At 37.6% G+C, this 262,500-nt stretch overlaps 11 protein-coding genes across 22 annotated transcripts in view; 3 read left to right on the forward strand and 8 right to left on the reverse strand.

Annotated features, from left to right (window-relative positions):
* Positions 1 to 60,977, forward strand: part of anks1b (ankyrin repeat and sterile alpha motif domain containing 1B) — a 298,928-nt gene extending 237,951 nt beyond the window's left edge. For 2 of the 5 annotated variants that reach the window (XM_028451136.1, XM_028451141.1), the window contains 10 exons: positions 22,041 to 22,148; positions 24,588 to 24,791; positions 31,857 to 31,982; positions 40,480 to 40,551; positions 42,250 to 42,336; positions 44,947 to 45,084; positions 46,808 to 46,975; positions 51,896 to 52,018; positions 58,773 to 58,864; positions 59,750 to 60,977. In XM_028451136.1, coding sequence (XP_028306937.1) covers positions 22,041 to 22,148; positions 24,588 to 24,791; positions 31,857 to 31,982; positions 40,480 to 40,551; positions 42,250 to 42,336; positions 44,947 to 45,084; positions 46,808 to 46,975; positions 51,896 to 52,018; positions 58,773 to 58,864; positions 59,750 to 59,798 — 1,167 coding nt within the window. In that variant the 3' untranslated portion in view covers positions 59,799 to 60,977. Of the gene's footprint in view, positions 1 to 22,040; positions 22,149 to 24,587; positions 24,792 to 31,856; positions 31,983 to 40,479; positions 40,552 to 42,249; positions 42,337 to 44,946; positions 45,085 to 46,807; positions 46,976 to 51,895; positions 52,019 to 58,772 lie in introns of all 5 variants that reach the window. The other 3 variants (XM_028451137.1, XM_028451138.1, XM_028451140.1) reach the window with 3 other exon arrangements.
* A 17,613-nt stretch (positions 60,978 to 78,590) lies between these two features.
* Positions 78,591 to 135,598, reverse strand: apaf1 (apoptotic peptidase activating factor 1). The gene is made up of 27 exons (XM_028450685.1): positions 135,429 to 135,598; positions 132,890 to 133,062; positions 132,620 to 132,809; positions 131,557 to 131,754; positions 129,338 to 129,527; positions 128,474 to 128,586; positions 128,239 to 128,370; positions 127,928 to 128,166; positions 126,861 to 127,028; positions 126,640 to 126,771; positions 126,237 to 126,350; positions 124,756 to 124,940; positions 124,520 to 124,646; positions 122,353 to 122,478; positions 122,140 to 122,280; positions 121,092 to 121,217; positions 119,027 to 119,173; positions 118,686 to 118,814; positions 116,265 to 116,390; positions 114,827 to 114,946; positions 114,482 to 114,607; positions 107,761 to 107,886; positions 104,615 to 104,736; positions 104,416 to 104,541; positions 102,271 to 102,396; positions 99,316 to 99,462; positions 78,591 to 79,197 (listed from the first exon to the last, which is right to left on the reverse strand). The coding sequence occupies exons 2-22, from the start codon at positions 133,031 to 133,033 to the stop codon at positions 107,791 to 107,793; spliced, it is 3,069 nt and encodes a 1,022-aa protein (XP_028306486.1). The 5' UTR covers positions 133,034 to 133,062; positions 135,429 to 135,598; the 3' UTR covers positions 78,591 to 79,197; positions 99,316 to 99,462; positions 102,271 to 102,396; positions 104,416 to 104,541; positions 104,615 to 104,736; positions 107,761 to 107,790.
* A 2,107-nt stretch (positions 135,599 to 137,705) lies between these two features.
* Positions 137,706 to 151,143, reverse strand: tcp11l2 (t-complex 11, testis-specific-like 2). The gene is made up of 10 exons (XM_028451779.1): positions 150,995 to 151,143; positions 145,481 to 145,646; positions 145,238 to 145,370; positions 143,777 to 143,897; positions 142,344 to 142,567; positions 142,122 to 142,258; positions 141,138 to 141,316; positions 140,231 to 140,412; positions 139,942 to 140,114; positions 137,706 to 138,683 (listed from the first exon to the last, which is right to left on the reverse strand). Exons 2-10 carry the CDS (start codon positions 145,626 to 145,628, stop codon positions 138,430 to 138,432), a joined length of 1,551 nt encoding a protein of 516 aa, XP_028307580.1. The 5' UTR covers positions 145,629 to 145,646; positions 150,995 to 151,143; the 3' UTR covers positions 137,706 to 138,429.
* A 1,147-nt stretch (positions 151,144 to 152,290) lies between these two features.
* On the forward strand, positions 152,291 to 161,194 carry depdc4 (DEP domain containing 4). The gene is made up of 9 exons (XM_028450333.1): positions 152,291 to 152,398; positions 153,782 to 154,190; positions 155,309 to 155,463; positions 156,276 to 156,471; positions 156,555 to 156,775; positions 157,689 to 157,831; positions 157,932 to 158,057; positions 158,189 to 158,267; positions 160,443 to 161,194. The coding sequence occupies exons 1-9, from the start codon at positions 152,323 to 152,325 to the stop codon at positions 160,640 to 160,642; spliced, it is 1,605 nt and encodes a 534-aa protein (XP_028306134.1). The 5' UTR covers positions 152,291 to 152,322; the 3' UTR covers positions 160,643 to 161,194.
* A 2,851-nt stretch (positions 161,195 to 164,045) lies between these two features.
* On the forward strand, positions 164,046 to 183,855 carry scyl2 (SCY1 like pseudokinase 2). Of its 2 annotated transcripts, none has more exons than XM_028449732.1 (18): positions 164,046 to 164,199; positions 166,905 to 167,102; positions 167,169 to 167,326; positions 167,582 to 167,726; positions 168,899 to 169,048; positions 169,143 to 169,364; positions 169,530 to 169,646; positions 169,745 to 169,870; positions 171,324 to 171,500; positions 173,874 to 173,996; positions 174,082 to 174,195; positions 176,660 to 176,792; positions 176,918 to 177,036; positions 177,129 to 177,229; positions 178,071 to 178,140; positions 178,212 to 178,289; positions 178,386 to 178,508; positions 179,338 to 183,855. In XM_028449732.1, exons 2-18 carry the CDS (start codon positions 166,926 to 166,928, stop codon positions 179,953 to 179,955), a joined length of 2,751 nt encoding a protein of 916 aa, XP_028305533.1. In that variant the 5' UTR covers positions 164,046 to 164,199; positions 166,905 to 166,925; the 3' UTR covers positions 179,956 to 183,855. The 2 variants fall into 2 exon arrangements, with proteins under 2 accessions (XP_028305533.1, XP_028305534.1); XM_028449733.1 differs by having other exon boundaries at positions 178,071 to 178,131.
* Positions 183,856 to 183,995: 140 nt separating this feature from the next.
* On the reverse strand, positions 183,996 to 192,817 carry LOC114465017 (uncharacterized). 2 transcript variants are annotated; one of them, XM_028449734.1, is made up of 12 exons: positions 192,718 to 192,817; positions 192,608 to 192,644; positions 191,929 to 192,049; positions 189,656 to 189,791; positions 189,462 to 189,582; positions 189,308 to 189,386; positions 189,113 to 189,221; positions 188,720 to 188,825; positions 188,561 to 188,627; positions 185,870 to 185,933; positions 185,677 to 185,785; positions 183,996 to 185,585 (listed from the first exon to the last, which is right to left on the reverse strand). In XM_028449734.1, exons 1-12 carry the CDS (start codon positions 192,718 to 192,720, stop codon positions 185,524 to 185,526), a joined length of 1,014 nt encoding a protein of 337 aa, XP_028305535.1. In that variant the 5' UTR covers positions 192,721 to 192,817; the 3' UTR covers positions 183,996 to 185,523. The 2 variants fall into 2 exon arrangements, with proteins under 2 accessions (XP_028305535.1, XP_028305536.1); XM_028449735.1 differs by having other exon boundaries at positions 192,612 to 192,644; positions 192,718 to 192,773.
* A 2,877-nt stretch (positions 192,818 to 195,694) lies between these two features.
* Positions 195,695 to 206,372, reverse strand: LOC114465402 (protein mono-ADP-ribosyltransferase PARP12). Of its 3 annotated transcripts, none has more exons than XM_028450392.1 (10): positions 206,334 to 206,372; positions 205,003 to 205,079; positions 204,720 to 204,891; positions 204,509 to 204,653; positions 202,226 to 202,358; positions 202,019 to 202,139; positions 198,667 to 198,745; positions 197,687 to 197,780; positions 197,484 to 197,607; positions 195,695 to 195,961 (listed from the first exon to the last, which is right to left on the reverse strand). In XM_028450392.1, exons 1-10 carry the CDS (start codon positions 206,347 to 206,349, stop codon positions 195,900 to 195,902), a joined length of 1,023 nt encoding a protein of 340 aa, XP_028306193.1. In that variant the 5' UTR covers positions 206,350 to 206,372; the 3' UTR covers positions 195,695 to 195,899. The 3 variants fall into 3 exon arrangements, with proteins under 3 accessions (XP_028306193.1, XP_028306191.1, XP_028306190.1); XM_028450390.1 differs by having other exon boundaries at positions 197,484 to 197,604; positions 204,720 to 204,894; XM_028450389.1 differs by having other exon boundaries at positions 204,720 to 204,894.
* Positions 206,373 to 211,746: 5,374 nt separating this feature from the next.
* Positions 211,747 to 228,171, reverse strand: epyc (epiphycan). Of its 4 annotated transcripts, none has more exons than XM_028449767.1 (11): positions 227,947 to 228,171; positions 226,934 to 227,033; positions 224,873 to 225,076; positions 218,686 to 218,848; positions 217,894 to 218,349; positions 217,440 to 217,634; positions 216,450 to 216,581; positions 216,057 to 216,215; positions 215,722 to 215,924; positions 214,140 to 214,235; positions 211,747 to 212,489 (listed from the first exon to the last, which is right to left on the reverse strand). In XM_028449767.1, exons 3-11 carry the CDS (start codon positions 225,065 to 225,067, stop codon positions 212,319 to 212,321), a joined length of 1,770 nt encoding a protein of 589 aa, XP_028305568.1. In that variant the 5' UTR covers positions 225,068 to 225,076; positions 226,934 to 227,033; positions 227,947 to 228,171; the 3' UTR covers positions 211,747 to 212,318. The 4 variants fall into 4 exon arrangements, with proteins under 4 accessions (XP_028305568.1, XP_028305570.1, XP_028305569.1 ...); XM_028449769.1 differs by having other exon boundaries at positions 226,934 to 227,030; positions 227,947 to 227,957; XM_028449768.1 differs by lacking the exon at positions 226,934 to 227,033.
* A 3,338-nt stretch (positions 228,172 to 231,509) lies between these two features.
* kera (keratocan) lies at positions 231,510 to 232,826 on the reverse strand. Its single transcript, XM_028450624.1, has 2 exons — positions 231,965 to 232,826; positions 231,510 to 231,886 (listed from the first exon to the last, which is right to left on the reverse strand). Exons 1-2 carry the CDS (start codon positions 232,824 to 232,826, stop codon positions 231,717 to 231,719), a joined length of 1,032 nt encoding a protein of 343 aa, XP_028306425.1. The 3' UTR covers positions 231,510 to 231,716.
* A 6,958-nt stretch (positions 232,827 to 239,784) lies between these two features.
* lum (lumican) lies at positions 239,785 to 244,701 on the reverse strand. The gene is made up of 3 exons (XM_028451483.1): positions 244,447 to 244,701; positions 242,549 to 243,427; positions 239,785 to 240,953 (listed from the first exon to the last, which is right to left on the reverse strand). The coding sequence occupies exons 2-3, from the start codon at positions 243,420 to 243,422 to the stop codon at positions 240,799 to 240,801; spliced, it is 1,029 nt and encodes a 342-aa protein (XP_028307284.1). The 5' UTR covers positions 243,423 to 243,427; positions 244,447 to 244,701; the 3' UTR covers positions 239,785 to 240,798.
* A 10,975-nt stretch (positions 244,702 to 255,676) lies between these two features.
* The window catches only part of dcn (decorin), a 19,446-nt gene continuing 12,622 nt past the window's right edge, over positions 255,677 to 262,500 (reverse strand). Inside the window, exons 3-8 of the mRNA XM_028449687.1 lie at positions 261,554 to 261,666; positions 260,505 to 260,718; positions 259,029 to 259,142; positions 258,289 to 258,382; positions 258,001 to 258,139; positions 255,677 to 256,766 (exon numbers count right to left, since the gene is read on the reverse strand). Coding sequence (XP_028305488.1) covers positions 256,566 to 256,766; positions 258,001 to 258,139; positions 258,289 to 258,382; positions 259,029 to 259,142; positions 260,505 to 260,718; positions 261,554 to 261,666 — 875 coding nt within the window. The 3' untranslated portion in view covers positions 255,677 to 256,565. The remainder of the gene's footprint in view (positions 256,767 to 258,000; positions 258,140 to 258,288; positions 258,383 to 259,028; positions 259,143 to 260,504; positions 260,719 to 261,553; positions 261,667 to 262,500) is intronic.

Raw genomic sequence — 262,500 nt, forward strand, 5'->3', positions numbered from 1 at the left:
TCAATAATCTGTATAATTCTAATTGAGTAGATATACTGTATCAATAATCTGTATAATTCTAATTGAGTAGATATACTGTATCAATAATCTTTATAATTCTAATTGAGTAGATATACTGTATCAATAATCTGTATAATTCTAATTGAGTAGATATACTGTATCAATAATCTGTATAATTCTTGAGTAGATATACTGTATCAATAATCTGTATAATTCTTGAGTAGATATACTGTATCAATAATCTGTATAATTCTAATTGAGTAGATATACTGTATCAATAATCTGTATAATTCTAATTGAGTAGATATACTGTATCAATAATCTGTATAATTCTAATTGAGTAGATATACTGTATCAATAATCTGTATAATTCTAATTGAGTAGATTTACTGTATCAATAATCTGTATAATTCTAATTGAGTAGATATACTGTATCAATAATCTGTATAATTCTAATTGAGTAGATTTACTGTATCAATAATCTGTATAATTCTAATTGAGTAGATATACTGTATCAATAATCTGTATAATTCTAATTGAGTAGATATACTGTATCAATAATCTGTATAATTCTAATTGAGTAGATTTACTGTATCAATAATCTGTATAATTCTAATTGAGTAGATATACTGTATCAATAATCTGTATAATTCTAATTGAGTAGATATACTGTATCAATAATCTGTATAATTCTAATTGAGTAGATATACTGTATCAATAATCTGTATAATTCTAATTGAGTAGATATACTGTATCAATAATCTGTATAATTCTAATTGAGTAGATACTGTATCAATAATCTGTATAATTCTAATTGAGTAGATATACTGTATCAATAATCTGTATAATTCTAATTGAGTAGATATACTGTATCAATAATCTGTATAATTCTAATTGAGTAGATATACTGTATCAATAATCTTTATACATATACGCTGCAGATGGAGTGAGAGGCGTCTGGATAGATGTTCAACCCCCCCAGAGTTCACCTCTGTCCCACCTTTAGTCACCACCCTGTGGATGTTAATTAATTATTGATGATTAATTATTGTTCAGGTGCTCGTTCTGATATTATGACTCATGGTTTATATTCATAACGGTTGGTTAATTAATTTCTCTGAGGGAAAATCCTTTTAATAAAGTGTAGGACTATTGGAGGATGACTGTGAGGTTTTATTTCAGCAATACTCAATATCAATATCATAATAAAGCAAACTTTTAAATTATTTTTGGGGTATTATAAGAATTTTTGTTAATGTACAGGGTTTTGTAGATCAATGTTCTTATTTCATATATCGACCCATATAACAATTCCATATCAGTCAGGCTCTACTGAATAAGTCAATCTGTGTACTGTGTGTTTTATGAAAATTTATTCTGAGCACTTACAAGTTATGAGTTTTTTTAAGGTCGTCAAACACTAAAATTGAGTCTGAAATTTACCTTCAAATCTATACAGAGTTTTTCTTTGATGTTTTTCCCATTTTATATCTTCCTTTTTGCTGTTGCGTTTTGTTTGGGTTCATCAGATTTTCATTTACAAGATAAAAAAATTTTCATATTGGATTCAATGTAATGGATTCACAACTTGTTTTTAGCAAATTTTGTATAAAGTCATAAAATCTGAGCTTTCATTGTCATTTTTTTCATGCTGAATAATGTGTTTTTATATGAATTTTATCATCTATAATATAAATCAATGAAAGATTTTTCACCAGTGAGTTACTTCTTTTCAAAACTATTGGCAAAATTATTTAAGAATGACGGTTAAAAATAAAAATAGGAAACAATGTATGCCCAAAGCTTTGTTGGACTCTAATAATTGATGATATTTTTTTGTTGTCTCACCGGCGTGTGAAATGTGTTGTATGACGTTTACAAGATGTTTGACTAAATTCCTGCATAAGAACATTTCACTGCTTAATACCTCACTTTGTTTTGAGAAATGACAAAACTCAGCTCAGTCATGAAATTCCAATGTAGTGCACAAGGATTATAGGGAAAATTACACAAGCCTAGTAATGAACAGATAAACGGGAATGTTCAGCGCTCTGAGCTGTTTCCTGTTTGATGTCTTAACTTGTTTAAAAGCCGAGCAGAGACAAAAAAATGTGAAAATCACAGAGCTGCAGAGTGGAAAGTTATGTTTAAGGAAGGAATCTAGAGCGCCTTTCGTTTCCTCTGCCGTGGCTTTGCAGCTTGACTTCACGGTTGGGGGCATTGGACAGGGAACAGAGTCACCTGGTGTTTGTCTTTTAGCTTCAGGACCAGAAAAGACGAAACCTGGGATCCATCCAAGAGAAACTCTCCCTGTATTCATACCTCACGGCTGTTTGTTCTCAACACGTCTAGTTATTCAGATTATTATGGAATGTATATGACATATACTGTAACACCTTCAGGCCCTTTTATTTCATGCTTCTACTGCAAAAGGTTCACCTTTCTCAAACCAATGTATATTTCTAGTGTACACAGGTGGAAGCAATCATCTGATAGTAATCAGTGTTATTCACGTCAGCTGGCGGCGGTGGGGGGGGGGGCTTTTTAGTTAAACTGGCGTTACTAGGGCATTAGTACATTTACATACCTTATAAACTCTTCTATTGTTTACAGGATTTTGCTAAGATGACATTCTGTTTGATGCATGTCTATGTTTACCTTAACTAACCCTATGGAGTCTACTTTTCTCTATGTCATTAGCATGAATAAGGTGTCAATCCCTAATCCTAACCCTACCTAGCACCCCACCTAATCCAAATAATGCCAACATAGCTTTAAAGGTGTCATAATTTAGCGAACGACACTTAATGACAGCCTTCACGACACCTTAACCATGCTAATGACAGCGTAATGTCAGCCCCATGTATTAAACTTAATGTAAAGTGTTGCCGATATATTTACCTCCACCAAGGAGGCACTGGCGTTCTTTTATTGATGGTTTGTTTGTCTCTTAGCAGGATTAAGTTAAAGTACTTAATGGCTTTTGACAACACTTTTCCCAAAGATAGACCATAAACCATGGAAGTATCCATTTTGGAGTGGATCCAAATCAATATACTGTTTCTGGATCAGATTGAAAAGTCGAGAAATCGATATCCTGTCTCTCATCATTTGCAAAATTTCAAAAATTCACATCTCGGTTCGCAATAGAACCAACTTTAATGAAATTTGACTCAGTTATGTATCACATCGAGTTTCATCCGATTCGGATCTGGATTGCGTATTTCTTCGTTTTTTTGTAAAAATGGGGGAGCCCATACATTTGGACCTACTGTATTGTTATTATTAGGGATAGAAGTTTCTTCCAAGCCTTTAAAGTGTGAACAATCATTGTACCATGATCAGGTGTGATTCGGTCTTCAGCCTCGTGCTGTAGATAATACATTCGAACACGACCTCGAGTGTGATATTGCTTTTATACAACAGTTCTGCAAGTACATTTTATTAGCCAACGGTAATAAGTGACAAGAAAATATGATTTGTTTGTTTATTTAATCATTTGCTCCGCTAACAAAAATAGTTCCACAAGTGGAGAGTGCACAGTGTGCTGAGGTGTAGTTTGCCCGACATCTAATGTAATTAACGGTATTTAGATCAGCTGTACAGCAGAGTGATGAGATCTGTAAGAAGTCCCAGTGCTGTTATTACTAGTATCAGCGTTTTTGGAATGTCTGTTGTCCAATCAAATGTCTTGGTCTGAACTAGCTGTTGTATAACTGAAAATATCTGGAAAAGAGGGTATTTGGCGCTTCGTGGAGGTTTGCGCTCTAGGTGCTCGCGTCTTTACTATGTTGTGTTGAGGAGTTGATTTATTGTTAGAACTGTTTGCTAATCCTTGGCGTTTCTGGCTATAGGCTAGTAATGATATTGCATAGGGCACCATGAGCCACTAGGGGGCTCCAAAGCTAAGTCATTGACCTAATCTGAGGATAATTAAATTAATCTCTAAATTTACCTTTATTTTAAGGTGCAATTGAGTTAAAATCTTTTGACCCAAAAATTCTGCAGTGTAACATCAGTTGACTGTTATTATGAGAATGATTGTCAGGTATCTGCAGTTTGTGGACAATTGAATGGATTAGGAATCTCTCCATGTAGGTTTGAAAACTGTGGACGCCCCAAACAGCAACTAAAGAGCTCACAAAAAGCTGTAGATATGACCCTGTTGAACACAATCAAACGTAAACTTACACTTCTTACACGAATAAGCTTGCCTCGGTACGTGCTCAGCGTCTCCATAGTGATGAGGGAGAGAGAGGGAGAGAGTGAGGAAGAAAAAGGAGGAGGAGGGTGAACGCAAACTGGCTGCATAGTGAGACAGGCAGAGACATGTAGGAGATGTAGTCTGGCTGCCGCAAGCTTAGGAAAGGAGGAGGAGTTGTTGAGCGCTGGAAATCTGGAGAGAGAAGTGCGGGTGAGAGAACGGGAGACAAAAAGCTGGAGGTGAGGAGACAAGGAGGAAAGACGAGAGCACTGTTGGATGAAGACATAGGAAGACGGAGGGAAGAAGAAGAAGAGGAGAAGAGAAGACCATCACCACCACCAGTAGAAGGAGGAGGACTGGTAGCATTATCGTTGGATTAGGTCCTGTGTTGGGTAAGATCCCTGATCAGCTTTAAACTGTTGGGTTATGCATCTTTTATATGGATGTGCAGTGAAGCTGAGGTGATTACAGCTCACCAGATGCTTCCAGGGAGCTCCATCCATTCTGCTGACTATGCTCATTTACTTGCTTTGCGACTAAGACGAATGCGTGCCTGTGTTGAATGAGGTTCGCATCCTTCAGCTCAACCGAATCAGTTGTTGAATCAGAATCAGCTGAGGTAGAAGAAGAAGAAGAAGTGATTTTGTCAAAAGCTCTGCAGGAGATTTCTGCCTCCTCCTGACTTCACAGAAATAAAAGTAGTCACATTTCACTTCGGAATTTTTGGTATGTTTGCTTTATGGAGGGTTCAGCCTTGAGAGAGTGCACTAAATGTTCATGTTCATATCTGCCATAAAACATTCTTTCACAAGTGTTGACACAGTGGGACTGCAGCAAAGAGCCAATACTTCTCCTGCCAAGTGTACCTGATGTCCTCATTTCTCATTTTCTTTGATAATCCTTAAATACACAGAGTAAAGTAGCATCTAGGGCCAGATAAATGTCAGGCTTCAGTTCATATTTATCTAAAAAATCTCCGTGAAGACGCAGTGTTAAGCTTTATTATCTTCAATACACTTTAAGCCAGACTTTAATGTGAAGATAATAGAAAAGTTGAAGAGTTTGATGGAAATGTCTCAAGCATAATCAAGGCAAGGGTGTTTGTATAGCGCATTTCATACACAAGGCAATTTAATGTGCTTTACAAAAGCAAAAAGTGCAACAGAAAATATTCAACAGCTTAAAAAACAATAAAAACATTTAAAATGAGCTCTAAAAACATTTAAATCAACAATAACATGATTGAAATTCTCCCTTTCAATCCTACGCAGGAGAGAAAAAGAGTGACTTTAACTTGGATAATCAACTGGTGCCTAAAAGACAAGCAAGTTCTTTTTTAGATCGAACGCAAATTCATGCTCTTTCATCCAGTCGAATGTCCATCCCAATGTGTTTCAGTATGTGATCAGTGAGGAACCGTGATGTCATACAGCAACATGTGTTATAAGGCTGATTTTCACTTACTTGAGGTTTAACTTAAACATTTTCTACCACTTCTAACTAGAGCCAACGGACTCCAGTTAGAAGTGGTTTGAGTGTCTTATTAACGCATGCGTCGAAGCAAATAAAGCTCCTATTTTACGCTCATCCGTCATAGTTTATTCTCAGGGTGTTTTGACATCTTATTTTAGGACTTAACTGGGTCACAAAGCATGAGCTGCTGTCCGACACTGGCCACACATTAGCTGTAACCTAACTCACAGAAATAAGTAAACAGCGTCTACGTTTGCATCTAGAGATACAAGTTATGCACTCCTACTTTGTCAGAAGGATTTTCACCTCCTACACACTATTAATAGTTAATATCGTTGGGGGTTGGCGGTTCAGGGCTATACCTGTCTATTTGTTGAAGTGTCCTTGGGCAGGACACTGAACCCTAAGATGCTCCGTATGGTGGAATCTATTGCAGCTCTGTCTTATTGCTGTGTGAATGGGTGAATGAGCTGATATTGCTTTGGGACTCCTTTGGTGTAATAAACGCGTTATATAAATCAAATCCAATTACCATTTAATTTGAATATTGCTTCAGCAATTGTAAGCAACACTTCAGTGTTTCCTGAATTATCAAGAACTCAAAGCAGGGGAATTAAACAGTGTTCCCAACCCCCAGGCATACTACTCCACCAACCAATTGGTTTCTTTAGATGATCCAAAGATGAGTTTTTAGCTATTGGTACAATTTGGCAAAAAAATATTAATTTAAGCCAGTGGGTAGCGTTATGTATCACCACACGACTTCAGAATACCGTAGTTAAATTTGTTTTATGATATTTTATGTGTGCACTGACACTGGTAACCAAAACAATCCTAAAAAAAACAAACATCTGACAGCTAGCACATTTAGCACTGCGCTAATGCACCAAATGCTGCCTTTACAAGAAATTTTGATGCTCTAAATTAACGTCCTGCATCCAGAGGAAGGATTATTGTTCAAGTTATTGGGCCCCATGTTTTAAGTTGCCCCTCTTCTTTTAGATAACTCATTTTTAGTTCACGGGCCACGTACGAAACAGTTCAGTTTCAAGTGGGCCGAACCAGAAAAATACTGAATTATTGTTTGCCTTTTTCTTTTCTTTTTTTAAATAATTTCTACGTGTAAACTACTGTATGTACATTTCTTAAGGTGTAATGCATGCAGTTGTAGATAATTACCGTAGAACTGAACTATGCAGTTGTTACCAAATAACTAATGTGCACTTGTCAAAATGAGGGCCTGTCCATTCTTGACCCATCATACCATCTCAGTCTGCTAATTTAAAAGAGAAAAACCCAATTGGAAAACGGGAATCATGAAGTAAAAAGCGATATAGTAATCTTTCAGATGTTTGTGCGTGATTGTTTTGCTTTTAAACAGATTATTTTTCATGTGTAAGTAGTCATTTACAATCATTAATGTCAACGTAGGCACAATTGCAGTAAAATTATTCTGTTGTGTTGTCAGTTTTGATTCTCTGGTCAGAAATGCAACTTTATATATTATTTAAGCTATTCTTAACTCAATTAAAATATTGCCGGCCAAAGGCTTTGTATCTATGTATTATAGGGTGTCCATCAAATTTGTGTTTTTTCGATCTACACGATGACTCCTTCAGTCCTGCCAGTTCATTTTTATATACGGCTGTAGTAAAATCCATCAGTATTAGTAGTAGACTGGGATAATGGAGACCAATAGAAGCACTTCTGACATAATGACATGTAGATGAGTTAAGATTCAATTTCTTGCAATATATAAGTTGTGCTGACGTTCTGTAGCAAATACAGTTGTAATTTTAGCTTTAAACATCTAATCGTAAAAAGCCTTTTCCTGATCAACAAGACACTGTCTTAATACGCGCTCTTATTTTGAAAACGGCAAAATCCCGTCGCACCTCATGAAAAATCAGGTGTTTTTATTTCTGTCTTCTAATCTTTCTTTTTTGCTTTTAGAGACAGAACATGAAAATCAACCGGTTTTGTTTATTGAGTCTTAACCCTGATAAAGAAAAATGTCTTGAATTTTAAAGTGAAAATCAAATAACCATTGATACCAAAGAGCTGCATCCTGACTGTGAAATAGAACCAGAGGTTGTACAAAATCTTCCAAGCACTCTCTCAGATTGTATTTTACGCCCCATAACTACACACAGCTTAAGTATATGCACAGCCTGCTGCCCCCAGTGAGTGTGTGCTGTGTTCTGCTGCTGCTGCTGCTGTTGCACTGTGAAAAACGCCTTCCCAGGGCTTTGAAGTATTTATTAACCCAGAAAAATATCATACACCATTTCCCACTCTCATCTTATTGAGGATTCAATTCCTCAGCTCCTGTGTGCGTGTGCGTGCATATTTGTGTGTGTGTGAGTGTGTGTGAGCGGACGTCTGCCCGCAGCAGAGAACATTTCAGATGCTTCTGTTGGAGTCTTGATAGTGCAGTTTGTAGTTGTTTGCATTCACACAAACGCTTCCAGTCATACTTACTGTTCCCATATCTGCCTCAGTGTATGGGCAGGATTAATAACAGATGGCTGTGATTGGCTGGATATCTTCTTCTAAGCTGTGAAGGAACCCGTTCTTATTGGTCCTTGATGGACATCACTTCGCAGCTCCCCTACGCCGCCTCGTTGCTAAGAAACCAATGGTTTTTGGTTTCCATCCAATGCCCCCCTCGCAACACTGACTGTACCAATGTGTGTGTTTATCCTTTAATACACACAGTCTATTTATACAAGTGTGCTTTCACATACACTTCATCTCTAGTCAAAGTAGTGTTTGCTTTTTACCATGAAGCATTGATACGCTGAGCGTTGTTGCGTAGTGTATTTTAAGACCAGACTAATCAATACAACGCACACACACACATGAAAGGAGCATTCATTTGATCGAGTGAGGAACAGGATGGCAGCCTGGCAGTGATTAAGTGTTAATGGTTTGAAAAATGTCAATAGTAAAGGGTGAAAAATGAGACAGACGTCGGTTTGTGTCAATGTCTTGTATCAGTGCTAGCATAAGTGCTAGCACTAGCTAAAGTTTTGGGTGGATAAATTCCTAAATAGCCTGGATTTTGTCCCTCTTGCCTTTCTTTTTTTTAAACCAATGTTTAGCTTAATCATGCTAATGCTAATTTCAGAAGTTAAGTTAATCATAGCTTTATAAAAGCTAGAAATATGTTGCTTGAGATGTTTGCAATAATTAAGTCTTTTGTAATCGTTTTATCATTGAGCTTAATAACGGCGACCGTGTCTCCATGACGACCACGGTTTTGTGTTTTTTCTTCTCCTGGCTGCTCTACAAGGACTTTTAAAGAAAGTTAGTGACAAAACCTCAAGTGTTATTTATGTGTTATATAATTTCACTTCAGGTAGCCTTGAATTTTTAAAAGTTTTGCTTATTGTCTGCTAATGTTCCCTTAGTCTACAAGGACATGCACAAAACTGGCAAAGAAAAGTTTGAGAATTAACAGTTATAGCTTAGTTGTACAGATTTATGCAACTTAAAATCAACCTTAGAAAATCAGATTTTTAAAATAAGTAACATGAGCATTAGGCTAGCAGTTTGTTAGCATTTGGACCACCTTTATAAATCCACTTCCTTTTCTTACCCCAGTAAAGTTATTTACACTAAAAAAGGATAAATAATGCATAACTAGGTCACCTATAGTTTGAAGTTAAACTCTATAGGCTAGGCCAACAGGTAAGGTCGAAACTTTTCTAGATTCCATCAGCTTTTCCAACAAAGGGTCTTTGCAGTTCAATGTGTATGAAAAAGGACAAAAAGTGTAAACTCAGTATTCAGAACAAAAAAAATGACTTTCTTTCATAGTGTCTGTTTTTTGTGCTATATCCCCCTCAACATGGCGTTCAGACTGACACCAGCAATTGAGGGATCAATATCACCTCTAGTCTGGCCTGTAATTTATTCTGACCTCTGCAATTTAAGTGCGCTTAGGCTAGTGATTTTTTTGAGCCTCTCAAATCGATTCAGGATTCTTTAAAGAGCTGAACTCAGATCGAGCGGTTCAGAGACGACACCTCAGGTGGTCAGAGGTCAGGGTGTCATACTTTGCAGGGATGAGGTGGGGAGGGGTCATATTATCAGAAAGTGAAGAGAAAAAGACCCACCAATCACACGTTTCTTCTCGTCTTTCTGTTTACAGTATAATGGGGTTGATACACAGAGGTGTAAGGAGTACTGATATATCTTACTCAAGTAGAAGTACTATTACTTGATTTAAATTGTACTCAAGTACAAGTACAAGTAAGTCATACATAAAATACTCAAGTACAAGTTGCTAGTTAATTTCACCCCCCACGTTACTTTTGGTAATAACATTGCCACGGTTCCCTTGAATACAGTAAGCATCTCATGTATAGACCAAATCTTGCACTATTGGAACTTAGTTTATTTTCCAAAAAGGCATCTGTGTAAAAGTAAAGGTTTGCCAAAATGTACAATTCTGTTTTAAATAAAATAGCACCAATGAATTCAATTCAAAATCAAATAAATTCTCAGGCTCTAAGTATAGTTACATTTATGAACTCAAACTGATTTCGCTGTTTCGGCGCATTGCGTTCTGTTTAATCTTATTTAGTCGGCTATGATGTGATGCATTTGATTGTTGTAAAGCGATTCAATTTTTTTGTAGTTTCACAATGTCCTTTGATCATTTTAAAACAAAAAATAATAATTTACTCAGTAGCGGTTGGGTGTAGAAATGTAACGAATTACTTTACTTCTTTTAAAACATACTTTAAGCTGATATCCGGAGTTTCTGAGAAATCTATGTTTATGTTATCATGATTCTTTTGAAATTCAAAAAAATAACTAACTAGTCTTTTACTATGGTCTACTGCCGGTGGTCATTCATATACATTAATGTATATAAGTCCCTCCTTCGTCCTATAGACCCCTATGCAAATGGAAACAATTGCTGAGTACGCCCAGCCAATAGGCTTTGACTTCCTGTTTTTCAGTCTGTCAATCAAAGTGAATGAGGAACTGTGCACGGAAACAAGGCCGCGCATCACAACAGCAAACAGGTAAAAATGATTTAGGCTCTGACCTGACCCATAGACCTATATCAATGCGACCCGATGCGACCTTGTCATGTTCCGCGATGCACGTGCAGAAAAGTAAAGGCGTGGCTTCTGGTAGATTGCAGAGGCAGGGGGAGGAACGGGAGCTGTTTAGGGCGGGACATCGAGACGTTTCTCAGAAACTCCGGATATCAGCTTTAAGGAGGGTAGATTGATGATAACGAGTGCAGTTCAGAGGTAATATGAGGCTTGTGTGATCAGTAAAAGAAGGTGACCATTAAAGATTGTTGTCTTCTACCAGTTAGGCCAGTTGATGCTGATTAAACGATGTCGCTCCCCTCACCCTCACACATCATTAAAACTGTGTACTACCGTGGCTGGTCCCCCTCGCCTGGTTTCATGCTCCACTGAGCCGACCGCCTTCCAAACTCCCTCCAGTATGAAACACAGAAAGGCTTTTTGTCCCCAGTGTCCTGAATCTGAGGGGTCGCTGTGAATGTCCGTCTGTTGTTGCACTGGTTTCCATTCAAAATGTAGCTTTGTGTGTTCTTAAAATCTACACGCTATGGAGTGAATGTAAGTGTGTGTGATTGTCTCCCTGTATAAAAGGTTTAATCAAGTAGTGAACACAAACAGCAGCTAATATCACTTTTTAGAATTCTACTATAAGTGAGGAGACCTTTTGACTATAGCTGCTGCTGAGTAATGTTACTGTAAAGACAGAGAAGCAGGATCACATGGAAAAGAAAAATAAGATGAAACGAATCAATTCTGACATCTCAGTGTATTCAAAGATAGCAGGTAAGCAATTTCAAAGTTATTACAGCTCAGAATGTTTAATAATTCATACCCGTCCATGGTGTGGGAAAGAGATTGCTGCAAAATGATAACAGGCTTTATTTCAAAAGGGAAGAAGGCCCATAGTGGCCGTTAAACCAAGTCCATTCCTAAAAGAGAGATCAGTTACGGTATATGGACCGATGAACACAAAAATGTCAAAAAGAAATGAAAGTGTCTGAAGTCGGTTATTGAGTTTAGATCAATTTTGTGCTTCCCCTTAAAAGCACCATAAAAAATGTCAACATGATTACACAAAATGACAAAAAAAATGCACAAATCAACAACAGAATTACTCCAAAAACACATATATTGACAATATAAATTCACAAAAATGACGCACTAAACAACAATACAAAATAATAATAACCAAAATAACCAAAAACACCCAAATCTACAACAAAAATGCACAAAATGTCTCCTAAAACACAAAAGCGACAACAAGAATAGACAAAATAACTCTAAAAACACACATATTGACAATAAAAATTCACAAAATGACAGAGAAATAAACTAAACAACAATATAAATAACCAAAATGACACAGAAAAACACAAACAACAAAAAGAAATACGCAAACGGACTCAAGAAGTGTTGACAATACAAATACACAAAATGACTCCAAAAACAAATAAATCAACAAAAATATACACAAAATTGAAAATAGAAATCAGGGATGTAACGATTCACTCAACTCCCGATACGATTCCATTCACGATACTGGGTTCACGATATGATTCTCTCACGATTTATTTTACAAAATGGGAATGTAGACAAATGATGACTGAAAAATATTTCTTTATTTTTTTGGGGAAAAAACTAGAAAATACTGTACTATTTTCCTTTTGTTTTTCATTGTCAAAAGAATCCCTTGATAAACTATTCAAAACAATGCAATTTAAGTAAAAATAAATCCTGAATGAAATAAAGAAAGGAATAATACGAATGAAGAAGAAGCCTATTCATTTATATTCTGGCTCTATAGTAAATAATGCAAACCTGCATAATAGTTCTTTTTCTTTTTAAAAGTGCAACAAAAAAAGTATTTTGTGCCTTAACAATTGGACTTTAGAAAAACCAGTCATTGCACTGTATTTACAGTACATCAGATATTTGTTTGGACCAGCAGAGGGCGCTGGTAACCCAGTGGTTGGTTGGCATGCAGATATTCTTGCAGTGAAGAAGAGATGCTATGCGCTAGTAGACAGAGCTAATAGAAAAACGTGACTGTTACAGATATTCACGTATTATTACAGATATGCTTTCGGTGCTAAAGGGGTAAGGAATCATTTATGATATTAAGAGTAGTAGGCGATTCCGCCCACCGCCTACGCTTCTGGACAAGAGAAGGATAAATAGATAGCGCCCTCTGCTGTTTAAAAAAGGTACTGTGATTCAGTTTTCAGAGTATCGATATGAACCGTGATACCTATGAATCGATTTTTAACTGCCTTACGATTAATCGTTACATCCCTAATAGAAATTCATAAAATGACTCCCAACACACACAAACACTTAACAAAAATTTGTCTGTATAAATACACTGAGTTTAAACCATTTTAATGGTGTTAGTTTGATGGTTGATTTCTAACAAACGACATATTCTGACTTAAAGCAATGGTTCCCAATAGTTCTATCCTGATCTGTGTTCACATCTCTAACTTTGTGTGCTTTGCACTTATTTATTGTAACTACGGTAGGTGTTGTCTAGAGGTTGTGGGTTTGATTCTGATGCTACGGCTAATGGTGTCTCGAAGAGTCTGATGAATATCTCTTTGCATAGTGGCTCACTCACTGATGGTGTGTCTGATTAGCGTTTAAAAGTGATTCATGGTCTCAAACCAACAGATTTCTGTGTTTTTGGATTTGTTTTGTTGTTTCGATAATGAAAGAGTACAGTGCATTTCTCACCTGTGCAGGCACAAGTGTTTTCACACCCGTTCAGAGCGTTGGCGTGGAGTGCGGCTGAGAGCCAGTGTACGATTGTTTCCCTCTCAAGGTTAGATCATCCTGGTACTTTCAGTGGAGTTGAGCCGAAATGAAGGTGTGATGATGAGTGTGACAGCAAAGGAAGAATCAGGTGCAGCGTAGCGTTAGCTCAGCACTTCTCCTGTTAGCTTCTAATATATAATACACAGCTGACGTGGACATGATTTAAATGGAAATGGGCCGGAGTTGCAGTTAAAGTGAGATTGTTATTTAACGATAATGCTCGCGTTGCGTTCAAGTTCACACGCTTTCATGGATAACAATATAATGTTCATCCTCTGAGGTACAGCAGGTTGAGCTACAACTGATTTCACTTTTTATTCCTCTACTACGTTGACCTTTAGTGTGTGTGTGCGCGCGTGTGTGTGTGTGTGGGTGTGTTTGCGACTGTTGCTTCCCCGCTGCAGCTCCGTGTTGCCATGGCGACAGTTGAACTCCTAGCTTAGGTTGAGGCTCTTACTGTATTTGAAGTTGAAGCTGTTGCATAAGGCGAAAGTGTAACACACACGCGCTCGGTGCTAGGCGTGTGTGTTTATGCCCGTCCTAAAACAGCAGCGTTAGCAACAATGTCACGACATTAGCCCTCAGGAGAACCAACAGATGAATGAATAATTGATGTCATTTTTTCATATAGTGTGGAATAAAAGTCAATCCTGAGGGTCTTTCCTCACACAGAACAAAACCAAACCATAAAATACTTTTTATTAGTCATTGATTTTAAGTTGAGCAGAAATTCTTCTTTTCTGTTGAATCAGAAACAAAAATGAACTCCTGAAGATTAACAGTGAGAACATGAGAGAGCTTTGAGTCACATTTAAATAATCATTAGCACATTCAAACTGTTTGTTTTTCTTTCTTTCTTTCTTTCTTTCTTCCTTTCTTTCTTCCTTTCTTTCTCTCTCTTTTGTTTGTCTGTTCATTTGTTTGTTCGCTTTTTCTCTCTTTCATTCATTTGTCTGGTTGTTTCTTTGTTCTTTCTTTCTCTCTTTTTTCTTTCGTTCTTTCTTTTCCTTTTTTTGTTCGGTTGTTCCTTTATGCGTTTGTTCCTTCTTTCTCTTTCTCTTTTATTTGTTCTCTCTTTTGTTTGTTCATTCATTTGTTTCTTCTTTATTCCTCTCTTTCATTCTTTCTGTCTTTCTTTATTTCTCTCTTTTGTTCTTTTCTCCTCTTTCATTTGTTTGTTCATTGTTCCTTTATTTGTTCGTTCTTTCTTTCTCTCTCTATCTCTTTCATTTGTTTATTATTTGTTTGTCTCTTTTTTCTTTCTTTCTTTTTCTCTCTTTCGCTTTTTTATTATTTCTTTCATTTGTTCGATTGTTCTTTCTTTCTTTCTTTCTTTCTTTCTTTCTTTCTTTCTTTCTTTCTTTCTTTCTGGTTAGGTCTGTGTTGCAGCAGCAGCTCTTACAACAACTCTTAAATCTATTATTTATAAAATGTCTAAAATGATGTAATTATAGTGAATATTGTATTGTTTATATCACATTTGATAGAAATAATGATCGCCTTAAAGGGATCCTCTGTGGGATGATACAGCGATAGCTACTGCCGTATGATGGCGCAGACGAAGTATCTGACTATGACTGATAAAAACAAACTAAAGCAGACTGATTATGGACACAAACTCACTAAAAATGATGGAATGATTACATCAAAGATGATAAACACTCAGTGTTGATTCAAACAAAGCCACAACCCATTGGAGTTAATGATATGAAGTAGTAGCCACACTTTATGGCAATTCAACATGGTGGCCAACGGACCTAAACTGTAAATAAGGCTCATCTTTTAAAGACAATAACATGAATATTGTGCTTATTAAGGCATATGTTAAGCCCAGCCCACTAAACATCCAACGTCCACGGACCTCCAGATCATGTTCATATCACGTCAGGTCAACATCTGGACGTCTATATGACGTCCAAAATAGGTCGGCATCTGGACCTTGATACGACGTTCAACGTTTGAAGCGATTTCACTTCTTATATGAAATTTAAACAGCTTTGTAATCACACACAGATACAGACACATGCATGCCTGTGTATGTGCTTTTGTTTATTACAAATCATTATTCAGTATTATCCACAGTCACTAAGTATATATCCAGGTGTATTTTATTAACATTTATTATGCTCTGAGATAGAGGTGGGTACCTCACGATACGATACGATACGGTATGCGATGCAAAGCTCACGATAACGATTATCTCACAATATGACGATACTGCAATGATAGATACAGTATATTGGTAAGAAATCAATCTACGATAGTCTATGACATAACAAGAAAAAAAGATTAAGTGAAAAAATGCAATTTTGATTTTATATCTCTGAAAGACAATGAATTGAAAAAGTGTCCTATGAACAGTGACACTATTTTAGTGCAACATTTCTGTAAATAAGTGTCAACATACCAATGTAAACGAATAAGTATCTCCATTAGTGCTTTCTGTAAACAAAAAATAGGTTCTTTCTTACCAGTGACACCATTATAGTGCAGTATTCCAGTAAACAATATATTGGTTCCTTCAACAAACAGTGACAAAATGTCTGTAAAGACGTACCTGCACATTTTAGTGAAAAAGCAGAAAATATTAAAAAAATAAATAAAAAAATTGATACTTAGCTCAAGCATATCGATAATGGATCGTGATTTATCGTCACACTTCTACTCTGCGATTTTTATTAAGAAATATTTAATGTTGAGCTCACACTGAGCAAGTCACACACAACAAGATCATCAAAATGACTTGTAAACATTACAGTACTCCCAAAATTAATGGTATTGTATGCTCTTGCAGTGCAAAACAGTTATTAAAATGTATTTTAATGCAAATTAATTTGGTAAACGTTTCAAATAACTGACAACTGTACCTTTGAAAAATGATGTCGATAAAAAAGATTGACATTTGGCTTTCGTCTACGATTCAATAAACCTAGAACATTCCAATGTGTGAGGAAGTGTGCTTGAAAGCATACGGTCAGGGCATCGAATCCATCGTGCGCCGTCTTTCTTATTTCGTCTTCTTGGGATGTCTAGAATACGTCGTTATACGGACACCCAGACGATGTCTGAAAAAGACGTTCAACTTCAACTTCAACTCTTCTCAATTTCCTTCATCACGTCATTTCAACGTTGGTCTGCTCAGTGGGAGAACTTCTAATGACAACATTTAGTAGATTTTAAACCAAACTTCCCTTTAAATTCTTAGATTTTCATTTTCTATTAGTCAGGAGAACCACATTGAGATAAATCATCTATTTTACAAGTGTGTCCTGATAGATATAGTTTTCCTGCTCAGCATCAACAGTAATTGGCAGATGGATGGATAAATATTCCTCTTTTCTCAGATACGAGGTGTGAGTGCCGTCAGAATGATGTTCTTTGTCTGCTCTGACCTTCACTTCAGAGACAGGAGAGATTCTCAGGCTTAAGTTGTGTGCGATTGTTGACTTTGTGTCTTTACAAGTAGTTCCAGCAGCACTATGCAGTGATTGAACATCGATCGGTGCAGGGAGAATTAATTTAGTTTGATTAGCTTCACTACCCACAATCCCCTGCTCAGCTGTCCCTTTCCTTTTGATGTACATCTTTTTTTACAACTAACACTATGTTCAGTTAGTGGGAATTAATGAAAAACAAAGTTTCACAACAACACAAGAATGTGGGCAAACTTTTAACTTAAATGTTTTCTAAAACAGTCTTTAATTCCACATAGAAGTAAAGGGGTGTGAATAATGTTCCTGTGTGTGTTGGATTCACTGATTGGATGACTATTATAATATATCAAATGTGTTCTTTCAAACAGCCCAGGACAGCTTGATGAATTATGCATCGATTGTTTGTGTGTGATTTGCATAATAACATCATTCTGTATACATGGGGAAATGCTTTATTTATGTTCCCTTACAGTGAATCTTTCTTCCTGAGTACATTTTTAGGTTTCCCCAGCAGACGTGAGTCATTAACAGATGCAGAGCGAGGAGACAGCGGTTTAAAGGTGTAGAAGAACGTCACACAGGGTCGACAGCTTTTAGAAATGACAATAAGGGACGCTCACCACGAGTCAGCATCAGTGTTATGTTTCATTTTGTGTGTGTTTTTAGCAAAGTGCTGATTGGGAAAGCAAATAGCCATAGTTGAAGCTTGAAATTGATATATGTAATACATATATGTATTGTTTTATTTAATATAATTACATATTGAAATGTATAATTATTATCTAGTGTGAAAAATATAAAAATTTTCACAAAGAATACACAGAAAGCTCAACAAACATTTTTAATCTATGTATTTAGAAACAAAAAGTCAAAGTAGTGTTCACTTAAAAATGTTTATTTATTAATTTATTTGCTCAATTTTAATAGTCACAATTGTTACTTTTTTCAGTAAAGGTTAGATATTGTTGAAGTTTTGGAGGCGCAACAGAAAAAGTTTGGAACTACAACATGAGCTATTAATTCAATAATTAGCTTTGTTCTATAAATGGCTAATAAAATATTTTTATTTATTTTGAATATTTTCTATTTTTTAAATGATATTGGACGATACTACTGTGTATTAAATCAATTATCATTAATTTGACTTCATCTGGCAAAAGCACAACCACATAGGAAACTGACTCAATCAGAAAAAAAAATGTTAGATAAATAAAAATATGGAACAAATTGCATCCAGTATTGGCTCAAAACGTGACGCAACATTTAATGCCAAAATAAGGGATGATATTTTATGGCAGAAGTTTCAAACCCTTTTAGTCCTGTGTTCCCTCTCCACAATTCACACCGTCTTCTGCGGCACCGGACGCGTCTGCCGCACGAAACGTTCCGCAGGTTTTGCAGGATCCAAAAATGTCTCCATTTGCTTCATATGCGCATTTGAGGCTAAGCACCGCCCACCAGCGACACATCCAACTCCGTGAGTTTCACCTCCTGCTGCGCTCCTTTTTCTCCTCTCATAAACATAAACCACCAGTGAAAAAAGCCGGTGTGATTAGCGGCTAATGCTATCCTAGCTCAGTGCTACAGAGAGAATTTTTACCTGCTACAACCACCTCCTCACTGATTCTCCTCCACGCCAAATCCTTCCTAGTCCGGTATCTGAGTGTGCATCGTACTGAGATTGTATATGCGAATGCGCGCACATGCGCACTGCCGGAAAATATATTTTTGCTCATTTTGGTTAATTTTGGTTTCAAAGTGAATGGACACGTGTTTTATTTATTAACTGGATTAGGTTAAGGTTATAATCTCAGTATGGAGGTAAACTCAGTACGTGACACCAGTCCCGGTTATAAAGGTCGTGTCATACAGCTCCAGGTGGTCACACACAGCTTCTACTCCATGGTTGAATGGGTGAACAGACCGGTGTCCGTGTTGAGGGCCTGACGTCATCGTCAACAAAGACTCTGATTGACTTTCATTATGCGAAACAGTAACAGCAGTTATATGAATATGTTCAACTCTTGCGAATATGACGACAAATCAGGAGCGCGCTCGCACGGCCAACGCTCTTGACGCACGGATCAGACCGCACCGGTACTTCAATGGTTAGTAAATACAATTTCCTTTGTAAAATATATCAAATATTATATACTGTTTTCAGAAGTCCTCTACAGCATAATTTAATCCTATTTTACTTAATTATAAGAAAATACTGTATTTTATTGAGCAATAGTACTGTTAGTTTGGAGTAAATTTGTCCCAAAAAATAGCCCATGAATAATTTAGGATTGTTTTCCTATTATTTCTTTTTAGATAAATTCATAAATGTTTTGGAGTACCCCCTGCAACGTGCTCCTGTACCCATCGGGGTTCGCGTACCCCTGGTTGGGAATCACAGACCAAATATATCACAACAGAAACCTAATTAACAGTCAATGAATCCTAACTATTTTGCAACATTTGAGTTTGGCTTAAAATCAATCCAATGAAGTTATTAATAACTGAATAAAAGAGCGACTAAAAGATACAATCAAAGGTAGAAATATGGTGTGAACAAATAGCCTTCAAAGAAACTGGAAACGTTTTCCTTTTATTTTGAAATCATAGATAAATGTTTCCGAGTACCCCCTGCAATGTGCTCCTGTTCCCCTTGGGGTACGTGTACCCCTGGTTGGGAATCACACTTTTACCCTATCATCACATCCAGAGCTGAACGGATATTTTTATTTTTCATCGACACAAAGCAAAGGTGTTGGAAGAGTCCTCAGCCTGAGAGTGAGACCTCACATCCAGCTCATTACCACCTTTTTTTTCCCCCAAAGACCCAAACAATCACATCAGGCCGTTTAATTCTCACACATCTGTCAGACGAAGCTATGAAATACTGTTGTTTACTGACGTTGGGTGTGAAAAACCTCCCTGCAGAGGAGAGACGACTGCCACGTTCTTGTCCAACGCTGTAATAATAAAAAAAGGCCATCAGCCTGTAACTGGTACAGTGAGTGGACGCCTGGTGAGAATGAATGTGTGCGTCTCTGTTAGCGTCGGTGTAATGGGCGCCTGGGGAGAATCAATAGACAATTACAAACTCGCCACATTCTCATATTGTTGGTTTGGAAATTTATGGCTGTCGGAGCAAAAAGTGACTGTGTTTTTATTATAATGTGGCAATTCAATAGGAAAACACTCGAGAAATGTCTATATTATATTTGGAGAAATGTCCTTTTTGGTGAAATAGCTTTATAATGCATTTACTGCATAACATAAAGACTGACGAGATAAAAAATGATTTATTGTTGCATTAAATTACACAAAGGCACGTAATTTTCTCTCCTGACTTAATTAGCTTGTTTTTATTAGAGAAGAGTTTAATTTCAGATGTTGAAACATTGGTTAAGATATGCAAAGCAGTTGTCTGGTTTATTTTACAGTTTGCATGTCGAGAAATACGAGGTTTTCTTCTCTTTTGTCAGGTCGCATTTGTCCACAAATTCTCATTTTTGTGACTAAAAACTAATTTGTTTTACAGCCTGAGGATTTAATTTCTGTTTATTTAAAATGCAAGAAAAGGATTAGTTCATTACCAAAGTGGAAAACAATTGAATTAATTAGTCTTTCGTGGATGTTTTCCTATCAGTGCGTGTTGCTCCATCTGGATGTAGCGTAATAAATTAAAGTTGGTGTTTGCATTGCAGGCTTTGATCTTTAACAGGAAAGAAAAGTGTCCGAGTTGTGTAATATTCACCGTAAACATGTGTGAGCTGATGGGGATTTAACATCATTATACTCTCCTTTATGGGCTGCCACATGTAAAAACTAGGTCACTGTTTCATAGCCGACTTATTTTGAACATTTAGCTTATTTTTCTTTCATTTGAGACAAATTCATTTAAAACAACATGTTCTATATCATTGTCAAAAATGTGTAAACATGAAAATGTAATCTATATGTTAAATCTAAATCTGAATGTTGAATTTAAATGTTCAATCTAAATGTTCAATCTAAATGTTCAATCTAAATCTATTTCGTAATAATAATAATGGATTGGATTTATATAGTGCCTTATTTTGGTCACTCAAAATGCTTCACATGGCATTCTTCTTTCACACCGCACTTAGTGGTGGTAAGCTACTATTGTAGCCACAGCTGCCCTTGGGCAGACTGACCGAAGCGAGGCTGCCATAGTACGCCATTGTCGTCTCCGACCACTACCAACACTCACTCACTCACACACCACATTCATACGAGGCGATGTGCCTTGCCCAAGGACACTATGGCAATGACTTGGCTAGAGCGGGATTCTGACCTGCCCACTTTGCATGATTTCTAAACATTTAGCTTTACACTTGGCAAACATTTATAGTTACAGTAGATTCAACTGTAAGATTTATATATAAATTTAACATTTAGATTTACATTTAGGTGCACGGTTGCTTAGTGGTTAGCACACTTCACAGCAAGAAGGTCCTGGGCTCAAGCTCTGGGGTGGACACTTGGGTCCTCTCTGTGTGGGGTTTGCATGTTCTCTGACTGTTAGGTTGATTGGAGTCTCTAAATTGCCTGTAGAAGTGAATGTGAGTGGTTGTCTGTGTCTGTGTAGCCCTGCGATGGACTGGCACCCTATCCAGGGTGCACCCCCGCCCACCGCCCAGCGTGAGCCGGAGATAAAACAAGAAGTGGGTCTGAAAATGGATGGATGGATGGATTTAGATTTAACATTTACATTTAGATTTAAATTTAACATTTACATTTAGATCCATTTTTAATCTGTACACATTTTAACAATGATATTATAGAACATGCTGTTTTACATGAATTTCCGTCTCAAATGAAAGATAAATGAGCTAAATGTTCAAGATATGTCGCTATGAAAAAGTGACTCCTCGTACTCCTTAGTGCAGCTTTCATCAAGAGTTTCACCGGATTGCAGCTATAAAGACTGATGATGATGATGATGATGATGATGATGATGATGATGATGATGATCACCTACCTTTATGCAGGTGTGGCTTTCACTCTGGAGAGCTGCATGTGTTCATTTTACTGTGTGTGTCTCTTCAGGTTTTAAAGATCGGCCTCATCGGACACAGAAAACGGATTCTGGCCTCATTGGGCGACCGACTACACGACGACACCCCTCAGAAACCACCGAGGGCTATTTCTTTACGGGTGAGCGAAGGCCCATGACACACACACACCCACACACACACACACAAACACAAAAGCATCTTCATGGATCTTCTTGTTGCACAGTATTTTTTTCGAGTCTCATTTCTCTCTTCGTAATAGTGCAACGTAAACTATATTGACCGTGCATTTTTTATTATTTTTTTATGTACAGTACTTTGTTTGATAAGTGCTCTATAAATAAAGTTTATTATAATATTCATGATACATATTGCAATAATTACACAGCCTTTTAGTTGTGGAGCACTTGTAGAAATCATTTAATGTCTAAACCTGGTATCGATTCACATTTCCCAAATCCATTCAGTTCGATTCACAATTGCTCGCTTCAATACGATTACATTCCATTTTTCATCCGGTTGATTATTTTACTTAATTATGAAAGAGATTTTCAGAGAAGTAATGTTGTAAGTAGTAGAAATGAACTATAACTTGGTGCTGTATTAAGATATTAATGTTTACATCACTGCATTACACATGGTAGAATATGCATATTAAATTATCAATTTTAAGATTTTATGAATCAATGTCGGCCATTCAATGGAAAATGTATTATTATTAGTAGTAATAATAATAATACACTTTATTGTTATATGTTACAAAGCGGAGGGGGAGGAGTTAAAGTACCTCGGGGTCTTGTTCACGAGTGTTGGAAGGATGGAGCGAGAGATTGACAGGCGGATTGGTGCGGCGTCTGCAGTGATGCAGAGTCTGCATCGATCCGTCGTGGTGAAAAGGAAGCTGAGCTGAAAGAAAAAGCTCTTAATTCACCAGTCAATCTACGTTCCTTCCCTCACCCATGGTCATGAGCTTTGGGTCATGACCGAAAGAACAACATTGCGTAGGGTGGCTGGGCTCTTCCTTAGAGCCCCTCCCGTCATCCGGGAGGGGCTCAGAGTAGAGCCGCTGCTCCTCCGCATTGAAAAGAGCCAGATGAGGTGGCTTGGGCACCTAATTAGGATGCCCCCCTGGACACCTCCCTAGTGAGGCCTTCAGGTCACGTTCCTCCAGAACGAGACCTCTGGGAAGACCCAGGACACACTGGAGACAATATGTCTCTTCGGTGGCCTGGGAATGCCTCGGGATGCCCCTGTAGTAGCTGGATCAAGTGGCTAGGGAAAGGGAAGTCTGGGCCTCCCTGCTAAGGATGCTGCCCCCGCGACCCTGCAACGGATAAGCGGAAGAAAATGGATGGATGGATGTTACAAAGCTTTCCAAAGGCAACTACACAATAGAAAATCAAATATATAGAGTCTTGGCCAGAGAATAAAACAGTTGAATAAACAGAAACATAAAAGCAAGTTAGAAGTTACTTAAAATCAGAGAAGGCTCTCCGCTAAAAGTATGTTTTATGAAGTGATTTAAATAGTGTCAGAGTCAGCAGACCTGATCTCTTTTTTTAACCTAGCACCAACAAATACGTTGTCATGATCCAAGTAGACATTTTTAATGTAAAATCTGTTTTCACAACAAAATAATACAGTATAAGTAAATGCTGATTATTATCCTGCTTCTTATTGCCCTTAATGCACATGTGTCAAACTCGTGGCCCGGGGGCCCAAATCCGTCCCTTTGGAGCATCTAATTCAGCCAGCAGGAGATATTAAAAATGACAGAGAAAACATTAATCATTGTGCAAATGAAACAGCATTTGCAGGGGTTCACAGTGCTTACATTGCATTATTGCATTATTTTTTAATGTTAAACAGTTGAAAAAACTCAAAATTCTTACAAAATTCTTACATTTTTCTCGAGATATGACATGATATTTCCCTTAATAGAAATTGGTCACAAAATCTAGGAAATTTAAAATTAAAATCCTGATATCCATCACTTTTGCTTGGTTTCTTATATATTTTGTATTTTATGTGTACGTAGAAGTACAAACTAGGGCACAATAATGTTGAAATCACTCGTTTTCCTGTGTAAAATCTGTGGCCCACTGGTGACCAAACAGCTTGGTATTTGGCCCCTGAACTAAAATGAGTTTGACACCCCTGCCTTAATGAGTCACTGATTTATTCATTGATTGAAAATCTAACCTGCTTTACTTCAAGTTTAGTTTCTTTTAACTGGGGTGAAATAGGATTGCGCTGCAGGCGGAGTGTGAGCCCCGATGTGTTCAAGCACGCTTGAGCGCAGATGGCTGCGTTTGCTCCGAAATATAGAACAAACAGTAGCAGAAGACTGTGTGTTCATTGGGTGGAAGAACAGAATGTAGCTCAGGATTAGGAAGAAAGAGAAGGTCCTTCAATCAAAGATATCTCCTTCTTATTGAATCCACAGAATAGGAAGGACTGAAAGCAGTCTTCCAAAATGTTGCTTGAAAAATAAACTGCTATCACATTTTAAAATGATGAATGAACTCTCTTGTTTCCCTGCGATCCATCCTTGGATCTGGACACACCCACTTTGGCCCAGGAGCCAGGGGGAAACCACACCCCTCCGCAGCTCAGCCCCGCGGTTGGCCCGACAGTGTACACGGCGGGGGTCCCGGGTGGATCTCTGGACGTGCAGCACCTCATCATGCAGGCGGACGCCCGGCGCAGGCAGCGCAGCAACGACAACTACTTCGAGGACGTGCCGAGATCCAAGCTGGAGAGACAGATGGCTCAAGTCAGCATGGTGAGTGTGGAGGGAGGGAGGGATGAATGAGAACACCATGAATGGGGATTATGGTTCTTACTTTAAATCACAATGAGGTCCAATTCATTTCTGAGCTATTAAACATACAGGAGGTTCTTTATTGTGCCATAAAACTGCAGTGTTTGCACTAAAGTACTTGTTGTTTTAGGTTAAGGGCTGTTGCCTTAAAACCATTACATATCTCTATTATTCTTCCTTTTTGGATGTGAAATACACTTAGCATTTTAAAATTAGCCACCAAGCTGCAGTTTAGCGGTATCATGGGTAAAAATTCCAGCAAGATTCTTTTTGAATAATATGTTAAGGTTTCATTTATTCAGACAACTGTTCCTCAGGAAATCCACTGTGTCTCCTGAAATGTTTCGACTGTCAACTGCCAGTTTTCGTCAGAGGCGTCTGCTGATCGCTTTGATGTTTCCTTTGAAGTTTCCTTGACTTCCACGCAACAATTCCCGACAACAATGTTTATTTATTTCTAAAGAAATGAAACCTTAACATACTTTTAAAAAAGAAGTCAAAACGAATCTTGCTTGAAATATTAGGGAACATCAAAGCAAACATCAAGGGAGACATCAAAGCGATCAGCAGACACCTCCGACAAAGACTGGCAGTTGATAGTCTAAACATGTCAAAAGATCAAAGTGGATTTCCTGAGGAACAGTTGTCTGATGAAATGAAACCTTAACATAGTAACATGGGATTAAGAAAACTTTATCAATGTGACTAAGAACAAACACTCGGTTGAAACCAATGTGTTGTCATCAAGCTGTGCAGAAGCATGATAACGAACCATTCATTTCATTCAAGTGCATGTGTTGGAGCAGGGACACGTCTAAAAGTCTCAGGAATCCAACCCTCGACGACGAGAGTTGAATTCCCCTGCAACTAAGGCTACGTTCAGACTGCCCACAAATGTGACCTAAGTCTGTTTTCTGTTAAAGAAAGTTTGAACAGAACAAATCAGATGTTGTAGAATCCGACCCAGGACACTTTCATATGTGCTCCTAAATCTGATACCTGCCAGGTTGCATTTATCCAACCTTTACGTCATTGCATCCCAGGAGGAAGGGCGGGGGAAAGAAGCCATGATAGAGGAGTGAGTGGAAAGTGGACAGTGAAAGGAGAGCGAGATCTTAGAACTAATAAATATTTTTATATTTTATATAACGTGCTACACTCATGCCTCCGTATTACCTCAGGATGTGTTTTACTTCACTTCAGGGTCGCATTTAGTTCATATTCTAAATTGGTCAAAGTCGCATTTATTGTGACACAATTTTTTTTTACTTAAAACATGTGAATTGTGCATTAAGAACTGCTGTCTGAACGTAGCTTAGGAACACACACTAAACTATTCAATTCAGTTCAATTCAACTTTGTTTATGTAGCGCAAATTACAACAAAGTCATCTCAAAGCACTATGTCTCCATCTTCTTTCTATACCTACATCCTCCTACACTCAGGATCGACATCACGTTCTGCTGGTTTACACTTCACATTGGGTGTAACACGGGTCACACTCTAGACATAGATTAGTATCACACCATAAAAAAGTGTCTGCGTACCAGTGCAGTGGAGAGTGGAGTGCATTCAAATAATGGAGTGATGCACGCACAAGTGGAAGTGGTCATTTTTCAAAATTAAATACGCGAAACACCCATGAAAATAAAATACATTTCAATATATTTGTCAGTTCAGAACCAAATGGTCCACGACCCAATGTTTGGGGGTCACCAGTGTTTCAATATATTCTCTCATTAGCTGTTTTTTTTTTAAAACATAATAATATATGTAAATAAATTGGCTTTACAGTGGTACAGAATAAGGCTGAACGATTAATTGCATTTGCAATATTATTGCAATATCATAAACCACAATTTTCTAATCGCAAAGGCTGCGTTTTTTAATTTTTTTGTCTGCACATACTGTCAAAGATCTACACTACAAAAAGTGCAATCTTTCTATATGTTGAACAGGTAAAGCCACATATTTGTTTGCTTTATTGTTGTAATCTGGGCTTTAAAATGTGTGTTTTATATTTATTTGAAGTTTAAATAAATCTGAAATTGTTTATTGTGAAACAAATTGATTTATTGCTTGTGTTCATTGAAAAATACATGACAAGAGACCCTTGAAAAAATAATCGCATATTAAATCGCAATTGCAATATTGAGGAAAAAAATCGCAATTACAGTTTTTTCCAAAATTGTTCAGCCCTAGTACATAATGTGTAGAAAAGGAAATTACAGCATAAATAAAATGTAAAAGTAAAAAGTTTTTCTTATTTAGATTTAATGTCATTGTAATGTGATTACTTTGAATGCTTTCCAACTCACGGCGACTACTACAGGTGTGTCTGGTATTACAGGACGTTATTGTCCAAGCGTTGGACGTCCCCTTTAATAACCTGCAGCGCACTGTTTGCTGCAGGTTTTCTTTTCCAATCTTAAATCCAATTATCTTGTAGCAGCGTTTCCTTAACTTTTCAATCTCAAGACTCACAAGTGAAATAAAGACAGAGTTTTCGTGCTGCATCCCAAAAACACAACATCACAGCAATACAGCTACTGATAAAGATCACAACTAACCAAGAATTATAATATATTATATTATTACAACATGTATTATTAACATGTTAAAGTTTAAAATAAAACATGCTCTGTCGTGCAATGGACCGTCCTCACTCAGCTGGCTCCAGTTTTTCTTGGCAGAATAAGCTATATAAAAAATCTAGGTGATATAAATCACTAACAGATCCAATAGCACAACAACAGGGTTTGTTGAGTTGGTGAATCAACAGTGGAGAAGTGGAGCGTACTCAGCGTACGTCTCTGGGGGAATCGTATGGATCCAGCCTCAGATATAGAAAACCACTCAGGAGTGAGATAAGATCAAATAAGACCTGCCTTATCTGCAGCAGGAGCTGATACACACACACGCGCACACACGCACACACACACAAGACAATTAAATACAAACGTACACGATGAAGAGAAGAAAGTAGAAAAGGGTTTGGATTGAAAATGAATCTGTGAACGATGGAGAAATGGAGAAACGGAGCTGAATGTTTGTCTTTCAGCATGTTGTGTTTTCAAGCTGTGGGTCGTGGACCTGTTTTCACTTCACATGTGCCTGTATTCAGTAGTGAATAGGGTTGGGACGATACACTTAGATCACAATATGATGCGATACAAAACGATACAATACGATATTTGTGGAAAGAAAACAAAAAAAAAAGACCAAAATAAAAATAACCAAGCTTTTATTTGACTTTTAACCGTGGTTTGATGTTTGCTGAGATAAAGCATGTGGATGCTGTCCATGAAAAACATTTTCTGCTGTATCGTAAACAAAAGAAAATAATAAAAAAGGGTCAATTAAAAAAAAAACAATAATATCTCATAGAAATAACATTGTAGTCACATATTATAGAACAGCAATAAAGCTATTGATTATAAAGTGCCTGCTTAAGGTTCAGCAAAGTCTTTCCAGTGCCCCCCCATCATGACATCATGCCCTATTTGGGGGCACGCCCCCCTGTTTGTGAACCACTGAGTTAAGCTACATTCTCCACAGTCAACAGGCAAATATGGACACACGCAGTCACAGCATCACAAGCTAAAACATCCAAAGAGAAAGTTGTTTTTTTCCTTGGTAATGCCTCAGAAATTAGATTTAGCCTCCCACCAGATTAAATCTAGGACAAAACAAATGATTGATCTGCTCTTTGTTCAACAAACCTTTATATTGTGTTCAATTGGGCTGTTTTTGTATAAAATACAGCGTAGAATTGTTGCGTCAGTGAATACCTTTTTTTTTTTTATTTAAAGAATGCACAATATTTAAATCCATGCTTGTTGACAACCAACCCTCTCCCAACATCACGTATTCATCAAGTTTTCTATTACCTTTTCATACTTTTAATGATTAATGATTTATTATTAATCAGGTTAACAATGCAGAATGTATTGTGTGAGTTTTGGGTTTTCCCTGGTTTTTATTTACTGACAAAAGGCGACAAACTAGTTAAAATACTTCCCCCACCAACTGCTCAAATACATGTCTAAATTTACACACAAAAAATCTGATCTTCTTCACAGCTGCTTTGATGTAAAATCTGTAACATTCATAAAAATCAACTTCCAGAAATGATGTGACAAAGTCTATTTGATTTCTTTGCTCTCAAACACAATCAGAAACTTTTACTTTATTGAAAACAAAAAAAACAAAAAGCTGTTTATCTTCAGCCACTAACCCACAAGAAGCTTTCCAGCGTCGGAAAAACAGCAAAGCCTCCAATTCTTATCTTCTGTATCACTTTCAATCAAAATGTGAAGTTTCCAATCAGCAGAAAGTAATTCAGACGCAGAGAAACGTGCAGGCGTCTGAAGCAGCAGCTGTGTTTGGGTTTGGTGTAATTAGGGTCTTTCTGTGTCATGGTGCGAGTCACACCGCTCATCAGTGCACGCTGATTTCCTGAGTGTGTGTGTGTGTGTCGTCGCTCCGTTTTTCTCAAACACCCACTGATCAGTCTGCAGGAGGAGAGATTAGAGATGCAGATGTGTAAAGATAAGACACATCTGTCTAAGTAAGATAGATTTCATCACTAAACATAAAGATATATTATATTACCTTTGCACCAGAGATACCATAAGGTTCATAGAAGGAGCAGAAAATTACAAATTTATGTCTTTGTATCACATTTTTAACGCAAATTGTCATAAACCCAAAATATTATTTAAATAATGATTTAAATAACAATAGCAACTACAGTATTGTTGTATATGTATAATGTACATGAACACAAATTCTTCTAATACCCAAAATATAATTCAAGACAAAAGAAGCAGAACTTTAATCAGTAACACTGTCAACTTAAGGACTGTAGAGACACTGGAAAAATGAGAAAAGGCAAACTGTATTTAATAAATGTAAAAAAAATAAAATAGCTCAAATCTCAAACGATAAACATGGATACATTTATTCATTTTTTTAATTTAAAACAGACAGAAAGTAACTGTAAACAATGAACTAGTGATTTCTCCCAGTGTTGGAATTTTGTAATCATTACTGGTGATTAATAAGTATAGTGATTAATCAGTGATCGCTCAAATCGGCCTGATTAATCACTCAGGCTTTAGTATATAGAATATATTAGGGATGGACGATTCACTGACTTCACATTCTGACTCCATATACAATAATGGGCTCAGCAAAAAGATACGATACAATATTTTTTGAAAGGAAAGAAATAAAATGCAGTTGAGAAAATAAACATGCTTTTATTTGACATTAACCCCAGACATACTTACTCTGAGTATAATAATTAATAATGTACATATAAAAACAAAACCACTCGTACCCTCAGCGATAAGTCTTCTGACGTTTTAATATCTGAATATATTGTCACTAGGGCTGGGCGATATCAACCAAAACTCACATCTCAATATTTTTTCTGGAAATTATATCTTGATATTTTTAACTCAATGAAGTCTTATCAGCTCAATTTAGAGTTAAATGTGCATTTATTGACAAATGGCTGCACAAAATGTGCGAGTTTTGGCTTTTTCTCCTATAGGGGACAGCACGTGTGAGTGAGTGTGTCAGCAATGACTCTTGGAATGAGTATTTTAATACAAAAATATATCATTGTAGGTGATATTGTGATTTTCAATATTGCCAAAACACTAATCTCAACATATCTCGAATCTCGATATATTGCCCAGGACTACTTATCACACGATATATCATCCACCTTTGGTAAATATATTTGGTTTATTCACACGTTATTTACAAAATGTCAACAACAGAAGACTTGTCCATCCAGCTTTACATGTTTGAGCCAGAGTCTGACCCGGCGGAGCGAGATGAAAATGAAGATGATGAACCTGCAGAACCCTAACAAGTGAGCTAACGCTAGCACCAAGCTAACGTCACGAAATGCATTTTAATACAGTCTTTTTGGAGACAAAAACGGCAAAATGAAATGACTAATGAAAACTTTAGACTTAAATTAAACCACGTAGGCCATATCATCAAGGATCTAAAACGTGCACACAGCGCTAACATATGAAGACGGTGCAACTGCTAATGCTAACAAAACAATGACAGGGACGTCTTATCATCACACTTTTTAGCGTTATTTACAGCTTACCGAAGTGCTCTGTTCGTCGTCTCCAAAGATAGAAGGAATTGAACCCTCAATCAGACAAAGTCTTTCGGCAAATCCTTCTTTATACTGGTGGAGGTTGATGAAGCAGTCATCCTTGAAGTGCTTCGCTTACCCACAGATGTGGGTACATTTCCGTGAAAAATAAAACTCAACCAGGCACTTTGAAAAGGTTCTGATGCTGGGAGACGGTGTAATGAAGCGTGTGAGTTACTACATCCAACAACCCAACATTTTGACTTATCCTCTCGTAACTTTGGCATCCTTGAGCTTGGACTACAAAATAAAAGCGAGAAATAAAAATGGCGGATTGCTCGAAGTGTTGGGCCTGGAGTTGATGTGCTAATTTGGCAGTTCCGCTGCAAATACTGTGACGTTATTGTTCAAAAAACGTAATAGAGAATAGAAAAATCGAAACAGATTGAAAAATATGACCAAAACAGAATATAAAGATATCAACGGAGCACCTGAAGAGACTAATTTGAACTTTTCTGTACTTCTAAACACTCTAAATATACAACAAAATGCATTTAAGGGCTAAAAAAGTGGATTTAACATGATATGTCCCCTTTAAGGGTAATTATGAAGACAACTGTTTAATATTGGGTTTTTTTTTACATACATTTATCACATCTCACTTAAGGAAACATCAGATGCTGAAAATGCTCCATCACTGCTTTGATAATAGCTTTATTCATGTGGGGTCATTTACGTAGTAATGAGGTTCCAAACATATTGTTTTCCACTGAGAACATGAAGGTATTTCCTGTGTTTAAACCTGTGAGTTTAATAATAGAGTGAAAACAGCTCTAATTGAGTTGTCATTGATCCTGTTGATGGTTTAATCCTGAAGTTTGTGCTTCTCATGGTTTCAGGCTGGTGAATGGTGTGAGCCCATCACTTTACGTCCACCCAACGAGGCCACGTCATCCACTCCAGTCCAGTACTGGCAGCATCACCCCGAGAAGCTCATCTTTCAGTCATGTGACTACGAAGCTTATGTAAGTCTGACTCCATCACTCACATCATCTTCTGCTAGTGAAATAAAAGACAGTTCAAGAACTTTATTTAATACCAGGGGTAAATGATTGTCTTAGAGGCTGGAGAATGGGCTATACTGTACGAACTTCTGGTTCTGTATTATGACATATGACTATAGTTTTTATATTAAACTCTCACAACTCAACAATAGCAGTAAATAGCAAAGGACATATTTTTTTCCCGTTAATAGATAGATAGTAGGGGTGTTGGGAAAAAAATGATTCGGCGATATATCGCGATATTACGTCGCACGATTCTCGGATCGATTCAAAATTCATCTATATCAATTTTTTTTATTTAAAAAAAAAAAAAAAAAACATACAATATATATATATATTTATATACCTTCATTTAACTAAGAAAGTCTTTTCCACTGCAGGAGACATTGTAACTGCACAAAGAGGCAGATTGAATGTTTTTTTTTTTTATTTTAACTTGTTGGCACATGGCATGTTAAAGCCAATGTTTTGAGTGTAAAATATGCCAATAAAACACATTTCATACATAATGTTCTTATGAAGGTGTTCACATTTACAGATTAGTTGTTTCTTAAGTCATATATTAAAAAAAATTGCAATAATTACCTTATACCTTAATATCGGGATATATTGTATCGTGACCTATGTATTGGGATACGAATCGTATCTCCAGATGACAGGCAATACACACCCCTAATATATATATATATATATATATATATATATATAGATAGATAGACTTTATTGTCTGGTCTGAAGCACTGACAGAAATTATTTTTTGACATGGCCACAAACAGCAACACATTCAGCACAATAAAACACATTCAGCACAATAAAACACATATAATTGGCTTAAAAACACACAATGAGGATCATTTTATTCAGAGTTGCTCCTCTTGTTTTCTGTTTAGCTAGGCGCTAATGCTACTTTAATAGCTACATCTATGTTTTGACCTAATGTCCTCATCTGAAGCATTAAACCATTCCAAGCCAAACTTGTTCCTGATCCGTTTCCTCCATCCGTCTCCAAAGCGCCTCGTTCTCCGCCCGGACCTCCTCTATAACACTGAGGACTAAGTCCAATGCACCCGGCTCTTCACAGGAGCAGTAGTCGTGGTCAGGACATGGTACATCCATTTCCTCCTCGGGGTCCTCAGAGGGAGAGTCTGGTCGCTCTCTTTGCTCCCAAACACCAGGACGAGGGGTAGACGTGGAGTAATTATTCCATTCAAAAAGAAGGGGGACAGCTCCACTGACGCCCTTGTGCATTTGAGCGCTCCTTCATGTCAGGGTTAGGGGTTAGGCTTTATCTCTCTGGATGTTGATGACCCACTTTTTTTGCGGAAACGTAAAAAAACTGAAAGTAGAACTACATCTAGCTGAAGCTGTACACTTAGGAACACAACATTGGTATCTTTATGCTCTATCTCCTCTTGTTTGGAAGGTAAACTTTGTCATTTTGGATGTCATTGTGTAGACACACAACCACACAAACTGTGAAAAACATGTTTAAAAAGTGTGACGGCTTATATCTCATATCATTGAGTGGAGATATAAGAGGAAATATGTCATCGGTCTTATTTTCAACCGGAAATACGTCACGTGTCACTGTGCATATAGCCCATTTCACAAATGAAAAGAACAAACACTAAACAAAGAAAGAAAATAAAATAAAAATGCACATAATTTAGTAAGACTTAATTAAATAAGGATTAAATGGTAAATGGACTTGATTTATATAGCGCTTTATCACCACACTGAAGCAGTCTCAAAGTGCTTTACATATCAGCTCATTCACCCAATCACTCTCACATTCACACACCAGTGGGACAGGACTGCCATGCAAGGTGCTAGTCGACCACTGGGAGCAACTTAGGGTTCAGTGTCTTGCCCAAGGACACTTCGACACACAGTCAGGTACTGGGATCAAACCCCCAACCTTTCGATCAGAAGACGACCTGAGCCACGGTCGCCCTACAAGTGCACACATTACAGTAGAAAAATAATAATAATAAAAAAACTTGATTTGATGCTATTAAACGTTAGAACAGCTGAGCCCAGATTGCGTTTTCAATTACAGGCACATAGTAGAGGCTTTCGTAGATCATCTGTAGCGTTGTTGCACACTGTAAAGTTTGCACACATTTTAACGGGTGCAAACCTTTAATAAATCAAGCCCAGAGTGTGCTAACTTTGCCACGTCAGCCTTTACCAAAAAATAGTCATTCAGATAACTGATATTGGCAGTTTAGCTCTAGAAAGAATGATAGATCTAAAATGATAGATCCGAAACAAGTCTTATTTGTCAAGTACAGTTTAAAACAGCACAAGGAATTTGACTTGGTAGTGCGCAGAACAAAAAGCAAGCCAGGAACAATAATATTAATAGTATAAAGGATAAGGGATAAATAATGGATAGATAGAGGATAAGGGATACATTAATATACATATATACAGTGCAGATAGGAATATCTCCACCTTTAATGACTATTTTGTAAAGCGGGGGTCACCAACTTTTCTGAAACTGTGACTTACTTCATTGGTACTGTATAGTCTGTAGGGCTACCAGTTAGAAAAACACTTCTTAGATTCTAAATGTTTCACTTTAATTAGAGGGTAAGATACGATCCCGGACGAGCCCCCAACTGTTTTGGGGGTTTGGATGAATGAGTTCAGCTTTAGGGTTGCTGGTCAGATGTGGACACAAGATTCGAGTACACGTAAAAACAGAAAAAAAATAAAGACAGTTAAAAATACACAGAAACAGGACATAAAAAATACACATTTTCATTACACCAACAAATGAATTAAAAAATGCATGATATACTGTATACATTAACATTGGTAAAAATATATATATATATATTTATATATGATTTTAAAGCATTTTTAAATATGTGTAAAGTTGACATGCTGAGGTTTCAACATTAAACACTTTATTTCTCCTATTTTATGCAATTGTTGCATTTTCGTTAAATTTTATAGAAAATTCACCTTGTGTTTTAAAACATAATTTCTTATATATCATATTATATAAAACATACCAGAGTTCTACTTTAATGATGTTGCTCCAACAAAATGATTAACAACAATCACTTTTAACTTCATGTAAAGTTAATCAGCATTTAATTAAAGCACAGTTGGACAGAAGCTTTCTATTGTATTTAAATGACTTTCTCCTTTCGTTGTTGAGTCCCATTATTTCACTCCTTATAAAAAAGAGAACAACCTTCCTGCACCGCTGCTTAAACTGAAAAACACTCCAAAGGTGGGGAAAAAAAATGCATCATTTTAGTGCATTTTAATTCATCATTAAATATCCTGTGGTAACAATGAGTCTCTAAGCAGGCTATAAATGAGCTGCTGGGGTTTGGTTTCGCTTCGTTTCATTTTATAAGCGTCATTTGGGCATTTTGAAATTTTACTAAATTAAAATTAGGTCAAAAATATCTCAACAATTGTAGTATTTTACAAGTTAAAGTGTATATCAGGTAAAAATAGAGTGTGACAGAAGCCAGGGAGCGAATCAGACCGTGTAAAAAAATGAGATTAAAGCTCAGCGCTGTGGGTGTCCTTGGTCTGATAGTTCCATCTATCTGTTTCCACACCTGAGGAGACAGAGAACAGCCGTGTGGACCATTAGGTCTCTGACAGCTGTGTGTCGTGACTCCACTGACAACATGTCGCTGGGAAAAAATGTGACGCTGCTCTGTGGGAGCCGTCCCAGGACAGCCGGGCCCCAGGAAGCACAGAAAGTGAGACAAATGGGCGAGAGGCAGCAGGTGGAGTAGCAGCCAATAGGAATAAATTAGATGGATGAGAGGATGGCGAGAGGCCGAGTGGAAACAGGAGACAGAAGAGAGCTTTGTGTTGGTTTTAGTAGATGAAAAGAAGAAAAAAAATAACAAAAAAGGAAGAACTGGAGAAAAGCCAAAGCAGACAAAAGGATTCATCAGTGCTCATTTTCTCTTTGCTTTCTAATAAACACAAATGTTCTTTCACGGCTTCACCTCAGACTGCGTTATTAGCTTTAATACATCACTTTTACAACCACCGCTCCCTGTTATCATCCCCCCTAAAAGCCTGCTGGCACCCTGACATCATTAGCACACAACACCGTCGCTGTGTGTTCCTTTATAATGAAAGATTTCAAACACGCAATTACTCCACATTTATACGAGCGTCATATCACATCAGAAATCCTCTTCATCGTCTCAAAAACTGAGGAGTAGTCATCCCCTAAGTCACAGAGGAAACTTTCATACAGCAGGGAGCACAAAAATTAAACTGTAAGCATTTAAAATTATGATTCATGATTATGATCTGAGCATTAATACAGAGAAACACACGTTTATTTTGTGTTTGTTGTCGTTTTGTGTGTTCTTTGAGTCAGTTTGTGGATTTCTGTTTTTTGCATTTTTGTTGTATTTTTTTGTATTTATAGGATGTTTTTTGTGATTTTGTGGACGTTTGTGCATCATTTTGTGCTTTGCTTTTTAGATTTTTGAAGTCATTTTGTGTGGTTTTGTTGCTATTTTTTATGTTTATGGGGTCGTTTTGTAAGTTTTTGTGTGACTTTGTGGATGTTTTGTAAGTTTTTACTTTTTTGGAGTCATTTTGCATGATTTTGTTGTTTTTTGGGTTTTTCGAGTCATTTTGTGTGATTTTGTTGTTGTTTTTTGTGTTTATGTGGTCGTTTTATAAGTTTTTGTTTTTGTGTGACTTTGTGGATGTTTTGTGCATTTTTAGTTTCTTTTTTGTATTTTTAGTCATTTTGTGTGATTTTATTGTTATTTTTGGGTTTATGGGGTCATTTTGTGTGATTTTGTTGTTATCTTTTGTGTTTATGTGGTTGTTTTGTAAGTGACTTTGTGGATGTTTTGTGCATTTTTCTTTTCTTTTTTGTATTTTTGGAGTCATTTTGTATCATTTTGTTGTTATTTTTGTGTTTATGGGGAAGTTTTGTACATTTTAGTTTTTGTGTGACTTTGTGGATGTTTTGTGCATTTTTCTTTTCTTTATTTTGTATTTTTTGGAGTCATTTTATGTGATTTTTCTTTTAATTTTGTTGTATTTTTGGAGTCATTTTGTGTGATTTTGTTGTTGTTTTTTGTGTTGATGGGGTCGTTTTGGGGTTCTGCATGTTCTGGTGCCAATAATGCTGCAGGACATAATAATCCACAAACAGAGGAGAACATGCAAACACGAAAAAATAAAAATCTCCTAAATCTGCTGCAGATCGTGGTCATGTGGTCAAAATCAACAAATATTGTGAATGTAGGTCACGGTAAAATATTACATTTTATAACTTCATCAAAGTCAGTGTCGATGACTTGTTATGTGTAACCTTACATGTGTGAGCGAACACTAGAGGGTTGTAGTGTTTGTTTCTGTTTTCACTGATGGTCACAGACAGAGCGACGGCACATGAAGGAGAGCAGCTGCTCTAATGTATGATCACTGCCCGCTGTCCACCATAACAACACGCTAACGTTGTTAACCTCAGTCCAGATAAAGGCTTTGGAACAGTGCCCAAGGCTCCATCTCGCCTTTTTAGAAAGATACCACTCAGATAAATCTAATTTAAAAAAAAAAAGAAAAATATTACAGTTTGAATTTCATAATGCCGAATATTACAATAGGCTAACGTTAAACAAGGAGTTTACTGTAATAATAAAGCATTATTGTCCTGAAAAAGTCAATCAGCAGCAATTTAGTAAAAAAAAAACCACAAAGTTTCATTGAAAGAAAGTCAATGTGTCAATTTAATAAAAGTACTCAAACTAATGTAATGTTTTAATACTTTTGATTGCTTGATTAGTGGGTAAAGTTTTTGAAAATATCTGATTGGATAACATTAACTAACTAACATAATATTCAGCTGCAAACTGATGGTTCTTGGCTGTAAAGACAAACCCCCTTCAAAATAAAATACAAACTTTTTCCCATGACATTCCAAGGCTTGTGACCACGACTCAATAAAAATGTGTCTACAACAATCATGAGTTGTTGGTTTTTGTGTGACTTTGTGTATCTTTCTTTATTTTTTTGTGTTTTTGAAGTCATTCTGTCTGCTTGTTTGTCATTTCTTGTGTGTACGGCATCACTTTTTATTAGTTTTTAGTGACTTTGTAGATGTTTTTTGCCATTTCTTGGCATCACTTTGTGAGTTTTTATTTGTTCTGTGTGACTTTGTGAATGTTTTGTGTATCTTTCTCTCATTTTTTTGTGTTTTTAGAGTCATTCTCTTTGGTTTTTTTGTCTTTTCTTGGCTTCATGGCATCATATTGTGAGTTTTTATTAGTTTGGTGTGACTTTGTGGATGTTTTTTGTATCTTTCTTTAATTTGTTGTGTTTTTGGAGTCATTCTGAGTGCTTTTTAGTCAATAATAGTTTTTTTTTGTGTCACTTTGTGAATTTTCATTGGTTTTGTGTTAATTTGTGAATGTTTTGTGTACCTTTCTTTAATTTTTTTTGTATTTTTGGAGTCATTCTGCCTGCTTTTTGTTAGTTTTGTGTGACTTTGTGGATGTTTTTTGTCATTTCTTGGCATCACTTTGTGAGCTTTTATTTGTTCTGTGTGACTTTGTGGATGTTTTGTTTACCTTTCTTTAAATTTTTTTTGTATTTTTGGAGTCATTCTGTTTGCTTTTGTGTTGTTTATGGCATTATTTTGTGAGTTTTTATTGGTTTTGTGTGACTTTGTGGATGTTTTTGTGTATTTCCCCCCCCCCCCATAGTTTGGATGACTTCTGAGCCACAAACACGATCATATAAAAACAAATGCAAAACAACATAGGTCATCCAATAACTTGTAGGGTAACCAAATGTTAAATGATGTCGTGATCACATTTAGAACAGATCAGACGTTCTGATCCTAATAAAAGCCTTGTCACCACCTCAGGGACTTGTTCCTCTTCTCTGAGCTTCTCTGACAGTGCCAGACCGTGATCGTCACACACATTAGGAGCTTTAACGTCCACGTAAACACGATCCCAGTAAAGCACTGTGTGTGTTATTAAATGTGTGCGTACGTGCACAGAGAGTGTGAGCAGACGGGAGTGTTAATGTACCTGTGGGAGTCTGCAAAGGTTAATATAATCACTGCTGTGTGCTTTTAATGAGCACGTGTGAGCTCAGCTAAGTGGAGGGATTATAAAAACACAACAATCACACACAAAAACACACAGTCATGCTTTGAGAGCAGTCAATAAATACACAGATACACATCATACTTTATAAATAGTCCACTCTAATGTGCATCTCTATTCTTTACAAAACAAGAGGACGACTGAATATATTATAATACCTTTCAATTGTAACGCCTTATATGACATACTGTGTTGAAATTTGGGGAAATGCATGTAAAACGAACCTAGATCCAATATTTAAACTGCAGAAAAGAGCTATTAGGATAATAAATCAAGTGATTCTACAAATCAGCTTTTTTTTATAAGATCACACACATTAAAAGTTTAGGATATTGTATATTTAAAAACATTAGAAATGATGTTTCGAGTGATAAATAAGAAAATTCCTGTTTGTATTCCAAAGATGTTTAAGCTACGGCAGGGGATTTCTAACTTAATAGGATTGCTGATGTCAGAACAAATCTCAGGTACAGATGTGTGTCAATTATGGAATGGACTAAACGATGAAATAAAGATGTGTAATTCTATGTTATTCTTTAAGAAGACCTTAAAATGTAAAATTATTAAAGGTTACAATGAAATTTGATTGTTTTCGATTCTTCAGTTGAACCTATTATGTGTTTTGTAACGATGTACTAGTACTTTTTTTTTTTTTTACTTGTCTGCACATGCTGTCAAAGGTCAACACCACAGGAAGTGCAATCATTATGAGACAGCAATGCATATTTTGTTATTGCAATAAAATACATTGATTTATTTTATTGCTTAATTGTGACCATCACCAGCCCTCCCTAAGGAAGGGTAAGAAATCTTTTATTATAGGGAGGATATAAAAAGGGAGAGCAGTGTTACACCTAAGTGGAGGGGAAAGAGAGCAGGGAGAAGAGACTCAAGGCAGGAAATAGAAAAGGTGGGGAAGAATAGACTGTTTTACAGTGAGGGTGAGATGTGAGGTTGTAGAATATATTGTGCTTATTATGTTGTGTAATCCAGCCAGTATGGTGACAAGTGTGAAGCTTAGCTATAATGGTGGTGACTGTGGACAGGGGGAATGAGTGAATGGTAGTACCTAAAGCAGGTATTCGATGTACTAGTACTGATGTTTTATTGTGAATTATTTAGTTAATCCTATGATGGTACAGGATAGGCAAAAATAAGCCATGGGGCTTCAGTTTACTCCTTTTTCAGTTGCTTTTTGATAGATTCTGTTGTGAAAATATGTTTTTTAAACCAAAATAAAAGCATTTATTCATTCATTCATATATTCGTGTGTGTGTGTGTGTGTGTGTGTGTGTGTGTGTGTGTGTGTGTGTGTGTGTGTCCAACAGTACTTGGGATCGATGCTGGTGAAGGAGCTCAGAGGGACGGAGTCCACACAGGACGCCTGCTCAAAAATGAGGGTAAAAAATTCATTTTCTTTATTTGTATTCACTGTAGATGGATAGTTTATTGTGATTGTATGCCAAACAGAGAACACAATTAGTGCAGCACCTGTTAAAACAGACATAAAAACATAGGACATTATTATAACATGTAATTACAATGAAATAATGTAAAATAAAATCATATATTCACTTTACTGTTTTACCTTATCACTGTCTGAGGTTAAAGTAATTGATTATAATTACTCACATTACTGTAATGATGTTGCTGTCGGTCATTTTACTTTAAATGAAATAAAGTCATTTGTTACATTTCTACACCAGACCGAATAAATGATTATTTTTGGTTTTAAAATGATCAAAAAATGAAACAACCAGACAACAATCAAACGCATCACATCATAGTCGACCAATCAGATTAAACGTAATGTATGGCGTCAAAACAGCATTAAATGCTGGTTATTTTCTCAGTTTTAAAGTTCATAAATGTAGTTATACTTGGAGCCTGATAACCTTTTATTTAAATTTGAATTGAATTCATTGAGGTTATTTTATTTTATTCTTTAAATTAAATTAAAATGTAAAAAAAATAAATTAAATTCCAATTGTGCAAGATTTGATATCTTTCTTTTTAGGTTTATACATGAGATGTTTACTGTATGTAAGGGAACCATAGCAACAATTATTACCAAAAATAAACATGGGGTGAAAATAACTAGTAACTTTTACTTTGAGTACTATTTAATTGAGCTACTTTTTACTTGTACTTGAGCGTTCTATGTATGACTTATTTATACTTGTACTTGAGTACAATTCCAGTTAAGTAACAGTACTTCTACTACAGTAGAATATATCAGTACTTTTTACACCTCTGATAATTATGTACAAAGATAAAATATGGAATAATGTAAAATAAAATGATATTTTACTGTATGACGTCATCACTGTTTTATAACATCTGTGTAAATATGACTTAAAGGAATTTTAATTGTCAAGAATTAAAACAGAAAAACTAATAAAATAGAAAAATACGAGTAAAATAAATAGAATATATATAAACATAATACCAATATACTTAATATGGAAATGAAATAGTTTATACATTTTACACTTTTTATTTTATTTTCAGTTTTGGATACATTTGTCTATTTTATTTTTTTTTTTTTTTAAGCTGTTTTTAGATATTTTTTATATTTTTTTTAATAACATCTGTATTCCTTATATTGAATCTTATCAGCTCTGTATGCTAATTAATACAATGAATTTGATAATAGAATGAAAGCTTTATTATTGTGCCTTATTGTGCTGATGGTTCCTGGTGTGACTAATATTAATCTGACATAGTGTGAAGAACCAGATGAAACTGTCCCACTATCTGAAGCCTCAGACTTCAGGCTGAACTTTGATTCGTAATTATAAAAAAAGAAGTGATTTAAACAGAATTAGAAGATATCACAGCGGTGGATGAAGTTCATCCACACACGTCTTTCACATACTGTCGTCTGTGTGACTGTTTTTGGTTTAATGAGTGAGGAGAGGAACATGGAATGGATTATTTTCATCTTTAAATCTAATCCTTGAGATCTTCTTTATTCCTCATATTGTCCATCTGCTTGATGTTCTATCATCATACTGTACTTGCTTCACCTGCGATCATTTAGCTTTTTGCTGATTAAATCTCCCTCTTTTTTCTCCTCTTCGTCTTTTTTTCTGAAGAAGTCGACCGAGCAGATGAAGAAGGTTCCGACCATCATTCTTTCTGTGTCTTACAAAGGAGTGAAATTCATCGACGCCACAAATAAGGTAACGACTCCTTATCTTTAGCAAATCTAAATTACAAAAGCGTTATCATCAGACTTCAGAAAAAAACCATATATATGTTTTTAGGATCATTATACCAGTGACTAAATATTTTCGTCACAAATATATTTTTGTGGACGAAAACTAAAAGGAAACTAAAAAAAAAAATAATTGATGGAGTCTAAAACTGTGACTAAATTGATTGACATTATCGTCAACAAATTAAGGGTGAGATGAAAATGAAGGAGAAATGTATCCTGGAATCCTAATCTCCGTGTGTTATTCATATACAGGCGCTCACGGCGTTTGAGTCCTGGTGGCTGAGCGGGGGCGGGACAAACACGCGCAGAGTAACCAATCAAACAATGAGCGGATCTGATGACAATAGCGTGACAAGCGTAGTTCTTTTTCCCTAAACGTGTAAAACAGTGTGTAGTACGGTACAGACTTATGGTTTTAAAGCCTCTTATTGTTGCGGTTTCAACAATAAATCCAGGTGTTTTAAAACAGAGCAGAGCACAGTTTCAAACGTCTTCTCCGTGTTGGCCGCCATGTTTGTTTTGATACTGTTTTTTACGCAGGAGTATGACGTTTTTTCCTGTTCGGCTCTCATTGGCTCGACCTGTCACTATCTAATCTTTTCACGGAGCAGATTTTTCAACACACGAGCGAAACACGTCTACATCTGGTCGGCCAGTTTTACGGAGTTCGTGTACTATTTATTTAAAAATAATTAGAAATGTATGTTTTGAGGGAAATCCGATTTATTTTGGTTTTTATCTTATTTTCCATTTGTTTTTTTTAATTTATGATCTTTGATATTTGCACTATTTTTTTTTGTATAAATTCAGTTGGAAATTGAGTTGGAAATTAATACTTATTGTGTTTGTGTTATTCATTCTGCTTTTGTATTGAAATATAGACACAGTTGTGTTGAAATAAAGTTAAATTTGTCTGAAAAATTGTCTAGTAAATCTGTTATTGATTTAGTCTACTGCTTGGTATTTTAGTCGACTAAAATAAGACTAAAATTTAAACAAAGCAGATGACTAAATTTTGACTAAAACTAAAAAGAATTTTAGTCAAAAGACTAAGACTAAAACTAAATGAAAACTTCTTGTCAAAATGAACACTGCGTTATACAACATTTAGAAGATGAGACGCACAATCCAAACTCATTTAGGCCCATGACGATGTTAAAACAATTTAGAAGAATGACAAAAAATCCCTGTATTTTTACTTTTAAGTGTCAGACAGACTGAAATAATGAGTCAGACTGAGTCACACAAACGAGACATAAAAAAGCAGATCTGCTGCTTTTTTATTTATTTATTTATTCATTTTATACCAAAAACCATCATGAGTTCTACCCTCAGATATAATGTTAGTTTTATGTTAGTAAAAATGTGAGTTTTTGATTAAATGTCAGTCTTTTAAACATTGATATTGATATGAATGTATTTTTATTTTAAATTGCACCAAATTATAAGATAATGATTCAATGAATCGAATCAAAAGTACTTTATTTATCCCAGGGGGGAAATTGTTTTGTCACAGAAGCTCGAGAAATACTACAAATTAAAAGAAGAAACACTAACAAAGAAATGAAAAAGAAAATGTACATAATAAGTCAACGACTGTTAATTAAATAAGGATTAAACACAAGTGCACACATTGCAGTGGAAAAAATAATGTAATAATAATAATAGTAATAATAATATACACATGGACAAATATATTTACAAATACAGAGATATACAATAAATTAAATTTATTTTATTTTTTTATTTATTTTTAATATTATTTATTTCATTTTATTTTATTTTTTAATTTTGATACATCAATAATATAATATATTTAATATCTCACTGTTTTCCATATTTTTGCATGGTGCACTCTCATGCTAAAGTAAACATTCCCTTCCTGTTCTCTTTGTTATAGCACTGAGCTGAGAATTATACGATCATTTTTGGTTTTATGTTAATAAGAATGATTTATTTTTTTGTTTAAATTTCAGTCTTTTAAACATTGATATTGTTAGGCATGTAATAAAAATTATAAATTGTATTTGATTTATTTTTTTTGTCGATATTTATTTGTTTTAATCTATCCATTCTTTAATATCTCATTGAATAAAGACTAATCCATAGTCATATTTCCATATTATCTGATAATGTTAATGTTAATAAAAACGATTTTTTTTTCATTTAAATTTCATTCTTTTAAACATTGATATTGTTACGCATGTAATAAAAATTCTTGTTAATATTATTTATTTTATTGTTGTATATATTTATTTGTTTTAATCTATCCATCCTTTAATATCTCATTGAATGAATAAAGACTTTTCTTTGGTCTGTGTTGTCTGTATTTTGATATTATTCCCTTCCTGTTCTGTTTGTTGTTAATATTCTCAGCACTGAGCTGAACATTCATTAACACAAAACAAAGTCTGAGTGTTTTCTGGTGACATTGCTGGAGGACAAACTCCAACGTGCTGCACACAGTCTGCAGATGAATAATGAATCCCATTGGTTTTTCACTGAAGGCTAAATTGAACCATTGTCTGTGCTTTTTTTTTTTTTCTTCTTCTTCTTCTTCTTTTCTTTGCAGAACATCATCGCAGAGCATGAGATCCGTAACATCTCATGTGCAGCTCAGGATCCTGAGGATCTGTCTACGTTTGCCTATATCACCAAAGACCTCAAGTCCAGTCACCACTACTGCCACGTCTTCACTGCTTTTGATGTGGTCAGTGCCTCTAATAATATATTAATCTTATTATGTTTCATGTATTCAGACCACGGCTGAAACATGTCAGGAGATCAAAGTCAATTTCAAAGTCAATTTCCTGAAAAAAGTTGTCAGAATAAATGAAACCATAAAGGTACAGTAGTTGACCCATATGAGTTATTTTGGTAACACTTTAGTTTAGGGAACACCTATTACCCATAATTAGTTGCTTATTAGCATAAGTAACATATTGGCTCTGAACAAGTCATCATTAAGGACTTATTAATGCCTTATTATACATTTAATGGCAGTCTCACAGTCCAAACAGGGTTAGGGTTAGGATTAGGTTTAAGCTTAACGTTAACACTAGCATGTTGAGATCATAATTCATATACAACAACTTCCTTAGTTACTACTAATAAGTAATAATTCTGATGTTATTGAGAGTTAATGCCTTACTGGTACGGCATTAATAAGTACTTAATAATGACTAATTAATAGTCAATATGTTACTAATTTGAATGCTAGTACGCAACTAATTAATGGTTACTAGGTGTTCCCTAAACTAAAGTGTTACCGTTATTTTAAATGATTTCTCAGGCTAATATACAGCGCTAGACAGTATCAATGCTCCTAGCGGGGCTTCTCTACTGAAATACCGACTATGTAAGTTTGGAGAGACGGACCGTCTTTCACCAGATCATGTGACATGGAGAATGTCTGGAGAACGTTTCACTTTACGACAGTCACGTGACCACAGGCTAGGATATATTTAATTCCCACATGACGTCACAACATACGGGCATTTCCCGACCCGGCGCCATTGCTGTGAGCGGCTGAAACGAGTTTAGCCTCTGTTTACAGCCAAAAGAGACAATATGGTAGTTTGTGTTGCGTTAATGGTGCACTAATCGCTGCTATAGTTCAGTTAAACGTGGTGGTAAAGGAAGTCGGCAAGTCAGATCTGTAACTTGGCGCTAAGGGCTGGGGTGCGAAGCGGGGCCGGGCTCGCGCCGCAGCTGCAGTCTATGGGCTGGAGTATCCCCGCCCCCGGAGACCCGGTGCTCGGCCCCCTTTGCCGGGGGATGGAGGGGACGGCCACCATGCCGACATTCGGCAAAAGGGGGTTGACGACTGCGGTGAGGAAGGCCGGCGATGGCGGCTCCTGCTTCAGCCCATAGACCAGGGGTGTCGAACTCCAGTCCTCGAGGGCCGGATTCCTCAGACATTTAGATGTGTCCCTGCTCCAACACACATGAATCAAATGAATGGCTCGTTATCATTGCTTCTGCAGAGCTTGATCACAACACATTGGTCTCCACCAGGAGTGTTTGAGTAAAGACACATCTAAAAGTCTCAGGAATCCAGCCCTCGAGGACTGGAGTTTGACACACGTGCCATTGACTGTCGCCATGGGACGAGCCCAGACCCACTTCGCACCCCAGCACTTAGAGTCAATCCTTATCCCAAAGTTACAGGTCAACTACTGTCTGCATACACAATCTAAAGACTGTTGGTTGATTTTTTGCGACAGTGCTGTGGCGCTTGTGGCCACTTGCTTGAAAGTTATCAGTCTAGCACCTCTAGTGGCTAAAAGTTACATAAGTGTGCCTTTAAAATATTATGTTTTTTAAAAGTTGCCGGAATTGTTGTGCCATTAATGCTGGGCCTCATGTGCAGGAATCAGACTCAGTTCTTCTTTTTTTCACACTCCTTTATCTCTGTATTCTTTGCCTATCAGAACTTGGCCTACGAGATCATCCTGACGCTGGGCCAGGCCTTCGAGGTTGCCTACCAGCTGGCCCTGCAGGCCAGGAAGAGCGGCCACGGCTCGTCCACACTGCCAGAAAGCTTTGACAGCAAGCCCGGCAAACCGGTCCCTAAACCTCGCATCAACATCCGCAAATCCGTAAGTGGATCTATGGCTCCGTTAAGCTGCTGGAGGAGGAAAGTAGTGCTCAGAAGTAAAAGCAAAAACCTGACGGACGATGTCCACATGTTAATGCTTAGACCTTAAATCCTGATTATAACTGACACAAAAGCATTGCTTTGAGATGTGTTTTCACTTTTAATTCTTCTTTTCCCTCTGACTTTGTTCCCTTAACAACATTCCAATAATCAATCCCATTTACAGGGTTAGGTGTGTGTGTGTGTGTGTGTGTGTGTGTGTGTGTGTGTGTGTGTGTGTGTGTGTTTGTGGGTGTGTGTGTGTGTGTGTGTGTGTGTGTGTGTGTGTGTGTGTGTGTGTGTGTGTGTGTGTGTGTGTGTGTGTGTGTGTGTGTGTGATGGCAGCAGAGCGAGTGGATATTTGATCTGTTTAGCACTTCCTGTCCCTGCAGTCTTTTGCACATTTGGCTGATGGATGAGGCCTGTTGGCATAAAGCTACTGGGAGGTTTGTTAGCAGAAAGAGCCGATCCATGGCTTTGTGTTTGTGTGTAGAAACCATTATTAGTCGGACTTAAAGTAGGACAATGAGTCGACTTTCATTTCACAATGTCCGATCCTTTCAGACGTGCCTTTTTGGCCTTTGATACAGTGGCTGATAGCGTTTGATTGACTTCCTGTATTAAAACAAGTTATGTATCATAAAGGTTTTATGTCACATTTTTGTATAATAGAGCATTTTTTTCTAATGATCAGCCCTAAACAGAATTAATGATTTGGTTTTGTTGCAGAGAGTTTTTCTCTAGGCCTTTTTAGATTGTAAGAGTTATCGAGAGTTGAAATTTTTAAAGCGATCCAGTGTTGTTAGCGGCTCATTAGCAATCACTTTCTCTAATAGACATCACAGATAAAGAAAGCACTTCATTAAACTCATTCATCCTGCAAACACCAGGAGCAACAAAAGCAATGGGGCAGCTTGGCTAACCTTCAGCTTTATAAACACTGAATGCTCTCCTGAAATATAATCCTCATGCATGTGTCACTGGTATCCATGTCACACGTCCACAACATAACATTTGCTTGGAATAGAAGTTGTTTTGGGATGCACCATTATACTTGAACAATTAATAAAAAAAACAATAATAAAAAAAAAACAACACTGTTCCTTTTTTTTTTTTGCATTCCAAACAACGTGGAACCTTTCTCATTTTTAAGAGTTCCCGGTATACCCATAATACTGATGCACAGACTACAATACAACTTAGGAGACTGCTGAGCTTCGTGGGCGTTAATTTTGGCTCATTAAAACACCGGATGGAAAACAAAAGCCCAGTTGTGTGCAAATTGTGCAAGAAAGACTTTGCCAACCACCAGAGCTTTTGCAGCCTCCGCTACCACCTCAATGCTAAACAGGTAGCAGCTAGCGCGGACACTTGGACAGTGCTAACTGCAACATGCACGCGGTGTCTCCAATCCACACTGGACAAAATGACATGTTTTAGAGCCAAAATAAATAGGTCCGTGAGTGACAAATGAACAAAGTCAGAGGATAAATATTATTACCTAAAGGAGAGGAAAAGCAACAATTTTGTTGTTCATTAACTGTTTTGCTCAGTAAAGTGTTCTTACTGTTTATGATGTGCTAGCTTTATAGCACTACATATGGACCTGATGTTTTATTTCATTTGTGTTGCATATTATTTGGAGATTGACAAAAAGTACACAACAACATTCCCCCTGATGGTCTAAACTAAACGTGTCAGTTTCATATAATACATAGTCTATAAAGTTCTATAATACACCTGCATCTGTTCATGTCTGTTAAAAACAAAAAATTACTTTATAAAAATCCTTTGTTATATATAAATCTGTTGATTTGACACAATAATGTGATTAATTTAAGTGAAAATACATCAAGTTGAGGTATCGCTCAATATATTTTAATCTCTTGTCAGAACTAGTAATAATGTCCTAAAATATGTGGGTTTAATCCATGTCTAATTTCATTTCAGTGGTGAAGTCCATCAAATTGCGAGGTTTCGTTACAAGATTTTGGCGAGATTTGATATTTCCATCTCTGCTACTCGTGTCTAGACTGGTTTTATGTTGGGAAATTCAAGGATTTTAATTTGTCATTTGTGCTCATAAAAAACATAGTGAAATCACGTATAGGAGTCTCCCATTAAGCCCTAGTGTGTAATAATAAAATGTAATGTAAAAATTAAAAAATAAATGAATAGAATAATAAGCGATTAGATGATTCCATCTCTTTCTTTTGAATTCAACCACACATTTACAGTGAAGGAAATAGTTTTTAACTGTAAGATGTTTTCTCAAAATAACTTGACATTTTTTTCCAGATTGTTAAAAACAATTGCAAATAACTACAGTTGCATCTGTTTCGCCACCGACGCACAACTTTTGCTTCTTGCCCGCCGCACTGTTGTATTTGTGTGTGTGTGTGTGTGTGCGTGTGTGTGTGTATGCCTGTAAATGTGTGCTTTGCCACTTCCATTAAGTCCTAGTGTGTAGTAATAAAATATAATAATGAAATAATAAAAAGTAGAAATTAAAAAATTAAAAAATAAGAATTCCGGCATTCGACAGAATTTTTATCTTTTTTTTTCATTTTGCACAAGATTTTATCATTCTTTTTTTTATTTAAAAGTGGGATGTTTTCCCAAAATTAATGTGAGGATTATTCCGTGCCATATCGGACTGTGATTTAAATGATGAATTTTTTCTAATTTAAATGATTCAAAAATGTATTAAAAAATAATAATAATAAAAGTTTGTTTTTTCTGATGTCCAAATGACTAAAGTTGCAACTGTTTCACCACTGAATCACAACTCTTTCTTGTTGCTCGACACACTGTTATACTTGTGTGTGTGTGTGTGTGTGTGTGTGTGTGTGTGTGTGTGTGTGTGTGTGTGTGTGTGTGTGTGTGTTATCTATCACCCGTGGCCCCGCCGTCCACAGCGCCTCACCATCTGTCAGCAAACCTGTAAACCTGCAGTTGACCCCCATCCAGCTTCAAAATAGTCCCGCTGGCCCACTGTGAGCTCACTGTGAGCTCACTACCAGGGCCGCTGATGGTCTGGGTGTAAAGTTACGACAACTGCTGCAGCACATGACATACAGCCGGTCATTAAAGAACAACAAGAGACGGCGGCGTGAGAGCAGCACGGCGGCGTCGGAGGGAAATAGTGGCGCTTTCTAAAGTTAGAGTGAGACGTGAGACACACACATTCCCTTTAGTCCTGACGTACAGTGAGATGATGGATGACAGCACACGTATGCACAATCTGCTGAGTCGGCAACCGTTACATTAACCATTAATTGCAATTTCTTTTACACCCTGCATTCCTACGAGTGTGTGTGTGTGTGTGTGTGTGTGGTTAATGGTTTGTGGTGTGCAGCCGTGCAGAGATATTGCAGGATTCACTTAATATTCCTGCCACCCACCAACCATCCAACCATCCAACCATCCAACCTTAATCTCCATCCTGCACCAGCCTCTCTGCGCTTTAAAACACGTCTGCTTTGTCTGTCTGCCCACAAGCATCCGCTCCTCCACACACTCCTTTTTTATTTTCATCTCCTGTAGCGTCCACTTCACTTCACTGCTGCTGCTGCTGCTGCTGAGGATGAGCTCATGTGAAGGCCTTGAAGCGTTGAACCCTGACAGAAGAGTTTAAATAGCTCCTTTCCATTGGACGTCATTAGAAGTTGGACTTTGGTGATCTAATGACTCAGTTCATACCCACACAAGTGTTGTTGCCATGCAGAAGTTGCTATATAAATGTGGTGTTGCCACCGCCGTCCCGCACTGTTGCCAGGGCGATGATTTCATTGCCATGTTGTTGCCATGGTTTTCTGCAATGGTTCTTGCCTTTTGCCTGTTGCCACTCAGCTGCTCTCACTCTTCGGTTCCCCCCGTCTCGCCACCAGACGCACGCTGACCTCTGTGTGACCTTTTGCACAAGATTTGATTTTTTTCCATCTCTTTGCTCTGAATTCAACTACGCATTTACTGGGAAGAAAATGGGGTTTAAATGCCAGATAACATGAGGTTTAAATGCCAGATGTTGAACTTAAAATAACACGAGGATTATTCTGTGCCATATTGACCTTTTTTATCTAAGATCTTTTGATGGTTTGTTTTTGATGACTTCATAATAACTACAGTTGCATCTGTTTCACCACCGATGCACAGCTCTTGCTTTTTGCCCCTCACACTGTTGTGTTTGTGTGTGTAAATGTGCGCCGTGCCCCCTCCGTCCACAGCGCCTCACCATCTGTCAGCAAACCTGTCAACCTGGGGTTTCTGATTCTGACCCCGATCGAGCTTCAAAATAGTCTATTTCGAGATTACGTTATATACGAGATTTTGTACAGCTGCCCACTTGCTACACTAGCTAGAGATTTTGCCACCCGTTTTGCGGTAAACATAACATTATAGTCATAATGTTCTAAAACATGTAGATGTGGGATGTGGTGAAGTCCATCAAATTGTGAGGTTTCGTCAAAAGACGACCCGAGTCCCCTGATAAGCCCGAGTGTGTAATAATGTAATGTGATGTAATAATGGGCGACCGTGGCTCAGGTGGTAGTGGGTCGTCTTCTGATTGAGAGGTTGGGGGTTCGACCCTAGTACCTGACTATGTGTCGAAGTGTCCTTGGGCAAGACACTGAACCCTAAGTTGCTCCCAGCTATATAAATCAAGTCCATTTACCAATAAAATATGCTAAATATTTTGTTTTAATTTGCACAATATTTGATAATATGCATTTACAGGGTAGAAAATAGTGTTTAAATGTAGGGTTTCACCTGCCGCTCTCTCGCTTTAGTTCCCCCGTCTCGCCACCTTTCTGGTTTTTGTGCCAATCAGACGCACTCTGACCTCTGTGTGACCTCTGTGTGACCTTTGCCCCCCCTGTAGGTCATCATGCCCCCCTCCAGCCGCTGGTCACTGGGCCACATTTACACCCCTCACCGGCCTCCTCTCCACCCTCCTCTTCCTCCCTCTCGACTCTTCCATCTTCCTCTCAGAGCTCAGTCACAGGTTCTTCACCCCTTTTTCCTTCTCTTATCCTTTATTTCCTCATCTTTTCTTTCCTTTAAGGAGAACGCAGCACCTGTAAGTGCCTCCATTTTATCCTGTTGCTTTCATTCCACTAATCTGTGCACCTGTGTGTCGTGCGTTTGCAGTGAGCTGGATAATTACCACATGTACGGTGTACATTTTAGGACATCCTCAGGACTCAGAGTGAGGTATCAGGTATAAGAAAACCATTTATCATTTATCAGACCAAACAGACTCATGTCTCAGCCAAACCTCTGTCAAATCAAATGCTGTCGAATGGTATGGCCTCAGGCTTCAAAATAAAAGTCGGCAGACTCAACGACCTCAGGACATGACACTGTCAAACTCCACTTAGGTTTGAAAGCCGACGCATCGTGGAACTGGTTCAACAGCAGGTTTTCCTCCTGCACTTTAGTTTTCCTCACTGTCAGTAATTCAGCAGCATTTTCATCCACATGTTAAAAGAAAATTCCAAGAAATGTATGACAGAGTTAAGAAAGTAAAGGTAGGACAATATATCACGTGACAAGATATTAAAACATCACAGGATGTATTGCTCAGATTAAAAAATACACACCACATTGTTAAGGTTTTTATATTCCTATTGAGTTGAAAAGCTTTTTTTGGGTCTTTTTTCCTTTAATAATATACCATTGTCATTATGTCATTATGATATGTATCAAACTCGAGGCCCGAGGGCCAAATCTGGCCCTTTAGACCATCCAATTCAGTTAAAAAGACAGAAAAAACATACATTATTGTCTAAATGACCAAATAATTCAGTTGTAGATATTTCAGCTGTTCTAAATACACACATTTATAGAAACTCAACAATATTTGGGGGATTGCAATTTCCCCATGCTTCTATTACATGACTGCAGTCATTTCAAATTTTAAATTGTTCCTGAAATTATTTCACGTTTTCCTCAAATTAAATAAAAATTGGTCGCAAAATCAATGGAATTTAAAAGAGAAAATCCGTCACTTGTTGTCTGGATATTGCTGTTGCCTTACATACTTCATGTATTATTTATACGTCGTGTAAAGTGCAAACTTATGGACATTAATGTTAAAATAGCTCGTTTTTCCTGAACTAAAATGAGTTTGACACCTCTGATCTATCGTATCGTATAGTGAACTCACTGGATTGTCACAACCCTAATAGAACATGTGCTTTACATTATCTTTACCTCTGCTAAGGAGGTTATGTTTTTCCCAGCGTTATTTTATTTATTCATTTATCTGTGACATGTCTAACTAAAAAAATAGAGGATATTTGGTGCTTGGCAGAGGTTTGGCTCTTGTTTTAAAAAAAATTCTAATGGAAAAAAGTTTGGCTTTGGATAAACTCAGTATGCATTTTTATAAGAGCTTAGTCAGCACTCCGCTCTGAAATAGAAGCACAATATTTATTCATTTCTCTCAAGGCACATAGAGAAGACCCACTAAAACAGAGCTGTGTTCTACTTTTGGGTCCCGACCCACCAGTTGAGAAGCACTGCTATAAGACAAGGCCACAAATACTGCTCAATTTTAACTCAAGCTGCCATTAAGGGAGTCGTTTACGTACTTTTAAAATGTTATTGTTGCTCATGGGCAGTGTCGGCATGACCTACTGTGCCCCCCCACCCCACTCTTCCCACGCTACAGGGGTAGCTTTTTATTACTCAAAGTCAAGAGATCTGATTGGCTATCGCAACTGGCTACACACACTGATAGGACGGAGGACGGAGCCTGCTCTGTTGATTCACGTGACATCGCTCACATTGCTGCATCGCGAGAGCCAGAGCCGTATAGAGATATAGATATAGAGCGCTAAATTCAGATGGAGGGCAGGAAGTGAAGTAGCTTGAGAATCTGCTGACTGAAATGATCAAAATGCCCATGTTTCATGTAGTTCACGGCTGCTCCAATCGTTCTAATCGAGAAAAGGAAAAAGAGATTTTGTAAAGTACCGAAGATTTCATGAGAAATGTCAAAAGCTCACAGAACAACGCTGTAAAAAGTGGATTTTAAACCTACGTGCTAGTCTTGTGCCCCCCGCAGTTTTCTTAATGCCCCCCCCCATTTAGTACTGGCTGGCGCCAACTCTGCTCATGGGGCTTTAATATTTTGTTACGTTAAAAGGTTTCCTAATATTCTATACCTCACATTCTAGCATCTATTTACCACGCCTTGAATTTACCAACGTATCTTAGTTTTTACCTTTGTTATATCGCCACACGCTGGTGTGGCGTGTTCATTGCAGGCTGTTTTTTTTGCTTGTCTAAGAAAATGCAAATGAAGAAAAACCTAATCGTCTAAAACTAAATGACCTCAGAGGTAATTTACACTCATTCCTCTATTCCTTTGCAACAAATGTAAAGCTATACAGACCCTTCTGACTGCAGTGCATCACCACTCCTCATGTGCACCTACAATGCTAGCACTGCTTCCATAACAATGCACATTGAGAGGGTAAATATAAACAAGTGAAAAAGCTTGAATCAATAACCAGAGACACGAGGCGGCTCACTTAGACGTATTAAAAGAACAGGTCAAAATAAGAACACCAACAGTGTTTTTACTCTTGTTTTACTGCAAAGTGTGACTTGGTTTGCTGAGTTTGCTGTGCTCACTCACTGGTTGTGCCTTCAGGCTTTCATTTGCTAACAGTTCTTATACAATCCAAAAGATTGTATAAGAATATGGCAGATATAGTGCAGGCGGTGGATGAATCTGATCCTCGTGATGTTCGGCGCCGTATTAACCCATGGATTTGTGGCGTTCTGTGAGATCGAATGCGTGTCACTAATCCCATAACTCCGAAACAGGATTAGAAGGTCTGGTTGTGGCCATTTGTGAGAGTGTATGATGGAGAGAAGTGGATTAATAATCTAGTTAGTGTCCATGTTTTCTCTTTTTTTGCTGTGGCAGTGTGTGGAGAAGAGATAAGAAGAACATGGCTCAGGCAGTGCGGCGAGATTAAGCCTCCTAACTCCTGCATAGAACATCTTTTTATAGACACGGCAGCGTTGTACTCTCAGATATTTGTTCTTGGCACTTTTAGAAGTTTGGATGTTACTCAACGGTAGTTTTTGCAACTGTCAAAACTGCTGCACTGTCATCCCTTCAGCAGACTGGAGTTAATTTGACTCTTTGAGGCCACAATTGGCCATTTTTCTCTTCATTGTTGATTAAATGTATATAAAAGAGTTAACACTGATCACCTAGTCCAGGGGTCTGCAACCTGTGGCTCAGGAGCCTCATGTGGCTCTTTGACTCTTTTGCAATGGCTCCCTGTAGCTTTAAAAAAATAAAATAATGAATTGTTATTTCTTACAGGGTATTGATGATTAATGACACTAACTTCAAATAAAATTATGATAAAACAACTTCTTTAACCTAAAAATAATCACATTATGCAATAACTCTGCCAACTTCCTACTTCACTTCCTGCATCCTCTACAAACCATCAATTTTCGTTACACCTGTGGCTAACCTTAAGTTTTAAATCCCTGGTAAGATAACTCAACTAACAAAAAGACTATTCTGGAAGAACATAGAGATTATATTTGTGTGGAGAAAGATTTATTGAACTGCCAACATGTGGCTCGATATGAATGCTTGATATGTTGCAAAGAAATTAGCAGCATGTGTTGGCTGACATGATCATGGGTTATCAATTCAAGTTAGTTTTTGAAGCCTTTCAAAAACATTAACCTCGTAAAATGATTCAATATTATTTCAACTGTATGGAATTTTATACACTGTATTGTCTTCATTCAGAAGGTAGTTTTTTCACGACTCTGGAAGGACTTTATTCCAGGCGAGATTAGGCAAAATGGCTTTATTGAGAGTAAAGGTTGCAGACCCCTGACCTAGTCCCACTGCTAGCTAATGAAAATGTTAGCGTCAGACCTGTACCTGGCGAACACTGGTCTATGTCTGGGTTAGATGGTTTTAAAGAGTAATGAAACCAATCCTGAAAACAAATATATTTGGGTATGAAGTAGTGTTTTTGATTGACATTTTACTCAAAGTATTTCAATTTGGCATATTTTGATGTCAACCTGTAAGTTGTGTTCAGCGACTATAGTTGCTTAAATCACATGAACATAGTCACGCTTTTTTGCTCTTTTCATTGCTTCATCGACCTCAAGTGACATAGAGAGAAACTCATTGTCGATTAGATGTCACGACCAGAGGTGAAAGTAATTTATTCGCTTTTGTGGGTACTTGTACAATGGTGATAATCGTTAATATCGTATTAATCGTTCATTATCGAATCGTAGCACCCTGAATGAAATCGAATGGTGAGGTCCCTTAGATGGCACAACACCCTAAAAGTAAGGCAGTAACAAAAGATTAATTTATTACTTCAGTCATTTATTACTTTGGGCCCTCAAAGAGCTTTGAAAAATTCCTGGTGAGAACCCTGGAGGTATTGTGAGTATTAAGTAGCTAGTTAGCATAGCATAGATTGTTCTTTGAGTATTGTATTAGTATAAACAGGGCATGTCTTAACTGCTCCAGAAGCCACGCCCATAATCAAGGCATTTGTTTTTGTTTTCAGCCTAGATGCACGTCTGGCTTCAGATTCTCAAATACCAATCCTTTCTAATCCGTTTGGCTGATTCTGTCAGCCTCTGTGTTCTCTGTCTCTCCCACTCTCATGATCGCCTTTTTCTTTTCCTGCTGCAGATCCATCTGCTTTGCTCTCGACGACTCTTATTTATTGGCTTATCTTTCATTACAGTGGAGCAGAAACGCGACCCAGCAAACCAGTAACAGCCTGTTGCCTTGTTTGCTTTGAATGCATCGTGTAAATCGCTAAATCTGTGCAATCTGTGCTAAAGACAGTCCTTAAATTGAGTCCATTGTTTTCAGACAAAATGTCATGATATGAGACCCACATTGTAGGTCGTAACGATTGGGTTTAAATGTTTTGGAGATACATTTCATTTCAGATAAATCCATAGTTTAGGCCTCAGATCATTGGATTGAAACAAAGATACAAAAGGTTGAAATTGACAGTTGACAGTTAGGCTGTGTTCAAAATGAAATACTCTGTACTATACACTACAAACTCAATGAGTATATACTGTCTACTATATACTATATACTACTAAGTATGGTTAGGAGGCTCACCCCCAGTTACCACTGGATGCGGCTCCATTGCGTTACGTCACCGCCGCGTCACCGGAGCTGATAGGTTTCCACTTTATTCTATGTGTTAATTTCCACCAGGTCCCCTGCTGTGCGTGTCAGCTCCTTCCAGATGCGGTAGTCCGGTGCCCTCCACCAGATATACGCAGGCTTCTATTTCTGGTGGATACCGGAGCACGACGCATCAATCAGTACAGAGCAAATGAAGCTAAACAGGAAATTAAGCACGTACTCCGCAATAAAATATCGGGTTACTTTTCAAAATAAAACACTTCAGATTATATTTCCATCCATAGTGACATCATCAAAATGTCATAATGTGTAAAAACAAAATCACATCCACTATATTGATTCCTCTCATACTGTAACTACACTGTAAACTGCAGCAACTTTGATTTAGTTCATGTTTTACTGGTGCAGTTTTATCTCTTCTCTGTTGGCTGTTGATAAAAAATGTGTCTATGACAAATCCAGAGTCCAACCTTCTTGTTCTCCTTCGTTAGGAACATTGACCTGTTTATCTGTTTATTGTTGTGTTTATAACACATACATTTAACTGCGTTCTCAGGCGATTATATAAATATCGTGAGAACTGCTCTGTCTCGTGACGTCACAGTCGTTAAACCGGAGCGTACCGCGGCGCACTCAAAACGCAACCGGTGGGGATTACCGGACGGAGGACAGCGGGGCAAAACCGGATCGGTGCCGTGGCGCAGCGGAGACGTATCCAGTGGAAACCCCCAGTTAGGGTGATGAGCGTTCCCACTGAAGTATCTTTCCAAGTTTCCCAAGATGCATTTGGAACCTACAACGACAAAAACCTGAAGCGCACTGAGGCTAAATATCGCCGTTGATTCTCCACCTTTGAAGTTTTAAGTGAGAAAGTGACCAAGTAAAATATCAACATTTGCCATTGTGCTACTGACTAAACTTCTGGTTAACTTAAAAACAAGAGTCCTATTTACAAAAGCTTTAAAAAAAAACTAATGGAAGACAAGAGGAGATGCCTTTGTTTTGTAAAGGTAATGTTTTATTTTTTGCTTGAAGCTGATACCAGGACAATTTTACGTTACGCTTGCAATGCATCATGGGGCGGTCGAGTATGACCAGTGTGCATACAGTGCATACTAAAAAATGTCCTGATATAGTATACATCCGGGTATTTCTTGCGTACTCAATCTTTTCATACTATCAAATGTGACGTCAGACCTTGTACAGTATGAGTAGTACGTTAGTATGACATTTCGAACACAGCTTCGGTTTGTTGACATTCTCGCACATTGCATTGTGGGATATGGAGTCGTGAAGAGTCGTGTAAAGAAGTGTTTATGGGAACTAACCTCCTTAAATGGTGAAAATCTAAAGAAATCACTGTAAGAATGAAGTACAACCAACTTTCAAGCGACCAATTTCACCTTTTTTCCATTTTTTTGGAGTGTGTGGTTCAATGATCTGTGAGGCCAACTCTATGAGTTTATCTAATAAAATGATTTTGGGTAGCAGTTCTTGTTTGTTTTCCTTCCATGTGAAAGTCTCCGACCGTGTTGTTTGATGATGTTCTCTCTCTTGTGTGTGTGTGCATCAGATGGAGCAGCCGTCCATGGACCAAAAGGGTCACGCCAACGTTCCGTGGATAGTGGAGCCGGGTCAGGAGGCCAAAAGAGGAGTCAACACCAAGTACGAGACCACTATTTTCTAACATACACCCGCCTTGTCCACCCTGTGTGTGTGTGCCTTTCAGAGGTCGCCCGAGTCGGGGCCTCGGAGTCGGGCCTGAGCGACGCACGCCGCCCGGCGCGTCACCTCGCCGGCCTGAAAAATAGAAAAGCAAACATCTGGCCCCGCCCCCGTTAGCCGAGCCATCACTGCATGATGACGTTTGGCGCTGCGTTGTCTCTCTCTCTCTCTCCTTGTCTCTTCTTCTTTTCTCCCTCTCGCTCTGCCACCCTCCTCCCGCTCTGTGTGGCCCTGCTCTCATCTTCCCGCCTGCAAGGCTGGCGCATGACCTTTGAACCCAGGCTGTGGTTGCAATCGTAGGGTGAAGGGTTACCTGTCGTTAGCAGCAGCTGATCCGTTTCTCCTCCTGCAGCCGATTGGTGCTTCGTCTTCTTCTTCTTCTCCTCCTTTTTCAGCCCGTTTTCACAAAGCACAATAACGAGCCGTGACAGTGTTTTAACTGTGTGCGGGAGCTGAAGATGGAGGCTCAGTCCAGACATTTGAGTTTTTTTTAATCAATGAGCGTAGGAGAGCTGTTGTAGCACAGTCTGATGTAGACTAACTGCTTCAGTGCTTCACTTATTATCCCATTTTGGATTTTCCTGCCACATTATTTCCACCACACGTGTCCGTGTTCAGTATTACTTTAAATCACATGGATTCGTTTTCCCGGCCGTAAACCTTTTATTTTGGTGGGGAGACAAAGTTCCCGTATGTTATAAAAACGCCTAGCATGTGGCTTGTGAGACGCATGGTGGCCATTTGGGGGGGGGAGGGGGGGGGGGCGGTGGAGGAGAGGCGGGGTTTTGAGGGCTCTCTCGATAAGTGATGTCATCTCATTTGCAGGGCAATGGCGGAGCTCCATGTCTATTACTGTGGAATGCAAAGAATGTAGCCAGCCCTAAACAATGGACCTTGTCACACACAAAATGCAAAAGGACTACAAAAATGGACCCTCACATTTCAAAATAATGGACTACAAACATGGATGCTACACCCTGCAGTGTTTAAGGTTGACTACAAAAACGTTGTAAACATCGCTACCTCCACATGATGCTTGACACAGGAAACTTTGGACACAACACACACACACACACAACCACACACACACCACACCACATTTGACCATGTGCTCTGAATGTACTCTTATTTTGAAATGCCGCCTCAGCCAGGAGCTGCTTTTTGCGTCCTGACCTTTGAACTTTTGTGGAAGACTGAGTTTAGATAATGGCGTCGTTGGCCTGGAAAGCTTTTTGTTTTTTATTTTAGTCTCTTTTTTTTGTCAAAACTTTATTCATAAATATATGCACAAGCGTGTTAATGTGAATTGACTAGCAGCAACATGCTCGAGATGCAATGGGTTTATCGTGGACAAAACGAACGAATCTACGTGAACAAAACATCTAGCGTTAAAAAAAAAAAACTAAAAAAAGAAGAAGTATTCTATTGCCCGATATTTTAATGTTTAATATAAGAGTATTATATTACCATGATTATTCTTGTGCAATTATTGTCTACTGTTTGTCTTAACGTTACATTATTTTTCTATGATATGCTGAGTTTAAAAAAAAGAACCCGAAGCCTGAGAGCGATGGTGAAAAACCTCCTACACTGAGTGTAAACGTGGCAGATGGAACGCCAACTTTAAAGGTCATACCCCCTAAAAACCCCACCCCCTTCCCATCGTTTCCTCACGGGGCTACTTTAGAGGATGTACTATTTTAAACGCAGTATTACTGTATTATTTGGATGAGACGTTATCCATTTAGAAAAATGTACATAGATATTTTGCCAACTCATTGTTCATACATGTAATGTAAAAGTGTAAAGATTAAACAGTTTAAGGCACTGGAAACAAGGTACCAAAAATAAAAAGTTGGACCTTAGAAAATCAAGTGTTAGATTGTAGAGATTGTATTTGAGTGAAAACTAACTGATGGATTGTTTGGTGACATCACTGCTTGACCAACTAATGTAAATAGGCTTGGGCTTCCAGCACACTGATTTTTGTAACTTGACCATTATTATATCCTTGTAAAGCACATGAAATAAAATATGACTTGTACAACCATGATTATCCTCAGTGGCGTCTTTGTCGAGTCGTTTTTTTCTTACATCAGTGACTAATGGGTTCGTTAGAATGACGCCAAGGAGAACTCCATCAGTGTCCGACTTTTTACAAAAGGAAATTACATAATTCATCTTTTTTACAGCCAGACAAAAGAAAATGGAAAGCACTCATTAAGTCAGTGGTTACCAACTTTATTTTGGATCCATTTTGAATTTCTGGCAACCCCAACGACATTTTTTTTTTCTCAAGAATTCGTTTTTGATCATGTTTGTTATACTGTATTACAAATACAGAGTAACCAGGACTAGTGACAAGTTGTGCCTCCTCAGATCATTTTTTTACTGCGTTTGATCTGAACTACATTTATATTAGGCAAAGTGAAAAATAGATTTGTTTAAGATTGTGTTTTAATTTGACCCCGAGGTTGTAAAACACTGTATCACGTTATGAAAGAGTGAAAACGATGGTGCCTTGTCCAGACTGTATCCATGCCTAGTGCCCATAGACCTTTTTCACGACAACCGGAAGTAGCGCCTCTTGGTGCCGAGTAACTTCCTGTTATTACTGGTCTAAGGGAAAGTAGCTCGTGTTTTTCCAACCGTTGCTCAACTTGCCAGCTTTTACGGAGGCAATCGCAGCGGCAAATACCTGAACAAATAAACTTGATAAGGGGAATAAGTTCTCCCATGATTAATATATCCACAGCTATCAAGATAAGAAAAGAAATTAGCTTTGTTGAACTAACCACTATCAACAACATATGAAGTATAAACATTGTAATAAAGAAACCTAATTAGTCTGCTAAAATATTCAGAATGTTTAAAGAGAGGCATGTTATAGGCTTTTAAATTATGTTTTAACATTCTGATATGTGTTTGTCTTATTTACCTGTGGGTGGATGTGCCGTAGCAGCTTCAGCCTAGGCTAGCTTTACTGTGAGAGGACAAGCTACCGTTTCTGAGCCCTCGAGAAGACAGACTCTCTCTTGGTGGTGTGATAAAATTGTTCCAGGGAAAGAGAAATGGAAGAGCTTCACTTTTAAGGTGGTTGATGGCGACTCGATCCGCTGACAAAATGGGTGTTTTCTTGCCCCACAAGAGCAACCAGAAACAGAACAACAGCAACCACGCTGAGACTGAGCATTTTTGTCACTGTTTAAAAGCTAAAGCTATAGCCACAGGAAGTTGTTGCACACCACTTCCGGTTTAAAATGCAGAAGTGTGAAAAAGGTCTATTAGGAGCTGGAGATGGTAACCAGTAGGTCCCAGTAACATCATAACACCAAACAACTTAATGAAATTGAGATAAAATGCCGTATTGAAATGTGGGACAGTAAATATTTAACAGTAATTATGACATAACGTCAACATGTGAAATCTGATTGGATGAAATCTCCAAAATGGCGATGCACACATGTTGATGGATGTTACGTGTATTTTTAAGGCTAAACACTGATATAAACGATGCCTTTTAACCAAATTACTGACAAAGTTTTACTTTTTTTTTTTTTTTTTTTTTAATCAGAAATATTCTTCTCGTCATTTAGTTTAAACACCTCCAAATGGAGCGGCTCATCACTGTTTCACGTGTACTTAAAGTGTAAGTAATCCCTAAAACCACCTTTTTCTGCTGATATATAATATATATATGATTATGTATAAAGTAATTTAGTTTATTGATCCTAGTCCCATTCTTCACATTTTAGTCAAAAGCATTTGAATTGAGCGTTTTTAGTTGTAAAATGTCAGTGACTGCCCTCTATGGGTTGAACTATTACAATAACATTTTGCTATTGGCTGCGATTAGATCATTGACGTAGGATGAATGGGACCTCAGACATTGAAAGTAATGAAATAAAACATGTACAGTAGGTGGCGATATGCACTTATTCAACACTCCAATAACCAAGAACGAGAAGAAAAAGATCAGCGACGTCTTTTTGGTTCAATGATGTCACTAATTGTCACTGTTGGCCCCACCCCTCCTATAAAAGATGGGAGGAGGGACTAGGTTTCCTCCTCTCATTCTCTGATTGACAGCTTCATGCGGAACTGTGCAGTGCTGTGGGGGCGGGGCTTGCTGTGACCTCAGCGTTGTCTCAACTACTCAGGAGTTACGCCCATAATCAAGGCATTTTTTTACGTTTTCCTCCTGATGGAATGTCAGAAAAACCTAGGGGTGTCCTTAGACTGTAAAATCATCCACTACACACGACTAGGTTTTCAAAGCAGGGGTGAAACAATCAACAGGTGGTTGAAGCGTTTGTGCTGGAAAACCAGGAAGCTGATGGAGGCTGATGGAGGCTGATGGAGGCTGATGGAGGCCGTCAGATCTCTGCGTGTCCAGATGTGGCTGACGGGATGAAAACAGCATTGAAGAGAAGCTGCAGAACTAAAGTTAAGTAAAGACGGTTGGTAAGTAACACCTGTTTGTATCAAATCTCTGCAAAGTGAAACATCTATTTTTATTTTTATTTTTGGTCCAGATACTTCTTCTACAACCCTGTCAGAGTGACAGACTGTTTTATAACTGTAATAACTGTGAACATTAGGTAATTAATGTCAGGTATAAGTACAAGATACATTTGACATGTTATCACCAAGTTTGAAATCAATTCCAACAACATGTCAACTACAAGAACAAATTAAAACTGCAGATTAAATGTTGGACCTGAAAACCTCAGAAAAATATCCTGTGAAAGTATTATTATTATTATTATTATTATTATTATTATTATTATTATTATTATTATTAATAATAATAAATAAGACCATGGGAAATTTAATTTTATTTAATCAGGCCTGTGCAGCATGATAGTGACATGAATAGAGACACATATACTTGTCTATTTTTATAATAAAGAGTTTTACAAGTTTTCCACGAGTATGTAAATTAGGGGTGTCGCAATCCGATATCGATATTGGATATCGGTCCGATATCAGCCTGAAAATGAATATCGTATATCGGATTCAAATTTCTGAATTTCCGATTTATTTATTCATTTTTTTCCAATTCATTTTTTTATTTATTTTATTCAATTGTAGAATACTGTAGATATTGTGTTGAAGGTTAAAATGTATGTGACCAATTGGTTAATAATAAATGGGTCAGTTTTTGTCACACCTACTATTGTTTCTGTTTGAGTAACATCACTTGATCAAGACTTTTCTAACATTCCACGCTATAAAATACATTTTTTTTTTTTATTAAAGGAAAAAAAGTAATAAATGTATGATTCGTGCTATCTGATCAATATCGGTATCAGATGATACACAAGGCTGCAATATCAGTATCATATCGGAAATGAAAAAGTTGTATCGTGTAACGTAAATACAATGTGACGGAGCACTCCATCAATCTGAAAAACAACTCATTAAACAAGCAAAGCGTTTATATTCACACGTAACAAACTTCTGCATCACTCCACTCACTATTAAATATGTGCATACAGAAGATGTTGATGTAATGAGAGATTTGTTTATATGCTGGGAAATTATATTTATGTTGTAAAATTGAGAAATAAAATAGTTCATTTTGAAAATGTATAAATATGATCTAATGTTTAGGTAATTAGTGTGATTTGTTTTTTAACACTAAAATCATGCATTATATATATATGTATATATTTTTTTATTTTATTTTTTTTTTTTTTTTTAAATCGCTGAATGATTGATTCCATCACACAAAATTTACTGGATTTTTTTTTTTATTTTTTATTTTTATTTTGGTGAATGATTAATAAAATATTGAAGTACTTCCTGTGCTACGTATCTAGGTCAGATTAGTGTATATTGTCCAGTTGATGTTATGGGATTGTTGCCACAGATTGTGTCAGTTGTTGTTGTGAGGCTGGATGGATTCAGTGAGTGAGTGCAGACCTTCCTCCTCCTCCTCCTCCTCCTTTTGTTGTTTGACAGTCTGAACAACACGATGAGGCTGAGCCGATGTCTGTCGCTCTGCAGATTGAACGACTTTGATCTGCAGCCACTGCTGCAAAACGTCCAAGTCTGTTTGGTGCATTGTGGGTAGACGTCGACAGTGTTACACAGATTTACGAGGAAAGTGTGGCCCTATTAAAGCTTTCAGAATCTTTATTAGTCGTAAAAATGTGGAATCTGAGCTGTGAGTTGAAAAAGGACTAAAATAAGTGGAAATGGCCTGGATTTGCTTAATCTGTGTCCGACTCTGGGCCGAGGCCAAACCTCCAGATGGTGAACGCTTCCACCAACAGAACCAGACAAACCACAGAATAACCATCACAGTTCAACCTGGCCTCCATTCAGCAACCAAACAAACACATACTGGTTAATGAATGGAAATCAGACGCAACATTTAGTTAAAAAAAAATTTTTTAAATGTTACTTTTAACCAGATTTACAGAAATGTTTGTGGAATTTGTGATATTTACTTTTCATGTAAAAAATATAATATCAATGGTAAATATGAAATCTAAATGCTAAATGTTAAATCTAAATATTAAATCTAGATTTGAAATTTAAATATGAAATGTTACATCTAAATGTTAAATATAAATGTCATGGGTGAAACTAAATATTTAGCAAAATAAAATCTCATTGACACGAATGAACGCTATCTGCGGTCTATTCAGACGGAGTGATTGCGCTCCACATTAAATATTTAGTTTTAAAATTGAGCATATAGATTTAGATTTAATATTTAACATTTAGAATTAGATTTAACATCAAATGTGAAATCTAAATGTTGTGGGTGAAACTATATATTTAGCTAATATGCAAATTCACCGGAAGTACCAAAATCTATCCGCAGTCTATTCAGACGGAGTGATTGTGCTCCACATTTAGATTTAACATTTAACATTTAGCATTTAGATTTAGAGATATTTTGATTTAGATTAAACATTAACATGTTAAATCTTAATGTTGTGGGAAAAACTAAATATTTAGCTAATTTTAACTTCACCAGAAAAACCAAAGAGAAGCACTATCCACGGTCTATTCAGACGGAGTGATTTAATCAATCAATTGATCAAATTTTATTTATCGAGCACTTTTCATATATACTGTACAATTCAAATTGCTAAACTCAGAAAACTCATCAATAAAAACACTGCACGGTTTAAAAATAAAAGCATGAAATTCAAAAGAAGAATAAGAATCAAATAAAACAGGTTTAGTGGTAATGAATGCTGTGCCACCTCCACTCTTACCATCACATATGGTAAAAGCCTCAGTGAGAATAATTAGTGTGTCTGTATCCAGCCATGTTTCAGTTAAAAACAATCGAGTTTGTCTAAAATCAAATCATTTATAATAAAGACTTCTTTAAAAGCGAACGTATACAATCGGATCTGCTCTTCACACGTGCACATCCTCCTGCATGTTAAATAAACCATTGAACACAAAGCGTCGCCACCTGCTCGATGTCACACATTATCATTATGATGAGTGAAGAACCTGCACAGGCTGGTGAAGGAGAACCATTCTGATTCTAAAGATAAACACAAGCAGAGAAAGAAGCCAAAAGCCACCAATCATCTTCAGTCCTTGTCATTGGTTCAGCTTTTTCTTTGATCTTCTTACAGTGGTTAGCCATGCAACCTCCACATTTGTAATAAATCATTTTTATTCTCTGACCTGTTTTTTGATTATATTTTTAAACTGAATTTGCATGTTCTCCCCCGGCCTGTGTAGGTTTTTCAGTCATTCTGAATTAAACACCACATTTGCATTATTCAACGTCAGATGCTCCGTTTTCTGAGCATTAAGATATAATTGAACATTAAAAATCTGTGTGTATAACTCCCTATGTTATTATGTACAGCTGCAGAAAAAAACAACACCAACATATAAGTTTATCTATAAGTTGGAAACACTGTTTTTCAAAACTTTTATCTTAAAAGGGGTAATTGTGCTTCTTCAGTGTATTGTTATATTACATTGAGGCACCACGACGAGAAGCTTACAGGTTGATTTATTTTACATGCGCAACTAATGGGCTACAAACATTTTAACCACAATTTAATGAAAATAATAAGTATAAGACCCTGAAAATAACTATAAATATAATAATAATAAGTAAATCCAAGAATAATAGAGTAAAATAACAATTCAAGTTCACTTCAGATATTTTCTAGTAGTTCTGCTAGATAGAAAGTGCTAGATCGGAGTCTGTATTGAACTGCTCAGATGTAAATTGCTATATCGGAGATTTTAGATGAAGGCCAATATAATACGATTGATTTAACATTTATATTTAAATGTAACATTTAGATTTAACATTTAGATTTATATTTAATATTCAACATTTGAATTTAGATTTATATTTATATTTATATTAATATTTAGCATTTGAATTTAGATGTGATATTTAGATTTAGATTTAACATTTAGATTTAAATTTAAGATTCAACATTTAGATTTAATATTTAACATTTAAATTTAGATTTAATATTTAGATTTAGATTTAATATTTAACATTTAGATTTAGATTTAACATTAATATTTAAATTTAATATTTAGATTTAACTTTGACATTATATTTTATGAGCAAAAAAATAAACACATTTCTGCTGTAAATCTTTTCAAAAGCAATGTTAAAAATTCACATGTTTTTTAAATGTGGTTTGTTGCTAAATGTTTGTTTTAGCATGTGCAACTTTACAACGACGCCCCATAATAAATGGCTCACTTTTTCTCATACCTGCTATTGCTGATATTTGTTCTCTATTTGAGTAATATCACTGGATTAGGCCTTTTCTAACATTTCACTCTACAAAATAGGTGATAAGAGTATGAATCGTATGGCATGGGCCATGAATAAGTTACTCTAAGGACTTTCATTAAATAATAGTTGTGTTCATGGCCTTGAGGGAGTTTGAACACTTGTAAAATGCATTCAATTTAATCTGAATTAGATGTTTTGTAGAAGGCAGACGTCAAACTGAATCTAAATCTGCATTTGTTTGTGAACATCTGCTCCAAGTGCCAACCAGGCAGAGGATAAAGCATGTGGGTTAAGTGCTGCTGCGAAACAAGATTTGACAGCTCTGCAAAAAGCTCATATGAATGATTTTTACATAACGTCTATTTACTGGACTCTGCATCACTGGAAGCAGTGTGACATGCATCACCAAGGCAGAAAGCTGGAAAAACTCAAATCGACATGACAAGCTTCACTAAAGTTGAAGCTCGGAGGCTGACGTGTTCACCTAAAGCAGTGAGCTAGCTGCTAGCTGCTAGCTGCTAACTGCAAGTCGTTCTCAAGCATGACAGCACAGGAGCCAAATCACAGAAAGCCGCTGATGTCACCTTTTTTACAACAGACAAAGCACCAAAGCAGTGACTTACCAAAAAAAATGTTATTTATTTTTGATACTTTTCTAGTCAAGGATCAACACAAACAAAACTTCAAGACAAAGACAGCTCAACTGAACGATTGTGTAACCTTTATGATTTAAAGAGGCAGATGTAATAAAAAAGAACTTTAAACTCACATATAAGCAGATGTTTGACAAACGTCAACGTGATTACTCAAAGAAGTGTTCCATTCACGTAACTCCAACTGGTTTGATGAAGTTACAGGAAAGCTGTCCTATGGTTGCCGTGGTAGCGTAACTTCCTGTTTTAAGGAGTCTTCTTTGTTCAGCTGAAGGCATGTGTGGATCTGTAGTAAGATGGATGATAGGCATCAAAATGCTGCGCCCACTGCCAATTTCATACGTTGTGTTCAAAATGTCATAGTAACGTACCACTCGTACTAAGTTTGACGTCATTATTAGTATGTAGTGCGTTAAAATTACAGAGTATGATGGATTGAGTACGCAAGAAATAGCCAGATGTATACTATATCAGGAATGTTATTAAGTATGCATTATATGCACACTAGTCATACTCAACCGCCCCATGATCCATTGCGAGCAGAATCTAAAATCGTCCTGGGACCGGCTTCAAAATAAAAATCAAACATCCTCTTTTCAAAACAAAAGCATCTCGTCTTGTCTTCCATTAGTTTTTTAATGCTTTTTTAGTTAAGTTTTGTCAGTAGCACAATGGCGGGTCTCCAAAAATCTCCGAAATGTCAGAATGAAATGTGTTTTCCGCGAGTTTTACAGATCAAATGAGCACGTTGATATTCGACTTGGCCACTTTCTCACTTAAAATGTTTTCAGAACTTTCGAATGAGGCAAATCAACAGATATTTAGCCTTAGTGTGCTTCCGGTTTTTGTCGTAGGTTCGAAATGCATCTTGGGAAACTTAGAAGTATACTTCAGTGGGAGCGGTCATATAAGTGTGGCTGTTACCCCTTTAACTCCATAGCTGGTTAGCTTTATCATTAGCATCGCTCATTACTAATGTTTCCCCAACAATATGCCAGACATTTGTCTAAAAGTTTGATTGCGAGGCCACCAACTACCGACAACAACCCTCCTCTGAACTGATGCTAGTTGTTCTGTATGAAAGTACAAACAGAAGAGTTTTCCTTTCATGTGACACAGTTGTGCCTCCGAGAAATGTTTTCAGGAACAAATAAACCATCTGTTGTCATAAACAGATCAATTCCACCACAGGAGACCAAACCCCATCATTGCCCCATCTCGATCCTCAAAGACATAATCAGCACGAAGCCCCTCAGACGTGTGCATGTTTCAGTTCTTAGGGCTGCGACAAATGAATGAACAAGTGTTGCTGTTTTTCCTTAATGAATGCACATAAAAGATAAGCGCAGAAAACTGCACAGACACACGCACGAGCGTCCTGAGGCTAGACCGACAACAACCCACACGGCTCCAGTCACTCTGCTCCAGATCTGTCTGCCTCCATCCCAGCTCTGCGGCAGAGGCGCTAATTGCTCGGGACAAGCAGTGTTTAATGCTAAGTGGTGTGAGAGAGCTAGCACAAGTAAAATTAACAATGGCCGAGCTATAAAACAGTGTTTGTGGAATCACTCAGTTTGTTTGCAGGCTAAGCTGAAAGGCAACATGAAAACAGAGGGAAAAGGAGCCAGCTTTTGCTAATGATTACTGATTTCTTACAACAACGCTTGAAAATGGACATAAAGCTCAGATTTTACCCTTTTTTTTGTGTAGTTTAATTTAAAGGAGGCATAAGTCTTATCTGTACCTGCTAATTATGGGTTAGTTTGCAGGGGCTGTTGAAGCCCATCCCTGGGCATTCTGGATACTAGCGTTGTGCCGATACTGATACTAGTATCAGCAGGGGCCCCGATATGGCACTAAAAGCTGGAATCGGTAATGGTAAGTATTGACTATTAGGCTGTGACTACAGGTACGTTAAACAAATCCGTAGACTGCCACTCTATGGATAGCAGCGCCCCTCATTGGTCAGTTTAGGTTACGTGATAGGTGTACCATGTGACTTAAAGTTCCATCATTGTAACTGTAACTCTATCCCTAACCCTACCTCTAACCCTAACCCTAACCCCAAAGTGTTTATTTTTGTCGGAAATTTATTTTTAAAGGTGGAATTTGCCGCGTTAAACATGTTAAAATGAAGGAGAAAAAAATCAAATGTGGGATTCAAACCCATGTTTGTAGTAAGTGCAGCACCTTCGACCACTCGACTATCCCGGCACAGTAGTAACACAGGCACATTGCGATTATGTAGAAATGCTCTGAAAATCTATAGTCCTGGGAGCTATGGCTACGTTTAACGTACCTCCAGATACTTTCTAACTATTGACAAGCCGATGCCATTTACAGCATCAAACTGTTCTTCAAACACAGCACGTACGGTTATGTCACATGTTCAGTGCATGCCGAGGCAAGCTATCGCTATTGGCTCGTTTTCATCTTGCCAAAAACAAACGCACGTCCCTACACACAAGAGAAAATGTCAGCGATTTCGAGGACCAGATTTTCTGTAAAAAAACCGGCCATAGCTTTTTGTAAATACCACGTATATTTTGACTACTTTATAATTGATGTCATTAAAGAGAAACCAAACCCCAATTGAAAACAAATGTATATGGGTAAGAAGTATTGATTATTTTATTTGGCATATTTTGTTGTAAAAATGTAAGAGTGACTGCCCTCTATGGTTTGAAACATGGCTATTACAATTAATTGGTTTGTGATGTTTTGAAGGCTTCTTACATCACAAACCACCACTGTTAGCTCCCCCCCCTTCTATAAAAATCTAGCACCTGTCAACTCTACAATCTGTGTTGAGTAGGTTGGATTGTGATGATTGTGAATAGAGAGATACATCACATTAAAATAGTCGACTCTTCCCACCCCTTCCATTGTCCTACTACCCTGTCTCTCTTTCTCTCTTAAAAACCCGTTCCCTTCCCCCTCCCCTTCTTCTTCCCTGTTCCCTTCCCCCTCACCACATTCAACACTACCCTTTCTTCTTATATTCTCCCTTTAAAAAAGTTTGTTCTTACCCTTCCTTAGAGAGGCTGGTGATTGTCACAATCATGCAATACATTTTATCTGCTCTTGATGAGTCATTATTTAAAATTACTTTCCTTATTTGAAGAACGGTATTTTTTTTATTTTTATTTTTCCGTTTCCTGCCACGTCTCTAAATCAAAAGCACCAGATAATGGCACAGAGCAACACCCGCTGTATTCATGTCTGTATTCATTGTTTCACCGTTTCTTTCTTTACAACGTAAGGGACAACGAATGGACAGCAGAGACAATGGGGATGGATTGTTTTGTCTGAGCTGCATTCATACCTTGTCAGAGTACACCAGGGAAAAGAACTAAGGAGTAATCACTCCAAAGAGTGGCTTCATGAATCTAAACCTGACAAGTTGTAAACACACACTTTAAAACCAAAAGAAGAAAAAAAAACACTTTTTTATTTTGTATTTCAAAATAAAGCCCAAGAATCTATTGAAAAATGATGAAAAGGGTTTGAAGTGACAGCACAACAGCAGATATCACTGTTGGATTTTCTAAGATGTTTTTTCACGTATAAAATTCTTCCAATCGGTTTCTGTCAACTCTTCGTGCTCTCTACCGTGTCGTGTCAGCGCGGTTTCTGCTGATCTGTGACCAAAGCGTTTGCTCCGTCTCTGCCTCACCCCCAAAAACTTTCCTCTGATGATTTATATAGACGTATTTTAAACGTCCATTCTCAGCTGATTTGGAGGCGATCAAACATGGATTGTGTTTTCCATCCAAAGCATATGGGTGAGTAAAGGTGACGCTGTGAAGGATAATCGGCCTGGCCGAGAAATAAACTCTGGATCTGAGCCGATTGGCTTTGATGAGGGAAAGCAGTGATGCTGGGACCTGCTGTGCCAACAGCTGGCAGAACAGGTACCAAAGGATGGCCAAGGTTATTACAGCCCACACACACATACACACACACACACACACAGTCACACGTGGGTGAACATGGAACATCCAATAGGTCACAGAACACAGAGAAACCACTCATGAGTGACCAACAGATCAAAGGGCAGACAGAGATCTGACGTCAGGGAGCAACAGGGCCACGCCACCGTGTGTTAGGTTGTGTGTGTGTGTGTGTGTGTGTGTGTGTGTGTGCTGATGTCACAGCGCTCATGCTACATAGTCACATACATGCTGACCTTCTTTTAAACTGCATCATTTGCTTGTTAAAAAAACCCGTAAAGAGGCGATATTATGAATAAAACACTTTATAATGGTTTTGCTACAGTGATATTCATCCCTTTAGCCTCATTCAGGGGGCCACAGTTGAAAAAGCTCTATTTCCTCCTCCCTCCCTCCCTGTTATTCACATTTTGTAAAAAGTCAGCTCCAAACGGGCGAGTTGATTTTCCCCGCTACCTGACGTCACCTACCGGAAACTCCTCCTCCTGACAATCCTGGCTCCTCCTACCCTATAAGAATGTGAATTCCTCCCTCTCAAACTATCTTACAGCTATAACTAACATTGCGGTTTAATATAGAATATATATTCTACTTTATTGTCATATATGTAAAGCTACATACACAAAATGTGTTCTCTGCATTTAACCCCTCCCTGAGGCGCAGTGGGCAGCCACGTTGTAGCACTCGGAGCATTTTTAGTTCCCGTTGTATCGCATCGTTTTGTCTTTGATATCTGACGTGTTTGTGGAGAACTGGAGTTAGAGGGAGGAGTTACACATCAATCTGGCTCTTGCCAGGTTACTAAAACACTATTCTGTATAAAAAATAAAGATTTGAATTGTGTGGGGGAGAGATTAATTTAACTGCCAACGTGTGGGCTAAATATGCAAGCTTGATATGTGACAAGAAATGATCAATTAGCATGTGTTGACATGATCATGTCAAATTCAAGTTATTTTTGTAGCCCTTCAAATACATTAACTCAAAAAATAAACTGTCTTTACATAACATTATTCCACATCGTATTGAATTTTATACACGATATTGTCTTCACTGAGAAGGTAAAATGGCTCCTTTAGAGAAAAGGTTGCAGACCGCTGCTCTATCCCTTCTTATTTCTACAGGCCAAAGATACACACGACAGGTTATTGTTTGTTTTTGTCGTGCATGTGAAGGAAGGAGGAATAAAACGTGTTATTTTCTACAATCTTACCTCCTCCTCATTGGCTGAGGGATGCATATGTGTGTCATTCTGCTTGTTCCCCATTCTTCCCTTCATCATAGCTCACAAATATGTGTCAGCCTGAGGACGTGAGTTGCACCTAACATAGCCACCAGCTGAACAGGGGAAAATTTAATGAGCGCAAGGAGAGAGAGAAGAGATGGAGACATAAAAACAGAAGGAAAGGCTTTAGACGGCAGAAGGAGGGAGCGCTTTGTAACTGAGGAGGTTTTAAGACCTCCTGGGAGTCCCCATGGGTCTGTAGTGGGACACAGGACATTAGCCACGCCTCTAAACAGCTGCTTCTCGTGGTGACTAAATACACACTGACCCTCAGAAATACTCAGACCCTCAGAAATGTACTTTTAATTAGACTTTTTCACAGTTACTTGAATCCGTGGCACATTTGATTAACGTTACTTTTCTTCTGCAGTTTTCAAATTCCCGGCTAATACAGGACAGTCGTGAACCCTATGTGAATATAATACAAATATACAAGAATATACAAGTATGATCAGCTGTCTACAAACCACAGTGTGCAATCCAAGAAATTCATTAGTAAAAGTGGGGAGTTGTAGAGTTTGATGAGCATTTCCTGTGGCGTTCTGTTAGCTAGCTAACCCAAACTGGGTGGTTTACTTACTTATTTAGCCTTTTTCTGTGCGTATTCACTTTGAACATAGACATTGTGACTGTATTAATCTGTAAAGTTTACTTATACACATTCACCATTAAGCTTGGCTGTAACTCTTTTACAGCTAGGCACGATGATGCTAACATATAGCTAAACTGTAGCTCCACACAGCCTTGAGAGCGCTCAAAGTATCATTAATATTTAAAGCACACTCTAAGCTCAGATATCTCATCTTATCGTCTGCTGTCCTCACTGTGGTCGTCGAAGCAAACAAGATGAGATCAGCAACATTTAAGGGAGCTAACGTTGTCCACGCGCTTGCTGTTAGCTCGATGATAAATGATGCTAAAATCAGGGGCGCTAAGCTACTGGGAATGTGTCTCTGTGTGTGTGTCCAACATGATGAAAGCTAGCGCTGACTTACGTTAATTTGGTTTCACACTGGGGTTTCCATAGACGACGCACGCGCTAAATGTGGAACAAAACTCTTGTGTTTCAAAAGTATGGAATCCTTAGCGCTACTAAAGGAGCAGAGCAACAGTAAAGTGAGAAGAGTTTTTACATCACTCGTCCACAGACTAAAGATAGAAATAGATGAAGTGTGACAGGCGTGTGGAGAAGGTTGATCAGACAGGTTTTAGATCCTCTGTCCCCAGCTAAAAGTAACATTTACAACTATAGGCTATTGTTGGATTTTATTTAGCATTTGTGTTGATGTTCATCAGCTTTTCTAATGCAGTTGCATTAGTTAGTGGTACATTTAGAAAGGATTACAGTGTTACTATATAATATTCTAATATTCTGCTATAGACAGTACCAGGATCACTGTTTCAGAACTTTAAAATGATCATCCACTGTTTTTACAAATGTGGCCTAAAACCTTTGAAGTGTACTTATTAGAAGATCTATGCCTAACAAACGCATTCTTTTGCACCATATTCGTCTTTTTAACTTTTAAAAATGGGACTACTTCACCCTGGGCGCCGCCATGTTGAAATGACGTCATTGGTGAATCTACCGTAGATTTTTTTATTTAAATGCTTACAGAGCTCTTCTTCTCCTCCTTAATGGCGTCTAGGAAACAGCAGAGTGGGAACTGTCGCCCCTGTGGCCACAGATCTTTTCGGGTCACGGTTTTAATTTATCATCTATCAGTAAACAAAGAGGTTTACATTCAATTTTCAACTTTTACTGATTTTTAGAGCAATTCAAAGCAGCACAAGTTGTTATTTTGAGTGAAAAAGCTGCTAAATGATCCTGAATGCTTGAACTCCAATAGAACCCAAAGGACTAACAGGGGCTAATCACGTAATCAATCACGTGATCTCAAGATGGCGGCGCACGGGTCGTAAAACGGTAAACTAGTGCCATTTTTAAAAGTTAATAAATGAATACGGTGCAATAATATGTTCTGTGAGGCATAAATCTTCTAATAAGTACATTTCAAAGGTTTTAGTGGAGGATCCTTTTAGTTAGTCTTCAGATAACTTCAAGTTTGTCACGTGGACAAACAGGGTTATATGATCACCCGTACATACACTATAGACCACATGTGTCAAACTCTAGGTCCAGGGCCCTTTAGAGCAGTTTTTTCAAATGGGGGTACGTGTACCCCTAGGAGTATGAGAGAGAGAGAAAGGAAGAGAGAGAGAGAGAGAGAGAGATAGAAAGAGAGAAATAACATATAAAGCGTCAGTCTTGGTCCCACCCAAGGTGTGAGATGACCGTAAATGATAAAAACTATAGAATTAAATCTATTCAGGAGCCACTGAAATCTGTGTTTTTCAATCTTGGGATCAGGACCCCATGTGGGGTCGCCTGAAATAGATTTTTGAAATGTTTTAAATATTATTATAAACAACACACAATCTCAAACAACTGTATTTCTATACTTTCACTGCGTGAAGTATAAATCTAATTCAAATAAAATGCATTAAAAAATGATCTAAGCTCAAACATGATCAAAAAAAAAAAAAAAACGTCTTTGGGGTTAAAAGAAATTGTTCATATCAAAATGGCGTCATGATCCAAAAAAAAAAAAAAAAAAAAACCCGTTGGGAACCACTGCATTAAATACTGTTCATTTCCAAAATGATATTCTTTAAAATGCGTGTTATCACTCGTTCATTGCATTATTCTGCTCTATACTTGTTTTTAATAGTGAATAATTTTATAAGTAAAATGTTGTAGTCGGACAAAAGGGGGTACTTGTGTTCAGAAAAAAAGAAAGAAAAAATGCATTATTTTACTAAATCAGAACTAAAGGTAATGGAGTTTATCAAGAAGTGACCCTAAGACTCAAAGTCCTAACTGTCCTCTGTCCTTATTGCTGAGTCATTCTAATTTATTGCACACGTCATTGCACAAAATTCTAATTAATTAAGTGTTGATGAATCTCAGCACAGCTCAACAGTAAATCAGGTCTGCAGCTGTAACTATTGATATAAAAGAACCAGAGTCAGCTGGAAATGTGATGACAAGAGGGCGTTAGGTTAGACTAGGTAAAGGCATAAAAAAGGAAAATAATTTGAAAAAATAAATTGAGTTTAAGATGTGTAAAAGTAGTGCAAATGTGGTGAACACACTTAAATGGGGCTGAGACTAGAAAAAGGCATAAACAAATGACAAAAATCCGACAAATACTAAAAATGGGAGGTAATAGGCAAAAGTAAGGCATCAACATTGGAAAAATAAATAAAAAAATAAGGCTATAGTAAGGTGCGCCTTATGTATGAAATTAATATGTCAAAATGTTTTAGTACAACTTCAGTAAACTATGAAGCTGCACTGCTTGATGGATTTTGGCGCTTTAGGGCTACCGTGAGTGTATTGTTCTGTATTTTATGTGTTAAACCTGAACAATGTTGAGAGTTATTGTTAATGAGTTGAATAAAGTTTGACTTATCTGACTATTTTGTTTCGCTTAATGCGTCTTAATAATATAATAATAACAAATACAATAATAATAACAAACCAGTGCGCCTTATAGTCCGGTGCGCCTTATAGTCCGAAAAATACGGGGCATATATATATATATATATATATATATATATATAAAATTAACATTTATATGTTAATTATATATAATGGATATATGATGAACACACGGGTTGCAGTAAGGAAATACATAATAAAAATAAAAACAAATCTGAAAAAACACCCAAAATTTGAGGTAATATCATTATAATTTTAGTCTTTAGGCAAAAAAAAAGTTTTCCTATTTTTTTTGCTATTTGATGCCATTCTATATCCTCACTTCTGATTTAGGGTCATATTTTCACTACTTTTTTACTTTTCTCCCCACATCTTTTCCTATTGCAGATTTATCTTTTCTTGCATCAAAACATCTGCTACAACATATAAGACAATGCTTTTTGAATGGAATTACATTTTTACATTGTGCCCAATATTCATTTCAAACGCAATCAAATTGTCTTTGTTCCATGTTTTGATACACAAAGCTTAGGTAATGAAACAGCTGCATTAACTCTTATCAGGAAGAGTTTGGATAGGTTTTAAAATATCCCACCTGCTGTCATATTAGAATAAAAAATCAGCATGATTCCCGTTGATAAATATTTATCAAGGACTTTTGGGAAATGACACGACACAAAGTTAAAATTAATACAAATCTTGAAAAACAACGGGCCTTAATTGGAGCCTTGAGGGACGCCATTAATAAATTAATTAACTTTTTCGACAGCGATTCACTTTGAATTCATACGTGACAGCCGACACAATAGAGACATGAATACTTCAACATCACAGCATGTACGTTTTATTCCTGTACAAGCTCCACTCACTTTGCATCACATTATACAACAATAACAAACACACATCCTGAGCCGGTATCAATAATCTCTGCCTTTGATGATTGAATTCATGACAACTTTAAAGCACCAATCAGAAAAAGCACAGTGTGAAAGAGATAGAAAGAGATTTTATATAAATATTTAAAGGCTTATTTTATTTAATTATTTTTCTCTAATTCTGTGCTTACTTCCTTTCAAATGCCACACTTCGATCTCTGATTGTAATTCGATGTGTAATGAAAGCGTACACATAGAAAAGGAGTGCAAAGGCTATAAAAACTTTTCAAAAGCTTCCATGAAAAGTGCTCGATATCAAACGATTAAACGAACACTTAACTTTATCGCTGATGGACTGAGAAGACATTTTTCCTTACAAGATATGTAATATTAGTATTAAATCTAAGGCTGCAGATCAAATAAAAAATATCAAATTCATCCATGAACACAAGCAGGAATAGTTCACAGTAGTTCACAGCACAGTAGGTTCAGATGCACCTAAAGATGAACAAGAGCTTATGATTTATTAAAAGCATCTGAGTAAAACATCTCACACACGTCACATGCATTAACACGCAACCGTAGCATGTTGTAATCACACACAAACTGGCACGTAAAGCTCACACACGGTTATTTTTATCCAGTGGTGAAAAAGAACATAGTGTGTCATCTTTAATAACGACTGCTGTTTTTTTTTTCAGTTTTAAGTAGAGTTTATGCACCGTTTGTTGTGTTTTACCCGTGTACACACTGTAGCGTGTTACTCATTGCAATAATGCAGAAATCTGATCAGGAAGTTTTCCATCCTTTCCAGAGCAGATCCATTTAAAGTGGTTGTAAACTAGTTTAACAGGAGTTAGCGGCTCATTTCCCCTCCCTCAGACGTTTTCTTCCTGTTGGCTCAGCTGATGTAAAACTCTGGAATAAAAATGTAAAGAGTGTGTATAACCAGGATGAACTCGCTTTAAGTTGAATAGACTGAACATTTCCATTTGAGCTGCAGCTCTGCACGTTTTCCTTCTGCAAACTGTCGTTTTCGTCCGTTTGAATGTTTTTCCTCTTTCTTTTCCCTTTTTTGGTCTCTTAATGCAGTGCTGTGATCACACCACTCTCTGCAGGATGTACAGGATGCCAATGTTGTCGATAGTGACAAAGGTTGAGAAGTCAGCTGACACGTGGATCTTCTTCAAAGCACATCCTGTCGGGAAGAACGTTTGTAGGGCTCCACCACTCGCCACATTCCACCACTAGATGAAGAAAAGAAGAATATAGAAAATAAATTAATTAACTGGTGATTGTAATAGTTTGTGATGAGACTCAGTTCTTAACTGGCATAAAGTAACTAATGTGCATAGAGATCAGGGTTGTCAAAGTCATACCGCACCAAAAAAATCCATGTTAATATGAAGAAAAAAGCAACAAATTCAAACAAAATCCTTAATGTTAAGCAATTGGTGAAAATTTCTTGACTTTGAAATAAATTTTCTCAACATTTGCAATGCAATTTGCCAGAATTCTGAGAATTTTCCAGGTAATGTAGTACTTGCAACCCCTATCGTATTTTATCTACAACTTACTGTATATGGCCGTTGACAAAAAGTCTTCTTTTTGGTGAAATTTTTTACTTTGAACAAAATCTTCCTGCGGGCCAGACTAGATGCTCTGGCGGGCCAAACTTGAGTTAGACATATGTGATCTAGACTGTAAATAAAAAAAGTTATTGATTATGGGTGGGGCTCTTGGAGCAGATAAGACACACCCAGTCTATACTATAAAACCTCCAAAGAAAAACCTATGCTATGTTAACTAGCTACTCACTATACCTCTCTATTCACAATTCTCTCAATCCAACCTACTCACTACAGATTGCAGAGTCAACAGGTACTCGTTTTTCTAGAAGGGGCGTGGCCAACAGTGACGAAAGGAGTTACCAAAATGTCACAAATCACCATTCTCTTAAAAATAAAATTAAAAATAAAGGTTATGTCACATGAATTTAGCGAACATTAAATTAATACTTAAAACAGACATGAAACCCATGCTACCTTCAAGCTATCGACCTATTTCACTTATCAACACAGACATAAGTATTATCTCCAAAGCTTCCAGGTTAGAAAAAGTAGTTCAGTCAATTATATTCCAAGACCAGAAAGGATTCATTAAGAATAGACACTCCATAGACAATGTGAGAAGACTCTTTAATTTGATTAACAATGCACAGAACTCTAAAAAGAAAACAATAATTAGGAGGGGTGGGGCCAACGGCTATGTAAGAAGCCACCAAAACGTCACAAACCACCATTCTCAGCCAAATAGCAAAACCAACTATAACAGTTGGCTTTCAACCAATACAACAAAATCGGCGAAATTTGACTAAAATGTCACCACACCTCAAACCCAAATACATTTGTTTTCAGCAGGAAAAATTGCTTTTGGTATTTAGTTACTCATTAAGGAAGCAGCAAATAAAATATAGGAAACCCAACGTGGTGCGACATGCTGAATGCTTCCATTAGCCTGACATGTCACGTGACTGTATCAGCCATGACAACAAAAGTGGAAAGTGTTGAAAACGGTGGAAAGGAAATGATGCAGATGTAGTTTTTATCTGATCTAATCCTTTCTAAAAAAACAGGAAATGCCCCGGGAGGCTGTGATTCTCAATTGAATAGTAAACTATTCCTGAGCCATTCACTTTCATCTCAGTTTAAAGTTGACATTTTCCATTCAAGCTCTGTCTTGCTGGGACGAGACATCAAAGACGAACGAGTCAATAATTCATGACTCGACAAAAACAGGGAGCCCAGTAACAGCACTTCATAACAGCACGAGAGCTGTCAGTTTAATGCGTTAATTGCGATTAATTAATTACAGGAAAAATTAACGTGCTAAAAAAATAACGGCATTAATTGCATTTTTCTAACCTTTCTTATTTTAAGAGTTCCTGGTATACCCATAATACTGATGCACAGTCTGCAGTACTGTTTTGCCTTATCACCGGAGCTTTGCAGCCTTCGCTACTAGGGCTGAACGATTTTGGAAAATAATCTAATTGCGATTTTTTTCCTCATTATTGTGATTGCAATTTAATATATCTGTTTTATAATAAACAAATTCAGATTTATTTAAACTTTAAATAAATATAAAATATACATTTTAAAGCATAGATTACAACAATAAAGCAAACAAATCTGTGGCTTTACCTCTCTCATATCTAACTAACTTCATGTTTCATGAAACATGTAAACATGTGGACTGCACAACTTAAACACTCTCTGAACTTAACAGGACAGTAAAAGACAGGACAAGAAATTTTTTTTAAAAAAAAAATAAAAAATTGCAGCCTTTGCGATTAGAAAATCGCGTTTTTTGATATTGCGATCACATCACAAATGCAATTAATCATTCAGCCTTACTTGCTACTACCTGAATGTAGCGGCTAGCGCGCACAGCTAGTGTGGACACTCGGACAGTGCTAACTGCTACATGCTACAAGCCGTGACTGACAAATGAACAAACTCATTAGATAAATATTACTATCTGAAGGAGAAAAATCAAGATGAAATGTGGAACCTGGAACTGATCTGGAATGAAACTTTGTGGGCTAATTGAGGAACCAATCCGACATAAGTGAGTTTGGAATTTTGCCGATGATGTGCAATGGTTGAAACTGATCTGGGATCAGTTATATTGAGCCGGATTCCCTCCAAAATTATTGTAAATTTTTGTCCAAATTCTTTGAGCAGTTTTGATGTAAACGTGCTAACAAAGAGCAAAACGCCAGTGAAAACATGACTTGGCTGAGGTAATAAAATAATGTATCATTTCTGCTGATAACATATCCAATCGGTATCAGACAACACCCATGGCAGCTCGGTATCGTATCAGAAGTGAAAACATTTTAACAAGAAACCGCTAAAGGTTACTGTACATACAGTAAAAAAGAAGTTCAGTCCAGAGTTTCCTAACCTGGCAAGAGCCAGATTGATGTGTAGCTCCTCCCTCTAACTGGAGTTCTCCATCGATCTGGGTCTGGCGAATCCTTTCGGAACCAGGGAGGGACATGAACAGAATGCTTGAAGCTGATTGGGCGAAGCGCCTGTCCACCATGATTTGTTTTAGCCAATCACACGTTAACAAATGACGATGTCGTCATCGGCATGCGCCGCAGAGACGCTGCTACAACAATAACAAGGCTCCACTGGTGAAAACTTTCTTTTGGGATAGTAATGCTGAGGTCATTATGTGGTTGAGTGACTTTTGTAGTTTTTGCAACACGAGTATGCGAGTTAAGGGCACGTTGACCATCCTCCTGCGTCGACATCTTTCTATTTTGATTCGGAGCTATGCTAATAGCGGTAGCCCAGCTAGTTCCACTCCCCGCAACTGCGCATGTGCCAGTTTTGCTTCGCCGCTTCTGCCTTCGTCACACCCGGACATCCCGCCCTAAACCACAACACTGCCTCGTGATTGGTTCTAATCGGTTCAGTTTGGTGTCAAAAGGCAAAGGAGGGAACAGCACAAGATGGATTCTGGTGTTTCTGAACACCAGGTGAATCCATCTTGCAGGCAAGGTTAAGAGTTTCCTGCTGTCCTGTGTTTTCTGCTTCTGCTGTTACATTATTTCACAGATCACACCTGATTAAACATACAGTTTGAACGTTCTCTAAAGAAATATGGAGATAGAAGGACTTCTTCGATGTGGTTATGAATTATTCACTGTGCAAAGGAAAATCATGGATTCTGTCTTCATGCATTAATCCTCCTCTGGTTTCCTGCACCGATTCCACAGCAGATTCCAACGGACACAGAAAAACTGAGTCTGATTACAGAATTGTGGTGAAGTGCAATTATAGCTCCATAGATCAATGAAAAGAAAACAAACATCATGTAAACATGCACGGAATCAAACCACCCCAAAATAAGGGCTGAAGCAAAGATGGAGAGAATGAATCCAAAAACCCAGCCTGAATCCTGCTGTGAACAATGACTGCAGACAAATGATGGAACGGTTACAAGAATGAACAGAAGGAGAGGGAAAGAAATGCAATCAACGGAGAAACAAGCTGATGCTGAAGAAATGTCAGAAAGCGTCTGAAGGGTGTTGGAGGGAAAGTGGAAAAAAAAAAAATCTGCAGTGGGATTTAAAAAGTGAGACCTCCAAAAAAAAAAAAAAACAACAACAACCCACAAATCCTCTGCATAGGATGAGGAGGATGAGATCAAACTGGATGAAACGCATATTTATGGATTTGCTCAGACAAGAGAAAAGTGAGTTTGTGATGAAAATGGCAGTGAGGGCGGATGATAAAGGAGGGAAGTGCAGCAGATCAAACACTGAAAAGATGCTGCAACGGTGCAGCACGTCGGACATTTATCACGCTAACAACTGCAGGACAGGTTGTTTCCTCCTGTGGGAATGTGTTTGGTTTGTTTGTGTGTCACGGTTTCCTCTCAGCAGATGGTTGCAACTCTGATTTATTGGGAAACAGCAAGTGAAGCGCTGATGCTAAACCAGTGTATGAGTGTTGCAGAATATGAGGATTCCCATGTCACACTCCTCCTGTGGTTATTATTCCTCATGTGTCACACACAGCAGGGTTTATTACTGCAATTATCACAGGATGATTAGTTTACACTTTAAAAGCACAGCCTATGAAAGCACAACTCATTCAAACTTCTCACTTTTATTCAACAGGTTTTATCAGTTTAGAACTGATTTCAGTAAACCAGCAGAGATTTGGGTTTTTTAGGCCCGCGTGTGTGTGTGTGTGTGTGTGTGTGTGTTAAAGCCTCATTGATACGCAATACGACACCTCTAAAGTACTGCAACCATACCTCGAAATATGAGTGGAATACTTTGATTATAAAAAAAATATCACTTATTTTTTCTCTGCCTCAAAACCTCATTTATGAAAAAGAAAAAGAAGATAGTAAATACATTTTTTCACGGCAGCATTCGTCATCTTAGGTTTGACCCCAATATGCAGTGGAATATTTTTGTCACATATATGCATGTGTATTTATTTTTGTGCATTTCAGTTGTCCTTTTCTGTATTTCTCTGTCATTTTGTGTGTTTTTGGAGTTCTTTTGTTCATGTTTGTTGTTCTTTAATGTTTTTTTTTTCTGTCATTTTGTGTGTTTTTGAAGTCCTTTTGTGTGGTTTTAGAGTCATTTTGTGTGGTTTTAGAGTACCTTTGGGCATTTTTGCTGTCCTCTCTATTTCTGTCATTTTGTGTTTTCTTTTTTTTTAGTCCTTTTGTTAATGCTTGTTGTTCCTTTGTGTACTTTTCTGTCATTTTGTATGTTTTCTGAGTCATTTTGTGCATGTTTTTTGTTGTAGTTTAATATTTTTTCCCTGTCATTTTGTGTACTTTTGGAGTTCTTTTGCACATTTTTGTCTACTTTTCTGTCGCTTTGTATGTCTTTGGAGTCTGTGTATTTTGTTGTCCTATTGTGTATTCTTCTGTCATTTGGTTTGTTTTGTGTATTTTGTTGTTATTTTAATTTTTCTTTAATGTCGTTTTGTGTTTTTGGAGTCATTTGTACACTTACTTTGGGGGCCTCTGAAAAATTAGACCAGGGGCCACCAGCTGCCGATGTCTTAGTGTCACGCTCACATACATGCAGGACAAAACTCACATCAGGGGAATTCAGTATTTTCTATTAGTGCGTGCATTGCTTCAGATCTGCTCTGACAGTTCCTCCACCGTTAGCCACGGTGACGCTAAATAGGCCCTGTGTATTCAAGGCTACCTGATGGAGAGTCAGCGCTGCTTACATAACAGAAATAAAACCCGTCTGTGTGTTCCTGTAAAGGCCTGAGCTGAGCTTATGTGGGAGCGAGCGCACAGAGGAGCAAAGTAATTAATCTTCCTCGCACTCCACGGAGTCTCTGAGGAAGCAGCAAGGTTTCTAAAAACCAGAGGATATACGTGAAGACGAAGAAGCAGAGAGAGGAGAGGAGCAGAGAGAATCCTCCTCTTTAGTGCAGAGGTGTGTTTGTAAGGCCAGAGACCATGTTTGATGGAGTGTGTTGAGTGTGACCATGTCAGGAAGAGAGCAGTGAAGGACACATTCTGAGTAAATAATACATCAAAGCTCAATCTGCTGAAAAATGACTTCTTTGGCTCAACTCCCCTCTTTGTCCAACCACATTTTGCTTAGAAATCTATTAAAAAACAACAACTATAGAGCATAATAAATGATGGAATGAAGGAGTGATTTTAAAGAATTAATTTTGTAAATAAATTGAATGAAACAGTATTTCCTGCAGTGGTTCCCAACCTTTTTTGGATCGTGACCCCATTATGATATAAAGAATTTCTGGCGACCCCAAAGACTTCTTTTTTCTAGAATTAGTTCCTGATCAAGTTTGACACACAGAGTGAAAGTATACTGTAGAAATACAGATTGTGCATTTTAATTTAATGAAAAATAAAAAAAAATGCCTAAAATCTATTTAAATTTTTCAGAAATTTCGAGATTTATATTTTACAAAGTGCTTTAGAGCAGTGGAAAAAAAACATCAAACATTTTGTAAATAAACTAATTCTGTTGTAGATATCTCAGCACCTCCAAATACACAAATTCAAATAAAATCCACAATATTTGCAGAGCTCTTATATCATATGACAGCAGTCATTTTAATCTGAAATTGGTGTAAGAATTCTTAATTTTTTCCAAAATCTGGCATATTTTTCTCAAATTCCAAGAAATTTTTCAAAATTCAAAAAATCAGGGAAATTTCAGTGAAGATCCTGCAGGATCTCATCATTTATATATCATTTATACGTGGAAGTACAAACCAGGGCACATTAATGTTGAATTTGCTCTTTTTTTCACCTAAAATCTGTGTCCCACTTAAGCTAATCTTGGTCCGTATTTGGCTCCTGAACTAAAATATACTCTTCCTCCTCACACCATTTAAATGTTTCCTTACGTAGTCAATCTCATAAGAAAGAACACTGACTGTACAGACAGGACCGCACAGAAACCAATAAGATAATAAAACCATTTCAGCTATTGTTCATTATATTATACTAAACACTGACAATAAAATAATCACTAATTGTTATATACAAGTTGCTATTGGGGATATATCTGAACAACGTGATTCTTTGAGTGTTATTTCTGGTTCATGAATGGTTAGCTTGTGCATCTTTTCTTTAGGAAAACTTAAAAAAGATTTTTTCTTAATTAAATCGAAAGAAAGTAGAGACAGCTGTGCTTTATCTGTATTTTTTGGAAGAATGAAATGACTCATTTAAATTCAAAATGCAAATTGTTCTCCTCCATGATGGGAAAATTTGCTAGAACACCTTGAACCATCGACGCTTGATATCACTGCAGGCTTCTTCTGCAGAATTATTATTATACTTCCATCCTTTTGTGAAGGTTTAATGAAAGCTGCAGACATAAATACACATAATTACTCTTTCCATGCTGTTGAAATAAAGATCAACGCTATTATTAGGCGTAAATTGTAAAGACGTTTTTCAATTTCTGTAATACATTTCCCTTTTGACCTGGTTTGTTACTCGTGTTGCACCAGTAAAGGAAAAGAAGGAGAGAGCAACAAGGTGGCTGAAAACTAGGGCAAGAAAACAAACCATAATAGATTCTGATGATACATTTAAGATTTATAAATAACAAAAAGTCCTGCAATGGTGACATGATGAGTATTATAAGACGATGTTGACTCTGAATATGTGAAGGAGAAACTGGGGCAGTTGTCCTATAATTAGGGTTGCCATATTTGGATCAAAACAGTAATTAATCATTGTTATTCTTAGTGTTCATCACAGCATTACACAATTTAAAATGTGTATCTTTAATTATTTGTAAAGCAGTTTCCATATAGATGTGTGCAGAGCAAAGTGATGTATATTTGTAATATTAAGGTGTATATAACACTCGCATATTAACCCATCCATTCATCAGTCTCGCTAATCCATTGTCAGGTCGCGGGGGCAGAATCCTTAGCAAGGAAGCCCAGACTTCCCTCTCCTCGACCACTTCGTCCAGCTCTTCCTGGTGGATCCCGAGGCTTTCCCAGGCCAGCAGAGAGACATTCTCTCCAACTTGTCCTGCATCTTCCGGAGGTACGTGAGCTCTACTCTGAGCCCCTCCCAGATGACTGAGCTTCTCACCCTATCACTAAGGGAGTGCTCAGCCTCCCTACGGCGGAAATTAATTCTGGCAATCTTGTTTTTTCGGTAATGACCAAAAGATCATGACGATGGGTGAGGGTAGGAACGAAGATCGACCGGTAAATGGAGAGCATCGCCTTTTGGCCCAGCTCCCTCTTTACCATGATGGATCGATACAGACTCTGCATCATCTGCATCACTGCAGATGCCGCACCAATTAGTCGATCCCTCACTCGTGAACAAGACCCTGAGGTACTTGAACTCCTCCACTTGGGGCAGGACCTCATCCCCAGCCCAGTGGAGGCCCTCCACCTTTTTCCAGTCGAGAACCATGGACTCGGATTTGGAGATGTTGATTCTCATACACACACTTGGCTTTGAATCAATCCAGAGAGAACTGAAGGTCACAGCCTGATGGAGCCAACAGGACAACATCATTCGCAAAAAGCAGTGACCCAATCCTGAGGCCACCAAACTGGACCCCTCGATGCCCTAGCTGCACCTAGAAATTCTGTCCATAAAAGTCCAACTCTCACTGGAAACGAGTCCGACTTACTGCTGGCGATGTGGACCAAGCTCTGACTCCCGTAACAAGGAATGGACTGCCCCTATCAGCTGGTCCGATACATATACTCCCGAAGGACCCCCCAGAGAAATCCCAGAGGGACACAGTCGAATGTCTTCTTTAAGTCCACAAAGCACATGTGGACCGGTTGGGCAAGCTCCCGTGGACCCTCAAGGACAGTGCTAAGGGTGTAGACCTGGTCCACAGTTCTGCGACCAGAATGAAAACTGAATTGCTCCTCCTGGATCCATTGTTTGACAATCCGGCAGACCCTCCTCTCCAGTACCCTGAACAGACTTTACTAAGGAGGATGAGGAGTGGTATCCCCGTATAGTTGGAACTCACCCTCAGATCCCCCTTTTTGAAAAGGGGGATCTGCCAATTAATTTGGTCCAAAAAGGAAGGTGTTCTTTGCACCAATGAGAGATGGGGGTGTGTTTTTGTAAAAAAGTGGAAAGAAACAGTATTTAGTGCCTCCTGAATATATTTTTCTATAGTTTTTATAATTTCCGGTTATCTCAAGTTAATAATTTCCATCATCATTATTATGCTTAAAATTTTTTACCTAAAAATAAACATTGTAGAATCCCATAATTTGAATGCCTTTATTTGTTAATTTCTCTCTCTCTTTCAAATACCCGCTGTAGTGCCATTGCGTACCCCTAGGGGTACATGTACCCCCATTTGAGAAACACTGGTATAATCAAGTGCAATTAACAGGTGAAGTGACACGTGCCAAAGTTTTTCATAACAAAAATGCCCAGAACAAAGATTAAGATAAATCAATTTTATTTTCAAATTTTCTCCGGTCCTTGGACTGGTACCAGTCTGCAGGCCAGTGATTGGACCCCATGTTACTAGGGTACCAGTGACTGAGCCACACACACATTTCATCTTATCCATGAGGGATCTTTCTTTGCTCTGCTGCGTTTTGTCGTGCTGTGATTGGCTCACACAAAGACATCTCGATTTCAGCCGCAGAGACAATTAACCCTGGTTTAATGAGCAGCGCGGGGAGGAAAGGAAGCGCCTCCCAGAGACCCATAAATATTTCACCAGCCTGGTTTACACCCAGAGCCTGACAACAAGAGCACAGAAAGCAGGCCGCGCTCATCTCGTCTCCGTCTCACTTCACATTCAAAAGCGTGGATGTTAACCACACACGGATCAGCTAAAGCACGTTACAATGCTTTTCTATGATCTCTCAAATGGGAGCACAAATCAAATGAACACAACAATGGCTGTAGAAAAAAAAAATAAAACAATAGATGCACTTTGTGAAGCTGTTTTGCATTTGTTGGTATTTTTAGAGACAGGTCGGAGCAGAGCTGTGGGATGATTATTTCTGGAACAGCGAGACGGAAAAAATGATGGAATCTAAAGCACGTTTGCCTGTGAACTATAACTAAATGAGTAATAATGCAGAATGAATTTTAGATCGGTTTAAGTCGGAAAATATTATGTTCAACCATTCAGTTTCCACAAAATTGTTAATGACCTTGAATTTCAGAAGTTTCAAACTTCACAAACAATGAAAAATTACTATAAATTAATTATTAAATTCAATAATCTACAAACCAAGAAGCATTTACAGGAGCTTGTCTTTTAAAATACATCCAAGTCAATTTTAAAGGGCAACAACGGTGATCAACAAGATCCCACCTAAAATTTTGAGATCTGAGTTTTAACCCTAGAATTATTAAAATGCTGGCCCTAGTAAAGGTTAATCAACAATTTTATTATTATGAGTAGGGTGTGACGATACACTCACGAGACGAGACAAGACAAGACACGATATTGGGTTCACGAGAACGAGACAAGACGAGACTTTCAGAAAACTACAATGACTGGACCAACAGACTTTTATTTAACCGAGTTGCACATGTATTTTGAAATGTTTTATTGTAACTCTTTACATGCATGATGTAGGAATGAGCTTTTGACAAACTTCTCTTCCCCAAATTGAAACTAAACTAAAATGTATAAAAGTAAATATAAAATCAATAAAATCATAATTTCTTTCTTTTTTTCAAGTGCAAACAATATTATGTGCCTGACCAAGTATGTCATTAAAAACACGCTGCAACTACACGTCATGTTTTTTAACTGTTAATAAACTTTTCCTCCTCCTCCTCCTCCTCCAGCTTTTAAGGTGCATTACTGCCCCCACAGGTCACAAATAGAAGTTTGAATTGCTCGCAAAAAACATAAAAAAATCTCACACCGTTAATTAGTTAGGGGTGTGAGTTATTTTCTAGATATTTACCTGCAGAGAAATATCAGTGACTACTAATAAAGACTATTCTTTCTATAAATGGGCTGATATAGTCGATACATTTACCCTCACAAACATTTGTAAGAATTTGTGGGGTCCGGAGATGAACAATTCATCATGTGCACAGTTAAAGCTTTCAGTTAAATTCCAGATCAAGAGTGTTTTTTTTTTTTCTTTTTATTCCAGTTATTTAAACTGTCATTACTAATATACAACGTTATTTTACTAACTACTGATGCTGTTTTAAAGGTATAGAGGATAATTTTCCCAAAGTTTAGAAAAAAAATGCCCTCTGCACGCGCGCAACACTCTACCTGCTTCCAAGAGGGAACGCCTACGTGTGCGAGATAGCGTGCACGAGCCCAGTTTTCCTCGTGCACAGCTGTTTACAAGTTGGAGTCGGCATCGCTCATACAAGCTGCTGGTTCAGCTTACCGTGCACTTTTCTCACTATGTCAGACTCGCCACCGGTAAGTGAAAATCCATTTTCAAAGGACCCGATGCACACCGGGCACGAGCACGTACGCAAAAATAAATCAATCAAATATACTCACAAACAAATGTAAAAAGTTCAAATTACTGCTTGAAAATGTTTGACCTCCAGTATAAAGTCTTGATTTATTGACATTGGTGGAAAGGTTTTGTGCATTGCATCGTGGGATATGGAGTCCTATAGACAGATGCATAGAAGTGTTTTTAATTCATTGTTACTGTGATTTCTTGTGTTTCTTAGCTAGAAAAGGATGTGTTCCCAGTATTCCTTGTGATATCACCTCACTCTACGAGACATTTCATTTCTACAAGATTCGGATATTTCTGTGTAAACCCCAAAATAAACATCTTCCATTGCTTTGCTGCAACTTTCAGTGTGTGCACTGTAAACATCAGAAATATGTTGGGATGTCACTTTGGCAGCGCTTTTTGGGGGTAGGATAGGATTAATTTCTTGAAGAATGTCATGATGACATGATTTGGTTTTAATTTTAAACTGGCAGGAAGTCTTTGTCTCTGTTTTTGTGTTCTATTTACACAGTGGCACTTTTCACCTTTATTATTTTATTAGTTATAGTTTCATTTATATTTATATTCCTATTTAATTGAAAAACATTATATCCAGAGTATATGTAAGCATGCAAGTTAGACAAATAAAGCATGTTTTTGTTTGCTTTTTGTCATCACATATCGTCTTGTCTCTTGAACTTTGTATATCGTCTTTGTCCGTTAAAAAAATCATCTCCAGCAGCTTTAAATAAAGGTTAAATCTATAAAAATATTCCCCTCCATCCATCTGAGAGGTGACGGCCATGACTCTGTACAGACTGTTTGATATGCAATCGTTTTTTTAACCTGAATATATTCTCCATCAATCAACAAACTCTCAAGAGGGAATCAGTGCGACCTTCACTTCCTGATCTTTCGTGCTTCAGGTGAGTGATTCCTGGCTGCAACAGTCCAGGAAACATTAGGACGTGCCTGATCGTGATGGCTCGTGCTGAGAAAGCAGCAGGATGAGTGAAATAAAGCCCTTAGTGTTATAAACGGGCATTGGTATACGGATGTAACTCTGCAAGTAGACAAAGAACATTTAACCAGAAAGGAAAACATCAGGAAAAGTGTGAAAACGAAACAGCACAGGAGGAAGACAGGGAACCTAGGGATAAAAAAACAGGTGATGAAGGAGAGAGGAGTGTAAGGAGGTGAGATAAGGTGAAGACTTGTTTCTCCTTTTCTCGTCCAACACATGCTCTCCTGATAAGTAATTGTCTGACACCAGAGGTGGAAGGAAAACCTCTTTAATCTCTTGCAGCCCCATCCATCTGGCCTTTCATTGTTTGGGGCTTTTGAGTTCAAGTGTGTGCGTGCAAAGGAAACACAAACCTAGATAAGCTGATAACCTAAATCAGCTGTGTGTCACTGGTGTTGTGTTGCAGTTAAGAGTTGCCGTGTAAGACAACAGCACCTCATATACCTCTGGGACGCTGGTGGTTGTGAGTCGAGCAGAAACAAAATGAAACACCATCAGTTCAGACAATAGGAATGTTCACACATGAATGTTTGCTTCATCTGAGGCTCAAAAACAGAGATGGGAAACTTACAGTATATCAGAGTGGGGGCCACAACAATGTAAAGGCCTAATCTGAGGGCCACATGATCAACATTCATGTCAGTATGAAGAATAACTTTTAACTTTGTTTATCATCTTTTTGCAGTGACGTCCAGTCAGGGTAGGCAGGGTAGGCAGTGCCTAGTCAAGGGTGAATTGATATTTTAATTATTTGTTTTAATTATAATATAATTATAATTTATTTATCAATTTTTCGATAGCCTACAGTACCTATAAATTTGAAAATGTCAGCATTTTGTGCTCTTCTTAGCCCAAATGACTAAATATCGCTATTTCTTGGTACGGCAGAGGCAAGTCTCACTCCGCTGTAAGGCAGGTGGAGGCCACACCCCTTCCCAAAAGCACATTGCTGCTCTGCCTCCGGCCCTCATAGCCTGTGTTTTTATGTGTTTGCACATGCGCAGTCAGTTCCCCAAGATGAAAACCATTTACGTAAAAAGGCAGCTCTCTACGCTGCCTTTGGACGTAATCGTGCTATGCTAAATGCTATACGTACGTTCACAGTGCATTAGTGAATTGATAAAGCGTGGCGGCTGCTACGTTTGCTAGCTAGTAAATGGTAAATGGACCAGATCTATATAGCGCCTTATAACCACACTGAAGCAGTCCCAAAGCGCTTTACATATCAGCTCATTCACCCATTCACTCTCACATTCACACACCAGTGGGACAGGACTGCCATGCAAGGCACTAGTCGACCATTGGGAGCAACTTAGGGTTCAGTGTCTTGCCCAAGGACACTTCGACACATAGTCAGGTACTGGGATCGAACCCCCAACCTCTCGATCAGAAGACGACCCTCTACCACCTGAGCCAATAAAAAAACTTTGCTGGCCCTTATGGAAGTCATTTTTTGTGTTTTTGGAGTTATTTTGTGTATTTTTGTTTGTTTGGGAATTTACGTTGTCATTTTGTGTGTTTTTTGTCGTGTATTTTGTTATTATTTTGTGCGTTCTTGTTAATAATAATAAGATTTGGGAGTTATTTTCCATAATTTTGTTGTGGATTTGTGTAATCTTTGGACTATTTTGTGTATTACATCATGCATCATATTTCTTCCAACTTCTTGAGTTACAGTTTTTTGGGGGATTTGTTTTGGGGCCGCACGTGGCCAAAATCCTGTAAGCCTGATTAAGATAAGCAAGCATCAAAGATGACTGGGAGGATGAACTGATGTAAAAAGAAGAAAAAGAAAAAAAAAACCAAGAAACTGTTTTGTTCCTCCCCAAAGCTTGATTACATAAAACTAAACCCAGCTGTGAGGACAGTTCAGAAATAGATACGTGTACCAACATGTGGAAAATGAAAACATGTCCAATGTGGATTATCAACATGGAGCAGAATCTCTGCTGATGAGCTGCTTCCTCGGCCTGGCTTTTGACAGCTGGCTTAGAGCAGAAGATTTCACCGACTCATTGAAACAGTGGACCTGCCACTCATGGAATTAGAAAAGGGCCACATTCACAAAGCGTTTTTCCACTTAGTAACAAACGTGAACAAAAATGAGTAAAAAGAAAAGTTTGAAAACAATAAAAAATTATATTATCATAGCGTTATATATTGGAAAAGCATGCAGCATGTTCCATGTGTAAGATCAATGAAGTTTAATTTCTGTGTTGTTGTTACTTATACTTAGTTTTAGTCTTTTGACTAAAATGCAACTTAGTTTTAGCCAAATTTTAAATAATATTAGATTTTTGTCGACTGAATAAGACTTTAGTCAAGACTAAAAGACTTAAGATAACACCAATCATGTTTGATATTGTCTAAAAAAAACTGCAAAAAAGATGGCTCATTAGGTATAAGCTTAGCATTAATCATTTTTCCAAGCTCACGTATATGCTTTTCCTTCATTACATCCACCAAGGAGGTTATGTTTCTGCCAGTGTTTATTTATTTATTATCCGTGAAGTCAAACAAATCAACTCAAAGTTTTCGGCAAATACCTGAAATGGGATAAGGAACAAGTGATTAGATTTTTGGGATGATATGGATCAAGATACTGGTTGTGGATCATTTAAAAAAATAAAATAATCGATCATTCCCTAGTTCAGCTCTTTGAGCTGCTGTCTACATCACCTCCTGCTGGTGACTTTGAGGATTACATGCTCTACTCATAATTAATTCTGTTTTACTTTCTGTTTTGAGTATAAAACAGCACAGCCATGTGGTAGAAATTTCTTCCGAGTGAATGATCGTAGTACCATGATCAGGATCATTGATCCAGATAACTGTCAATACCTGGTAAAAAGGAGATTTGGTGCTTGGCGGAGGTTTGCGCTCTGAGTGTTCTTGTTTTAGTAAAAGTTTTGGTGCCTCAAGGCTTAGAACTTGTGTTTTAGCCTTTATGTTGAGGCAGGATTTTTTTTTAAACAATACTGTGAACGAAAAGGAAAAACTTTGGTCGATGCAGCAGTCTGAGTGTTTTTTTGTGTTATTGCAACAAACACGGTGTGAATTATTCTCTGAATGGTGTGTGTCTACTCAGGATTAGCTGATTTACACCTCTATACCTGTGTACATGTGTGTACGTGTGTGTCGAGGCCAGGTGTGAGAACAGCGTCAGATTTGGCAGGTCCAAGAACAGGAGGGACAACGACTGATGGGAGTCACTGTAGGGTGTAATAACCTCTTTCTGAGGGCAGGACCACATCGCACGCACACACACAGGTGGCTGCCTTCAGCTTTGTTGCGTAGCCAAACACATCAATATAACAAATTCATTGGGTTGTGTTGGAAGAATATAAATGTTGAACATATCTTATTTAACACATAACTGGTAATGAATCACAGTGGGGGGCTGGACAAGCACAGGCTCCCACACAAAGACCTGCTGCTTTTAATTACACCATCCGCACTCACCTGACTGTACAGGGTGAGAACGAGCAATAAAACACACAGCAGGACAGCGCAAGGCTCGGCCAATGACAAAACACCAAATATGACGCAGGAGATGAATCAGAAAAATATGTTTCAGTCAGGAATTAACTGTGTGTGTAGTCACATTCATTACTTTCCTCAATGGGCCTTAAATCACAGCCCTAACCTGGTATAATTAAAGTCATGCAAAACCGTAAAAAAAAACAAAAAAACGTTCTTTTAAGTAGTCGATAAGAACATAATTTATTTAATTTCACATTTAGTTATGCAAGAATTAATTTTATTTATTTTGCACAATTTAAAAAAATAATACATAATATCGCGGAAATGGAGAGATACAGTGGTGCAGGAAGAGTACTGCCTCAAAACTATTTCAGGCATTTTGCTGTGAAAACATTATGCTAACATATAACGCAAACATAACGCTACCGGCCCCTGGTGTTTCTTAAAACATCTCAAAAAGCCGTTTTTTAAGCTTGTGGGTTTAGATTTTTGCAAAACTAATTGTGAAAATACTAAAGTTGGGACAATATATGGTGATTCAAGATATATAAAGATGTATCGTTGAGGGTACGAGTTGTCAAATAAAAGCATGGTTATTTTTCCAACTGCAATTTTTTCCTTTCCAAAAATGTTGTATCGTATTGATATCGAGAGCACATTATGTCTATCGTATCATATCGTGAACTCAGTGTAGCATCCCTACCCTCGGGTTTTGTATGACTTGAAGCCTTGTTTAAAATGTTAACCAGTTTAAACAGAACACCTAGGGACTATCTCAGGTACTGGTGCGGTTTAGGAATCTCACATTAAGAATTTTGCAATCGGAACTAGAACCAAAGTAGACAAATTTAGTCTTTCTTTGCTGCTCGTCTGGACGCATTGCTCTCTTTCAGTCTAGAAAGACTATCCTAGACTAGACTTTACTAGACTGGTGGAGACAGTTCTGATCTCTACAGTGAACAAAGCTGCTTTCTGTGAACATTGGGTAATGGTGTCAATCACTGATAATTCTTTTCAATTGCTACCAGGGCTAATAAAAGAAGGATAAGGTTGGACATTTGTACAACTTTTGTACCAGAACCAGAGTGCCAGAGTACGCAATCCACTGCACCATGAGATCAAGAAACAACACATTTAGAACAGCACAGTCCGTACACAACAACATCCTTTCAAGTCTTCTTTGGTTTGGGTAAAATGTACATCTAAACTCCCCTTCTATTCTCTGACAGTCCTCCCACTCCTCAGCTGAGCCATTATTTCGAGCATCGCTACAGCAAAGCCAAACTTCAATCTCAATGACTCCACTGCTATGATCCAAAAGCACATCTTACACAATCCCACTGATCCTCTATAATGAAAGCCCTCCCTTACAACAGCTGAGGATGAGTACAAACCAAACAGCCTGATGGACATGGAGCTGATTGCCAAAGTCTTTTTCCCCAAGAAAGAAAGAAAGAAAGAAAGAAAGAAAGAAAGAAGAAAGAAAGAAAGAACAAACGGTGGTGAATAATTTATTCAGTCTTTTAGTTCTAGTTTCAGTGTCATTTTAACTATTCAGAAACACACAAACATACAAACAAACAAACAGTCCTAAATATCAAAAGACAAACACGTTTATCCATGAACAAGACGCCCTCGCTGACTGATAGATAAGTTTTATGATTGTGTTTGCTTGATCTCTTTGAACTGCACGATGTGTCACTGCAAATCCACCATGTCACACTAATGACAGAATAGTCTCTACTCGCCATTGGGCCGAGAAGTAGCACGATTATTCAATCAAAGCTCAGGACTCAGGGGGGGGTTCAGCCTTTACGACAGGCACAATAATCCATCACCTCACCTCACATCATCACACTGATCCGTCACGTCGACAGAGAGAGAGAGGCTTAACAGAACTGAATAATGAAGCCATCTCATTAACCCAATAATAATGGTTGTCATTTGTGTTTCTTTTGCCTTCATGTCTGGATTTAGAACTTGATGGATACACAAATGCAGTTCTTCATGGTCTAACGGTTTCTAATGAGAAAAGGCATAATTCTGTGCACTTTTTTCCACAAAAAGACAGAAGCTTTAAGGTGAGCGTACACTGCGATTTCTGACCCATTTTGAGCCGATTATTTACTTGTGTGTCTATTTTGGGGATCGGCCCGAGTCTCAACTAAATCATGTGTCATGCATTGTGTAGTATACATGATGTCACGAGAAGCGATTAACACCTCACGACCAGCGATCAAATGGTCGCAAGAAAATCAAACATGTCTGACATCCTGGTAACTGAGGATATCACACTGTTGAAGCTGTGCCTCAAATTCTCATGCTGCGCATGTGCAAACACCGTAGGATCGCTGTAAAATTCACTTTTTACTGGAACCAGTCTGATACACCGCTTCGTCCGCTCTTCTTACTGTGAACTACAGCAGAGCGATCACAGCGAGTCGGACTCTGAGACGGACGCGATTGCTTCTGAACAAATCCAATGTGGTAATTTGGCAACTTCATACTGTTATGCAACTATTACAAACTGGCTGACTTTTACTGTAGATGGTCGGAGATCAGAACAGCCTGTATACAGGCTGTTCTTTTTAATTAGATGAAACCACAGTGCTTGCCTCATAGATCAATGATTAAAACATAGTTTACTCCAAAAACAAATGGAAAAAGGATGAAAAAGCCACTTGAATGTTTGTTTTCATCTCTACCATAAAAAGTCAGTTTAGTGACATTTTTGCGCATTGGAGCGAAGATTTCGAGGATAAGAAACCCGTCCTGATCCGCTCTGTGTGCGATATCGGCAGATTTGAGGTATTGGTCCCAGAGTAGGGGTGTGCATTGCCGTTTGCAGTTATTTTTCCCCTGAAGTTGCTTCACTCTGATGAAGTTGCCGTCGCTCCAAACTACTGAAATAACCCTGGCTTAAAGAAACGATCTAAGTCAAGGTCAATCTTCTAAATTTACGAATCTCCCAAAGAAGACAAGTCCCCTCTCCCTATTATTAGATAAGCCATCATCAAAATTCATCCGTAAATGATGATTGCTGTATACAATCCTTTATAATTGGCTTCATGCTCATTTAATTAATAACTGCATGCACTTTTCCATTAAAAGAGCAGTAAATCTAATATTTCCCACTCCGTGCCTCACATTATTACTGTCAGTGTTCTCTACCATCTATTGCACATTTTCTCCAAGTGAAATCTGAGAGGAATCAAAAGTCTTCAGATTCATACAACAATACATCATCTGGGAGGAAATGATGGATTGTCTGAGGGAAATCAATTTTGTGCCATCATCAGGTCTCATCAGCAGGAATTAAATCCTGTTAAAAGCGTCCGTTTATGAAAAGGCTGAATGACATCATCCAGCGGAGTCGTGCTGTCCACCCCCACAGGCAGGTAAAAAAAAAATAGAGCTTTATTCCCCTGACACACACACACGCACACACGCACACACACACACACACACACACAGTATCAGGAGTAATCTGAGCTGTAAAGCCTCATTGATCAGAAGTGCTCTCACTCGAGGATTACATCACTGCTCGACAAATGGCCGCCTGCGCCCTGACCCTGTCTGTTGTTAAATAGAGGCAGTGAAATACAGGAGGTCCGCACTCTCCTGCTCATGTTACAAAGACACACTGATGGCTTAGTCTGAGGCATGAAGTGATTTTACATAAATCAGCAGCACAAAATGACACCATAAGCATTTAAAAAGAGAACAAATGACACCAAAAGCATTTAAAATCACACAAAATGACAAGAAAAAGCTCAAAAACATAAAAAAGGACAATAAAAATACACAAAAGTATAACAAAAATACACATAGTGGCAGCAAAACTACACCAAATGGTAAGAAAATACACAACATTGACAATACACAAAAAGAAAAATTTACAAAAACACACAAAAACAAAGACAGAACAATAAAAAAATTCCTTTAAAAACAAAAAGACAACAAAATCAACAACAAAACCCCAAAAAATGAAAAGAAAATACACAGAATGACAACAGAAATTCACAAAATATGGTAACAATAATTAAGAAAAAGACTAAAAACAAACAAAACAACAAAAAAAAGACAAAATCGCTTGTTCTTATTTGTATTAACATTCCGAGTGATCATTATTCTAAATGCTAACATGAATGATGATGATAAGGTGTTGATAATGTAAATCAAACAATCACATTTTTTGTGGCCTTGATGTGATAAAAGTAGCCCTTGTCCAGGATTTATATTGATCAAACAAACAAAAACAGAAGCATAACAAGGACGATACAAACATTACTCCCACAACTTCCAGTCGAGCCCTTCACACCAGCGGCGTTGGCCAAAGCGACCATGGAGGTGTTTGTACATACCTTGATGTAACCACCAGTCGAGACCAGCAGAGAATCATCAGGTGAGAAGTGGAGGTCAGTGACCCAGCCTCCATGGAGGGAGTCCATGCCGTCCTTACCCTCCCGGGAACAGATCTTCAGTAACGCTCCGTCCATCACGTTCCACAGCTGTGACAGAGGAAACGAGAAGACATAGTCGTCAACATCCCTCTCCAGATTGGTTGTCATCATAACTCACAACCTTTTCCTAAATGTTCTAAGTCTAAGAACTTAAAAAAAACAGCACAAAGGCAATAACTCTGAAAAAAATATTTGCGCACTTTTCATTTTCGAACTCCATCAAGGCATTGATACCCTGAAGCCACACACCAAATTTGGTTATCCTAGCTTAAACGGTTTCTGAAAAAAGCTGTCCCCTTTGAAGATACCTCAGAGAAAGAAAAAAACTGGGCAATAACTAAGGAAAAAATAACTGCAAGCTTCTCATTTTTGAACTTCATCGGTATTGATACCAATTACAATTAGTTTAAACAGGCAAATAATGGGCATGACAATGTGGTTAAATTGGCAAAAATAAGCATGAAATATGGTGAAAAAAGGTTAAAAGTGACAATAATGGGTCAACATATGCAACATTTGGTGGGAAAAGTGGTGGAAAGGGTTTATATACATGCAGAAGGCATCTGGCCACCCCCTCCCAGTGTCTGACCCCAAGAGAACCCCTGCTCTAAAATATCTGTACAACATGTAATGATAATGATCAGTTGTTGGCTCTGCCATTCTGGCATTTGTACCCAACGCACACATGATTCATGCGATCATTGATTCTTTATCTGATGCCATTCAGACCCAATGTGTGTAAAACAGTTGTTGCCATGATATCATAGAGAACAGTATCTGTGATTGGTCCTTTCACCTTCAGGTGAGCACGCGCGCACGCACACACGCACACACACTCTACTCTCACTGCTTAAGCAGCACATCATGTCTACCAAAGCCATTATGCAACCGTGCACATGCCATGTTCATTTGACAATGACACATCACACGTACGTACGTCTATATTTAACACTTGGCGGTGCTTTTTGTCCTGGCTGACTCACATTTGTTTCCATGGAAACGGGGTTAGATTTCAGCGTTGTAAAGGCATCGAGGATGTGACGGAACCACCCGCTACTGCAACAGTTCAAAGGCCGAGTTAACCCCTTGTGGACGGAGCGTGTGTGTGTGTGTGTGTGTGTGTGTGTGTTTACACACAGCATGCTCTCCAAAGCCTCAGAGATCCAATTTGGCAGCTGGAGTCCTCTCCTTCACCTCCTACTGTCAGACATCTCCTCCTCTTCCTGCTCTCCTCCTCCTCTCCAAGGAACCATCCTGCCTCTCCTCTTTCATCCCCTCCCCCATCAGCATGGAGTAGCAGTCCCTTAATCTAAATGACTGATGAAGTGTAATTATGATGTGATTTCTATAATCACTTTCATTTTTTGCACGATGCGCAGCAGATTATCTTGTTTATTTATGATTGATGACATGCTTCTCATGCTACAAACATTGGCTCTTTTGGTGTGTGGAAGCAGCAGCATCAGAAAGCACAGGACACAGTAGGAAACAAGGTTGGGGTCAAATACAATTGTAATCGCATAATTGATAATTAAGTAGAATTATGGCGTAATTATAATTGTAATTTTAAAAAAAATGTTGCTGTCGTAATCGTAATTAAATTGTAAGTGAGTTCAGATCAGGGGTGGACTGGTCATCTGGCATACCAGGCATCGTCCCGGTGGGCCGTCGACCCAAACTGGGTCAGTCCGGTCCGCTACGAGTGAGTAGAGGCAGACATGGCAACAGGTGGCCAAAAGTTGTCCAAAAATGGTAAGTGTGGCAAGAAAAGAGTGAAAAGTAACTAAAATGGGCCAAAAGCAGTCAAGGGTGGCCAAAAAATGGGCAAATTTAGAGGAACCAGATGGTATGTAAAGGCAAAGGGTAACTTAAAAGGGCAAAATGTAGCAAACAGTAGTGAAAAAGGGAAAAATGTAGGTGGTATTTATTGTGCAAAAGTTGGATTATTTGGATGAAAAGAGCAAAAAAAATTTAAGAAAGGACAAACATTTGATAGAAGGGGGGGAAAATGTACAAAAAAAGAGGAAAAAAAGGGATATTTATTGGCAAAAGGTCTGAAAAAAGTGTTCTTTGCCCCATTTTGAAAAAGGGCAAAGGAAGTTGTAAAAGGAAAAGGGAAAAAGGTGGATAGAAAGATCTGATAAGTCCAGATAATTGACTTTGTAATTTTAATTGCCATGAAAAGTTAACAATTATTAAAATGTGTTTCATATCAAGCTTTCCCACATTTTACCAATAAAAATTTTAACCAATGGGTATACTGACAAAAAAAATGCTCAGACACCCACACCAAAAATATGAAATGTATATTTTCATTGATTAGGAAGCCCAACAAGCTAACCAATAGATAGGGAAAAAAATTAGATGATAGATATTATTTTATTGTGATTTTACAGCTGATTTAGGACCCGTTATCATTAGAGATGCGAACAGAAAGCTAACACAAGAGGAAGGTTCACTTTTATTAGTTGATTTATATCAGGCTCAGTAAATGTGATTAATTGTAATTGAACTTTAGTGATTGAGAAAGTAATTGTCATTGACTTTGAGGATAAAAAATAATTGTAACTGAAGTGTAATTGGAAAAAACATGGGTAATTGGAAACATAATTGTAACTGAAAAATGTAATTGACGCCAACCCTGGTAGGAAGGTTTTACTCAACTTGATCATCAATCTCTGAGCAAACATTCACTGAAATGCTGAAATAAACCGTCTACTCCTGGAAATACTAAGAAACCTTTGCCATTTCCTCCCCAGTGAAACTCAACTCCACTTCATCAAAAGGATATTGTGTCTACTTTCACAAAATGAAAGTGTGAAGTCATATGAAAAGCTGCCGGCTATGAATACAGACCCGGATCTCTCCGTTGTCGTCGCCGGTTGCCAGGCGTTGGCCATCCCATGAGAAGCGGCAACTTCGGACACAGTCTTGGTGGCCGCTGAGCGTGTGGCTGCACTGCCAGGACCCACATGTCCACAGCTAGAGACACAACAAAAAGAACCAGTGAGGGAGTTGGCTTAGGTTAAAACTAGGGATTTTGGCTTTAGACTAAAGATGTTCAATATTAGCTTTCTGCCAATATCCAACATTATCCAAAACCTCGTTAAAACCAGGACAGTCAGCTTTTCAATAAACACCAAAAAGGGCTTTTATATCCCTCCCTAAAGAGGTCTGGTGGTGCAAAATAAACCAAAAAAATGTATATGTGTCAACCTAAAATGACAAATGCAGACATGATGGGAAAAACAATAAGAAAAATTTAAATACATTTAATTTAATTTAATTTTTGGGGTAAGAGTTTAAATGTAATACAATCAAATAAATATAAATTTTGCTGATTTTTTGGAGCAGAATTAAAAAATAACAAAATAACATAGAAATTAAATTAAATAAAATATTTTTCAATTTTGCTGATTTTTTGAGGCAGAATTTAAAAATAATCAAATAAAAATTAAATAATTATTTTAAAATTTTGCAGGTTTTTGGGGGATGATTTAAAGATTTTTTTTTTAATGATTCCGCAAACATCACCTAACAACATTACTTATTTCTACTTTAGTACTTCACTTTACAGCCTCTCATAATTGGCTAGTAGATAAACTGCAGGAAGTAGATTATTTGACATTGGTTGGAAATTTCTCCAACGCAGGTGCGTCTACAGCTGTAGCTTACCCTCACCATTTTTGAAGTTCATGATTAGACAAGAAAATCTTATTAAATTAAAATACACTATTTAAACCTCAGCATTGACTTAATACAGAGTTTAAAACGAAACAATTAATGCAATTCATAATGTGACTTTTTATTCTAAATAGATTTTAAAGCCAAATATAATAGTTCAGTCTATAAAGTTAAGTTAAATAGTTAAATGTCAATCAAATGCACTACGCACAGAGAAATATGTAAAGTATGACTGCCACACTGAACCTACACTGTCCACAGTCAAACTGGTGAGGGTGTAACTGGCGAAAGCTCAACGCAGACAAACAGTGAGTTTGATTAAAGGACAACACAAACAACAGTCAGATAACTCAGGCTGGTGCCATATTTAGCTTCTCTAACCTCTGTCCACCACATCAAGGAGTAATTTAGAGCATCAGATTCTAATTATAAGCCCAAAACATACGTGCCCGCACTTAAAAACCCTCGGCCTGACATTTGAAAAATCCTCAAAATAATTTACATTGATTTATTGTGACCAAACTAAGCACTTCAGTGAATTTATAGTTGGAAATGGTTCATCCATTACATTTATAATACCGGTAGGAGAATAAAACATTATTAAATATGATTACTCACCTGCATAGAATTTTATTACGTTGTAGTTTCTGTGACAAACACAAAAATAAACATTTTTTGCCACTAATTTAAAGCCCTGAGTGAATGTCACCTTACAGCAAGGTATCAATGGTCCGCCTCCTTTCCTTCTTTAAAACCAGTCCACGACAATGTTTTTTTTTTTTTCAAAATCCTCAAAAACGCTTTTTTCACAAAAAAAATTGTCCAAAATGTTGTTCATTACCTAGAATCCCCATATTAGTACCAATGTGTTGATGCATGAATTGTTGCTGGGTTATGAACTCAATTTACATTTACATAAAATATCGGAGTCCAAAATACAGTTTTTTTGTTTTTTGTTTTTTAAATGCCATTTTTTTCGCCAAAAATTATTAGATCTGAAACATTTCAGCACTAATCTAAAGCCCTGAGTGAATGTCACCTTACTGAAAGGTATCAATGGTCCACTTCCTTTCCCTCTTTAAATCAGTCCACAAATTTTTATTTCAAAATCCTAAAAAACGCTCTTTTTTTCGCCAAAAAATAGACCCGACCGGAATTTGTTTTTCACTACCTGGAATCCCCTCATTAGTACCAATGTTTTGGTGTGAGAATGGTTGGTGGGGTACTGCATTAAAATACCTACACCACTCTACACACAGAAGACAAACAGACAGAAGGACGGAGGGATGACAATACTGATAATGAAACGAGATGAACCTTAGCGGTCTTGTCAGCGGAGGTGGTGGCGAAGAGGCGTCCATCAGTGGAGACGTCACAGGACAGGATGGCTCCACGATGAGCCTCGATGTCCTGGACTTTCTCTGCACTCTCCGTGTTCCACACCTTCAACAGCCCCAGAGGTAAGGATGAGATGATCTGCAGAGGGATTTACCAGCTCTGATGTGTGACATCTTACCTTCACAGTGCCATCGTAGGACCAGGAGAGCAGTGTGGAGTCACTGAGGAGAGAAAATGATCTGACCTGCTCTTTGTGGCCCTGGAGCTTGTTTTACTGTCCCCTGTCTGCCACCTCCACACCTACAGAGCACACAGAGGACAGCGTCTAGAAAACCTATCACATCAGAGCAGAACAACAGTTCACCCTCTAACTACAGTATAGAGTTTTTCAACCTTGGGGCCGTGACCCCATGTGGGGTCGTTTGAGATGTCTAGTAATGATAAGACATAATATCACAGAAATGGAGCTTAAATAATTACCATATTATTCTTTTTCAAACTAAAACACCACACCACAATCTCAAATTACTGCATTCTATACTTTCACTTTCTTCAAATATAAATGTAGTTCAATATTAATGTCGTATCAAAATATCTGAGTTGGCACATTCTCGTCACTTTGTGCAATAAGACTTAGTTATGGCTTAACTAATTATTGTTCCTTTTCAAATTAAAAACACTTCTCACAACCGTGTTCTATATTCTCACTTTCTCAAATGCAGTATGAAATTACCTAAGAAAGCACATTTTGTCACTTTGTGCACTAATACTGGCTACTCTGTATTTGTAACACAATATAACAAAAATTATTAAAAAAAACTCTGGGGTCACAGAAATGTCTACTAATAAATAAAAAATAAAAATGTAATTAAAAAAAAGTAAATGATACAGTATATGTATTTTGGACCAATTATAAAAAAGAATCACAGAAATAAAGCTTACATATTAATAATATATATTTTTTTTTCAAATTAAAACACTGCAAAACAATCTCAAACAACTGTGTTCTCTACTTTTTACTTTCTCAAATATAAATCTAGTTCAAATGAGCTGGGGCATATTGTCACTTTGTGCACTAAATTTGGCTATTTTCTATTTGTAACACAGTATAACAAACAGGATTTTAAAAAAAAAACTAATTTTAGAAAAAGAAAAAAAAAAAGTTTCTGGGGGTCGCAAGAAATTTGTGATATAAAAATGGAGTCAGGACAAGAAAAAGGTTTGGAAACACACTTCTCTAACTCTAACTCTAACCTCAGTATTACCATCACTTCATTCAGAGAAGGAGACGATAGAAATCCACGCGCATTATTCCATCAATCATTGCCTTTGAATGCATCGTTGCACATTTCCTACTCGTCAGAAGTTTGAGGGTTTGAAATCAATCACGGAGTGACTTCAGAGCCGGCCCATCAGCGTTATCTACCGTCAATACACATTTGCATGAACATCGAAATGCACACTTTCATTTCCGAGGTACGCACATGTCAAACATCACAAATCTGAGCAGTCTCTGAATAAACATCAGATGGTACGGGCGTGAATACGAACGAGACGCGGGCGCTGACGGCCAGGAGAAACGATGAAGGAAGGAAGGAAGGAAGGGAGAGAGGAAGAGGATGAGAAGATGAGAGGAAGAGGGAAAAGTGAGCAGCGGAGCGTGAACGGGGAGGGGTTGACGAAGCGTGACGGCCTGAACCACACGAGCAGGATGAAGATAAAGAGCTATGGACAGCTGCTCCCTCACCAGCGAGGAAGGAGATGACAGGAAGGGAAGAGGGCGAGGGATGAAGAGGTGAAGAGGCTGACAGATGCTGGTGGAGTCATAACAGGTCGAGGGGGGAAACCCACAAACGCACGCACGCACCCAGGATTTAGCACAGCAGGCGTTTTTAGAGAAGGAGGGGATTGAAGAGGGAGGGGGGAATGATCTATGGAGGAGAGGGAGGGAGGTGAAACACTGAGGAAGGAGAGAGAGAGAGAGAGGAGAGAGAGAGAGATGAGAGATAGGTAGGAGAGAGGAAGAGAGAGACGAGGAGAGAGAGGAGAGAGAGAGAGAGAGAGAGAGGAGTACCACTGCACATTTATCAACTAAAAATCCGCATCATAGTTTTTCTCGACTGTATTTCTTCATTGATGAGACTAAAATCTACAAATATTCTCATCAATGAAAAAATCTAAACTGTATGGTTCACATGGGGCAAAATCCAATCAGTGTTTTCACTGTGTTCAAAATGGCACACTAACGCAGGAGTCTCTCATTTGGGGTTTGCGAGACACTGGAAGGAGGTTGTCAGATGCCTTCAAGAAACTAAAATACTTTTTAACAATTTGATTTCATTTTGCTTATTTTTACCTTTTCTGCAAGTACACCAAACATACCATATTGCTGTATTTTTGCTCCTTTTAATGTATTTTTGCTACATTACTCCCATTTCTGCCACTTCTCCATCAAATTTCACTGTTTTTTTCTGCACATTTTTCCCACTTTCAAGCATTTTCGACATTTATTAACGCTTTCCATCACTTTTCCCACCTAATGATGCATACTTTGACCCATAAATTGTCACATTTAATCTCTTTTCACCATATTTCATGCTTAATTTTAACAAGTGAACCACAGTCACAATTTGTTCATGCCCATTCTTTGCAAGTTTAAACTAATTGTTCCAATATTGACACTTTGAACCCTTTTTTCTGTTAGTTTTTGGCCACTGTTATTTTGCAACTTCTAACCAATTTCTGTGGTTTTTAAAATCCCATTCCACCACCATTTCCACCATTTTTGTTCACTTTTAAGCCATCTGTTTCTGATTAAAACAATAATTTACATCTTGGGCATCATGGGCTGAAAAAGGTAAGAACCACTACACTAACGCACTATACACTACAACCTCAATGAGTATATACTGTCTATACTATAAGTATGATTAGGATGAAGGTCCCACGAAGTATACTTCAAAATCTTCATGGATGCATTTTGAACCTGCAACGACAAAACCTGTGGGAATTAAATGTGTTTACGTGACTTTACGGATCAAATGACCACATGCTGATATTCTACTTGGTCACTTTCTCACTTAAAATGTTTTCAGAACTTTCAAGGTGGAGAATCATGGGTGATATTTAGCCTCAGTGTGATTCAGGTTTTGGTTATAGGTTTGAAATGCATCTTGGGAAACTTGAAAGTATACTTCAGTGCGAACGGTCATCATCCTAATCTCCGAAACAGTCTTGATGACTAAATTTTGACTAAAACTTAGTCAAAAGACTAAAATGAATCCAAATGAATAATGGAGCGTACAACATTGATGTGTAGCGTACCCTGCTGGTGGTGTCCTCAGAGGACGGTGATCAGTGTTTGACCGTCTGGGCTGAATGGCAGTGCAGGACGGTCTTAGTGTGTCCCAGTAGGTTGGCCAGAAGCTTCCCAGAGGGAACCTCCAACACCTGAGAGAGAAACAGAAAAGAAAAGAAACAATAGGAGAAAGTTCACAATCCGTGTCTATAACAAACCCAAGGGTAAAGTGTTCCTGCTGCTGTCAGAGGAAGTCACTCAAGAACTATTACATGCTTCATTATGACAAAGTCATCAAAAGGAAGTGAGCTTTGTTAAGAATATGACAGGAGGACAAAAAAAGAGCCTTTGACATGTTCTCATTTCCACTGCTGTTTTTTTTCTGCTTAAGGCACTTTGAATAGCGTTAAAAATATCCAGTGCAGCTGCAATGAATCCCCTCAGAAGGTCGACGGGAAGATTAAACTACAACCCAGAGGCTTTTCACGGGCTTTTTTAATGGCTTAGCAAGTGGAGTTCTAATGCTCCACTGCTGAAAATATCTGGATTCTGTGACGTTTGGATTCCACAGTTTAATTTCAACCCCCAAAGTTTACCTCCTGCTTCCCAGGATGGAACATCAAAAGTTACTCTGCACTTATTGCATCATATTTCCACCGGCGTTTATTTATTTGTTTGTCTGTTAGCAGGATTACATCAAAAGTACTGAATGGATTTGACAACAGTTTAATCAAAGTCTTAAGAATAGACTTTACGTCATGGAAGATTTCATTACATTTCCGAGGGGGATTCGGATCAATACACTGATTCTAAATCATCATCGGTGAAATTTCTAAAAACTCATATCTCTAATTGAAATTTCTCTAATTGAATTTCTTTCTAATCTTCATGAAATTTGACTCAGTTATGTTGGGTTGGTTGAGTTGTAACCAGATTGCACATTTTCATATATCATAATTTAAAAAAAAAAAAAAAAAAAAAAAAAAATGGGGGCTATGTCCATACATTTGGACCAACCATATCATTTTTAAGGGGCCTAAAATCTTTGAAATGTACTTATTAGAAGATTTATGCCTAACCAAAATGCATTAATATGCACATATTCATTCATTTACAGATGTATTATTTCTCTGACATTTTTACATTATCTTGCGGGTAGAACTGCATGCTCTACAGTGCCAGGTTTGGCCCCCGGGCCTAAGTTTGACACATATGCTCTAAATAATCAGTTAAAAGTTAAAGATGCCAATGTAAACCTCTTTTGTTTAACGAAAGAGATTAAAAACACACTCTGGTAGCCGAAGTTAGCGAGTAAATCACGGAGTGTAAATCAATGGGATGTAAACTGTAAAGTAGGCCCATGTTTAAAAGGCAATTCAATGAATATGGTGCATATTAATGTGTTTTCTAAGGCTAAGATCTTCCAATAATTAAATTTAAAAAATGTATGCCAACTTGTAAAAACAGTACAGGTTCCTTTTAAGGTGTAGTTCCTTGCTATGACAAAAATGCTACTTTTAAAAACAGAAAAAATGTGAATGAAAAATGCTATTGTTGCTCATAAGAGACGGACCAATGACGTCTAATTAGGGCACCATGAATGATTTATTAGAACAAATGATACGAATCCTCATAAGCCATGATGGTCAGGTCGTTAGTGGCACATGATGCCACATGGACAGAAACAGCCTCAGCATCCCTGATGATTACTGCACATCATCTTTTTCTCCTTTTGCTGCAAATTACACACAGTTCTCACACACGCTGACGTAGGTCCTTTAGAGCAGTGGTTCTCAACCTCAAAATAAGGTTCCAGAGACTGGGGACCCCCACTTTAGCTGAAGATGGTTGAACGCAAACAGAACGTTGAAGAACAGTCCTGTGGAGACAGGGTCATCTATAAGGTGGAATAAAGGGGACAGATTTTTGGGGTCCATCCATAAAGTCATCAACATGATGGTCCATTGTTCTATGAATCTGTGATAACCACATTTATTTATTTATCTGAATAACATCCAGTGTTTATCCAGGAAGTATTATTTGCGCCCATAGTATATAGTCATCTTAAAGATGTGAATCCTTGTTTTAATCTGAAAAAAATGGATTAAAAGTGACCAAAAATAGTGGAAAAGGTGTTGAAATTGCTTTTAAAAACCACGGAAATGGTTAAAAATTTGCAAATAACAGTGGCCCAAAAAATAGACAGAAAAGAGGTAAAAAGGGTTCAAAGTGTCAATATTAGAACAATTAGTTTTAAAATAGCAAATAATGGCATGAAAAATCGTGAATGTGGTAAAATTGGCAAAATAAGCATGACATATGGTTAAAGATGTTAAGAGTGACAATAATGGGTCAACATATGAACATTAGGTGGGAAAAAGTGGTGAAAAAGGTTTATAAGTGCCAGAAATGTCTCAAAAAGGTTGGTGAAATGGGGTTTTATAAAACCACAGAGAAAGTGGTAAAAAGGTTGTTGTGGTTAGTGTCAATATTGCCCTAAAAGTGGCAGAAATGGGGGAGGGTTGGGGAAATGTAATTTAATAATTAGGAAACAATTTGTTTTTTAATTAAACTGGCAATAATGGCCATTGAACAATTCTTGAATGTGGTTAAATTGGAAAAAATAGGTATCAAATCTGATGAAAAAGAGGTAAAAGTGACCAATAATGGGTCAACATACAGTATGTAACATTAGGTGGGAGAAGTGGTTGTAAGGGTTTATAAAGTGACGAAAATGTATTGAGAGAAGAAAAAATGTGCAGGAAAGGCATTGTAAATTGATGGATGAGTGGCAAAAATGGAAGTATTGTAGCAAAAATGCATTGAAAAGAGCAAAAATATGGCAAGAAAAATAGATCAAAATAGGTTAAAAATGGCAATTTTGGGTAAAAAAATAAGCAAAAATGGGGCTCAAATTGTTCAGAAAATAATCTGGCGACTCCCAGTGTCTCGCAGCTCCAAATGAGGCCCTGACCCACGGTTGAGAACTCCTGCTTTAGAGGGTGAGAGAGCACAGTATTACACATTTAATGTAACACACACAAAGCAGTCTGAAGGCTTCACCAAACAGGACTAAAATATCGCTGCACGACTCATTTCGTCAAAGCGCCGTGGATTAAAAGTGGTGAATGAGTGACACAGGATGTGATGAGAACCAACAATAACATGTCTGCTCTATTCTTAGCAGCTTTGAAGAGTCTTTGAGACGCTGAACAATCAGCCAAAAAAAACCAAACTGCTGCGCACAACAACGGTAATTAGAGCTTTCTGAACCCCTTGAAGCCCAAACACGCTGGTGCTGATATCAGACCATCAGGAGGTCAAACCGTGGATCCTTAAAAAAGCCACACCAGACAAACACATGCATGTGGAAATGTGCAGCTCCATACCATAGAGACACAAACGCAGCCTTTTGGTTAAACAGCTGTGAACTACTCATGTCCTCATAGAGGTAATCTCACACACTAATTATAAGTGTTGGTTACGTCTTCATTACAAGGTTATATGTTAATTAAGAGGAAGGAGGAGGAAAAAAGCTGGAAGCATTGCAGGAATTATTGGTACATATGACCTTAGAGCGCCACCTGCTGGTGCCTAATATTTAGCTTTAATAGAAGCAATATGATAAAAAAAATATACAACAAAAACATCAGTAAAGCTTTGTCCGAGCAGTCAAAAGTCAGCATTGTGCAAACAACAACAACAAGCACATTAATCCTGAAATTTAACTTGGAGAAAAATCCTACCATGAGGAAATTGTAATTTATTTATTTTAAAACAATTGTCTTTTATTCTAAGACAAAAAAGTGTATAATAACCTCAATGTTTTATTTATTCTGCATCAATTCTGTCTTTGGTCATATCCAAGGTTGCCAGGTTGGGTAATTTTCCAGTACATTTATTTAGGTGGTTTAGATCGTTTGACCTCAGGGGTCACATACACTGTAATTGTATCTGAAGTGGGCTGAACCCATTAAAATATCAATCTATAAACAAATAAAACTCTAAATTTATGTCTTCGTTTTAATGCACAGAATTATTGATAAATGATTAAGATATTGACAATCATTAAACTATTCTTTTACAACACATACAGTATAATAAAAAAAACAAAAATTTTAATATAACAGCAATTTCAACAATATTATGTCTAACTTTATTTACATTACAGCTGACAGACCACAGAACATTTGTATTTTAATTATTCAAACAATTGGACGCACATTGCGCTCCCGGTGCTCAAATATATACAAATAAATATAAATATAAATATTTATTTATACTTGATACAATGCTGCGCTGTTGGTGCTGTTGTTTTGTATATGATTTTTGTATTTATTTTTCTTGTTTTTATTTCTTATATTAGTCTTTTTGACTTTATTACCTGGCGGGCTGTTTGTGGCCCACAGGCTGCATGTTTGACCACCCCTCTTTTTAGACTAATATAAACAGTTATATTTATATTATAATAACCTAAAATAGTTTTAATTTACACTGTTGTTTGAAAAGACTAGAAATACATGAAGGGTCAGAAAAGAGCTGTGATTAAAAACGCGTAAACGTTTGATTAATTAGAGCCTATCTTTGCTGTGGGGCATCTGCACTCGGGCGTCACGGGACTCTAGTGTTTGAAAGTAGGACAGACGCTTTGGTGGAGGGAGCGTTCCTCAGCTAGTGCACAACAGTCTGACATTGAGACACAGAGCGGCAAATGAGAACGTAGAGACTGAACAGAGACGGGAGAGAGTTTGACATTAGAAAGGAGTTACTCACACCTAAAAGGGAGTGATATCACATGTTTTTTTAAATCACATTTTTTCACTCCTGTGCACAATTTTGTAACAAAGATATTTGAAATATTTAGGAAGTAAAATGTGTATCACTGCTTTATACCAATCAGCTTAAAACATTAGAAAGCATGAAAACATGTCGTGTTAGTGACGGGGTCATAGAGTGCTTAGACCAGTTGGTTATTAAAGTGTAATGGCGAGTTCACACACAACGCGTAAAAAGCAGCAGGTTGTACATTCACAATATATGGTGGAAGCGCTTCTAGAAAGCCTCAAGAGTTTCCGCTGCGCTTCCCGCGCCTCCTGGGTGGCGCGTTTTTTGAAGCTTTTCGCGCAGCGCACGCTGCACATTTTGAGATTTCAAGCTTTTGACGTGCCTCCAACATGGCCGACGCTAGAGTTGGGATTGTTGAACTTTTGGGACATAACGCGTTCACCAATCAGGAGCTTTTCCTAACCGTGACGTATTCAGAATAATGAAAAGAGAAAAAAAAACACTAGCCGGAGACAGTTGAAAGGCACTCTTCTGCTGGAATAGAGCGCTGGAGTTGGGGTCCTGGTAGGAGATTCGAGCGCCGATGCGGGTCAGCAGGTCGTCAAACTGGGCACGGGAGAGACGGAAGTAGCGCTGAAAGCGACTCTCTCTGGTGAATCCAGAAATGGCGTCAAGCCACTCTCTCGATAATTTAGAGCCGATGAACGGGAGTCGGAGGCGGCGTGTTCAGCAAGGAACTCCAAACTTTATTCTCCATTCACCCACACTTCTCTACAGCCCTCTGACGTCACAGTGCATACAGTGAGTCACACCAAAATACATCCAACCGGAAACACCGCCTTCTCAACACAATGTTCCATTGTATGTACATCAACGGCAACAGAGAAGCCCCTCCCCTAAATGCACTCCCTTCCCAACTTGTTTGGACATGGGTCCAGAGCGTCTTCGACGCAGGTGACAAGTGTCTGATTCAATGTGGCACGATTTTGACGCCCGCCGAAACGTGTTTGGTGTGAACACGACATAAGTACACCCCCAAGTTTTTGCTGACCTGCCACTATACACTATGTCACTATACCTTGATTATGGGCATTCCTCCTAGAGTAGTTAACACACGCCCATTCATAGCTGCCCCGCCCCCACAGGGCTGCACAGTTCCACATGGAGCTGTCAATCAATGCTCACTGAGGGCTGTGAGAAGAGGAAAGCTAGTCCCTCCCCCGATTTTTAATAGGAGTGGTGGGGCCAATAGCGACGCTAGTGATCCAAAAAGATGTCAGTAATCTAATCACAGCCAATAGCAAAATTCAATTGTAATAGCTGCCGTTCAACCCCATAGAGGGCAGTCACTGACATTTTACAACTAAACATGCTCAATTTAAATAGTTAGATTAAAATGTAAAGAGTGGGACTAGGATCAATAAACTACATTACTTCATAACTAATCATATACTGTATGTATTCAGCAGAAAAAAGTGGTTTTAGAATTTACTTAATAGAAGTGTCCTGATCCGATATTGATATCGGGTATCGGTTCGATATCAGCCAGAAAACAAATATCGGATTTTATCGGACTGCATCTAAAATCTCTGATATATATTATATTTATTCAATCATAGAATACTGTAAATATTATGTTGAAGGTTAAAATGTATGTAACCAATTGGTTAATAATCAATGGGTCAGTTTTTCTCATACCTACTGTTGCTGACTATTCTGTTTTGAGTAATATCACTTGATCAAACCTTTTCTAACATTCCACACTATAAAATAAGTAATAAAAATATGCCATGGTTAATTATTAAGAAGATGAAAGAGCCATCAGACCAGCAGAGAGAAACCTTCCTGTTTAAATTAGCACAATTTAATGCTAGCAAGCATTTCCTAAGTGCTTAGTCAATGGACTCCCCTAGTTTAGATTGTGTTATACCGTGTGTGTGTGTGTGTGTGTGTGTGTGTTACCTGCACGGTGCCGTCCTCCTGTCCCAGCACCACAGTGGATGCCTGTCTGCACATACAGGTACACCGAATCCTAGATGACATCTCCTCTGACTGGAAAAGCACTGATCCTGTCCTGCCATCACGCACCTGACACACACCACACACACACACACACACACACACACACACACACACACACACACACACACACACACACACACACACACACACACACACACACACACACCACACACACACACACACACCACACACACACACACACACACACACACACACACACACATATTTAAAATGAGTATTTTACATTTTGCATGCGCTGCACTCTGCTCAGTTCCAGTCACTCACCTGCAGTCTGTTGCAGTTGTCTGCTGCTGACACAATGATTTTGTCTCCACTGAAAAGGACGTCAGCATTTCTCTTCAGGCTGACGGCCGACGTCGTGTGAACTTTCTTTGTCTCCCATAACTAGAAAAGTAAAATCAGGACATATGAAATAAATATCATGCAGTTCCAGAGAGGATTTTAGTTCGTTTTTGATCTCTTCACCTTCAAAGCGACAGGTTGTAGCCCAGTAAACACTAGCATCAATTCTAATTTAAAGCTGCTCGGGTTTGTCATTTTTTTTTTTGTTTTTTTTTGTTTTTTTTTAAAATCAGATAGAGACATAGTGTAGGCCTCAGAGATGGAAAAAATCAAAGATCATTTGCGGATCTTTCCATGTGGAAAACAAAAAACATCCGCCATTACTTTTTCACAACTTTTAGTGAGTGAAAACTTCAAAAATGTGTCACTTTGACAAAGTTTTTGGGGCAAACGCAAGAAATCACAGAAAGAATGAAGTAAAACCACTTCTATGCCCCCGTCTATGGGACTCCGTATCCCACAATGCAATGCGCAAAACTTTTCAAACACTGTCAATAAACAGAAAAAAAACACAAAACTATTTTTCAATTTCAACTTTTCACATAATTTATTTATCTACAACAGACATGGGCAACTGGCGGTCTGGGGGCCACATGTGGTCCTCAATGTATATTTTTGCGGCCCCCAAAGCAAATCCCCCAAAATTGTAATTGCAGAAGTTGGAAGGAATATGAAACCCAACATTGTACACAAAAAAATCAAAAAATACACAAAATTACTAAATAAGGTAAACAAAAAATTACAACATTCACAACAACCACTTAAACAAATAAAATGACTACAAAAACAAAACAATACAGAATAGCTCCAAAGGCACACAAACTGTTAACAAAATTACACAAAATGACAAGAAAATACAGAAAACAACAACAAAATATGCCCAAATCGACAACAAAAATGCAGAAAACGACAGAAAAATACTCAAAATTCCATCAAAAACACACAAAATGACAAACAAAAAGACAAAAACTTTTTTCCCCCCTGTATTAACACTGTACGTGATCCGAGGGTCGGAAACAATCACAACCAATCACATTTCTTTGTGTCTTTATCTAGTAACATATATTTGTTTTGTCAGGTTAAAACTCTATATCCCCATTAACAGGTTCAGCGTCATTAAGTTCAATAAGTGGAAATAAAGTTTGTGAATCTTCCCTAAACGCTACAGTCACTGCTCATTAGGAGCTGAGAGGAAGCAGCTTGCAGCCAGTAATTAATCATCCTGTGATGTTCCATGATGGAGCATCAGATCAACTAATTAGAACAATACTGGTGGTGTCGGCACCGGCCTCAAGTGAAATGAAGATTTATTCTACACACACAGATATATTCTACACACACACACACAGTTATTTCTTACCCTGACAGTCTGATCATCGGAGCAGGAGAGCAGCTCAGAGCCGTCGGGAGAAAACTGGACACAGTGGACCCAGCTGAGGTGGCCGCTGCAGTCGGCCATCTTTTTGTTAGCTTCAAGATCCCACAGCTAACGCACACACATGCACACACACACAACGCACACAAACATCAATCTACAACTTATTGGATGAAATCCTAAGTAATCACATGTAATTTATGATCAATGAGGAATATTTTAAAGGTTTTATCAATAAATCATTAAACATTCTGTAGCTTTCACATATTCTATATTAGTGGGACAACAATGGTTCTTGCAACAAAAAAATTCACCATAAACTAAGGATACAACTTTTTCATTTCCGATATGATACCGATATTGCAGCCTTGCGTATCGGCCGATACTGATATTGATCTGATATCAGCATGAATCATACATTCTTTTTTTTTCTGTTTCTCTCTAATAAGAAACAATACAATTTCAGTTTCAAATCATAGATATTCTAGTAGATTATTCAACTTATGATAACACGACCTTGGCTACAGCTGGCTACAGCTGAACAGCTGAACAGCCTGAAAAATTGGGCCCAAGACTGAAGGAAATGATGAAAAAAACCGCAGGGAGGCCCTTCAGAACCCAATTCGGGTTTGGAAGAGGTCAAGGAGATGATATGCGAGGGTCTACGAAACCTATCTGCCGAGATAAAGTCGTTGGAAAAGACGCTGGAAAACTCACTGGAAAACCTACAAAGCGAAGCAAAGGTACTGAAAGAAAAGAATGAAAGAAATGCTGAAGAGATAAAATTGTTGAACGCTAGGGTTGAACAGCTGGAACAAAAGGAAAGAGAGAAAGATGTCATCATCACAGGCCTAAAGATAAAACCCAGGAGCTATGCGAGTGACGAAGAAACAAAATCGATTGAACAACAGGTCATTGACTACCTGGAGTCGAAGGACATTGTCCTGAACCCTGACAACATCAACTCCTGCCATCTCCTGCCAAAGAAAAACGATAACAGAGCTGTAAAAATAACCTTCACGAATATGAAATTCAAAGGACAACTCCTGAGGCAAGGAAATAAACTCAAGGGAACGAAGGTGTACATCAATGAAAACCTGACGAAACAAAATGAAAGCATTGCATGGAAGGCACGCCAAATAAAAAAAGGAGGAAAGATTGTGAAGACGTGGACAAGGAACTGCAGAATTTATATCCTGGAAGAAGAGGACGGAAAACCAGTTCTCATCAAAACGATGGAAGACTTGGGAAAATACGAAGGATCCACCTAAACAACAACACTACTGATGGTAATCATGGATATGGACCCAGATCTATATAAACACTGGAAACAAAACTCAGACTGATTATTTTACGGAGAATGAATTAAATGTGGAAACCAAGAGTAAAAAAGGTCTGTCATTTATTCATTTCAATTGCTAGGTGGTGGGGTGATTAAGGATTACATTAAATTTAAATTCAAAGTGTTTATTGTCATATGTGCAATTAGAAACATGTTTTCTTGTACAATGAAATTACTACCTTGCTTATGAACTAAGATATAATAATGTGTTTATACAAGTTAATACAAGTTTATACAAGTTAAATCTAACAGTGGAAAATACAACACTGCCATTAGAACTAACAACAGCAGTTAGAAACACGCTTATGAACTAAGATATATTACATTAAAATACTACCTTGCTTGTGAACTAGGATATAATAATGTGTTTATACAAGTTGGATCTGACAGTGGAGAATACAACACTGCCAATAGAGCTGACAAGAGCTGAATTAGCCTTGATGTAGAGACAAAACAAGCTGCAAACTTGTATGTCCAAAAGAGACATTCCCGAGTGGTGACATTATGGATGAAAAGGGAAAAACCTTCCAAACACCTTCGAAAGAGGAACTGTTCTTGAACTGGAGGAATGCTAACAACGTCTGGCAGGGAACAAGGCCAACACGAACAACGATAGAGAGGAGGAGGACAACACAGATGAGAATACACAAAAAAGGACGGTTTAGAACAACTCAAGAATGTTTGACCAGAGAGACATGTAAACCCATGTAAATTTGCGATGGTAAAACAGGGGACGGGACCCGGATAAGCAAACTGCTTCTCTCGTCTCCTTTTTCGGCATGTACAAAAAAGAAAAAAAAATGTGAAAAAAAAAAAGTGAATGTAACCATGTCGGAAATAAACTGAATAAATAAATAAAAAATAAAATAACTTCAAAACAGTGAACGGTGATATTTCGTTGCAGAGCTGCTGCGAAAAATGTGTACAATGAATTATGTAATATTCAGAACTGTGACTTTTTGACTTTTAAATGCACCAAAGTAGGAAAATTGTTGCTTTGAGTGTCTGTACATGTTGGTTTTACTTTGTTTTATTCTGTAATGGGAATGGAAAGTGTGCTGCACCTCCACGGCGTAGTTAGAAAAGGCGATGGCCAGTAGGTTACTGGTTGGACAGGCGTCACAGTACTGCACCGTGCTCAGACGGTTGGTCCTGATCTCCAACAGCATCTCTGACGTCTCCACATCAAACACCTGCAGAACAATGGGCAGAGAACAAGTCAGGATTAAATATTCTTAATTTTAGGCATCGTATCATGACAAAAATCTCATTATCCTGTTTAATTTTGAATATTTGGCTTTATTTCAGACAAAGGAAGAATTTTCGTCAACCTTCATTCTCACCCACATTACAATTCAACACAATAATGACTCTATCTTCTTAGAGCGAATGGTAAAGTACGCACCAGGGCAGCGTTCCTGGCTGCACAGATGATGCGTCTGCCGTCTGCCGTCCACGTGCTGCACTTCACCAGAACGTCTTCGTCATGTTCGACCAACACGTCCTTCACACTGATGGTTTTCCACTCGTTAGCGGACGACACCTCAAATAACTGCGTTAGAGTGACACACAACACACAAAGTTAAAAACATTATGTAATTATTATGAAGAATGAGGTTGTATTTCAGCATGTACACACATATATATATTAATATCTATATATATATATATATATATATACTGTATATGCATTACAAATAACATGGACACTGCAACAAATGTAAAGAAGCCTTTGCACAAGAGACAGGGTTGGAGTCAGATATAATTGTAATTGCGTAACTGATTTTTAATTACAATTATGATGTAAAATCATTGGAATTGAAAAAAGTCTGTTTCTGTTGTAATTGCAATTGAGCTCAGATAATTGACTTTGTATTTGTAATAGTCATGAAAAGTCTATAAAAACTGTATATTACAATTTAATTAAATGCAAAACTGAGGAACAATGATACAGTTCTATGGCTTACACATACGTAGGTAACAATTAAAACATGTTTCAAATCAAGTTTTCCCATGACTTAAAGATAATTTTACCATTGGATGGTAGATTATATATTTTTGTGTATTTTACAGCTGATTTAAAACATGGGTCAAAGTCGACCCATTATCATAAGAGATGCTAACAGTAAGCTAACACAAGAGGAAGGTTAGGTTTTATGGAATTATTTATTAATTAAAGGCTCAGTGATTGTGATTCATTTTAATTTAACTTTTGTAATTCAGAACATAATTATAATTGACTTTCAGGGGAAATTTAATAATTGTAATTGGAAAAAATGCTGGTCACCTTTATCTAGGGATGTAACGATTCACTCAACTCCCTATACGATTCGATTCATGATACGATTCTCTCATGATTCATTTTACAAAATGGGACTGTAGACAAATAATGATATTCCTTTATTTTCTTTGGGGAAAAAAAATAGAAAATACTGTACTATTTTTATTTTATTTTTCATTGTCAAAATAATCCTTTGATAAACTATTCAAAACAATGCGATTTAACTGAAAATAAATCTTAAATGAAATAAATAAAGGAATAATACAAATGAAGAAGAAGCCTATTAATTTAAATTCTGGTTCTATAGTAAACAATGCAAAACTGCATAATAGTTCTTTTTCTTTTCAAAAGTGCAACTGAAAATGTATTTTGTGCCTTAACAATTGGACTTTAAAAAAAAAAAAACAGTCTGCACTGTATCTACGTCAGATATTTGTTTGGACCAGCAGAGGGCGCTGGTTTACCATTTATGAACATGTTTAAGAATAGATGGCGGCCAGAAAGAAAGTAGTAGCAGATTCCGCCCGCTGTCTACACTTTTGGATGAGAAGGATAAATATATAGCACCCTCTGCTGTATAAAAAAATTACTGCGATTCAATTTTCAGAGCATCGATTTTAACCATGATACCTATGAATCGATTTTTAACTGCCTTAATCGTTACATCCCTATCATTATCATAATTGAGTTTTAATTTAACATAGATAACTGAAGACATAATTGTAATTGAAGAATGTAATTAACCCCAACCCTGTTTTCCACATATATATATATATATATACTGTATAATGTGACCTAAAGTTAGGTTTGGGGAGGGGGCTTGTGTATATTTCGGTATTGGTTAATTTTGAAAATTTAGTGTTTGCCATATCAGATATCGGCAAAAAGCTAATATTAAACATCTCTACTTCTCAGAGTTTATTTCACAAGTAATACACATCACATTAATAAATAAAATAACATAAATTTGTTAAAATTTAAACATTAGAGCTGAATCCTACATAAGTTAGCTTGTGTCGTCGCTTGAATGTATTTAACTAAGTGATGCAGAGAAAAAATGAAATTTGAATTGTTATTTAAACGATTGACCACCGGTAACAATGTCACTGCTAAAACCATTTTCATCACATAAAATGTGCCTTTCCAACAGAGGAAGTGTCCCTATAGTATCAGGTTTTCTGTCCATCACCTTAACGGTGCCATCGTTGGAAGAGGTGGACAGGTATCCGTCATCAGGAGAGAAGCAGCAGTGGTTGACGGGCTCAAAGTGACCAAACATGGTGTTCTGAGACGACGGTTTGTTCAGGTTCCACAGCTATAGAGAGAAGATGAGAAAACACACAGGGGTTAATATAAAACACAAATGCCCACACCAGGGTTGGGTACCGAAACGTGGTACCAGTATGGCACAGGTTCCGACATAAATGGTGGTAACCAAACCAAAAAAAGAACGAACATTTCGGTGCCCCGCCCCCACCCCCCTGTTGTTGATCGTCAGTGCTGCTACTGATAGCGAGAGGATAAAAGACCACATGGAGTTTACTTAAAAGCCAAACAATGCACTGTGTTCGATAACCTACATGATTTGGAGCCAAGTAATTTAATGCTAGCTAATGGCAAGCTAGCAAAGAACAACATATGACCTATGGCCTATTCTTCAACTCAGTGTGCACTGACTTTCTGTTTAATGTGAAGCTCATAACAAGTCGTGTTTGTAAACAAAATGTTGAACCTAAGCTTCAACACCAGATTTAAAAAGGCCCAGTTTTGCATTTACACAGGAATGCAACAGATTGGCTAGCTTAAGGGTTTACTGCAACCAGTGGCTCAGGAGCCACATGTGGCTCTTTGACTCTTTTGCAATGGCTTCCTATAGCTTTAAAAAAAAATATATATATTGAAATGAAGAGTTTTTTTTTTGTTTTTTTTTTTACAAAGGCTATTAATGATTATTGACAAATAAAATCATGATAACAATATTAATCTCCAGTATTATATAGTTTAATACAATATTGTTTTATTTGATACGATTTAAATGTTTTTGTTTATTTATTACGTTACTTGTATATATATATATATTATTTATGGTAATAATGTGTTCAATTTGAAAATAAAAGGGTATTGTATTTTGAAAAAGTATGCTCGATTTAATTTTTTATTTTTTTTTAATCCTGAGTAGGCACCAGTATCGGATAAAACCCAACCGATACCCAACCCTAACCCACACACGTACACACCTTGACATTCAGGAACTTGTCGTTGGAGCACGTGGCCAGCAGGAGGCGCCGTGTGCTGTTGGTGAACTGGCAGTGGTTGACCTGCTCCTCATGTTCCTCCTCAAAGACCCTCAGCAGCATGGCTCGCTCCACGTTCCACACCTGGAGGACGAAGTGGAAAAGTCAACCTGCTTCACCATTGGTTGAGTTTCTGCTTTGCTGCAAATCTCTCACCTTGACCTTTCTGTCACTGGAGCAGGTCGCCAGGAGTCGATCGTCAGGAGAGAACGCACAGCAGAGCACCTCATCATCATGGGCCTGGATTTCAGTGAGTTTTTCTCCTGAGGTGCTTTTAAAAACCTGAACGCACACAAACAGTCACAGCTGGTAAATACAAGTAAAAATACAGGAGTAACGAGTACATTAACACTCAAGTTGGGTTTTTTTTTTTTACTAAAATGAGTGTCAGACTATTCAGCCAATCACAGGTTGATGTTCAAATATAAACACCTAAGAGTTCAGTGCAGACTTGGCTACTTTATTGTCTGTCAGTGAGTTTCACAATAAATAGCCTTAAAGGACAAATTGAAATGATAAAAATAGACATTGGATGACTTGACATGATGTCTTTAATTTCTCCCAAATGCAGGAAGGCCATAAGCAAAGCCCATTCTAGCTTTTAAAAAGGCCTATTAGAGCCTCATATCTAACAATGGCCCAAAATGTAACGTTGTTATTAAAAAAAATTTTTAATAATTGATCAATAACGTAACAAGATGCTGAGCCCAAAATGCAAAAATGTTTTTCTGTTATTACATTATGGGGCAGACAAAACATTTTCCCTTAATAGTGTAATAATTTTATTACATTGTAAAGTGACTCAATGATTTATGGATTAAAGGGTTTATTGCTTCAATGTAGAGAGTGGTATACACAGATGCATATGTGTAAATATACAAGTATGTATATATCATTATTATTATTATTATTATTAAAGCCTTTTGGATAACCTTGACATTTTTAGTAACTTTCCTTACCTTCATATATACAGTATATACATTAAGAAAAGTTTTATACATATAGTGTAAAATGCAAACAGTTTCACATTTCAGGTTTTATCTCTAAAAAACGATAACAATTTGAGTTTTGTTATATTTCGGGTCGTTGTCACATATCAGAATCTAACCATATGCAAAATAGTGGTTGGGCCACAGCTTATGTTAGCAGTTGATTTTATTCCTATATCATACATTCATTTTCAGGCATAAACACAGGTAAGCTCATTTTTATTTATTGATTTAACTATGTGTTTTTATTTTATTACTGTAATATGTGCACTTGTATTTAAGTAACAGTCTTTTACTTAATTATTTACCTTTTGGTTTGTTTTTTTCTTTCCTTTCTTTGTTTCGCGTTTCTTCTTCTAACTTGTAATATTTCTCGGGCCTCTGTAAAAACATTATTTCCCCTGGAATTAATAAAGTATTTCTTATTCTGAAGTTTTATTCGCACTCAGATGAGGGAGGACAATCAGCTTTAGCGCCCCCAAGTGGCTCATGGCAGCCTTAGCAATTGCACGGTCTGTATAGCCAGAAAAATTAATCATATGAAACATCAGACCAAGTGAAATATGTTCAAATTTGACACATATGATGTCAGATGTGGTTTTTTTATATTTCTGTTCCTCTGGTTTTGTATATTTTTAGAATAAAAAATGAGAGGTCGACTGATTGGCAATCGGCCGATTTTTTTAATTTATTTTTTATTTAGCACTTTCGAGTAGCCATTAAAAGAAAAAAGAAAACACATTAAAAAAAACATCCATTCGGATTTATGAATAGACAAAAAAAATAATAATTATAATAACTATAATAGCATGTGCATGGGAGAGGTAGAAGCCAATTGGCTTAAAAATAAAAAGCCGATATAATAGAATAAATAAAATATAATAGTGGCTGATCAAATATCCTTATGCTAACCACTTTTCAGGTTACTGTTTGATTGTATATTTTAAAATATTTTGTGAACTTAATTACTAGATATTTTAAGTTAAGAAAGAAGCTTGAAATAGTTTAAACCGACTACTTGCACATTGTATATTGTTGTCGTGCTTAATGCCACTTACTTTTTGTTTTACTTGGTTGTGTACGGGTATATTTAAAGTTCAATAAATGTTAAGAGTTCCAATGATGTATCTAATTAAATTTCTAATATATACATTTATATCATATGAGTGTTTCAATTGTCTTTCATAATCTATGTGTTTTTAAAAAAAGTATATCCGCCACAAATATCGGCTTTAAATATCGGCCATTGGCTGAATTTTTTTCAAATTCGGTATCTGCATCGGTCTTTGAAAATCCCATATCAGTGGACCTCTACTAAAAATGAGTGTTTGAACCTTCAGTGTTTTGCTGGCTCCACAGGAGGCGATCTTGGTCCCATCGTGGGAGAAACAGGCAGAGTAGATGGAGCCCTGATGGGCTTGGATCACCAAACGAGACAAACTCTCAGCACTGCTTTCATTCCTACAAAGACGGCCATAACAGGGACACAGAGTGTTAAAGAAAGCATTTGTTCCAATGTTGTTTGATCTTCAAAGGTTGGTGGCTCTAATTAAAAGGCGTGCGTGCATACATCAGGTCAAAGTAGAGCCCCCCAGCGCTGGCCCGTGTCTCGGCCTGCTGCCGAGCTTGTCTGTAAACCTCAGAGTTGTGCGGCTGCGACAGAGCGAGCTGCACCACGTCAGGGAACGGACGCTGTTCCAGCTGGTGTCCGTTCAGGGACAGAAACTCCTGGAACTGACTGCGAACTTCACTGTTCTGAGAGGAGAGAGTAGACGAGCACGCTGAAGCATTTTATCTGGATGTGGAGTTCAATAAAATATTTTCATTTCACAATTTGGTCTAATAATTAAAAACATTTGTAATCTAACACAATGATAAATATAAAAATATTTGTAAAATACTATAATAATAAAATAATTAAAAACATTTGTACAATAGTGTAATATTAATATAATATAATAATTAAAAACATTTGTAAAATAGTATAATATTAATATAATATAATAATTAAAAACATTTGTAAAATAGTATATTAATATAATAATTAAAAACATTTGTAAAATAGTATAATATTAATATAATAATTAAAAACATTTGTAACATAGTATAATAATAATAATAAACATTTGTAAAATAACACAATATATTATAATAATAATAAAAACCTTTATAAAACAATATAATAAGAAACCTCTGTAAAATAAAAAATAATAATAAAAACCTTTATGAAATAAATGGAATATATAATAATAATAGTAATTATTATTATTATTATTATAAAAAAAAAATATGACCACTACAAATAATTGCGTACTACCACAATAAGGCTTCTAAACAAGTTATTTTCCTTTAGAATCTAATTAATCGACATGATTCTCAAAGGTCTTAATGTTTTTTTTCCTTTTGTCATGAAATGTTTATAGGGACAGTAAAAAAAGAAAGAAAAAAAATCAGACATGTAGGGACTTCTGTTTCAAAATTTCCCAAGTTCCATTTCAGAATTTACCCATTTCATCGTCAGTTTATCCGTTTTTCATAATAAGAGGACTTTACTGGTTATTAAACTCCCCACAATTGTACCAAACATGCTAAATAGGGTTAATGAAGTCAATTAGTGTTATTAATTTTATATTTAGATGCTTCAGATGACTCACGCAAAATTACGCTGCAAGAATGTCCGTTAGCTACAGTTAGCTTTAAGGGAAAAATAACATAGAAATGCATGTGATGGTCTGAAAACATGTACATTTCTATTTCATTTGGCACAAACTCCAGTCGTGATTACAGTGCTCGAGATTTTGAATGAGATTGTGAGCAAAATTTAAAATATTTGTTCATTTAGTACACATGGTAGAAATTCAGTCACCAGTTTTCTGGGAAAAGATTATCAGTATAAATTATGCACTTGAGGTAATTCCATGTCATATTGAGGCCAGGAAGAAAAAAAACAGACGTCTTTTCAGAACATGGATTCTGCATTTTTTTTTGCAATCGCATGAAACCGGAGCCCCTGAACATGCAGCACACTTAAGCAGCGTGACGCCCTCTGACCTCCTTGTCCAGAATGGATCCAAACTCCACGTAGTCATTGATGAGGTGAGCCGGACCCATGATCTGAGACTTAGTGCTGACCCAGTCCAGAGAAAACATGTGGCTGTAGAGCTCCTGTATAGATAGAAACAACAAAACACACAACATAACCTGTGGCTGATCATCACTGATAATAGTAGAGAATGTTTAAGTTATCTTTTAATCAAAACTGATGTATTTAAGTGATTAAATGAACTCTACAATGCAATCTTTGCAATCTTGAATCAAAAATGTTTGAAACTGTGTGTTTATGATTCATTTTTGGACTTTGAACCTTTTGTTACACACATTTACACAAAGCAGCTTACTGATTGGCTGTGGGAGGTCACATGGTATTTTACTTGTTGTGAATGTGCAGCTATACCTGAGTCAGGTTGGCTTTGGCCATGTGGAAAGTCAAAAACCGAATCCAATAAAGACACTCCTCTTCTCCGGAGGTGGGATGTCTGTCCCCGTAGTGCTGCTGGTACTGACGCACCACCTTAGCATGAAGGCACTGCATGGAGACCAACAATACACAAAGAGCGAAACTAAGGGGGTTTCAAATCGTTTACATTATTTATTGTTAGGCTTATCTTGCTAGACCTCGAGTTGAGTTCGGTTCTGCTCCACCAGGAAGTCCAGCTGCAGGTCGTGCAGGTAGTACAGGTAGGGCTTAGTGTTGGAGTCCACGAAAAGCAGGGACTTGTTGACGAACTCGTGAAGGATGTCCTCCACCTCCTCCTCCTCCAGATCCCACAGAACACACAGCACCTGGAAGCAGAGCCAATAAATACCCTGATGTGTTCCAACAGCAGGACACAGTTAGAAAACACTAGCAGAGAAACAGCATGTTTTACAGCACAATAACCACTTAGAGCAGGGGTTCTCAAACTGAAAATATTTTCTCAACAATCTGAGCCAATGCTTGCTTGTTTTTACCCTTTTTCTGCAACTACACCAAACCTGCCATATTTGACCTATTTTCTTCACTTTTTTTGCTCCACTTATAAACCCTTTTCACCACTTTTCCCACGTAATGTCGCATATGTTGACCCATTATTGCCACTTTTAACCTCTTTTCACCATTTTTCATTCTTATTTTTGCCATCTTAACCACATTCACATTTTGTCATGTCCATTATTTGCCAGTTTAAACTAAATGTTCCTACTTTTTTAAAATACATTACCCCAATCCACCACTTTTAAGCCAATATTGACACTTTGAACCTTTTTTTAAACCACTTTTTCTGTCTGTTTTTGGTCACTCTAATGTGCAACTTTTAACAAATTTCTGTGGTTTTTAAAATCCCATTTCACCACCATTCCTACCAGGTTTTGGTCACTTTTAACCCATTTAATTTTTTAATTAAGATGACTATATTCTATGGCTCAAATAATACAAAACCTCCTGAATAACAGTGGATATTATTCAGATCAATAAATAAATAAATGTGGTTATCACAGATTCATAGAACAATGGACCATCATGTTGCTGATTTTATGGATGGGCCCCCAAAAGCTCTCCCCTTTATTCCCCCTTATAGATGACATTGTCTCCACATGACTGTTCTTTAATGTTCATGTCTTTTTGTGTTTTATTTTGGCGATCGCGTTGTGGAAAAGGTTGAGAACCACTGACTTGAAGTAATATCTGTGGTTGAAGTCCAAACCTGAGCAGGGATCTTGATGTCCTTCTCCAACACCGTCAGGTCTCTGTAGAGTTCTTGATGTTCCTCAGGGAGAACCTCGATGCTGGCAGCCATGGCCTGATCCAGAGCATCGTAGTCGTAGGACGACGACTTCCTGATGCGTTTGAACTGCTTCTGCTGCAGCTGACGGAGGTAGTAGCTCCATCGGTCGGGCTTCTCTTTGAGCAGAGCTCCGATCAGCGACACCACCAGAGGGGAACCTAACAGACAGAGAAGTGAGAATAGCAGACAAACTTCAATATAAGAAGTGTTGGTTAGGACAGCTTACCAACCTTTACATTCTCTAACTATGCTGCGAGCCTCCTCTGGTAGAGTGCGGGGCCTGGTTCTGGTGTATAGACCCAGAATCTCCAAACTCTTGTCTTCATCCAGGCCACTTTCCACTCCCACCTCGTACTTTGCTCCTGCATCAGGAAATAGAAAAGGCACAGCTGAGCTGATCAGAGACGCTCTAACTTTTCCTGAACATCACGCTAGTGAGGACACAGACACCGTACAGACACGCACCGCTGACAGAGTCCGTAACGCTTCGATTCCTCGTGGTCAGAAGGATGCGACAGTGGATGTCGAAGGCTTTCAGCACGGTGCTGTCCCAGATATCATCCAGGATCAGCAACGATCTGAAAAAAACAAATAAACAAAAGCTGGAACTGTAGTCCACTCCCATACAGTATATAGACATGGGCAACTGGCAGCTCGTGGGCCACATGCAGCCCTTATTCTAATTTTGTGTGGCCCTCATAACAAATACACAAAAAGGCTTAAAAAATGCACAAAATTACAAAAATGCACGTAAGGACGTCAAAATTATGCAAAATTAGTCATAGAACACACTAAACAACAAATAAATCACACTAAATGACAGAAAAGACAGCAAAAACCACAAAATGACTGAAAAAATGACTCAGAAAACACACTAAACTACAGCAAAAATACACAAAATTACATCAAAAACATACAAAATAACTCCAAAAACACACAAACCACACAACATGACAAAAATACACATAGGGGCATCAAAAATATATAAACTTGCTCAAAGAACACTTAAAATGACAGAAAGACACACAAAAGGTAATCAAAAACACATAAAATGACCAAAAAAATACACAAAAGGACAACTAAAACACACAAATGTCAACAAAAATAGACAAAACCCTTTGCTCTTTCATGAATTAATATTTAGAATTGTCATTATTTGAAATGCTGACATGAAATCTGATCATGTTGATGTAAATGTATTAAATCTGTATGATTTTACCTCAATAATTAAGTTTCAAACATTATTCAGTTTTTCATTATGATTCATGTTGCTTCTAAAGGCTCCTGGTATATGTTTTTTGTGGTTCACAGAATACTGAGAGCAGTCACCTCGGGTATCGGCGTAACATGAGGAAGCGCAGGCGCTCCTTGGCCTCGTCCAGGGAGTTGGGGGGGCGGTGGAGGGACTGGGAATCCAGGCTCTGCTCCAGGCGGAAACACAGCGTCTGGATCTTTACCAGCAGGTCGGGTTTGTCCAGCTGACCAATGGAAAGCCAGTGGATCCCTCCAGGAAAACAGTCTGAGGAGAGAGAGGCCAGATGAGTGGGCTGTGTGGGGCTGATTGAAGGATATGATGTTTGAAACTCTTCTCTTATTCATGGGGAAACTCTTCCCAAAGGTTTTAACTCAAAAATGTGTTATTTAATTAAAAAGAAGCTAAAGTGATTAATTGATCTTCTCTCATTTCTTCTGAATGAAGGTGACACTCCCTGTCACCAATATTTTCCCCAATATACTGTGGATAAGTCTCCAGTTCATCACAATTATAATGTTATGACTATATAACAACATCATGTAGTAGGGAAGACACGGAAGCCTAAGAAAAACGTCATCCCTGGTCAGAAAAAATATGAAATGTTGCTCAAATTTAAGCTGATTAAAGGATCATTACTTACATTAATTCAACTAAAAATCCTCAGAGTTATTTTTGGTATAAGACTATAATGTCTATAGCAGTGGTGTCAAACTCATTTTAGTTCAGGGGCCAAATATTGAGCAGTTTGATCTCAAGATGGCCACAGGTTTTATGTGAAAAAAATAATAATAATAATTTTAACTGAGGCTCAATAAAGTTTGCACTCTTACGTATACATAAAAACACAAAATATGTACGAAACCAACAATATCAAAGCAATAGGTGACAGACATCAGTCCCAACATGTTCTTTGCTTTAAATCTTCTAGATTTGTGACCAATTTCTAAGGAAAATGTTATTATGTAATAATTTGGGGAAAATTAAAAGATTATGTAAGACAACAGTTTAAAAATGACTGCCATTATCAGCCCCTGCAAATATAGTTGAGTTTCATTTACACAATGATTCATGTTTTTTCTGTTATTTTTACTTTTTTCCTGCGGGCCGAATTGGAAATTGTTTCCCAACCAGGGGTACGCGTACCCCTAGGGGTACGTGAGCACATTACAGGGGGTACGTGGAAAAATTAAGAATTTATTTCCAAGATAATAAAAAATATTCTCAGTCATGTTACGGTGAAATTTACAGTTACCTCGTCTTTGACTTGAAAACACACTCTGTGGTGATAAATGATGAAGACCAGAAAGGAGAGATGATGAAGTAATAAAAAATGATTTAATCTAAGCTAAATAAAAAGGTACAAAGCGGGATAGACAAAGAAGTGGTCTCCTCTGGCCAGAGGAGAGGCGCGAAGAAGGGACCAAATGTTCCTTTCACACACACTGTCCCACCTCCCCCCTTCCACAGACAGCAAAGAAGAGACCAGGGGGGGAAGGTCAGTCTGCCGGAGGTGACACCTCCGATGTCGGGGTGGGTTTGGACGTGCTCTGGCCTTGGAGATTAAACTGAGGCCAACTGACATTCCTTTAGAGAAGCTGTATCATGGGAGTATGGGTCCACTGACTTTGCAGGAAGAGGAAAAGACATCAGACAGGAGTGGAAAGTTACAAATTGGGGTGTTAAGTTGAATGAGATCAAAAAGCAAATATATGAGTATACATAATTAATCAATTTTGCCACCACGGTCATTTCATAAGTCCGTCAATAAAATGGTACGTGTGCGCAATAACTTGTTTTTAAAGTTTAAATGTCTGTTTAAAGGGGACGTATTCAAAAACTTATATATAACACAGGCAGGTTAATTATTTGTTCTGTATAATATAATCATAATATATTGGTATTAATAATACAAACATTTACTATAATATTATTTCTTATGTGTATCATTTTTATTGCCTTGAAGGCAACATAATTTTATGTTTAATTGAGTTAAATAAGAAGATAATGCCTGAATATTAACTGTTCAATTTAAGAAGATGAAATAAAATGACTTGCTTTAAATATTCAGTTGTGTTACTTTTGGAGAGTCATGAACACGTATGAGTGAGGGGGTACTCATAGTATGACAAAAAGGCTCAAGGGGTACACAAGACAAGAAAGGTTGGGAACCACTGCTCTAAAGGGCCAAATTTGGCCCCCAGGCCTTGAGTTTGACACACGTGGTCTATAGAGTGCATCCTAATGATGGCTCTGTTGAACGGGGTTAACCATGTTGGTTAAATATGGTCTGTACCTTCGATGAGTCCGTGGTGTCTGACGGCCTCAGCAGCCAGCACAGACTTGCCCGATCCGGCCATCCCAAAGACGGTGACCCAGCCGGGGTTTTTCTGCAGGCGATAAAGTTTCTCCCTGACCCGGTTCACCAGCTCTGGCCTGCTGACGAACACCACTGGCCTCTGAGGGACTCCGCCTTCACTCAGCATTGCCTGGACTGGTGGACAAGACACAAGCAGGGAGACAAACGTTGGAGTGTCAAACTCATTGTAGTTCAAGGGACAAATGTGGACCAGTTTGATCACATGTGAGCTGCAGGTTTTAGGAGAGAAAAGTAACAATTTCAACATTAATGTGCCTAAGTTTACACTTCCAGTTATAAATTAGAAAAAAGTATGGAAGGCATCAACAATATCTACACTAGAAGTGACAAATTCTTAATTATCTTTTGATTTTTTCACCATTTTTTATTTAATTTGGGGAGATTTTGAGGAATAATTTGAAAAAGTCCCATGGATTTTGGAAAAACTTAGAGTTCTTTCAACAACAACTTACAACTGAAGTATTTGGTAATTTACACAAAGATTCATGTTTTTACTGTCGTTTTCACTTTCTCCTGCGGGCCTAATCAGATGCTCTGTAGGGCCATATTTGGACCCCGGGCCTTGAGTTTGACACATGTGGTTTGAACTGTCAGCACGGACAGGAAAACCAGAGGGAAAAAGGCCCATTTTGAAGTAGAATTTTAAGCAGAAGCTTCACACTAGAGCTGCACAATGAATCAATTTTTAATCGTGATCACGATGTTAATTAATTAACCTGATCGTCAGCCATATTTATATTTATAAAACGGGCTCTGCACTTTGTAATAATGTATTTATTCAGGTAGCCTTTGGTGCTTTTTTTTTAAATTATTGGGTTAATTTAAAAAACATATTTTTTCGTATAATTCCATTTTAAAAGCTACATTTTGCACTCTAAACTGTACACATATTGTTTGTTTAAAAGTAGTGAAATAAAAACTAATATTTTTTCCGAACATGAAAATAATTGTGATTACAATATTGTTCAAAAATAATCACCGTATGATGTGGGACCATCACTTGGACTTTTGTCTCCTTCACATGGGGGGCGTGGCAGGTGACCATGGAGCAGATTAGCCAGGTCATCATAAGCCTCCTTGACCAGAGCGTTGTAGAAAGAGACGTAGGCCTGGTTGTCCTTCTTTAACAGCAGCTCCAGCAGAGACACAGCCTGATCCTTCCTCGTGGGCTTGTCAGAGATCATCAACCAGATGAGGACAATGTTTTTTCATGTAAAATGTAGTCATGAAGCCAGTGTATGACGCATACCTGCTTCCTGATCCTCTCCTCCTCATCCACAGTCACCACGCCATCACTGATCATGTGGTCCATCAGGTAGCCAGGCTTTATGTCCTGTTCCAGTCTGTGGCGATGGCGCAGCAGGCTGCTCCGTGCTCCTTCCTCCAGAACCATCTCTGCACAGCTGGGCCACCATGCAGGGCCTGGGACCATGAACACAGTCAGAGGAGAAGCAATACTAAACATTACAGTATTATGTAAAAAATAGCTTCATTGTTAATAACTGCATTAGTTCTAAAAAAAAAACAAAAAAAAAAAAAAAAAAGCAGGTGAAACTTGTGTTTCAGCTTGAAATAATCACACTTCTAATCTTTAATTTAGTGTTTTTCAACCTTGGGGTTGTGACCCCTTTTTGGGTCACCTGAAATTAAAATGTCTGGTAATTAACTCATTCACCACATACAGACCCTTTGATTGCTTGGAAACATTGTGATATATTTTGTTGGGCGTCCGAACTCTCTTTAAGCTCAGGAAAAGAGGCTCAATGCTTCCTTTATTACCTCCTTTAGCCTAGGAAACATTGATGCATCCTTCACCAAAGGAAACGAGATAATGCTGACCCACAATTCCTTGCGGCGACAACATTTAAAGGGAAACGCACATCCGAGCATTTACGGAAACTCACGATGACCGATAAGTAACGGAGATCATGTAAGTTACTAATGCAATAATAGGTCTTGATCAACTTTAAATAAATAATCTAAAACCCATATAATATTATATGTAAGACATATTATCAGATTATAACTGACATAAAACAGATACTCTGTGCTTCAAGAATAAGAAATCAGAGACACTTTTATCCACATTATGTTTTATTCAACATAATTCATATTTGTGAGTGGAATTTGAGTGTGAGCAACCATTCTCAATTTATTTTAGTTTCACTTTTGTTCCTCGTGGTAACGTCTTTTCCTTTGATTTACATTCAAACTGTGTGATTTTTTTAGATTATATCAGGGGAAAGTGTTATAAATGTGCTTTTAGTCCATTTTCAGAAATGTTTTTTCACCACGGCAGACGTCACTAACCTTTGCAGCGTCACATTATTATGTCACCTAGTTGAAGTGCGTCTGATTGTCAAAGCAAACATAATGGCCTTTTCCTAACTCCTCTCCAAACACCTTACCTTAACCCTGTGACATCATCCACGAGGTTATAGAAAAGTGGATAGGAAAGGTGATAGGAGGGACTAATCGAACGCAGCCCCAGTTTTAAAAAAGTGCAAAATATGGTGCAAAATAATGTGTTTTGTTAGAAATAGATCTTCTAGTAAAGACATTTCAAAGGTTTTAGGCCACATTTGTAAAAAGAGTGGAGGATACCTTTAAGAGTTTTGAGAACTGGGCAACAGTAGAAAGGGCCTACATTGCCATTATTTATTTTGTATTTGTTAAAAGCATGTGAGTTTAGCAGTTAAGTTGATCTTAACTTGAATGTGATTTTTCCTTTTGCACACAAACAATTTATTAAAAAATCTAATAGAAGGGTCTACTTGAATACCCACACTGGGGTCATTTTATGCATCAAAGGCTCTACTTTAACATTTATACAGTGACTTAAAGGGGAAAAAAATCACAATATTGAGATAAACAGTATATCGTGCATTACAATATAGCCTAAAAATACCAAGATATTGGTTACATGCCATATTGTGCAGCCCTACGTGTAACTTTGTAAACTGGCTTAGTTCTTTAGAGACTTTAGTTTGCCAATTATGATTATTTTCCACCATATGCACCGTCCTAATAAATTAATTTGTTGATTTATTGATTCTGTTATCTTCCTCAAAGAGGCGTCAGTGAGGTGAAGGGTTAGACAACCTGTGTCAAACTCAAGTCCAGGGGGCCAAATCCGGCCCTTAAAAGCATCTAAATTGGCCCACAGGAGACAGTAAAAATGACAGAAAACACATGCATCATTGTGTAAATTATTCAGTAATAATTCAGCTGTAAATATCCCAGCCCCTCCAAACACACATGGATATAAATGTATACATTTCCCCCGTTTATATCACATGATGATCTCAAATCGATGGAATTTTTTTTTTTTTGTTTTTCATCAAAATCCTGCTAATTATTCTACTAATTTAAATAAAATTGTTCATAATATCAAGGTAATGCAAGTGAATTTAAGTTTAAAGTAACTTAATGCTTGGATATTGTCAGTCTCTTGTAAAATTTTTATGTAATTTATACCAGGAAGTGCAAACTAGGGCACATTAGTGTTTAAATTACAGTTTTACCTGTCTAAAATCTGAACTAAACTTAGTTTGACACCCCTGGGTTAGACATTAGTATTAATCAAACAGTGTAAATTACCATAAGCTTCTTTCTATCAATGACTGTTAATAAAAACACACAAATACTCTGTTCAGATACATTATTATTAAGTCATTTTAAGCTACTTCAGCCTCACTGACACTTGGTTTCAATCTCACACCTGTCCAGACAAGTTCCCTCACTCATAGGAAATGAAACAAAGAAAGTAACCAACAGCAGATACTTACAAATGTCTCCTTTTGTACAACGAAGACGGTTTGAATTGTAAAGTGTGCCGCTGTAGAGTGAAGTCACTTTGTCAGGGATTCAATGAGTTACAGCTCATTAAATTCGTTGGTAATGTGTTAATACAACACACCCAGCGTTCAGCTGTAAGAGCTGCTTCCTGATTCCTGACAAAAACAACTTCCCCCGGCAGGAGGCAGCCAATGGCGTGACAGGATTAACACCACGTGATACATGAGCTCATCAAATAAGCGAAACAGTAACCGGGCAAACCATGCTGCATTCATGGACCATTCAGCGATCGAACATTTAAGCATTTGAAGAATTCAACAGTTTATTTTGTTCTTAATGGTTTTCAAAAATGCATTTTTATACAAATACATGCATAACATATTGCATTTAAGTATTGTGATTATTTAAGTCGTACTTGATAAAGCTCTAGTCATGTCCACATGTAGAAAACATGTCGTTACCTCTTTATTAGTTTTTTTTAAAATTTTTTTTAAATAGGCTAAGTAAATGATCTCCTGTGTAGTGATGTTCAGCTGCTGACATTATATGGAAACAATTTAATTACAGAATAATGCAAACATTTGAAATGAAAACATACTGATATTTGGTAAAATACTCAACTTTGATTAATATTAAACTATTCCGAAGCCGCACGTAAAGGCAACCCAGCCGCATGCTGTAAACAGGAGAGAACATGTTGTTGTTTTTTTCAGTGACCTGAAGATGCTCTGATAATAAGGGTCATTGAGTCCACTTTTTATTACTTTTCTGGGTGATTTTATTTAAACACTGTTTTCTCTCTTTGTATATTAGTTAATTTAAGTTTAAAGCCCAATTATAATTATTATTCTAGGTAGAAAACATAGACCCTGTACATTCAAATTCCTTCCATTAAAGTAATTGTCAATTTCTGGACACAATTTTGTATTATTTAAAAATGACTAGATATTGATGTTTCTATTTTGATAGAGGATTTGAGGACGTGTGTGTAAATTCACCCTTCAACCATATGCTAGCTATTATATCATAACCACTCAATGGTTAGGTGAATAAGAAAAAAAATATTTAAAAAAAAAAAAAAAATGTTTTTTAAATATTTTGTTTGTTTTGGATAACTATTTGTAATATTGCTTTTTATTTTTTCAGTTTTAATATTTAATTTCAAAATACTGTTTTTTTAGACTTACAACAGTTTTATATTTGTGTTCTAACATTTATTTAGATATTTGTTTCGTAAAATTACATTATTGACTCTTTTCAGCAAAGGTCTCATGTTCAAATCCTGCTTTACACATTTTCGGTTGACGACATATACATTTTGTATTTTTCAAAAAAGAAATTAATAAAAATTTAAAGGATGTGGCATTGTTAGTAATTCAACGTGTTAATGCCAGGAGGTGTCATTCATTTGTTTTCTTGTTTAATTCAAGACTATTGAAACAAATTTATTTCTCCTCCACATTGGAAAAAAAAGAAGAAAAAGATAGAAAAAATATTAACATCTGCCCCCTCCATGAAACAATAATTACACAAAGTCAAACTGCAAAACTCATTTGAAACCACCTAATAAGCCATAATAATTATAACAGTATATTCACTTACCTGTCAGTGGTCCTAATATCATGGCTGACAGTAGGGCTGGGCGACATGGAACAAAACTAATATCTCAATATTTTTTCTCAAAATGGCAATATATGATATAAATCTGGATATTTTTAACTCAATATAGCCTTACCAGGAAGACAATTCTGGGTTAAAAATGTGCTGATGGAAAATTCCACACAGGAACTTTAATTAACTAACAGCTGCACAATATGTGCCATTTATGGCTTTTTCTCCTCTAAGGGACAGCACGTGTGAGTGAGTTCTGTAGCGTGGCTTGTTCAGTGGAAGGTCTGAATCAGGACGTACTCAGAAATTCATCAAACTGCGCTTTACTTGCTGTTCTGCAAAGTAATGAAAACAGCGACTCCTAAAATACAAAATATATATATACATATATTTATATCTCAGAAATATGGAAAAATTGTAAATGACACTGGATAACTGTACTCTACAAATAATATTAAATACTTGTACGATGTGATTTGTACTGTGTGATTGTATAAATCAAAGTAAAAAAAAAAATATATATATATATATACACACACACACCTCGATATAGGCAATATTGTCATTTTTTTCCTCGCCAATAAAGAAAACTCGATATATTGCCCAGCCCTAACAAAAGCCACACATGCAGCAGACATTTTTTTTTTATTTATTTATGTTTTATTATAACTGTAGTAAAGAAAAACAACTCCCCCCACATCATTATGTAAACTTTTGTACAAACTACTTTGCTTTTCAATGTGCATACATAGGTCCGCTGGAAACTTTGGACAGATCATTTCTTTTGACATTAGCACCTTTCATTTCCCACCATGCATTATGAACCAAAAAACAATGCAACGACTGAAGAAAACACAACATTATGTAACAAATGCTTCAACAAATAAAAAGTACTAAACCTTACACAAAACAACTAATGCACAACTGGTTTTACAAGTTTTGGGGAATCAAATTCAAATGTAGTCATTTACAAAAAAACAGCACAGGTACAACAACCAAAATAAAACCAAAAACACAGTCAATGAAGAGCTGAACAAAGGGCTCGCTTGTGCCTTGCATCAATTTTTCAAGTGTGGCATTTTCTAACGACGCATTTGTTCGTTACGTATCCGTTTACTGCATAATTGGATAAATGACTTGTTAAATGTCTGAAAAAGGAAATAAGCTGCTACTCTACAAGTAAAAGATATAAACAGTCATGTTCCAAGATACAATAGTGATCGACTGGTTTAAAAATAATGAACAAAACATAATATCTTTCCGTCACGAGCTTCAGTGTTTGCAATGTTCGTCTTTTTGTTTGTTTTTTCTACCAGAACTGGTATTTATCATAAACACACACACAAACGTGCACACACACACACACACGCACACACATCTTTACACACAATCCTGGGAGGGGCTCTGAGGAGGAATGGGTGTGGGTAAGCTGCCGTTGAACATCAGCGTCTTCATGATGTTGGCGTAAAAAGGTCCATAGACGGACCTGTTGTAGTTAACCAGGGTGGTGAATTTGGATCCCAATGTTACCAGTTCAGGTTTAATGGATGTCAATCCAGCTGGGGTCTGTTCAAGTCTAGCCTGGGGTTTGGGGTCTGTGAGGACGGCCCGGAAAAAGTGGTGCACGCGGTCCTCTGCAGAGAAAAGATGGAGGGTGAGGTGAGGACAGGGAACTCTAAAACTGTTAGATACAGTATGTCAACATTACTCGATGTATTTACAACCTAAATAGAAACTAATAATACAAATTCCTCTGGTTGCAAAAGAATTAGAACAAAGCCAACATTTTTATACCTTAAAATACAGTGATTCCCAACCTTTTTGTTGTTGTGACCCCATTTTACTGTATATTGCACACTTCTGGTGACTCAAGACTTTTTTTTCTCTAAAACAGACATGAGTAACTGGCAGCCCCGGGGCCACATGTGGCCCTCGGTCTAATTTTGTGTGGCTCCCAAAACAAATCCCCAAAAACTGTACTTCAAGAACTTGAAAGGAATATAAAGCCCAACATAATACACAAAATAACTCCCAAAAACATGCAAATCAACAGCAAAATGCAACAAGTACAGAAAAAAAACACATAAAATGACTCATTAAACAACAAATGACAACAAAGACAGACACAACAACCACTTAAGCAAAAAAAGTACGCAAAAAATAACAAATTACAGAATGGCTCCAAAGACACACAAAACTCAACAAAATTGCACAAAATGACAGGAAAATAGAGAAAGAACAACAGAAATACAGAAAGTGACCCCAAAAATTCATAAATTGACAACAAAAATGCAGAAAATTACACCAAGAACACAAAAAAAAAATAACAAAAACACACATAATGACTCCAAAATACACAAAATTGCTAAAAACTAACAAAACAACAACACCACAAAGACAAAACCCTTTCTCACCTTGTGTTAATTCTCAGATTGATCATTATTCTAAATGCTGACATAACAGTTTATAATGTGGTCCTTAGATCAGACACAATCACATTTTTGTGGCCTACGCTGTGATAGAGTTGAACATCCCTGCATTAATACAGAGTTGTCAGCGTTTGTGTACAAAGTGACAAGATGCACCAGCTCAGATATTTTTATACTGCATTTTATTTTAACTACATATATATTTGAGAAAGTACAGAACACAGTTGTTTGAGATTGTGTGTTTTAATGTGAAACAGTATAATATTTATTTAAACTCTTTCAGCTTTCTGCCTATTACTGCACTGTATATGCATTTCTGTGATATTATGTATTTTTTTTTTTTTTTTTAATTGTGCAAAATAGATAAATGAAAAAACTCATAAATATAATTTTAAATTATTAGATGAACTTATTAGAGACTGCCTGGCGTCTAATAAGTTCCCAAGAAGCCTATGAGTCTTACCAACGAGGGTGCAGATGGGGTTGTCCCTTTGTGAAATGCCACAGATCTGTCCTTTGAGTGTAGCCTGCAGTGCTGGGCTCAGTGCTGGGTATCCTCTCTCTATTAAAGACTTGTTGAGCTCACAGCAAATCTGAGCACTGATGCCCTCCAGCGCCTCATTAAGGTTAAAGTCCCTGAGAACACAAAGAGAGAGAAGGTAGGTGAGGTTTAATCCTGTTACCTACTGGGGAGAAACTTAAAACCACACCAGGTTGAGTGTTTAACGAGTAGATTTTAAAAATCAACTGACGGCCTGTGCATGCCATCCAGCAACACGCTGATCATCCGCTTGAGTCGCTCGGACAGGGAGGGCAGGCCTTGGATGGGCCCCCCTACGGTGCTGTAGATGATCAGCAGCACCTCACACACGGCCTGACTCTGCTGGAGCTGCCACTGGATCTCCTGAACTCGCCCTTCATCTGTGATCCAGGTCTGAGGAAGAAGCATTTCAAAATAAAATACACAAACTGATCTAGCTTATCAAAGAGATCCTCCACTGTTTTTACAAATCTGGCCTAAAATCTTTGAAATGCACTTATTAGAAAATCTATGCCTAACAAAACACATTATTTTTGCACCATATTTGTTATATTAACTTTTAAAAATGGCTTCACTTTACCGTCTTCGACCGTGTGCTCCGCCATCTTGAAATCACATGATTGATGACGTCACACCCATTGTTTCTTATTGGAGTGAAACATTCATTCTGCTTTTTAGATTATTATTTAATAAGCTTTTTTGGACAAAATTCCAATTTGTGCCTTTGGTTGCTTTAAATAATCAAGAAAAGTTAAAGATGTCGATGTAAACCTCTTTCGTTTTACGGAAAGAGAATAAAAACAGTTGCAACCCAAAAAAAATCTGTGACCGCAGGGGGCGACTCTGTGGTTTTGTAGTAGACAATGAAGCAGAGAAGAAGAGCTCTCCTAAGGGACCTTTACTCTCCCATAAACAGTGCGCTGACACGCTCTGGTGGCCTGAAGTTAGAGAGTAAATCACTGACTGTTGAAGGGTCTAAGACGGTAAAGCAGTGTTTTTTTAAAAGTTAATATAACAAATATGGTGCAAAATAATGTGTTTCGTTAGACAAATCTTATCATAAGTACATTCAAAGGTTTTGGGCCACATTTGTAAGTCAGCATTTTCCATACGGTTACCTCAGGCAGTGGACCCTTGGAGTAATCCCATGTGAGGATGTTGAGGAAGGCCATATTAAGGACCTGGAACGGCGTCGGCATCTCCCGCTGTCCTTTTCCACTTTGCTCCATGTTGGCATTTATTGAAGTCAGCTCGTCCAAAGCTGATCTAATCCACAGAGTTGTGCGATCCAAAGCATCTGAGAGTGATGGGAAGGAAGGCCACGATGATTAAGATCAAGCAAAGCATGAATCTAAGGTGTAAGGTGAACATTTGAGGACATCCTTAGGTCTCAAAATGATGTAAAAATAAAAGTCATCAGACTAAACGGTCTCAAATAAAACTGCATCGTGCCGTAAAACACGACACGTTGCATTTTAAAGGAACCGGAAATATACATGACGTCATCAATATGTACTGCTTCAGATACGAAAGTAAGTTGAAAGCTGCTTTATATTTATTTATTTATTCCAACAATGTGTTAATATATCTTAACCTTCCAAAAATAAAAGGAAAAAAACACTTTTTATTAAACTTACTTCTTTATGTATACTTCCAGTTCCTTCAAAATACGCCATGTCGTTCTTTTTTCATTGGGTTTCCATGGTGACATATTCTTCTCAAGGTACATACAATCCATTTTTGTTAATATTCACATCCAAGAAAAGAAAATCACATACACTATATACACCACCCAACACACACACAAAACATATATATATATACACAAATAAAGTAATAATAATAATACAATTAAACAACACACACACAGTAGCAAAACAACTAAATTATATCAGACAAATTGGTAAACAAAAGATAAAGTAAAACCAATGGAAATACACAGAAATAATAAGGAGTCTGTTCACTTTTATTTTGAAGCCTGAGGTCGTGTCATCTGACAGATGTTTTGCTAAGACGTGAGTCTGTTTGGTCTGATAACTCACTCTGAGACCTGAGGATGTCCTCAAAAGTACAGCGTAAATAGAAAACAGTAATAAACTCACTTGGTACTTTATCGAGGATGCTCTGAAACTTTTCCCTCTCGTACTCGACACCATGCCGCTGCATCAAATGTCTCAAGTAACGAATGGACCAGTTGAGCATGTCCAAGTTCATCAGATCCAGTACACGAAATATTTCCCTAAAACACAAAACCAGGGACTTTTATTAAAAAAAAAAAACACTAATATGTCATAATATCTGTTTCCGTATTCTAAGTTAGTTACCTGAAGAGAATCACTATGTTGTCAGTGTTCTCTCGTAGCTTCTTGATTTCCTCGTCCCTCATTGGCGTGCACATCTTTCCCATCGTAGTTATGATGTAGGAGGCCAAGCCCTGCATGTCCACAGCATCGTTTTCAGCCTGTTGACGAATCAGGTCCATGTCCAGGACCTCGGTGATCTGAGTCCGCGTCTGATTAGCGCCCGGATTCAGGAACGACAGCAAGATCTGTTCATCACATGAGAAACATATTTTTAAGAATGGGTTTGTATTTTTCAACCTGAAACGTTCATTTATGTGGCATTTCTACATGAATTCTCCAAGACAGAGGCTGACCTCCACCTATCCTAAACCTTCAAAATAAAATGATTATTAACATAACTCAATTAAAAAACAAACAAAAGAACAAATAGGGCTTTTTCAATTACTTAAAATGACAAATAACAAAGAAGTTTAAAAAAAAAAAGATACATTCATCACAGTTTTGCTGTAAATCATAGACAGATTCCCACACGTCTTAAACCTGATGATGATTTTCAATATATTTCAACAAAAAAAACAAATAAATCAAATGGATCTTGATCAATTACTTTAAAACCTATTACAAAAATTGCAATTCATTATATAAGCTAGTTTTAAAATATACACATTTATCACAAAAAATTCTGCTGTACCTTTGTCAAATTGAAACATTATATTACATAAATTAATTAATTCATCAAGTCAGAAAGATATTTTAAAAAATGTCATTTGTTTGACACTTTTGTTTATTTATGTTGTTTTTTTTAGGACTGAATCCACATGTCATAAACCTTGAAAATAAAATGATTAACATAATTTCATTTTTAAAACAAAAGAACAAATAGGACGTGCTCAATTACTTTAAAATAAAGTATAAAGTACAAAAGATAGATTTTACAGTATTATCGTCAGACAAGTTTTGCTGTATCCCTCACTTCTTAAACCTTCAAAGTAAAATTATTTTTATTATATTTCAATTGAAAAAAAAAAAAAGATTACATGGATCTCGATCAATTAGTTTAAAACATATTACAAAATAAATTGCAATTTATTACATAGAGGTTTCAAAATGGATTTTATATCACAAAAAAATTATGCTGTATCTTTTTTAATAATTCCAGCAAGTTCATGTTCATGTCTTTTTTTTAAAATAATATATTAAGGTTACTTTTTAGAAAATTTACATTAAAATTGACTTTGATTTTCTGATAAAGTTTAGGAGATCAAAGTGAATTTCAAAGTAAATTTATTGAAGAATGTTGTCTGAATAAATGAAACCTTAGCATATTAGCATTTTTTTTTAATAAATGAAAAATGGGAAGATTTCCATCAAACCATTTTCTGACCCGCTTGTTCCTTTTGGGAAGATTTTATTATTAGTAAAAAAAAGTGAACATGTACAGGCTCTGTGCTGACCTCTCTGATCTCCTCCAATAATTTGATGGCGTGTTCATATACAGGAGGGTCATCGTTCAGCTCAGACTCCAGTTTATCCCAGTAAGCCTTGTGGAGATTATCTCTGACTAGCTTCCATAAACTGGAAAGGAAAATACATAGGATCAGTTAAAGAAATTACAAATAATAATGAGAACAAAATAAACTTCCTTCTAGGGATGTGAATCTTTGGGTGTCTCACGATTCGATTTGATTCCGATTCTCGTTTTAACCGATTCTCAATTCAAAAATTGATACAACGCATAGTGTGTTAAGGCAAATTATGACATCAAAACAATACAGTTTGTATAAGATAATTTTAAATAAACTGATTCCAATGACATAATCACACAAGGGCAAACTTAAGACAAAAGGTAACATTTATTCATGCTAAACAAATAAAAACACACAAACTCCTTGTGTTGTCTATGTAATACATTGTAAATTGGGGTCGCTGCTGTTTCCTGTTGGGTTTGTGTCACAGACTGTAACGGTTTGGGTGAGTTTGTGTGTTTTGTCCTAACACTGTTGCCGTGGTAGTCATCTTTAAAGCCCATGGCCTCCTGGTCTCTACTAAGTTTTTGTATTTTCAGCTTGAAAAAAACATATATTTGTGAGTATGTTTAAGTGTTCTGTCTGATATTAACACTCCTGGTGTTTATATAACACACTAAATGGTGTGTTATATAAATCATTGCAGAGCGCAGTAAATGTTAGCATGAGCATATACATGGGTTTTCCCATAGACGTTAGCATAAAGCTTGCTGACTTTTTGTATAGTGGTATTTTCTATTTATGAGAACACAATCAATAGATTTGCGTGACGTCACACATCCGGGACATTTGACCTAGTAGTCTCAAGACTTTTGTACGTTCGCATTTTCTCTTTTGTGAACACACCAAAAGTCTCAAACAGGTACTCGTAAGTTGCCAGCCACTCCAGATCAGGCCACCCAGTTGAGTTTCCTTTCCACGAACTGTGAGGAATTTGGTCCGGCCAACACTCCAAACTGAGCAGAACAGATTCTTTTCATATTTCAGTCTTTCTGGGGAATCTAATCCCAGTCTATGTTCGTAAAATATGGCGTTTTCTTCACCAGAGTCGAGTGTGTTGCAAGCTCAGTTGTTGGCACCTCTCAAAATGGGGGGGGGGCCATTACTGGGCCAAGTGTCCCGGATGATGACGTCACCACGAACGGTTCTATATGTATTTGTATGTTCAGTTTACAGTGTTTCCTGAGTAAAAACTCTAAGCCGATCTTCTGAATCAGAGCTTTTTTTGAAAAAATAAAAATCGATTTTCGAAGTTTATGAATCGATTCAGAATTGTGAATGATTAGAATTGTGATTCTTATGTGAATCGACTTTTCCCCCCACCCCTACTACCTTCATAGGGAAGGACAACAACATAGCATTAAGAAACAAATGATATGTTATGTTTACCTTCCCTGAGGTAAAGTATCATATTGTACTCTGTAACTGTGGTTCATGATGACCTCGTGAGACAGACTGAGGTTAAACATGTCCCTCGTGGTGTCTTTGACTTCATCCAGCGTTAGGCTTTTAGGTGGGCTCGCTGTGGACGACAAACATTCACAGATTATTGCACACAGGAGATTATAATCTTGATCTAATGCAGTGAAGTAAAATCCCGAGTCAGCACGTTACGGGGGCGGGAACACTCACAGGAGGGGGTGCAGTGCTTGCTGCTTTCACATGAGCTTTCCAGGTCGCTGGTGGTGACGCTGTCACAGTGCTCTGATGATGACTCCACGTCACTACCCTGGTCCTCACCACTGGAGGGGGAGGGGGGTTGTTCATCGTTCAGAGGCATCTTGGATTAAAGCTTCACCTGAGGAACCAGGAACAACTCTTAGCTCACTAATAATAATAATAATACATTTTATTTGAAAACCAGCACCATTCAGGTCAACCAAGGTCACTTTACAATGCATAGTATATGAAACCACCAAAAAAGTTAAGTTAACAAGAAGACAGTCATCAACATCCCCCTCCAGATTGGTTCTCATTATAACTCACAACCTTTTCCTAAATGTCCTAAATCGAAGAACTTAGATGTATACATAAAAAATCTTATCACATCAGAATATAAAATTTACTAAATTAATTGATGGAGTTGGCCCTTGTCAGGTGTTCACAGACTGCATGCACTGAAGTAACATCAGAACACATTCCAGAAACGGTATGACTACTAAAACAATATATGAACAATAACTCCAGAATTTTTTTTTTGCGTGCTTCTCATTTTCAAACTCCATCAAGGTACTGATACCCTAAAGCCACACACCGAAGTTGGTTATCCTGTCTTAAACGGTTTCTAAGAAAAGTTGTCCCCTTTGAAGATACTTCGAACAGAGTAAAAAAAATGGAACAAGGGCAAAAAAAAACCGAAACAAGGGCAACAACTCCGGAAAAAAATAATTGCGTGCTTCTCATTTTCAAACTCTATCAAGGTATTGATACCCTGAAGCCACACACCGAATTTGGTTATCCTATCTTAAACAGTTTCTGAGAAAAGCTGTCCCCTTTAACTCGGACGCACGGACCTCAAACTTATATCCCTCTTTCACTTTGTGGCGGGGATAATAATGATTGACCACCACAGTGTAGAATTACTAATAGACTCTCACTGAGGCCGTACCTGCAGATTGCAGTACATTAACAGGACATATAATAGAGAAAGAGGTGTAAAAACCACTGATATATCCTACTCAACAAAAAGTACTATTACTTGATTGAAATTGTACTCAAGTACAAGTAAGTCATACATAAAATACTGGAGTACAAGTAAAAGTAGCTCACTTAAATAGTACTCAAAATAAAGGTTACTACCTACGTTTATGTTTGGTAATAAATCTTGCTACAGTTCCCTTACATACAGTAAACATCTCATGTATAAACTTAAAAAGGAAGAGACCAAATCTTGCACAATTGGAGCTTAATTTATTTTCCACAAAGGCATCTGTATAAAATAAAAGGTTTGACAAAATATACAATTATTTTTAAAATAAAAAACACCAATTAATTCTATTCAAAATAATAAATGATCAGGCTCTAAGTATAGCTACATTCATGAACTCTAAAACTGAGAAAAATAACCAGCGTTTAAAGCTGTTTTGGCGCCACACGTTACGTTTAATCTGATTGGTCGGCTATGAAGTGATGCGTTTCATCGTTGTCGGGTAATTATTGGAGTTTTACAATGTCTGTTGATCATTTTAAAACAAAAAATAATAATTCACTCAGTAACAGTTGGGTGTAGAAATGTAATGAATTACTTTACTTCTTTTAAAACAAATAAAATGTTCAAGTAAAATTACTGATTTAGAAATACACTAAAAACATGTAAGAACCCATAAAAGATACTCATTACAGTAACATGAGTACTTGTAATTTTGTACTTTCACCTCTCATCATTAGTATACACTGTCTACTATATACGATTAGTATGATTAGGATGATGACCGGTTCTCACTGAGATATACTTCCCAAGATGCATTTCAAACCTACAATGACAAAAACCTGAAGCACACTGAGGCTAAATATCTCTGTTGATTCTCCACCTTTGAAAGTTCTGAAAACATTTAAAGTGAGAAAGTGACCAAGTAGAATTTCAACATGTGCTCATTTGATCCATAAATGTCACGTATACACATTTAATTAAGCCATTTTGGAGATTTTCACAGACCTGCCATTGTGCTACTGACAAAACTTCCTGTTAACTTCGAAACAAGAGCCCTATTTACAAAAGCGTGAAAAAAAAAACTCATGGAAGACAAGAAGAGATGCTTTTATTTTGAAAAGGGGATGTTTGATTTTTAGTTTGAAGCTGGTCCCGGGACAATTTTACATTCCGCTCGCAATGCATCATGGGAAGTTGAGTATGACTAGTGTGCCCGCCGTGCATACTTAAAAAATGTCCTGATATACTATACATCCAGGTATTTCTCGCATATTCAAACTTTTCATACTATCTAATGTGAACACACTACGTAATCATTTTGACATCAAACTTAGTATGAGTAGTACGTTAGTATGACATTTATAACACGTAGTCAAACACTGACACTCTCTCACTGAGGCTGTACCTGCAATAGATTAACAGCAAACACAGTATAATATTAAGCACTTTTTTCTCCTACCTTGAAACAGATCAGGTTGCAGACAGTTGGCTTTTTGTATAAAGATAACAGATATATAACTCTAGAGACGCATTATTTTTTAGAAGAAATAAAAGCCTGACAGGTAAGAATTAGAACCATGCCATGGTATCTCACGCCAACAACAAACACTGGTCCACCCTTTACTTTTGTTCCCGTCTCCGTCTACCTGACGTCTCCAGTGTCACCCCGGGTAACACAAGGACAACAGAGCGTTCTTCACCGCTAACCACATGCTGTTACACCAGCCTGTGTGTTGCTGGTCCACCACAAAACACAAAACGTTGGCTTCAGGAAGTAAAAAAATTAAAAAAAATAATACTATTTATTTTTTAAAGTAAGGTTGTCCCAATCCGGTGTTGATATTAGATATTAGTCCAATATGAGCAGAAAAACGACTTGTTTTATTAGATTTATTGAGGGTTTTTTCCCCAAGGTTTCATTGTATGCAATGGTAGAATATTCTTATGTTTAATGTTAAAATGAATGTAACCCATTGGTTAATAATATTAAATGGGTCAGTTAGTTTTTCCTAATTCTTACTGTTGTGTTGCTCACTATTGTTCTCTGAATAATATAATTTGATCAAGACTTTTCTAACATTCCACACTACAAAATAGGTAATCATAGTATGTTTGGTTAATATTGCATGAAATTTATATCAGCCAATATGTAAGGCGGAAATATTGGCATTGTATCGGAAGGAAAACGTGTCGGAAAACCCTAATTAAGTTATGCAGATGCTATTGTAAATGTTACCAACTGTAACAACTAAAGGTGTAAGAAAAAAATCAATTCGGCAATATATTGCGATATTTCACCCGCAATTATTGTATCGATCCAAAAAATGTCAAAATGAATTTTTTCAAATCATGTTTTTTAACAAACAAAAAAACATTTATTTGCGCTAACATATGCATAGCACATAAACGCCCTGTCACTAGGTGTCAGTGAACCACATCAGACCATGTTAAACTACCTCACTACTCTAGATGTATGTTGTAACTTTTCTTTAAGAATTTAACAGAATCAGAGTCTGTTGTAGAAGCAAAAGTTAAACTGTTTTGAAAAACATAACTAGACAGTTTCATATACATACCACTTGTTTGTGATATTGGTATTTGAATTACAGTTAGATACCATTTACTTGTTTGAGCAAGTTGAAAAAAAATTAAATAAGTCATATTGCGTACAAATTTGTACTTGTAAATGTGAAATTTGTAATTATAGACATCACAATATATGTTGTACTGTTTACAGTGTCAGGATGTATCATATCGTGTCATGCAAATCATGAATCATATCGTCATGGCAATGCAACCCCTAGAAACAAGTATATTGACTTATATTGCTCACCTTAACTCAAACCTTAGCTTGATTTAGATGTGCTCATGTGATATGAAACGTACACTGCTTAAGCCTTTCGAGTGTTCTCGTGACTGCTCTCATTTATCTGTTTCCATAAATGAAGACAGACGCTCCGGCAGCTCTTGTAGTTCAAAGATAGCTCAGGGGCGTGTGCGTGTGTGGGGGGCTGCTCATTCATTACATCATCTGCTGGACTTGACAGCTAGGTCACAATAAGACATTAGGCTAATTTTTAGAGATCATCACGGGTGATTGAAAGGCTGAACAAGAGAAAACAAGGCATTTACCAGTAGAATATTATCGTCAAAAATATTGTATTTACGTTCCCATAGCTGTTAAGTATGAAAGACCAAACCTGTAGAAAAATTTTAAAAAATACAAAAATAAACGTGAAAAGTAAAAAAAAAGGAATATTGAATTCAAATAAATAAATATAAGTTCAAATATAAATACATCATTAATTAAAATTTTTAAAAATGCAAAAAAAAAAATATGCTAAAACATTGTCCAGAAATTAAATATCAATTTCATAAATAAAAGTGGAAATTAAAAAAAAGAAAAGAAAAATAATTTATTTTTTACTTTTATTTAATCATGTATTTTATACATATTAAAAATATTTTTTATTTTTGTTTTGTTTAACAGACACACTTTGGACAGATAAATTAATAAAAGTTCAAATATATATGTATTTTCTTTTTTTCTTCATCAATCTATGTTTAAGTTTTGGAGAATTTATTTTTCTTGTTTTGAACAACATATTTTAATTTTTTCATCATTGTATTTTTCTCACTTATATTTATAATTAATTTTACATTTTTCTTTGTCATTTTTGACATTTATTTAGTTATTCATCCATAGTTAGGCACATTACACATTTCTCTACCTCTCAAATGATAGTTATAAGATTTATTTATTCATTAAATGGCTCAGATTAGTAAAATACACACATGTACCAAAATGTCTTCAAATCCAATGTATAACTATAAATCACAAACAAGGGAAAAAAAACAATAAATTTTTAAAAAATTAAAGAAAACAAAAACAATTCCTGCACAAACAAAGACATCCGTGAGCCACACTTGTGCGTTGTAAACAAAGCAGTCGCAGAAGAAGGCGGAGCCTAGTTCTACAGAACTCCGCTGATTGGCCGGGATTCCTGTCAGTCACTCATACATGGAAAGTCATTGGCTATACGGCACGTGCACGTGGATAAAATTAAAAAAAAAAAAAAAAAAACCCACACACGCGTAAAAAGTGGATACACGTGATCAGAGCAGCACCAAAACAAGAGCTCCCTCCACGTCAGAAATAGTACATCTTATCAAACCGTAAAATCAATACAAACATTAAAACCACATATATTACATTTGTGGTGCCTGTCAAAGTTATTATTGTTGTCAAAGCTACATTCCTGCCTTTGTTTAGCAACAAACTATTGGAGTTTTATCACTTAACTTAAATTATGACATCATGACTCATGACTTTTTAATGACACTTTATACTAAGCGATGCTAACCTAGTGCAAAGCTTTAATTAAGACTCGAACATAACCTTTTCTCTGCGTAACAACAGAGCAAGATAATAAGTTACCAGCAGAGCCTGTAAAGTGAATCACAATGACAAACATGAGAAATAAAACAGGTTTTACCTCATTTAAGTCCACAAAGAAGGAGAAAAATGTTAAAGTCAGTTTTAGTTTAGGGCTCCAGTCCAGTCCGTGTTTAAAGTCCTTTCTTTCCTCAGCTGAGCGTCGAGGACAAACAGACTGAACCATTTCATAAGGAGGGGTGTTTAGTTAATATATATAGACCTAGACACACGTAGCTGGAATATTTTCAAACTATACCACTTGAATGTAGTGTAAAAGCGTGTAAAATGTGTAGTAAAAATAGATATTTACATTTTATATGATAATTCAACAATTGTATATTTGTTTTCTCCTTTTGGCATAATAGACTGTTCCGCTCAAGTGTACAAATACAGCCACGTTCATGTCAGGCTGTTAATACCCGGATGTGACATCGCAACGCTGTACATAACGAAGCTGGGTTGCTATGAGGAATTTCATGTGTTGTTTTATGGAGGTAGATTTGTCTTTATTATTCAATTAAAAAAAAATTAAAAAATAACTTTTCAATCAAAAAAAGTTTACTTGCATTTGAACCCTTTTTTTTCTTTGATTGAAGTAAACATGTTTTTGATTGAAAAGGTTTTGCTTGATTAAATAATAAAGACACAAATCTACCTCCATAAAACATCACATAAAATCGACATTGAAGGGAAGAATATCATCGCCGAATTTGAATTCAATGAAAATAAACTATGTACTGTTGTTAATCTTTACATTTTATATGGGAAATTTCACATCCATGAATGTAAATTTCTCCTTTATTTGAAACTGTTACTGTTGCTCTCAGTAATTGTTGCAATTCTGTGAACTGGAATGACTGATTCATATTTGTTTGTATATTGCAAACTTTAAAAAAAAAAAAAAAAAAAAAATTAAATTAAAGATACAAAGTTTTAGTTTATGCAATAGTTTAGCAAACAAAACTGTGATAATGACTGATAAACCTGATATAATGATTATCATTTTTATTTTTAAACTATTTTTTAAATTATAATTACAATACAATTGTTGCTATTTTATCTTAATGAGTCACTGAATAATGCACAGAAGTACTCAATCTTTCGGCCTGTATGTAAGTAAACATATACAGTATGAGCTTGAGAAAATATATGCTTTACATTCCCAAATGTATCACAACCATATCTCCAAGTAATCATATTAATATTTTATCATACTATTGTACATTTATTCTCACACATACATAATGTACAAAAGGCAAAAACTATGATAAAACAATGAAAATCTATGACGAAAACACTGTCGTTCACACAGTGGCCTGTGGGGGCAGCAGTGAGCTAAGGTTTCAAACGAAGAAGAAAATTATGACGTCACGTATTTGAGTAGCGATGGCGCTAGATTTGACTCCACGGTTCCGAAGGTTAAACAGTCAAACCAGAAGTTTTCGTGAAAACATTCAGAATGGTAAGATTAAAGTAGACTATTCAAACGATTTAGGAGTTAAATGATAGTTTCTGGATAGTTTGCTAAACGCTAAAGTACACAAACGACATCAACAAATAATCGCTCCAAATTCAAAGTATTGACTGACACAGTGTGTCATTTTAAGCTCAAGTTATATTTACTTCGACTGAATGTATTGTATTGTAAATCAAATTAAATTGTAATTTTAGCTCTATTTATAATTAAGTTGGACTCGCACAACAAGATTAAAGTATGATTTAAACGTTACTCTTAACATGAAAAACTTTACATTAAAGTAGTGCTGGGCGATTTGGCCTAAAAAAAAAAAAAGAATCTTATTTTTTAAAGAAAAATTCGAGTTTCGATTCGATTTTCGATTTTTATTTTTTTTTCTTCATTGCACTTAAAAATGACTGCAGACATCAGATATATTGTCAGAAGTGCAACTTTATTGCTGTGATTGTCCTCAAGAGTTAAAATGCATAGAATAATCCCAAAATAAAAAGTAAATGAGTTTCTGTCATTCAACAATTTCAAGCATTAACCCAGGTTTAAGCAAAAGTGTAACAGCGCCTTCACAGTAGCTTAAATTTTCTGATTATGAAATCAGATAACTACATATTTTATAACATATAACATTACAAATAAAAAACAATAAACTTTTCCCTTACCATCTCAGCATAGTGTGAATAAAACATTAAACATGCCTGTAGCACACATATAGCTACTCAAAGAATAAACACATGTAAATACAGAGGGGGCTGGTTCACATCGCGCTACGGTAACCCACAAGGACGGAATGTGAAAAAGTTTGAAAAAATTGTGGTGGAAAAAAACAAAACTTTAAATTTGCAAAATAAAAAACGATTTTATCTACAAATTCATTAAATCTATTAAATCGATTTTTTTCCCAGCCCTACTCTAATGCAGTGTTTTACAAAGAGGTTCAAGTTGCCTGAAATATCGAGTAATTGATCGAAAATATACAGATAGTTTTTTTTATTATTATTATAGAACTATTATTATATAATTTGTATTCTTTACCACACACAATATCAAACATAAGTAATCCATACGCTCACTTTCTCAAATATTAATCATGGGTAATAAATATATAAAATGCAGTAAAAATATAAAATATCTGACCTGGTGCATCTTTGTGCATTAATCCTCTATAACAAACAATGCCTAAAAAGGAAATGTTTATTCTCGTCTTTTTTTGATTTCATGTTGTAACTTTATGAAATGTGAGAGTCACCTTTGTAAGAGGAAATACTTTTCAGTGACTTCTTTTAAAGATATAAAACAAAACACTGTTGTTACCAGTTCCTGTTACTTTTAATGTTATAATATTGTTCTAAACGTGTGTTCTCCTATCCTCAGGTTTCTCAGGACCCTTTGGTGCCACTCAGCTGTGGCACAACATCATCCATGCTCTGCACAGTCAGATCCAGGTCCGTCGCTGCAGGAGAAACCTTCGCCTCCACTCAGACTGCTTCACCGGCTCAGACGCTGTGGATACAGTTCTCAGTTACCTGATGCAGAACGTGGCCTTCTGCACCAGCGAGGTGTCTCGGCTCAAAGCGGCTCGTCTGTGTCAGGCACTGATGGAGGCTAACGTGTTTGAGCCAATAGGAACCAAGCTGTTCCACAGGGACAAGGAGGCGTCGTTTGAGGACAGCAGCTGTAGCCTGTATCGCTTTATAGAACATGGAACGTCTTCGAATGCTGTCTTTGTAGATGAAAACCAACCAGGGGAACAGGAGATAAGGAAGAAGAAGAAGAGCTCTAGGTTGGTTATTTTGATTATACTGTTTTATTTTCAAGAAATGCAATAATACAAGGAACAATATTAGAATAAACAAAAGATTTGATGCAGATGGCTTCCCTTCAGGAAAAACTAGGGGTGTCCCGATCCGATATTGATATCAGTCCGATATCAGCCAGAAAACGAATATGGGATACCTACTGTTGCTGACTATTGTTCTTTGTTTGAGTAACATCACTGGATCAAACCTTTTCTAACATTCCACACTTCAAAATAAGTCATAAAAGTATGTAGGATTCTTGCTGATATTGTATCGGATTGATATCGGTATCGGTCAATACCCAAGGCAGCAATATTGGTATCGTATCGGAAGTGAAAAAGTTGTATCCGGACATCCCTAGACAAAAACAAACAAAATAAAACAATAATCACATATATTATTGCACGCACATACTTTTTGTGTTCAAAAGGGAGTGAGTGGAAGTATAAACTTATTAGTCCCGCCCCTTTTCCTACATTACAGTAACAAATAACCTCATTTTCAGCATCCTGTTTTCCAACCAATGCTGCTGTTAATACATGAATTGTGTCTCATCTTTACACAAAACATATCGCACACTTTCAAAATTGTGATACAACATTAAGACATTTTCTTTTAAATTGCTTGATATTTGTACGCTCTATGATTTAAATGATCAAACTGTTATTCCTTCTTATTCCACATACTGGAACACAAAAGCTTTTCCGAGTTGTCTGCACACTCACAGATCTAACGTTCATTTTACTTCTCAGTTTGTAATTCCCTTTCCTCTCATTAAAGAGCTTTTGAATGTTTTCTGGTAATAATGTATTCTTGACCTTAAATACATCTTGAATACTAGTTTGAAATATAACAAAATCTGCAAGTTTGAGTAACTTTGACTTGAGGAACAATGGGTTGGTATGAATCAAAAAAATCTAGCGTTATGTACAGTATATAGCGTATTGTGATATGAATACATTCTCCCAACTTATACTAACTGTTTTTTTACTTTAAATTGATTACATAGAATTTTAGTTTTTTGTTATTAAATCAACTGTAATAGAATTAGATGGAACTTTACGCCATAATTAACCCATAATGCTGCCATTTCTCTGCACAGGTTGAGAGAACTCAGGACCATATCTAATCCTCTTGCTGTTGGACCTTCAGACAGGAGGGTCGAACGTCTGCTGAGGAACATCGACCTGCAGCCGTCCTGCGCCGTAGCTTTAAAAACAACACCGACAACAACTCATAGTTTTCTATCCAAAGCAGGTAGGTGTTGGTTTTTCTCTAATGGCATGAGTAATAACTACCAAACAGTAGTTTTTCTGAAAGGAGAATCCATGTATGTATGTTTTTATCATTAATGATGCTCTCCTACTGCTTTTAATGCCTTTTCCTTTATGTTATTAGTTCATGCAAATAGTCGCTTTTTGGCGAAATTTGCCATTTTGAACTCAAAATAGGTCATTTATGTGAATCGTATAGATCAGAGGAGTTTTTTTCTTGGGGAGGGGGGCGTCGTCATCAGCTGGAGGCTAGATCCATTTCACACATATCTACCATACATAAACAGATGTAATTTATACATATTACTCTAAAAGTATTTATGCCTAAATCAATGTTCTTATCAATTATTGATTTACTCAAGTCTGTAATAACTTCATATCAAATGTTCCACTTTGCACCTTATTTATGACAAAAAATGCATATTTTGTGGTTTTGTCATTGAAGAAAAATTGTGTTTTTATGACAGAAAGGGCATAAAAACGTAAAAATAAAAAAAGAAATCAGAAATATATTGAAAACTTTATATATATTATGATGAGCTGGAGTTGTTGAAAATAACTGATATTAATAAAATATTTATATACAACAGTTTTATGAAGGGTACCAAGAGTGTAACTTTTTTTAAAGGGTTAAATGTAAATATAGCCGACGATCAGGTTAATTTAATTCTGACAACAAAAATCTAGATCACGATTAAAATAAAATGAATGTATATGTATTTCAACATTTCCCCATTATTGGACTAATAAAGTCTCATCTTATTTTCTGACCTCATTTCCTGTTCCTCTCCTCAGTGGTGGATGGTGTTTGGAAGCAGCAGACTCTTTCACAGCTGCTGCAGATTGTTGACGTCCCCATGCTGGACTCCATCCTCACCTCTCCAGGGAGAGTTCCATTCCAGATCCACAGACCTCCTATGACCAACCAGGACCTCATTATCTCCAACACGTGCCTGGATCGAGAGCTGCCCGAGGCTCTTAATCTGACCCAGTTAGAGCTCTGACTCATCATTAGCCCGATTTGGTTTTCTTGTCGTCTGCAGCACTTTTACTGTGTTTCCTTCCTTTGTTCAGGTTGGATGGATGGCTTTCTGCAGCAGCACACTGCTTAGAGCTCCTGCCTGATGAACTGATCGTGGTTGCAGAGGAGCAGCTCTGTTCCTCAGAGAAGGAGAACGCTGAGCAGAAGAGGCTGCTCTTTGACACCATCGCTAAGTTCTACAGTAACCAGGAGAGAGCTCCACTCCTCTCAGGACGTCACCTGGATATACATGTAGCTATTCTGAATTTACTGGGTAAGCCTTTGTAATGTTACTTATGTCAGGGGTTCTCAACCTTGTGGTCACGAGACACTGGGAGGGGGTCGCAAGATCCCTTTAAGAAACTAAAACTATATTTTTTAATAATTTGACCCAATTTTTGCTTATTTTTACCCATTATCTGCAACTACACCAAACTTTCCATATTTTAACCTATTTTCATCACTTTTTCTTGCCATATTTTTGCTCCTTTTAATGCATTTTTACTACATTACTCCCATATCTGCCACTTCTCCCTCAAATTTCAATGCCTTTTCTGTATGTGTTTTCCACTTTTAAGGCATTTTTGGCACTTAGAAATGCTTTCCACCACTTTTTCCCACCTAATTTTGCATATATTGTCTCTTTTCACCATTTTTCATGCTTGTTTTTGCTAATTTAACCACATTCACGATTTTTCATGCCCATTTTTTGCCAGTTTAATTATTGACACTTTGAACCCTTTTTACCACTTGCAAATTTAACTAATTTCTATGGTTTTTAAAATCCCATTTCACCACCTTTTCCACCATTTTTGGTCACTTTTAAGCCATTTTATTTCTGATTAAAACAAGGATTTGCATTTTAAAGATGACTATATACTATGGCACAAATAATAATAAACTTCCTGGATAACAGTGGATATTATTCAGATTATTTAATAAATAAATGTGGTTATCGCAGATTCATAGAACAATGGACCATCATTTTGCTGACTTTATGGATGGACCCCAAAAAGCTCTCCCCTTTATTCCCCTTTATAGATGGCACCTTCAGGTACTGTGGGGGTCCTCGGTTTCTGGCACCTTTATTTTGGGGGTTGCGGGCTGAAAAGGTTGAGAATTACTGGCTTATGTCACTGCTTTTGTTTCTTCTTACCACTGATTCTGTTTTTCTGTTTGATTTGCAGATGAAGGGAAGATGCCAGAAGCCATTAAAACATCCCAGTTGTGTTTGCGGTTGTTGGAGACGAGCGTTAGAGATGAACTGAGGAGATTATTGACCTTCATGGCGGCTGCAGCTCAAACAAACGCCTGCCGTCTACAGAAACAGGCATCTCCCCTTCTCCTCCTAAATATTAATAATTAAAACTTTTTGGATCATTTCTAGATCTGTAAAATCGTGTCTTCTTATGTGTGTTTTTTTGTTACAGACTGATAACAGGACGTTGGTCTGCCGCACCTTCCAGAAAGCACTGGTTCAGAATCAGGAACTGAGTCGATCCCAGAGTGAAACACTCGTTCTGTTTCTCACCGACAATCACACTGAACTCTTCAAGGTGCTGCTCAGATCTTCTAATGTCCTCCCAACCCTTTTTACCACTACATGATCTACTTCATAACATCTTTATTGATAGCTTTTCTGTTCCATGCAGAAGAAATGACACTTTTTTTTCGTCTATAATTCTAGACTCCGATTACTCTTATTGAAGCTGTCAGAAGAACTCTGAGGACTTTGCAACAAGGGAAAGACTTGGACTCCATTGCCTGTGAGACAAATACACTCAGACTATTCTGCAAAGGTGTAAAGAGTACTGATTTGTCCTACTCAAGTAGAAGTACTGTTGCTGGATTTAAATTGCACACAAGTACAAGTAAGTCATACATAGAATACTCAAAATAAAAACTAGCTGAATTAAATAGTACTCAAAGTAAAAGTTACTAGTTACTTTCACCTCCCATGTGTTTTTGGTAATACATGTTGCCACGGTTCCCTTGCATACAGTAAACATCTCGTGTATAAAATTAAAAAGGAAGAGATGAAATCTTGCACAATTGGAACAAAAGCATGTGTATAAAATAAAAGTTTTGTCAAGTCTGAGTATAAGTAATTTATTCATAAAGAGCTTTTTGCAAATAAAATCACAAAGTGCTGTACAGAGTTGTGGTAAAAATACAAGTGCAACATAATAATAGAATAATAAAACATGGGTGCATATACATCATAACAGCAGCATCATTAAAGGATAGTAAAAATTTAAAATTCAGTTAACTAAAAGCTTTTCTGAAAAGCAAAGTCTTCAAATGTTTCTTAAGAGTCCACACAGTCAAGCTCCCAGAAGGACTGCTGAAGGTCATTCTTGAGTCTGGAGGTCACAGCCTGGAACGTCAGGTCTCCCCGGGTTTTAAAATGGGTTTTTGGGCTCTTTAGGAGACCCTGGCCTGAAGACCGAAGGGTGAAGTGTAGGAACACAACAAGTCAGCAAAAACAGTGCCATGCCAAATGTGCCATGTGGGTCGAAATCACAGCCTGTACCCAAGAATGTGGCTGGACGTTGATCAGAAACGACACGACTAAGAACATATGGGGCGACCATGGCTCAGTGGTAGAGTGGGTTGTCCAGTATCCGAAGGGTTGGGGGTTCAAATCCCACTCTAACCGAGTCATTGTCGTTGTGTCCTTGGGCAAGGCACTTGTTGGTGGCGGTCAGAGGGGCCGTAGGTGCGAAATGGCAGCCACTCCTCTGTCAGTCTGCCCTAGGGCAGCTGTGGCTACATTGTAGCTGACCGTGTGAATGAATAATGATTTCTCTAACACTTTTTGAGTTTCCTCGAAGAAAGCGCTATATAAATTCAAGCCATTATATGGATTATGTTGTTCAATGAGACCATGAAACAGAAAATAATTATGTACTCAGCAAATGTTGGGTGTAGAAATGTAATGAATTACTTTACTTCTATTTAAAACACACCATCTATACCAATCCACACATTCACTTCACATTCCATAATTTATCTTTTTTTTATGATTCTGTTTTATAATGTGTTGCATTGTTTTCATTTTTCTGTTTTCTATTTTAAAGTGTCCTTGGGTGGACTGAAAGGCACTTTTAAATAAATAATAAGTATTATTAGGGATGTCCCGATACAGCTTTTTCACTTCTGATACGATACCGATATTGCAGCCTTGAGTGTCGGCCGATTACGATCCAATACGTTAACAGCAAGAATCATACATACTTTTATTACTTATTTTGTAGTGTGGAATATTAGAAAATGTTTGATCCAGTGATGTTACTCAAACAGAGAACAATAGTCAGCAACAGTAGGTATGAGAATAACTGACCCATTTATTATTAACCAATTGGTTACATACATTTTAACCTTCAACATAATATCTACAGTATTCTACAATTGAATAAATATAATATATATCGGAGATTTTAGATGCAGTCCGATAAAATACGATATTCGTTTTCTGGCTGATATCGGACCAATATCAATATCGGATCGGGACACCCCTAATTATTATTATTACTTCAGTACAAGTAAAATGACTGATTTAGAAGTGCCCACAAATACAATTAAATTACAGTACCATGGCTTTCACCTCTGCTATTCTCTGTAAATGGTAAATGGACTTGATTTATATAGCGCTTTATCACCACACTGAAGCAGTCTCAAAGCGCTTTACACATCAGCTCATTCACCCAATCACTCTCACATTCACACACCAGTGGGACTGCCATGCAAGGCGCTAGTCGACCACTGGGAGCAACTTAGGGTTCAGTGTCTTGCCCAAGGACACTTCGACACATAGTCAGGTACTGGGATCGAACCCCCAACCTCTCGATCAGAAGACGACCCTCTACCACCTGAGCCACGGTCGCCCCATGTACTGTATTTCCATCCTCAGCTGAAGCTTTTCTCTCTCTATGTTGTAGCGTTCACCTTCTGCCAGCAGGCGACTCCTCAGGAATACGAGGATCAGCGTGAATCGTCCACCTTGGAGAACCTGAAACAACTCCTCAGCAGCATTTCCTCCAACCAGAGCCTTCCAGCCAAGGAGAAGAAGAGGCTGCTCAGAGAGTTTGAGAAACATCACCCTGTGGTTTTCCTCCAGCACTTTTCCAGCACTTTGTGAAAGGTCACAGATGCCAGCAGTAGATCCACAGGTTCTCTAGAGCCAAAGCTGCCTTTAAGGAATGGGAAACTGTTAAAGCTTCAGCACTTAGTGGCCTTTTAATATTTGGCATTTGTTTTGTTACAAAAACAATATGGGATTTAAGGAGCAGCTCCGCTCAGATCTAATATTTGCGTCACTATTAAACAGTTGTGTAAAATAGGCTGATAAAGATATTTTATTTGTAAAATAATGATGAATTTAATGATCCAGTGAAGCAGCAGTAATTTCTTAGTTAAAGGTTTTTCATGATATTTTTCCACTGTTTTATAAGGCATGTATGCTGTATATAAGAAAGTGTTGAGTTCAGTGGGTTTTGGACATAAAAAAGTGCTTTTGGCAAATTAGGTACATTTTTATTTGATTACAAGCAACACAGAATGAAAAACTATACTGCAGACATGTGCTCAAATGAAGCTCAATACCAATTTTTAATTTATGGTAATAATGATTTATACTTTTTTAAAGTAAGGGTGATAATGTATTTTTTATTTTATATATACATATTTCATGTAGGGCTGGGCAATTTTGCCTTTACAAATACAATGATTTTTTTATTTTTTATTTTTTAATTGAGTTTTTATTTTTTTCAATGCATTTAAAAATGACTGCAGACATCAGATACCGTATATTGTCAAAAGTGCAACCTTATTGCTGTGATTGTCCTCAAGAGTTAAAATGCATAGAATAATCCCAAAATAAAAAGTAAGTGAGTCTCTGTCATTCAGCAATGTCAAGCTTTAACCAGGTTTAAGCAAAAGTGCGACAGCGCCTTCACAGTAGCTTCAATTGTCTGAATAAGAAATCAGATAACTACATATTTTATAACATATAACATTACAATTAAAACTAAATAACTTCTTCCCTTAGCATTTCAGCATAGTGTGAATAAAACATTTAACTTGCCTGTGGCACACATATAGCTACTTAAAGGGTAAACAAATAGGGGGCTGGCTCGCATCGCGCTACGGTAACCCACAAGGACAGAACATGAAAAGGTCCGAAAAAAAACTGGTGGGAATTTTTTTTTATTTTTATTTTTTAAACTCAAATTTGCAAAATAAAAATCATTTTTATCTACGTATTTGATGAATCAATTTTTTTACCCTGCCCTAATTTCATGTAATTATCAGGTTTAAACAAGTAAAAATCAAAGGATTTGACTTGAACTGCGGGTAATTGAAGTTTGGTACTGTTGATGTGATCTTTTAAACTAATTATTTTGTCCGTTTTCTTACAAACACTGGAATTTTGCACTTTAAGATGCTGGGACTTGTTTGGCTTTTTAAATGGAATGTTGGATCTAATTAAAGGTGCCTGAATCACAACAGTGCAGTGGTTATTTTAAGAGATGTTTCCCTTCCAGAGTTGGAGCAGGGCTAGTTCCTAGCAGGACACTTGAAGAAAAAAAATGTAGATATATCACTTCTGGATGAGTGAAAACTTCCTTCAACTAAACCATGACAAGATGGAGGTGATTGTCTTTGGTAACAAGGAAAAGAGGACTGCTGTCAGCAATTATCTTGAGTCTGGATCTTTAAAAGCTAAAGACTAAGTCAAAAACCTTGGTGTTCTGATTGACTCAGATCTTACATTCAGCAGTCAGATCAAATCTATCACAAAAACAGCTTCTACCACCTAAAGAACATCTCCAGAGTGAAAGGTTTAATGGCTCAGAAAGATCAGGAGAAACTGGTCCATGCTTTTATCTCCAGCAGACTGGACTATTGTAATGGTCTTCTGACAGGAATCCCCCAAAAGAGCATCAAACAGCTACAGCTGGTTCAGAACGCTGCAGCTCGGGTCTTAACCAGAACAAAGAGGTCAGAACACATTACTCCAGTTTTAAAGTCTTTACACTGGCTCCCAGTCAGCCTCAGAATAGACTTTAAAGTTCTGCTGCTGGTGTATAAATCTGTGAATGGGTTTGGTCCAGAATACATCAGTGAGATGTTAGTCAGGTATGAACCCAGCAGGTCTCTCAGATCTATGGACACAGGTCAGATAGTGGAGCCCAGAGCTCACAGTAAACATGGTGATGCTGCTTTTAGTTGTTATGCTGCAAAGAAGTGGAACAAACTGCCAGCAGAGCTGAAGTCAGCATTTAATGTGAACATTTTTAAATCAAAGTTAAAGGCACTTTTTTTCTCTACTGCATATGATTGAGAGAGATTTGTAGTCATGTTGTTGATGTCATGATGATTTTACTGATGATTTTAATTGATTTTACTGATGATTTTAATTGATTTTACTGATGATTTTTAAATGATTTTACTGATGATTTTAAATGTTCTTATTGATTTTAAACAATTGAATGTTTTGTCATGTAAAGCACATTGAGTTGCCTTGAGTATGAAATGCGCTATACAAATAAATTTGCCTTGCCTTGCCTTGCCTTCTGTTTATGATAAGTGGGTTTAAAAATAATAATTAGACTGGAAATAATATAGAATGGTTTATTCCTCCTGGTTCATCTTTTCTAAATGTGGTTGTGACAGTGTATGAGTGAATCTTTCCCTGAATGTATTTATGTTAACCCTTAAATATCAAGTTTGGTGTCTTTATTACTCCTTTGTAATGCTTCAATTGTGCAAGAGAGAAAAAAAAACAAACAAATATTACATTCTGAAAACACTGAATTAAGGCAAAACAAATGCATACTTATTTGTATAGTGCATTTAAACACAATGTAGTTTGATGTGCTTTGCAAAGTTTAAAAATCACTTTTTATTTTTAAACAAGACACTTAATATATAAAAACAATTTAAAAACCAGTGTTTTATAAAAAAAATTAAAAAAAAGTTGGAAAATACAATTTCTATTATAATCTCTACTGTTTGTGATTAATGAAAATTGTTTTGTTTTTTTTGTTGTTTTTTTTTTTAAACTTTCCTTTCTTCTTTTTTAGTTTTAATTGAAGACAAAATATACAAACCAGCCAGGCAAATATTACATATTGCAATGTTTCGCATGATTATAGAGACTCCTTCAAGAATACAGACAAAAATATACAACATAAAAAACGTTAAAATGAAAATAAAGCACACCTCAGTAACACTAAGAAAAATACAGCCAAACATAAAAAATAAAATAGATAATTAAGCAGTTGAATTAATAGCTGCTAACTTTAATTATGTCGTTTTATTAAAGAGTATAGGAGTTTTTTTTAGCAAAATGTAAAACAAAGTGTTAAAGACTAATAATCATTCAATACCGTTAACGAAAAATAAAATAAAGCTATCAATTACTATTCTGAATTTAAAAAGTTGTTTGTGACGGTCTCGCCGTGTCTCCATGGCAACAAACAACGACGACGACGTCGCCCTACGTCAGATGACGTTGACGCACATGACTATGCTGAGAAACCCGGAAGTAGACTTCCCATTACATGCTATTGTAAGCTAACACTTCTTCGTTTCTCACTGGACGATATGGAGTCCCACGATAACTACTGACAACAGTGCGGCTCTTTTAACATCACAAACTCAGCTGAGAGCGTTTTAACCCCCGACATCACGGTGAGTGTTTACTTTCACCGCCTGATTTTGACCTGTTTTCCACCATCTACCTGCGTATTGTTGGCTACTTACTTAGCGCAGACTGATACTGATAGCTAATAAGATCCGTACCTGATAAAAAAAAACGACTCCAACACTTCAGCTCGATGGAAGCTGTTTGATGGTTGTGAAAATGGTTTAAAGTGACAACCTAGTTTAATGCTGGTTTGTTTGTAGAAGACGGAAAAATACACGAATGTGCGCTTGTATTACAGTCATCACCTGTTTGTGTGTTTGGATGTTTAACTATATTAAACCTGAATTCAAACTGCATAGACTCCATCACTACAATGCTACCTGCTGCGTGACAAATGGAATGTAGTCAAACTTTAAAAATTGTGTTCAAAGTCCATATTTTGATCCTGTTGAACAAGTTGGTAAATAAACAGGAAATATCTCCTGTTCATGTAAAGAAAAGCCTGTATTTTTAGACCTAAAGAAGGAATGGAACATCAGTAAAACAATGGAAAAAATAATGTCATCCTGTAAAACAGGTCTGTAGCTGTCATAATAGTTATAACAAATATAGATATTAGGTTCATAGAATATTGTACGCCTACTCACTTGTTTGAGTATGTAAAACCAAGCCTGGTAAATACTAGGGTTGGTGAAGAAAACCATATTTGATTAATCTGTATTTTATTATTTATTTTAAAAAATGTTGATATTATTAATCAATTTTTTAAAGCTGCTACCCTCGATAATTTTATTGTTGGACAAAGTAAAAGGTCAATGTATCAAATTTAATTTACTCCAAAAATAAAGGAATAAGGTCGAAATTGCTGCGTGAAAGTTTTTTGTTTTTTTGTTTTATCTCCTCATAAACACTGTTTGTTGACATTTCCGCCTATTGCATTGTGGGATGTGGAGTCATGTAAACAAATGCATAAAAGTGTTTTTTCATTCATTTTTTTTTTGTTTTTTGTTTCGTTTCTTAACCAGACAAGGATGGCTGTGATTCACTTGACACCAGTTTTATTCTATTTCCGATATTCCCTGTTTTATCACAATGAAGTAAAAACACTTCTTTCAACACATCTCTGCAACTTGTCATCCCACAATGCATTGATGCATTTACGGTGGAGATAAAAACAAACTTTCAAGCGGCATGTTCAACCTTTTGCATCCTTTGTTTTTTTCAAGCGAATTGTCTTTGATTTATTGAGCAATGAGGCCGACACATGATTCTATCGAAGAAAAAATATCCAGAGCAGCAGTTTTCTATTTTTTTTTTTTTTAAAGGATTTTTTTGGCTCTAGTGGCCTTTATATGACAGTTGCTTGACAGGAAGGGGGTGAGAGAGAGCAGGGAATGACACGCAGGAGGGGGTCCCAGGCCGGGAATCGAACCTGGACCCGCTGCAGGTGAGGAGCTACAGCCTCCGTACATGGGGCGGGCGCTCAACCCACTGAGCTACACACCGCCCCATCTATTTCTATTTTTACACAATTGTGATGCAAACCAAGTGAGTCCTCCTAATTTAGATATTTCAATTACACTATACAATACTGAAGGTGCTGTGGGGTGTTACTCTAAAGAGAAGTAAAATAATTCAGTAGCTTACTGATAGGGGTGATTCGGCGATATATCGCGATATTACGTCGCACGAGATTCGGATCGATTCAAAATGCATCCGTATCGATTTATTTTTTGTTTTTCCTTATTTTTTTTACTTTTATTTAACCAGGAAAGTCTTTAACACTGCAGCAGACATTGTAACTCCACAAAGAAGTGCTGAATCCTGGGCATGTTGACCAGCTTGTGTCTTTTCAATAAAATCTATAAAGAAAGTACTAACTTTCTGCATTTATTTGTTGTTCTAGGCATATACGTACCTCAGTTAAGTTGCACTAAAGTCAAAGTTGTATTAAAAGCCACAGGCAGATTGTATGTTGTTTTTTTATTTTAAGTTGTTGGCACATGGCATGTTAAAGCCAATGTTTTGAGTGTAAAATATGCCAATAAAATCTATTTCATACATAATGTTCTCATAAAGTTGTACAAATCTACAGGTTATTTGTTTCTTAAGTCATATGTTTAAAAAAAGAAAAAATCGCAATAATCGCCTTATACTTTATAATCGGGATATATCGTATCGTATCGTGACCTATGTATTGAGATACGAATTGTATCGCCAGATGCCAGGCAATACACAACCTGAGTACGAACATTCTGCATGTGTATCATTTTTGTGCATGTCTCCTGTATCTGTTCCTGTGTGTTAAGGAGCGTAAAATATTTTGTCACTGTGTAATTTTATGTTTTTTTTAACCAGGCTATTATTATTCTTTTCAATTTCATGAGTTTGAGAGTGGAAGGAGTTTATTTTTTATTTTTATGGTTTCATTATTGCTTTTAATGTTGAATTTCTTCTGACTCTGTTTCTGTCGCACTTTGAGATTGCTAAATGTGAAGTGTAAAGTTATTATTACAAAGTTTAAACCTCTCGATGTGTTCGCAAATGTCATTTCTTACTGAAACACCAGTTTTTTGCTGTTTTTTTTTTCTTCTTCTGAACTGATATCATAGTGCGTCTGAGCATGGAGCAGATTTACAGATATTTCCGTCTCCTGTGCACAGCTTGTTCTGATGCTCACTTTGATGCTTGTTCTGCTTTGTGTTGAAAGTGTCCCGCTGTCTCCTACATTATTAATGCTTTATTTCAGCTGCCAGCTCCAGCCTGAGCAATGGAGTCCATGTTAAACAAGCTCAAAAGCACCGTCACCAAGGTGACCGCGGATGTCACCAGCGCCGTCATGGGTAACCCGGTGACTCGGGAGTTTGAGGTGGGACGACACATTGCCAGCGGGGGTCCTGGTTTGAGCTGGAGGATTTATAACGGCACCAAGAAGTCCACTAAACAGGTGTGTTAGTGGATAAATAATTTCCAGTTCAAACCCAAAGACCAACGTTGTTTCTTTGCTCTGCAGGAAGTGGCCGTGTTTGTGTTTGATAAGAAAACCATCGACAAGTTTCAGAAGTTTGAGAAGGACCAAATAGTGGATTCTCTGAAGAAGGGCGTTCAGCAGCTGACCAGGCTGAGGCATCCGCGTCTGCTGACCGTGCAGCACCCACTGGAAGAGTCAAGGTGACACACACACACGTACTCTGACACACACGTACCCACACAGGTGTGTCGATCATTGACGGAGCCGATGAGTCACAACTCATAGGAATTTGAGGAGCTAGAGAATGGCAACGAGCTACATTCTTCTATGCATTTGTGAACAAAAGGCTCAATTTTGTTGTTTTTTGGAATATTGTCCAACTTTAAGTCTGTTTTGCACACGCTTGTTGTCTCTTTGAAACAATTCTGATGATTTTTTGTCCTTCTGTCTTTCAGAGACTGCCTGGCCTTCTGCACAGAGCCAGTCTTTGCCAGTTTGGCCAACGTACTGGGTCAGTGGGACAATCTGCCCAGCCCTGTTCCCAAGGACATCAAAGAGTACAAACTGTATGATGTAGAGACCAAGTACGGCCTGCTACAGGTGAGAGCGCTGACCAGCACGGACATGTTTTAATATGGGGGGGAAAAAAACCCCTCTATTGTTTCATATCATTCTATTTTCCTCAACCTGCTTTTTGGAAGAATAATTCCAGCTAAATTCTTTTTCTTTTTTGTTTTGAATGATATGTTAAGGTTTTGTTGATTCAGTCATTTGTTCCATTGGAAGTCCACTTTGATCTTCTGACATGTTTCGACTGACAATTGCTAGTCTTCCTCAGACTGGCAGTTTCTGACGAAATATTACGCGGAAGTCAAGGAAACTTCAAAGGAAACATCAAAGCAATCAGCAGACGCCTCTGACGAATATTATTATTATTATTAATAACAATAATATTAGTAACATGTTTATGTATTATGTTATATAAATATTATATTATATAAAGCAATATTTAATAGATTAAAGTTCAATTGTAGTTCTAGTTATACTTAATGTTAAAAAAAAAAATGTATCTCTTCCTCGACGTGTATGCAAAATATGAAACATTATAAAATATCTTTTTGGTTTTTTTTGTTTGATTTGTATTCATACACTTGATAAGAATTACTGCATAATGTTCATTTCACTTTTTATTTGAAAAAATAAATATGAAAAATCATGATAGATTTTGGGAAAAAGCAAAAACAGTAATGCAACAGCATGATATTTGAAAATGTTTTGAAGGCTAAATCTGGTTAGATTTCTGTTTTGATAATTAAAGGATATGCATGGTCGAATATAGCAATAAGTATAAATATGTCATCCATCATGGTTTTTGTTGCATTAGTGCTAAACACAAACCCTTAGTATGTTTAAACAAACATGTTAAGTTTTGAATAATTCGTTTTAAGACAGAAATTGGTAAGGTAGATAGAGAATGACACACACACACACACACACACACACACACACACACACACACACACACACACACACACACACACACACACACACACACACACACACACACACACACACACACACACACACACACACACACACACACACACACAGAGATTCCTTGCTTCATAGATAGAAGATGGAGGCTACAAAGTTTCATTTTCTCGGTTGGTGGTGTGCCTTAAGATATTTTTCAATGAAAAGATGTAGTTTGGCTCAAAAAAGGTTGAGAAACCCTGTGTCAAAGTGTCTAACTACAGCGTTTCGTCTCTCAGATCTCCGAGGGTTTGTCCTTCCTCCACAGTGGAGTGAAGATGGTTCATGGCAACCTGTGTACAGAAAATATCATCCTCAATAAGAGCGGAGCGTGGAAGGTCATGGGCTTTGATTTCAGCATCTCCTCCAACAACCCGTCAGAGGTCGAGGTGTGAATGAGTGGATGGAACCCTGGATCACAGCTTTAGAAGCTCCAGCAGAGAACATCACTGAGAGTTCTTCTGTCTTTCTTTCCTCCTTCAGCCCAGCTACTCGTGTAAAGAGTGGGACCCCAACCTGCCCCCCCTCTGCTTGCCCAACCCTGAATACTTGGCCCCAGAGTACATCCTGTCAGTCAGCTGTGACTCTGCCTCCGACATGTACTCCCTGGGGGTAGTGGTGCACGCCGTCTTCAACGAGGGAAAGCCGGTTTTTCACGTCAACAAGCACGACATTTTTAAGAGTTTTAGCCGGCAGCTGGACCAGGTTAGTGAGGGGTGGGGTAAACTGGATCCACCATGTCATGATGAAAGATTATCCTGAACTTTATTACATTATTGATGGGCTAAGGGCAGATACTGTCACTATTTTTTTTATCGTTTCTATCCTCTATGATGTTAAAAGTTCCTTTTAAATGTGTTTGGTTTCCAGCTGAGCAGCATGAGTCCAGCTTTGCTCAACAAGCTCCCAGAGGAGGTGCGAGAGCATGTCAAAATGTTGCTCAGTGTGACTCCCACCGTCCGCCCCGACGCCGACCAGATGACCAAAGTTAGTCCTCACATTCTGTTACACATTAACACAAAGACAAACATAGCCACACCTTTTTCTTACAGTGGGATGTTTTCTGTTTTCTATTTGTGATTCAGATTCCCTTCTTTGATGACGTCGGTGCTGTGACCCTTCAGTACTTTGACTCTCTCTTCCAGCGGGACAACCTGCAGAAGTCCCAGTTTTTCAAAGGACTCCCTAAAGTTCTGCCCAAGTTACCAAAGGTGAGGAAAAGTTTAGAGACAGCACTCAGAGAGCGCAAACCTACACCTACGACAGATATGGGAAATGATGTGGATCGCTCACACTTTAAAGCATGTGTGTCAAACTCAAGGGGGCCAAATCTGGCCAATTCAGCCAATTCAGCCCTATGGAGAAAGTAAAGACATGAATCATTGTGTAAATGAATAACTCAGCCTTTCCAAATACACACATTCTATTAAGCTTCACAATATTTGCAGGGCTCACAGTTTTCTCATGCTCATGCAGCCAACCGTTTTAGAGCATTTTGACTCATTTTTAAAGACCCACAGAATATTTTTTACGATCACAATCTGACATTAGATTCTGAAAGATTAGACTCTACTTTCATCAGAAAAAAATAATTTTGTTTTGTTCTTTCGTAATCAGCAGTTGAATAGAGGCGAGTTTCACACAAATCACCGGTTTGTGACAAAAAGCTGAGAAAAAAGGCTTTTTCTGAAAAAACCTATTAGTGACTTTGAAGAAATTTTATTTTGCTTTAGGGACACCTCAACATTAGTTTCCTTCTATAAAACTACAAAAACAACACTGAGACCAGGCTTTTGATGGCTAAATATTATTATTTTGCTATCTAGGTCAGAGTTGAATGGTTTGCTTACTGTATTTTGGCATTCCTCCAAGTCTCTCCCCCGTCATTCTCCACAAACGGAACTTCCTCCTCATCCTGGACATGCTGAGTGTCACCGCTTGCCCCATTTTTTTTTCATCGTTTTCTCTCACAATCGCGACACTCAATAGTCCACTTAGTTCTACACATGCTCTGGTTGAGTGTGAGCTGCTGGGAACTTCACCATCAACTCTCGTAGCGCCATTTTCTGTCTCATGAACTCTTTTCCTCTCCCTATGAGCTCTGCTCATCACAGTGATCTCTCATCCAAAGGTGCGCTGCTGCCACCAGTTGGTCACTACATCATACAAGTTAGATATTTATACAAGTTAGATATTCACTGGAGACCTTCGTCACACTGTCTTCTAGCAACCCCAGCCAAAAAGCACAATTCACGTCTTGAGACGTGAATGGCACTGAATTGATCACAAATTGTTAAAATGAATCTTAATTTTTTTTCAAAATCCAGCAATTTCATAAAAATTATTCCACAATTTTCTGTAACTTCTATTATTTATAGGGCAGAATAATGTTGAAATTGCTTGTTTTCCTCCCTAAATTTTGCATTCCACGTGAGATTCAACTGGTCTGTATTTGGCCCTTGAACTAAAATAGGTTTGACACCCCTGGCCTAGGGTGTATCTTTGGTTGTAATTTTGTCAAAATGCTTCTAACAGTTTTGACATAATCCTGCTAAAAGAAAAACAAATAATTAAATAAATGCTGGTGAAATTATACATACTGTACAATGGAACAGCAACAGGTGGAAGAAACCTTGTTTTTTTGTTTCCCGTCTCCTTTCCTAGAGGGTGGTGATTTATCGGATCCTTCCAGCGCTGACCTCAGAGTTTGTAAACCCAGACATGGTTCCCTTCGTGCTGCCCAACGTGCTTCTGATAGCAGAGGAATGCACCAAGGAGGAGTACGTACGCCTCATCCTGCCCGACCTCTCGCCTGTGTTTAAGCAGCAGGAGCCCATCCAGGTACAAACACACACACATGCACACAGGGTTGGGGTCAAATACATTTTTAAATTACAATTACGTCTTCAATTATCTACGTTCAATTACAACTAGGGGTGCACCGATTGCAATTTTCTGGCCGATCGACGCTTTTTTTTTAAAAAGCCTGACCTGCCGTTTGTCTTTTTTTTTTTTTCTAAGAGCATACACCTTGAATATTCCAATCTTATTTTATTATAAAACATTGAACAATATCCACGAAACAACACAAACTTGTTGTTTTAACTGCACATGAGGTAGTTATCTCAAATATATCCAAAAAGTTTAGAACATTGCTGTCCAAAATACTGAATGACTTTTTTTAGCCTTTAATTTTTCACATTTTAAAACAAACTAAACTTGTCCATCAGGTTCCACTGCAGACCTGTTTTCACCTCTTTGCCAAAAATAAAGTGCACAGCAGTGTTTTGGTTTTACAAATAAAGAAAATCACAGGGTTTGGGTTAAATGATGATGTAATAATGATCTACAGGACAAACTAAAAAACCATCTTAAACCACCAATAAAGTGTCCTGAGCTTTAGGTTTCCTTGTAGTGCAAAAAGTTTAAAAAATCCAAATGCAGCAGCTTTGTGGATATTTAAATGTAAAAATATCAATCTAAAAATAATCTGCAACAGTTTACAAGATAAAAGCTCCTAAAAGTCAAACATTCTAAAAGATAATAAAGTGCATCATGTGTAACATTTTCATAAGTCAACGTGTAATGACAGAATGAACATGGCACAGGTTCGTTGTTCTCACACTTATTGCAGTCACTTATACATTAGTGGAAGGTTTTTATTCATGTACAAAGCCATGAACTCCATCATGTTCTTCATAGTCGCTTTGCTCTTTTCACTGCTCATAAGCTCTAACAGCAGCCCACTGGCTCTTTGCTCCGTTAGCTTTAGCATTAACTTGATTGCTAGCTTCAAATGCTCCACACTCAGCGGTGTCGTGGTGTCTTATAGTGAGTCAGGTAGCGTTTTGTTTGCAGCTCCACCAGGACTTATTTCCACGTTACAGGAGTTACAAATTGTGATCCTTTGCTCTCTTTTTTGTATACTACTGCCAACATGCTATGCTAACCGTGCCTCCGTGACTGTTGTTGTTGTTGTTATCCTGTGTAGCAGAGGCATACGCACATGCACACATGATTTGGTAGGCGGGTCTGTCAGTCTTCTCACAGCAGAAGAGGGCAGTGGCTGACTTTATGACAGAGTTAAGGACGTTTGTGGAGTTAATAAAGATGGGTGGAAAAGATTGGTTTCATACACTGTTTGACCGGCCGATTGATCGGTGCATCCTTAATTACAACTTAATCACGATTACGGTGATTGGCATTTTTTACAATTACAATTGAAATTATTAAAATTATTCTTTTCCCCCAGAAAGTAATTTATAATTACATTCTAAATTGCTAAAGTTCAATTACAACTAGAATATTTACATTTCCTAAAGAAAATGCAAGTGAGGATGTAGGTGCTGGCCCGCGTTAGCATTAGCTAGCATTAGCATTAGTATAATTTAGCATGCATAAGCATTAACATAATGGTAGCATTCACCTAGGTTTAGCATTAGCCTAGTACTAGCATTAGCATTAACCCTCGCACTAGCATCGACTTAGAGTTAGCATTAGTCTAGCAGTGGCATTATCCTAGCATTAGCATTATCCTAGCATTAGAATTAGCCTAGCAATAGCATTAGCCTAGCAATAGCATTAGCCTAGCTTTATCTTTTAACCTTGCGTTAGTATTAACCTTGCGTTAGCATTAACATAGCAATAGCATTAGCCTAACATAAGCAATATCCTAGCAGTAGCACTAACCTTGCAATAGCGTTAACCTAGCTTTAGCATTAACCTAGCATTAGCATTAACCTAGCAATAGCATTAACCAAACAATAGCATTAGCCTAGCATTAATATTAACCTTGCAATAGCTTAACATTAACATCAGCCTAACATTATTGACCCTGACACACACACACACACACACACACACACACACACACACACACACACACACACACACACACACACAGTTGTAGCCCCAGCTTTTTATTCTCATTTGACACAGAAAAGGAAACTTCATCTCAGATAAATGATATGAATTCTAAATGATGTGTCACCATATCAACAAAGCCCTCTGTGTGTTTCTCTTCATGCTTCTTCAGGCTAGTAATATGGTGAGTGGTGTTTCTGCTGTGATTGTGTTTGTGGCCCATACGCTCATCATCATCATCATCGTGTTCATCATAAATAATCCACTGAATTCACCTCCATCACTAACCAGCAGAAGAAAGCTCAGTGTTGTATTGACTTTTTAATATCTCTCTCTCTGTGTGTCGTGCAGATCCTGCTGATATTCCTGCAGAAGATGGATCTGCTGCTGACCAAGACTCCAGCTGAGGACATCAAGAACAGCGTCCTGCCCATGGTCTATAGAGCCCTGGAAGCTCCCTCAGTACAGATCCAGGTACAGGATTAGATACCAGCAATGGAATGGGTTCTTCTAATGGTTTCACATCCTAAATCTGATTGTTCCGAGTGTTTCCAAACAGGAGCTGTGTCTGAACATCATCCCAACGTTTGCCAACCTGATCGACTACCCTTCCATGAAGAACTCACTCATCCCTCGGATCAAATCAGCCTGTCTGCAGACGTCCTCGCTCGCCGTGAGTATCCATCACACGTCTTTAACTCATTGACGTCTAAAGACATCATTTGGTTTAGTAGCGTTGGCTGCCATTCACGTCTATAGACGTCAATTGTGTTTTTCGGCTGGGGTTGCTAAGAGACAGTGTGACGAAGCTCACCTGTGAATATCAGGCTTGCACAATGATACAGTGACCAGCTGGTGACATGTAGGTGGCAGCAGCACACCTTTGGATGAGAGATCACCCGTGATGGGCAGAGCTCAGAGGGAGAGGAAAATAGATTACAAGACAGAAAATGGCGTTACAAGAGTTGATGCTGAAGTTTCCAGCAGCTCACAGCAGCGCACACTCAACCAGAGCATGTGTAGAACAAAGAAAATGATCAAAACAATGAGGCAAGCAGAAACACTCAGCATGTCCGGGAGTAGGAGGGAAGGGCATGTGTGGAGAATGACGGGGGGAGAGACTTGGAGGAATGCCAAAATACAGTAGGCAAACCATTCAACTCTGACCCAGGTAGCTAAATAATAAAAATGTTGCCCTCAAAAGCCTGGTCTCAGTGTTGTTTTTTTGTAGTTTTATAGAAGGAAACTAATGTTGAGGTGTCCCTAAAGCAAAATAAAAACTGCTTCAAAATCACTAATAGATTTTTTCAGAAAAAGGGGTTTTTATCAGCTTTTTGTCACAAACTGGGGATTTGTGTGAAACTTGCCTCTATTCAACTGCGGATTACAGAAGAACAAAACAAGCTAGAAACATTTTTTTGATGAAAGTAGAGACTTTAATCTTTCAGAATCTGATGTCAGATTGTCATCCTGCAGAATATTCTGTAGATCTTTAAAAATCAGTCAAAATGCTCTAAAATGGCTGGCAGTGAATAAGTTAAAGAGTTCCTCCACTTTTTTTTTACAAATGTGGCCTAAAATCTTCTAAATGTACTTTTTAAAAAGATGCCTAACAAAACGCAATATTTTGTACCATATTAATTGTTTTAACTGTTAAAAATGGGACTACTTTACAGTTTTAGAGCCTGTGTCCACCATATTTAAAATAGGTGATTGATGATGTCACGCAGCCTCACTGCCTGTAAACCTTCAATTGTTTACTGATGGATTGAAACATTCAGTCTGCATTTTAGATCATTTAGCAAAATGTCAACTTGTGTTGCCTTTGGTTGCTCTAAATAATCAGGAAAAGTTAAAGATGCTGATGTAAACCTCTTGTTTACTGAAAGAGGATTAAATCAGTTGTGACTGCGGTTTCATAATAGACAATGAAACAGAGAAGAAGAGCTCTCCTAAGGGGCCTTTCTCTGATTATTTAGAGCAGGGGTGTCAAACTAATTTTAATTCAGGGGCCAAATATGAAGCGGTTTATCTTAACAGGGCCACAGATTATAGGTGGGAAAATTAGTAATCATTAATCATTATTGTGGTCTAGTACGTCTAGTCCACGTATAAATAAATTATAGAATATGTAAGGCACAGATATCAAAGCAATAAGTAAACTCAAGAGATTTGAGATGAATAATGACATTGTGTGATATAAGCATGCTGAAAATGTGAGCCCTGCTAATATTGTGGAGTTTCATTAAATGTGTGTATTGTTTTGGAGATATCTAGCTGAGATATTTATACCTAATTTAATTTAATTTGCACAAAAATTCATAGTTTCTCCATTTTTGCTTTCTGCTGTGGGCCGAATTGGATGCTCTAAATGGCCAGATTTGGCCCCGGGCCTTGAGTTTGAGGATCTCTTTAATGTCTGTGTAAAGCAGAAATAAATTTATGTTATGAGTTTGTCACACCACAGAAACATGTGTCATTGACCACTGAGCCAAATATGAAAGCTCTCAAAATCATGGAAAAACAAGCACTTCTCTCTGCTTTGAGACGCTGGGGGTGTGTCAGTTAGAGGCGCTGGAACCACGCCCACTCGCAGGAAGGGCACCGCCTTCTTACTGTGTTTACAGGAGAGAACAATGTTAAAGCAGCTCCAGCGTCGATAGTGCTTCCAAAAGTGCCTGGATCAGGTCAAACGAGATATCAGCGGAAATGTCTGGGTAGAGTCAAAACTGTGCCCGCTAGAGGCAAAACAAAATTGCGCTGTATAAACATTTTAATTTAATTGAAAATGTGGCACCAGTGCACACGTTTTATTCCCCTGAGTCCAAATATGTGGTTTGTTTTCGGCTAGGGGCCAAATTGCGCCCGCTGGAGGCAACGGAAGTTTGGTGTGCTTCAGCAGCAGGGTCGGGTTTCTGACCCGCCCATTAAATCTGGAACACAGAAATTGGAAATATAGTTTTTGAAGCCTAACTCCACAATGAAATTATAAATGGTTGAATGGCTTTGTACATGTGTTAAGGAGTAAATTTATGACCCATTTTATGTGTTTAGAAAAAAATGTCAGAATTTGCTTCACACAGTCTTTAACGGTTCACATAGAACAATGAGATGATGGCTCATTTGTTGTCGTGCAGGTACGAGTGAATTCCCTAGTGTGTCTGGGGAAGATCTTGGAGTATCTGGACAAGTGGTTCGTCATCGATGAGATCCTGCCTTTCCTGCAACAGATTCCCTCCAGAGAACCAGCAGTCCTCATGGGAATTTTAGGTTCTGCTTTCAAGATCTTTTTATTCTTCACACACACACACACACACACACACACACACACACACACACACATGACCCTGTCACGTGTTTGTAAATGTACATTTTTGTTGCTTAATTCACTGCAGGAATTTTTAAGTGCACCTTCAGCCACAAGAAGCTGGGAATCCCCAAAGAGCACCTCGCCACCAAAACATTACCTCACCTGGTTTCTCTGAGTATCGACAACAACCTCAATCTGAACCAGGTACTGCTCTGTGTCTGTATGTGAGTCAAACGCAATGTCCTGCCTCCTGTTTAACCTTTAAACATGTTTCTATGTGTGTGCGCGTGTTCCAGTTTAACTCCTTCATGGCAGTCATACGTGAGATGCTGAACCGTATGGAGGCAGAACACAAAACCAAACTGGAGCAGCTGCACGTGATGCAGGAGCAGCAGAGGTGCCTGTTTTCATCTATTCATAGCGTGGTTACCTTCCATTTACAGCAGACAAAGCCACTGGTGGTTTTTGGTCTAGTTTTGTGCAGCCCCTAAAACAAATTCACAACACGCAAAATGACAGAAAAACGCACCAAACTTCAACAACACACAATATGATAACAAAAACAAGCAAAATGACTCCAAAAACACCTGAAATGAAAGTAAATCACAAAAAATACTCCAAAAAGACCCCAAACGGCAACAAGAAGAGAAATACACAAATTGACTTCAAAAACTACTGGAGTCATTTTGAAAAATACTTTAAAAATACACAAACTGACAACAGACACTACAAAGCACAAATTTGACTACACAAACACAATATGACAACCAAAACACACAAACAAATACGTAAAGTAACTCGAAAAACACCTGAAATGACAGAAAATCACAAAAAGTACCCCAAACGCCAACAGAAACACACAATATGATATATAAAAAATACACAAACTGACGACAGACACAACAAACACACCCAATAGGACAATGGAAACGCACGATATGATGTAATAGCTAAAATTATTTTTAAAAAGACGCAACAAGACAACCAAAACTGACAAAACCCTTTGTTCTTTTTTGTACTAATGCTCAAATTAGTCATTATTCTAAATGCTAACATTATTGTTGATAATGTGGACCTCAGTTAAGACTCACATATTTGTGTTGTCCACAAATATCTCATCTCTGATTTAGCGTCTAATCAGTTGGTCACTAATAGTAATGAAAATATCAGATGTTATGATGACGTAATTTTCCCACATCGTTCGAGTTTGTGATTGGTTCTTTTTGATTCCTCCATAGGAGCATCAACATCTCAAACCCTGGTCATCCATCAGAGGAAACCAAGGGTTCATCAAGCTCTGTCAGTCAGGTTAGGCTGTCTCCATAGCAACCAGTGATGATAGAATGAATATGATTTAAATAGACTTTTTCTGTTTTCAGATCGAGGACATCTTTGGCAGCTCAGGAGTGAATGGGAAAGAAAACGGGCCGTCAGCAGCGTCCTCACATCCTAACAGAGTACAGTCATAGCGCTACACCTCATTCAATATGTACACTATGCTAATTTAGCGCTAGCTGCTCAGAGTTCATGTTTTCCTTTATTACGTTTTACAGATGTCCCTCACACTGGAGGAGAAACAGCGATTGGCGAAAGAGCAGGAGCAGGCGGCCAAGCTGAGGAGTCAGCAGCCGCTAGCACCACAGACGGTTAAAGCAGCCTCCACCAATAACACACAGGTAACGCCCACCAATAGCTGTTTAACAAGTACTTTATTAATATTAAACAGATTTTTGTTCAATTACTCGTCCCCCAAATTTAGTCCAAAGCTGATTCTGTGAAGGTTGCAGATGGCTCCTTCAAAATAAAAGCTCATTCCGTTAAGTTTGTAGTTGCCCCCTTCAGAATAAAAGCCGAACCTGTAAAGGTTGCAGGTGGCACCTTCAAAATAAAAGCTGATTCTGTGAAAGTTGCAGGTTGCTATTTCAAAAATTAAAAGCCGGTGATGTCACAGGGTGTGCTCAGAAACCAAAATTTCAAAATAAAAGATGATTCTGTCAAGGTTGCAGATGGCCCATTGAAAATAAAATCTGATTCTCTGAAGATTACAGATGGCCCCTTAAAAAATAAAAGCTTGTGTCGTTATAGGCTGTGCTCAGAAGCCAAATACAGTAGATACTCATTTTCAGAATAACGAATGATTCTGTGAAGTTTACAGATGGCTCTTTCAAAATAAAAGCTGATTCTGTTAAGATTGCAGATGGCTCTTTCAAAATAAAAGCTGATTCTGTTAAGATTGCAGATGGCTCTTTCAAAATAAAAGCTGGTGATGTCATAGGCTGTGCTCAGAAACCAAATAGTAAATACTTTCAGAATGAAAGATGATTTTGGGAATGTTGCAGACTGCTCTTTCAAATGAAATGCTGATTGTTTGAAGTTTGCAGATTGCTCCTTCAGAATAAAAGCTGATTCTCTGAAGGTTGCGTTCTAATCATCAGGTTACTGATTCACATGTAATAATGATGTAATTATTGATTATTGGGGGCGTGTCCTGTGCGTTTCTTTCAGATGAAGGATCTGACCAGCAGTCTGCTCACCAACATGACTTCTTTAAACAACATGTCTTTAACCAACACAGTCCGACCGGCCGCCGTTCAGGGCGCCCCCATCTCTGCCTTCCCCTCCTCCGGCCCCATGGTCGGCTCAATGGGGGCGCCACTAGCTAATGGCTACAACTCACCCATGGGCTTCCAGGGCAGCGCCATGGGCATGCGGCCTACAGGCCCCTCCCTCTACGGAGGCATGGCCACCACCACCAGCACCCCTAACTTTGGAGCCCTGGTCCAGAATCCAGGACATACGAGTAAAGCTCCCGACATGTCAGCGTTGGACAATCTGTTCACGTCCAACAAACCCAAAGTGGCCCTCAACCAAATGGCTTCAATGGCCCCACCTCCAGCCGCCAACAGCCCCTGGCTCAACCAGTACGGTTCATCCTCCGGGGCTCAGACTCAGATGCAGGGGGGCCCCGTGGGGATGGGGGCGGCGCAGGCAGGGTTTGGGATTCAAGCCAACCCGTTTTTTAGCCCACAGAACTTTTCTCATCCTGCTGCTCAGAGCGTGAACCAGGCTGGGGTCAAACACAGCACGTCTGTCAACAACGATCTAAAAGACTTATTTGGATAATCACAGACGACTTCAGGAACTCAACATTGGCAAATATTACAGCGTCTCCAGGGCTCTGCTGTTTATATTTTTATTTTAGCCTGGTTGATATTCTGCTGCAGGTGATAGCTCAGCAGATATATATTAAGGTAACATGTTCACTTCTGGAAGAAAGCAGGAAAATTTATTTCTAGGTGTTTTTGAGTATGCTGAATCCATTTTTAATGGGATCTACACTGGGAAACCAATGGTTCCCACTCAAAATCAAGAAATCCAAGATGGCCACCATCCATATTGCCAATTTTGATATTTTGTCATAACTTTGTTTCTATTTGACAAAGAAGCATGATCTCAGGGAAGAATTATAGGTTTTCCGGCTCAAGAAATTTGATTATATATCTTAAAAATGCTGTAAATTGTGTTTAGTGCATGACCCAAGATGGCCGCCATCCGTATTGCAAATTTCAATCTTACAAATCTCACATTTGGTTCTGTTAGACGGACACTTCTTGTCCCAAAAAAACTACATTTTGTCACAAAGATGACGTTTCTATGTGAAACAGAACGTGGGCCCTTCAAATTACAAGCTGATTTTGTGAAGGTTGCAGATGGCCCCTTCAGAATAAAAGCTGATTCTGTGAAGATTGCAGAATGCCCCTTCAAAATAAAAGCTGATTATTTGATGGTTGCAGATGGCTATTTCAAAATAAAAGCTGATTATGTAAGGATTACAGATGGCCTCTTCAAAATAAAAAAGCTTTGCTCAGAAGCCAAAAAATACAATCCTTTCAGAATAAACTGTTGGACGGACAATCCTTGTCCCCAAAAACCTAAATTTTGTCACAAAGATTATGTTTCTACATCAAACAGAATCGAAGTTAAGATTGAATTTCACAACCCAGATGGCGGCCATCTTGGATCTTGCTCCAAGCACAATTTACAATATTTTAAAGGTATATTATTGAATTATTTGACCCTGAAAACCATTCGCCTCTGAGATTACGCATCTCTGTCAAATAGAACCAAAGACAAAATACCTAAATTGGCAATATGGATGGTGACCATCTTGGATTTCTCAATCTTGAATGGGAACCATTGGTTTACCAGTATGGATCCTATAAAAAATGAATTCAAACATTCTCAAACCCCCCATGTTCAAATTTTCCTGCTTTCTTCCAGAAGTGAACGTCTTTTTGAGGAACAGAGGCACAGAGAGGAACCCATTCTGTGGTTTAATTCTCCCAGTTTCCTACGATTTTCTACTTGAAATTCCTGGAAGTCCAACAATGGAAACTAGCGTTCTTAACGTGAAAACTGGCAGAAAAAAAATCTGCATCTATTTCCCATCCTCTCATTTTCATGTTTCTGGATCGTCACAGCGTTTCCAGTCAAGTTTTGATCGTCTGTCTGTCTGTCTGTGTGTGTGTGTGTCTGTGTGCGTGTGCAGTTCAAGGCCTTTCAAAATAAAACCCACTGAACAGTCTGATCCAGGAGGCTGCTCGCTTGGGGAGATTTTAGGAAAACAACAACATAAATGTTGTGGTTTGATGGTAATCATTTCACTGGAGCATTGCTAACCTTTGATCTGTGGGTTGTTAGAATCTTGTCAAACTTTTTTTTTTTTTTTTAATTTATTTATTTTTTTTTAGAAGCGTGAACCTCCTTTTTCATGATGATTCTCTGCTTTATTTTGAAAGGTCCATTTAAGTCTTTGCAATGCAGAAGGTTTGGGTTGTTGAATGAAATCTGTTTCAGCATAAATTTGATATCAACTGCAGTTAAGCTTTACTAGTATGGAAAATTTGGAGTGCACATACTAGATTTGAATGGAAAATGAATGGTAAATTCAGGATTGACATTGGCTTTTGAAACTATTACAACCAATCAGAGAGCTGGATTTGGTTATAATTCCTCCTACTTCATTTGCATTCATTCCACAAGTATTTTTAGTGAATCATTTGGCTTTACTAGTACTACTAGTACACTTTAGTAATAGCAATGTACTAGTAATACCAGTGAGATTTTGAGTGTATTGGTTGTAAACAAAAATGTAGTTTTACTAGTAAAGGTTTTGGTGCACTAGTGCTAGTACAGCTTCCTGGTAAAGATCAATTGTCTACTAATAGACAATTTTGTGTTACTAGCAGTACCAGTTGATCTAAATCTACTATACTAGTTCTACTAGTAACACACAATTGTCCACTTTCATTAAGTCTACTAGTACTACTAGGAAAATAAAAACAGTCTTCTAGTGCTACTAATGAGATTTGGAATGTACTAAAAGTATAAAAAAAATAAATAAATCTTGGTGCACTAGTACACCTTACTATTAAAGAAAAACCATCTACTAAGTAGACATTTTTCTCTTACTAGTGGACTAGAAAAAACCTCAAATCTTTACTAATTTTACGAGTAACACAATCACACAATTGGTATAATCACTCCTATTTCATTTTCACTAGGATTTTTTGGCTTCATTAGTACTACTAGTAAAATTTACTAGTAAACAAACATTTTCTTCTATTAGTAAAGATTTTTGGTGCACTAGACTTGACTAGTAAAAGAAAATCATCTACTAGTAAACAATTTTCTCTTACTAGTAGTACTAGTAGACTAGTAAAAACTCAAAGCTTTACTAGTTCTACAGTTAATACAAAATGTATCAAGCAGTAGATTATTTAGTTTTACTAGTAAGGTGTACTCGCGCCCTAGTGCACCAAAAGCCTTCAATAGTAGAAAAAATGTTTGTTTCCTAGTAGCCTACTACTAGTAATCTCACTAGTAGTATTAGTGAAGCCAAACGATTCACTAGTAGGAAGTCCTAGTGCAAATGAAGTAGGATGGATTTGGTTCAAATCCAGCTCTCTGATTGGTTGTAATATCTTTGAAAGCCAATGGCAAGCCTGACTTCGCTTTCCACCGCCCACTCATTAGCATATAATGATTACTAGAGGTACTAGTGACAAGTTTTGTTTCACTCGTGCACTAGTAAACCAAATATGATCACTAGTAATGCTTAGCCATGATTGGTTATTATATCAGATGCATGCTCACATGGCTTTCCAGTTTGTGTGAGTGGAGTTCGTACACCTGCAGTTTGTGCTTTACACAGGTACATTAGTAACACTACACAGATCTGATCTAGTACTTGATTGGTTCCTTCTCTAAAACTATACTTGCACACGTTAGCGTTCAATATTAGCCTATTTTTAAAACTCATTCCAAATAAAACGTGACCAATTCAGTTTTTTAAGCTTGTTCTGTAACCATTCACCCCTTCATTTAGAACCACTGGTGTATATGTATGTGAGCCTGTGTTCTGGTATCAGCTTTGGGTTTGCAGAGGACCTGCTTTGGTGGCGTGATGTGTAAATACGAAGCAGACGTATACCTTTGATGTACTTTGATCATGGTTACGACGAGGCCTTAGATGAGTCGTCTGCAATAAACCGAAGCTGCGTCACGATTGGTTGAAAGGACATTGGGTGTTCTTTAGTAATCCACTGGAAGGTTTTCAACATTTACACAAACTCACACCTGAATCTGGGCTTTTTCTTTTAATGAAAATGAAGAATTGCACTGAATTGGATTCACTTTGATCACTGTGATCTTTACTGATGATAAGGATTGTCCTTGGCCTGTAATGTCTTTTATTGCGTCACAGTGTCTAATTATTAAAAAACACTTGTTTTGAGTTGAGCTGTCTTTCCAGTAGCAGGGCAGTGTTACCTATTCATTTAACAGGACGTGTTTCTCATCAAAAACCCCAAAACCAGTGAAGAGTTAATTCTTCTCGGGGATCATTTGTATCTGCTGCTGACATGTACATTATGTGTAGCGTGGGCGTGGTTACGTTGCTTCTCTTTGAGGCGATTTAATGGAAACCTTATGTACATATAAAAAGAAAAGTACTTCATCAAATATTCTCTCGTCTGATTTTTTACGTTCAATATTTAGTTAGAGGAAAAAACTGAATAAATAGGCAAAACATGGCGGTTTTATTGATGGCAGGCTGGTTTGAAGTGCAAGTAAAGCAGCATTCAATGGCACACTGATGGACAAACATTCACTCTAGTTTACTCATTCCCGAAAACTATCAAAACCCAACAATACAAAAGGGAAAAAAAAGCTTTAAAACTGCTTAACAACGTAAATCTGTACCTGTATTTCATCTGAGACTTGATCTCATCCACTATTGATGCCAGTGTGAACCAAAGTGACATTTCTGGTGTGTTTCACAGACTAAAAGTTGTGCTAAAACAATGGTGGCTGTTGATGTTGTGGCCTCCATAAAGACCCAATTAATGCCAAAATCGGAGTGACATTACAGTATATATCAAAGAGAACAAAATAAAGAAAGCAGGACAAAATTTATGTCAAGTCAACCACATTCTCTTCCTTGTCTGGTGAAGAAAAACAAGAAATCACGTTGTAATCATGAAATAAAGACGCACATAAAGAGTTGTTTCTCCTGGAAAGAAAACTGTTAAAAGTTGAGAGTCGTATATCTTGAATGAATGTAAACACCAAAGACTTAATGACTGTGTAGGAAAAGTACATTTCAAAATTGTGTCAACCTGTGTCCACTTTTAAAGCATGTTCATCTGGAGTAGAGCAGAATGCCTGTCTGCATCCTGGATCAGGCAGAAACAGACGATTCAAATCACTGGTCTCATAGTTAAAAGGTGTGTTGTGGCATCTCCAATGTCATAGGAATGGTTTTGGTGGAGCATCAGATGATGTTTTAAGTTTTATTTTTTTCCTTCAGATTTTTCTCATGTTAGTTGAAGTTTTTTCTGTCATCTGAAGTCTCTCAAATGACTTTCCTTTAGTCCCTGCTGGAATGTGTGTTTGTGGGGGAGGATGTGTTTGTTCCAGGATGAAGAAGTTCTCTGGTCCTCTGCTTTGAGTCATAAAAGTGTAAATAATTCCAATTGTGCAAAAAGTATTTTTATCTCGGTCTGAGTTTCTACAGCTGAAACGTGGCTATTATAATAGAATTTTTGCAATTGGGTAAGAATAGTGGCTTGTGACGTTTTGGTGGCTTCTTGCATCACCACCCACCACTGTTGGCCCCGCCCCCTCCTATAAAACCTGTTGCCTCCACAATCTGTGGTGAGTAGGTTGGATTGTGAGTGAAGTGTATTGAGGCTTGAGTAGCTAATTAGCATAGCACAGATTGTTCATTGGAGATTTTATAGTGGGTGTGTCTTAACTGCTCCAGAAGCCCCGCCCATAATCAAGGCATTTTTTTTTTTGAATTTTCAGCCAAAACCTCAGGGTTTAGTTGGAAATCCCACAATGCAATGCACAAAACTTTTTCGATGTTCAAGTCACATGACAACAAACCCATTGTTACTGGTGAGTCGATAACCAACTTTAAAGTGGCACTTCCTACTTTTGATCATTTGTATGTGAGTAAATCCCTGTCAGAGGGTTTATGAGAACATCGTTTAGATGCCATACAGGGACATTTATGAAATGTGAATTATGTGGCTGAGCAGCTTTAATTAAAAAGTAAAAAGTTCCCCAAAGTGACTCAAAGAAGGCAGTGACCTAGTGACGGTAGACGGACATCGTTCCTGTTGCTCACGAGAGGCTTCGCTTAACAGCTCTGATCATGTTTGTGGAAAGGTTCTTCTGAGTCATCCCTACAGAACAAATGATGGAGCAAAGGTAAAACACCAACAGCTGTCTGCTTAAGGCCTTATTTTAGATCATACTTTGAGGAATCCTTCTCACCTGCAAAGTCGAGCACATAGTTGAAATTTCTGGTGTTGAAAAGCAAAGTTCCTGCTTGGTTCTGTTGGTACGCCACCTCAATGTCCTGACTAGAAATACTGCAACGATCCTACATTATATTGCAAAAATGCACATTTCAATCAATTTGTAGCTTTTGTGATGCAGCACCATTTACACAGAAAAACAGCCTTACTTTGGTGTAGTCCTTCCATTGGCCGTCAATATCTTTAAACTGCCAGCGTGGTCCCATGACGGAACTGAAGGTCGGGAAAATCACAGTAACAATTAAAATAGATGCAGTAAACAAGACAACCAGAGCCTATACTACGAAGCTAGATTTCTTCTTATCACGCTAACTTTTGGGATTTATTCCATGTGTCCTGTACTACAACAATGGCTAACTTCTTACGGGCTAAATCACCGTGGTAACTGAAAACCAGGTTTTGTTCTGGATGAGATCTGAGTGAGTACTAAGTCCCACCTCCAGAACAATCAGTTCTCTTGGACAATGACCTGCCCATTGTTAGAAGATCCTGGTTGGTGCAGATCTGACAGTTGCATTTAGGAAATAGAGATTAATAAAGCTGATATCTGCAGAGTCTGAGAGATGTCTCAATGTCCCAATGTCCCGCCCTAAACAACTTCACTTCCTCCTTCTGCCTCTGCCAATGTACCAGAAGCCACGCCTCTACTTTTCTGCACGCGTATTGTGGAACATAGCAAGGTTGCATTGGGTCGCATTGATATAGGTCAATGGGTCAGGTAAGAGCCAAAATCATATTTACCTGTTTGCTGTTGTCACACGCGGCCATGTTTCCTAAATTCACTTTGATTGACAGACTCCGTTACAGGAAGTGGAAGCCTATTGGCTGGGCGATCAAGGCGATAATTTCCATTTGTATAGGGGTCTATAGGATGAAGGCGGGACTTATATACATTGATGTATATGAATGACCACCGGCAGTAGACCATAGTAAAAGACGAGTTAGGTATTTTTTTGCATTTCAAAAGAATGATACATAAACGTAGATTTCTCAGAAACTCTGGATCTCAGATTTAAAAGACAAATGCAATCCTTTCATTTACTGATGACATCATTTAGGAAAGATATAGATTTATATCTGATGGACTGATTTACTGTCAGCTGATGAAGCCTGTGGAGAGACACTCTTTGTATCACGGATAGATCAACTCATTCATTCTTTCACTCATTCATTCATACATACTGTACATACACGCAGCAGGAACATACTACAGTGAAACAACGTATTCTCATCCCAGTGTGTGTGTGGTAAATTGAGGAGGACTACCTGAATTGAAACACGTCGGTGATGTAATAAAGTGAAACTGATCACAGCGCGCTCCGTTTATCGTCCCATGGATTAATATTTTATATTCTCATGCTTTTTACGCATTAACAGTGTCAGAAGCTTTCTGTCTGTGTTCTTTTCTTTCTGCTATTTCTGCAACAACACTGTTGTTTTTGGCCTAAATTATGGATTTAAATTCTTCATATTTTTAAATAATTATTCCTCTTTTGTGACTTAAATTGCTCTACAGTTTCTACGTGTACAGCGAAAAGGTTTTAAAGGAGACATATCATGCCTTTAAATCCTTCCTTTTTTACATATAAATCATACAGTTGTGGTCTATATAAAGCAGAACTGCAATGCTTGGGTCTGAATTCCTCATTATTATAGCTCCACAGGCCTTTTCTGATGTGCTTCTGAGAGCAACTCGTTTTGGTCTCTTTAAATGCAAATGAGACACTTCATACCCCCCCCCCCGTAGTTTGATAGAAGAGATACGATTATGTAGCGGCGCAGAAACTTTTTATTCAGAGGTTATTTACAAAATGTCAACAACAGAAGACTTGTCCATCCAGCTTTACATGTTCGAGCCAGAGTCTGACCCGACGGAGCGAGATGAAAATGATGATGAACCTGCAGAACCCTAACAAGTGAGCTAACACAAGTATCGAGCTAACGCTAGCACCAAACTAATGTCACGAAATGCATTTTAAGAAAAAAACCGCAAAATGAAATGACTAATGAAAACTTTAGACTTAAATTAAATCACGTAGGCCATATCATCAAGGATCTAAAACGAGCACACAGCGCTAACATATGAAGACCGTGCAACTGCTAATGCTAACAAAACAATGACAGGGACGTCTTATCATCACACTGTTTAGCGTTATTTACAGCTTACCAAAGTGCTCTGTTCGTCGTCTCCAAAGATAGAAGGAATTGAACCCTCAATCAGACAAAGTCTTTCAGCAAATCCTTCTTTATACTGGTGGAGGTTGATGAAGCAGTCATCCTTGAAGTGCTGCGCGCACACAAAAATGACCTTACGCACAGATGTGGGTACATTTCTATGAAAAATAAAACTCAACCAGGCACTTTGAAAAGGTTCTGATGCTGGGAGACGGTGTAATGAAGCGTGTGGGTTACTACATCCAACAACCAAACATTTTGACATGTCCTCTTCCGCATCCTTGAGCTTGGACTACAAAATTGCAGCGAGAAATAAAAAGTCAATGTACTAATTTGGCAGTTCCGCTGCAAATACTGTGACGTAATTGTTCAAAAAACGTAATAGGGAATCGAAAAATCGAAACAGATTGCAAAATATGACCAAAAGAGGATATAAAGATATCAATGGAGCACCTGAAGAGACTAATTTGAACTTTTTTGTACTTCTAATCAAAACAACAAAATGCATTTAAGGGCTAAAAAAGTGGATTTAGCATGATATGTCCCCTTTAAAATGTGTCTCAGGTTCTGTATTAGGTTTGCATGTTCTGTATTATTAGTTTACTGCACTACGACTCAGAAGGTTATTAGTTCAAGCAAAGCCCAAACTGTTCGTTTTACCCGACCTGTCGTTGTGTTGAACCCTCCTCACTCGCCTCTCCGTCCCAATGATGTTATTGATCTGAATCATTTCTACAAAAAGCCAAAGAAAGATAAATGTAAGCCTTGTACATTTCTGGATTATAATGAGACAAACTGTGTGTGTGTGTGTGTGTGTGTGTTACCTGGAAACTTCAGTGTGTACATAAACCCTCCGACTTTGAAGTGTATGTTACCCTGTGGATTCAGCTGGAAATGTCTCTCAATAGCAGCGCTGTCAAATGAACACAACTACACACACACACACACGCACACACACACACACACACATACACACACACACACACACACACACACACACACACTGTATAGTCCCTTAAACTGGTTTCTATTGTCATTGTTAATTCCTTGTGATTTTTTTCTCTAAAACACTTGTGTCACTTTAACTCAGCGGCCAATCACATCCCAGTTTGATCTCAGGTGGGCCAAAGCAGAAAAATACTGATATTTAAGGAAAAAAGAGCAATTGGATTAATATTGTGTCTTAGTTTGTACGTCGTGTTGGATGAGTTGCTTACATGAGCTTGATATTCTGTCCATACTCCTTCATCTGCCATAAACTCCCATTTGTATCCTCCATCAGAGAGCTGGGATGAAGCTGAAGGCAGCACTGAGGAGGAGTTCAGGCTGAAAACATGCGAGACATGTTGGAGAATTTCACTTTGATACATTTTAAAGGGACAGTATAAACTGCTGTTAAAGTGGACACTCACGACACAATGCTGGATGTTAGTTTGGGGCGACGGCGAACCTTCCTGTTCATGTTAGTCACCAGGTTGGTTTGAGTCATCGCTAAAAAATCACAGACTATCAGTCGCCTCAAGATTTCATAGGAAGATGAAGTTTTTTAGTGAGAGCACCACATACCTGAGAAGTTTAGAACGTACTGCACTGATCCAACGTTGAACTGGACTGATCCCTGAGGATTGATCCTGAACTGATGCTCTAGGTCTTTACTAGTGATGGATGAGGACTGTGTGCCGTAGCTCTGAAAGCACAGAGGGAATAACAACAGAGGGACATGATGGGGTTTTTACAGCTGATGTATGAGATGGTCTCACCTGCTGTGATCCATATTCACGCCACAGATGATCGTCTCTGAAGTACCAGCCCACGTCCTCTAACTGATGAACCAGCCTCTGCACCTTTAGAGCAGGATCTGACGTCTGCATAGAGTCAAAATCTATGACCAGCTGCCTGTGGAAACACACACTTTAAATCACATGTGTGTCAAACCCAAGGCTTGGGGGCCAAATCCGGCCCTTTAGAGCAGTGGTTCTCAAACTTTTTTGGCTCAAGTACCAACTTTCTCTTATTTCTGAATCCAAGTAGCCCCTTTGTCTGACTACAACATTTTTGCTCAGAATTCCATGAAAAAACAACTATAGAGCATAATGATGAAATGAAGGAGTGATAACACACATTTTCAGAATAAAAAAAAAATGTATTCATCTCCGTGGGGCAATTAGCACAGTTTCATCCCATCCAAGAATATGAAAAGACAATCACATCTAACATGGGGGGACAAGGGTGGGAGAACTGTAGGTCGCCCCATGGGCAACAACCTGTATTTAGGGGAAAAGTGAGAAAACAGAAGGAAAGGGAGAGGGGAAAAGGCAGGTCCTAACCTGAGTTCTCTATTGGGGATCACAGTGTAAAACTCAGAAAAAACCTAATCAGCGTACATCCACGAAGGGAGGGGGACGGAGCGTCATGTCTACACAAACATCTTGGTGAGATCTTGTTTTCGATATAGGCTAGCACAATTTTGGTAGCCTTGAGTCCTGGTCTCCAGCAGTATTCCGATAAAGTGGCCTTATCTTGCAGCCGAGCTTTAATTTCTCTAAGTTGGTTTCAAATTCCGTGTAAACGTTCCAAAGTAGCCCAGCTTATTTTTGAGTTCATTCATCACAAGTCTCAGATTTAAGAGCCCTGCACAATCCACCAGAAATGACTGCCAGCCTTCCCCAAACAGCTGTCAATGTAACACGGACTTTGCAATAGTTCAGAAAGCTGCCAGCTCCAATCAGCAGCATGCCTACTACCATAATTTCAATCATGTAGACATCTTCCATGTCCTCAACGGAAAGAATGGACAGTCACACAAACCTCCGCCAGGAGTCAAGCTCGTATCCAGCAACAAATGTTCCGTCCGGTCCGGTGGGCTCACCTCTGCCCGTTTTTGGTCGATTGCATTGAGAGACCAACTGATCATAAAAAGTCCATAATTTCAATGTTTTGATAGAGATGTAAAGAGAGGCTCCAATCAGATTCATAATACAAAACAAAACAAGCAGCAGTAAGGACAGATAAGGGTGGGAGAGGGAGCAGAGAATGTGACCGCCTTCATCGAGTGTAAGAAAAGAAGAATTTTGTAAATAAGTGGAATGAAATATTTAGTGCCTCCTGAATAGATTTATTCCTAGGGATGCACCCAGACATAAGCTGAAAATGAAACACCAAAATAAATGATTAGTACAGTTGCATTCATGGCTGAGTGTGTACTAACCTCACTGAAATCAAAGCATTGCAATTGTCTTAAATAATATTAATGCTTCAAAGAATACATCAATCATCCAGGCTCACCCGTGCTGACTGCGGTGTTTTAAACATCCTGTTCTGGTTGGTTGTTTCACTGTGTTTCGGCCAAGAACCAAACATGCACTTTTGGGCAGTTTTTGGCCAAAACATTTCGGTGGATGAATTTTGGATGCTTCACTAATTCTTATTTCTATAGTTTTTCTCATTTCTGGTCATCTCTCGCCACATCCCTTTTTCAGTTCATGTTCTAATCAAGATCATTTCCATCATCATTACTACTATAATAATCATTTTTAGCTAAAAAATAAACATTATGAATGTTTAATGCTCTCATTTGTTAATTTTCCACTCAGGAAATTTACTTGGATTTCCTGATATGTTTCGACTGTCAACTGCCAGTCTTCTTCAGAGGTGTCTGCTGATTGCTTTGATTCAATTCAGTTAAACTTTATTTATATAGAGCAAATTTACAACAAAAGTCATCTCAAAGCGCTATCAAGCTTTGATGTTTTTCTTGACTTCTGCATAATAATTCCAATAAGTTATTTTTGAAAAATATGTTAAGGTTGTCATTTATTTAGACAACTGTAAAGTACATTTCCTGAAAAACAGTTGAATAAATGAATCCTTAACATATTATTCAAAAAGCAGACGCCTTTGAAGTAGACGGGCAGTTGACAGTTGAAACATGTCAGGAAATCAAAGTAAATTTCCTGAGAAACACTTGTATGAATAATGAAACTATAACATACTATTTGAGGATAAATAGGTTCAGGTGAGAAAACAAACTGACCTCCCGTCACCAATGTGGAGGGTGATTCCTTTCACTCCTGGGTGACGATAGTGGGTCTCGATCACATGATCATTGTTGATTGACACCCACTGCTGACCATCTGACAACTGCCACATACTTCCTGTAAAACATAACACTGTGCCTTTAAGTGTCCTTAAACAAACATTAACATACAATAATTCCAGCAAGTTCATTTAGTCTTCTTTTATAAATCAATATGTTAAGACAGTCTTAACATATTGGCCAGAGACCATCAGGCAACAGGGGGAAAAAAACTCATAAGGACACATCAAAGCGATCAGCATATGCCTTTGAAGAAGACTGACAGTTGACAGTCGAAACGTGTCAGGAGATTAAAGTAAATTTCCTAAAAAAAAAAAGGTGTCTGAATAAAAGGAAACCTTAATATATTTATTAACATACAGTATAACACTCATCCAAAGGCGTTTATGTCATTTTGTTCCAGGTTGTCTATTAAAATAACTAAATAAATCATTAAAAATGATTAAACATTAAACACAGCCTCTGTTCCAAAACTATATTTATTTAAGTTTGATCAATAATAAACAAAAAAGTTTTGAATAACTCTCCCAGTTTAAGAACCATTGATGTAAACGGTGTTAAGCAGAAATGTGAACATTTTCAATGGAATTAGGATTATTGCTTCTTTAATACACACCTACAGCGTTCTCCTGGGAATAATCCTGTCCATAGGCCTGTAAACAAGAAATACACATCAGTAAGAATCATGTGAAATAAATCACCAATCATATTATTAGAAGGACTCACCATAATAATCTATGAAATAACAAGTCAATGGAGAAAATGAAAGTTTTAGAAGCGACGTCGCTTTCTAAAAGATATGTAAACAGAGCTGTGTGGTTTCACTTTCACTTTGTGAATGAACGCGTCACATATAATTATAGCTTCTTACCTTTTATGGAACATCCTATTTTCATAAATGCAAATATGAATTGAATGAATGTGTCCATATGTTGAAATGTTGGTCAATGCTGTTGAATTGAAATAACGTTTGAAAAATAATAATAATAATAATAATAATAATAATAATAATAATAATAATAATAATAATAATAATAATAATAATAAAATAAATATAGTCACAGAGTTAAAATCTTTTCAAAGGGGTTTTTATTTTATTACAGCTTTTTTTTTATTTTTTTAATTTTAATTTTTTTACTGCAGTTAGGGTGAGGTTTACAGTTTTCTGTTCGCTGGGATTTTGTTGTGTGTGTGTTTTGTTCCACACCTGCCAGAATGGTCAGCCTATGATTTATTTTGTGCCGCTTGTTTGCAGTTTAAAAAAAAAAAAACAGAAACAAAAAACCCCGAACATTCCAAAAAATTATTTTCTTAATTTTTTTTCTTCTTTTGGGTTCTTGTTTTCTAAGAATAGAAAAAATAGAATCCAAAATATTCCAGTTCTCGTGTGAGGATATTTAAATGGAAGAGAAAATGACTGTGATGGTGGCGGACCTGTGTGTTTTCAGTGATGGGTGCAGCTTTTATTTTGAAAGGGAGTCACTAACCACATTTCTATCACTAGAGAGAGGAAGTTTTATTCCAAACAAAGTGTTTGAACTTGACATTGAAACTACTGTTAAAATCCATGTATGGTTTGTTATTTGGTTTATACATTTTAAAATAAATAGAAAAAGCAAATAAACTGTGTTTTTGTTTTACTTATGTAAAACCAAAATGGAAATACAGGAAGAAAAAAATAAACAGATAAGTTGCTTTTTCTGTTTTACATTTGAAATGAGAAAATAGCAAAATTTTGTTTTGTTTGTGTGGTATTTGGATATTTACTTGTGTGCTGTGAGTGTGTGATTCAATGTATTAGCTTAGTCTGTAGTCCTTTGTATTTATTTTTTAAAGTTTTGTTTTCTGTTAAACATTTATTTGTACATCCCCGTTTGGAATTGTTTTTGTTTCAACCTATTGTGAGCTCTTATTTTGTAATACAACTCTGACCACCAAAAGCAGGAGATTGTTAATGCTGCTTAATAACACAGAGAATGCAGAATATTTAACAGTTAACAGTGTTTTAGTTTTTATACACCTGAAAGAAAAAGAAAACAGACCACAAACACTTATTCAAACTTTTATTCTCAATGCTGATATGCAGAATTACTTTGGACTAAGGAACATATCAGGTCAACAAATGTAAAGCACCTTATATGGCTTCAAGTGTGTGTGCGTAGTGTGGTTGCAACTTTGTGCAAAACAGTCATGAAATTGCATTTTTCTATCTAATATAAAGGCAGCAAAAATGTACATATACTGACTATCATGTATATATTGTATGACTGTGTGAGTGATTGTTTTGACAGTAGTTTATTTTTCTGTTTTGGCAGTAATAAAAGTTGATTCCCTGATTAAAATAATGAAGATTAGCTATTGTGTGGCCTATATTGACCATGGCTGATAGTAAAATAAAAGGTTTACACATGATTGCATAGAGATAGCTTGGCATTATTCACGCTTACCGATTTCATAACTCCAAATCAGAGGTGGGAACAAGTCACTACTTCTCAAGTCTCAAGTCATGTCACTGAAGTCCTGAGTCAAAGCCAATCAAGTCCAAATCAAGTCCAAGTCAAGTCAAAAGTCCTCAACTTTAATTTACAAGTCTCAACAAGTCATGAGTCCATAATGTACCACTAGTGCCATTTTACAGAGCAAGTTTATTCAACAAAATAGTGATATCTGACAATATGGTTTTTTAAACAAATCAATCCACAATATTTTTAAATTTGAAAATTTTCCACAGTTCCTTTGTTAACCAAACAAATAATAATTAAACTGTTAAGTAGAACCCGGTATATTTTTCTAAATTATGGCATAATCTTCTATAATCTTCTCAAGTCAAAAGTCTGAAGTGTGAGTTAAGTTACGAGTCTTTTGTTTTCAACTCTAAGTCAAGTTGCTAGTCCTTTGTGATTTTGCCAGGTGGAGTCTAAAGTCATGTGACTAGAGTCAACACCTCTGTTAAATGAAACAGAAACAAATTTTAAAAAAAAAAAACACATTGTAACCTGTAGGGATGTAACGATTAATCGTAAGGCAGTTAAAAATCGATTCATAGGTACCACGGTTCACATCGATGCTCTGAAAATTGAATCGCAGTACTTTTTTTAAACAGCAGAGGGCGCTATATATTAATCCCTCCAGAAGCGGACGTGACGGGCGGAATCTGCTACTACTTTCTTTCTGGCCGCCATTTACTGTTAAACATGCTCATAAATGATTCTTTACTCCTTTAGCACCGAAAGAATATCTGTAATATTACGTGAATATCTGTAAAAGTCACGTTTTTCTATTAGCTCTGTCTGCTAGCATAGCTTCTCTTCTTCACTGGTGGAATATCTGCATGCCAACCGACCATTGGGTTACCAGCGCCCTCTGCTGGTCCCAACAAATATCTGACGTAAATACAGTAAAATGACTGTTTTCTTTTTTTTTTTAAAAGTCCAATTGTTAAGGCACAAAATACATTTTCAGTTGCACTTTTAAAAAGAAAAAGAACTATTATGTAGTTTTGAATTGTTTACTATAGAACCAGAATTTAAATTAATGGGCTTCTTCTTCATTTGTATTATTCCTTTATTTATTTCATTCAAGATTTATTTTTAGTTAAATTGCATTGTTTTGAATAGTTTATCAAAGGATTCTTTTGACACTGAAAAATAAAAGGAAAATAGTACAGTATTTTCCCCAAAAAAATAAAGGAATATTTTTCAGTCATCATTTGTCTACAGTCCCATTTTGTAAAATAAATCGGGAGAAAATCGTATCGTGAACCCAGTATCGTGAATCGAATCGTATCGGGAGTTGAGTGAATCGTTACATCCCTAGTAACCTGCTCAGGACAAAAAGCTACATCAATCATGGTATAGAAACTAAAAAACATTAAGAAATGGCTTTTTTTCTCCAGTTGGAAACGCTCGTCATACGAGCACACGGCGGATCTTGCGGGTGTTCTTGGTTTTGAGGTTGGTTTGAATCATTGCTGTAAAAAAATCACAAAGAACCCAAATTAGTTTCTCCTTTTCTTCTATTGAAGGGTACCTGTAGTGAATTTTAATTGAACGCTCTATCAAAATATATATAAAATATATAATATCAACTGCTTTGTTGGGTTATCGGCTCCACTGAAACGACCAGAATCAACATGTTATTGAGTCATGGATTGTGTCACAACTCCTCCTACAACGAACGCGCACATTGGCTGCAAGCACGTCCGCCGAAATGCCATGTTTAATTATCTCAGCGTTGCTATGAAATGACTTTTAAAGAAAATAATCCAACAAAACCTCTGGTATTACATGTGATCTTTTGATAGAGCTTGCCATTGAAATTCATGTTCAATGTTGTCGTATACATGAATAGTCTTGAGCCATATCTGTACTTTGTGACTGGATTTGTAATAGAGAGCACTTAGGACTAAAAACATGAGGAAAGGTCGTCTATGTCCAATACGTCAAGTTCTTTTAAATGTAACTGCAAATAGGGCCACAAAATGTGATTGTCCATGTTTTGAGGGCCACAATATCAATATTAATGTCAGCATTTAGAATTAGCACTCTAATCATCAATGAAGGAAAGAACAAAGATTTTGTATGTATTTTTGTTGTAATGTTGTATATTTTCTTTCTCATTTTGCGTGTTTTTAAAAATAATTTTGTGTATTTTTCAGGTTTGTATTTGTAGTTATCTCTTGTGTTTATGCAGTACTTTTGTGTAGCCTATATGTGTTGTCATTTGGTTTATATTTGTTGTCCTTTTGTGTATTTTTCTGTAAATTTGTATGTTTTATAGTGTCATTTTGTGAATTTTTGCTGGGGTTTTCTCTGTCATTTTTGTGTTTTTGGATCTTTTGTGTATTTTTGTTGTTGTTTTGTATATTTTTCAGGTTTGTATTTGTAGTTATCTCTTGTGTTTATGGAGTACTTTTGTGTAGCCTATATGTGTTGTCATTTGGTTTATATTTGTTGTCCTTTAGTGTATTTTTCAGTTATTTTTGTGTTTTTGGGGTCATTTTGTGTATTTTGGTTGTGGTTTGGTTTATTTTTCAGCTTTTTATCTGTAGTTATGTCGTGTGTTTATGGAGTACTTTTGTGTAGCCCATTTGTAGTAATTTTGTTGTCCTTTTGTTTATTTTTCTGTAATTTTGCTGTTTTAAGTATCATATTGATGCTATTTTTTCTTAATTTTCTGTCATGTTTGTATCTTTGAAGTCATGTTTTGAATTTTTGCAGTTTTTTTTTTTTAAATGTTAATTCTGTCATTTTTGTGTTTTTGGAGTAATTTTATGTGTTCACTTAGAGGGCCGCATAAAACTGGAGTAGAATTGGTATAAAAACCTGAGTTGGGGGATACCAGTTTGTCAAAATCAACCAAAATGGAGCATTTTCCACGACCATAAAGAGGCTGTTCAAACTGATTGTGTTTGCAGAATTAACCAATTCAATCAATGCTGCCTTGCTATGTCTCAAACTATTGTAAGATAATGTGTAAAACCAACAGCTCACCTTTGAAGTCCACTTTGTAGGTCTGTCCACTGACGGTGAATGTGAAGGAGTCTTGAGGGTTTCCCTGGTACCTCCTCTCCATGTCATCACTAGTGATGGAGGACTCAGTGGACGTGCCGCTCTGCTGAGACACAGTCACATGTTGCCTTCACCCTATACGTGTACAGCCATTGTTATTCCTGTGACTACCATACTGTACATACCCTGGTTTTGTACTTGTGCCACGTCCCACTGTCTCCTTCAAACTGCCACTCAGGCTGAGAGCGCAGAGATACAGCCTGCACTCCTTGTATTATTCTGCCCGAGAAAAGGTTTAACTTGATCACTGAATAAAGAACGTTCTCTGGTTCACATAGTCAGAATTAGCAAAATGACATCAAAAGTAATCAATGGGTTTTGGTAAAATGTTAGACCTCACGTCAGTGGTTCCCAACCTTGGTTGTGTCGTGGCCCCGAGACATTTTTGTTCTGAGAATTTAGCTTTTGATAACGTTTGTTTACTGTGTTAAAAATACAGATGATCCAGAATTAGTGCACAAAGTGACACTTGAGAAGATGCACCATCTCATATATTTTTAGACTTTTTATTTTAACTAGTTTTATATTTGAGAAAGTGAAAATATAGAATAACGTTGTTTGAGATTGCGTGTGGTGCTATAATTTGAGAAAGAATAACAATTAAAACATTTTAACACATATTTTTAACTAGTATTTTTTTTGTAAATTAATTAGTAGAAATTTCAGGCCACCCCACATGGGGTCATGACCCCAAGGTTGAAAAACACTGCCTTACACCAAGGAAGGGGATTTGGATCAATAAACTGATTCTGGATCAGTTAGAAGAAAAAAAATCTCTTATCAATTCAGAAAATTAACTCTCGGTTTGTAATTGACCAAACTTTATGAAATTTGACTCAGTTATGTCAGGTTGGTTCCTTAATTACTCCACTGTTTTATCCAGATTAGACCCAGATTGAGCATTTTATTACAATTTTTTGAAAAAATTGGGCTCGCCATACATTTGGACCTACTGTATCAATGCGGATAGACATTTCTGTGTAAATGATCATGGTACAATGATCAGGATGATTGATCCAGATATTTGCCAATATCTGGCAAAGAAGGAGATTTGGTGATTGGCAGAGATTTATTTAGTCATTTAAAATCCAAAACTGAAACTCACCCAGCAATTTTCTGCTTCTGTTGAAAAAGTGGTCGTCGAGTGACTTTGGCTTTTGTCCTTGGACCCACCTGCAGCATCTCTAACAATAAAGAGAAAAATAGAATGTTGTTAGAAAGTCAAATAGTGACGCATGAAGGGTTTAGTTCAACAGAAACTGTCAAAACCTTCATCTTTCTACTACTGTAGGGCTGCTTGATTATAGAAAAAATGATAATCACGATTATTTTAGTCATAATTGAAATCACGATTATTCAAATGATTATTTGTCAACCAAAAAGTTTTTTTTTTTTTTGTGCAAAAAAAACATATATTCTTTAAACGTAAATAAAATCCTTCAAACACTAAAATCAAGTATGTTCACTTTTGCACAAAACCAAACACTTCTTGCACGTGATGCGTATTTGCTCTAGATCTTCATCATCAAACCCAAAGTGTTCCTATAGAAGAAAATTTGACTTGCCACTTGTTATCAAGTGTTTTTGCTGCTTTTCCTGCCATGTCTCAAGACCACGAGGAATAACTTTCCACGTGTTAGCCTGCAGGCTAGCTTTAGCTTTGAGAGGGGTGGGGCGGAGGGAGGAGCTTGCATGTGTGTGGATTAAACAACTCAAAGTTAGTATTAATAAAATGTGTGTGCCAAGCTTTATTATTTGTAGATGTCAGAAATAGTTGGTTTGTTTTATTTAGCGAATAAAACATATGTAAAAAAAAAAATCTATATATATATATTTTTTTTTTAAATAATCGTTTTTCTCAATTATGTTATTTTTGTAATCGTTGGGTGTAATAATTGAATTCGTATTTTGATTAATTGAGCATCCCTAGCCTACTGTGTGAAAGCAACATACTACAACGTAACTGTAGTTTGTCTTTATTGCACTTTCCTTAAAAAATACTTCTCACATAGTCCAAAAAGCCGGATTTAACAGTTTCTCACCACCTAAAACATCAGAATTCTTCCGATTACTTTTGTATTCATAAAGCTGCAAGAGACAATCATTTTTATCAGATAAAGAAATCGTGTAGATGTCATTGATCAATAAATTGGAGATAATTTGCTTTAAAAAATGTAAAAGGTTGAAATCTTCGCCGTAAAAACTTGGTGTTTTGTCATTTTTGGAAACTTTGTGTGTGTTGCATTGTGGGATGTTGAGTCTCATAGATGGATGTATAGAAGTGTTATTTAACGTGATTTTTTGTGTTCTGCCAAAGTGACTTTCCAACACATTTCTGGTGTTTTCATCGACTGAAAGTTGGCAGATGTTTATTTTGGGGTTTACTCAAAAAAGATCTGAATGTGGCAGAAGATTTAAGACTCTTGAAGTGAAGTGATATCACAGGGAATATCAGGAACAAAAAAGTTAACATCCTTGTCTGGGGAACCCAGCCCCCCTCACTCCCCTCATCCTGGGAGACTCTGTGGAGTACTTCTGCTTCCTGGGGACCATCATCCTCAGCAGAGGATGTACTTCCTGCGGCAGCTGAAGAAGTTCAGTCTGCCAACGAGAATGATGGTGAACTTCTACAGCTCCATCATCCAGTCCATCCTCTGCTCCTCCATCACCATCTGCTACGCTGCAGCTACGGCCAAGGACAAGGCCAGACTGCAGCGTATCATCCACTCAGCAGAGAAGGTCATCGGCTGCAATCTGCCCTCCCTCCAGGACCTGTACGCCTCCAGGATTCTGAGGCGTGCAGGAAAGATTGTGGCTGACCCCTCCCACCCCGGTCATAAACTGTTTCAATCTCTCCATCAGAACCAGGACCTCCAGACACAAAAACAGCTTCTCTGCCACCATCCACATGAACACACCTCCAGTCACCCACCCACTGAAGTATACTTCCAAATTTCCCAAGATGCATTTTTAATCAACGACGAAAACCTGAAGCACACTGAGGCTAAATATCTACACTGATTCTCCAACTTTGAAAATTCTGAAAGTATTTTAAGCAAGAAAGTGACAAAGCAGAATATCAATACGTGCTCATTTGATCCATAAAACACATTTCATGCCAACATTTCATAGATCCTCCATTGTGCAAATGAAGAAGATTCCGGTTAACTTCAAAACAAAAGCCCTATTTACAAAAGAGTTAAAAAAAAAACTAATGGAAGACAAGAAGAGATGCTTTTATTTTGAAAAGGTGATGTTTGATATTTACCTTGAAGTCGGTCCCAGGACGGTTTTATGTTCCGCTCGCAATGCATCATGGGGCGGTTGAGTGTGACTAGTGTATAGTATTTATATTACTATAGATATAGACAGTATACTTCTGGGTTATTCTCACATACTCAATCATTTCATATCTAATGTAAACGCACTACATACTCATTTTGACATCAAACTTAGTATGAGTAGTACGTTAGTATGACATTTCAAACACAGCCTCTGTCTTTATCTGATCATCAGTGTTGGGAACGTAACGATACTTTAAAAAAGTAATTAGTTATAGTTACTCACTACTTGATCCAAAAAGTAACTGAGTTAGTAACTGAATTACTCTATAATAAAAGTAACTCATTACCAAGGAAAGTAACTATTTGCGTTACTGTTAAAAAAAAAAAATTGCTATATGTCAAAGAATTCAGATTTTTTAGATGCGTGTGTCGTTACGTGGTGCTTCATTAAATTTGAGTTGCTTCTAACGGATGTGGACAAAGTCTTCACTCCTGGATATAATGAACACGTTCTTGCCTTTGACCACAATTAATTTAAAGTAGTGTTTCTATCGCCACCTTAAAAATGCCAACTTTTCATCGGACTGCTCCACACTCGCCATCTCTGCTGCTTCATCAAATCTGTAGTGGTTGTGTGTGTGTGTGTGTGTGTGTGCTGCCACATGTGTAAAAACGCTGGCTCTGATTGGCTACCATCAAACATGACGCCGCCTTAGCCAATCATAATCGCTCACCTTGTTTTTAACCCACCTCCTCACTACAGCTGAGTATGAAGCCAGGGGTGCTTTCGGATATTAGTTTATTCAATCAATGCATGTAACGCACCGCATTTAACGTTCAGTAACGTTAACGGCTTTGTAACGCCGTAAAAAGTAATTAGTTAGATTACCCCGTTACTGAAAAAAAAACGCCGTTACCAAACACTGTTATTTTAAACGCCGTTATTTCAAACACTGCTGATAATTTGTTTTTGTCTCCAGCAGCTTTAAACAATAAATGCTATGTTTAAAAAAATCATTTGGTCAGGACTTTTGTAAATGTGTGAAAGTTGTTGTATCTTATTTCATCTCAGTGTAGTTATATAATATCCCCAAATGAAGTCCCATCATGCATTGGGCTTCTCAAACAGCTGGACACAGCCCTCCTCAGTGTTATGATGTGAGTGTCGGTCACCTGTAAATCTGATCTCGTAGGTTTCTCCTCCAATGTCGAAAGTAATGGAGCTCGCTGGGTTGTTCTGGAACTTCTTCTCTATGTCAGAGCTACTCACAGGACTGGCCTTACCCTTCACATCCTGTCCCAAAGTTTAAAATCACAACAACACATTTAGAAAGTCTATCTAAAGGATCCTTCCCGCAAAATCAGTTGCATTGGATGTACCTTCTCTCCGTACTTGATCCACTTGTGATGCAGCATGCAGTACCAAACCCACGAAGAGTTTCCGTCACTCAGACGTCTCACGCTTAGTTTTTTATCAACCACGGTCACATTTCTAAAGCTTATACTCACTGCGCTGTAGACAAAACCACAAGACATAGACTTCAGTTATAGTAAATAATGTTGGGACCAGGCAAAACAAGACAGCAGCTGTTAGCGTGTAAAGGCAGATTTGAAAAATTCAGTTATTAGGAGAAACAATAAAATAAAATACATATTTCATGTAGACAGCATGTATATGTTGGTCATTTGTTTTAACAATGATTTATTGGCTCCATCAGTGGAAAAATTATTTTTAAAAATAAAATCTTTGCATTGACTCCAATTGTTCACGAGAGCGAAATTCAAAATGATGTAAAAGAAAAAAATACAGTTTTTGAGATAAAATTCTGAGATTTTCCTAATATCATCTTCCATTGCTCTAAAATACTGTATAAATATTGAAAATGTATCTAGTGAGAATTTGCTAGAATATAATGCAATGGATTTTATATGGCGTCTTTCATAGACTCTCAAAGTGCTTATGTTTACATTACTGCTTACAGTCAAACATTTTGATGCACTTTAAGATCAATTTATAGCTAAATCAAAAATCTGTTTGGATGGTTTGTGTAGGACAGTCTGAAGATGAGCTTGAGCAAGTTTGGTGCAAATTGAGCAAAAATTGTGGGAGGAGACGCAAAACTAAATCTCAAGCCTGGCCCTGAATTTTACCGTGTGAAACAATTTGCAAATACAAAAACACGAAGGCAAACAACCAAACACCAATGTAAATGAGAAAAACACAAATGCAAATGCAACAACACGAATGCAAAAGCTACAAAACAAACGGAAGTTCTGAAAAGTCAGTAAGACATTGTTTTCTGTTTTAAAACTTAAGCTAAAATAAAAAAAATAGCTTTGTATGGGTCTTACCTTGTGATAAAATATTAACTGGTATTGTGTAATCCTATATTTAGCTTTATACCATGTGGCTAATCTTAGCTTATTAAAATGCATACGCTGAACTGAACTCAGGGGTGGATTCACTAAGATCTGAAATAAAGTCTGGTAAACCAGGTGTGTCCCTAATTCCTTTGGTGGCGCTGTTTGCTCACATTCACAACACGGACCATAATATAGACGTGGTCCAGACCGCCCTATTTACAACACTTTGCTTGTTCAATGTGGAGAGGTGAGTGCACAGAAGCACAAAATGACAAATGGCTTCTCTGTCTGCAGCACAAACATTTAATAATGTAGAAAACAAAATAAACAAATAAAAAGGTTTTTTTTTTTAAACAAAAAACTTTAAAACCTAACCTAAAACCTATAGTTTTTCCCCCTAATTTAATGTGGGTGCTCCACTAGGTCCTGTTACTTTGCTCTTAAAACAGGAGGATTTGGACATGAACCGTCCTATTGATCTGTTGATGCCATTGATCTGAGTTAATACAGAAACACAGTCTGTCAATCAGTCGATCAGCACCATTTGAAGATGATCTACTGAGCATCATACAGCAGGTCTGAGTTCCTGAGTAGTCACGCACACTCTCATTTGTGAATATTGTTCCATCGCTGCGTAAATGACGCAGCTGATCAGCTGATTATAGCCTGACGCTCCATGCCATCAACGCGATACGAGAGTTTTACGGTCAAAACACTGGAGCAACATCCATGGATCTCTGCATCCTCTCTGCACTGCAGCCACTGGACACCACACATGCTGCCGCGGGTGCACGTCCAGATTTTTCTCTCACACACACACACTTTACTCTGCATTTTCTTATTCAGTGGATGTTAATACTGGCTATTGTTTTATTGAAATGATTTTCTTATACTAGAAAAGGTTAACTGGAGTCTTTTTTCCATCTCCGCTGTGTTTTGTGTCAACATTTACTGCAGCGGATCTCTGCGTGTGTGTTTGCACCTGCTTGTCAGTCGTACTATTTTCCAGTGCTAAAACAGTCACCGCAAACAGTTCATGATTTGATGAATTACATTGTGCCCACTACATTAATTTATTTGCATTTCCTCCTCCCATTTTTTTGTGCCCCTTATGAGATCCGCTTACTTTACATATTCATCAGAGAGAAACGCGCTAAATGGATTGTGGGCGTATTGTGACGCGCTGAAGATGCGTTGTCCTGATTCCCCTTATTAGCACGTGGAGTGACGTTAGCACACGTTTTAATACCCCTAAACCTTTAGTGAATCCGCCCCTCAGTGTGGTGTTGTGACTCTTACCCGTATTGTGTGTTGTAGATTTTGATGCTTTTGGTGTGTGGCAATGAGTACTGGGCCTCAATCACGTCATCGTTATCGATGTCCTTCCAACCTTTGCCATCGTCCAGCTGCCACTGGTAGAGGCGTCCATCAGTGAGTTTGGGATCTGACAGAAACACATTCAATAAGTGGCTCCCTTATTTTTAAACTTCAGAATTGTTGTATTCCTCACCAGAAGTTGCCGATTGGCTGGTAGCACCTCTGCTGCTGAGTGCTTTAACATCGTGGTTGAACTTGCATTTAGCCCCGTAGCGACAGTTTCCCTTCAGAGCAAATTTGCAAACGTGCAAATATTGACAATTGGCACCATTCTTACAGCCACCGCTGTTGTAATATCTGCAGGCCTGCTGCGCAGAGCCATTCAAAATAAATCACAAAGGGAAGAGGTCAAAGATAGGCTTGAAAATATTGAATGAAAAGATGTTTTGGTGTAAGAAAAACAACAACTAACTAACCTGAAAGCTGATTTCTCTGTCTAAAGAGCTTTCGCTGCTTGAATCTGAAACATCTTCACTTTCCGATGAGTCATTATCTGAAGAAAACAATAAAAAAAACCCATATATTTACTCTACATGCTTACTAAATGCTACTATCCAGCAACACCGGGCACAAAAATGTGATCAGAGGGTCACATGATCAATATTCATGTCAGCTTTTAGAAAAATGACCAATCTGAGCATTAATACATGAAAGAACAAAGGGTTTCTGTGTTTTTGTTATAGTTGTGTGTGTTTTTGAAGACTTTTTTTGTTGTTGTCATTCAGTGTGTTTTTCTGTTATTTTTGTGTATACTTGTAGTAGACTTGTTTGTTTTTGGAGAAAATGTATGTACTTTCTTTATACCTTTGTGCAATTTCTGTAATTTTGTATGCTTTTTGGAGTGGTTTGTGAGTTTTTGTCATCATTTTGTGTGTTTTTGTTGTCATTTTGGATTCATTTTTGTGTGTTTTTGGAGTCATTTTGTGTATTTTTGTTCTCTTCTGTTCATTGAGTCATTTTGTGTGTTTTTCTGTGTATCCTTGTAAGTCGACTTGTGTGTTTTTAGACACAATGTGTGTATTTATTTGTGTGATCTGTAATTGTGTATGTTTTTTGGAGCAATTTTGTGTTATTGGTGTAATTTTAGATTAATTTTGTATACCTTAATGGCATTTAGTTGACTAAAACCAGACTGATGACTAAAACTAAGTTGTATTCTAGTCAAAAAACTATGACTAAAACTAAATAAAAATGTGCTGCCTGTCAAAATTAACACTAGGTTTAACAGTTACAAAAAAAAAAAGAAAAAAAAGAAAGTCTGCTGCCCTCTGCTGGCCACATAACTCCACACAATAAATTACGTTTTTTGCAAATAAAAATGGCCTTGACGTATATATTGTAAGTTTTATAGATATATAGATAAATTTTTAGATATATGACCTTTTTTTTTTTTTTTTTTAATTTAAAGCTAGAGCTTACATAACACGCACTATGGCGTGCATCAAAACGAAACCGAAAAGATTCCAGAATAACCTGACGTCAACAAATTTTTGCTTTAATGATTTATTTTAATAAATTATTTGATTTTAATCTGTTATACCAACATATTAAAAACAATTGCGCTGGTTTAAAGACCAGTTTAGTAATGCTAATAACATACACAACCATCACACAGAAACACAAAGTCAGTAGTTTAGGATTAAAGAATTAAGGACACTGTTATCCACCAAACCTGCTACTTTAATAATAAAAGTGTTCGTAAAGCAGTAAAATAACATTGTTTTGAGGGGCTCGTGCCTGTACTCACGTCCAGCGGTCGCCATCCTGTAGTTTGAGTTACTTTCGTTTTCCTCATTTCTATTTTTAGTTGTGCAATAGTGTGTTTTCTAGTGTGTTACCTTTATGCTTTAATCAGCTTATGAAATAATGACATTGTTTGGTGAATATATGAACTGATTGTTAACTACTTTGATAGTGAAAAAAAAAAAAATAAAAAAAAAAAAAAAAAGAAATTATATATATATATATATATATATATATATATATATATTTGCATATATATATATGAAATGATTGTTAACTACATTGTTAGTGGAAAAAAACAAATAAATAAATTGAATAAATAAAATTGATAATTATATATGTGGTTTTAATATGTTGGTTTGTGTTCACAATAAAAAAGAAGAAGAGAAAAATCATGTTTGTGGTATTTTCATTTATTTACTTATTTGTATTATTCTATACAATAACAGTTCTAACAGTGTGAAATAAACCAGAGAGCAGCCTGCATAGATTATATTTGGACACAATTCCTATTTGGCAAGTTTTAGAGTTATGTATAAGGTGAATAACTCCATGATTATATGTGCTAATACATATCAATTTTCAAGAATAATAAAAAATGTGTTTAAAAAATATCACAGTCCTAAACCAATGGGTTCCAGACCTCAAGCCTCTGGCCCAGACATCCGGCCTCTAGTGGGCGCTGTGGTGAACAAAACGCTAGGATCCTAACCATAGACAGTATATACTTAGACGTCGCAGGGCTGTGGAGGGACACGTCAACAGCGCCGCCATCTTGGTCCGGTGTTGGTGGAGGCAGCGGTGCATGGACGGCGACATCTCTCTATACGGCTCTGGGCGGCAGCAGTCGATGCGGCGTCTATGTCATAATGTCTATGGTCCTAACTCAATGGGTCCTAGACCGATGGTTTCCGGCTGTGCAAACGCGTACTATTGACCACTTGGTCAATAAGCCACACAATAAATCCCGACACATTTAAAAACACATTTTATAAAATTGGTTATTAAATACTCTAATCGTGACAATAATGAACAAAAGAAAATACAGGAAATAGGCAAGGCAAATTTATTTGTATAGCGCATTTCATACTCAAGGCAACTCAATGTGCTTTACATGATAAAACATTCAATTGTTTAAAATCAATAAGAACATTTAAAATCATCAGTAAAATCAATTAAAATCATCAGTAAAATCAATTAAAATCATCAGTAAAATCAATTAAAATCATCAGTAAAATCAATTAAAATCATCAGTAAAATCATCATTACATCAACAACATGACTAAAAATCTCTCTCTCAATCATATGCAGTAGAGAAAAAAAGTGCCTTTAACTTTGATTTAAAAATGTTCACATGTGATGCTGACTTCAGCTCTGCAGGCAGTTTGTTCCACTTCTTTGCAGCATAACAACTAAAAGCAGCATCACCATGTTTACTGTGAGCTCTGGGCTCCACTATCTGACCTGTGTCCATAGATCTGAGAGACCTGCTGGGTTCATACCTGACTAACATCTCACTGATGTATTCTGGACCAAACCCATTCACAGATTTATACACCAGCAGCAGAACTTTAAAGTCTATTCTGAGGCTGACTGGGAGCCAGTGTAAAGACTTTAAAACTGGAGTAATGTGTTCTGACCTAGATAGAAAAACTAAGTCCAACAAACTTGTTTCGGACCCCCTGTCCCTCCCTCCCTCCCTCCCTCCCTGTCCTACACGTGTCATTGCTGCTGTCACGGTTGCCTAGCGACAGACCTCACACAGCTGCGCAGCTCGAACCCGCGCTTTTTAAAAATGTCCTTCACTACACTCCGTCCTCTGAAGCCCAAATCCGGCCCATTCTGGTCTGGACGTCGTCAGTGGAGGTGATTAATAACAAGTGAAGAGAAGAACGTGTCGGTGAGTTTCAGTGTCACAGACATCTAATGAGGCTGTTGAGGTTTTAAACGGGAATGAATTCATATTTATTTAATATACACAGTAATATTAATTCATTTTGTTTATTTATTATTTATTGGTTTATTTAACAGGGGAAGTGTACATTATTATCCATACAGAAAATGTACCAGATTTAGCCAGAAGGCTATTTTTCATCTGTAGTCCCTGGACCGAATGTTCAAATGTAAATAAAAAACCAAAAAAACCAAAAACAACCTTCTCAATGAAATCAGTATAGTGTATACAAATAATTACAGTTAAAATTAGGCTGTGGTTATTGATACGTTTTCGTATCACTAGTCTCGGTCAGTCTAAGCATAGCAGTGCCCGTCATTGTTCAGTTTAGGTGACGTGATCGGTGCACCACGTGACTTAACGTTCTGTCAGTTTTATTTTAGCTCATATTTATTTTTAGCTAACCCGCTAACCCTTTTATTGTAGCCCTAACCCTACCTGTAGCTCTATCCCTATCTGTAACTCTAACCCTATCTCAGGAAATACCCTAAATTGTATTTTTAAAGGTGGAATTTGCCATGTTAAATATGTTAAAATGAAAAAAATATACATGCCAAAAGTGGGATTCGAACCCACGGCAACGGAAGGAAGAAGCCGTGAATCAGGCACCTTAGACAACTTGGCCATCCTGACACGTTGAAAGTGCAGGCACATTATGCTTATGTATAAAAGGCCTGGAAAATGTACCCATAGTTTCAGTATCAATACTTTAACATTATATTGAATAATGTTATGTAAAGAAGGTTTTTTTTGAGTTAATGTATTTGAAGGGCTACAAAAATAAATTAATTTGTCCCCCACACAATTAAAGTCTTTATTTTCTTCCAGAATAGTCATTTAGTTGATTTTGTTATTTTACCAGGCATTTAAAACTTAAAGCTGATATCCGAAGTTTCTGAGAGGACTCGATGTCCCGCCCTCAACAGCTCCATTTCCTCCCACTGCCTCTGCAATCTACCAGAAGCCACGCTTCTACTTTTCTGCACGCACATCGCGGAACATATCAAGGTCGCATCCGGTGGCATTGATATAGGCCTATGGGTCAGGTAAGAGCCAAAATCATATTTACCTGTTTGCTGTAGTGACGTACGGCCTTGTTTTCGTGCACAGTTCTACATTCAGTTTGATTGACAGTCTCAAAAACAAGAAGTCTCGGCGATTGTTTCCATTTGTATAGGGGTCTATAGGACGAAGGAGAGACTTATATACATTAATGTATATGAATGACCACCGGCAGTAGACCATAGTAAAAAACTAGTTAGGTATTTTTATGATTTTCAAAAGAATGATACATAAACATAGATTTCACAGAAACTAAGGATATCAGCTTTAAGGTTAACAACCAGGTACGTTAATGGTCTATAGATGTTACAGGAGGTGAAGTAGGAACGTAGAGTTATTGCACAATGTGGTTTATTTTTAGGTTGACAAATTGTTATATTATGATTTTATTTGTTGTCAATGTCATTAATCATTAATATCCTCTGTAAGAAAATAACAATTCCTTATTTCAGTATATTTTTTAAAGTTATCGGGAGCCATTTGAAAAGCCTCAAAGAGCCACATAAGGCTCCAGAGCCGCAGATTGCAGACCCCTGCAAATGACAGGAAATATACAATAAAATACACAGCGAAAAAATGTACATAATAACATTACACACTTCCATTTTCATACTGTTTATCTAAAAAAAAAAACAAAAGACAGCCAATATACATATAAATATTAAATTATTGCATTTGAAAAATTAATCATACGATCGAATTAGCAGTTATTTAAAAAAAACCTGAATAAATATTGTTTAGAGAAAAAATTCAATTACCACAGAGCAAGTATTGTATATCGTTTAATATAACAAAATTAATATGATTTAATAGGTGTCCTGATTATTTACATGGGCAGAAACTCGCTGTTATTAGTCCTGGGTGAGATGGCGTCTAAACTGGAGCTGTTCTCGCGGTAGATTGTGTCCATTCTCTTGTTTAGTTCTAATCTTATTAAGCTATTACCTTGGTTGGGTCATCTGAGGGAGGGCGTATGATGTTGAAAGACCCAAAACGCCCAATGATCTCAGGAACATCACTGAAAATTGTCCCACAGCATCCTAGGATGTATCTTTCACTCACTTAGAATACAAAGGAAGGTACCTTTGATTCTCAATGTGAGGTACTTCCTGTCCAGCCATGGAAACGAATAATGAAGTAAGTACTGTCCGTGCCCAATCTTTTCAGATCCCTTCAACGCACGTGCGAAATGCGTCTACGTCCGGCCGGCCTATTTCACGGTAGTTTGTGTACCTTTTAAAAGGTTGAAACCCTGCTATTTAAAAATAATTAGAAATGTATGTTTTCAGTGAATTCCGATTTATTTTGTTTTTTATTTTATTTTCCGTTTGGTTTTTGATTGTCAATGTTATGTATTGTGTTTTGAATCATTTTTGTATATATTGTCCTGCAGTGGTTTTTCTTTTTTGTCTTTTTTCATTTTATTTAAGTTAATTTTATTTTAAGTTAAAAACACCACAAAACAGTCACATATATGTACTATTTGTATGGTAAATGGACTTGATTTATATAGCGCTTTATCCCCACACTGAAGTAGTCCCAAAGCGCTTTACATATCAGCTCATTCACCCAATCACTCACACCAATGGGACAGGACTGCCATGCAAGGCGCTAGTCGACCACTGGGAGCAACTTAGGGTTCAGTGTCTTGCCCAAGGACACTTCGACACATAGTCAGGTACTGGGATCAAACCCCCAACCTCTCGATCAGAAGACAACCCTCTACCACCTGAGCCACGGTCGCCACATATATATTGAACAAATATCATCCTTTTGTCTTTTTTGTTTAAAATAACAACTGAAAACACAACAAAACAGCCACATATTTATATATGTACTATTTGTATATTTAACAAATGCCATATTTTTGTCTTTTTTGTTTAAAATAACAATTGAAAACTGCACAAAACAATCATATATTTAAATGTGTACTATTAAAATATTTAACAAACGTTACATTCAAATGTCGCGTCCCAGCAGCTCTGTCATAAGGATTGCGAATGAAGGAAGTGACGAAGGCTACGCGCATGCGCTGGAAGGATGTAGAACAAAGATGTGAAACATTTAGCAGTATATGGGGGTTTGGACTATAGCTTCAGTGTCCCTCACCTTTAGGTCATCAATGAAAACGTTGAGCCACTCCTAAGTCGGGGAGGTCTTCAAAATAACTTTATTTACTCGTGGTTGTTCCATACAGAGCACACAATAGCAAGGTTTTAGCATTATTCTTAACCTCAATCACAATAAAATTAAACACAAATAAAAAAAAAAACAACCCACCCCTCTTTACTTTGTGCTATCATCTTTAAAACATCACCTTCAAAGGAGTAAATATATCAATGGAAACAAAATCGGTTTAGATATATTTTTTACATTACAGTACAAACTTTACAACAAATGATTGTGTTTAAATGCGTCTTTTATTGCATTAGATTAAAATCCCCTTGCATTAGAATTCAGTTTCAAAGGCTTAAGCTAGAATACAAAGTGTTAGATTTGGAAATAATTATAATTTTATTTAATTTTTTTTTTTACAAAACAAACATTTAAAATAATCTTTTGCTGGTGTCTTTTTTTTGTTTGCCATGAATAGACATTACAATAAATGTCATACATACATACATGCCATCTCAGGGTTTATTTATCATTGTGCTTCTTTTGTAAGAAATGTGATGTTGCAGTTATTCAGGAGATTTGAAGGCGTTGCTGTGTTAGCATGCGCATATGAATGTTTTGTATTGGTGCATTTTAATAAGGATGTTGGAAGAGGAAGAAAATGCAGTGTATAGTCGTGTATGTGCTTAATCATTCACAGCTGCGCGCATCAGATTTATTCATTTTAAGTCAGCAGCATGTATGACAGTTACTTGGTACCACACTGTTGTTGCACGTTTGAGTCATGAGAGTGTGTCGTATTGTGAGTCAATATGTACAAATGTGCATGTAGCTGATTGTGTGTGTGTGTGTGTGTGGTTAAATAAGATCCCCGATGGGAATGCGTGGCAGGCAGACGTAAGCCTGCGGGGTCCTGCTCAGGTTGATGGGGTTTCCGTCCAGACGGATGTCCTCCAACGCATTCCTGATGTAGTTGTAATCTTTCAGGTTGCAGAACGTGTCCTCATGCATCATCTGAATATTGTTTCGCTGCAGCGGCAAAAGAAAGCGTAAGCTTAGAATAACTGGATAGTACAAGCGATCACTGTATATATTTACCAAATTGTTAAAGATTGTTTAATGTACAGTATCTGATATATACAGTATACGGTTAAAAAATACATGTTTTTATCTGGCATTTTATTTCAAACAAAAATTGGAAAAAATGTACAAAGATCAGTATAAAAAAGAGCAGGAAGAAGTATAAACTCGTAATACATACCTCCATAACTATTATGTTTTTTAAATTAATAAGTAAAATCACAAATTGTCATGAGGTCGACTAATTATCGTTATATACAGTATATTATACTACTGTATATTGTATATTTTTCACTTCCGATACAATACCAATATTGCAGCCTTGAGTATTGGTGATATCGATCCGATCCGATATCGTCACAAATCATACATACTTTAATGACTTATTTTGTAGTGTGGAATGTTAGAAAATGTTTGATCAAGTGATGTTATTCAAACAGAGAAAAATAGTCAGCAACAGTAGGTATGAGAAAAACTGACCTAACCTTCAACATAATATCTACAGTATTCTACAATTGAATAAATATAATATATATCAAAATTTTAGATGCAGTTTGATAAAATCCGATATTCGTTTTCTGGTTAATATCGGACCGATGTCAATATGGGATCGGGACACCCCTAGTATATTGTTTATTAAATCCATTGGCTATTGCATGTATATACTGTATGTGTGTTTAGTTAACTGTCGTCATATATTTATAGTGGTATTATACATTTCTATAACAATTATTTATTAGTAATTGGCATTATATAAATTAATTGCAATAAAGTTGATGAAATATGGTGGGACCACCTTCTTATCACCCTATGTTTCATTGCAATGACTTACTATTATGAAAAGATTTATTATACAATTTGCAGTATTTCACCAATAGTATATAATTATACCTTGTCATCAACTTCATTGCAATAAATATAAATAATGCCAATTATTAATAAATAATTATCGAAATGTACGTTACCACGATAAATAAATATATTACGACAGTTAACTACACACACATATGTATGCATGCACACTAGTAACCAATGCATTTAATAAACAATATAGAATAGTATATTTAACAGTAATTAGTCGCCCTCATTACAAATTGCGATGTCATTTACTAATTATATTAACAAATAATATATTGTACAGTATACGATAAGTGATAACAATTTAAAGGCTGAAACTAAGTTATACATTTCCAACTCGTTAAAGAAGTGTATACACGGGATCACAATACAACAGAAACATAAAGTTGTCATTTCCAGTGGCTTGTTAGGTTATATCAGTTACAGTGTAGGACAGGTATTCAATGTTAACTCTTAGGACTCAAATAGCCTCCATCGTTACCTTATCCAGTCTATGCAATTTACAGTTTTTATTGGATCAGCAGTTTGTTAAATCAATCAATGTGGAAATCAGCATGTATCTTTTATGTGCCTGTTTACGATGATCCATGAAAGGACAGTATAAGTCTAACCAGATCAAGACAGTGACTGTACAGCAACAACTTAAATTTGTTTTCTATCAAACTATATAAAAAACAACAAAACATATTATTGTGCTTATTGTGAGGAAGCAACGTGTGGCTGAGGTAGATATTGATGTACCTGTAGATGTAGAGATCGCAGACTGTTAGGCAGAGGCACTGGAATGTAGTCGATGTGGTTGTCTGTCATGTAGAGGTACAGCAGGCTCGCCATGTCCTGTAGACGGCAACAGACAACAGCTTGATATCAAATTGAACCATGAGTGATCATCATTTAGATTGTTGCTTGGCTTAAAGAGAAGATTTTCCATTCCTGGATGTTTTTGTGTGTGTACTGTATGAAATGTTAAATGTGAATAATAGTTTCTTGCAACCCCCTCCCTGACATTTTGTCACTCCCTCCCCCAGGGGGCGATCTCCACAGTTTGAGAACCACTGGTATAAACCCCAGTCTATCTCTTTTCATAGTCTGTATGTACTCTAATTTCATGTGACAGTCCAAAATATGATAGGGCCTATAAAATCCATTTTATTTTTTTCCTAATTTTGCAAATTATTTTTCCAGATTCCGTGCTTTCAGGAAGAATTTTTTTAATTCATTTTTTCAGAAATATTAATTTTTTTTCAGAAAATATCAGTTTTTGACTCCTGCGAGGAAACAAAATGAAAAGAAAACCATATTTAAACAAAAATGTTTATCAAAAATAAAAATGTTTTGATACAATTAAAAGGTAGATAGACGTACTGACATGGATTATTTTGACTGCTACATGTCTTATAGAGATGTTTGAGAGCAGCATTAATGTCACCCAATTTCCCCTCAGGGATCAATGGTTTACTGAATCTGATCAGGTTTATTGATTAAGTTTTGATCAACTTAATTTAAATTAAACTAATTTAAATTGTCCTGATGACATCATTTCAGACCGTAATGATTAAACAAAAACAAATGGACACAAGGATGCATCAGTTATTTCACCAGAATATTTTACAGTATCAGAAGTTATTATTAACCTACGATATTTCAGACTCTACAATCCCTGGCATCGATGGTCTCGTCTACAACAGACAACTTTATCCACGGATCTTCTGTAGCATTGATGAGATGTTTAAACACTGAGCAGGTGAAGCTGATAATTTTTTTTCACAGAGCGATGCAGCACTTGATGAGAAACGGACAGATTTTTACAGACACATTACAGTTAAGCGAAAAGTTGAACTGGTGGCTACGTATTTAGGAGTAAATGATGAGTTGCATAGTTTTTTTTTTAGGCAGTTTAGACAGTGTTTCGGGTGGTTTGGATGGTGTTTGAAGCGGCCAGGATTGGAGGGGGGTGGGCGGTGCCCCTAATGAGCGGTCCCCAGAAACATTTCCCCCCCAAAAAACTTTCTTTTCCTCACAGTGATGGCGTTTCATCCCGATTCTATCCATTTCCGCGTTCAAAAACAGTGGATTCTGTTTTTATTGGTCGATTTCGTGATTCCTTCCGCGATTCCACTATTGTGGTTTTTTAGGGTCCTAAATATGTATGTGTATATCTTTGTTGGGCCTGTGATAGACCAGTGGCCTTGCTGTGACACCTGAGTAATCAGAGATTAATCAGATAGATAAAGAGATTGATAGTTTTGAGTTGTGTAAAGAAAATATACTGTACCTGCGTTTTTCCTAAATAGAGGAAAACATATGATTAATATTTACGTACCTTAAATGCCTCTTGATGAAGCCCCTTTGTGCCAATTTCATTCTGACTGGCATCAATCAAGGTCATGGTCTCTGGAAGGGCGGGCAGCTGTGTGACATGGTTTTCCCGGATCACCAGCTCTTCCAACTCAGGAAGTCCCATAAAGGCTTTTTCATCAATCGACGTAATCTCGTTGGCAGTTAAATCAATTCTCTTCAGCTTGTCTGGAAAGCATGGAGAACACACGGTTCTAGTTACAATCCCAATCTGCTATTTGAGGATGCATTTGAATTGTTGACCCTCTTAAATCTATAGTCTAACATCAACACCACCCCACATTTAAATAGCTAACATACTCATGGAGGCGAAGTCAGACTTGTTGATTTTAGTGATTCTGTTGTAGCGGGCGTAGAAGTGAGTGGTGTCTTTTGGGAGCGGTGGAACGCTGTCCAGCTTCAAGTCATCGCAATAGACGGAACCGCCAAGGCATGTACACAACAAACAAGTGGGCATACCTGCAAAACATGAAAAGGACAAAGGAAGAGAATGGGATTATGGGAGTGAGAATATGAAACACAAGAAAAAGGTAGGTCAAAACATAGAGTAGTTCAAAGACGAACCAACGCCAAAGGCTGTCATCTACAAGGTCAATCACAAGTGGGATTATTATCAGAAAGTTTGCAGACATGCTATAATGGAAACAATGGTTTGCTATCTTAGCTCTGAATTCATTGAGATTCAATACTGACCTCTTGTGTCAATCTCAGGCTCATCGGTCTTGTCTGGCTCACCCGGCTCTGGCATTCCAGAGCTCACAGACCCTTCTACAGTGCCAGCACCCTCCTGAGGGGTTTCTGGCGAGGTCGGAAGCAGCCCCTCCTCTTGTTAGAGACAAGATTAGGTGTTAAAGTAATAGGTTAGATCAGTGTGGACACCAGACGAGACAAATGGCAATCAGTGGTTAACTGTTTGCCACCAAAAGTTATAGCAGTGTTAACAGGATTCAATCAATGAACAGGACACAAAAGAAAGCAGTGTTTCCTAACCAAGAAGAGCACGGGGGTACGTGGACATATTTATCACTCAATCTTTGAATGAGATAACTCTCCTAGACCTTTTTTTATACAAAAGTACATGTTGAGCTTGGATCATTTCAACTAAACCTCATTTTGATAACTGATACTGAAATGGCCGAAGTGTAAGGGCCTGTCGGGGTCTGGGTAGTTTTTGGCTTTATCGTTTAAAGTATGAGTTCAAACACCAGTGAGCTTGGATATCAGTTTGTTTAGTTTAATGGTTTTTGGTTTTCTTGCTTTTCAATTAAAAGAAATGCATGCTTGCATCTACTGCTGCCTTCTCATTCTCTGCATAAGTCTTTTAATACCTCACTTCACAACAAATATTGATCAGGTTGAGTGGTGCTTGCTGACATCCCTCTTACTTATACAACAAATAAGAGGGAGTTCTTATGGTAAGAAAAGAGGTTACATAGGTCAAAAATAGGTTAGGAACCACTGCTGCAGAGGAATTAAAAAGATAGTGGTGACAGTTTACACAGTTGTTAGCAAAGAAAAGAAAACAATTCAAGTCAGATCAGGATGGATTTTAAAAACATCTAAAAGTTAATAAGTATTTATTTTTTAACTTGGTCTATCTTTGTATAGATTAATCCTATGTATGCAGTTTTATGTAAAGCTTTTAGTTGTCCAGCACCTAGTGATTCTGGGCTAAATACTGACCTTCTTCAGTGTCAGGAACCAGAGTTACCTCAGGGTCTCCAGACCCAGAGACACCAGAGGTCCCAGAGGTACCGGACACTTCTAAATCTCCAGAGGCTTCGATATCTCCTGAGGCCCCTGAGGTTCCTGAAGCTCCTGTGAACTCCCCAGAAGCCTCATGGGGGATAGTGTCGGGAATAAGGGGCAGCTCCTCCTCTTGTTAGAGCCAAGGTTTGAAGTTAGAGCAGAGGGTGAAGGGTGAGATGAACAGTCAACCAATGCATTAATCAGTCACTCGCTCAGATGAGACACGGTGTTAGACTGACATTTGACATGAATTGCACAAATACAGTTACTCTAAGTAGAACAAGAAGCTCAACATTTAACCACATTTTTATCAGCAGTTAAACGGCAGATATTAAACAAACATGAATCACACAAATCAAAAGTTATGGTATCTATAAGCTTTACTAACCTCCAGGTATAAGTGTTATCCCAAAGTCCCCAGAGCTTCCAGAGCTGCCAGAGGCTCCTGAGCTCAAAGGATCTCCAGAGAACCCAGAACCAGACTGCTCTCCAGATCCCCCAGATCCCAATTCAATGGCAATCCCAGAGCCTCCAGAGAAAAAATCTCCGGAAGCTCCAGAAGCTGCTGATCCCATGGTATCTCCGGATCCCGAGAAATCCCCAGATATCAAGAGATCCCCTGATACCAGGAACTCACCAGATCCCCCAGAGCTAACAAGCTCCTCAGAGGCTCCAGAGATCAGGATAATATCACCAGATCCACTAGAGACCAGTTCATCTCCTGAGCCTCCAGACCCCGAAGCCCCAGAAGCTCCAGAGGCCCCAGAAGCTCCAGACCCTACAGAGCCCCCAAAATCTCCAGAGACATGAAGAACATCGATGGGCGTCAGACGTAGCCCCACCTCTTGTTAGAGACAAAATTAGCTATTAATAAGAGAGACACAGAAGACTGAAACAAATCAATGGCCAACCCAGGGGTTGACAGTGAAGATTGGAGTGAATGGTTGATGACAACTGGACACAAATGGCACATTTAACCAATGACTGCTAGTTAAATGGATCACATGCGCATGAAAAAGAGAATGGATTTAGTGGAATGATGAGTATTTTAAGGGGTAAAACTGCTTTCACCACTTCACAGATCCCAAGAAATAGGCAGTCTTTTTTTAAACCACTATTGAACAACTTTCTTGTTTGTTTTGTGTTCTTTCATTGTGTGTTCAATGTGTACTTTTCAGACCTTTCTGTGTGTCTGGGCCCATAAGAACACCCGATCCTCCTGAGCCCTGAGGGACAAGCTGGGGTGTGAGGGGCATCTCTTCTTCCTCTTCTTTCTCGGCTTCTAATGAGGCCTCAGGGCCGGGGTAGTTGTAGTCTGGTGGGGCAAGTGTTTCAATCTCTATCTGAGTAAAAGAGAGAGGTAGTTTGTCAGAAATGTAAGTGACAGACTTGAACACACAAAGAGAAAAGCTTCAGATGTTTGTTTGATTATTATTGTGCTGAGAAATATATTTTCAGTTGATAGGAAATATTTTTCTGTTTTTAGTAACTTATGCCTGTGAAATGGATCTGGGTCAGTGGGTGGTTTTCAGGTAATCTTTCATGTTGGCTGGTTGATATCTGTTACAGTATACAGTAGTGTTCATTTTTCAGTGTTATACTCGGTAGGAGATTGATTTCATTACTATAAGGCAAAATGTATTTTTCATTTAGGCTGTTGGTTTTGTTTCTGATCCTGTTTTATAGTCTCAGACTACCTCTACTAAGGAGGTAATATTTAAGCCGGTGTATAGATCTTTAACCAAAGATAAACCTTGTGCCATGAAAGATTCCATTACATTTTGGATCTGGATTAATATATTGATTCTGGATAATATGGATCATTGGCGGAATTTAAAAAAATCTTATCTCTCAAATTCCATCTCATTAAAGCGTAAAAACCTTTTAGCGATATTTGAAAGTGACGTTTTAGCTGACATTTTATTTTCATTTTGGCCATTGGTAGCAGTCTGATTGAGGACAATCTTGTTTATTTACAGCTAGCCACACAGTCACTTTGAGACAAAACACCATCCAGCCTTTTAACAACATAAAGTAATATATAATTTCTCATAATAATCAGTGTATACATATTGTCAAAACCCACATCTTAGCTGTGAAGATGTGCACTGCTGTACTAAGCTCAGATGTGTAATTTACAGTTATTTGCTTGCTTTGGTAAAAATTTAATAAAAAAAAAAACCATAGCATCTTCTGAACTTGCAAATGAGTCATGAGGATCTGAAGCTACTTCAAGCAAGCTGAGGGAAGGCTACCAGTCGGTCACAGAGCTAATGTTTAAAAAGAGGTTATCAAGGTGAGGAGTGCAATAAACCTACCACACAGGTGTTCAAAATAGGCAGTGGCTATCCGCACGGTTGCCGTATCAATATATCGACATAATATCCGTACGCAGCGCCCCTATTTGGCCAGTTTAGGTCACGTCATAGGTCAGTCTTTGATCAGTTTAGGTCGCATGACTAAGACTAAACCTTACCCTAATCCTAACCCTAACCCTAAGATGCTACGTACGTGTACTTCGGTAACCGTACCAATAGCATCGGGGGTTGTCCGTACGGCAACTGTACAAATAGACACTTTCTTCAAAATATCGGTAGAAGTTTAAACATTTTGGGAAAGTGTTTGTATGCCAACCAAGCAAGAGTATGTACTCTCCCCAAAACCACATAATTTAGTGTGAACAACCACTAACATTACAAGGTAAATAGATAGTTTCAGACACTTAGTTCTGCTTGATGAAAAATGTGGTAGTTGTTGCTGCAAATATATAAAAGGAAAAAAGCAAGAACTCCCAAAACAGCAGTATATATAAATTCCTCCAAGACCTCAATAGAGGGCAGCAGAACTACACAGACAAACTTGTAAACAGTGGCAGCTTATCATGTGTATGGGCCAAATGTAAGGTATAATAACCTTACAAAATTTAATTGTGAAACATTTTGGGAGCTTATCATTTTTTTCTAAAATATTTCACATCAATTAACCTTGAAAGAAGTTTATCTTATATCCTTTGACCTAAATGGTTTCTAAAAAGGCGAAACACTTGCAAATTCCCCATGCTAATCACTTTATTGTTTCAACGTTTGGGGGCCCTTACAATGTTCTGCAGGTAATTGTATTATGAACTTGATGTGGAGAGTCCCTTTGCATGAAGCTGCAGTTTTTTTGTGGAAACTGCACTTCTATCTTCCTCCAGAGGAGGGCAATGAACTCCCACATAGCCACAAGTTTGTACCTGACACCCAGTCAGGCCTGATCAGACAGGCGCAACTCTCCAAAGAGGGAATGGTCCATGTGGAACCAAGACACACATGGTAGCAATATTCAGAGTGTGAATATTTCAAGATTTTAAGATAACTTGCACCTACAGATTTAGATTACTACACTCTATAACACAGCATGTCTCAACACAAAAATCAAATCAGGTAAGGAGATGTTTATTGACATATATTGAAAGAGGAATGAATTCCAGCTGTAGTGAAATACTGTGCACTGAACAGCACAGCTTAATACAGTTTGGGATACAACAAAGTAGGCCTTTGAAAAATTAGCTTACCGCTGATCTTCCCCTTTGACCCCCACACCCAGCCCGACTCCAAAGCAAATATATACAGCCGAGAGGAAAGAGAAGCTAAATGAAGTCAATCAAAGAAAAAAAAAAAAAAAAAAAACACTTCGAAGTCGTATGTTAATTCATGTGACCAAGTGTTGGGCTCTGGTAAGTTTTTTTCTATATCCACCATTGGATACATTCTAATTTTCTAATCATCATACAACAGCAAACTTGATGAAAAAAGCTGTACAGACAAGCTAACAGCTGTTAAATGTCAAAGAAGAAACAGTAATCTGTGATAATGTCACACTGACATCAATGAAGCCAAGTTCTTGTAAAAGTTTAGCGATGTAAAAAAAAAAAAAATCCTCATCCTTCCTTGATTTATTAAATGAAATCAACGATAACCTTTTGGTTTTTGTTTGGGGTGCACACATTAGCATTATCAGACTTGGTACACAATGCTGTGCAAGGCCAGCTGCCCTCTTTCTAGTTCAGTATGCTAAGCTAACTAGCTGCTGAGGTTCAGCTGGATATTCAATGGGTTAATTACATGGCAGAGCACTAATATTCTTCTATACTGGATCTGCACCAGCACAAAAAACATAATTTTGGACACTAATATCCTTTACCAGAAAGTACTCTGCCAGTACGTTTTTTTTAAAATTTTCAACACATGGACAGAATGGCTTTTGGTGCTTTAACATTGCTTCCTAACATTTTTTCTTGGATATGATCACTTATTTTTTTCATAATTTAAAGTTTAAAGTCCTCAATTGTGAGAAATTCCTCTTACACTGCAGCAGCAACGTGTTTGAATACTTCAGCACTTCATAAAGACGCATTTATTTTAGATGGGCAAAGGCCTGTTTAATGTTTTCCATCTGCTAACCAAAGGAAGTAAACAGTTTAGCAGTTTGCAGCTCTAAGTCCAGGCAAATAACTGCTACATCGTTCTCAGCTTTATTGCCTGAATTGATTAAAAGTAGGTAAAGAAAAGCCTTTCAACATGTTTGGACAAATATTTGCATGTGAGATAAAGCTTTACTTCTCTGTAACAAAAAATTATTAGCCATAAGGAGAAAAGGTGGTAGACTACTCAGCTGTTAAAAGTCAAGTATCAGATGGATGATCCCCTTCTCTCATATATTATATAAAATCCAGCATCTATTATGCTATTAAACCCTTTCCTACTTCACAGATTGAAGTCAAAAGAGTAACAGGGTCAATAATTCTGTCACTCTAATTGTTCTTCATGCATCTCTTGTTTCACTTTCTTCCATAGCTGGCTAAAAACCCTGATCTAATGTGATGTGTCAGATCCAGAACACTTTGCATCAGACATTGCCTCATTGTGCAGCACAAAATAGCTTCCCCACACAGGAATGTTTAGAGGCGATCTGTAAAAAGTTCCATGGAGCTCAGACATGTTGACAGAGGCTAGATCTTTTCTCTCTTTTGGTGAAAATGGTTGGCAATTAAGCTTTTTTGCATTCTGTCTTATCTTCTAAATCTACCTGAATTCCATTAAAGATCCTGGCTAACAGACTTTGAGTGCAATCCACATCAGGTTTAACTTAAGCCGCTGGCACACAGTGAGTTAGTTGAAAATCCCCGGAGAAGAATCACGCCTCATGCCATCTCAACATCGCCTTGGCCTCATGTCTTTGTTGTGGCGGGAACAAGAAAGTTGGCCAAAGCTTCTTATCCGTTATTGCCCAGCAGATCTCATCTGCCACATCACTTCAGATTTAAGGGGTAAAGCTGGAATTCCATTTTAACCCACTTTTGCTCTCTGCAACACTTTTTATAATGTGCAGAGAAGACCTTGCAGCTGTTCTGGTTAAGACAGCTTCTTGCATACTCTTGTTAAAGAAGAAAGAGAGATAAGAAAAATAAAGTTTGATACTTTGAGAAAATCATTTTCGGTCAAACTAGCAACATTTGTTTTGGTTTTTCTCTTGTTATATGATCAACTCTTGGTGTTTATTCAGTTGAAATTAACTTAAAACTGTTTTTAAATCCAAATGACAGGTCTTTTTTATGTTTCTAAGCGTAAGTGAAGAAATACTGAAACAACAAACATGCTTCAGTTTTCAGTTTGTCCCAGCAACCTTAATCTGGCAAATAAACCTAGTGACCAAACTCAAAACAGAAAAATAAAACATTTAACAAAATTACATAACAAAAAAAAGACTTATACAACAACAAAAATCATTTATTATATGGGCTTGTTTCCAAAGCCAGCCATGGGTGTCATCCATTGAATTTATATAAAAAAGCCCTCTGTAATCTTCCCATGAAAAAAGGAAATGGAGCTCAGATGTCATAAATTGGTCTTTGCAACACAATAAAACAATTTTGTCCACAAGTTCCTTACCAATTTCTAATTACCTACCACCTAAATCGGCAACATTTAAAACATGCTTCACTGAAAGGTTCATGACAAATTTTCATTAAGTTACTTCTTTACTGTATTACATTTACAAGACCATTCCATCAAGTTTTTTAACACCACTGGCTCACAAAATAGGCAGTGGTGTAAAGAGTACTGACATATCCTACCCAAGCAGAAGCACTGTTACTTGGTTGAAATTGTACTCAAGTACAAGTAAGTCATACAAAAAATACTCAAGTACAAGAAGAAAGTAGCTCAATTCATTAGTATGCAAAGTAAAAATTACTAGTTAGCCCCCCCCCATCTTGCCACGGTTCCCTTGGATTATAAACTTGTCTCCTCCTTAAAAAATGGAAACACAAATCTTGCATAATTGTAACTTTAAAAAAAAAAAAAAATGTATAAAATAATAGGTTTCTCAAAATGTCCAATTGTAATAAAAAAAAACTCTAATAAATGTAAAACTGAGAAAATAACCTCCATTCAATGCTGTTTTAGCGCCATGCATTACGTTTAATCTGATTGGTTAACTATGATGTGATGCATTAGATTTTTGTCTGGTCATTTCATTTTTGTAGTTTCACAATGTCCGTTGCTCATTTGGAAACAAAAAATAATAATTTACTCAGTAACTTCTACTTACTTAAGTACAAGTAAAATTATTGATTTAGAAATATACTCAAAAAAGTACAAGTACCCATAAAAGCAACTCAATTACAGTAACTGAAGTACTTGTAATCCGTTACTTTCACCTCTGCAAATAGTTGTATATTATAGTAATTCAACAAAGCTACCAGAATCAACATGGCCTGGATTATGAGGGTCACGAAATGTACCAGTTTTTCATTTACACACAGTATGCTAAAAATGTGAAAAGTAATAAAAGTTTCAAAAGTTTGGTTTTCAGTCTAAGTTTAGTCATTGTATGTTGCAACAATAAGAGGAGGACCATATGTCTCAAATAATCAACAAAATCAACAACTTTTTAAAACATTAGGTAACAACTACATTTGAAAAATGATGACATTGAAATCCTGTCAGTTTCCTAACAGGTGACTACGAGCCCCGCCTTTGGTGCGTGATATCTGAAGTTAACGAGTGTTGAATTGTCGAACTGTTTGAATCAAAGTTTTACCGGTTGCAAAAAATTACACCTGTGTCTGAAATGGATTGTGGATTGCATTATAAATGATTAATTATTAATTTAATTTATAAATGTCATAATCTTTTAAAATGTCCATTGTTCAACATTGTGATTGACGTCTTTCTTTTAACCAGCCTTAATATTTCCCAGGGTACATTATTGAGTAAAGATTGACAAATACAAACATTATTTATTTTTTATTTTTAGAGAGTTTGCCTGAACCCAGCCACCTAATAATCAGACTGACAGTTTGTTTAGCTTAAGTTTCTTACCTGAGGCTCATCTATAGTCAGGCCATCTTCGTAGTCATCATAGTTATCCTGATTCTCCAGGTTTAAATTGTCTAGATCTACATCATAGTTGGTGCTGTCATAGGTGTCCAAGTCCACTTGTCGGGAAAATCTGGGGTTGGCCAGTGTTGCTTTGAGGACGAAGAGTCCAAACACGAGTCGCAAGATCATCCTCATAGTCCGTCCCTAAGGATAGAGATTTGCAGAGTTAGTAGGGTCAGCACAGCATATGATGGAGAACTTAAAACATCTGAAACCAAGAGCACACTTGAGAGGGTAAGACCTAAGGGCACTTGTGGCACATGTTACTTCAGATTTGTACTGAGTCTAAGCAGCTGCAGTTAGAAATGAGTGTTATGCAACAGAGAATGTCTTTATTAACCAAAGTGTTTGCAACATATGCAGACTATAAGCTACAGTACAAGGCTTGTCTTTGCATCCCATCACTGAGGTCAGGGAATTCATTACCAGGGTGCAGACAGCTCATGGGATCAGATTGTGTGGGCCTCTAACCTCATAGGAGGGCAAAGGACCACTGTCTCAAGGAGCAGCCATCTTGGCTCAAATCATTGCCATTTTCCTGCTGTTTCAAAGGTCAAGGGTCATGATCTGTTAATGAGCCATGAGAACCGGATCCTCAGAACAAGAAGATGTTTATTTGGGCATGGCGATTATGCGTTTTCTATTTGGATTTCACATTACTGAAGTACCTTTGGTAACGCTTAATTTGAAGTTTTATATATACGGTATGGCTGACATTACGCTGTCATTAGCATGAATAAGGTGTCATGAAGGCTGTCATTAAGGTGCCATTAAGTGTTGTTTGCTAAATGATGACACCTTTGGAGCTATGTTGGCATTTTTTTAGTTAGATGGCGAGATTTAGTGGGGTTAGATAGGGTTAGAGTTAAGGGTTAGGTTGGGTTAGGGTTAAGGTTAGGGTAGGGGTGTCAAACTAATTTTTGTTCAGGGGCCAAACACAAAGTAATTTGATTTTAAGTGGGCTGCAGATGTTAGGCGGGAAAACGAGCCTTTTCAACATTCATGTCCCCAAGTTTGTACTTGACACGACATATAAATCAAACATAAAGTTTGTAATAGGCAATAAGTATCAGATATCAGTTCCTGCAGGTTTTGTCTTTTAAATTTGATAGATTTTCTCACCAATTTTTGGGAAATTACGATATATTTTCCATGCTAACAGGAATATTGAGTTTTTTGAACAATTTGAGATTTAAAATGACTGCAGTTTCTGTATCTTTTTAACTTTCTTCTGTGAGTCCAATTGGAGAAGCGGTTGGATTTGGTGCCCGGGCCTTGAGTTTGACACATGTGGGTCAGGGTCACGAAGGACACCTAATGACAACCTTCATGACACCTTTTTCATGCTAATGACAGGTGTCATGTTATAATAATGACAGCATAATGTCAGCCTTATGTATAAAACTTCAAGTAAAGTGTTACCTTTTAAAAAGACTCATTCTGTTTTATTTTATATTAATTCAAAATGTATTCCTGGAATGTGTTTGCTGAAACAGTCAGACAGGTCAGAGTATTGTGTTCTTTTAAAACCTAGCATAAAGTACTTTAAAACAGGGCAGACAAGACAGACTGCCCTGGCCCAGATAGCTACTGTCTATAATCTGTCTCATTTACTCAGCAGGTCAGATCAACAAAGCTTATTGAGGAGGATTCAGTCCATAAGTGGGAGGATTAACATATGTTAATCACTGGCTAATTAGACCAGCAAGCAAACATTACGAAGGATCATCAGACATGCTCATAGCAGGTGCAACCATTTGTCAGTTAGCCTGAAAAGTTTGTGTCAAGGGTAAGTAATGGATGGGAGTCCTCCAGGCCAGGGCTGAGAAACGGAGAGCAAGGGGAGTAGAAAGAAAAGAGCATGGCGGTGAGTGAGAGCCAGAGAGAGAGAGAGAGACAGAGGCAGACAAGATGTTGGCCCTCAGGGTTAGATGGAGAGAGTGAGGGAAAAGCTGAGGGGGGAAAGGAGAGACAGGTTTCTCAGCTAACTCGACCCCTCACCCTTTACAGAGGGCCTTTATGAGGACCAGTCACTGCCTGTCTCAGCACTCAAACTCCAAATTCCACCGAGGTTTGTGGACAGGATGGCTGCAAGTTACTGCTGTAACACACATGCACACACTCACACGTTTACACACATACACAAACCTGGATGGACGCAACTTAATACAGATGAACACTTTGTCTGAACACACCTATCTTTTAGGGGGAGAAAACTGAGAAACCTTCATGAAACTTTTTGGACATGGAGAGATACAATACAATCAGACTCTCACAGTTTATATTGGGCAAAATGAAGAAGATAGAAGGATTGATATCTGCTTTCCTTATTCAACTCCAGTTTGAAATGAAGTTCGTTCATTCTTTTGCATAAAGCTATGAAATCGAGTCAAACCAAGCTGAAAGACAGTCTATACTGAAGACAGAGGTGTGCTTATATACAGGCCATTACTGCATACACTGTGCGGGGACTATGTTATGCTTGGCTTTGCAATCAGAATTCCAGTTATTCACAGATTGTACTAGAAAACACGATGACTTCCCTTTGATAGCGGCTTAATTCGTCATGAGGTGTTTTAAGTGAACATGAAATTGAGCTGATGACTAGAAAGCAAAAGTTTGTGAATTTAGAAACAATGAAGTCTTTACTCAAAACTGCTTTATAAAAGCATAATGAAAACACTAAAATATTTAGCATTTAAAGGGCTTTTATTATACATAATCCACCTTATTTACCCAACACTTCAGTCTCCATATCTACACAGACATGCACATATCAGCAAATTAAAAAATCACCATCAAATTGAAACCCTTCAAACACATTGCCACACCTGAGGCACCTGTAAAGCTTCTAAACTATGGAGTGAAATTGAGATTGTTGTTTTACCCATCAATCAGGGCATTTTCTGGTAAAAATTCTGATAAACCATGCTTTTGAGGCATCATATGAGCAACACTGCCTGCCTTATCCCTGTCATCAGAGTGTCTCTTAGCCAGTGTGAAGAACCGCTTACCTCTGTCTCCTGCTTTCCCGAATGGTCCCTTCAGCCGTGATGGAGATGCTGAGGGCTCCGGGACTTGACCAATGGTGAGAGGTCGCAGAGGGTGCCTTGGAGAGGGAGGGTGCAATGTGTGTGAAGCGTGTGAAAGGTGTATGTGTGTGTGTGTCTGACAAATTGGTAGGTGTGTGTGTGTAGGTCTGTGCTCTCTGGCAGGCCCGAGTGCCCTGCCGCTTATGTGTGAAGGTAGGCACTGAGACCGATTGAGCCAGAGCAGATTGCTTTTGGTCACTCGGAGAGCAGGAGAGCACCCACCCCACATCATACACACACATGCACAACCGGTCTGACACCACACACATTTCAGACACAAAAGGCCATAGGGAGCAAAAGTACCCCCCACATGTCAATATGCTCTTTTATCCTTGAAAAGAGTATCCTGTATTTTTTTTCAAGAGAATGGCTCTCTCAGACTGTAGCATTTGTCCGCCTTTTCCTGAGTTGAAACTCAGGCATGTGTTGCTTTCATGTATGATCCACCGAGTTCTTGTACACAATGGGAGCTCTGTGAGAAGCTTCTGTTAGCATGGTGTTGAGAGGAAGTCTTCAATCCAAGAACGGCCTCTGCTCTCCTCTTTAGCGGCAGCCTCTCTCTCTCTTTGCACTTGCTCCACAGTCTACAGGTTTAAATTTCAGTCATTATGGAAACTTAGATCCAGTTGGATTGTAAGTATTCACAGTATGGGACTCTCCAGGCAGTCAGGGGTTCAATTTGTCTGAAATGATCAGTCAGGCATTAGTTGTCAAAACAATAAAAGTAGAAACACACTGGCAGGCAGTCTGCTTGTTTCGGCATCAAGATTGTCTCATGCGGTCCACCTCGTCCTCTCAGGGTAACTTGAGAGTTTTTGACGAGTGAGAGGCAAAGGTCAGTCTACACCTGCTGTATAGGCTCAAATTAACATCCAGACCCTGAAAAAGATGGCAAAAACAAGCTGAATGAAACTTTGTGGAAACTACTGATGTTGAAACAGTAGGTGTTGTTACAATGTGCCTTTTTAATTCATAGGACTTTTCCCCATTTATAGGAGACTGGAATGTTTTGCCCAAATAATCTGATTAAAGCAGGATCAATCTCATGATGTTTTGAACTTTGTTTGTAACTCTGATAGAGTTGTCACGATACCAAAATGAGTAAGCATGATACTGTACCAGACAAAGGATCACAGTTCCGGGTAATATCGTGATACTGAAACCTTTTTTTTTTATTACTATTGTTTTATGAATAACAATGTATTTGTACAAGTCAAAAATACTTATGAATTACTTATAGTTTTGTTTGGTGCACGAAAATAGTACATGAACAAAAGCATATAAGCAATAAAAAAAAACAAATAAATGAAGTTAGAATTTACATGGTTGAAATTAAAAAATAATAATTTAGTTTCCTTTGCACATTAATTTATGTTTAACAAATATAAATAAATCAACTTAGGATAAAAAATCCACTGTCTTTCAAAAAAATGTATTTGACAATAATGCTTCTTCTCCAACATAATAAACCATAGGGGACAAAATACAAAAAACAGGAACTGATTCCCTGTGAAAACTATATTTTTATGCCTCGTTTAAAGCGAAAATAGTTCCAAATGGGACTTTTAAAGTTTGTTTTTTTGAGCAAAATTAGTGGCGCCACTGATGATGGCAATGGGCCCGGTGCTTCTGCCATGGTGAGTGTGTTGTCTTGTGTTTGTGACTGTAAGCCATGCACGCATCCAGGCGAGACAAAACTTTAGCTTGTTGTGAAGCGAATTTCTATCGAATTGGAGCTGTCTTCATGGAGTTCGTCTTTGCCGGCAGAAACACACCAACAGCCAGTTAGCTAACAGACGGGCGGACGGAGGAAACAGCCTATCATATCTCTGGACGACACTAGTAACAGGCTAACAGCCAATCATTCAGCAGCTGTGTAGTTCAGTTGCAGTAGTTGCCATGTTGTTTGTTTTCATGCAGTGAGCTTAGACTGTGCAGTGAGAAGCCGGGAGGAGAGTAGAAGCGGCCGCTATGTAGTGGAAATTGGTATCTTAATCAACGGTAGTACCGTCGTGCAGAATTTTTAGTATAGTAGGAACCATTATAATTTGGCACCGCAGGGTACTGTGGTGTATACTATAAACTCTGATATTTTAGGTGAGGCAACTGTACTTGGAGTGTTACTTCTTCAGTTCTGAAATGGACAAGTTGGGAGTCTGGTATTTATTGTATATGGTGAAGTTGATTAGTCTTGGTTAATCTATTATGAGGGTCATTGCTATTCTAAAGGAACCATGGTTTCACTCAGGTATATTGTTTTTGAGTTTTCTGGTGAATTGATAGACAAAAAGAAAAAAAAAAATATATACACAAAAACACATTAATTGGTGAATACATTTACACCACCCCCTCTTTGTGGTTAGAGGACACTAAAGTTGTAGTTAGTCCACATCCCTTTACTGATTTTAGAAAATAAACACAGCCAGAAAAAGAGCAGGTCATTCCGGCTGCTAATTGTTAGCCAATAAATGTGCCTAAAGTTGCAATTATTCAAACATTTGCAGGCCTATGTCACAGAGTTTATTTTTAGAGTGATGTTATTTTATTAATAATTTTACCTTTTTATTTTGATCAAAACCAGCAACACAGTCAAGTTAGTTACACAATGCCATGTAGCGTCACAAAAGGTATGATATAGGCTTAGGTACCAATGGGGCTCCAGATAATGTGCAAGTACTGGCCATCCTACTCTAATTGGTTAGTCTCATCTTGCTTGTGTAGATGAAGGATTGTATATGGGGGCTTGCTTTGAAAGGTTTTTAGTATCTCTAATGCTGCCTTTTCCTCTGTAAGAAAGGCCCTGCCTGCCTCTATCCAAAAGAGTTATTTATCAATTTTAAGTAGCAGTAGGTGAAGTTATTTCTTTCAAAAAAGAAAGGGTGTTGAACCATCTACAGTAAGGTCTTTGTGTGCAAAGTTTACGTGTTCTTCTGGAGGGCTGTATGATAATTAAAAAATACCTTATTTTGAGAAAATACTGGTAGTTCTTCATTTACTCATGTAAACCTTTGCATTGAAAGCTCAGGTGTTGGTGGGGTTTGACTCTATATGTCAGTTACACCATAACTCAAGTTTGTACAAACTGTTTGGTTACCAAGTTAAAAGGTGAACATGGAATGGGCAGACTAACTTAAATTGGTAAGTTGGTTTCTGTTTGGGTGTTTTTTAGGAACTTCGCTCAAGGACAACAGTGCAAGTCCAACTTTAATTTAAACAGAAAACACTTAAAAAAAAAAAATCAGTTTATATAGCAAAAACAATGATAGGAAAAAGTGTACAAAATTGTGATGCAATGTATTTTCTCCCAGTATTAAAAGAAAAATAAATTACCGACAGTAAATCAACAGAAGACTTAAAACTATATGATTAAAAAAAAGTTTTCCTTTGCTTGCAGGAATAATTATTCCTCGTCGTAGTAAAGTAACAGTGAGTCCATAAATCTCTTGATAAGTATATCATTCTCAACTCAAACCCTCGAGCTACATTGGAATTAATTTGGTCCAAAACTTTGCATGCAGATGCTTACATTCGCGTAAGGCACAGCTACTTATCAAAAATGTTGCTGCAATTAAAGATCCAAGATTTTCCAAGCTGCAGCAATATAAATGCTAACAGGTGTCGACATAAACATGCCAATAGGTGAAACTTGAGTCAGTGTCCAAATAAATTCTTTGGTGAAGTAGAAATATTGCTTAGATGACAATAGATTGAAGCAGACGGAAGCAGTGGATAACATCTCTGGGAATGGGTGGCTTGATCTCATTGCCATCCAGCCTGAGGTAACGCAGTCGAGGAGCGCTTTCATTTACTGAGTCATCCAAAGACTCGATGGAGACGGGACAAACACTTGAACTGCTTACACCTGCAAAATAAAAAACAAAAAACATCAATACCAAGGATCTGCTTGATCCAGTGTACCTTTATGTTTAGGAATTCTTACTTTTAATCATGTTGTGGTCAAGGTGAAGTTGTTCAAGTCCTGAGGAAATGTGGGGCACCTCAGTGAGCTGGTTGTGTGACAATTGCAGGTCCAGAATACTGGAGACATTAAACACATCTTCGGGGAGCCCACTGCTGGCTAGTTTGTTGTGGTTGAGCCTTAGAAATGCTACCCTGGGCAAACCTTTAAAGTAGCCTGCTGGGATCTTTTCAATGTTATTACCATCGAGGTAAAGCTGGGTGGTTGTGGCTGGTAAGCCAATTGGCATAGTGCTCAGTTGGTTCTTGGCTAGATTGATTTGTACCAGGTTGGTAAGGCCCTTCAAGCTCACCTCAGTCACAGCATCATCCATTAGCTTATTCGATTGAAGGTCCAAAAGATTAAGCTTATTCAGTTGGCTAAAGACGCCAACCGGAATCTTAGAAATACGATTGCGAGAGAGGCTTAGATTTTCAAGGTTAACCGGCAATGGAGAGGGCACTGAAGTCAACAGATTGTCATCTATGTAGAGGTGGATGAGGTCATTCATTGCGCCGAGGACCCCTTTCTCCATTCCTTCGCTGGAGATTTTGTTGCGGTTCAAATTAAGCCATCTCAGCTGTGTAGCATTCCTCAGAGCTTCTGCAGAAAGCACCTCAATAAGATTGTTTTGCAGGTAGAGGTACCATGTGTGTGGAGGGATATTGGGGATGCTTTTCAAGCCTTTGTTGTCACAGTAAACTGCACGAGGGAAGTTCAATGGGCAGGTACACTCTTTTGGACAGGCTTGAATCTGGGTCATGAATTCTTCATATTTCATGTCCTGGGTTAGGACCAACCCAACGAGGCAAAGGATGAAGACGGTGTTCAGCAGACGAGCCATTAGACTGACCTATGACAGAATAGAAAAGAGGTTCAAGATTTCTGACTGTTGCAACACTATACATTACTGTGTGGGGAAATACACATTCAAACTTGATCTCTCAGTCATTGCCTTGACTTCATAGACACTTAAAGCTTTGAAGATGCAAAGGCCGGTCAACTTTATTTTCATTAAGACAAACCCAAGTCTCCAACCCAAAGTGTAACTCACTTTAAATGTTGGTTTTAAAATGCACATTTTTGATCAGGTTATGATTAAGATACATGGATTTTACAAATGCGTATTCAACGATGAGATTGTTTCAAATGCACATAATTCAGGTAGTGCTGGAAAAATACCCAAATGCACAGTGGATGTGGGAATATTTAAAACTACCGACTAGGACAAATGAAATAAAGATTTGCAAGGATGCAGAATGACACAAGAAAAGAGAAACAAATTAGACAAAAGCAAAAATATACTAAGCGATTGACTTCCCAACCATTTCCAGATCTTCCACTCAGGTCTTTTTGGCTGCCATCTGGGGCTTATTAAAATTCTTTGTTACACATCTTGTTTGTCTGGAACTCATTTTGTGCAAGCCGTGCTACTCCTGTCAAATAGTGCACTTCAAAGGCAATACCAGATCACCTTTGTAGCCCTCATTCCTCAATGTACAAAGGTCAATATTTCTAATCCAGCCATGGTTTACAAATAGTGGCTCTAAAAGATTTAGTTTTGAATGTCCTGCATCGTCGACAGATGCTGAAAAAACATTAGCCATAGACTGACACAAGATGAATTCTAATATATGATGTGTGCAGATGCTCCAGTGTCACACACCATAGTCCATCTTACCTTTCTGTTGTTCCTCTCCTCTTCAAGCTATTAGCACGATCCCAAAGTGTGACAATAAATTCATCACTTTGCCCTATTTATAGTGTTTTCATTCAGTGTCACTGATAATGACGCCAAAGACTCTCCCAGCCAATCATAGTCCCAGAGGATCAGATTCTAATAATGTGCACAGAGGGCTAAGTCTCTGTACCTTGAGACATGGCCCACTTAGCAACAGCGTGAGGCTGACTTCTTCATGGACGACCTTTCCTCACCTGGAGACAAGACTGATCTGTTTTTAACCCTGCCCACAAATCCCTGTCTGTCCTTTGCTAACCTTTGTGCTCATTTGGTGATTCTGCTGTCCAGTGTGCAATCACAACTGAGTGTATCAACTTGTTGGTCATGTAGTCGTGTAATGTTAGGACCATTTCTACTCCTACAGTAATCTCTATCCAACAAGTCCTTCTGCAAGGACTGCAAGCACATGGTCATTTGAATTTCAGGCAGGGTTGCTTGGACAGCGACTGTTGATGACGAACTTTACAAGGTCCCTTATTTCTGTGCAGAGTTTGCATGTTCTCCCTGAAATGCAGGTGTTCAATATGTTTAGTGTAATTACACCTTCCACACTTCAAAAGCATTGGTGTTTAATTACCGAGAACAAAGCTGACGCATTTGACCCGAGTTCAGAAACCTTGCCTGCACACACAATGGGGTCACACCTAAGCCGAGTAGATTTCTACAAGGTACGAAGCTAGTGATTAGTCATCTTTTAACATGCAAACATGACACAGTGCTTATATCCAATGATGACGGCAAAGGGTCGAATGCAATGAGATAATCCCAGCTCAGTAATTAGAAAAGAAGGAACAGCTGAGGCACACACTCCAATCAGTCGTGGAAGCTCATTAGAGCTCTTCAGATATTTGCCAATGGGCTTTTGTGTCCAGTAATCACTCGTCTAAACACGTCCGTTTCTTGCCTGACAGTTATGTGGAACATCTGGAGCATTTTACATTGAACAATTAATTGTTACCTGGAAGCATGTTTGCAGGTTTATCTAATCTCGTAGGTCACTTAAATTTTTTATAATGAGAAAAATTTATATTTTAGCTTTGAGCAAAATTATTCTTTTTGGCAGTAAAGGCAGCAGAAGAAGCTGTAGCTTTCTTTTCTGCATCTCAATTTTCTATGTCAGAGTATACCCTATACTACAGATGGGCAACTCGTAATGCAAAAAAACCCCTCCAAAAACACCCAAAATGACAGAAAAATACACAAAAGAACTATACTAAAACCTACAAAATGACTCGAAAAACACAAAATGAGATGGAAAAATATGCAGAGATAACAAGAATACACTAAATATCTCCAAAAAGACACAAATTTACAGAATAAGACACAAAATTACAACAGGATACAAAATGATTCCAAAAACACAAACTGAGAGATAACTAATACAAAATAACAGAAAAAGATACAAATGTACAAAAACAGAGAAAAAACAACAAAAACACACAAAATTGACTCCAAAAACTCATAAAATGACAAAAAATAAAAATACACAAACCTGATGTTCTTTGCCTTATTAATGCTTAGATTGGTCATTATTTTAAATGCTAAAATTAATGCTAATAATGTGGCCCTCAGATCAGAGACAGTCAAATTTTTGCAGCCCCGATCGTGACAAAAGTTGCCCATCTCTGTCCTATACACTGTTTATTTGAAATGTTTAAAATAACAGCCATTCACCATTCAAGCACATTTTCTTTTTTATGTGTAAAATGTATAAATGCTTCAACAAATAAATGGTTGAATATTAAAACAAATGTTAACAATTTTCATTCTTGACTGAGGAAAAGGATATGCAAGTTGAGGTGATGCTAATACACTGCCAGGGGTTTTTCATTGGAGTCAGAGGTTAATAATTGCCCATGGGCTTGTATAAGGGGTTTATTTACCATTGACGGAGTTGCCTAAATCCACCTTAAAACACATGAATAAATGGCACGGCTTCCTTCACTATTGAGTGCTCATGAAATGGATATGTTTGACGAATTGGAAAAAGCATGATTAGCTATAAAGGTGACTTTACAAGAAGCATTTTTCCTAAAAAAAAAAAAAACAGGAAATAAAAAGAACTATTGTTTTTTATTGGCCCATTCATTTTCATATATGTGCTTGTGAAATTGTTTATTCTCTTGAGTCTGACAATTACACAATTGTGCTCCTAAGTAACAGACCACTGAGCAAACTCAGGTCATATCAAAGGTATACACACACCTACTCAGTTGTAGTCTTCCCCACCTTTCTTAACAGATGTATTAAAAAACAAAATCATATTTACCATCTTTTCCCACTGGATTGAGTTGTGTGGTCAGCTCTGCAGCCTCTTATCTGTCCCCTGGTGCAGTCCCTTCAAAGCTGCGCCTTGGACACTGGTTGAACTGAGAGGATGGGCATGTGTCGTTAGTGGGAGGATGACTATGAACAGACTGGGATGTCCTTTCAGAATTGGTGTTGCCTTCCTTTTCATCAGACGAGCCTTTCACCTTTTCTTCATGAAGCTTTTCGCCTATGGCTAAGGAAGTTGAGAGCATGAGCAGTTTTTGGCTCTTAATAGCTCCAGGCCTTGGGCTTCCCTGCCAGGTGAGGTGGGTTTATGGCTTTTGGGCTGGGCAGACTTTTACAAGAATGTTTTAATGGGAAAAAGAATCTAATTGTGTAGCTTTTCCCAGCTTGAGTTATTTCATTAGATAGGGGTCAACAGCAGAAATGACCTAAAGATGGCCTTTACTACGAAGCTGGATAAATATACCCAGGATATGTCTCAGTTAGCTAGCTACACTTAACCAACTATTCGTCGTTATAGAGCAGCTGTATTATCGAAGTTGGAACATGTTAACTTAACCCAGGGTTTTTCAACCTTGATTAGCGGAGAATAAACAGAGACACCGTGATCAGTTTCACTTTAATACGGCACAGTCCTCTTTCTATTCTTTTATCCGTGTTTTTTTAGTGCAGTTTGTGGTTCTGATGCTTCGTTCATACAGTTCAGCCTACATCATAAGATCATATTTTAGAAAACCTGTATTATCTCACAAGACTGAGGCATCCAGAGTGTAAATGGTAAATGGACGTGATTTATATAGCGCTTTATAACCACTGAGGTAGTCTCAAAGTGCTTCAAAATATCAGCTCATTCACCCATCCACATACCAATGGGACTGAGCTGCCATGAAAGGTGCTAATCAACCATTGGGAGCAACTTAGGGTTCAGTATCTTGCCCATGGACACTTCGACGCATAGACAGGTATAGGTTGGGATCAAACCCCCAACCGCTGGATCAGAAGATGACCCCTTTACCACCTGAGCCACAGTCGCAAATTTATCAGTCAGATAAGAGCTCGACACATGAAGGCTTTATCTGCTGCCTAATGCTGGTCCGTCCACCAAATAAAAATCTACAGTGTATCTTTCCTATAGGATGTCATCAGGTAAATGAAAGGTATCTACCCATAAATATTCTCTCTCCTGTCAGATCAGATCCAAGCTGCAACGTGGACAGAGAATGACACACCCTTTCTTGGGCAGGTCTTTTGCCAAGAGAACTGATTGGTCAAGAGGCTGTGCTATACTAGCTCATATCTTAGCCTAGCATTTAATCTGGTCCTGACTCCTGACCAGGTTAGCTCTTCAGCATAAGTTACCATGGTGATTAACCCAATACGACATTAACCAGGGTCGTAGTACAGCACACACAGAATAAATCTCGGAAGATAGTGCGATGAGAGGAATTCCAGCTTCATAGAACTGGCCCACAAAGATTTGTGGTTGATCAAGCTAGAAAGAAAACATGTATTTAAAAATGCTGATTTTTATCTGAATTCTTTCACGTTTTTAATTTGTTTTTCTAGATTTTAAGATGCACTTAGCTTTTAGAAGCAAAAGATAAAACTATAATGAAAGACGAAAATTGAGACAGACGGCACGGATGTGGACCTGGGCTCCCATGGGCAACAACTGATTACACTTTCCCTGACAGTCCCAAAGCAGGAAAGTGTAATGCACAAGGCTTTATGAAGGACTTTATTGTTCAGCCACAGGCAGGAAGAGCTCTGCGGATGGTTTAAACCTGGGAGGCACAGGGGGGATAGGAGGAAATTGTCCGAGATTGGGAATCTGTGCAGATGGCTATAGAAAAACATGTGAGATTTGGAAAACATTGCTTGAGCAAACATGTAAGGTGTTGTAAAAGGTAGACTGTTACCACCCGACTTGGATCGGGTTCACTTGTGCAATAACAGTTAAAACACACCGTTAAATGATTTTAGTATTGGATGGCTGAGGGAAGCTGCCAATGACAGACAGAAAACTACAGACTTTAATTTCTGTAAGTGGGTCAAACCTTTAGCATAACTGACTTTCACAGCTGGATCCAATCAGACACCGAGCTGGGGACATCTGGAACAGGTTTGATAAGCACTTTAAACACTGTATAATTGACCAACTTACTGTCTTTGGATAGTGTCTAATTGAAACTCTTAGAAGAAACATGTGATTCTGGCTCATATGGTGCACATTAGCAAGGATTAGATTGGTCCTTAGAGCCAGTATAAAGATCTGTGAATACAGAGTGTGAGGTTAATACTGCAACAGATCCATCCTTTACTGTGTGATTGAATACTAGGGAGGGTGGTGAGGAGCAATTTTAGTCTGCATTCTGTGAAAATGAAGAAAACCAATGATTACCAGATACAGCATTTACGCTCTAATGGGATTTCATCCGAGCTAACTTTACCTTTAAAACGTATTTGCATGCATTTATTCTTGTTTGTCCTTTTTTTCCTTTCAGTTGTCTTTTTTTTTTTTTTTTGGATTAATTGATTTGGGGCCATTAACCCTTCAACTACATATACATTTATTTACCCATCCACAAACCATTTACCATACATCATTTTAGGTTTAGGTAAAGCAAGTTACAATGTGTATATCAAACCAGTTCATCACTACTGCACAAAAACACCTTTATTGCCCATTTAGGTTAATCAATGTTTACATTTTAATAATATCAATTTAACATTTTGAGCAGCTGTTGAAAAGTTGTATGTACCATGCTCCATGCTGGAGCCTATCTTAGCAGACATTGGGATAGGAAGGTAGTGGCCTGTTAGGGCTTATAACGGGAGAGTCACTGGTTCAAACTCCTTTTTTTTTTTTTTTGGTTCAAACTTTTTGTGCCCCATTTCTTGTGTCCCATCTCACAAGTCCCTTAAATCTAAATGCTTCACTGACTCTATTGAAAAGAAGATTCTCAATCTCAGTGAGACTCTCCTGATTAAATAAAGGTACAATTTTAAAAAATGGATGCAAGGCAGAGTACATTTTCTGGGTAGGACTCCAGTCTTTCTCAGAGTTTTGGAGAACCACCAGTGGGACTTGCATCCATGAGCTTTCCAGTGAGATTCAGCGCCAGTGCACCACAGAGTGACCTTTCAAAAATGTGGGTTTGATATGAAAAGTAATTGCTTAAGGTTGAGTACATGAGCCTCATGAGATGAACAAACAAAACTGGGAGAGCACAAAGTATGGTGGCTTGTTAGGGACACTCAAAATCATTAGGCCAAATAAGCATTAACCGGTATTTACTAGGAGTGAGACGATACACTGAGTTCATGATATCAGGCTCTCGTTGCTGATACAATATTTTTGGGAAGGTTAAAGGCCCAAGAAATTTCTTTTCCTTTAATTCTGGACATACTTTTTCTGGGTGTGACCTTTTTTAACTCAATAGGAATATAAAAAATGAAAACAAACCATAACAATGTGGTGTGTTGTAGAATTGAAATTTTTTTTTTGATCCACTCGTATCCTTGACGAAAGGCTACATCTTCTGACCTTTTTATTATCGCAATATCTTGTCGCACAATATATCATCAAACCTTTACTATTTACATGCCTAACGACTAATGTAAATTAGGACACCATCATAAAGGTTATTAGTTTCACATTTTGCAAGAAAACAAAACAAACTTTGGGTCTTTTACAAAAGACTGTAGGTGAGAAGTCACTAGACTTTACTTCCACACGAAATCAATTATCTATATTTAACAGGAATATAAAATGACACAAGACAAATACATTGGAACCATACTTTATTTAACTGTGTTTGACGTTCTCACAGTAAGTCAAAGAACAGCCACTTCAAATACCTTTAAAGAATAGAAGAGATCACACAGAAATGAAAAGAAAACAATCAACACAAACTGTAATTATAATACCATGCAGATACACCAGTCATTGTACTCGACAATGGTGCTGAGATATTTTTCTGTTTGTAAAAGGAAAAAAGTGATCACCATCAACAGCGTAACAATAATAGTAGCTTAACTGCCAAAGCTTTATTTTGAAAAAGAGTGGCCCCCCTGGGAGCACACACGAAAGAATAACTAACTACAAATGAAATTAGGTCATGAACATGTAGAAACACGATTTCCAGAAGAAAAAAAAAATAGTTTGAAAATTACAACATGAGACAGAAGCTTACGACGTCGTCTTCTTTAAAAGCTCAAGTTAAAAAATGTGGCCGCTGTGTAAACACTTTATTTTTATACATAACACATCATGGTGTGAGCATGCTGTCCTGACCTGCTGGTCCTTTGCACAGCAAATGGATTGAAAAAAACAAAAAACTCCTCTTTGCAATGCATGCTAAACAGCATAATGTACAAGACAAACAACAAACTGACACTGAATACAGATATTGGAGCACCCTCACCAACTATTACATATCTGCTCCTTTATTTACTATACACGTTTGGAATGATTTAGGTGTGATTATTACATTTTATATCTACGTACTTGTTTTCCATCATTCACACTTTTTCATGTATACTTTCAGTTAACGGAAAATTTTCGTTCTTTTTGAAGTTTTAGCAACTCAATGAATACAGACAATTTTTTATCCATTAGGCCTTCAAGTATTCCAAAGGAGCCTAGTTTTACAAATCTTCACCACACAATTAACAAACTCAAATTAGTGATGTCCTACATTTGCAGCAGAAACCTTTCAGGACTACAGTAAAGAGAGAGACATGGTATTGGAATTCCGCAGGCTTGAGGGTGAGAGGAAGGTGGCTTTGACAGCCGTCCTTATTCAAACATGATATCCGAAGCTTGACGCAGGCAGTTGACAGATTCAGCGGGCATGCTGTGGTGCGTGATGTTGTTGGCATCCAGACGAAGATGCTTCAGGCGGGAGTAATTCAGGGGTCCGACGTACTTGCAGAAACTGGCCAGGTCGAACTCTGCAAGAAAAACCAAACAGAATGGGATTATAACGGCTGTCAGAAGAAGGAATAACAAAGGGAACATTTCTTCCAGATCAGTTTGAATATAATTAAGTCAAAATAATCTTTAGGCTGGCTAGCATTTAATGAGTGACGTATGCTAACAGGAATGACCGGAGAGATGAATAACAACCAACACACCGAATATTACCTATATTATATATTATATTGTACTGCATTGTTGGTCACTCTTAAAACGTAACCATGAGGAATCTCTACCTTTTAGTTCAAAAGAAGAAAGGCCACTAAATAGCATTTTTAGAAACAGCCTTAAAAGCACCGTCTAATGCTGCTGCTCCTTTCTCCCAACATCTCAAAAATGTATAAAGGGTTAAATTCTCCACCAACCTTCGAGCAATTTGTGCAACTCTCTTTCTTTATGCGTAAATATAGAGGATTTAAGGGTGAATACCTCTCTCTCTGCTTCTCTAGCTATCGGATGAACTGCAAACAGGCAGTGAACTAAAGCCAATTTGTTTTTTTTTACTATCCAACCCAACAAAGATCTCTTTTGGAAAAGTAGAGTATGTCAAAAGTGTTATGTGCACCGGTTAAAAAAACATATAAACATATATAAGTAGTGCACATATGCAAATAAAAAAACCCAATGTGCACTAAATCAAATGTTCTTGGGATTGACAGAAATAAATAATGGGAGTCGCTCCTGATGGGTAGCTGTTATACTTATTTTTTCAGCCAGATGTGTGTTTGTGTGTTATTGCGGAGGGAGGCGGAGCTACAGACACGGAGCACTGATCACAAGAGTGATGCGAGAAGACTGAGATATTCAGACAGGAAGAGTAACTGGGCTTACATGGTGGAGGTGAGGAAAATGATTGAAAGAAAACGAAGCAGAGTTTGGTCGTATTTTAACATCATGGACAGTCGAATATTTTCATTATCACACAGGCTCCACACACTACCTGCACCGTCATGTTCATCTCTCAATTTTGTAGCACTCTCTTTGATGTTTAGTATACAAATAAAAACTAATACATTATGTAATTTATGCTTTTTTGAATAGCTTTGATATCAGATAATTTAGTAATATTTAATTCAGGCTACAAAAAAAGTTTCAAGGGAAATCCTCTAATATTTGTGAAATAGAGAAAGACTGTCAGAAGGAGAGTGATGAGATTATGACGGTGTTCTGTCGGATGATTGACTGTTGTAAATGATTAAAAAGCTGTCTTTTCATTTGGTTTTCAGATATTTGTACTTTTAGTTTTAAGCCATTTTATTGGAAGCTTTAAAGAGGCTGATGTGCGTCTCGGCTAGAAATTCAACTAATGCCTTGATTATGGGCGGGGCTCGTGGAGAAGTTACACACGCCCAGTCTATACTATAAAATCTCAAAAGAACAATCTATGCTATGCTAAGTACCTTCTCAATATTCACTGTACCTCTTTTTTCACAATTCTTTTAATCTCACTTACTCGCCACAGATTGCAGAGTACAGCCCTGCCAACAGCTCAAACCTTCTTTTAGTGTCTCGGCCTAACACACTATGCGAGGTACCGGGGTTAAAGAGAATAATATGCAAATCCACCCACTGTTGATCTCGTTGGCCTGGAGGTAGAATTGCTCCAGCATTTCGTTGATCTCAGGGATGGACTGCAGTTTGTTGAAAGAGAGGTCTAGCTCCAGCAGTGATGTCACATTAAACGCTCCCGCAGGGATCCCCGAATCCATCAGCTTGTTGTGGGAGATCCTCAGGTACCGGAGAGACGGAAGCTTGTTCAGGTATTCTTTTGCAATGCTTTCAATGTTATTGTAGTCCGCATAGAGGATTTCCAGCGAACTCGGGACTCCAACCGGAAGCTTCTTCAGCTTGTTATGGCTTACATCCAGAGACAGCAGTTTCTTTGGGCCTTTGAAAGCCCCTCCGATAGCATCTGATGTCAACTGATTGTGTTGAATATTGATGGAAGTTAGATTTTCTTTGTCATCCAGGAGTCCAGAGGGGAACTTGGACAATTTGTTGTGTGTCATCTTCAGTTCTTCAAGTGCTTTTGAAGGTGGGATGATGGGCTCTGTGAGATTGTTGAAGCTAAAGAACAACTTCTCTAAGGCAGTGAGTTTGTCAATGCTGCCCTTTTCTATTTTACCATTGGTGAGCTGGTTCTTGTCGAGCACCAGCCAGCGTAGCGTGTCAGTGACATTATCAAAAACTCCAGCCTTGATGTCTTCAAGTTGATTGTTCTGAAGGTACAGGTACTTGATTCCTGTTGGCACCATGGGGACAGCTTTGAGTTTGCGGCTGTCACAATACATGGCACTGGGAAAACTAATGGGGCAATCGCATTCCCTGTCACAGTTGGGCCCTGACGGCCCCAGCATGGGCACAGGCTGTTCGTCGTAGTCATAGAATTGGCACAGGGCCAAGCTGATCAATACAGCCAGGAGGGGAAGACGGAGAGGAAACATGGTTCCTGCAGATCCAACAGAGGGAAGGGAATGCAAAAACAGAGAGTCGAAGGTTACAGAAGGAAATAAAGGCATTTCAAAGATCACATAAAAACAGACAAAGTGATACTGAGTAAACACACTGTAGTATCTGCTACTAAGTAACTCCATGAAATTGTTATCAAAACACATTGCAATTGGAGAAAGAGGCAGAAATGGCTTTAGTTACCAACTACAGCTGGGGTAAAAAAGTTGATCAATTGATTTAAATCGTTTATTTAATTGAATGGCCTAATATCATCATCGATTCGGGAAATCTGACAACTCTACTACTAACACAGTGACTAAAACACAACCCACCCACTCCCTATCGTGCTAAGTAATCTAGTTGATCTAGACCAGTTGGAAATGAACCAGTACCCCATTTGTTCAATCAATTATAATGAAATGCACAAATCAGCTTATTCCTAAAAGAAAAACAACAACATGGACTAATCAGACTTAAAAACATCAAATCATTAATCAAAAACTATAAAACATGGCTTTATAAAGCAGTGTTGACCAAGTGAAGCCTTAATGATTAAAGGAAACCATAAATCAAAGTCTGAAGACTGAATGAAACTTATACATCAGTTCAAATGAAGCTAGTAGACAATGCAAAGCCTCCATAATTGTTCCCAGACTTGTGAAAAATGCAAGCAGACTCCAACGTCATGCATGTGCATCCATTTGAAGAGTATACATTTCCCCATATCTCAAAGATTTGGCTTTTTTGTATTTACAAAATATCTTTAAACAGTATAATTGTTGCATATTTAGTCTAATACAAAACTATGCATCATACTATTTAACAAACTTTTATCCAAGTATATATATATATATATATATATATATATGTATATATATATATATATATATATATATATATATGTATATATATATTTGTCTAGCCCTATCCCTTACCCTAAAAATCCAGTTGTGACACTTTGTATTCACAACTGGAAAAGTCAAATAAAGTTGCTCAACCAAGCAGCATATCACTTACCTGTGCTTCTCTGTCTTAGTGGGTTTGTAGGGCCAGTAGGTAAGAACAGTGTGGTGTTCAAAGCTGGAGGTCTCTGGAGAAAAACAGTGAGAGAAAGCAGTAGAGAGAAGGAGGAGAGAGAGGGGAGGATGGAGAACAGTGAGAGGGAAAGAGGGAGGGAGGATGAGAGGGGTGAGGGTTTGATTGGATACTTCACCGACTGAGAGGAATCAGTGGATGCCAGCACAGCATCCAAATGAGCTAACAACTGTCCAGTGTTACAGGTAAAAGTACACAGTCTTTTCCATCTTCACCAGCCAAATTATTTTGTTTGTGTCCTGATTCCCGACAATTGTCCATCAACATTTTTTTTTCTTCTCCAAAATGTGAATCAACTAGAGGTTGAAATGCTACACGTGTGGAAAATACAAGGGTAGGAAAACCATGTCTGGAAAAATGTGAAAGCAATCTTCGGCGGTCATTTATCCAGACGTCTGCTATGAAGACGAATAAATTCAGCTGCAGCTCTTTAGCTGTGAACCTGGCTTTGGAAAATCTGACAGAAAGCATAAATAACAGCCAAAGTTACATAAGACTAATCCCAAAAATCAAAGAAACAACACCGGTGACAGTATAAACCAGGTCCAATGGGTACCAGATGTTCCATGCAAGAAAAAAACCACCACTTTTTACCCCACTGAGTTTTCCTAATTTGTTTTCCTGATTACACAAAAGGTGACCATAATGAAGCCCAGTATGATCCTCACTCATTAGTTGCTAATGTGTCTTCCATTTGTTGGTGCATATTTAATCACACAATCAGTGACGGTAAAGGCTGTCTGGAAGTCATTGGTCACAGTGCCTTCTGTTGCTTTACTCACATTCTTAAAGGCCATTTTGGACACGTGTCCTTTGAGAAACATGTTCATATCATAAATCTAAGTCAGTCTCTCCGACTTCAGAACATTTTTTAAAAAACTCAGAATAAAATAGTTGTCAGACTAGGCCACACGGATAGTAGTAGAAGAAAATATCTGTTTGTAGAAGAAAAGCACATGTTTGGACATTGAGTGTAAAGATTGGCTTTAGTTTGGTGTAATTACTGTTTACAAGAGGCCAAGCGGAACATTTTGCAATATGCTGTAGAGTTGATTGAGTGAGTTAGCTGAGACGGACTGTAGATGCTGCTTGACATGCTATTTTTGAATTATATTTTTGGTGCTGGATGTTAAGTTTTTATCATTTTAATAAACAAACAAGATTCCCCCGGGGACCACAAACCTCTGCCAAGTGCCAAACATCCTCTTTGTCAGATATTGGCAGTTATCTGGATCAGTGATCCTGATCATGGTACCATGATTATTCACACTTTAAAGGCTTGGAAGACATTTCTATGCCCATTATTAACAATGCAGTAGGTCCAAATGTAAGGGCTTCCCCATTTAGTTTTTTTGAAATTGCGATTAAATATACTTCTAAATTCTATACAGATGAAACTAGGTAGAACCTGAAATAACTGAGTCAAAGTTATAAAAGATCAGTCAATTATGTATTGAGATATGGATTTTCAAAATTTTACCAATGATGAGAGATGGGGAGGTGAGGTGTGCCGCTCTCTGCCATGTGCAGCAATGAGAAAGCTTTCAGGACTTTGCGATCATGAACGAAAAGAACAAAAAGAAGAGGTGTTTGATATACTGTTTGTCAGTCATATTAAATATGAATTATTTTGAAAATCTGCCTTTTATAAGAAAAAAAAGGATTTCAATGACAGAAAACTTGTTTCACTTATATACTGTTTAAAAATTGTTCACATAGTGTTTTCGCATGAAGCTATATTCACACACAGCAATGTGTGGGTAATGTAAAGTAGTCAGAACTGCAGTTAATTATGGTGGTTTCATGGTGGATGCCACAACGGCCGCGTAAACAAGCCATTCGTTTTGCTGTCAGGGGTAAGCCCCTTAAAGGTCACTTAGCACATGTTGAATCTCTGCACATGAAATCTACACATAATAAAGAAAACATGTTGGAAAAGAATGGTTTTGTAAGTTTGATGGTTGTGAAAAAAGCAGAAAACCAAGTGTAATGCACACATCTGTTGTGTGTTAGGTCGACACTGCACAGGTGGATTGTGAAAACACTGCAGAAAGTGCTCCTCTCATTTTCTTAAGTTGCCCAACTCCCCACTGGGCATCCTGATCTGCTGCATAGATTGTCCACAGCAGAGGTTTGACCTACCATGGAAGGAGGTCATAGGTGGTACTATGAGCATTGATGGTTCCTTTGGGGATCTGTGATTACACATCCAACAATACAGCAGATTCTAACCTACAGCAGCTATTAGAAACATATTAAAGCCCCAGTTAACCATCCCATACACTTTGCCAGTTTTAATGACCTCATGGTATGAAACCAAAAAATGGGCTGCAAACCATTTTCCAATGGGTCATCTACAAAGGCAAAACAATTTGTAAGGGAACTTATTTGTATAGCCAAGGCTTGCTATTCACAATAGTTGGAATTTTGGAACTCAAAAGGCAACACATTCTCACAGGAGATGGTGAAACTCTCAGGTTATTCAATTCTATTGTTTCGTGCATGCCAACACGATTTACTCATTCTTTTCGTGCCACTTGGAACAAAGATATGCCTCAGAAATATACAGAGGCTTTGACCTCAACACTAACTGGAGTTAGAGAAAATGATGTGGTACAGCCATGAAGAAGGGATTGGTGAAGGCAGGCGGACACTGTGCAATTTTTTCGATCGTTGCAGAGTCCAAATGCGCACAGCTCATGATTCATGTTCTCACACTATACGGACTGACACTCTGACACGATCTGAGTGCTCACACTGTACGTCCATACGTGATGCGTTGGGGTCTTGTCTCCAGAAATGCAAATCACAAATTAGAAGAAGAAGAAGAACTCTGAAGCGTTGCCATTAAAACGGAAGAAGAAGAAGAACCCAGAAGTGCATCTCAGCAAAAAGAGCTTTAAAAAAGAAAAGATGGCGATGTGATGGACCAGGTACTGGCTGGACAGACGTGGGCAGTACGGTCCATCAATTTCACAGTGGTCCTACGGTGTTTGCTCATGCGCAGTGCGAGAGTTTGAGGTAAGCCGGTTCATGGCACTGCTTCAACAGTGCGATACCCTCACGAGGAGCGACCTGGCTTTCAAACATGTGTGATTTCCTTGCGACCATACAATTGCTGATTGGGAGCTGGTCATGAGGTCTTAATTGCTTCTTGTGACCCCTTGTATGCTACATGATGCATGACACGATTTAGCAGAGACTCGGCCCGATTCCAAAAATAGACGCATGAGTCAAAAATTGGCTCAAAATAGGCCAAAAATCGCACACTGTATGTCCACCTTTAGTGGTTAAGTTTAGGGTAAGTAGCACGGAATTGTGTTGGCACGCACTAAACAGTTGATTGATTAATGTACGTGACTCTTTCACTATTCTTTGTGAGACTGGGCTGCGTAAGATCTATATTTTTCACCTTTTTACATTTTCTGATATCTCAAGCTTCACCTCGTGCTAGCCTTGGTTTTTATCATACACCATGTTGCAATACAAGCAGTCTTCTGTCACTTGGCCAAGTCTTCATTGCAAATGAGAATTGGTTCTCAATGATTTACCAGGTCATCAACTATAAAACTAATTTGAATAAACCAAGAAAAAAATAGGTATTATTTCATGTTCAAGTGGTGTTTTTACAAGATTACAATTTCATTTAGCAGATGCTTTTCATCCAAACATGAGCAGTTAGGGTTAAGGGACTTGCTCAAAATCTCACAGTGATGGTCCGGGTTGGATTTGAACCGGTGAACCACCTACTATAAGCCTGCTTCCTCAACTGTTATGCCACCACACTACATTTTGTAAGTGAATGTATGTCCTGAGGCCAGACAAGTTGTAAGTGCCACTCTAAAGGGATTTACATAGATTTTTAAAGAAAGTCTCATATCAGTCACAAATGAAGATTTTGTTAACTTTGTAACTCATGGTCCAATAACAACAATGTTTGAGTTTATTTTCAAAGGAAAAATCAAAAATTCTTATTGCAAAGTGTACCTGGCCTCTAGTGGCCAAGGATAAAAACTGACGATGCTTTGGGATTGTACAAAGTCAGCTCTTTTTGTCATTGTGATGCATAACCAAACTAAACATTGGATTGTTGGCATTGGAAACAGATCAGACAGGTTGCCTTAACCCCACTGATGAGGTGTTGTTACATTTGCCCCAGGTGGATCACAGACTTCCTGTCTGACAGGAAGCAGCACGTGAAGCTGGGAAAAACCATCTCTGCTCCCCGGACCATCAGCACTGGATCTCCTCAGGGCTGTGTTCTTTCTCCTCTGCTCTTCTCCCTGTACACCAACAGCTGCACCTCCTCTCACCAGTCGGTCAAACTCCTGAAGTTTGCAGACGACACGACCATCATCGGTCTCATCTCTGATGGAGACGAGTCTGTCTACAGGTGGGAGACAGACCGGCTGGTGTCCTGGTGCAGCCAGAACAACCTGGAGCTCAATGCTTTAAAGACAGTGGAGATGATAGCAGACTTCAGGAAGAACCCAGCCCCCCTCACCCCCCTCACCCTGGGAGACTCTACAGTGAGCTCTGTAGAGTACTTCTGCTTCCTGGGGACCATCATCACTCAGGACCTCAAGTGGGAGCTGAACATCAGCTCCCTTATCAAAAAAGCTCAGCAGAGGATGTACTTTCTGCGGCAGCTGAAGAAGTTCAGTCTGCCAACAAAGATGATGGTGAACTTCTACAGCTCCATCATCCAGTCCATCCTCTGCTCCTCCATCACCATTTGGTACGCTGCAGCTACGGCCAAGGACAAGGCCAGACTGCAGCGTATCATCCACTCTGCAGAGAAGGTCATCGGCTGCAATCTGCCCTCCCTCCAGGACCTGTACGCCTCCAGGATTTTGAGGCGTGCAGGAAAGATTGTGGCCGACCCCTCCCACCCCGGTCATAAACTGTTTCAATCTCTCCCTTCTGGTAGGAGGTTTCGGTCCATCAGGACCAGAACCTCCAGACACAAAAACAGCTTCTTTCCCTCTGCCACCATCCACATGAACACACCCCAAGTCACCCACTGACCCCCCCCCCCACCCGATCACCACCTCCACCAGCTTGATATCTGCTGCACTGTATATATATATTTATATTTATCCTATTTATCCTTTATTCTCTATCTATTCTTTATTTATCCCTCATCCTTTATATTTATCATTATTATTATTATTATTGTTGCTGGGTTGTTCGTTGTTCTTTGTTGTTTTGTTTTTATTTCTTTTATTTCTTTTTGTTGCTTGTTTTTGTGCACCAACCACCAAGTCAAATTCCTTGTACTGTCCTCAAAACTGTACATGGCAAATAAAACATTTCTGATTCTGATTTGAAATCCTATAGAAGTGTATTTGTTGCTCGTATATCTGTCTTCAAAAGGCTCTCGATCAAACTTTGACTGAAGTAACTCTTCCCATTACATCAGACATATGTTTCTCCAGACTGTTTTTCACAGCAAGGCTGAAAAACAGATGGCCTGCTGCACATTTTGTTAAGTCTGTGCTTTATTGTATTTTTTCACGATTTTGTCTACTTCGTACTGCCATGTCCTTTCCATTAGAACAGACGGCAGACATTGGCCTCAAGGTAGTGTTTTCATAATATTTTGTCCTAATTGCATCTCACAAAAGGCCCAAGAAACTGAGCCAAGCAGTTTACGACTTTAGAGGATTGTGAGTTTGGCTTTAAGGAATGTGTTACAGAACATTTTTCCTCTTGAGTGCAATCAAGTGCAACACTCTCTGTTTTAAAGGTATATTAAACAAAACAAATAGCACAATGTGCAGTGCGTTTAGTGACCTTTTCCTAAATCAGTGGCAAACTGTAAATTTCTCACCTCGGCCTCCCATCGTCTTGTGTCAGAAGTGATTCACTTCATATCCTTATTATGACACCATGGCTATTGTAACCAAAAACTACCAATACGCAGAAGCAAAGTGTAAAGCATTATTGCATCACAGAAAAGTAGCCATTGCTAATGTCAGTTAACATGATTCAACAAACACACGTTACATGCCATCAGTAATGTTATTAATCTCTAAATATTTGTACAGCAAAGAAAGTGAACTTTTAACCAAACCCTGATTTTCTCCATTGTAGTTTGCTAACAGTGCTAATGCTAATTCACCAACACAAATGTATTGTGCTTTTTCAAATGCAAACTGCTCACATTAGTAGGTCACCTGACCTTGAATCAAGGGACATAAAACCGGTCATGTGATAATATGTTAGCTAATGTGTCAAAATCAATCATACTTATGTCAAATGATGGCAGTTATTTTTAATCTTGAATTGTTGAAAAAACTCAGAATCATATAGTTTTTCTAAAAATATTCCACAACCTCGACCCACTCGCCCCTCCATCCCCCTCAAAAGAAAAAGAAAATGTAATAAAAGGTCAAAAAATTCAAGGAGTAGTAGTAGGAGATAGTGTGAGTGGTTGTCTTTGTGTTACTCTGCGATGGACTGGCGCCCTGTCCAGGGTGTACCCCTGCCCAACAAACGCCCATTGAGAGCTGAAGATAGGCACCAGCCGACCCACGCGACCCTGATAAAATGAGCAAGCGGGTCAGAAAATGGATGGATGATGATATTGATTGACATTGGTATACACTTTTTCATCATTATCGATTAACCAATATCTGATGTTTGAGACATTTTAAAAATCAATCAGGGACTTTTTCCATAACTAAAGAATAATGCTTATTCTCATTTTGCATCGATAATGTTTATTTGTGGAAAACATCCAGTGAGGCCTGTTATTTCCATGAAGACATATATTATGCAACCTAAAATTAGGTTTGGGTTGATGGGGATCTGTGTATATATCGGTATCGGTATAAGATCAAAATTGTAAGTTTAGTGTTCAACAATATTGGCAAAAAGCTAAGATCAAACATCTCTAAATTTAAGTGACAATCCTGCAAAAAACTGTTATAGGGTTTGGATGAGAACTGTCATATTGATACAGTATATCCAATAATAAAATATGATGAATATTCCTGGCTTTGCTGGTCATTGCAGCTGATACAAATGATAGCAAATCGCATTGTGATGGCTGTGATTACAGAACGTGATTTATTACGCTTTTATTCCCAAGTAAAATCCACAACCTCACCTGTTTGATCTGTAGCTCTTAAATATATTAAACCATAAAATAAAAAGCTGTCACTGAAAAAGCTATTAAAGCCTGCATCTATTGTGTTAAACTCCACGCACAAAACCATCAATAAGTGCCTAAAAATAAACTACTCGAATACTACTGTACACATGCTCTGATAGTGGTGCACAGATGGAGACTGAAGCAAGCATATTAGCAAACAGGGGTATTTTTGGACATCCTGGCACAGACACACAGAAGCTTCTGACAAAATCTTTGCGGCGCCCAGACACCGCCTTCTGTTCCCACCATGTGGTCGTGTGGTAAGCACTGTGCTCAAACCAGACGGACTCATCCCCTGGCAGGTCGAAGGATTCTCTCACCTGGTGTCCCGTGTGCTCACATGGCGCATGATCCCTACCTGAGAAGATGTGTACCAGCGCTAATGCCAAAGATTAAGCACTGCTTATGTGTCAACAGGAGATTTTGTTTCTAATGAGTCCTAATACCAGGGTTGTCTCACTATCAATTTCTCTTGACTGGTTTAAGTTTACAGAATAGCTCTGTGCATGGCTGCAGCCGTCAACCTTAAGATACGTGTTAAACCACATAGCTTGAAGAAGTAAATGTGTGATGAAATTAACAGTTGCACACGACCCCAGATTTTGCACATGATATGAAACCACACACACACACACACACACACACTGAATGCAATAATACTGGCACCAGGCCTAAAACTACAAATCTAAGTGGTCATGGCCCTGCAGATAGACGCGACTCAGGAGGTCGAGTTGCACCACACTACCATTTATCTCCACACGGGGGCAACACATTGAAATACATCTGCGATGCAGGGCTGGAATAGCTCTGAGTCGCTGGGATGAGCGCCAGAGCTTGAACACTGATTCTTTTCAGCTTGTCAAGAAAAAAAAAAGAAAAAGATTGGAGTAATTTCAGAGGGGGGGATTCAGGGAAATATTTCTGTTTTTCCATAACATCTTTTTTGGGCAGGCTGTTTGCTCAGTTTGTAACCTGACTCCTAGCAGTTAAATTCTGAAGTTAAAGAGTTAACTTCTCTACGGAATGGGGTGCCAAATAAATGGTGCTTGGGCCATAGCCGGTCTGCCAGTGAGATAGATCCGTGAGAGTTCTCAACCTTGGGATCGGGACCCTATTTGGGGTCGTGAGACCCTGGCAGGGGGTCGCCAGATGCCTTCAAGAAACTAAGAATATTTTCTGAACAATCTGAGACTGTTTTTGCTTATTTTTACTCTTTTTTTCTGCAAGTACGTCAAACTTTCCATACTGATTCAACTTCTTGCCATATTTTTGCTCCTTTTAACTTTTAACTTCTAACTTCTTGCCACCATATTTCATGCCCATTATTTGCCAGTTTAAACGAATTGTTCCTAATATTTCCCATTCAAAAACACACACGCGACACTTTAAACCTTTTTTTTTTTTTTACCACTTTTTCTCCACATTTATGGCCACTCTAATTTGCATGTTTTGACCAATTTTTGTGTTTTTAAAAATCTATATTTTCCACCACATGACTGTTCTTTAATGTTCATGTCTGAGTTCAACCACATTCAGATACAGTCGGGGTCCCTGTTTTCTGGAACCTTTATTTTGGGGGTCGCGAGCTGAAAAGGTTAAGAACCACTGGGATATATGGATGGAAAGATAGTCTCTAGATCCGTTCAGATATTTTAACCTGTTTCATGTGGGAGGTATCGCCTTGTGTCTCGTGGGGGACTTCCTTCCTATTCTCTAACCTCAATGTTCTCTTTAAGATCATTTACATGGCTGACAAGCTTTAAATTATTGGTGGCCTGCAGGCTGTAAAAGCTTCATGGAGAATGATTTTCCACTTCTGTCCAGAAATCCTATTATTGTTACAGACTGCCAGGCAAGGTAAAAGCTAATTAATCTATTGTAAAGTAAACATTGTTTAATGGGCTGATGTAGAAGTTTCATCATGGCTCTGTTGTAAGTTAATAGTGTAGGTGTTGTTTGATTGGCTGCCTTTGGGAGCTCCACATTACTCCCCCTGACCAAAGACATGCCAAAGACTCTAAACTGAAATGTTGTATTTGCATTTGTACTGTATGTATGGATTTATATCTTTCTGTAAATATGTACAGGGCGCCTTATGATGGATCTGTCTGCCAGAGAGTTGCCCAATTCTAGATCAGTGCATGTTGGGAGTATCTCCAGGCATATGAGGAATGCACAACATAGCTGAGTTTAGTAAACAGCACACAGAGCTGAGATCTCATCTCTAAATGTTACATGATGGGAGCATCTCCAAAACTTGAGTGCTTCTTTGTAAATCAGTAGCTATCAAAACAGTTCCAAGAAAACAAGTGGATATAGGCACATGTACAGTCATTAATTGTGATGCATTTTTGGAGAACAGGGTAAAAGTTGAGATCAAACAGACACAATTGAAGATTAGATTGCAGAATAAATTGATGGTAGTCCTGACAGAAAGGCATGTGTTGCTCACCTGTGGAAAATATGACACCAGGATGCATCATCGGAAGACAGGCAAGCTACCAGAAGCAGTGTGGTGTTCTGCCCAGCTATCTATGGAGATGTTACTTTATCATGTGCCGTTAAGACACGCCCAGTCTATACTGTACAATCTCCAAATAACACTCTCCTCTTTGCTAACTAGCTACTCAATACTGACAATAGCTCTGTATTCACAATTATCTCAATCCAATCTACTCACCACAGATTGCAGAGTCAACAGGTGCTAGTTTTGTACAGGAGGGGTGGAGTCAACAGTGATGTATTAAGCCACCAACATGTCACAAACCACCATTTGATTGTAATAGCTGTGTTTCAGCCCATAGAGGGCAGTCACTCTTACATTTTTGCAACAAGATAGTCAAATCAAAATACTTTGACTCAAATGTCAAGAGTTGGACTAGAATCTATCAACAGCCTTACTTCATATCCAAATAAATTTTGGATATGTTTTGGGGATTTAGTTATCAAGGTCTTGGATACCAAAGAACAGCTTTTGAGGTCTGTTGAAGTGAAGACCAAGATGATCGTTATGTTAAATGTTCAGGTGGGGTTAAGTTCACCAACACCAGGCATTCTCACCTTGTGAACCAACCAAAGGTACAAATCCTCCTTCAAAATCAAAAACTCATAATTTCTGTCATTTAATGCCCATCTTTTACTCCTGTGACTCATGAGGAATCTACTTTGATTCAACATTCTGATCCATAATTACACTTTTACAGGAGTAGCCTGCAGTATTTAATTATGGGCACAATTGTTTGTGTATTAGCAAAGATAGCAGTTATCAAGAGGTTGGCTAGTGAAAGATGGTATTAACAAGCCATAATCTGTGTATATCTGACATAAGAGGCTCTTGATATGAAAGGAATGAAGTGGAAGTGGCTTTTCTCTTTGTAAGTTATAGAAATATAAATGATAGAAATTATTCTTTTAAATTAACAAAGCCTTTTTCTTCATATATCCCCATAATCAGCACGTGTAGTACCAAGGAGAGGTAGTGGATTCAAAAGACGAACCGAGGCAGAATACATTGGATATTTGCAGCTGTATGTGAATCTAAATTAATGAAATTTGTTTTTACAAAAGACTTCCCACCATTTCTAGCACAGAACCTATAATTTTAAAAGTGACAAAAACAATAGATCAGAGTTCATCCGTACAATTGGTTTCAAGTATCGCGCTAAATGCCAAACCAAGGGTTAATATTACCTTTAGGCCTGCCATTATTAGTTCCTAAACTGTGTTGCTATCTTACCTGTTCCTCTTGACATTTTACACCTGTACCTCCTCTTGACCTTGTTCACCAGCATCTTGGCGCCATTATGACGATGGAAATCACATGAACTGTTTTTTTTTTTTTTTTACAACCAGCAATGAACCTCTCCTTTTTCCATTAGTGTTTTTATTTCATTCAGGACACCTTGGCTGGAGCCCCTGCTCCGGAGAAAAAAAAGGAAACCCTGTGCTGCTGATGAGTTAGGTCCGAGCGATGATAAGTGCTTGTGCCTATAAGCAATGAGAGTTTTTTTATACAGCATTTATATACAGCGTCTATACATACGACATTCACACCTACATGGGTGCTGTCGGCATGCCAGTCTACATACACCCTAGATTCTTTTTTTGACTGTTAAAAGACCAAAAACAGAGAAATATATAAAACATGTTAACAGGAAAAATCAGATAGCATTAGAAGAAGTTGCATGCATATAAATCTTTGGGAATTGCTCTTGTTTAAGAAATATCTGGTTTATTCTACATTTTTAGAAGCTATTTTCATTTTTGAACAAGGAAATTACTTGCACAGAAAAGGACCGGGGGAAGGAAACACCGGAGTATGCACAAGGAATCAAAACGTGATGGTTGTGTTTATCTCAGAGTGCAGTGTGTGTAACATCTCACTCTGCTTACCAGTTTAAGTGCACTGGCAGATGTCAATTACATGTTGGTGGTTAATGGTACTTTGAAACACAGGTTAACCCCCTGCTGCCTGCTCTACAGGCCACCTCTTAGAAGTTATACAGCAACTGAAAAAAAGAGTTACACAGGGATTGAGGTAATTTCCCACTGAGTAATTTACTTCCTCATCTCTGCATTTCACTGAATGAGTTGCACTAAAAAAAGCTTACAGGAGGTACAGAAGCTGTTTGTCCTACAAACCTTGAGGCTAAATATTGTAAATATGTTGCATTTGAGGTCCATGTCCAGTAAAAATGGGTTTAGAACATCGTCATTTGAAGCAGTGATGATATCGGCAAGGCTTTTTTTTATGGTGGTGGTGGCAACAGAGGGTGGGACGCGAGGGTTTGGTCAGTGTTGTGGGGTTGCGGTCAAACACACACACACTTAGAAAATGTTCACATGCCCATTCAAAAACACACACGCGTCACGGTAGATGGCTCTACTTCTTCCTGTAGTTGCCGAGTTGGATGGCGGAGCGGTCGAAGACACAGCGGAAGGTGACCGGCTGGACTTCCCAGTAGGACACGGGGTTGCTGAAGAGGCTGATGCCGGAGTACATGGCCTTCTTGGTGTTAAAGCCAGGAGGACAGAAGTCTTCTGTTCCCACATTGGAGATTTTGTTGGCATGGAGGTAGACCACCTAGACAAGGGATTGGAAAGATTACAGCTTTTTGTCACTTGGAGGCATATGCATGGCAATAATTAAGTTATTCTAAGATAAAGCAGATTGTTGTGATAACTCTAGAACCCAGAGGGAAAAATAGCAGTATTAAAAACATCATTATTATCCTCTTCAGAATGTTTTCATTGTAAACAGGAGCTCAAGAAGGGCTTTCAACATGATCACAAGTGCTGATTTTACATAAAATGAGAGAGAAAATAAGGCTCATAAATTGTTTGAATAAATCTCAAAACACCAGACAATTCTCTGAAGGAGAAATTACACCAATTTTACAAACTGCAGTACAAAAATCCCTCAAGTATAAACGATGCGTATTAAATAATGTATATAAAATCAAACTTTGCGATTGGAATAGTAAGTTATACAAACTACTTGCAGCACAAAGGGGCACAGAGTGGTGATAAAGGTCCCAAGAAAAATTTACAGCTGCAATAGACAATCTACAAAGCCCCAGGTACCTCAGTAAAGGGCAAACAAACTGGAGAAGCCATAATACCCAGGTTATTGCCACCTCAATCTGTAGTAGCATAGTAGCAGAATGTCACAACTACGACAAACTAGAAGAATAGTAACCCCCCTAAAAACCCAAGCTAGGACATAGTTTTGTTTATGTATTGTAGTTGCTGCAAGATATTTTCCTTTACTACTTTCTTCAAAGTCCAAAACTTTGGTGTTCACAAAGCCCTGAATCACAGGAACAGGAGTTTACCGGGAACAACAACAAAAGCATTGTTGAGCCCAAAGGCCCGGCCGGCCTTGAGAGGACTAATGAAATCAAATAAAAGTAAAACTCAATGTCTTCAATCAGATTTGCTGGCACTGCTTTTACCCCAAAGGCCAAATTAGTGCAGTACAGTGTGACTCGCTACCAAAAGTCCACTCAGTAAACAAACTAAATGAATCCATGTGGTCCCTGTTGGAAGGGTCTCACTTGACTAGCGATCAGACAGTGCTAACCTAAACAGACCAAATGCAAAACTTGAACAAAGGTAAACTCCTCCAGTCTGGTTTCAATCGGAGATAATGAGCCGTGTATTATCGCACCACAGGAACTTGAGTCCTACAACTACATGGATGTATATGCTTGAACCAACAAGTTGCAAAAACAACTCTTTTCATGATTCAGTCGTGTGTTAAAACCAGAATAATCAACACAATGATATTGAAGCAGAGCCAAAAGAGGAACACGTACCTGGATGTACTTATGATCGGGGAGTCCAGGTGGAACGGAAGTTAGGGCATTGTTGTCAAGGTGTAGCTCGCGCAGATGAGGAGTATTAGCCAGTGAGCCATTCTCCACAGAGCTGATCTCATTGTAACTCAGACCCAACCTGCAACAATCATGATTGGACAAGTGAAAATACATGAGTTCAGACTACAAGATGCACAGAAACAAAAACAAAGAGGTCAAATATTTCTTGGGTGTGTTCTAGGTCTGAAAATCAAATTCTTTCAAGGACAAAATCGTGATTGCTATTACTTGGCCAGGTGCTTCAGGCCTTTGAGGCTTTCAGATGTCACTTTGGAGATCTTGTTTCCATCCAGGTGAAGCTCAGAGAGAGACTTGGGCAGATCTGGCAACCAACAAGATATGGATTACTATAAAATTAAAGTGGTGACATAACTCTGGATTATATGGAACTATTAAACTGCTTTAATGGAGCACATGCTAACATTTAGCTCACCTATTTTTTAGTTACCTCCACCAAGGACGTTCTATTTTTACCAACATTTATTTTTTAGTTTTTTTGTCTGTTAGCAGGATTACATAAAAAATACTTAGTGGATTATGACATACTTTTACCCAAAGATAGACCTTAATCAATGGAGGAGTTCATTACATTTTGGAGAGGATCTAGATCAATATACTGATTCTGGATTACTTTAAAAAATCTGTCATTATTGCTCAGGTTGGTTCCTCAATTACTTCATTGAGTTTCGCAATGCGAATTTCATTGCAGTAAAAAAAAAAAGAGTGTTCCCAATTTGGACCTACTGTATCGTTATTAATGGAGTGGAAATTTCTTCCAAACCTTTAAAGTGTGAATAATCATAGTACGATGATGCACATAACTGTGATTACTCGGCAAAGCGGATATTTGATGCTTGGTAGAGGTTCGTGCTTTCTGAGTGCTCTTGTTTGAAATATTTTGAGGTTTCTGAAAGCATACAAACCATCAAACCTATCTCACATCTTTGATAAAAAGATAAACGTTGTACCTTTGGGGATCTCTGTGATATTAGTATCAGCAATTCGGATGTAGGAAACCCGCTTCAGATCAACGAAAGCTCCATTCTCTATTCCTGCGCTCTTCAGTGGGTTGGACCCCAGCTCTGAAAAAAGCACAAAAAAAAACTACTGAGACCAAAAAAAGGAGAACAAGAAAAAGGAGGAGAAGTAATGTGTCACAGCTGGGAAATAAATTTTTTATCCTGTGTTCTATGGGAACAAATGGGTGACCTTTGAGTAACCCATTGAGCAAGAAAATGACTTGTTTCCAAAGAAGCCTTTCTCCATGCCAGAATTTCTCAACTTAAGGGTGGATTCAGTTCCCAAATCAGTTTATTTGTGAGATGGAAAATACCAAACATAAGTTAAAGTCAAACAAAAGGGCATGGACTTTAAAACAAAAAGTAAGTAATGATACAGGCTTATCTTCTGCAAACAGAAAATCACAATCAGCCAGTAGATCAAATGTTCCTGACAACGCATTGTTTATGAACTGTAAAAACATTGGATTCCTTCAAAAAAGTCTATTGATCAACCTACCGACAACACTGTTTTATGTTCTTAACTAAGCAAAAGTTTGGTAAATTGTGTGCATACTTCAGCTAATTCGTATTTCATGCTCTTGTGAGCCAAATGGATTGAGATTGTTCAAAGAAACAACAGTAAATGTGCCCTCTACTGGCAGGGAGGAATACTTACACAGCCCTCCTTACAATTCTTAAAGAGTAATTAAACCCCAAAACTATTTTTTTTCCTGCTGATAACAAATTCATTTTGCTATGAAGTAGTGTTGTTGATTGATTTTTGTGCAACTCATGACATTTTAAAGTATTTCCAACTTGTGGTGTATTCTGTTGGAATTATGTAGGAATGACTGCCTTCTATGGGTTGAAACCTGGCTATCACAATCCAAGTTATAGAGGTTGATGGGGTTTTAGAGGCAGCTTTTGTCACGAACCACCACTGTTGGCCACGCCCCTCCTATAAAAACTAGCACAGCTTTGCAATCAAGTTGGATTAAGAGAATCACAAATATAGCAAGAAGTATAGTGAGCATTGAGTAGGTAGTATCATAGCATAGATTATTCTTTAGGGATTTTATAGGGAAGACTTAACTGTCTGAACTGCTCCAGGAGCCCTGTCCATAATCTGGACATTTTATTTTTATTTCCAGCCTAGACGCACGTCAGCCAAAACCTCAGGGTTTAGTCACTCTTTAAAGTTACTTAATCTATTTTCTTGTTATCATTATTACCGGAAAGGATCCTGAAGATCTTATCATTGCTCGACATTCCTCCTCCTGTTATCAATGAAGTTGTTTGACAAAAATAATCTTGATCAATATGATTTATTTCTTCCAATTCCATTTGTGTATGTTTATATTCTCTCAAATGGGAATGGATTTGGATTTAGGCATTTTATATTGATGACAAACAATTTTAATGTATGTAGCAATACAATCTTACCCATTACGATGATGTTGGACATGCCGGCGAAGGAGGATTTCTTAATCTTGGTGATAGCGTTCTCGTGGGTGCGAAGTTCCTGCAGGCTCTTAGGCATGTTGGCAGGAATGTCCTTTAACATGTTCTTGGACAGGTAAAGACGTTGTAGCTTGGCCAGAGGGGTGAAGGCCTTGGCGTGGATTACGGTGATTTTGTTATTCACGAGGATGAGAGCCTGCAAAGAACCGTTAAACATCAACAGGTCAAGCTTTTACATTTTATCTTCAAAAAATATAAAAAACTAAAAAAATCAAACTTTGAACTCCCTGGTATTTCACTTTTCATCAGATTTCAGTAACTCATTAAACATTCCAACCACATTTGAAGCTTTGCACCTTAGCTGCTGTTAGTTTAATTAATGAAAATTTTGATTGCTACTGCTATCAACTTCAGGCACTATCATTGTTATTCTACCTTTTTAAAGGAATCTCACCCCTGCTGTTTATCCCATTTTGAAGAAGACTTGAAGCAATGTAAAATATGTGGAAAATTTCCCATGACAAGCTGGTTATTTTACAGTGGAAACAGCTCAGACCATCAAACAACAGAGTTATTTATTGCTTGAGGAAAAATTCAGGTGCTTTTAGGTGTGAGGCTACAAGGCCCGCAGGTGTATAGTTTCCATGCATCTGGTGAGCTATGTGTATAAGCTCTCGTGTTCACTGTTTGCAGGTGCTTATGGTAAAAGGAGAATAAATGTGTAACTCTGTGAAGAAGAGTGTGAAACTATATGGGGAAAGGATGTGAGATGTACTCTCATATTATTGAACAGTGTTACTCACATTGGTCCAAAAAATAAAACTAAAAAAAGAACAACACTGAACATTATTTAAAATTACATTTGTTCTTCGAGCTCAAACTAAATTCAATAAAACCGATCGAACACAAACTTCTTTTTTATGTGGATCAGGATTCCATGTGGAACTGGGTTGAAGTCAGTTACATAAGCCTAGATGTTCCATAATGAGGAATAAGAAGTAGATGCTGGATGAAGGTGAAATGTCTCTTACGTGTAGTCCTTTGAGGTTCTTGAAGTCGTTTTCCTTGATCTCCGAGATCTTGTTGTTCTGCAGATCCAGCAGAGTGGTGTCTGAAGGAATGTCTTCTGGAATCTCCTTTAGACCTGATGAGGACAACCGTAAGGAAAGTTATCAATGCATTTTTGATCAAAGACTATATACAATATACAACAAAGTCCTGGGGTGATGTGTTCAGTGTTTAAAGGTTAAGCACTGATATCACAAAAGGAAACAGGTAATTGTTTCCCGTTTTAAAGTAATTTTGTCTCAAAGGGTTCCTGTACTGGAGCTGCAGAATAAATTAAACACACAAAAATTTAAAGAACTGTTTCAAAGGATTTTAAACTTTAAAGAAACAACATATGAGGATGTGATGTCAAGTCATTGGTTTCTATGCAGTGTTCTGTTTACATCAGGTCTCACATGGTTACTTTAATTTTCCTCTTTAGGTTTTTGCACAGACTTTTTTTCCCCACATTTTCTTTAATATCTTTTTATATATTATTACGGATAACACAAGGATGTGTGTTGAGGCTACTTGATGTGTCCGAAGTTGCTTTTGTGATCTCTTGTTGTGCATCAGAGCAGCCACAGCCGGCAGTCGGCTGCACTGTTTATAGACATTGCTCACACGAGTGAGTAGGAGAGTGTGTTGACTTACTGGGGGATGAGTTTGGGAGGACATTGAAGTGATTTAGAAGCTAAAGAAGTACCCTATAGGGAGAGCCAAAGGCACAGCTAAATGCAACAGCCTGAAATTGGTGGCGATCGTGGCTGGGGGTTTAAAAAAAGTTACCTGACTAAACCTCTTATACCTAAACCTCATATTATATATGATCTTTTGATTGAGCTAACAATTATAATTCACTACAGGTACCCTTTGAGTTAGTGCATAACGAACACTTTTTCCACTAACGCACACCTGTTGAATTCTTTAT

The sequence above is a fragment of the Gouania willdenowi genome, chromosome 6 (assembly GCF_900634775.1).
Source record: "Gouania willdenowi chromosome 6, fGouWil2.1, whole genome shotgun sequence".
In the NCBI taxonomy this organism is placed as follows: Eukaryota; Metazoa; Chordata; class Actinopteri; order Blenniiformes; family Gobiesocidae; genus Gouania; species Gouania willdenowi.

Excerpts from the sequence above, each read along its gene's own strand:
- apaf1 (XM_028450685.1), bottom strand. The coding sequence starts at position 133,033 with ATGGTTCTGGAGGAAGGAGCACGGAGCAGCCTGCTGCGCCATCGCCAC. Across the intron at positions 114,947-116,264 it reads CCGATGATCAGACTGTCAGG|TTATGGGAGACAAAGAAAGT; the intron begins GTAAGAAATAAC and ends TTACTTTTCTAG. Across the intron at positions 107,887-114,481 it reads AGGAGGACGGCACCGTGCAG|GTGTTGGAGGTTCCCTCTGG; the intron begins GTAACACACACA and ends TTTCTCTCTCAG.
- tcp11l2 (XM_028451779.1), bottom strand. The coding sequence starts at position 145,628 with ATGCCTCTGAACGATGAACAACCCCCCTCCCCCTCCAGTGGTGAGGAC. Across the intron at positions 143,898-145,237 it reads GATACTTTACCTCAGGGAAG|TTTATGGAAGCTAGTCAGAG; the intron begins GTAAACATAACA and ends TTTCCTTTCCAG. Across the intron at positions 140,115-140,230 it reads CTGGATGGCATGCACAGGCC|GGACTTTAACCTTAATGAGG; the intron begins GTCAGTTGATTT and ends TTGTGTTCTCAG.
- depdc4 (XM_028450333.1), top strand. The coding sequence starts at position 152,323 with ATGGCGCTAGATTTGACTCCACGGTTCCGAAGGTTAAACAGTCAAACC. Across the intron at positions 156,472-156,554 it reads GAGGCTCTTAATCTGACCCA|GTTGGATGGATGGCTTTCTG; the intron begins GTTAGAGCTCTG and ends TCCTTTGTTCAG. Across the intron at positions 156,776-157,688 it reads AGCTATTCTGAATTTACTGG|ATGAAGGGAAGATGCCAGAA; the intron begins GTAAGCCTTTGT and ends TTTGATTTGCAG.
- scyl2 (XM_028449732.1), top strand. The coding sequence starts at position 166,926 with ATGGAGTCCATGTTAAACAAGCTCAAAAGCACCGTCACCAAGGTGACC. Across the intron at positions 173,997-174,081 it reads CTCCCTCAGTACAGATCCAG|GAGCTGTGTCTGAACATCAT; the intron begins GTACAGGATTAG and ends GTTTCCAAACAG. Across the intron at positions 174,196-176,659 it reads TGCAGACGTCCTCGCTCGCC|GTACGAGTGAATTCCCTAGT; the intron begins GTGAGTATCCAT and ends GTTGTCGTGCAG.
- LOC114465017 (XM_028449734.1), bottom strand. Across the intron at positions 189,387-189,461 it reads GTACGTTCTAAACTTCTCAG|CGATGACTCAAACCAACCTG; the intron begins GTATGTGGTGCT and ends GTGATTTTTTAG. Across the intron at positions 185,586-185,676 it reads CTATGTGCTCGACTTTGCAG|GGATGACTCAGAAGAACCTT; the intron begins GTGAGAAGGATT and ends TTTGTTCTGTAG.
- LOC114465402 (XM_028450389.1), bottom strand. Across the intron at positions 197,781-198,666 it reads CAGAAGCAGAAAATTGCTGG|AATAATACAAGGAGTGCAGG; the intron begins GTGAGTTTCAGT and ends TTTCTCGGGCAG. Across the intron at positions 195,962-197,483 it reads CTACAAAGTGGACTTCAAAG|CAATGATTCAAACCAACCTC; the intron begins GTGAGCTGTTGG and ends ATTTTTTTACAG.
- epyc (XM_028449768.1), bottom strand. The coding sequence starts at position 225,067 with ATGAGGATGATCTTGCGACTCGTGTTTGGACTCTTCGTCCTCAAAGCA. Across the intron at positions 218,350-218,685 it reads GGGCCCAGACACACAGAAAG|AGGTGGGGCTACGTCTGACG; the intron begins GTCTGAAAAGTA and ends GTCTCTAACAAG. Across the intron at positions 216,582-217,439 it reads GGTTCCTGACACTGAAGAAG|AGGAGGGGCTGCTTCCGACC; the intron begins GTCAGTATTTAG and ends GTCTCTAACAAG.
- kera (XM_028450624.1), bottom strand. The coding sequence starts at position 232,826 with ATGGCTCGTCTGCTGAACACCGTCTTCATCCTTTGCCTCGTTGGGTTG. Across the intron at positions 231,887-231,964 it reads TGACCACAACATGATTAAAA|GTGTAAGCAGTTCAAGTGTT; the intron begins GTAAGAATTCCT and ends TTTATTTTGCAG.
- lum (XM_028451483.1), bottom strand. The coding sequence starts at position 243,422 with ATGTTTCCTCTCCGTCTTCCCCTCCTGGCTGTATTGATCAGCTTGGCC. Across the intron at positions 240,954-242,548 it reads CCAGGCCAACGAGATCAACA|AGTTCGACCTGGCCAGTTTC; the intron begins GTGGGTGGATTT and ends TTTTTCTTGCAG.